At 39.9% G+C, this 240,566-nt stretch overlaps 7 protein-coding genes across 23 annotated transcripts; 4 read left to right on the forward strand and 3 right to left on the reverse strand.

Moving 5' to 3' along the window:
- Positions 1 to 107,568: 107,568 nt before the first annotated feature.
- On the forward strand, positions 107,569 to 151,331 carry LOC101158464 (rap guanine nucleotide exchange factor 1). 7 transcript variants are annotated; one of them, XM_023961164.1, is made up of 27 exons: positions 107,569 to 107,887; positions 126,466 to 126,611; positions 126,982 to 127,160; positions 129,695 to 129,851; positions 129,953 to 130,041; positions 130,124 to 130,279; positions 131,231 to 131,281; positions 131,818 to 131,932; positions 132,008 to 132,188; positions 132,650 to 133,177; positions 135,154 to 135,356; positions 137,397 to 137,558; positions 140,608 to 140,754; positions 141,232 to 141,324; positions 143,524 to 143,609; positions 143,892 to 143,997; positions 144,620 to 144,695; positions 144,985 to 145,069; positions 145,589 to 145,681; positions 145,927 to 146,112; positions 147,232 to 147,316; positions 147,980 to 148,074; positions 148,162 to 148,240; positions 148,334 to 148,435; positions 148,522 to 148,619; positions 148,697 to 148,825; positions 149,484 to 151,331. In XM_023961164.1, exons 1-27 carry the CDS (start codon positions 107,860 to 107,862, stop codon positions 149,641 to 149,643), a joined length of 3,615 nt encoding a protein of 1,204 aa, XP_023816932.1. In that variant the 5' UTR covers positions 107,569 to 107,859; the 3' UTR covers positions 149,644 to 151,331. The 7 variants fall into 7 exon arrangements, with proteins under 7 accessions (XP_023816932.1, XP_023816934.1, XP_023816933.1 ...); XM_023961166.1 differs by lacking the exon at positions 140,608 to 140,754; XM_023961165.1 differs by lacking the exon at positions 131,231 to 131,281.
- uck1 (uridine-cytidine kinase 1) lies at positions 150,147 to 153,897 on the reverse strand. The gene is made up of 7 exons (XM_004074551.3): positions 153,701 to 153,897; positions 153,156 to 153,315; positions 152,943 to 153,039; positions 152,724 to 152,866; positions 152,558 to 152,652; positions 152,428 to 152,476; positions 150,147 to 152,348 (listed from the first exon to the last, which is right to left on the reverse strand). The coding sequence occupies exons 1-7, from the start codon at positions 153,857 to 153,859 to the stop codon at positions 152,161 to 152,163; spliced, it is 891 nt and encodes a 296-aa protein (XP_004074599.1). The 5' UTR covers positions 153,860 to 153,897; the 3' UTR covers positions 150,147 to 152,160.
- Positions 153,898 to 158,519: 4,622 nt separating this feature from the next.
- lrrc8a (leucine rich repeat containing 8 VRAC subunit A) lies at positions 158,520 to 177,536 on the forward strand. 2 transcript variants are annotated; one of them, XM_011481549.3, is made up of 3 exons: positions 158,520 to 158,704; positions 162,819 to 164,943; positions 165,088 to 165,833. In XM_011481549.3, the coding sequence occupies exons 2-3, from the start codon at positions 162,829 to 162,831 to the stop codon at positions 165,109 to 165,111; spliced, it is 2,139 nt and encodes a 712-aa protein (XP_011479851.1). In that variant the 5' UTR covers positions 158,520 to 158,704; positions 162,819 to 162,828; the 3' UTR covers positions 165,112 to 165,833. The 2 variants fall into 2 exon arrangements, with proteins under 2 accessions (XP_011479851.1, XP_004074600.1); XM_004074552.4 differs by lacking the exon at positions 165,088 to 165,833 and adding an exon at positions 172,678 to 177,536 and having other exon boundaries at positions 158,522 to 158,704.
- Positions 177,537 to 178,506: 970 nt separating this feature from the next.
- phyhd1 (phytanoyl-CoA dioxygenase domain containing 1) lies at positions 178,507 to 183,104 on the forward strand. Of its 2 annotated transcripts, XM_020707559.2 has the most exons (12): positions 178,507 to 178,640; positions 179,989 to 180,147; positions 180,255 to 180,260; positions 180,423 to 180,498; positions 180,577 to 180,624; positions 180,738 to 180,793; positions 180,874 to 180,936; positions 181,017 to 181,038; positions 181,562 to 181,690; positions 182,133 to 182,249; positions 182,393 to 182,519; positions 182,612 to 183,104. In XM_020707559.2, the coding sequence occupies exons 1-12, from the start codon at positions 178,608 to 178,610 to the stop codon at positions 182,658 to 182,660; spliced, it is 885 nt and encodes a 294-aa protein (XP_020563218.1). In that variant the 5' UTR covers positions 178,507 to 178,607; the 3' UTR covers positions 182,661 to 183,104. The 2 variants fall into 2 exon arrangements, with proteins under 2 accessions (XP_020563218.1, XP_020563219.1); XM_020707560.2 differs by lacking the exon at positions 180,255 to 180,260 and having other exon boundaries at positions 178,508 to 178,640.
- A 360-nt stretch (positions 183,105 to 183,464) lies between these two features.
- Positions 183,465 to 187,647, reverse strand: dolk (dolichol kinase). 2 transcript variants are annotated; one of them, XM_011481550.3, is made up of 2 exons: positions 187,511 to 187,647; positions 183,465 to 186,345 (listed from the first exon to the last, which is right to left on the reverse strand). In XM_011481550.3, exons 1-2 carry the CDS (start codon positions 187,518 to 187,520, stop codon positions 184,724 to 184,726), a joined length of 1,632 nt encoding a protein of 543 aa, XP_011479852.1. In that variant the 5' UTR covers positions 187,521 to 187,647; the 3' UTR covers positions 183,465 to 184,723. The 2 variants fall into 2 exon arrangements, with proteins under 2 accessions (XP_011479852.1, XP_004074602.1); XM_004074554.4 differs by having other exon boundaries at positions 183,465 to 186,422.
- Positions 187,648 to 188,713: 1,066 nt separating this feature from the next.
- On the forward strand, positions 188,714 to 206,611 carry nup188 (nucleoporin 188). Of its 2 annotated transcripts, none has more exons than XM_023961082.1 (43): positions 188,714 to 188,787; positions 190,345 to 190,399; positions 190,565 to 190,638; positions 190,745 to 190,829; positions 190,920 to 191,000; positions 191,084 to 191,128; positions 191,224 to 191,316; positions 191,519 to 191,638; positions 191,722 to 191,933; positions 192,434 to 192,548; positions 192,637 to 192,837; positions 195,302 to 195,382; positions 195,462 to 195,554; positions 195,637 to 195,756; positions 195,835 to 195,961; positions 196,037 to 196,201; positions 196,367 to 196,493; positions 196,578 to 196,665; positions 196,755 to 196,831; positions 196,907 to 197,021; positions 197,088 to 197,208; positions 197,287 to 197,353; positions 198,278 to 198,403; positions 198,503 to 198,743; positions 198,820 to 199,026; positions 199,103 to 199,272; positions 200,571 to 200,640; positions 200,716 to 200,783; positions 200,859 to 201,054; positions 201,133 to 201,210; positions 201,287 to 201,372; positions 201,454 to 201,599; positions 201,671 to 201,846; positions 201,980 to 202,180; positions 202,787 to 202,879; positions 202,955 to 203,107; positions 204,055 to 204,192; positions 204,276 to 204,350; positions 204,481 to 204,690; positions 205,173 to 205,304; positions 205,377 to 205,450; positions 205,523 to 205,652; positions 206,150 to 206,611. In XM_023961082.1, the coding sequence occupies exons 1-43, from the start codon at positions 188,747 to 188,749 to the stop codon at positions 206,312 to 206,314; spliced, it is 5,238 nt and encodes a 1,745-aa protein (XP_023816850.1). In that variant the 5' UTR covers positions 188,714 to 188,746; the 3' UTR covers positions 206,315 to 206,611. The 2 variants fall into 2 exon arrangements, with proteins under 2 accessions (XP_023816850.1, XP_023816851.1); XM_023961083.1 differs by having other exon boundaries at positions 196,043 to 196,201.
- LOC101159208 (myomegalin) lies at positions 205,859 to 239,312 on the reverse strand. 7 transcript variants are annotated; one of them, XM_023961080.1, is made up of 51 exons: positions 239,120 to 239,312; positions 234,789 to 234,844; positions 233,803 to 233,864; positions 233,017 to 233,127; positions 232,100 to 232,176; positions 231,895 to 232,018; positions 230,607 to 230,785; positions 230,393 to 230,528; positions 230,172 to 230,225; positions 227,438 to 227,557; positions 227,228 to 227,347; positions 227,020 to 227,112; positions 226,710 to 226,928; positions 226,448 to 226,618; positions 226,240 to 226,350; positions 226,020 to 226,157; positions 225,757 to 225,936; positions 225,125 to 225,319; positions 224,783 to 224,974; positions 224,507 to 224,636; positions 224,284 to 224,417; positions 224,069 to 224,185; positions 223,869 to 223,976; positions 223,679 to 223,791; positions 223,457 to 223,596; positions 221,672 to 221,812; positions 221,470 to 221,585; positions 221,247 to 221,381; positions 220,689 to 220,784; positions 220,418 to 220,581; positions 220,050 to 220,320; positions 218,523 to 219,969; positions 218,292 to 218,393; positions 217,811 to 217,950; positions 217,239 to 217,618; positions 216,917 to 217,149; positions 216,732 to 216,783; positions 215,074 to 215,228; positions 214,112 to 214,435; positions 213,059 to 213,184; positions 212,843 to 212,959; positions 212,569 to 212,758; positions 211,625 to 211,746; positions 211,157 to 211,369; positions 210,996 to 211,082; positions 210,662 to 210,921; positions 210,459 to 210,596; positions 210,248 to 210,386; positions 210,114 to 210,160; positions 209,972 to 210,017; positions 205,859 to 206,935 (listed from the first exon to the last, which is right to left on the reverse strand). In XM_023961080.1, the coding sequence occupies exons 1-51, from the start codon at positions 239,170 to 239,172 to the stop codon at positions 206,844 to 206,846; spliced, it is 8,466 nt and encodes a 2,821-aa protein (XP_023816848.1). In that variant the 5' UTR covers positions 239,173 to 239,312; the 3' UTR covers positions 205,859 to 206,843. The 7 variants fall into 7 exon arrangements, with proteins under 7 accessions (XP_023816848.1, XP_023816849.1, XP_023816844.1 ...); XM_023961081.1 differs by lacking the exon at positions 239,120 to 239,312 and adding an exon at positions 238,421 to 238,601; XM_023961076.1 differs by lacking the exons at positions 230,172 to 230,225; positions 230,393 to 230,528; positions 230,607 to 230,785; ... (4 more) ...; positions 234,789 to 234,844; positions 239,120 to 239,312 and adding an exon at positions 227,670 to 228,839 and having other exon boundaries at positions 212,843 to 212,956.
- Between the last annotated feature and the right edge of the window lie 1,254 nt (positions 239,313 to 240,566).

Below are 240,566 nucleotides of genomic sequence, written 5' to 3' on the forward strand. Positions count from 1 at the left end.
AACATAAGTTACCATAAAAAAATGTTTGTTTGGAGTCTAGACAGATTTAACACAGGTTTTTGGATGAAAAGGATTTTTTATAAATCATCTGTTACACTTTTAAGTCTGAAAAAAATATGGAAGGCAGCAAACACAGATCCCTACCGTTTTTAATTTTTTTGTGCTGATATTTGAAAGATAAGTTATGCAAAAAAATAGGTGTTTGCAGTTTTGCCTAAAAAGACGTTTTCGGACCTTTTTGGATGAAATGATGTCTAAAAGTTCACCTGTAACTTCAATAATTCTGAATTTTTTTAGGAAGCAGTAGCACATAAATGCCTATGAAAGTTGAATTCTTGGTGCTGATAACTTAAACAGAATTTATGCTAAAAATCTTTGTTCAGTCCAAAATTTCATTAAAAAAATCAAGTGATGAAGTTTCTCGTAGACCCTATAGTGTTACATATCAAAGCTGGAGGTTATTAAAGGCATCTAATTCTGAAATCTCAGCTTCCTGAGACAAACGGCTGATTTATAATAAATTTCTATTATTTGGGTGCACATAATCGACCACTTCCTGTTACGCAGGCACCGTCAGGTGTACACCCATGAAACTTTACATGATGAGAGAGGACCCTTCTGAGTATCTCCAGTTTTAATTTCATGCACATCGGACAAAGCAAAGAGAAAATACAGGGCAGAATGTGCCCAATGCAATAACTAGGTGGCGCTATAGAGCTCGTCCAAGATTGTCATATCCATGGGTTCAGAATAGAAGCTTCATCATATCCATTGAATTTCAGTGAGATTGGACAAGGAATGTGCACGTGAGAGCAACTTTTGTGTGCATAGCGAGATGCCCAACTTTGCCGCTCTGTCACGACCACACCCCCGCATTGAAAGTTATGGTTTTTTGTCAGAGTAAACTTCAATGGCTTTTCAACAGGTGGATGTCATTTTCAGGTGTGTCGGCTCATCCTACTCAGAGCAGTGATGCTCCAAGTAAAACATGTCATTTCCTCTTGCCAGCAGGTGGCGCTACACTTTTTCCAGATTTTTTCACTGCAGATGTGTTCAGAGTCAGACTACAATCATGCACATCAATTTTGGATCAGATTGGATTATGCATGGCTGAGTAATGGCCATTTTTCTTTTCATGGCGTGTTTTCGAAACGACCTCCAATTTTGACGCGCCGCCATGGTCCCAAACTTCCATAAAAACTTAAAAGCTTTGCAATTTAACATCGGACATGTGTTTAGTTTACAAAACCAAAGTTTGGAGTCATTACTCTCAAATCTCTAGGAGGAGTTCGTTCTAGAGCGAGGCCTGCGAATGACCAAAATACAGCAAAAATGACATATTGTCATCAAAATATCAGACTTCCTGTGCGACTGACAGCTTGGTCCCAAGAGACTTTTTTGTAGGTTTCTATCCGATGAACATGCCCTGTTAAAATCAGGTTTGTACTATAAAGCATATGGAGGTGCTCGCGAAAACAAATTTTGCAGGTGGCGCTATCGAGCCATTTTTGTTTACCTATGCCGTTCTCCTATAAAATATGAAATTTTTCGCGACTCCTGATGTGTATACAAAATTTGGTGAGTTTTGGGGTATGTTAAAGGCCTCAAAAAGGCGACTCTTCCGTCGGAAGAAAAAGAATAATAATAATAATAATAATAACTCTAACAGATACAATAATTCAATTCAATTCAATTCAATTTTATTTGTATAGCCCAAAATCACAACAACAGTCGTCTCGATGGGCTTCGAAGTAAAACATGAAATCAAAAGGATCACGAATACAAAGAGTTCAATAGAAAAATACTAAAATGAACTAACAAACTGACTAAGCTATACTGGCATCCCTGCCCTTAGACCCCCCTTCGCGGTAAGGAAAAACTCCCAAAAAAACCGGATTCCGGAAAAAACGAAGAAACCTCAGGGGTGCCCACATGAAGGAGGGATCCTCCCCCAGGACGGACAGGCGATTTACCAGAAATCTTAGAGAAGAATTAACTTATCTAAATCTACAACTACATATATAAAAGTCCAGCAGACGAGCTTCATCCAGCCGTGGTTATCGGGACAGTCAAAGGCGCGAGTCGAGCCGGAGACAGGAACCACAGCCAGGTGTAGGAGCAGGAGCAGAGACGAGGTACTCGGTCAGGTACAGAGCAGAGACGAGCCAGAGATGAGCCAGAGGCAGGATCCACAGCCAGGTGTAGGAGCAGGAGCAAAGGCGAGGTAAACGGTCAGGAACTGGAGCACGGATGAGCCAACTGGAGTCTGGAAGCACTCCCACTCCCCAGGAGGGGAGAGGAAAAGAGGGACAATACATGAATCGCACTGCACCAAACAGAGGCATGGAGAACTAAATGATAAATTATGATCTAGAATAGAGGAGAGGAAGGGTAGAAGTAAAAAAGGAAAGAGGACAGAACCCCAGTGTACCATAGTTACCCCAGCTTCAACTTCTAGCAGCCTTTTAAAAGAAATAATTATTATTAAGTTTAATTTAAACAAACTAACATTAAGTTAAATAATCTCTGAATACTAACTAGTCTGACAATAAGCCTGTCCAAAGAGGAATGTTTTCAGTCTAACTTTGAATGTAGAAACTGAGTCGGCCTCTCTTACATGAGCTGGGAGTTTATTCCATAAGACAGGGGCTTGGTGGCTAAACGCTCTACCTCCAACCGTACTTTTACTAATTCTAGGAACCACAAGCAGTCCTGCATTTTGCGAGCGAAGTATTCTGATTGGTTGGTAAGGGACTATGAGGTCCTTAATATAGGACGGGGCCATTCCATGTAAGGCCTTATAGGTTAACAGGAGGATCTTGAACTTAATTCTAGAATCAACTGGGAGCCAATGGAGCGAAACTAACACAGGAGTGATGTGATCTCTTCTGCTGGTTCCAGCTAACAATCTAGCAGCTGCGTTCTGAACAAGCTGGAGACTTCTTAAGGAACTCTTAGGACACGCTGCTAACAAGGAGTTACAGTAATCCAGCCTCGACGTAACAAATGCATGGATGAGTTTTTCAGCATCACTCTTAGAAAGTATATTTCTGATCTTAGCAATATTCCGCAGGTGAAAAAAGGCAGTTCTACATGCCTGAGATATGTGAGCCTTAAATGATAAATCCTGGTCAAGTAAAACCCCAAGGTTTCTAACTGTGGAATTGGGGGCTATACTTATACCATCCAGGGAGACTATCTGAGCAGACAGAGCATCTCTGAGGTTTTTAGGACCAAGTATAATGACCTCAGTTTTTTCTGGGTTCAAGAGGAGGTAATTAATTGTCATCCAGGTCTTGATGTCACTGATGCAAGCGTTCAGTTTCTCTATCTGGTCATTCTGGTCAGGCTTCATGGATAAATACAACTGCGTATCGTCGGCATAACAATGAAAATTGATGCTGTGTTTCCTGATTATGTTTCCTAGGGGTAACATATAAAGCGTAAACAGGATCGGTCCCAAGACTGAGCCCTGTGGGACTCCATAGTTGACTCGAGTGCACTGAGAGGAATGGCCATTTACATTAACGAACTGATACCTATCAGACAGATAGGATTTAAACCACTGGAGAGCAGATCCTCTGATCCCTATGTCCTGCTCTAATCTATGGAGTAAAATACCGTGGTCGATAGTGTCAAAGGCAGCACTGAGGTCCAACAGGACCAGAATAGAAAGTAGTCCCTTTTCTGAGGCCAATAACAAGTCATTAGAGACTCTAACTAGTGCAGTTTCCGTACTGTGGTGAGGTCTAAACCCCGACTGAAAGTCTTCAAAGTGGCTGTTGTCCTGTAGGTGGCAGTAAAGCTGCTTAACTACAACTCTTTCTAGGATTTTAGAAATAAAGGGCAGGTTTGATATCGGTCTATAGTTGGCCAAGATGCTAGGATCCAAACTGGGCTTTTTCAGAAGAGGTTTAACAACTGCATATTTAAAAGACTGTGGCACGTAACCCGTTTCCAGAGAGGCATTTATCATTGTTAATATGGGATCATTAATTAGGGGAAAAGTTTCTTTAAAAAGTCTAGTGGGAATTGGGTCTAACAGACACGTTGAGGATTTGGAGGACGTAATAATTGATGTTATTTCCGCTTGATCCACAGCAGTGAAGCAGTCTAATGTTACAGAGGTTTCTATGGATGCTTCCATTTCTACCGCTTCAGCCTGTTCTGGGCTGATAGTAGGAATAACTTGATTTAACTTATGTCTAATATTTGAGATTTTACTATCGAAAAATGTAAGAAAATCATCAGAGCTGAGAGAAACAGGAACATGTGGTTCTACTGAGCTCTGACTGCGAGTTAATTTAGCTATAGTGCTAAAAAGAAATCTTGGATTGTTTCCATTCTCTGATATTAAGGTTGAATAGTACTGGCTTCTAGCTCTACGCAGGGCTTTTTTATAATTTAAAAGGCTATGTTTCCAGATATCCAGAGACTGCTCTGAACCGGAGCGGCGCCATTCTCTTTCCAACTTACGGGTTTCTCGTTTAAGAGAACGAGTTTCAGCGTTAAACCACGGTGCTACTCGGTTTTGTCTGACGAACTTAGGTTTCAAGGGGGCAACAACATCGAGTGTACTCCTGAGGGCTTGTAAGGCATCATTAACAAAGTGGTCATTTATGCTAGGACTGATACTATGGGAGCTGGTCTCAGAGTATTTTCTCAGAATATCACTAAGTACTGGCTGAACTGTGTGTTTAAACTCAGACACAGAACGGTCAGTTAAGGTTCTTCTAAGCTGTTTCTTATTCCCTGGGGCAGAAGGATGTTCCAGTGTAAGCTGGAAGGTAATCATAAAGTGATCAGAAATGATGGGGTTAAGAGGAAGGACACTCAGCTGGCTGATCTCTATCCCATGGGTTAGAACAAGGTCCAGGGTGTGCTTATGACAGTGAGTGGGTTCATTCACACTTTGGGTGAAACCAACATCATCTAATAAAGCTGCAAAAGCCTTTCCTAGGCAGTCACTGGGGTCATCAACATGGATATTAAAATCCCCTAATATTATAATTTGATCAGAATCTAAGACAATAGTCGATAGGAAGTCGGAAAACTCAGTTAAAAATTCTGAATATGGGCCGGGGGGGCGATAAATAATTATGAGTAAAACAGGTTTTCGAGTTTTCCTGTTTGGGTGACTTAAAGACAATATGATGCTTTCAAATGAATTATAAGCATTTTTAACTTTAGGGCTGAGAAGTAAGCTAGACTGTGATATTACTGCCAAACCACCTCCTTTCCCTGAAATCCTGGATTTCTGATAGTTAGCATAAGTGGGGGGGGTTGCTTCATTCAATCTAACATAGTCATCCTGATTGAGCCAAGTTTCTGTTAAGGCTAAAAGACCAAGGTTTTTATCAGTAATTAACTCGTTGACTAAGAGGGACTTGGAGGAAATGGATCGAATGTTTAATAAACCGCATTTAATGACATCATAATTCTGCTTGTGAGAACTGCTGTCTGTCACTTTAAGGTTTCTATGACGCGCTCCTTTCATTTGTCTTTCAGCACATAAGCTAAAGCTAGGACCTGCTTGACTTTCCCTGCATGGGTTTTGCACCGGCACTAACCCTAAGGGAGGCTCAGAGGAGCGTTTTACACTGCTGCTCTGCGCCCGGGTCTCGTCTCTGGATTGTCAGGTTAACAGACTAAGGCTAGCAGAAATGTTTCTAGAAAGAAGAGCGGCACCGTCCCGGGTGGGATGGACGCCGTCTCTCCGCATGAGACCGGGCTTCCCCCAAAACGCGCTCCAGTTATCCACAAAACCAACGCCGTTTTCTGGGCACCATCTAGAAAGCCAGCGGTTAAATGATGAAAAGCGGCTGTACATTTCATCATTGACTAAGTTCGGCAGGGGACCAGAGAAAATTACAGTGTCGGACATCGTCTTAGCCAGTTTACACACCGAAGTTACGTTTAACTTAACCACCTCTGACTGTCTCCGTCGGGCATCATTACCGCCTGCGTGAATCACGACTCGACGGAACCTGGACTTACTCTGAGCTAACATCCTAAGGTTCCCCTCGATGTCACCAACTCTGGCCCCCGGATAACACCTGACAGTAGCCGCTGGGAGCTCCACGTTTCTAACTTCAGAAGAGCCTATAACCAGAGTTGAGTGTTCAGCGGGTGTGTCGCTGAGGGGGGAGAACCTATTACTAACGTGGAGTCTCGGGTGCTCTAAGTTTTTGCGTTTAGCACTATGTTTCCTCCCAACCGGTACAAACCCCTGACTGTCTCCCGGCTGTTGGGAGGGCGCTGGGGTGCTAGCTAAGTTAGCCCTGGTAGCGCGGCCCGCGCTACGAGTAACGACCTGGCTAGCCGGCTTAGCTTCCACTGTGCGGAGCCGCGCTTCTAACTGCTCCAGCCTGGCCTCCAAGTCTAACACAAGACTACACTTAACACACCTACCCCTATCTTCACTAAAGGAGGCAGGATCATCACTAAACATATGGCACATGGGGCAGGAGAGAGGAGGAGAGGCGGAAGGAGTGGTGGTGGCCATACTAGGTTCTAAGCTAAGGCTAGCGGTGTTTAAGTAAAGAGAAGTGGTTTATTTAGCAAAATGAGAAAAGTGAACAGCAAGCGGTTTAACAGTGGTGAATTCGCTAATAAAAGGTACTAGATGTGAATATTAACCCAGATAACCCTTAGAGTAAGCAATAGTAGTAAGGCTGATGCCAAACAAGAGGACAGCAGTCACACAGCTAGCACTGGGAATAGCTCACCCGGAAATGACGTCTAGCCCAAGGACACAGCAACAGCTGATGTGGCATGGCAACAGCTGATGTGGCATGGGGTCCTTGCACTCCGTGCTCGGGCCCTAATAATAAACCTAACAGATACAATAGGGTCCTTGCACTCCGTGCTCGGGCCCTAATAACTCTTTTGTAAAAATATGACATGGTTTATAACTTTTGACAGAACGACAAATCCTTTCAAAATAAGACCCTGTACCACATGGGATCAACTCATTGTTGAGGTAGGTAGGTAGTGTAATGGCAGCAATGATTAAAATATAGTTTATTTTAGAATTTACAGTGGGTCTCACACAGAAATTCATAAATCCAAAAAGCTAAAATTACATCAGAGCTTATTGGTGACCAGTGCCGTATTTTATGAACCATACGGTGCAATTAAAATTGAATAAAAATAAATAAAAAAGAAAATCTGTTTTATAATGCAGTGCACCTGAAGTATAAATTCTGGTTCTGCTTACTCACCTCAAATTTTCTGTTGGAAATGGCACACAAAAATCTGTCAAAACGTTTTATTCCAATTTTGTTGAACTACCAAGTCAAACGACTTGATGGATTATTAAAACTCAATAGCAACCATAGCCAGAAGCCTCGCAGAGTAACACATTAGTTTTTTTATTTACTATTTACTTACTTTTTAATTTACACTTGGTTTTTAAAATTAAACCTTTTTCTTTTTCTTTAAACAAGAGAACCACAATGGAGGGATAAAAGAGCCAAAAGAGGCTCTGGAGAATCAGGTTGCAGACCCATGGATTAGATCATTGGCTGTATATGAGAACTGGACTGAGTGTGACGTCACCCATAGAAAATCACTTTCTTCCAGCTCCAACAATATGAAATCAATTCAATCACCATTTTTTTTAAGCCAGACATCATCAGTAAGCAGTGAGTGGTCCGAGCTGGTCTGAGTCAAGGTTTGTGTGGCAACCACTCTCGCCAATCAGCAGTGAACACGTTGGAAGGCCACACCCCTACCACACGAAGGCGGACTCGGGAGAATCTGTCAATCAAACATTTTGAATGTTTAACGTGAGACCTCATACTTTTATTGAAGCATCCGATTGGTCAGATTATACGGAGCCCGTGTCCTTACATGGATAAAATAAAAAATATCTCGTTCCCACAAATTAATATCTTGTTCCCACAAAATAATATGTCGTTCCCAAAAAATTATTACGTTGTGTGAACGAAATAACATCTTGTTCCCACAAATTAATATCTTGTTCCCACGCAATAATTAATTTGTGTGAACGAAATAATTATTCACGCCATAAGTCATTCATAAACACGGATACATCCTAACATCCTAAACATTATTTTTTTAAATTTTTTTTTATCGAGACAATAATAAATAGATCATTCTTGTTTTTGTTCCCCTCTTGAACGAATGTGGGTCAGAGAGACACCGAAGGAGCTGCGGAAAGCGGCTTTTGCAGCAGGATGGAGACCAGACCTGGATGTGAATGAACGCAGACATGGAGACTTGATTACCGATGCTTTTGTGCTTTTTAAAATAAACAAATCTGATCTCTAAACATCCTCAGTGTCTTCCATGCACTAAAGACATGGAAGACACTGCAGATACTTTCACAGAAATGCGAACGACAAAATAAAGGTAGCAGAGCAAGAAGGGTTTTTCTGACAAAAATAATGAGATAAAAAAAAACAGGTGGGATATTTTGTAAGCTCATTGTATTCAAGTTTACATATTTCATTGCTCCATTAAATTTTTTCCTTTATAATTCAGAGGCTGTGAGGCTACCTTGGCCATGCTGGTACCAGAGTTTCTCATTCAACACCGCCTTCAGGCATATTTCTACAGTGGCTTCAATTGCTGGCTTTGACACTCTTGTTGGTAAACAAACAAATAAAAGTGACTTTACAAAGAGACTAAAAGGAGACGGGACCAAGAAGTTATAGTAAAATGTTGTGAATCATAAAAAGTTTGTTGTCTCAGGCCATCCTTTCTTTATATATCGTGAGATAGGCAGTGACCCCCTGCAAAGATTACAGACTGATGGTGAGTGGGGCCGTGTGACTTTGATTCATACTGAGCCCATGAAGCTTGTTTTTTGGCTTCGTGGTCACCACCCTTTCCACCAGATTTGACATCCCAGATCCCTGACTTGTCTAAAAATACATGAGACAAATGAACTGTTTTTAGAAGGACATTAAGGGTTTTGTAGAGCTGTGTTTTTATTCGGTTACCATAACTACCCAATCGTTGATGCAATCAACATAAATCCAAGCGATTCTGTGGTGGAGAAAAGCAGCCTTGTGCTAATATACAACACTTTTTGGTAGTTAAGTGGTTACACAATCCACCTAAAACAGCTGATTCCATTGCAGAGAAAAGCGATTTTGTGCTGTTATGCAGTACTTTATGTTTTTAAAGTCGCGTCAGAATCTGCTGATTCACAGTGATTGAGTAAATGGTCAAAGATTTATGGTATTATGTCAGAGAGCGTGTGTTATTTAGGTGTTGCCAGTGACATCTTCAGTGTTAAAGGGTTTATCGAACCACAGAGACAAACTTTTTTTTTAATTCATTGCTAGTCTAAGGATAGGTCTATTTCTGGAGCAAAGATGTACCTTTTACCATAAAATGTAATTGATACTTCTAGTGTACCAGGCCACCTGGTGGTAACTTTGTGGCCCCAATCATTCTCTAAATAGGTCGTTTTTTAATGTGCTTCAATCCGGAAGTCACTGGTTCTGTGTTTCTACTTTTTTGTTTCTACCTTTTGCTTTGATGTTTTTATTTTTATAATTAATTTTAACACATGCACCTACAAATATTTTATCCTTTAAGGTCACGCTAATTCCTCTATTCCTAAAATTCTTCTTTTTAGTAAAACGCTTCAAATAAGCTTACAGTATTAAGTTTTTGTATTTGTCGACTTCATTGTCTGCTCATATCGCTGCATATACATAGAAGAGAGTTTAGCTACAGCAATAGAAAACGCCATCTAATGGGTTTGAGTGGAGTCGTTGGGTTTGGTTTTGCTTTGTAAACTGATTTTCAAAATATACTCGACTACAGTTTTCAGCACAAGTTTACCACCTTAATTGGTGTGTTAAAAACAATCTGCTGAAAAACTTACAAGCATCTGAATCAGAAGTCTGTTCGGAGAGGATTGCTGTTGGTTGTTGAAAGTTTGACATTTTTTTTCTGCTGCAGTTGAAAACAAAGATGTGTTCAAGCCCACAGTGGCATGGCTGCAGCTATCGTTATTTTTTTGTTTGGCCACACTGCAGACCAGAAGAACCGATTATTGTGAAGTTTAATGAAGCCACTCTAAAAAACAGACTCATTGAGTTTTCCAGCAGGGTTCCTGTGCATTAGTCATTAAGTTTTGCCTAACAGGGAAAGGCAGCTTTATATGTATGCATACAGTTAATTTAAAGGACTTTACAAAAATGCAAAAACCCGTCACCTCATTAAAACAAACATCGCAATAAAATTGGAAAATTTCAAGAAAATAAAAAAGAGCAAGTTTTAAAGTTTACACTTAAAAATGAAAGCACTGCAGGAACAACTGAGTTCATCAGGAAACTGCTTCTATCAGTTTGCAGCATAGTAGCGTAACCCTTGTTCTATCCTAGGCACTTTATCATTGGGAGTTGGGTCATCTAGACCCACTAGATAGTGCTCTGAACCTTTTTTCTTCAATGATTTGTGATCTTCACTGGTGTCCATGGATTACAATCTTTCCACCTTTATCCACCTTTGTCATGTTAGGGAGAACACGTCAAAGTAAGGGTGGGGTCATCTAAGATATCACAAGGGTTAAATCAGCTTCATTCTGTTTGCTTCTGACTTGAGGTTTCACTAGTAGGTTCCTTCCTGCAGATCTTAAGCCAAGTTTACACGGACCTTCAAGCAACCACTTCCAATGCACATTTTGGGTTTCTGCGTTCAAAACTCTCACATTTACGCATAGCTACGCACATTTAAGACCATTTTCGCGCTTTACGTGTAAAACACACGGCCATTGAACAAGAGTTGAAAGTTAAACCTAGTCAACCTGTTACCAATCAGGGACTCAGATTTGGTGGTAACATATGAATGCCTTCCCTTTTAATTCACGGAAGTTCCAGCCATTTGAAAATTGATCTTAGAGGAGAAATTAATAGTTGTGGTTTGTACCTGGTCAGAGTTACATGATACCAAGTATTTCATATACCGAAATAGAGCTTGAAAAAAAAAAGGCTGGAGCAATATTCATAAGATTTGCACCATTTTAACATTTCGCACCTGGCCTCTTTTAACTGTAGGTTGAGGACATGTGCTAATAAACAGTGGCAAAAGAAGAAGACCCTCCTTGATTGTCCCTGAAATGTAGGTTCAAGAATGAGTGTTATGCACATTCTTGAATGCACATCACATGCCTGGTGTGTCTGTAGGTTCAGAGTCCTGCTGGGCTTTTATATGTGTCAATGTGATCAGTATTTGGGTCTTGCGCCATTAAGTAATTCATAAACTAGCAGCAGCACTCTAAAGTTAGTCCTATGTTGAACTGGCAGCTAGTGTAAGCACTAGAGAAAAACACGGATGTGATGATTTCTGCTGGTTCTGGTTACACTTTTAAAAGCTGAACAAGCTGCAGCTTTCTAATAACCTGTTTTGGAATAGCAGACAGAAGACTGTCACAAATGTCCAGCCCGCAGGAGATGAAGAAACTAGCTTGTCTAAAGTTTTTCTGGACAGGAGATCACTTAAGTTTCACTATTTACTTGCAATGGTAAATACAACAGGCGTTTATTTGCACTTCTGCAGGTCATCACACTTCTTGTAGGACATTGCATGGCTTCGCTTTGTAAACGCTTACGCTGTGTAAACTCTAACAAAATATTTTACACAGAAATAAACATTACAAAATAACACAAAAACAAGCATAACAAATACCTCGTTTCCGCTTGTCAAGAAAAAGAGTCTCTTTGAGTCTAAGGTATTCTTTTTTGCTGCCAGCTCTCAGCTTGAACTCCTAATTGCTGCAACCTGCGGCCAATACAAAAGGCTCAAATTCTCGCAAGACTAATCATGTTCTTCTGAGCATACTTCAAACAAAATTCACTGTACACTCCAAAGAAATAAAAATTCAATCACCAATTATTAAACATTTCACAACCCATGAACTTCAATAAAATATATAATTTAAGGTGCATATACAGTAAATGTAATCCATAACTTTATGTGAGAGCTGAAACTTAAATATGAACTATTATAAAAGCAAGACTTGCAACTTGACTTTTCTTTGTTCGTATAAAAAAAGCTTTCTGGTTATCTACATCTCTTTTTTTTTTTTTTTTTTTAAAAACAATCATTTCTGTCATGACCTAGCTTGAAGGAGGAAGTTTGACCGCATCCTGTAGTTTAGTTTCTCTAAGCAGCAGCATGGTCTTCTGGTGACAGAGCTGTGTAAAGTCAAGTGTCATCTGCACAACTGTGATTTGAAGTTACATTAGTCTCCATCTCAGTTAGTATGCATATTTTAGTTGAAAGGCATAAGTTCAAGGATAGAACCCTGAGGTACGCCATATGATATGAAGACATTATCAGATATCAAATTATCAATGGAAGCATCTTAATTCTTGCCTTCAAGATAACCCATTTGTGGACTGTAACTGACAATCCCACCTACTTTTCCAGCATGTCCAGAAGGATTTCATAGTCTACAGGATTGAAGGCTGCACATGCATGTTTTTCTTGTGCTAAAAGTGCATTTTCAATATTGTTTCCTTCAAACAGAAGACCAAAAATTAGTATTTGTATGTTAGTTTTTCCTTCAGAGGGGCATATCTGCAATTTTGAGTGACAACAAAACGTCCCAAAAACTTTATTTCAATAGAGAAGATAAATCCTTGCAATTTATACTTTTTTCCCTAATCATTTCAAATACTGCTTAAAATGTACCTTACAGTTTACATTTATTGTACACTCCCACTGTAAATTTAAGTCTTTAAAATGTGTGCTAAAACCTGTTAGATTGGCTGTAATTAATTAGAAATATGGAAACATTTTGTCATCTTGTGTTTTTTTTCCTTTGTGAGGTCAAGGATGCAGCAAAAACAGCTGGTGCCTGGATTTCAAAGCACAAACTAGAAATATTAATGAGACCTTAGTTTGCCTGTTGACCAGTCAAAAAAACTTTATATTAGTTTATAGTCAGTTTATATGGCTTGCTGAGCAATGCTTTGCACAGAAGCGCTGACACTGACAGGGTCTTGTGGTGATGCAGGGGCACAGAAGGTCTCTCAAGTGTCGCCAGGAGCTCTGGCCACGTAATTTGATATAGCTGCAGCGGCGAGAGTTTGAAAAAAATCCAAACCATTAAATAAGCTTCCTAGACTCTCTGGGTTAGTAATTGTTATCATTTTGAACACGTGAGCTTTAAGACTTCAATCATTGGGGTTATTTTTCCAGAAAAATACTTCTGTCCTTTGATAAAACAAAATATCCCCCCTCACCTTAGATCTTTCCTGATTATGTTTTTAAGGGGTTATTTGCCAACAGCTATTATCAAACTTGTCAGTTTTAGTCAGAAGATCTCCCTGGAGCTGAAGCGGTGCTTATGATTCACCCCGTTCCCCCTGTCAATCACTGCTTGCTGCGTCAGATCAGAGCTTTGCTTTTTCTGGGGTTGAACTTAGAAGAGATCAGTGGCGTCAGAGAATTCCCCCAGCCTGCGTCCGTCCCCAGAAGGTCACTTTGCCGCAGGCTCTCTTTTTCTTTCGTCAGCTGTAGCAGGAAAGTTAATGTGCTCTCTTAATGAGAGGGGGATTTTGATTTAATATATTAATCGTTTGTCTAAAGTTGAACTCTGTTGTGGAGTTGATGATACAGAGCCCGATGATCTCTCTGTATTACTGAGCTGCAATAAAAAAAAAAAGCTCTGGAACTATCCGTGGGGCTCACATTGTGGAGCAGCTTTCTCCCTGAAAGCTGATCAAAAGTTGGTAAGTCGTCTGTGAGAGCTGCAGAACGGCTGTGCAGAATCCCGCTTTATCTTCCGTGTGTGTGTGTGGGTTGTTGTCGCTGTGCACACATGCATGTTTGTCTCTGCCACCACCGGCTTTAATCATCTATGGAGCGAGGCCATGGGTTACAGTCAGCGGTGACCCACCCACGCTTATTCAGTCTGCCTCTTTATGCACGGTCCCCTCCTTGGGATGCAGTTCGGCTCAACTGCTAATGACCCAGCAAAGACGGTTAATGACAAGGAACACATACTCTCTTGCTGCTCTGGGAGCCACATCTAATAAGTTGGTCAGTCAAACACTGGACAAATTGTGAACCTTCACAAAATCAGAAAGCAATGAAAAAGCAGAAAAGCTATGATACAAGCCATGAACATTTTCCTGCTCTGTTACAGAGCAGACACAACTCCATCACTCAGATCTGCTCAACTCTTTGATGGGTGGGGGAGTGGTGAAGTAGATGAATAATAAATTGCAATGTGCTTATTTATCTTTTACCACTAATTCCTCATTAAAAACTGTCCGAATCAACTGGAGCCTTTTGATTCAAAGCTGCAGAGTGTTTGCTTTGCTTCTCCAAACAGTGTTTTGCGGTGGGCCCACTGTGTGAGTTGGCTGCAAGTCTCAGGAGATTATGCTGATTTACTCTATCACCATTATAGAATTTATTATGCCGTGAGTGGTTAACTGTGCGTTCGGTTTTGAAAAGACGAATCGCAGCTTTTGTTGCATGGTGGACTCTTTATAAAGTAAAGGGATCTTTTTCCATTATTTACATCAACCCTCTAATTGTTCCAGGGCTTGGCACATGCATGTGTGTTCGTGGGATCGCGGCGGTGTGTTTGCAGCGCACACGGCAATGCTGTAACGACGGCTGTGCTGAGTTTAAAACAAGGCAATATTTCATAGGTCATTTCCCCGTGCTCCTTCAGAGCACACTACCCGGACTGTGTCAGTCTTAAAGCCCAGATTGAGTTCTGCTCATTTTTCAACTCTGCCTCCTGTCCAGGTTTTAATAAAGCCATTCGAGCGGTTGGGAGAATAGCACGGATGCTGGATGTGGAGAGAGGAGGAGGAGGCGAGGGTGTGAAAGGCGCTAATTCCAGCCATCGCTTGGTTCTGGTTTGGGATCTCATTAGTGCCATGTTTTACTGTCACACACATTCGCCCACTTGTTCAATCATAGTGAGCAAAGACGTGTTTAAAGCCAAAATGAGTTTCTGTCCTAAAAACAAAAAAACTTCACGTCAGTGTAAGCAAAAGACTGATTTATGGGGGCCTGACCCATGAAATACCAAAGCAGTGGCCTTACTTTCTTTTGTTCCCTTCTTTCTTCTCTTCTAGCTTTTTTTCATTTAATTTATGTTTACCCTGTGATGAAAAGGTGAACTGTTGCCAGGCAGAAACCCCCCATCCTTCTTTAACCTTGATAACTGACTGACAACAACAACAACAAAAAAGAATTGGACCTTTCTCTCCCCCCCCCCATGATTCTCCATTTGGTTTTTAGTTTCTGTAAATGTTCCAACAATTGCCTTCTCCTCACAGCCCACAATCAAACTTTGTTGCGCAGAAATAGTGGCAAAAATAATTAAGCTATATTTAACTTCATATTTGGGGATCCGTGCTTGTTTAATAGGGAGCTTTGAAACCTCTGTGGCTGACCCCTGAGCAATACGGAAAAGTAAAGGTGAGATAACATGTAGTTAAGATTTAACCTGAAAGTTTGTTTTATTTGCATTTTTGCATTAATCAATTTAGTAGTATAAAATTAAGTCATCATCAGTTTAATTATTACACATTAGAATTATTCCTCTGCTGCCTGATCTTCTCCTGAAACCCATTTACTGAAAAATCCTGTTAAATTTTTGTTAAAACATCCTTGAAACAGTGATTCGAATGTGAACACTGCCCTACAATATTTTGCCTCCGGCTGAGACAGAGTCTTCAGGCTCCAATTCTGGCTCAAACGAGTTCACAGTCAAACCATGGAGGTTTGACACCAAGAGAGAGGCTGCACCTTTCCTGTGATAATGTGCCATTTAAGCTTCTGAGTGGGTACAACTTTTGACATTTCTTTTTCTCTTTTATTAGATAAGAAATCTGTTCTCTTCTCATCTTTCAGTCAATACGTTCTGAGGTCGAGCTAATTCTGTTCAGTTCAATTCCAAATTATTCATATAGGACTGAATCATACTGTATGTCATGTCATGCTAGTTCACATGGGGAGAAATCCAACTATTCCCTGTGAGCAAGCACTTGAGGGCAATTGGAAGAAAACCACAGAAAGTTCCAGAAGAACCAGGCTCGGAGAGGGCAGCCATCTGCCTCCACTGACACACTTTGCTCAGTTGTGCCTCAAAAGCCCTTTTCCCTCAATTTTATCAAATCCTAATCTCACCAAATAGTTTAAATTGTGCTTTTTTCCAAGCTGTTTTACTTTTATATGTAAAAAAAACTGAAAGACTTACTCCGATCATCTTTTGATCTACTTTAAAAGCTTTCCCCGTGGTCTTTCACTTATGATGTGCCATTTACAGTCAAACTCAAAAACCCTTTTGTTTTTTTCTAGGACATAGTTTTGGCAGAGCAGCAGTCCATTAAAAATTCACCTCTGAGTTTTAGGCAGGACCGTTGGCACAGAGAAACCCCGCCCCCCCTTCCCATCACCCATAACTTAGCTATCTGTTTAATTCAATTTTCAATTCAATTCAATTCAATTTTATTTGTATAGCCCAAAATCACAACAACAGTCGTCTCGATGGGCTTCGAAGTAAAACATGAAATCAAAAGGATCACGAATACAAAGAGTTCAATAGAAAAATACTAAAATGAACTAACAAACTGACTAAGCTATACTGGCATCCCTGCCCTTAGACCCCCCTTCGCGGTAAGGAAAAACTCCCAAAAAAAACGGATTCCGGAAAAAACGAAGAAACCTCAGGGGTGCCCACATGAAGGAGGGATCCTCCCCCAGGACGGACAGGCGATTTACCAGAAATCTTAGAGAAGAATTCACTTATCTAAATCTACAACTACATATATAAAAGTCCAGCAGACAAGCTTCATCCAGCCGTGGTTGTGGGGACAGTCAAACGCGCGAGTCGAGCCGGAGACAGGAACCACAGCCAGGTGTAGGAGCAGGAGCAGACAGGAGCAGGAGCAGAGGCGAGGTACTCGGTCAGGTACAGAGCAGAGACGAGCCAGAGATGAGCCAGAGGCAGGATCCACAGCCAGGTGTAGGAGCAGGAGCAAAGGCGAGGTAAACGGTCAGGAACTGGAGCACGGATGAGCCAACTGGAGTCTGGAAGCACTCCCACTCCCCAGGAGGGGAGAGGAAAAGAGGGACAATACATGAATCGCACTGCACCAAACAGCAGCATGGAAAACTAAATGATGAATAATGATCAAGAATAGAGGAGAGGAAGGGTAGAAGTAAAAAAAGGAAAGAGGACAGAACCCCAGTGCACCATAGTTACCCCAGCTTCAACTTCTAGCAGCCTTTTAAAAGAAATAGTAAATATTAAGTTTAATTTAAACAAATTAACATTAAGTTAAATAATCTCTGAATACTAACTAGTCTGACAATAAGCCTGTCCAAAGAGAAATGTTTTCAGTCTAGCTTTGAATGTAGAAACTGAGTCGGCCTCTCTTACATGAGCTCGGAGTTTATTCCATAAGACAGGGGCTTGGTGACTAAACGCTCTACCTCCAACCGTACTTTTACTAATTCTAGTAAAAGTTTACACTGTCTCCCACCTACAACCCCTTAAACCCAACTTAACATTGCCGGTGCAACAAAAATGGTGGGCAATATGTTTAGTTTTGAGCTAGATGCTAGGCCAGTAAAAGCAAAACGAATACGTACAAGAATCTAGTTGTCTACAAATGGATGCATCAGAATGGAAGGGATTGTATTTGCGACGTATTTTCTACGTCACAATTACAATCTTTTTCACACTGAATTTTTTGTCTGCTCCTGATTCAAAATGATTTCAGGGGAAAAAAACTCAGAAATGCAATTTTAAACTTATCTTAAAAACACCAAAATCACAATTTTTTTCTGAGTGGCTCACCTAAATAATAAACGCCCTTTAAAGTGCCATAAGTCCTCAGCTTTGTGCTGCTTTTCTCTGTGACAGAATCTGTTGGAATTACGTTAATTGGGTAAACAGTTGAATATTTCAATTAGAAAGATGTTAACTGCTTCGTTACTGTGGCTTGTGGGCTCGCCCAGCATATTTTTTTTATAACAAATACAATCTATTTCCAACAGCCTTTTTTTATTTAGTCCTGATTCACAAGAATATGAATGAAGAAATACTCAGAAACATAATTTTTAGCTTAATTTTCTCAATAAATGTCCTTCATCGTCAGGAAAATGCTAATTAAAAACATCAAAATCCAGATTTTTATCCAAGTGGGATTTTAAGCAGTGGTCTTTTTGCGATTTTTATAATCCATTATGCTTTGGCAATGTTTTCATCTTTCTCAATATTTTTTTGAAGAACAGTCTTTTAAAAATTGCATCTGTGGAATTCAGATAAAGCTAGTTTAAATAGTATCCATGAGTCCTTTAAAGTGGTCAAAATGTGGCAGGAAACTGGTTGAAAATACTCTCTAAAAAGGCCAATGAAGTGGCTTCACTTGTACATCTTAGATGTGTGTGAAACTGTTGAAATTTAACCTCAGATCTCTGGAATTAATAATTCCAAGATTAGTTAGATCATTTTTATCCTTAGCTGTGAGTGTAATCCACAGAAGAAAGCATGAAAGAGTCTGCAACATGACCCTTTTCTACTGTAACAATGTGTACCTGCACTGTCTCATTTCCCTGAACACCAGTATCCTCCACTTTCTCATTAGGCGGCTCGACTATCCTCTAAATCCGCCAGGGTTTGATCATTAGGACGTACAGAAAGAATCAATCCAGTGAGTGAATTCACATCACATACACCTCCAGCTCTCATCCAATGACCTTGACGGCTGCTGCTGCCGCCAGCATAGCTAGGTTTTAGATGAGAGGCTAAGTATGATGGTGAGATGTGTGATGTGCAGATGAAGTATTCTGCATTAGCAAGTTTGGGGAGGTAAATTCATGCAGGCTAATGAATATGCCACGCTGACTAATTTAAAGTTCAGCTCCTGCAAAAAGACTGTCGGAGCCTCGGTGCTCACAGAAGGTTTTTACCACAGATCTATGCTGCTGATTTGAGGTTAGACATCTGTGGTGTGCTTGAACGGACATAAGGGAGTTGCAGCTTTGGTTAACAGTGTTAACTGCTGCAGGTCCTGCTGGTGATTACCTTACCGACATGATACCAACCTGATCTCCCAGAACGCAGAGTCTGTATCTTCAGGCGTTTGAATTACAAAGAGGTGCAGGATTTTGCACAGAATCCTACAGTGTGATATGTCTGTGAGCAGCCTGGGATCTGGGTTAACACCTGTGCCTCTGAAGCCACATATGCACCCGTTCTTGCTAATGTGACAAGCGTCTCCTGCGTGTGACTTCTATATTCTGTCAGTGAAAAATGCGATGGTTTGCAATTCTTAAGGCGCAGGTGGTTTGGAGGTAGAGATGAATGTACCAAATGTCCCTGTTACACAACTCAAGAGTAGCGATCAGGGCCAACATGCATGTGTGTGTATTATTTTTCTGTCCTCTGCTTTTCTTGTGCAGAAGATCAAGCAGACTTTTAAAACCTCTTTTTTTCTCACTCTGTCTCATTTGGGTGGAGAGTTTAAAAAAAAATAGTCCTGAACCTGCAAATGCACAAGGAATGCATCAACCTGCCCCAAAAGATTCAGGGATGTGGAAGACCGCTGTCTTTTCCCCTCAGCACACCATTATTTGTTGCATGTTGTAATCTTTGTCACATAATCTGTCAAATGAGGTCAAACACAACAACACGTGCTCCTCTACAGCCTCTAATGCAGCAAAATATTTGATACAAAGATTTAAAATCTGGTATTTTGACATTCAAGACATTTTACAAGGTCTTAGACGCACTCCAATGAAAATTGTGTTTTTGATGTTTTTAAATATGTTTTTGTTGTATTTTATTCATGAAGGAGGACATGCATAAAAAATGAAATTGAAAAAGTTTTAAATTGTTGTGAATCAGGGGCAGATGAAAAAATGCCGTTGAAAAAAAGCTTGAAGCGGTGATATAGGTGCAATAGTCGGCAGGCCAGCAGCTCCCTGCTCTTTTGCATTCCACTGTGTCTACTTGCAGACGGATAGTTTCGTCTCTGTTCTCCTCGTCTGAGCTTGTAACTGGCGCAAAACTGTGGCTGGATTTTTTGTTGCTCTGGTAATTTAAAATGTGGGTTTGGGAGGAGCTGTAAGTCAGCTGGAGAGCATGTAAAGAGAAGGATGTCAGGAAGTGGGGGCAGGCTTACTTTGTGGCAACAGTCCTGCTCACAACTCAGAGAGGATTTTCTGATGAACTACTGCCGCTCTGCAGAAACTATGTCCTAAAAAACGATGCAGGTTTTGTGATTTTGCCAAAAAACTGCATAATCATAACAGAAAGACCACTAGGAATGCTTCAGCCCAGAAAAACCCATGGTGACATCAGTGTAGAAAAAATATCCCAGAAATTGATTATGTGGTCCACTTGGTTTGTGGTCTACGACGGAGTATTAGGGCCACCAAAAAAAAAAAAATTAGAGCCACCAAAAAAAAAAAAAAAGTAAAATTACGAGATTTTATCTCGTAAATTTAGGAGATAAAAACTCGTAAATTTACGACTTTTTATCTCATACATTTACGACTTAAAATCTCATAAATTTACGAGAAAAAAGTCGTAGATTAAGGAAAAAACACCGAAGTTGTCCGTTTATCGGAACCTAGCTTGAAGATGAAATATGTGGAGCCTTTTGTGAAGCTTCATTTCCGGATTATTATAGGTTTAAAACAAAGAGATTCTGAACCTTTTGGCGACTCAAAATCAGATTATTTTCCGTGTAGCAGTCTTTCCGGGGTTCAGTGTCAGTAAAGCGGAGTTTAATATGTAAAATAAGGAGCTCAGAGACACGTTTGGGTGTAGACAATCGCTGCAGCCTTTATTCTCCTTTTCATTCACATTTTCTGAAGTTCATTTGTCTCATTACGTCATGAACCTGTCATCCCAACACCAATGCGGAAGTAAACAGTCTTACAAACGCCCCCTCCTGCAGATGAAATGTCCCGTTTCAGCATAAAACAATAAAGAGGAATGAAAATAGTGTTTTATATTAGCTTTGGAACGTTGAAAATGCCAAAAAAAGTGCTCCTCCTTTTGTGTGACGGAAGCGTCACACAGACGTAGAGTCTTGTCTTTGGTGAAGAAAGGATTCAAGCGAACAGCTGCAGGGACACCGACGACGGCTTCATCGGGCTGCAGAGATCCTGCAAACCAACCATCAATAAATAAAACTTTAATGAATCGTAAATCAAACAAATGACCTTCCAGACATTTGGAACGTTATCAATAAACATTCAGCTCACCTGTTCAACAAAGTTTAGTCAGTCTGCTCTGCTGCTGCACGGCGTTCACCTGCTGCTCTGCATGCTAACTTCCACTGTAATCTCCTAAAATTACGACTTTTTTTCTCCTAAATTTACGAGTTTTTATCTCCTAAATTTACGAGTTTTTATCTCCTAAATTTACGAGATAAAATCTCGTAATTTTACTTTTTTTTTTTTTTGGTGGCTCTAATTTTTTTTTTTTTTTGGTGGCCCTAATACTCCGTCGTAGTGGTCAAATACACATAATTATATTTTTTAAGAAAAAATGCTCATAGGTTCTTCTTGGTTAAAATACAGCAACAATTTAATATGTATGTTCTCAGAATAAGTGCTACTTTTAGATTTTATGAGGATTTATTGAAATGAAAATGTTCACATTGTTTCTAAAAGAGGAGCTGCACGGTGGCGCAGTGGTTAGCGCTCTTGCCTCAAGGCCCCCAATTCAAGTCCCGGCTGGGGGACCTGCAACAGAACATCACTGGGGGGCCTTTCTGTGTGGAGTTTGCATGTTCTCCCCATGCATGCGTAGGTTCCGGCTTCCTCCCACTGTCCAAAAACATGCTTCATAGGTCAATTGGAAACTCTAAATTGTCCCAAAGTGTGAGTGTGAGAGTCAATGTGTGTGTGATTGTGGCCCTGTGACAGACTGGCGAACAGTCCAGGGTGTACCCTGCCTTCGCCCACAAGTGGCTGGGTTGGCTCCAGCAGCCCCGTGACCCCAAAAGGGACAAAATGGTAGAAAATGAATGAATGAATTGTTCTAAAAAGAATCATTTCCACTTATTACATTAGTTTTTGTTACTGTAATGAAATACACTTTTTGGAAGTGTATAACAATCCATTTTAAGTCATTCGTTCTAACAATTAGCTTTTCAAGCTTATTTTTCCCTTTTTGAATGCTTGTGTGGAACTCCTTGTTTTTGATATCGTATTATTAGATTTATTATTAAGTAAAATTGACTTGCTGCATGGAAAGATCATTTCAGTGATTTTCTTTTGAAGAATATTTTTTTTCCTTATTTTCAGGCTACATCTTTGTATTTTTTAAACTGCTTTTCTATCTATGCAGGAGACTTTGGTAAACACCTTTAAAAGTTGCTTTTTTGGGTTTGTGGACCCACAAACATGCATGCTGCAGCAGAATGGTAGATTAGTAACCAGGCTCATTAGCTGCAGAAGGCGGCACTGGTTAATTAAAATAATTCCCAGTTAGCGTGGCTGCTTTGGTCAGCCAAATGATACCCAGGTACTGCTATGCAGCACAGGATCCTCTCGCTAAGTGTACAGAGCTACTCGACCACAGCTAGCACCTAATTACCGCTGGAGGAGGAATATTTTACAGAGAATTAACATGCAGAGCTTTGGCCTTAGCTCTAATTGACGAGTTTCATCTGAGAGCTGGTGGAGGACTGCTGCAGCTGTACATGGAGCTCAACGCTACACGCATTGGCGAAAAAACACGCATTTAATGATTATCGAGAATCAAAAAGCTTACTGTTTGGTAGCAAAATGAATATCATTTTCATGGGTGTTACGTACCCACTTAAAGGTTGGGCCTGCTACTGTTCCCCCATGACCTCTGCTGCACTCACGCTAGTATTAAAGCAGGTGGGGATGTTTCACAGGTTAGGAGCCGACAGTGGTAAGTACCCCATAATCCATGTTCAGACTGAAATCTAATGAAAGCATGTGTGTGAGCTTTAATCTGCTGTTATGGGAAAGAGTCCAACAAAATCTTCTCTCATTCTGTTTAATGTGATTTAAACCCAAATAACCTTCAAAATACACACTGAAGTCCTGCTGGAAGCTTTAGCATGCTGCATGTGAAAGGAAAATTCTCATCAACTCTAATGGGACTGATGTATTTTATTAAAGTTGCTGGTACAATCTAAAAAACGGACGAACCGAGAGGTGGATATTTGGAGGGAACTGAAAACATCTTTTAACCACTGCAAACTCTCCCACGATGGTGTTTAACCAGAGGATTCTCCATTTTTGTGCAAAAATAAGTTTTAGCTCTTCCAGTTTTTCAGTGCAGACTTCATTTTCCTGTGTTTCCAATCAAATATTTCTACTGTAAGGGAGAAAAAAGGGTTTTTCAAGAATTTGCTTATTTCTTCATCCAGAGAAGTTCCATAGTACCTACCTTTTCTGAGAATGACTTTTGTTTTCCTAAATATTTCATTTTTTTTATTTCATTTCATTTTTTTGAATTATGTTTTGGTTTCTGGAATTTTATTTTAATTTGAAAATGTGATTCTTTTGTTTGTTTGTTGAGCTTTTTCTTAATTGTCGTTGTGATCTTTAAAATGTTTTCGCGTCGAGTGATTTGTTGATGTGATTTGCACTTCAGGGCCACCGTAACAAACAATCAAGATACTCACAAATACTTTTTTTGTAACATAATTTAATAAAAGGTGTCAAATTCACAAGAAAATTACTTTTTTTTTAAAATGTGTCTTAATAAAAGCAATTCATTTTTAGAACCTTAATATAATTTAGGGAGAAGCACAATCTAACAGAAGACCAAAATCCATTTGTCTTCAAGAAATAACAATAAACCTCATGCATCCCTCTGTGAAAACTGTCATCTGCTTTGTTTAACACACACATGCACGCATGCACACACATACATAAAACATGCTAAAATATACTTACTGAAGAGCGAGGGATGAGTTTTTATTTTTTATTTTAAATGTTTTATTAGAGACAGGAAAAGTTCGTATTAACAGGTCGAAGGCTTAGCGCTTGTCTACTTTGGTTTTGCTGGCCTTATTAACTTTCCAATGCTTTGATTAAGTGATTCATTTGTAGCACAACTCACTTCACTGTGTCCTGTGGGGTTTGGTGCACTTTGGTGAATGCTACAGCTTGAAAAACTGAAAAACGTCAGCTTTGTATTGACTCCGATTTGAGATCTCATTTGTTAAAATTAATCTAAATGAGTCAATTTATCTAACAAAACCCCTGATTAGTTGAACTTGAAAAGGAGTGTCTGTTTCTTTTTCTTTTTGCTTGCCGTCTTCTCTTTCCTTTGCATTCATGTCTGTGCACTGAGCTGTAACAGCACTGTCACATTTTGACGTGCAGGATCGGCTGAGTGGGAGTTCTGACTCTTTTTCAGAATGTTTTTTTCATCCGTCTATTTGTATAGCGATGTTTGTTCTCAGCATGTTAATCTAGCTGTCAACAGAGATAGAGCCTGAGCTGTGTATTCGAGAGACCTGAGGATCTTTTGATCAGACCAACACTGCCTGCAGAGCGGAGTCCTTCTGCAAAGCTACAGAGACTCTCTCGCAGCTGTACAAACCATCTCCACGGACTGCTGCCTGAGTAAATGCACGCACAGCTGGCCAACACTATGCATTCAAACGCTTTTACATCACTTTGTAAAAGAAAAAAAGTTGCCCTGGGCTTATTTGCAGTTTGACTTTTTTTTTGGAAAACTTCTAGAAAAGAGTGAACAAAATCAGTGGTCAACCATGAGGCTTTTAATTACTTTTTTGTATTTTGTCATCTGGAGAAATGATCCTCCAGATGACTCTTCTCATTGAAATCGGGAGTGGTTTTAGTGCTCTGTTTTTAGCTTTTCTGTTGTTTTCGAGAAGTGACTTTTTTTATTTATTTGGAAAACTAAAGAAATGAAGCCCTCTAAGTCCCAACTCCTTGAAGAAATATGAAAGAGTTCACAGGATCTCCTCCAGCCACAACACACCGAGAATTATCATCCGGGTTATCCTATTGGAAGAGCTGTGGTGCCACTCCACGATTCTGAATAGTCACGCTTCTCAGCCTATTCTAAGGCTTTCTTCACAGCCCCCTAACAGGTGGGTACAGGTTGTCTGTGGGTGAAAAATAGGAAAATCATTACGGGGCACGTACATGGATTGTACGAAATATGAAGGTCGTACACCTTAGAAATCCTGAGAGCGTCCTACGGTCACCTGCACACCCTGTGCATGCATCATTTGCGTCCAGCCAGTGGGGAAACAGTACATGCAACTTACTAAAGAGAAGAGTGCGGCGTAAGGACACAGGATCACCTTTATGTCATAAGTGCATCTAACTTACATTATCCGTACAATGCTTATGATACACTTACCAAACATACGTGACAATGGTATGTTTCATTGTTATGATGTCCCTTGAGGTTGCCGTAGGGGAACTGCAAGAAGCATATGCACTCCCCTGTAGATGCAGCTGCTCCTCTCTACCACCCCTTCATGGACCCAGACAACCCAAAAACTTGCAGCACCTGGACGGGTCAACTCCTAGATAGGTACGTGTGACTGAAGCTATGTTCACACGCCACCCTAACATGTACGTTAAGCGCATTCTTGAACATGCATCGCATAAACGCACCTTAAGGCTTAAGAAAGAAGCGAACTTTCTTAGAAAGGAAGCTCAATTCATGTGTCTGTAGTCGGTCTCTCTTTGTTTTTTGTTTTTTAAGATATAGCCGCTGACTAAAGGTGTTTTTTAGTATTATTGTTGACCTCATCATTTGAAAAACTTGCCCTTTGACATAAATGTTGTTACTGTACAACAGATGCTGCACAGATCTATGTGATGATATCATTCTCCATTCGTCCGGCTTCTCTTATAGGTTTGAAAACCTTCAATTAAACTTTTTTCAACTGAATCCACCCTAACAATAAATGCTTTTTGGTCCTTGAGTTTAAAATTTTAATAGTTGTATAATTGCAACATGTTTTTTAGTTGCCTGGCTATATAAAAAAAACTATTGTGGGACATAACAAAGTGGCTGTGGCAGTTGCTGCTGGTTTGAGCTTGGCTTAATCGAGTTTGTCAAGTTTCTTTGTATATATTTTAGGTTTTATGTGTTCATTTCTTGTGTTCTTGCTTGGTCTCCCATTCAAGTTTAAGTTGTCACCTTTGCTTATTATCATCTCAGCTACTTCCTGTTTACCTGCATGTCTCTCAATGTGGCTCAAAAGCACTGTGCCAGATCCCATGTCACTGTTTTTCTTACTATGTCTCTGTTCCAGTGTGTTCAATTTGCTATGTTTAGTGTTTGTTTCTTTGTTGTTGTTTTTTTGTTTGTTAGTTTTTCCTGTCTAGTTGTAATTGATTTTGGATTTGAAAGAAGTGTCACATTTCTATCATTAGCCTTTGGGGTCCCACTTCAAATCTCAAACTCTGGCTGTGTCCGAATTCCCTCCCAACTTTCTTATGACTAAAAAAACTATCTAGCGCTTTGGATTTTAATTGGAAATTCGGACACCATGCTCACTACTTTTATTTTTTTAAACAGCAAAAATGATACAGATTTGATGATACAGCATTTTACGAAGACTTTTCATGAATCCATTGTGTTCTGATGATTGACAGTTTATAAAAAATAAATAAAGAAAACATCTTTTCCCCCAAGAATTCCTCAAACACAATGTATTGTGGGCTATATTTGCCAATCTAATGAGCATCGATTCACACTGGTTTTTCACAGTCTTCAGGGACATTTCTAGGGTACTTGGAATTGTAGATTTAGGACAGTAATATAAACCTTGATCTTTTTCCTGTTATTTTGAAATTGTAAATGATAGAAAAAAGAGTTTTTAAAAATATATATATATATATATATATATATATATTACAAGTGTCTCATCTGTAATCTGATGCCTTCTGAAAATGTTTCCATCTTTCCTTGGTTTCTTCATGATCAATAATATAATGTTTGACCTGGGGGGTCCAAACTTTTTATCCCCACGTAGTACACTGTGTAGTAAAGGGACACTTATTGTTCACCTATTCAGTTAAACTCAGTTTAAATTCAGCTTTCTAGACCCTCTGTTCATCGAACTGATCTCCTCTTTCTCTTATATGCATTTTTTGTTGCTAAAAAGTTTAATATCTATTTATTTGCCCCTTTTTTCCTCTCTGGTTTGTTAAATCTAACCCTCAATTCATCATTGGAAGCTAAATTCAGCCAGAGTTGTCTAGGCTTTGTCTTTAGTACTGTACATCAGCTCCCACTGACATGGAACAACATATGGATGAAGGAAAAAACAAAAACTGCAATCTTTGTGGGGTCGAAACAAACAGCTGTGCACACACTCACACACACATTACAGCCCACTCACTGACACATGAAAGTAGACCCAGAGACAAGCAGCCTCCATGTGCCTCAGAGAGCTCTAATGGCCTTGCAGAGTGCAGTCAGAGAGAGTGAGGGTGAAGAGCAGGGCAAGGTGAAGCCATACGGATCCACTTCCTGCGCTAAAACACACATGCGCATGTGCATCTGTGTGCTCAGGCACACGGCACATCCGCAAGGCGAGAAACACGGGATCAGTAAATGAACACACCGCTTTTCATACTTGCTCAAACTCACACACTGCAGTACTACAGTCAAACAGGCCTGTCCTGATGAAGCTGCCGTTTCTAAAAGGAGCAGAACATAAATTATGCAGGTTGATCTTCACAAGAGGGTTTTTTCTCCATCTTTGCTGCATTTCTCCAAACCAGCTTTTTCTCCATTCTCCTTCACTTTTCATCCAGTCTGTTTCACTTTGTTAAACTCATCTTTTCATCTCAGATGTTCTTTTCACTTCATCTTAGATTCTCAAAAAAAAATAACAACTGCTAATCCCCCTGTCCCGGTGTTTCTTGTAACCACAAACGCTTTCCTATCTCTTTATCTTTGCACACTCTCCAGCCCCTCCACCTCACCCTGCAACCTTGTTGCTGTATTTTTGCACACGCATGAAGGCTAGGCAAAGAAAAAGAAGGGGCTTGTGCAGCACCAGTGGTATTGGATTCTCATAAGTGTGTGAAATCAGAGAAGCGGATGTCTTATGGTTTGTTTTATGCCCTGACTGCTCAAGTCTTCCTTTCAAAGAGGACTGGGACACCAGTTATGAGTGATTATGAAATTGTGCAGAGGTTGTTTTTTTTGAGTGAAAGATTATACATTTTTACCAGTTATATTTCTGACAACTTAAATTCAGTCTTGCTTTATTTGTATTTCTAACCGTATTACAAGGAATAAATGTAAAACTCCACCAGTAGTAGACTATTTGCAATCTTTAATTTAAAAAAAAGCTACAAAACCAGGTTAATATTTTGAAATAAGGGTGTTACAATTCATTTTAATAATTCGATTCATACCATAATTTGTGGTTGCTGATACTGTATTCACTCAGTATTGGTTCCTTTTTAACGATCCAATTCACTGACCCAAGATCGATCTAGGAGATCTTTAGGCAAAAGTTCAACCAGGGTGACTCAAAGATAAATACCTGAACAGTGCAGGTGGCGTTTTCCAGATTCCTTGAATTTTTTCCAAGATCATCAAGTGTAAAGTAAACATGTGTAAAAAACAAAAAAGTAAACAAGAATTTATGTCAAATCATTCACATTTCACAATCATAAATTTCAGCCCGCTGTTGTTTTGCCACATCAAAATAATACAAAGGGAAAAGTATTACATCATTCTGCCACTGTATGGTCACATGTCGTTGCTAAATTAAGTGTTTCCACATGTTATACTGTAATGATGGCTGATTATTTTTTGCTGCCATTACGTCACTCCAAATGGTATGTTCCAATATCCATATAATCAATTTATTTCCTTTAAAACAATTTTACAAGGTTGATTTGATTAACAACTTGCCTCAGACACATTGGTCTTGTTGGTTCATATGGATATCAATTGATTCTTCGATTGAGTGACTGATTATTAAACCCCACAAAAAAGCATAAGAAAGTGTTTTTGAACAAAATTTATTTCTATTGGATTTGTCCATGGTAGGTTTGTTGTATTTAATTGTGTTTTTTTAGACAAACAGCACATACAAATACAAAATTTCATTCACCTCCCATCAAAGAATCAGACACAGAATTTTCTCAAAGTTGAAAGCAGCTGCTAGAATTTAGAGATAAACAAGGTCATCTACTTCTCCAGCAGTGTGGTGGGAAGTCACCAGCAGGCCAGTCACCATGGCCATTTTCATCTCACTCTCAAAGCAGCCGCTGCGTCCTTGCGGGATCGATCTGCAGTGGCACTGTCAGGTCGGTTGTGCTGTGCCCCCATCAGTCGGAAATCTAGTTGTTCTTAACAGCAGCAACAACACATGACGACACCCAGCCTCCTTTCAGCCTCCAGACTCATTCAACTCCAGAGTACATGAGGTTTGGCTCACTACGATCAATTCAGCAGCTCTGCACGCATATGATCATAACGGATGACTTCTTCAGTTTGACGGTGTGATAAGGTTGTAACACAAGACTTCAACAACCTCTTTTACACAAAAGGATCTTTTTTAGTGCTAATGCAGCATTGAAAGATTGTGGTAGGTTTGGGGGGTGTCATCTGGACTTAGTTTTATCCAGATGACAGCCCCTAAACCTACTACAATGGAACCAACCTGGATGAATGAGAGTCTTCATGGACAGCATTGAAAGATATTAACGCTTTAATAAACAAAAGCTACTCTTGATTTTCAAGACTTTGTTTTTCATTTTGTGTCTCACTTTTTTCAGCACAGAGGTGAACAACTGAATATCACGATCTGATTGTTGTGTTGTTTGCTAGGTTAGAAGGGGTTAAAGAGAGAAAGAGATTAAAGGTTTGTGACTGATGATGAGGATCTCTGCGAGTTAACCTCTGAGTGATCCACTGTCCTTCTTTGTGATATGGAAAGACTGCTTGGTGTTTCATTGCTTTCTTGATTCTTAGCTGACCTAACAATGCCCATATGGATACAGTTTACAACAGGGAGCGAATGAGCATATGTATGCATTTTTCCAGCATTTGGACTGATGTGCAGAATCAGTCCAACAAATTGCAGCTTTTGTCATTTTATTGCATCTCTCTACTCTTTCTTTCTTCATATCCACACTGACAAACTCTTCTCCCAAAGCAACCATTATGCAGCTTCATGAGCAATTTCAAAAACAAAAATTTTATTGCTCTCGTTTGTACTTTTTTTTTTTGTATTTAATCATGGGAGACTGAAAGGATTAGGCTGGAGATTACGTATGGTGGGATTACTCTGACCCTGATATCAGGAGGCCTTTGGGACGGGATGAGGGGGAAGAGGTGCAGTATGGGATATAGAGGAGAGCGAACTATGGGAATTAGTGCTGGTGTGTGAGAAAGTAAGGTATAAAAAGAACAAATAAAACAAAAATGGACTGGCATGTGTGATTAGATAAGATTTAGTGAGAGGAGTCTAATAGGAAAATAGTAGTTAATACATGCCACAAAAATGATATCATGCTATTTACATCTTAATATATATTTTTTACTTAAAGCCATTTTTAGTACCTTATAGTCCCATTAAAATCATCTTTTGATCCATTTTTCAAAGCATTTCCAGTTGTCTTTTTATTATGATTATGCTGGTTTAAGCCAAAATAAAAATAAAAAAACTGTGTTGTTTTCTAGAACATAGTTTCTGCAGAGCGGCAGCAGTCTATTAGAAATTTGTTGCTGAGTTGTGGGTGGCACTGTTGGCGTGGAATAAGCTTGCCTCTATTTCCTGACATCCATGTCTTTACACTCTCTCCCTCTAGCTTACAGCCACTCACAACCCCAACTTAACATTACAGCTGCAAGCACATTTAAAATAAAAGTAACAGGAGTCAGGTCAGCTGCCCCAAAAATTAATGGGGGCCATATTCTAAGCAAAAAACATGGTTACATCTTGATTTCAATATCTTTTTCTTAAATTTTGGTTTAAGGAAATTGCCCCCAACTCAAACCAAGATCTCACCTCCAGCCTAACTCACCTCAAGTTAAAGAGGAAAAGAGGAAAAAGCTGGTGTCTGCCAGAACTTTGGTGATTCTGCAGATGAGCCGGAACAAAAATAAATCTGATAAATCTGAATAATCTAATATTTTTCAGCGCCTTTCAAACAGAGCTTCAAGATTTGGAGAAAACATTTGCAAAAAAAAAATCAGGAATGAAGCGCCAGTCCCCAATTCTACTAACATGATGAATGGTATGCTTAAGGATTCAAAGAAAAAGAAGGAAAAAAAAGCTCCTCCAGCAAAAAAAACAGTTTAAAAAAATTGAATCATCATCATCATCAGACAAGTTTTTAAGTTTGTTTCAGGTTCTGCGTACAAAACGTGGAATGAGCGTAGAAAGTTAAACCTGTTGAACTTTGACCAATAGATTTAATAGTGACATATGGGTAGTGTCCTTTTTTAATTTATGGAAGTGTGAGCCGTTTAAAAATTGATCCTGAAGGAGAAATTAATAATTGCGGTTTGTGCCCAGCCAGAATTATACTTGGAGCTCAATAGAGTTTGAATGGCAGCAGTTAGCCTTCCTATCTAAAAACTGTTGGCCTTGCTCCCACGGACTGGCAGAGTACCAGAATTCAGCTTAATTGATCAAAACCTGTCAAGTGTGAACACTAGAGCTTGACATGAATAACAATCGTTTTTTTTTAAAGATAGGGATGTGGAACATCAATGACTTAATTTAATGGTAACTGTATTTAGTCATTCAAAGGCAGGTTCCTTTTCATTGCTATTATTACTCATTAATTAGTTAGGGACATGATTGAGTGACCCATCTAAGTAAAAGAAGAATTGCAGCAATAATGTCAAGCTTAAAGCAGCTTAGACTGTGAGATCCAAGAAAAAAAAATATCCGTGAGGTGTCCAAGGAATGTCTTGGAAGGATTAGATCTGCAAAAGAGTGATTGAACTGCCAACGAGTTTAGACAAAAGCTGGGTGGATTTATCCAACATAAGAACTATAGAGGAATTGAACATAACTAAAAAATTAGTGTTTTTCTTCAAACAGTGATTTGTTGATGTTCTGGAAGCAAGTAAATACTGTTTTAGTAATATTTTGGAAGTTAAAAGTATATTAGTTGTTCCCAGTGGTCATTTAATTGTGATTATGAGGTTAATAGCCAAAACTTTAAAAAAACTGTTGTTTTCAAGAGCATAGTTTCTGCAGAGCAGTATTTAATTAGAAATTCCCCTGTGAGTTATGGGTGGTGACGTCTGCATGTAGCAACCCCCCCCTGCCACGGCCTACCCTTGGCTGAGAGCTCTGTGTTTACCCGCTATATCTTACAGCCACTCACACCCCCAACCTAGCATTACCTGTGCAACAAAATGGCAAGCAATATGGGAGTAATCCAGCCATAGTTTTGATCCAGATACCAACTCAGACACGGAAAACAATGACGTACATGGATCTAGTCATGTACAAGTGGATGCATCAGAATGGAGAAGATCAGGGAGCGCCCAGTATATTGTCTATGTCACAAATGCACTCTTTTCAAAAAGGCACTTTCACGTCTGCTCCTGATTTACAAAGATCTAAAAATGATACTCAGAAATGCGGTGTTTGTCTTAATTCTCTAAATATGCTGTGTGTCCACATTTATCAAAAGAATGCCACACAATTTTCATTGGAGTAGGTCTTTAAAGTGCAGCCATGGTGGTAATTTTCATGAAGGAGCACCTTGCCTGAAGCAACTTGACTTCCTGTTTGATGCCATGTAAAGAAACTGCAGAAGCTCACATGCTAACTAACAGGAGGCTAGTTACAAACAAATTGGACTCCATTAATTGGAAACAAAATTATTCAACCTCACAGCAAAAAACAAAACAGTAGGCACTACAGTTCCAAAATATTGATCTAAATTACTTATTTTACATATGTATATATTTAGAGCCAATCATTTGATTTTACTAAAAAGACTGGAGGACTGGGTAGGTTTTTCCTCTTTTAGACAGAAAACTTGTAGCTGAAATTGGTATCTGTCTCAGACCAAAACTTTTCCCTTTTTTTATTCACAATTGATGCTGCTGTGTTGAGTTTTGTCTGTGAACTTTTGGAACGTCTTTTTCTTTAAGACCCTTTGAAATGCGCTGGGTGTGAATTGTGCTATACAAATAAACTTGCCCTTACCAGATTAGCATGATGACAGATCTATTGCATTAAAAGTCATGACACATTTTCATGTTCCCACGTAATCAGCAGCTCATTCAGACATGCTTGCATGCACATACGCACATCCCATATTGCTGATTACACTCTTGCATTCCATATTGGGAAATGTATTCATCATTTTTCTGTGTCATCTCTGCGTGCCCATGCCTCTTTCATTCAAATCTGCCAGTTTTTTGTTACTGGAAGTCAGAACAGATTTACTGGAGTGTTGTCATAATGAGTCTGGACAGTGAGTGTGAGAAAATGAGAGAACAGAGGCAAACGGATAGACACTGTGTTAGCAGTGGATGGAGATGTTGAGTGTTACTCGCTCATGTCATCCTGTTAACAATGAGTAAGAGTCTATTCAAAAGAAGTTGCACCTAAAAAACTGCAGATTGTTCATTCATGATGCAAAAAAAGAAGCACTGCACATTATGAATGTGGAGTAAAAGCCAAGCTGGCACACACATCTTCTGCATCCACATCTCGTCCTTGCTGTTTACTCTGGAGACTCTCTTTTGCATTAGATACAATACCTTGATGTCACCCATCGATTGTCAGCAGTTAGAAAGACATGCAGCATGCCCTGATTAGCATACAATTAGGACTAACCTGCTGCTCTTGGGACCGGACAGAGCAAGGGATGGATGGAGGTCTTTAGAGAGGGGGAGAAGTGGAGAAAGAGAAAGGCAACCGCAGCCTGACACAGTGGCTTCTGTTTCTGCTGATATGTGCAGGACAGCAGCGGGGTCTCAAAGGGCACCATGGGCTGAGGTGTGCCAAACCTGTATTGACATTTGGGAGAGGTGTCTCAACCGGAATGACGGACGCCACTGTGAGCGCTTAATGACCTCAACCGGGGAAAGTTCAATGATAATTATTTTAGTTTACAAATTTGCTACACTTTTTACACTGCGCTTCACGGCTCAACTGATTGTTGTGGCCTAGGATGAAGCACTGTTTTCTTTATCAAGGTTAAAGTTTTTCTAAATGCACAACTGTTGTTGATGTATATTCAAATTTTCTTGATAATTACCCTAACAAACCTTTTTTTAAATTTTGAATAAACCTTGCAACCCGTTATGTTGCATTTCCATTAGGTCAACTCAGCATGGCTCGGTCTGGCTCTTCCCAAGTTCAAAGTGTTCTCACTGGTTGGCATGGCTTCTAACTTTAGTATTTCCATATCGGCAGTTTTAACTAAACCATGTCAGGTAAGCCTATCTGACATACCTGGTTCTGGTCTTTTTTCTGAACCTAGCTTAGCTCAGCACCAGGTCTTTTCTTCATATTTCCTTGGGGTTGGTTTTTGATTTTTAGCCCTGATGCAAACAGACCCTCTGTGTTACACTAAAGTGATGAACTGTTGCACCATGCATGGTTGTATGTGACTGTTAAACACTTTGCGTCTTGATGAAGGTAAAAAACCGCTATTGACGTGTACGCTTTTCATGTACTATTCAATTTTTTTGAAAATAAGGTTAATATGGTATTGCAGTGCTTGATTGTTTTCCTTTTTATTGAGTATGAGAAACTGATTACAATAAGGGCGTGATTGGTAAACTACAACATGAGCAATCTGGAAGTGTGGTTGACCCTTAACACAGGAGTATTAGCTCCAGGGTTGATGTTCTTTCAATTACAGTAACTATTCAAATATTTACGCAATGGACGTATTGCCAACGGATTGTGAAGCAGATAAAAGCAGCTTTGCACTGATATGCAACACTTCACGGTAAAGAAGTGTTTTTGCGATCATTATGAACCAATATATTGTGACATGCAAAAAACGTGGTTTTGCGGCGAAGTGTTGCACATATGTGTAAAGCCGTCTTTTTCCATGTCACAATCTGTTGGAATCTTGTAAATTGGGGTCGAAGAGTTGTGGTATGTCAGAGAGCAGGTGTCATTTAGGTGTCCCCGGCGACATCTCCAGTGTTTGAAGAGGTAAACAAAGTGCAAAGACAAGACCGAAGTTGTTGGCAGAAGCATGAGGGGAAGAAAAAAGGTAAAACTATAAGAAAAAGATTAACAATGATAGTTAAAAGTGTGTACTGTGCATATTCATGTGAGTGTTAGTATTTTAATGTATGCTGCAATGAAACTGAATGTAACAGGAAGTGTGGGATGCCCAGCACATTGACTGTATGTTAGTTAATTCAGCTGTCACATTTTTGCAATACGAATGTTATCAGTAAGCAGTGATTGGTCCGAGATGGTTTTAGTCAACATTTCTACGGCAATCACTCTGGCCAATCAGGAGTTAGCTTGTTGGTAATGAAGGTAATGAAGATTTGTTTGTTTTTTTAAGATCTGAACATTCTTAATTGTTTCTCAATCACCCCCTGATCATTTCTCTTCCTTCCTCTCCTTCCACAGCTTTAGGCCAGGTACCCCTGTAAAGCGCAGGAAAGCATAGCTTTAAACTAAGATGTGTATGAATGGTATTGAACAGAGAAATCCTCTTGTGTCCCATGGCGTTTGTTTTGATGTATTGATGCACTATTGACGGAAACAGGATGGTCGACGGTGACAAATTAAAATGTCAGCTGTTGCAAAGGTGAGCCTCGCCTCTCCTCGCTGTGTCCTTAAGGTGGGGTGACAGGCCATTGGCTCAACGATTCCTGATAAAATGCTGATGCCTTACTCAGGCATACGCATACTGTTCACTAACAAGGACATCAGTGACATGGGGAGCGACCTATTGGGTGGAAGTGAGTGAAACAAAAGAACAACTGGCATGACAAAAGGGCTTCATGACAAATATGGGGTTGGTGATTTTTATTTTTATTCTGATAAATCCTCCACATTTTAGAAGCAGCATCTGATTCACTTAAATTGTTTGAGGGTTATTAAAGCAGTTCTTTTCTGTTCAGAATAAATATATAATAAAATAAATATAATACATTTTTCTAAGAAATAAAGAAATGATAATGCCAGTGTGACATTAAGCATGAGTAGGCCCAATGCACACTGGTTTTATACAGTAGGTTTGGAGGAGTAGGATGAAATGAAGTGACAGAGGACATGAGTGCTGGGCACGTTGACAACATTTAAATATCATCAAGTCTGTTTGTTTCCTCCCACCTATCCGCCCACACAAACACAGGACACACAGAGTATATGATAACTGGAAAAAAATTGATGAGGCTGTGAAAAAACTTTATTTTTTGTGTCCTCTGTGTTTTCTTTGAACTGTTTTGACAGTTGTCTCCACATCATAGTGCCTGCTTACAAGTGAACACATTAATCTGTCAATGTCTTCCCTGATGTTCCAGCTGTTCATCGCTCGTGATGGTGACAGTTTGTGACGGGCACTTTTCTGACAGCCGAATGTCCCGAAATTTTAACAGTCAACGTAGTCTAGCCCCAGGAGAACCCTTCACAGCCAACCAGGGTCAAGGAGAGCCACTGATTGACAGTTGAAGTCAGATCTGGATTAAGTCATTGTGGTCACATGACATGCATCTTAACTTCCAGAGACTACAGTAACTGGGGCCTCAATTGCAATGTTTTTTTAGACCTGAAAGCTGCACTGAAATCCTCTTCGTGTAATGGATGAAGGGAGAGCTGCTGCCAGTATCAGATTTGTTTTATTCATGCTCTCCGTTGCAGTATTAAGCCTGCTATTGAGCTATCCTTGACTGACCTGCTCTCACAGAAGTCTCTGTAAAGTGAACAGACCACACCTTGACTCTCGTGTAGCCCAGATTCTATCTGATATACTTGAGGTGAAACCTCTGCATCTGTACGTGAACTTCACAATAACCGTTTCCTGATAAAATGAAACACTTAGCTGTCATCAGTGCCATGAAGTTTAACATAGGAAAACATTTGTGTGATGCATGTCAGAGCAGTACAGGACAAATAGGTCAGCTATCCACTGTTGCTCCCTGTGCCCTCTCAGTCTCCAATGTAAAAACCTCTTTGAGGTCGTCCTGTCCTCTCGAGTCAGCAAATGTAATTCTATCAGTTCTAGTTAACATTCTTATCTCGGCACCGAAAAGTTGTGGTCTTTATGTGAAATATTCACAGATGCATCATGACTGAATCATGTTAAAACCACTGAAGTTAGAATAAACCATGCAAAGAACACATAAACCAACACAGAACATAAACTGTGCGTGATTATTTTGTTGGTTATATGCAATTAGAGATTTAATTACCTACTTTTAACCTGATATGTGCTCCGTACATGCGATATAAAAGTTATACATCAGTGGTACGTTGCGCAAAAAGTTAGTTAAACATAAGTGGACGTGCATGGAAGGGTTGAGAAAAGCCACAAATTTCACACACAAATTTCACACACAAGTTTGTAAGAGTTACGTAATAATTGCATATAATCTACGTTAAATACGCATAAACTGCATAATTCTCAACCAACCGAAAATTTTGAACAGTGCAAAACCCAATTGACGTGAATACCCATCTGCTGAAACCTTCAACGGATTTCACGCATGTATCATGCAAGACTGAAATTTCCTACATGGAAATGTGCAAAATGTACGTGGTGGCTGTGTGACGTGGCCTCAAGGGAGAAGTAGGTGAGATGCAAGTGAACAGCTTTGTCTTTTTTTTAACCCCTCTAAATTCTGCGGACTGTGCAAGGGGCTTGTGAGTGCTGTTCACGTGGTAAGCGCTCTTTTTTTGTGTGCCCAGCACAGGTTTGCCATTTTTTCACCGCTGACAGCCCGGCTCTTGCCATAAGAACCGTTCATGTCTTAGGCTTCACTAGCGACTACAGTCCAGCAAAAGGACAATGTGCGACAGCATCACTTGTTTGTCAAGTGTGTGCAACTTATATTAGCTTCATGAATACTTCACAATGCACTCGCCACATTCACAACAATCATAGGTTCCAGATTTTACTGCAAGACATACCTGCAGTCCCCTTGAGATGTCCCTTAAACCAACAGCTCCTCCTCCACAGCCCCAAGCGAGATAATGGTGAGTCCTTTTAGCAATGTTACTAGCCACTGGTCATGTCTTCCACTGGTATTATGACAGAATTTTAAAACTAAGTGGAACTAAGTCAGTAACTGAGTGACATATTCCACCGGTGAGTTAAAACAGGAGCAAGTTATCCTGAACACAATCTGTGGAAAAACTCTCAAGACTTCTATCCCTCAAAACAAAGACATTTGTTGTAAGAGTTCTGACTCTGCAACAGTTTTCTCATTTTTCCATGTTGCTGTTTTTGAGTGCCTCTAAGACACTCTTATTATTAAGCATTGATAGTTTTTCTTCAAGAATAAGCATCCATATTTGCACATAAGAGGATGAACCCTGGATATCAAAGGTCTTGGGTTTGGTGATAAGGAGACTTTTTGTCAGGGGAGGGGTCTTTTTAGACTTTACACCTTTGGGCAGGAAAAATATTTTAACACCTTAAAGCCAAGTTTTCTAAAATGAAAGTAGAGAATTGAAAATATCAGCCATTTTTATTTATCTTTTGTTAATTAAGTAAATTATTGTTGTTTTTTTATCCAGGCATGAGGCTTTTTTTTTTGTTCAATTATCAAAAAGCTCCTCATATTTGACTGCTCAGAATGACTTTAGTGGTCAAAAATACAAAAACTCTACTCGATATTAGGTCTTTATGAATGCGACACCCAACGGGACCTGGAAATGCTCTCGTCTGTTCCTTTAATCCTCCTGTTTTTTATTACCAGCCAAAAAAATCTGATGTGCATCCACAATGCATTTCAAATGCACATCATATATAGATTCTATTAGATTAGATGCAAATCTAACAAATAAAATTACGTTTAGAAATATTTTAAAGATATGAATTTCTGTTCAAGACTTGTGTGTTTTTTTTTAATGTGTGTGTTTAATGATACTATAGAAAAAAGTTGCTTTGCCTTTTAAAGTCCAAAAAAGTCAAGGGGAGATTGCTGTGATGGAGATCATGATTTATTTCCAAAGAGTATGTTTCTAAAACCCTTCTTCAGTAGATTTAATAGCAAACAATGGCAAATTTGTGCTGACAAAGAAGAGGGAGTGGGTGAGTCATTGTGCTTCAAGATCACACTTTTTCCTCAGCCAAACATAAATGTGTGGTTGAGTTTTGGGATTTAAATGCTTCTGGCTGCAAAAGATACAAACTTGATGTGGAGAAAATAGATCTCATTTGTAGCTGCCTTTCTTTAGCATTTCCCCATTGCCTTATCTTGATCATCACCCCCTCCTTTGCTGCCCAGAACACATATGGTGTTCAGATGATCCAACAGGCAGTAGGTTCTGCAGTGGATGCTCCCCTTTACCTCAAACCTCAGCGGCTTTGAAAGGAAAGGCACATCTCAGGTCGGAAGAGAGCAAACAGACAGGATGGAGGCTGTGAGCCAGGGGAGAATTGCAAAACAGCCAAACCTGTCATTTACTTCATCTCATCCTCAAACAGTCCAAAACTGCTTCTTTAAAAGTGCCTGAGTTGTTTGAAGCGCCTGCATGCACACTTTGCAACCGCTCAAGAGCTGCAGTGTAATAAAAAAAAAAGGGTTGAGCTACGGGGGGTGGAAAGGAAAATCATACAGATCACATTACAGATAGAAATGTGAGGAAGTATTCAAGACAATGAGGGAAGGAGATTGGAAAGGGAGACTCAGCGAGGCATAGATGACAGCTTGTGACGCCACATTAGTCACTGTGTTAAAAGATGGAGGTGTCTACACGGCCTCTTTAGCTCTGTCTCCTCTAATAGCTGCACTTGTGAGGAGGTGCGGCGCCCACAGCCTGGCCGCCGTGTCCTGCCGTTGCTGTCTGTGTTTAAACAGTGGCTGCAGCAGTGTTGATGGAAACACACATGGGAGGGAGGGAGGTAGGATGGGAGGGGAGCAGGGCAGTGCTAATTGGGACAGAAGATCGGGGTCATGAAGAATGAAGGAGAGGAGTGGAGCAGAGGAGAGACTGGGAGTCCTCGAGCCCTCCAGTGGTGCTGTCTGCCTAACGATGCGACTCTCACATAATTAACAGACGGTAATTAACGTTCGGATCACCTGAGTCTGTTTGAGTCATATGCCCTCTCTCCACCATCAATTCATCGTCACAAAGAAGTGCTGGTTACAACCCATGGTGCTGCTAGCGAGACCACCCAGCGGCCCCTGCAGCTCAAACTCTTAAACCAGGCCTACATGTTATACTGTATATGAATCTATGGCATCCTCTTAACCGGAACAGATCATTATGTTTGTCTGTCTCTGCTCCTTTATCAGTGTTGGGAGCAGCTCACCACAAAAGTATTGTATTACAATAACAGATTCAATTTTGCTTTGACAAAGTAGTGAAAGCTATTTTTTAATTCACTTTGAGTTATATTTAACCCATTACTCGGCACATTAGACTTAATGTCCAAAAGAAGCTTGTTTAAAGCAGGAGATCATGTGGTGTTTGTGATGAAAACACATCACAAGCTGAATACTTTTTCTCCATGTGGGTCAGTTTTATTGTTTAATGCGGACTTTAGAAACTTAATTCCTTTTTTTTTTGTTCAGTCCTGTTTTTTCACAGAGCCAACATCTGTCCGTCTTGTTGTTGTAAGCTACATTTGGTCATTTTAAGCTGCTTTTATCTTTTATGAGGCAGCTTTTCCAGTAGTAGTTTTTTTGGGGGCCTCCAGTTCTCTGTTTGGTCTGTTTTCCCTTTTTGCAATTCTCCTTTTCTGCCTGTTTTCCTTTTTAATGGACTGAACTGACTAACATTGAGGGTCACTCCTCTAACTGTGCTTTCACTTTACTAGAAATAAACAACATAACCATCATTATTAGTGTCATAACCATGTGTTAGCCTACATCAAATGTTATGTTCATCTGCAGGTGTTATAAAGAAAAGCCTTATAGTCAGATGTATTAATATGTGGGATTGACACGTAGGGGTACTGCAGGTGTTTAGGTCGTCTAGGCCCAAATGGGGTGGCAGGTGTGTCTTGCAGGTTCCTTGAGACTTGTGCAGCCACCTTAAGACATGTCATAAAAACCAAACGTACCATTGTTGTGCATGTGATAAGTGTGTTGTGAAGTATTTGTAAGGATGATGTAAGTTACTCACACTTATGACAAATGGGTGATACTATTGTACAATGCTCTTGTACTACACTCTAGTCATTAGTAAGGTGCATGTATTGGCTCCTGACTTATTGTGCGCAAATGCTACTCGCACAAGGTCTGTAGGTGATAAGTAAGGATGCCGACACTTACCACTTGAACAGCATTATGGGCCCCTTGCACAGTATGCAGAGTTAGGGGGGATTGAAAAAATGCTAAATCAGTACGACATTCCTGCATCTCCCACATGTGTTGTCTACGTGCATGCCCATAGAAAGAATGAACATATTTACTCTCAGGCTAGTCAAGCTGTCTACAACCTGCGTTCCTCATACAGATTTGCCCGACAGCCCATGTCCACTTGTAAGGGCAGTTTCTATTAAAACCAAAGTATTGCAGGACTCATGTAATGCAGTTCAATGTTGAAAGAGTAAAGTAGGGAAACGGATTACTCTTGAACAACAAATAAACTGCACAGTTTTGGGATTACTGGGAACTAGTCTTCATATTGGACAGTGCAAGTGTTTGGTCATCTCTCATGCTGTGTGGGAGCGGTCTCACCTCCAGGCTAGTTTAAATGTTAAGACCAAGTGGTGGTCCAACATACATGTTTTAATCCAATACTTTTGTGGATGTGAGAAGTTGCATTAAACAAAAGTTATTCCAACATCTTTTCTGGGATCTTAACCAGTTCCTTTGCAAGCACTTACTTGGCCCTGAAGATTGTGGGTCACAGAAACATGCATGTATCAAAACATGTGCAGAAGAAAAATACACACAGATGGTGGCGCAAAAGACATTATGCTTTTGCTGGCTTGCTCCTCGACCATTAATAATACATGGGGTTGCTGAGACATTCATTCCAAGCAGTCCCATCTCCAAACAAAGCAGTGTGTCTAATAAAAGAGTAACGAATGTATCCATATCTTTTCGGTTTCATCATTTGTCTGCCTTAGGATCTGGTCGTGTTAAGTCGTGCCCCCCACCAGGACTGGCGACAGATCATGGGATGTTCGCTTTCTTCATAATTGAATTTAAAGTGACCTTGTGGTGATATTGATCTGCATTTGATAAAACTGCTCTGTCACAAGCAGGAAGACACACACAGACACATCCTTCCTCGTGCATCCTTCACAAGCTCAAGGTTAGCATAGTGGCAAAGTAAGCAGCGAGCAAGAGTGCTTCGTAGTGAAGAATATTTGTCAAAGGTCTGTGATGGCTGAAGTTTGAGAGTTGTGCTGAGAGGTGCAATAAAAGGAATGTGTGTGTTGGGGGGAGTTGCTGAATGAGGAGACAACAGGAGAGGAAGGCTGCTGGAGGGGAATCCAGTCCAAAATGCTCCATGGGGTTTTGTGAAATCAGAAGTGGAAGTAAAAAAGGAGGAGATAAAAAGAAGTGATTCCTTTTCTGGATTGAAAGTAAGTGAAGAAGAAGCAAGTCAGGTGTCAGAGAGACGACTTCTCTGACCTATTTTACAGAGTTTGGATGCTGCCTGAGTTCAGCTTCCACCAGTGCCTCCCTCTTCTGGTCCAAACCTGGCAGTGCACCCAGAAATCCCCCCCCCCCCCCCCCCTTTGAGTGCTTTTATTCCTCATTAGCTGCAATGAAAGTCAGCTTTTCATGTATTACTTGTGTCAGAACACACTCATCCATCAATTTACCTGTTAACAACAGCTGTCGGCCCAAATCTGAGCTCTCAACATTGAGGCTGATGAGAGCTGACGCTGATTGCAGCAAATGGCTCAGATGACCATCACTATGACCGCTATATACATAAAATATATATATATATATATATATATATATATATATATATATATATATACATTTTTTTTTTTTTTTTTTTTTCAGTGAATAGTTTATCTTCAGTGCAACAATACAGCTGGATTACAAGTGAAAACATAAGGGTTGGATTGTTGCATGAAATGCACTGAAGGCTATGATTGTGCGTGTGGTGGGGGAGTGCCTACATTATCACATGTGGCCGAAGTTTTTGTTTGGCACCTGTTACAGCACTAGCAAGTCTCAAGAAAACCTCATAAAGGATAAAGGTTTACACAAAGTTGTGCATGATTAAAGTTTAAATAAATGTAAAGTTTTGCAAACCCCCCCGTTTGTGCTGACTGTCATGCTGTGCTGATGGTCAGGCGAGACACGGGAGTGGAGTTAAACACAATGAATCACAGATCTGAGTGTTCTGCTTGCTGACATTTACAGAGACAGAAGGATGCTAAAGAGCCCCTGATAATTTCTGGCATTCATCACGGCTGAGGCGACGTTGATGGTGTGCTCCACTGCTACTTTCAGGGGTTAATAGCGATTGATTGCTTGCTTGCCGTTAATCACCATGGCTTGTGATTACCTGGCAGGGCAGTATTGATTCTTCATTGATCAGAGCAGCTCTGCCACTTGCACCGATGTGTCTGTGAGCTCACTGTCATTTAGCACTTTGCTGGTGCAATATTGTTGTTATGACACCCCGGGCTTCGTTGCCGCTCAATCACTCCCTGGTGGCGCATGTCTGTTGCTTTACAGGAGCATCGGCCAGTCAGCCAAAGTTTCATTTACACGGTTAAACCAACGTGGTGTATAGCAGCTAGTGGGTGGCCTTCTGGTGGTTTGCAGTGGTGAATAGGTTCCTTTTCTTTCTCTCAGTATTCAGGTGTGTGCTCAAGTGAGTCGACGACTTAGTGTAAGTGAACAACAAAAGTTTATTCTCACTTTCCTTTCTGTTTCTCATTCCTTCTTGTACATAGTGAAGTTGGCTCCAACCTCCATTAAAAGGCCTGTCCAAGGTAATGAGTTTAAAGTCAGGGTTCCTGTCTCAAAGAGGTATTAGAAAACAGAAAATGTGCACGTGTGAGTATTTTTCCCACACTTTGTGTGTACACAAACAGGATTCTGAGATGGCTTGTGTGTGTAAGTGTGCAGAGACTTTGAGGAATCCTTTGACAGCTGCGAATTTAATGAGCAAATGTTAAAGGTAGAAGGAGGAGGGGGAGCATATGCATAAGGCTGAGCTTATGAAATATGAATGACTGGTTCTGCATCATCTTCAACCGCCTCATATGGTATCTGGTTTGCATTTCCCTTACTTCTTGCAGAACAGGGTGCAGCGTCCAGCAGTCTCCTGAGTGGGGATGTATAAGTCAGTATAATTATGTTTCCTCGGATGATCTGCACATAGTTTTAATAAGCTAGGACATGTGTTTACATAAGAGAGTTTTTCTCCTTGCTTTTAGGCATTTTACGCTTAGCATGCATGCAACAGGGGCAGCTGCATGAGGGGAGGGGACAAATAACAGGGGAGTCAGTGCTTTAAACTTATGTCACACAAGTTGTGTCGGTTAGTTGTCTGCCCTAAAGTCAGAAGTTAATGAAAGTATGGAGACAGAGAGTTGTAGAGAGTTTTTTTTAACAGTTGATCGAGGAATCGTGAGAGGAAAGCTAAAAACACGCTCACATTGGACGATTTGGTTTGCACCCGTTTGTTTTTGGGTTAGGTTTGGCATGGACCAAACCAGCAAACCCCACTCAACCCTGGTTTAACAATAGCATCCATGTGGACAAACAATTCAGCAAAGAAAAAATTCAACCAATGAGAGAAGGTGGCGAGTTTTCCTTTTTGTGCTTTTCTCAGTACGGCTTGTCTGGGCCTATATTATTCTATTCTTAAGCCTTTCAGAGTAAATTATATCCATATAAATGATAATATATTACCTATGGCACACTAAAGAATTATTTTTTTATGAAATATGTGTTATTATCGCAGCTCATTTTCCTACCCAGAAGTAATACAACTGGATATCTGAGGCACAGCTTTTCGCTCCTTGTGGGTGCCGCCCATTTTATGACGTCAATCTAGAGCCGGCCTAGGCCGCGTGTCTGCGTTTCCCCAAATGAAATCAAACCACATCCAAACTTTTGCAAAGATGGATGTGCATATTGTTCATAGTAAAAGGAAAGCGTTTGTGACTCGTGATTTCATTAACATTGTCAGACAAACTGAATATCCTCCAAAACTTTGTTTATGGGGTTTTAAAAGCCCTTCAAATGTCTAATAGGTAAAGGATGATGCCCGACAAAGTGTCCATTATCAGAAATTAATGGATTGCACGGAAGCCTGAACCGTCCAACACAAAGCGGAGGACGGTGGCTTTTGTGAAGTCCATTAATTTCTATATACCATGGTCCAGGTGAATACTCGATTCTGATTGCCTGCTGGGTGTGCATTAAAAAGTGATAATCCACAGTGATAATGCAGAGCCAAAAAAGAAGTTCAGGTCACATAGCTTAAATGTTCATATCACTGGCTTCTTCAAAACAAACTTTTGCTTCATCATCAGGACAAAAACAAGCGGTAAGAGGTGAAGTTTCTCTCTGAAAAACTTCAGCAAAAGATCGCAAAAGCTTGCGATACATATGCTGGTCATCACGATGGGTTAAAAAAAGTATCATTTCAGAGAGAAGGTTCACCTCTCACCACTTGTTTTTGTCCAGATGATGACACTAAAGTTTGTTTTCAAAGAGCCAGCCCAGTGATATAGAATGTTTTGGCTATGTGACCAAAACTTCTTTTTAAGATGAACATATTACTGTCCATTATGACTTTTTAAACCACACCCAGCAGCCAATCAGAATAGAATATTCACCTGTACCATGGTATAAACTTACAGAAATGTCTAGTACTAAATAAAAAAATTTATGGCAACACTGAATGTTGGAAGAGAATGTTTGCATTCAAACAGCTACTTTGTGCTTTCCCAGGAACTCCTCTTTTGCTGTCAGCAGCATTTTTCTGAAACAAATTCACTTTTCTAAAAGAAGCCCAAGTTTCCTATTTGTGACTTTCTATAAGTTTTATATGTAGAAAGAACAATGTTGTGGGGAAATAAAACACTAGCTTGTTTTTTGCAAATCTTCTTAAAAATGACAACACAAACTTTTAGGTTTGAGTTATTTTCCAGTCAAGTCGTATCAAATAATTAGCTGCAAAATCTTTAACATACTGCAGAAAAATTTCCCTATGAAACTTAACTTCCTGCTCATGAAGTCTCTGTAGCATCACTGCTTCACTGAGTTCTCAATTTATTCAGAAATTCCTGAGATGTTTTATTCGCGATGGTTGCATAAACAACATTTATCTGTCACTAAAAAATATACTGTTTAGGTGTACAAACTCTATATGAACAGGATTATCGCCTTTACATTAACTCTAATTATAACAATCATTTTAAAAGGTAAACTATTTTGCATTTACACAGTGCAGTTGAGGGCATATTGTGGGATTGAAATTTTTTGCAAAATTATTTTCCAAATAACGGAAAATGACGATTTTGACATTTAGAAAATTTAGTAAATGTTTATTGCTTAAGCAAGTTGTTTAAGCTATTGGCGTTGATTGATTAAAAATGCATGATTTTGATTTATTGAAATTAATTTATCTCTTTCTGTAGGATTTGTTCAATTTATGCTTAAGGCAGCTCACCACATGAAGACCAGAGTTCATCTTTGTTTAACTCAAGTCCAACAAGGCAAACAAGGTCACAAGACAATTAACTTTCTTTGTTTTCTTCTTCCTCTTGCCCCCTATTTCTCATGTATATTAATTCCACCATCTGATCCATAGGATGAGATCTTTTTTCCCAGCAGGGGGGTCAGCTCTATATCTCCCTGGCCTGCAATGCGAAATGAGTGATGAAATGTGAGAGAATAGGGGGGAAAAGCAAGAAAAAGTGCAAATCTCCATGCATGACTTGCAAAGAGAAAAGCCTTGTTTTTTTCACTCCCAGATGTCAGGGTTCTCCATAGTGTTCAGTTTAACCCCTACATCCTTCCTTTCCAACTCTAATTACACACACACACACATTTCTACAACTCCCACAGAAGCATTGAACTAGCTGAGTGCTCACCAGGCTCTAAAGGCTGAAACTGATGGTGTAACAGGCACACACGAAAGCTCTCATTAGCAGTCTCACACTGATAATGTGGAGATGAAAAGATGCTGCGCCGCAGTGTGTGCAGCAGCGCTTTTTTTTCCCTATGAACTCCGAATGTGCACTGCCAACGCAATGAGTCACACAACTTTGTTTCTAAAAGACCGTTTGGATCCTTTAAAGGTGATAAATAAACAGCACACTGTTTTCGAGCATTGATGTATTGCTTTGGATAATTAAGCACGAATCTTGAGTTTGGTATTGCATCAAGAAAAGGTCTGGAATTTTCTATATAGTTAGGAAAACCAATGATTTACAGTTTTCCAAGAACTCTGTCAATCTCCCTCAGAAAAAAAAAACCTTTGAGAAATGCATTGACACAACAGTAACTTTTTTTTTGGCTTAGACTTACAAAAATGTATATTGTGACAATTAAAATAAACTAATTAATGTTAGGAGCACCTGTTGTTTGCTTAATTTATAGGTTGCACTCTTGTAATACAACAATAGCTGATTAAATTACTGTAAAATGTTAATTCACAGTCCACACTTGACAGTTGTTAAAATGTTTTACTTTTAAACTCTCTTTGATTACATTTTTTAAAGGGTAATCAATTACAGGCATGTATGTCTGAAATCCTCTGTCCAATAGTCTTTCTCATAACTTTCGCTTTCTTGCTGGCTCTTCATTGATTTATTCAGTTTTTATTGCGTTTCTCTCATGTAGCTGACATGGTTTCACCAAAGTGTGTTGATTTTTAGAAAGACCTGTGTATAGCTATGAATCCTGGATCATTTTAAGTATTGTATGTTTTCTCCTGACTCATATTTGGCTGGGGGACATGAAAAACACAACATCAATGGGGGGGGGGCTTTCTGTGTGGAGTTTGCATGTCCAAAAACAAGCTTCATAGGTTAATTGGCAACTCTAAATTGTCCAGGTGTGAGTGTGAGAGTGAATGGATGTGTGATTGCGGACATTCTACCCTGCGACAGACAGGCTCCAGCAGCCCCGTGATCCCGAAAGGGAAAAACGGACCAGAAAATTAATGAATTAATCATATTTTTACTGACAATTTCTTTCATTTTGGCGGCCATTTTGGATCCTCCATGACTTCAAAATATCTGATGAGACAAAGTGCAGGAGTTTTCTCCCTTTTTTAACTTCATGGTGTGAACGTCTAATCCTTGAACTCGGCTAGATGTAATTAGATTTATTCATGTATTAACCCTAACCCTATCCTAGGCACTTTACCATTGGGAGTTGGGTCATAGAGTTTTAAATTTAAACTTCCAATTTTTTTGAAATATGAGTGACCAAAAATGTTCTTTTTTATGTTAAACATTCTAAAGGACTACTGGCATAACATTTGCAGTTTTCTAGGTTCTCAAAGCTAAATCAATTTTTGGATGATTGGTTTGTCTTGCTACTTGAGTAATGTTATTTTCAATTTTTTTTCAAGTTAATTTTAGCCCAATCTACCTACGCTTAGAGATATGGCCAGGATGTTTTTATGTTGTTTACGGAAGACTTTTAGGCCTAAAATCAAGACTGATTAAACCAGGCAATTTTTTTCACAACGCATCAATATATTTTGAGTCTTTGTGAATGGTAGGCTTATTGTTCTGCGTTTTGCTAAAACAATTATATGTATTTTGTCAATAGGACTGTTGTGTCTTTAGTTGAAAGGAGTAGCAATGTAACTCCAGCACTAGATGTAGGACATTTTGTAAAAAAACACATTGTGTTGCAGGTTGGAGAGTACACAGATGCAGTGACACTGTGTGTGGTCTGCCCTTTTGCACGTATTTTTCTTTCAACAGTCCATTTTCTTGTCCTTGGGGAATTGGCAAAGAGGTGCTAAAAGCCATTGCTGTGTTGACGAGTTGTGCTTCTTCTGTGGAAGAGGTTACCTCCATTATAAACTAGTGAGCATCTCAGCATGATGTTTTGTTTTGTTTTGTCTCAGATTTGGACAAAAATGTTTGCCTTTTCACTTCGTTCCAAACTCAAAATGTCTGGACTCTGGTTTGTAAAATATATTGCTATAATGTTGGTATTGTTCTTTAGCAAAATATTTGCACACATGGTAAACCTCTAAGGTTGATGAAGTTGAAGGGTGGTCCTGCAGCCTCTGCTTTAGCTCTTTGTTGTCAGATTTTCCACTCAGTGTTTTTTTTTTTTAATGGACGGGGGTACGACTGGGCTACGAAAACTGCATTTAATGGTCTGTTACAGATTATACATTTTTTTATAACTGTGCAGAAGAAAACTTATGGTGTTAGAAAATATCTTAGAGAAATTTTTAATAAACTGTTTGTAATTTCTGGAAAAAACATTGGTAAATCTTTTTAATTAACTGCTATCTTTTTGCATTTTCTTAAGGTTTGTCATTCAAGGACAAATTTCAGGGTTTTTTCAACCAAAAAGTTAATGAAACTCCTTAAAAAACATTACTTAGCAGAACTTAAAAAAATCAAAGAACTTTTGTAATTACTTTTAAAAATGTATCACTTATCTTTTTCTTGAAGGCATGTGTTCATACTTTTGGAATAAACAAAAAGTTGGATTATACTGTATGTGAGGGGTAGCCTGATGTCTTTTTTCAGTCATTTTGTACTTATTCACTGGATCCATTTTGTTTTTCCTAAATTTATTTCCCACCAGCGAGGTCAAGACTAAGGTTGTGTCCAAATTCCATAACTCCTCACTACATAGTGCTTTACGTAGGGCGTTGACTATTATTAAGGTGTTCAAATCTACAATTCAACAATCCAGTACCTTTGAAAATTCCCAGAAAGTCTGCAAAAAACAGTGAGTATCTATACTCACTAGAAAACATAGACCACAATACATTGCGTTTGAACCATTTTTTCATGTAAAAATCCATTTGTTTTTATCTATGTTTTATAAATCATCCAAGTTTTCATAATCAGAAAACGGTGGATTCATAACTAGTCTTCGTAAATGTTCATGTTTATTAGGTTTTACTTTGGGAAATCAGTGATGTCATAAAAAAGAAAAGAAAAAAATAGTATTGAGCATGGAATTAAAATTACTTTTAAAATCCAGGGGACTACATAGTCTCATGCTTTGTCGTTTTGTTTTGGGGTTTTTTTAGTCAGGGAGTAGGGAGGGAATTTGGCCGTAGCCTGAGTAGATTGCTTTTTAGTTGGGCTGAAATTTGGATCTGGCAATGAATATATAAGCTTGAGATGAAGTTTTAATAAAAAAGATACTTTACTTAGCAAATATTGTTTAAAAAGATTTAAATGGGCAAAAATTGATGGGGTTTTTTATATTTTTTTATAACTCATGAAATAGGCTTGTCCCTATCCCAAACCTCTCATCTTTATTAAACAACTGCAATGACTGGTGATAAAAATCAAGCACAGAAATATTCCATTTGTGCTTTAATGCATTGATAAAAAAAACTGTTGTGACCACTACAACTGTACTTAAACCGTACATAGAACTTTATGTAAATTTTTAAGTCTTTTTTCCCGCCAATACAGACAGCAGAAAATAAGTGCTGTATTGACCCACGCCTCCACAGTGAGCTCCTTATTAAAGCATTAGTAATGCAGAGCTTCATGGCACTCTTCGGGACTGTTTCATATTTTTGGTCCCTTTCAAAGCCTTTACTGGGTGTGGGTGGAAGGCTTCTGATCTTTCCTTGTTCATATTAAATAAGTCAGATTCTAGCTCCCACCTCAAAAACCTATATTCACATTTACACTGGGGGCTTATTGAATGTGAGTATAAGCTTGTGTGGAGCTTTCCTTTCAGCTCAGGCCAGTGAGTTTGAATCCTTTTGAACAGGCAGTAACATGAGGCAACCATGACAGGCAGGACGACCCTTGATCACTGTTAATTACCTAAGTGGTCGTGAAGCTCCCAAACCACCACAGCAACGCTGCTAGCACTCCATGTCAGGGAAGGTGCTTGTGTGTTTTTTTAGACCGGTGGGAGACATGTATGTGTGCAATTAAGCATCTGTGTGCATCTGTGTGTTGCCATAAGCATCATCATTTGACATATTGCCCTTCAAGTGCGCGGCGTGCTCACAGGAAGGCGATCTTCGGCATTGTTCAAAAGCAAAGCGGGGTTTGTCAAAGCTGTCAAACACAGAGGCACACAAAGGCACTCTTGAGAAACTCTCCCTTTAATGAAAGAGAGGCCATTTAAGATTTATGAAAGAAGTTTTAAGGCCCAAGTACAATCATCTTGTCATTACACTTGAATCGAAAACAGTTGCATCATCTGTCAGGAAATGATCGTCTTCTCTGGGATTATGGAGGTAATGCTTTGAATTCCCACATGATTAAACGAGAGGAACAAGAGGGATTCAGAAAAAAGTTGTATTCTTTCTCAGAACTCCAATTTCATTTTCCGATCTCAGGACATGAAACGGAAGAAAACTTGAAAGAAATTTTACCAAAGAAAATGTATAGCTTTAAAAGTGTCCTTGGTCCCTCCATTACATCATGATTTATTGCTAGGTGTTGGTGAATAGTGTTTCTTTTCTTTTTTTTAGCCAGTAGAGTGCCCACTGAAAAGGCAGTGCTCCAAACCCAGCTGGTCAAAGTGTCCTTGAAAGTATCGACTATATTACGACACAGCACTGATAGACAGCAGATGTAATCCCACTGTTTCTCTGGGGAAGAAATCTGTCAATAAAAAGAAGACCTAATGGCCTAATTTGCACATGAAACTGGCAACACAGTTGATGCCTCATCCATACTCTAAATATATATTATATAAAGAGAAACAAAGACAAAAACAGACGAGCTGCTGGGTCTCAAAATGCAATGTTTTCAATGATTTGAATACATTGTATGATTTTCGGCTCTTTCTTCAATTTAACTTAGATGTTTGAAATGTGTTTATGATATTATCTCATTGCGGTAAGTGAGGACTTCTTCTTAGCAGCTTTTCACTAAATAACTACAGCTAAAATAGTGACATTTTGTTGCCATTTTTCAAAATACAACAATTTCGCACTCAAGTGACCTTTTTTTTTCAAGAAAGAAAAATAACTGTTTCAAAAGCCTTGGTGACTAGTTGTCTTTATTGACTAGAATTTAATAAAATAGGGCGTAGTTGGTCAGAACCAGACAATGTTTTCTGAAAGTTGGCTGCATTGGACATGTTTGAAAGCTCAAATGAACACTTGCAAACCAAGCAAGCAAACCCTGCTCTGCATGAAAAACAAAGGTTTTGATCAACTTGCAAGTGAACCTTGAGGAGTTGAGCCACAGTGTGAATGAACATAGAATTTTCCCATGATCCAAAGAGCAAAGTAAATCAAATGGAATGAGTTGTAAACACAAAAAGTTGACAACACAACTTGAAAATGATTACCAAAAGACTTGGGGCAAGCTGAATTTTTTCCCCCAAATTTTCTTCCCCAATGCTTCCTGGTTGTAGCTCCTTATCATCCTCTAACATGCTGTTAGAAATATTTGGCATTTCCAAGATTCTTGGTGTACTTTAAAGAGTGCACGTGTTAAAGAATTTCCAACCACATAAAGGTACAAATAAATGAATACACCTGTCTGCTGGATTTCCCTTCCATGCCCTGACTTTTATTTAATTGTTTGTCCACACTTCTAGATCTGATCAAAAGAAATGTGTCTGTAAGATATCAAAACAAAGATTTTTGGATCAAGCACCAGGTTTCCACAATCACTTCTTCATTCTTAAGAAAAAGAGAAAAAAAACAGGAAAAAAAACAGGCTCTTGTCCATTTCAGGTGGGTCGCGCCGATTATCATAAACGACTGTTTGTAATGCAGCCGCTGAATAGATCTGATGTGTGTTTATGGGCTGCAATGTATTGTGTGAGGAAAGAAGAAGTGAGACAGAAGGAGAGAGATGCTTTGGGAGCTCAGAAAACAACACTATCAAAGGAAAGCTTCAAAGAATATCAGCTGCGTCTCCTGGGTAATTTGTGATCCGGCATTCTTTTGACTTCAAAGGGCCACTGTGTGTTGGAATACTGCAAGTGGGAGAGTAAAAAGGGGGGGTAGAGCTTGGAGGAGGGAGGGGGGAGGATCTGATTTCTCTAATAAATGCTGACACCAGGCCTGTTTGATATTAGATTCAGGGAACAGTTTGATTTGTTATCGCCTTTGAAACTCTTCGGATGTCCTTCAGAGAGGCAAGCTGGCTACTGCCGAGTCTGGAGAGCAAAGGGGGGAGAGCAGGGAGTGCCAGGCTGGCAGCACAAGTGCACAGCTATAAGGATGACCGCTAAAGTGCTATTGATTAGAAGTCACTTTGACGCTTCGCCTGTCTCTTTGTCAGCACGCAGTCTGTACGCACTCCAATACACCATAAACAACTCAATGAGTCCAAAAAGATTTAAGGCAGCAGAAAAGATTTGCTGTTTGGATCAGAGGAAAGTGATTCAACAAGTCTTTTTTAAACTTTTACCATATTGAAAGTCATTGTTTTGCTTGCAAGATTCCAGCAATGTCTTGCAAAATTTGAAATACGCCATGAAATGTTATCACCACAGGCGAGAGAGTTTGAAAAAGAACAGTTTGGAGATGCTCTCTGTCCTCAGGAGGCCTTTCTTGCACTCTACAGCAGCAGCCGGCTGGAATATTTGAAACCTACCACCAACTGCAGGTGGAAGATGAATATCAGAGGAGAACTCTAGCTGGTAGATAGAAAAGTATTCACTGCTGCAGATCCTCCATTTGGGCACGAACAGAATCTAAGTGTTGATTTGGTGCAATGTACCAGTGCTGTTTATCATTCAATACATATAACCTTATTGAACATAAACAGACTTTAAATTAAGGGTGTCAAATGATCGCATTAATCACATTAAATAAGAAAATTAAGGTCCGTAATTTGTTTGATTCTTAATTATTTGGATTGAAAAAATATCCCTTGGTGGTGTATAACTATAAGGTGGAAGTTCTTTAAAATTACAAAAAAAAACTTCTTTAAAGCCACTTTTTAAATTGTATTTTGATATTTTACTGGATTACTAATTAATTAATCACAAAAAAAGTCATCTCTTGACAGCACTAGTTAAATGTCTCATACCTTAAAAATATGATATGCTGTCTAATTACTTATGCTATGATGCTGTCTGATTTTTTTATTTCTCAATCCAGAAGAAATTAAGATTTTCATGCTAATCTCATGAGACTTTTTGAAAAAGCAATCTTTTTCTTTCTTGTTTTCTGAGGTTTTTGGGTCTTTTCAAAACTGAATTTACTTCTTGAAAAGTTGATTTATCATGGAAATGAGTCCTTATAGTCAGTCTTTAAGATAAGATTGATAAATTGATAAAATCTGATTTTTTTTATGTTTGGATCTTTGTCTTAGATTTGTAGATTTTTTTTTGGTTGGACATTGTAGTCAATACAACTTTTTTATTAAAGTATTTTTTAAGAAAATCTTGAAGTTTTAGAGCTAAATCCATTAAGAAATTGACTGTTAATTTCTGCTTTGGCTTCATCTCACTTCTTAACCCTTGTGCTATCCTAGGCACTTTACCATTGGGAGTTGGGTCATCTAGACCCACTAGGTAGTGCGCTGAACCTTTTTTCTTCAATGATTTGTGATCTTCACTGGTGTCCATGGATTCCATGAAATCTTTCCACCTTTATCCACCTTTGTCATGGTAGGGAGAACATGTTAAATTAAGGGTGGGGTCGTCTACGATAGCACAAGGGTTAAACTGACTAACTTTACTACATCAGGTTTCTAACATAACCTGCTTTGTTTAGTCTGTATGTTCACTTCAATTTATTATGTACTTGCATCTTGGCAGAAACTTTCAGTTTAGCTGAGTTTAGACACAATGGACTTTAACTAAGATCCCATGATCAGCTGTTTTAAGTAAAAAATATATATATCAAGATAAGACACTTTTACAGGGAAAACATTTAAAAATGTTTAAAAAAAACATGGAAAGAATGCAGATTTTCTTTAGCACCCTTTGCCTTTAATGTTAGAATTGACTTGTTACAAACAGTATGAAAAGATGAAACCAGAGATTTTACTTCACTTACCCCAAAATAACAGATGAATAAGGACGTGGGCATAAATATTGGTTTAAAGGCATAAGACGTGGTTTCATATTCAACTTAAAGCATAGCCTACAACAATGGACGTTATTTAATGATATGAAATGATAATTCAGCAATCTGTACAAAACGGACTTTGGTGTAAACATCACTGGCTTTATTTGGGGATAGATGGGGATCATGACACAACCCATACAGATACACAAAAGACTTAAAGAAACACATAAAAGCTGCAAGTCTTTTTCATTTAAACATTTGAAATATGACTTCAAAACATACTTTACCACTAATTCACGCCAAAGTTGATGTGAGCATAAAGCAACTGTATTCACTGACCCATGGGATTAAAATGATGTTTCATTATTCCGTAGAAGGATTGATGTGTCAAACACCACCACTGTTTCTATGCATATTTAAACATACATCACCATTGATCTACTGATGCATCAAACTGCATGATGAATATTTAAAACTCCAGGCTGGGCTGGTGAGTGATTGGCTGTTTATGACATCACCCCTAAGTCACAGATGTTTGATTTATTCCATCCAGGCAGGACACTGGTGGCTTGTGAATGAGATGTAACTAACATGTGAATCCTCTTGTATTTGTGCCAGCTGAAAAACACCACGGCTGCCCCCCGATTTCAAGCCCCTCCTCACACACCCTGTCAAAGTCCCTCCCTTCCTTTTCCGTCTCTTTATCTGCTTATTAGTGTTGGGTTTTCTACAAAGAACCATCTGGGCATGGCTATATGCCAGCTCAGGAGAGCTATTACTCAGAAAAGACAACCTCTCTTCAACATCTGTGTGCCAGGATCAAAGACGTTTCTGTTTACTCCCCTAAATACCCACTACACACATTCTTTTTTCTTGTTCTCCCTTCCATACCTGTCTACCTCTCATTGTCTTACATCTTTCACTGTAACCTGGCTTTCGGGAAGTAAACTAAATGACCCCCCTCCTCCTCATACATCTCCATTAGTATCTATCTTATCCACGATCTTTCTCGCTTTGCAGTTCTTTTTGTTGACCTAACTAATCATTTATGCTTGTGCACCAACACATCATCAGTATCAATGGGGGGTGTGGTTGATCAATTTTCAACCATTTGAATATTGATCATGGAGGAGGCCAAGCATTTATTAACAATTATTAATTGTGGTTTATGCCTGGTCAGAACTATATGACACCAAGTCTTCATTTATCAGAATAGAGCTCTGAAAGAAAAGGCCTGGATCAAGATTTGCAAGATTTCCACCCCTTTAGTATTTGACACCAAGCCTCTTCCAACTGTAGGAACATGCACTAGTATCGATTGAGAAGCGACAGTCGAGTCTAAAAGAATGTGTGCCACATGCCCGATGTGAACGTAGCATTATATATTTGTGGCAGATAGATAATTAAAATTCTTTAAACTCAGATCGCCAGCCCAAATCCCAAAGTCCATCTCAGGAACCTGCCAGCAGAGTTCTAATCATGACCTCAGCCTGAGGACCTCCCACCTAGCTCTAATGATCGGTTGGACCACACAAGGGAGGGGGGGGGGGTTCTGTTACAGAAAATCAAGTTAGCCTTTCAGCCAAATAAAAAAAAGTCTAGCTGTTGATCAGAAGGGCAAGTGCTAGGAAATGCTTAGTGTCATGCCATGAGTGTTACACTGTTCAGAAAAATCAATAGGAATATTGAGCTATATATGACGGTACTGAAAAACCATTATCTGGATTAAACCGCTATTAGGGATGCAAACTGGCTCCTGTCCTGTTGGCGATTCTGGATTATATCATCAGAAACACAGATGTCTTATTTATATGAGTGTGTGCAATCCTGTCTCATGGATTTAAAGCTAGCTGTGTTTCGTTAACTTCCTCAGAGGTTATGAGACACTGTGTTTTGTTACCCCGGTCTTGTAAAAACAGGGGATCAGAAAAAAAGTGTTATCCTTTAAGCCAGGTGCTCTAGTTCAACTCTGCTGACTAAAACACTTCCCTGCCGGCTTCCGCCTTCTCACATGCTCAGTGTGCGTGTGAAGAGGTTACTCAGGTTTTCTGTCTGAGCTGTGAGGATGCAAAGCGCAAATGTGGTGACAGTGTTTGATCATGAAGAACAGGCTTTCTGGTAGCCTAGTCAATGTAAAGCTAAAATTGCTCCGTTGCTGTTTCAAGGTTTTGGCTCAGAACTAATAAAGATTGATCAGTGTTCCTTTCAAGATCAATGCTGACGCTATTTTAGTTATGCTTGTTTGCTGGGATGCATTCTGATCAATGGCAGAGCTATTTTTTGTGTCAAGGACAGGACCTAGTTTGCTTCAGGCAAAGTGAGAGGGACGGGCTTGGCTGACGGACCATTCAAGGCCATAAAAGCTTCAGCAGCTCAACAAAATACATCTTCTCTGTCTCATAAATATTCTTCTGTTATAAATGCGTTGATAGTGGAATCATTTTGACGGATTCAGCACTCTGTCATGCAAAGTTCCAGCCGATCCAACGACACCACTGTCAGTTTACAATATGCCACCCACTATCCCGTTAGCTGAGAGAATCATTTCAGGGGAAGTCCTGCTGGAATCCAGCATGTGCCGCTGCTCCTAAATCTTTCTTTAAAGTCCCATTCCGATCATCCTTTGATCTATTTTAAAACCGTCTATGGTCTTTTAATTATGCCAGTTCTAGGCAAAATAAAAAATGCTGTGTCGTTTTTTAAGACATAGCCCCTCTCACCCCCAACCTAACATTACCGATGCCACAAAAATGTCAAGCAGTAGTGGAGCTATCCACCCTACACTTTTGAGCCAGAAAACAGCTCCGACGGGGAAAACAAAGACGTACCTGGATCTATTTGTCTGCAAGTAGATGCATTAGAATGGATGCATTAGAATGATCAGGCGGCTGTAGCACCTACAGCTACAGGCTTTTTCCAATGGCATTTTTCCATCTGCTCCTGATTCACAACGATTTGAGCGAAGAAAGACATTTTTTTGGTGCTGTCATGATCATTTTTTTTGTTTAATTAATTATGACCTTAATTATTTAATCTAATTAGTCAATTTTTAATCGAACTTCGTAATTGCTGTGAAAAGCCTCGTTTTTAGGTATTTCTATTTAATTTCATGGCATTGTGGTGCAGCAAAAGATCAACATACAACTAAAAAAGTTGCTTTCTGAAACATTTTATTTTAACAGACTTTTACACTTCCAGTGGTTATTATTTTTAATCTCAAACTGGGTGAGATTGTTGCAGGCCACTTCCATGACAACCTGTCACACCACATAACAATTGTTAGCTTTTTGTGAACAAAAATTTACACTTAAAAATGTAACAAGATTAATGTACTAATAAATTATTTATTATTTATTTATTAAGTGGCCATGGTATAAGTGGCATGATGCCTTTCAGGGTGTCTATAATAAAAAGTAAATGGACTTTTGTAAAAGCAAAGCTAATGGGATTAGCCCCTCGCATACTTCATTAATTTGTAATAAATAACCCTTCATCTAGCTTTACCACTTACATAGTAGATAATAGTTGTTGCGTTATAGCATTGTTTTGGGATAAATCAGTTAAGCACTACAAAGTCACAAATTGATGATGTCACAACATCGACAGGCACACCCTTATGGAGTCAATTCAGTCTCAATAATCAGAAATGCACACAACCTATTTCACAAATACACACGCTCTTTGACTCCATACACCCTGTGTATGCATTTTCTGCTGAGATTAAATCAAATCAAACTTTATTTACAAGAAAGCGCTTCTCATACACTCCGCAACTCGAAGCGCTTTAACATTTAAAACAAAAAACACAAAAAACACCCATTGCAATAAAAAACCAACCCACCCTTCACCCTTCCCACTCCCGTTAACACATTTGACCCATGACCCCAAAACACAATGAATACTGACAAAAGTAACCACTAAAAGAAATTTAAGGCTTGGTTCTGCTGTAGGAAACAGCATTTGGGAATCTCTCCATACCAGGAGCCAGTTCAGCCGTAGGAACATTGCCATAGTGCCCACTGACCCCAGGAAGGCAAAGGGGTCTAATTCACAGAAACAAGTAAACGGCTCAACCCTTGTTTAATATTTGACAACTCGACAGTAGTTATAGATTAAAAATGATATTAAGACTATTAACACTCGTCAATTTCATTGTCCATTGGACAGTGACAGTAAAGGCATATCTCTCTCTCTTTATCTCTTATCACTAATGTGTCTGTCACTGATTAATCGCGATTAATGCAACAATTTTACACCACCAATTTTCTTTTTAAATGTTTTTCATCATTAATGCTAAAAAAAATCCAAAAAAACCTTTGGATTTTGTCTCTAACAACTCTCCAGCCATCTGCTGTACTCACTTTATCTCACAGCCTTAGATGGGTGGCTCATTGTCCAACTTCCTCAGCAGTAAGTTCAGTAGGAGACAGCTAACTGGAGCATTAAACAAGGTTGCGGTCCACAGGTAGCCACCAGCTGAGCTCACGTGCCGCTAAATTTGCTTTGACAGGTGAGATCACAGCCTCACAGTGGGGTGTTGCACCCAACAGAGTAGGGAGAGGCACAAAGCAGTTGGAGCTCAGCCTCAAAGGACTTACCTGTGCTCTACAGCTCCAAGGAATAATGAAAAATATCTTTAATGGGTTTTAGGTTATTTAGTCTGTCCATGAAACTAAAACACTGATGCTCTCGGTGACTTTCACCAAGTTAGACTTAAAACATTGATCACTCAAGGAATTTGTTAACTTTTATTGTTAGATTGCCAAGCTAGCTAATGTTCTCTAAAAGACAAGCACATTTTCCTGCTAGAGTTGTAAACAACCATTCATGAGTTCTGCTCAATGCCCAAATGCTCTCAATAAAAGAGGAGACATTACTCATGATGTGCAAGCTGTTTTAAGTTTGAGTAACACTTTTGTTTGGCTAAATTTTCTTACAGAAGGAGCCTTTAATCTTATGCGACCCAGGGGAGGCTAAAGCTTTCTGGTCTTAACAAGATCAAAATTAAGGATAGGCTAAAAATAAACTTGCATTCAGGGTCACTGTTTATTTTCCTGCAGGGAACTAGCTATAGTTCAACAAAGTCTCAGCTAACTGACAAACTTGAAGACCTACTTCAATCATGGCTTCGTCTTTTAATTACAATTGCTGTTTTTAGCCAAAATCCATGAAAACCTGGTCGTTTTCTTGGACATAGTTTCTGCAGAGAGGCAAGAGTTCATTAGAAATTCATGTCTGAGTTGTGGGTGGGTATGGCGTTTCATCTCTGCCATAAAGTGAAAGGGCGTAAAGACAACTGAGCGGGCGAATTGAGGAACTGAGTGAGCGAACCTTACAACCGTGCAGGCGCAATTCTAACCAAGCGACCCCGCATTTTACAACTACATGCCTGCAAACCTTTGCGCCCTCACCAGGATTTGTGCTCAGTGTTAAGGGGGCGTTTTTGTCACTCGGTGTTCAGGGGTGTGTTTGTCACTTGGGGGCAGTAACCTTTTTGGTCGATCTGATTGGCCGAAATTTGCATGTCTAATGCGACGAGGCAGCGGGGCGGGACTTTCATTTTTCAGAGCAGGGGGGGCTAACAGGCGGCTCTTGAGCTGCATGCAGCTCTCTGCCTTTTATCGTAGTTTCTATGTACAGTACTTTCACAACCATAAGGCGAACATAAAAGTCTTACATTTCCTCAAAATGTACGGAGCGGCCCTAATGTGTTGTGTGAATTCGGTAAAGAGGACCTAGGAGAGAACAGCATGAGAACGGTACGGAGAGAGGCGAGGACGTGAAAGGATACACCCCCCCCAATAGTACAAAGGTGCAAATATGTGCATAATTCAGAATAACTTCATTTTGGAAACCCTGGAAATGCAAAGAGACACGGTTATGAAGCATGGTTTAAAAAGCAAGCTATCAGCTACGCGGAGGATCACGGGAATAGAGCAGCTGCAGTTCGGTTAAGTTTGAAAGATCTTCACAGATTCTGACTCCCAACCTCAATGACTCAATTATTTTGTATTAACACAGAGAGTGAACTACAAATGCATTTCAAAAGAAAAAAGATCCTTTTTTTTTTTTTTTTTGCCTTTTAATCAGAATTGTTCACTTCAAGCTGTGAATGCAGACATGCAGCGAGCTGGCTGCAATGAAAAGCTGCCCACCCTCCGCTCCTTCTACTGGGACGCAGCGAGTTACGCCACACTTTTGGACTGTAGGACTTCAGCTTCGACTGATGCGCCTGCCTTCTCTGTTCTTTGGAGCTGCACGGCAACGAGACGGACTCAGACGATGACGAAAGGGAAGCTGGCGTGTTTGATAGAAATCAAGCCCGGCTTCATTCCAGATACAGAAGATGAGGACTTTGATGGATTTTTGGATGCTGATTGATGACTGAAAAAAGAAAAAAATGAATCACAACCAACTCAGTTTTGCGCTCGCTGCCTTTTTAAAACACACACCAGCATGCCTGTTTTGCCGGTATGTGTTAATGTTAAATACAGAAAAAAACACCCTGCGCCGTTTAATCCAGTGCTGTTGTATTGTGGAGAGGAGTGTGTTGTTGGAAATAATATGGCTTTAATTGTGTGTTTGTGTGTGTGTCTGGCAGGTCAGTACAGGGTTTGGCTCTTTGACTCACAGTTAGAAATTTCAGCTCTTTGTGTCAAACTTGTTCACCACCCCTATTAGACGTAAAGGCTTTAATAAAAAAAACGGCGGATGTAATGTGGATTAAAATCTTAAACAACCCAAGTGCAGCTGGTTTTATTGTGCTTTAAGTATTTCTCATGTGAAAATCATTGCATTCGTTACCGTTTTAATCAACGTTACAGCCGCCATTTCTTTTCTAATAAAGTTTCTAAAAGAAAGTCCCACCCCGCTCCCTTGGTGGATTTGTCATGCACATTTCAGCCAATCAGATCAACCAGAAACACATTAGGGCCGCTCCGTACATTTTGGAGAAAATGGAAGACTTTTATGTTTGCCTTATGGTTGTGAAAGTACTGTATATAGAATCTATGACAAAGGCAGAGAGCCGCATGCAGCTCAAGAGCCGCTTGCTAACTCCCCCTGCTCTGAAAAATGAAAGTCCCGCCGCGCTGCCTCGTCGTTTTAGACATGAAAATTTTGGCCAATCAGATCGACCAAAAAGGTTACTGCCCCCAAGTGACAAACACACCCCTGAACACCGCCCCCCAAGTGACAAAAACGTACTATGTATGTCTCTACCTCTCAGTCAATTATTCTGTTATAAATGCAATAACATGCCCCAGAATCCATTTTAACCCCACCCACACCTTTGTGTGCAATCCTACCTGCACCATAATATTTTAACCTTGGCCTTTGTATTTTATTACAATTTATTATTTGTGTATGTATTTATTTTGCAAGGTACTACTATTGCATGCTTCAAGTACCTCTCAATATTTTAGCCAAACATCTCTCCTAATCCTAATCATTTTATGGCATAGCTGACCATGTTTGGATCCTGCAAAGTCTTCAACTTCAACAAATGCTCCAGTATATCCTACTATTTTTGAAAAAGCGCTTTTTAAATAATTCTTAAAGTCTTCCTAAAAAACTTTATCTGTGTTATGAATGTTCATGAGTGTGGATCACAATTTCTGCCAAAGATGTGTTACTTATTTTACTCAGATGTAAAGCACACCTCCACATGCGCACACTCACACTCCTCACGTGCAGCTCCAGAGCTGCAACTCAGCAAATGTGGCCGGCAAGGTTTAATTTTCTGCCCCACCCCCCACCCCCCACCTTCTCAGCCCCCAGCTTCATGTATTTTTCATCCCCACCATCCTGTTCCCACCCAGTCACTGCTGCTGCGCAATGCTATTGATCGGCGATTAAGCCATCAAACTGTTATAAAGAGGTTAATATTTTAAAGCTGTTACGCCTTCCCCACCCTTCTGTACAGTTTCAAGGTTTTAAGAGTTTCCGCTGTTGTGCAAGGTCAGTTTATGAATGTTTGATGTAATGTAGATGACAGTGGGTTTTTTCTGTTTTGTTTTTTCACTCCTGTAGGGTACTTATCATAGAAGCTTTTAGCTCGATAAGCTGATGGTGCCAAAGGTTAAGAAGGACCCGCGTCACTCACAAAGTGGCTGGGGAGGGTCACTTGCTGCAACCCACTTATGTACTATGTTTCTGGTCGTTGACCAATTTGTTTATGGTAATTCTAATAGATCACCAGAGACCACCGAGCTCTGGCTCCACTCTTCAATAGCAATATTGAAGGTTCAGCATTAATTGTGACCCTTGGGCAAAGAATTTGCAGCCTCATCCTATTTCTGCAACTGATAAGCATCTAGAGTTATTTAAAGGTACTTTTCCAGATGGGCTGCTCTCCTTTTCTTTGAAAAATGCATTTGAATTTGAAAATGTTTAAGCAACACTTCATTCCACAAGAACGTCACTGAAAGTTTCTTGTATTTTCCACTTTTTCTGTGAGATGCAAACCTGTCATAGCATCAGCTGTTAAAATTTCCAAACAAATCTTTTTATTTAACACGCATATTGTGCTTTTACTCTTTTCTTTTACAAACTTTATTATTTCATTTAACGTTTGACAACAAAACAGGGCTAAAAATGCAACAAATATATTTAGATTATGGTTGTGCTCTGCTATGCTATGCTCTGTATGATTTAACTCAGTCTTCAGCTGTTTACCTAGAGATTTTTGGTCTCTTAAAAAAATGTTAAACTTTGAATAACAAATAAATTTGTAATGCATGCACAGTGGTCCTTCCTTAATTGAGTGAGGTAAGTTATAGAAATATCATTAACTCATTGACAAAGAGGGACTCTGAGGAAATGGATCTGATGTTCAATAAACCACATTTAATCACATCATAATTCTGCTTGTTGTTAATGAGAGTATTAGCATGTATTACTTTTAGGTTTCTGTGACTCACTCCTTTCACAATCAGCTGCTCTGTGACCGGTCTCGTCTTTGTGTTGTCAGGTTGCACGACTAAGGCTAGCAGAAATGTTCCTAGAAAGAAGGGCGGCTCCGTCCAAAGTGGGATGTCTGCCAATCTCTCTGCATGAGACCGGGCTTTCCCCAAAACGCGCTCCAATTGTCAACAAAGCCAACGCCGTTTTTGTGCTGGTACATCGCTTAGGAGGTAGAAAAGAAGGTAGAAAAGTGCTATATAACTCTACACCATCTACCATTTGCCTGTCTGACCTGGGGAGGATCCCTACTTCTTGTGGACACCCCAGAGGTTTCTTTTTTTTCTGGAATCCGTATTTTTTCTTTTTTTTTTCCTTACCAAGAAAGAGTGTCTAAGGGCAGGAATGCCCAGTTTAGCTTAGTCTGTCTAGTTTAGCCATTACCTATTGAATTCTATGACTTCATGTTCATTATGAATTCATGTTTATTAGAAAGCCCGTTGAGACAACTATTGTTGTAATATTGGGCTATATAAATAAAATTGAATAGAATTGAATTGAACTGAATGGAATTGAATTAAAATACCCCTCGGTTAGCAAAATCTCCAAAATAGTCAACTTTATCTTGTACAATGATTATAGATGTTTGACCCTGTAAAAAACCTCAATACACACTTAACACACTTTTATCAGACAGAAAGGAACATTTTCCCACTGTGCCTTTTAAAGTCCAAACCTTCATAGAAAAATAAGTCCATTATCATAGAATGAAAGCAAAAATCTGCTAGCAATTGAAGATTTATGTAAGTTTGTCTAGCTGAATGCATTCTGTGCAGGAGACACAGCAGAGATGACATTAACTAGACCAGTGTTTTTCAACCTTTTTTGAGCCACGGCACACTTTAACCTTGACAAAACTCCCGCGGCACACCACCATCCAAAAAAAAAAAAAAAAAAAAAAGCAGGAATTCATGGTCTGTACAATCTCACGTGGATTTTGGTGATAAATGTGGCAGAAAAAGCAGGAAGTTGTGGCTGTTTTTTTCTAAGAGATGAAATAAAAGTTAAATTAAAAAAATTTAGAAACTGTTTGTTTGTTGTGGTTTCAAGACGTTTCACAAGGACAACTCATGGTGCGCTGGGACACTGTCCCTTTAAGCCAATGCATCATGGGAGATGTAGTGTGAAAACTGCCGAAAAAGGGCAGAAAGACTCGCGTCTCTGAGCTTCATTGTGTTGTTCACTTGTTCCACGGTCTGACACCGGACTCTGTGGAAAGCTACACCGCTAAAGACGAACTTTAACTGGTATTTTTGTTAGAACTGAGCGACTTTATCAGCAGAATTAAGAACAAGGAAGTGAGGACTTTAACCACTTCTGATTGGTCAGACTGATGACATGTGATTAAGCCTTCAAGAATGATTGGCGGAGACAGTTAAAGGGGCGGGACTTTTCCTTACAGTTATAGCTGCAGCTAAATCACGGTACCGTCATTCTTATCAAAATGTCTTTAATAGAATTAAATAAACACAAAGAAAAAGTAATTTTAAGATCTTTTATATTCCTAACTACTCAGTGTTTTATCAGGGCCTGTTTGGATGAACACAGAGCTGATTTCCTGGGGATGGAAAATGTTTTTAGATCAGTGAATGAGGGCAATTTCCAACGGCACACTTGACCATCTCCCACGGCACACTAGTGTGCCGCGGCACACTGGTTGAAAAACACTGAACTAGACAGCCAACAGTCTACAGACAGATAAGACACAGAACCCAATGGGCTGTGAAAAAAAACAAAGAAACAAATCCTGCAAAATTGCTAAAAAAAATTTGCTTCAAAACTGCAAGGCCGCTAAAGATGAACCCCGTTGCAGCAAAGGACCACTGCAAACAGGCTCATTGTTGCATAACAAAACAAGGAATCAGAAACAAAAGCAGAAAAAAAAACCTCAATACTTAAGAGTTATAGTTTAACAGTAAGTTGCCCCGAGGTGTTCCTCTCATAGCAGCCTTTATCCCTTCATCTTGGCCTGAAATTTGTCATATGACTATGGGGAGAAAACAAACTCACTGGATTTGTGTGTGCATAATTCTTGATTTGTAACTTGTGTCTGCCTGATTTGTTTACTTTGAATTTTTGTGTGCACAATACTGTTTTTGTAACTCATACAATTCATTTTGTGCGTAACTGTATATACTTTCTATTGTGTATTCACATGTACACTCTAATATCAAAAACACATAAATACAAAGTATTTTTGAAAATTCTGATTACTTAGCTTTCTAGTGTCATTTAAACTCATCATCTATGTACAAATCTGAAGACGTGAAAGATGTCTCACAACCCCTTGTGCACTTTCAATTCTAATCTATGTGTAAATGTGGTTTTGTTTGTGTGTATCAAGTGATAGTGCATACTGTTTCAAAATTGGTATTCGTAGAAGCCGTTTCGAATTCGTCGTTAGTTTTAAGTTGCTTTAATTTTAAGTTGTATTTTGTATTTTTTCGCTTTAGACATTGGAGTTTACATGTGAATTTACAGTTGCAAGAACACAGTTACGAACTAAGTGTTATGTATGAGTCACAAACCGAGTATTGCTCACACAAAAATCTAAAGTTCCACACAAACAGGCAGACACGAGTTACAACTTAAGAATTACGCACAAACAAATCCAGTGTGTCTCTTTTCTCTCCAAATGTGACTTCCACCTCTGCTGTACTCACACCTCAGCTTTTGTGTTTGTTTTTTTCATTATCTGATATTCTGCTGTCTGGATGTTTGCCATCGATGATGGGCTTGTAGATGCCTTAAGGTACAGTAAAAATGTTCCTAAATGAGTGATAAAATGTAGAAAAAGTAATACATCAAAGAACATGTGCACACACTCTGTGGAAAGTCCCCAGCACTAAAAGCAGAGGCAGCCTTGCTAAAAGAAACACCTGAACAAAATAAGATAAATAAATCATGAATTTTCCAGTTGGGGAATAGCATGGTCATAAATAAAGGGAAAAGTCACTGTGTTTTAGATGCACTTATTGCACTTGATTTGAGGGCCAGGACCAAGAATAAAGCAGTAACAGAGGTTAAAGTACAGTGCAGTCATTGGCTATAAAATGGACTGCACATGGGTCAGCATGTATTGCTGGGTAATACCTCATTTGGGGGAAGGGGAGGCCGGTTTGACAGCAGCTCTGTGACAAAAGCTTTATCCTGGAATGTCTGTGGGATAGTGAGGATAGGAAAGAAGAAGACTTTGCAATAGAGGGTTGTTCCAACAGAATTTGAAGACTGGGTGGCAACAGCTCATTTTCCTCTGGTTTCTTAGAGCATCACAGATTGAAAATGATTTATAAGACCTTACAGATGGCATTCCGAAGGTATTTTTCCTTTAGAAATTGACTGTCTGATGTGTTAGACACTTATAATGGTTTAACTTTTAAGTCATATGGGCATGGAACTTTTTTAAACTCTGAGGTTTACTCACCGTGTTTAAGATAGTTTGTTTGTGACAGAAGTTTTGTTCTCCATTTTACCAAATTTTGTTTATTTTATGAGACAAGTGGGATCTAGCCCTTTAGCTTCTCAGATTTGTATCTTTGGACTTTTGAATTTTGAATGATTTCTGATCAAACCCATAAGATTTCTTAACTTAATTACTGTTACAATGATAAAAAAGCACAGGGATTTATATTAGTTCCAAGAGGAAAAGTGTTGGTTGGTTCCAAACGCTGAGTATACTTTGTGTTCTGCCTTTTCTCAATTGTTGTAGCCTTTTTAAACAGAACACTTCCTTCTCAGTTCACGGATGACATATAAGGCCCTATTTGATATCTTAAGTTGTAGACAGACGTGAAACCAGTACCACTCCTTCAGTTTCAACCCAGTCTGTCAGTTTTGGGTTGAGGGCACAGAGGAAGGCCAAGCCTTTTCCAGTAGGGTTGTGATTCAAGATATCTACACGTCTCCCACTTCTTGCTTTTTTTTTTGTCATTTTTCTGCCTCCTTTCTTTCCTACCTATGAATCTATGCATTGTTAATGCCTTAGTCACACAGAGGTTGACCTGTACAGGAGCTGTGGGTTTTTGGGTTATCTAAGCCCAAAGAGGGTTATAAAGAGAGGTGGTTGTATCCTCGGGGAAGAAGAGGTTTGAGGCTTGTGCAGCCACCTCTGTCGTGAAAATGGAACATCCGATTGTCGTGCAAGTGGTAGGCGTATCGTGAATTATTTGTAAGTTATGATGCATGGATGATACTTTGTGAGGGCACCTGCATGCCCAAAACCCATTTGCTCATTTTTCACCTACAGACAGCCCAAATCCACCCATAAGGACAGTTGTGACTAAGACATAACCTGTATCTCTTTTGTTTTTGCACATTTTACAGTATTTTTGAGTTTGTCTGAGTCATATCTGCTTTCTTGTAGTTGAAGTTATTAATGTATCTTGTGTCCATAAATAGATCTTTGGGGATGTTTTTTTCTTGGTTCTCTCACTGCTCTAAGAGTTAGCTCTTTTCTTCTGTCTAATAACTTGTTTCATTGATATGGTTATCTGCTTTCTGTTTGTCATCTGTTATTCAACCCAAAAACAGATGTGAAGGGATTTAAACTGTATTCTTTTCAGTTCTTGTCCTCTAACTGCTGTCGTACAACAAATTTCTGAATACATTTGTGTTTTTCTGTCTGTTGTGTCCTCTCACAACACAAAGGGTCATGATGATGACTACACTTACTGAATCTAGTTCTGCCAGAGGGTTTTTCTTAATCTTTCTTAATTAGGGATGAGTATTTCTTTCCTCTCTTCACCCGTTGTTTGCTTAGTATACGGAGATTACACAGAAATCCCTCTGACGGAGCTCTTTGGTCACTTGTGGACTATTAGGAAAATGCAATTTGCCCCTCACCAAGATGATCCTGACTGAATTGGATCAAACCATTTATAATGAATTTAGCTTTTTTTTATGCTTCTTGCCTTTTGAGTTGCACCTCTAGACATCCTAAGTTGTGAACTGGCGCTTTACAAATCTGCTAAATTAAAGTGATTTAATGTTTAATGTGATATTACACACATTTAACTGTATGCAATGTGACATGATAACAAAGACAAGAGTGGGCAGAAGCAAGATAAGACATTATGTGAAATTTGATTTCTTTTTTGACTGTACTTGAGAGAAATGAGGTACAAGGGTGTTTAGAAAAGAAACAACAAAATTTCAGAACAGAAAGTTTAAGTAAAATAACACTACATCTGTTGTTGACAATTAACTTTGACCAGAAGCTGATTTGAGTTTGTGCACTTGTTTTTTTTTCACGATAGTCATGAAAAAAAGAAAAGCATAAATAAATTAAATCCTAATGCAGAAGGATGTTATTTCTGATGATTTAACTTGTCACATCAAGTGCCTTATTTTAGTTTACAGGTTAAGAAATCTGTAGACAACATGGTCAGGAGCCTATGGATCGCTGCATACACCCAAAGTTATTAATCATCATTGAAAACAGGCAGTGTCGGGCAAGACTCTACCTTAGTGTTGGGAAAATCCATGCTTGGCATTATGTGAATGTACTTTTTTATTAATGTTTTACTTAATCTTATATATAGCCATTGTGCAAACTTCTGTTGTTGATTCTTGGCTGTGGTCAAATATAAAATACATGCCTAATATACCTACACCAAGGAAAAGGACCGAGTAGAGGTGTGAGAATGGAAGAAACAGGGGTTGAGATACTGAGATATTTATTGTTGAAGTCACAGAATTTTTGTTATAGAAACAAAACAAAGGGACTAATCCACAGGGAACCAAATTTAGAAATAAAGGGAGAGAATATAAGGGAAAATGAGCCCAACACAAAGGTGGACAAATACAGGCTTATAAACAGTCTGATATATCATCACATGTGTCATGCTACTTACTTCCATTGCTATTACTCAAAGAGCTAAAACATATTCTACAAGGAAATTACAAATTCGAATTGAAAGTCCTTTTGAAAAATTGTCTGATTGCTGAAAATAAAGCTATTATTAATCATTTATAAGTTGATCCTACTAAAGTGCTGCTTTTTCCATGAATACTCATCAAAACACATTTGCACTTCAGTTTCAATACCTAAACAATCTTGAAGCTACATCAGTTGGCTTAGCTTAATTCAGTTTTGATGTCTATTAGACAGGGACAAATGCATTCATTGCAAAAGAGTGTTTCTTTGTTTTGTTTTGTTTTTTTAACATTTATTTACCCAGAAATTGTCCCATTGAGATTAAGAATCTCTTTTCCCAGGGAGTCCTGGCTAGGGTTGAGTGCTTTATTTAACTTTTTTTTGTGTTCTGGTGTTTTGGTAATGTTCTGTTTCCTGGTTTCACTCTGTTCATCACACCAGGTTTAAGTGGCCTGTCATCCACAGCGGTCTTGATTTTTGTTAATGATTCTCAGTGTATTTAAGTTATGGTTTTTAGTTCTTCCTGGTAAAGTAATCTGCTTTCTCACCCTTTTTGTTTCTCTGTGGGTTTGGTCATGTTCTAGTTTATTCATTAAATGTTTCTGCCATCACGCCTGGACTCCTGCATGTTGGGTCTTACACTTCCAGTTCCTGGCAGTTTTGTACCAGATTTACAATCTATTTTCGATCTGCAGATCCCCAGCTTGCCATAAACAATAAACATTATAATAAAACACAGGTACATGCATGTTAATATGCATTTAACTGTTTCTTTGTGACATTTTTAGTCACAGTTTTTCAGGTTTTCTGTTCTTATTGACAGATTTCGTTCACACTTTGTTAGCTGAAGACCAAATGAAGTGCCACCTAACTTGTTTGGGGTGGCAAGACGTGGTAGGATTTGCCCAGGGTGACATTAGCCGCAGGTACTTGTGCACAATGTTTTGATCAGATCAAAGATCTGATTAGAATTCAACCCTGTACATAGGCCCAGAAAAACTTTTTCTGATTATAACAAACGTTTACATGGGCCACACTTTCGTTTGGAATAGATCATTTGTAAATGCGCACTTCTCTCTGAAATACCGAAAGCGGAAATGAGTCCCGCCGCTGTAAACAAGGCGAGCTGCCACATACATATATGTGGCAGCTAGGTCATATTCGAGATGATCTTCTAATCGTGCTTTTATTATTGTTAAAGTTATTATGAAGCACCTGTTTGCTCATCATTTTATTTTTTATCCGTGTGGTCAGTGCTTATTTTGTGGTGGAACGGAGCTGGAAAAAGGGTTAGGAGAAGGCTTAACAACATTTAGCCTTGGATGAACATAAAATCCATGCGGGAAATGACGCAATCTGCATCTTGGCTGCACATAAACATGTGGGAATAACATCAGCCTTTATTTTGTTTGGAAATAACTGGAAACACAAATCCACGTGATTGTTTGAATTGTTTTTAAGGACAGAGCTCCATATCTGCTTTGAAAAGCTCACAAAGCCCCAAAGCCGGTGTGTGAGCAGAAAACAGCTGCTCCGCTCAGAAACATGGTTCGCTCTGTCCACTGGAAGCCGCGCCCAGACCGCGCAGGGGTCGATCTACCTTCCCTCCTCCTTGGAGAAGGAGGGAAGGTAGAGGTGAGGAGCCCGCGCACCGGGCGTCCACGGAGCAGCGGGTCGGTCCTGTTTGAACTCTAAAGCCTTCTCTGGATTGAAACACCGCCTATGCATGGCGTTAAACCAGAGCAGTAGTGACCCACGATCGGAATGAACTGTTTAGATGCACAACGATCGGATCAACAATCGGCATAACCCCCTTATCTCGATGGGAAAGAAATTTTGATCCGAACGAGACTGATCAGGGCAGAGTATTCTGAACGGCGTGTTTACATGACGCATTTTTTTCCGATCTCGCGTTCATTCCGATTACTTATGTCCATGTAAACGCAGTTATTCAATCTACAACCACAACTGACTTTGACTAATATCCATTGTCATGAATTGTAGCCGCAATTTAGCGAGATGCGTTTTCAGCTGAGACAACAGATCACGTTTCACAAGCACAAACACATTCATCTGATATGCCTGCTTTATGTCTGTTTGTCACTTTTTCGAACTGCTTGGCAATCAAGACAAGTGTCTCATATAATAAGCAGGGCCAATCTCCATTAGTGCCTGTCGGTTTGTGCTGTTAAAGTCCTTACACTTTACTCCAGGGCCGAGCTGGATAACACGCTCTAACAGTGTCCCCATCACTGTGATCACCTGTGACAAATCGCAGGCACCGATCAATGCTCAGCTCTCCTGAGGACTGAGGAGTTATTGTAACTTTACAGTCCGGTGTGCCTCCTTGAGGCAGAAGCCTATGTACAGAAGGCAGCACAAAGTAAAATTTTGTACCTGAATGAACAATCAACAGGAATATTACAGCTGAAGAAAGTAAAAATGGCAGCAAAACAGAAGTTAGTGTGTGGGAGATTTAGTGCAGCTGTGGGCCACACTGTCCTCTTTTAGCAGCTTCTGAGTGAGAAGCTGCATTGAAACTGTGAGGGGGCAGTGGAAATTTTTTCATTTGTTTTGGGCTGAATTAACATTCCCTCACCATCATCACAGACATGTCATGGGAATAAACACGCATGTCTGGTTTTTTTTTTTATAACAGTGTCCCAAAGCAAAAAAAAAAAAACAGTTTTCAGTTTTGGGGCACATTCATTCACATGTGCGGACCTAAGTGAGATCCAGAAATATTCTGCTTCACATAGATGAATGTGATTGCTGATCTTCACTGGGTTAAACCAAAGAAGCAAAAACTAATTCTGGTCCACTTGCCCTCCCATTTTTTGTAAGGTATTTGTGCGCTGGCTACCTTCCGCATCGCATCTTTTGTCCGAATCTTTGCTTCTGCATCCTGGGGCTACTGCTATCTGATAAATAATTATGAACAACCCTAGGAGAATACAGGCCGGCAGTTCAGCAGTGCGTTTACACCTCCCTGGGGGCAGTTCAGCCCAATGAACTCACCTGTTCCGCGTCCTACTTAAGAACCAGGTGTGCGCTTTACGCCCTCTTTATCCATTTCCGCGAGCGCTGTATTTGTTGCCCCACCCTCCTCCCCGGCTTCCACCTATGAGCTCCGTTAGGGGTAGTTTTATGCCCGAGGTTTTCTATGGAGATCTTGTTTAATTGTATCTGAATGGAGCCTTATACCAAACTAAAAGAAATAAGGAAAATAAAGCATTCTCTTCTGATTGAGTTGTCTGACTGAAATGTGGATTAAACCTTAGTCGGGGGGTTGACATGTACAGGTTTTTGGGTTGGCTGAGCCTGTGGAGGATCGTAGAGAGATGCAGCTGCATCTTAATTAGTCTTTCAGTTCCCTTTAGGCTTGTGCAGCCACCTTAAGGAATAGTAAAAAATGGAACAAACCATTGTTGTGTGTGTAGTAAGTTTATCATTAAGCATTTGTAAGGATAGATATAGGACACATAGTTACGACGTACGATGGTGTAGCACGCAAATGCTTTATGGACATGATCCGCAAGTGCCTGTGAGATGCCCGTAGGACACCCACATAAACTATGCTCTAAATGACCAATTTCTCATTTCAAACAGCCAAGTTGCAGACTATGGGTGCACAAAGAGCATGGTTCTTTTCCTTGAACAGCACTATCGGGCTACCTGCACAGTGCGCAGGATTTGAGGGTTATAGAAAAAAGAAAAGATCCTTAAGACACGCCTGTGTCTCCTACTTCCCCTTTGTATGCCCAGTACAACCTGATGCCTGTAGACAAAAATGTGCATGAAGATTTTTCCCATGCAGGCTCACCAGGTTGTCTACAATCTTGAAATTTTCCTGCAGGCTAGCTATGTGCCTCATACAGATCTGCCCATTTTTCACCTGCAGACAGCCCATATCCACCCCCAGGGGAAGTTGTGATGAAGGCTTTATGGAAACTATGTAAAAAAAAAAATATATATATATATATATATATATATAAATCCTAATTTTTATGGCCTCATATAAATTCACTTATTGCACTCCCTTTCAAGCAACTGATAAAACCCTATTTGACAATAATTACATTCAATAGATTCAATGTGATGTAAGTGTGTACAATACTATAATGGCAAATATTTATTTATGATTTGGACCACTTATAATGCAAGAAGAAAGCATCATTTTCTTTCTTTTTTTTCTTCATCAATTTTTTAATTAACAGTAATATATTAAATAGATTTGATACCTATATATTTGTATTTTTGTTGTTTTTCACTTTTTTGTAAATGGCGTGAAACAAACCAATTTATCATATAATCAATCAAATTCAACCTACTTTCTCACCTTCTAAAGTTCTAAAACTGCGCAGGGAGAGGGATCCCTGAGCTTTCTGGCCAGGCAAAAAGCCGGGGATCATATCACACCTGAGCCGGGGGTGTCTGTGTCCCTGTGGGGTGGGTTCTGGTGCTTGCCGCCGGGTGCTGGGCCTCGCCAATTTCCATCTGTGGCCGAGCCTGGTCGGGCCATGTCTACAACAACCCTTGTGGGCCCCCTTCTCCCTGGGGTGCCCCCTTGCTGGGATTTCCTGGTAAAGTAAAGGTTAAATAAATAAAAATGGGCTGTAAGCTAGCGGGAGATGGTGTAACAGATGGATGATGGGATATCAGCGGAGGCTTACTTCCGCCTCAACAGTCCCCCCCACAACTTACTGCGAATTTCTGGAGAACTTCTACCACTTTTCACCAATTCTGTCCTTGAAAAAAACACAGGTTTTTTTCTTTCTTTTTTTCTTTTTTTCCCAAAAAAATCCCAAAAGACCACTGGGAACACTTTTACAACAGATCAAATTATCAGCGGAGTGGGACTTTAGGTCCAAGCTTAAAACTTAGCTCCCTTTCTTTAAATAATACACCCTCAATGCTTCATTTGAAGTACTTTTGTTGCATTTCTATGTCATTTCATCTTCCTGGATGCTGTAAATGCTTTTCAGTTTTAGCAAACCACTTTAGATTCCTTCTGTGCATTAGAAATAACCTCCCAATTAAAATAACCTGCCTTACCATTCCTTGCCTTCTGCCTCTTGCTGGCTTTTACCCTGTCATGCTAGAACTGGTGTCTTCATCCTCTCAAACATCGAGTTCATAAAAGATTGACCCTTTCTCTTTAATATTCTCTACCACTTTTTTTCTAGACAAATATTACATTTTGTATTAAATTTGGTAATTTTACACACTTATTATAGGCTTTTCCTGCATTTTGCTATCACAGTCTGCTAATAAGCTTGTTCTTCTGTATGATGTATAGCTGCATTTTGATTGGCCGTCAGTCTCATTAAAGCCTGGAAAGGTGAACTTTTTCTAATTTCTGCTAAAGTGCTGCATACAGACACAACAAAACCACAAATAAGTATAGCAACACTTAGCAATATTTCAGTAATAGCCCTACAGGGTACACACGAATCATGGCAAAAGGTGAATATAAGGTATGACTCCTGTTTGTGTGCTTCTAATCTCTAAGTTACTTATAGCTTTCCTGCTCCTGTCCTGACATTCTTTTAGATCCACATTGTGACACACACACATACCCACCCACACACACAGACCCACCCACACATGCACAAAATCACATGCTATACGTTCACAGCGTTCCAGACGTCCAGCTGTTCCCTGTTGTCATTAATCTGTTGTGAGCGATGTGTTGTTTTGTTTTTTTACACTTGTCTGTTGCATTTTGTCGCTGGTCTTTGTTCCCGTCTTTCTCGTTTTCCTCTCCCTCCACCTTCCTCCTAGCTCATGTGGAGACGCCACCCCCCCACCCCGCCTGCTGTGGCTGCCTCCAAACACCATCCACCCACCGCCACTACCTCTGTGCCTGTGAGAGTTAGTCTCTCATTATTGGTCCTTGCTTGCGCCCCAAATCAACTTTCTCGCCCAGTATGGTGTCATAGCTTCTGTAGAGTATTGTCTCATTATCTAACCCCATTATCTCCACAGACACCAGAGAAGCAGGGCTATAAAGGACATCAGGCACTCCCCCTCGGTCAGAGGGCCAGGGGCTCCTGGTGGAGATAACAAGCGATTAAGACAGGCCAAAGGTTTTATTTGCTCATGTCAGTTAAATTTGAAAGAAAACTATTGCTGGGGGTTTATATATATTTTTTCAATTTTTAGGGGGGGAAAAACAAGATTAGACTGTAATCACTGCATGTGTAAACAGTTTCCATCTTTGGGTTTGTTGAGTTAAAGAAGGAAAGATCAAAGTCTGATGTATTCTCAGTTTTTCAGGCATAAACAACCACATGAAAAAGAAATTCTGACTTTGCATATGCTGCTCCCAAAAAATGTTATATTAGGCAGAGTTTTTACAGAAACTTTCCTCTTTTTTTTCCTGTAGTTATATTCCATTCCAATGTTCTGTCTCTTCAAACAACTGTATTAACAGTTTTTCAATTCTGGTGCTTTTTAGGACACAATAAAAGCTTTCAGGAACAGTTTTGGGAGGGATTAACATTCCAGGCTAGAGTTTAAACTTTTACCCACCAAAATGTGTTTTCTCTTGCAAAAGCTACTGAAATACAGGCAGGCATTAGCTAATGCTTTGGTGGAAAGTTTTTACAAACAAATATTTAGTGTGTTATTAGAAAAAAAGAGATCGTTAAAAAAATAAACTTTCTGCTGCAGGACGTGCTTTCTAACAAACCAACTAAACCAGATTTAAGATGTTCATTTCACACAAGTTAGTCTTGTGCGTAACCATGGTTACAGTTTCCTTTTGGTCTGCTTTTGAAAGGCCTGCATTGAAATTTTGACAATAATTAAAATGAAATGTGTACAATAAATCATATTTGGGTTGTGTGTAATGACAAATCAAAACCTTCAGATACAATCTCCTCCCTTTACTTTTTTCTCCATCAGCTCAGTGAGCTGCTTGGATGAATGTAGTACTGCAACATCACCCTTACATGACAATCATCTTTATCAAAGCTACATTTCTTGTAGGATTGGGAGCATTTTGACTCATTTGTGTGATAGTTTAAGTAAAGCCTGAATCTTCAATTGGACATGCAATTTTAATCTTAATGTTACTTACATGTTTGCTCTATAATCAGAAAAATGCCCCAAAAAAAACAACAAAACTAAAACACAATTTTCATCTGCGGGTATTCAAACTGGTTGTGTTACTATTAGTTCAGTTTGGAAAGCACTAAACTCCGGAAAGCATGCAACCATCTGCACATCTTCTAGTCAGTAATTCTGTTCAAGGCCCGGTCTACATGTCAAAGTGCTCTTGGGTCGGTCACCTAACCCCACATTGCCTCTGAATAATTGTAAATGATTGCTTCATAGATCTTATAAATGCAGCATGATTTATCCTTGTCTAATTTTGATGTAGCTTGGGGGGGTTCTACTCATTGCTTATAATTTGAGCGAATCTAGGTTTTACTGTGGCTCAGCTGTTTTTTGTGATGGCTGAAATATCCGCCTTTGAAAATTGACCCTTTACAAAAACACAAAAAAATCTGTATCAATAGTAAGTTTGGTCAGCCATAAGTGCATTGCCTTAAATCATGTGTCCAATCTTTTGCACGTGTACCTTTTACGATTAAGAAAAGCCAAAAAGCAACACGTGACATCCATGTAACTGTTTCTCTTTTTTATGGTTTTAGGATGGGGGTGGAGTGGGGCTGGCGAGAACACAGTACTGAGAAGGAGGGTGGAGGTGGTAGTGGGGGGGGGGGTTGTCTGTCCTACGAGACAGATGGCGTGGGGAGCTGGTCCATGATGGGTTGGTGCTGGACGGGCTCCATGTGCTGTAGTGGGTAACAGGGGCCCAGGGTGGAACGTAGGCGGCACTCTGATCCTCGGCGCCACAGTATTCCTCAGGCACAGGAGTCCACTTCCCCCGCCCATCTGTTCCTTCCATCGGCGCTATGGCACACGTTCCCATAAACACATGCGTGCACGCAAAAATATACACCAGCCGACCATGCCCATGCATTCACTTACACACATACGTCAGGCTGCCCCCTGCTAATTTTCAGCTTTGGGTTCAGTTACAGTGCACAAGCAGCTCCTCTCTGAACATTCCTCCGCTCCATCTAACAGAATTAGCAGGTTTGACTCAATTCCGCTTCTACTCGCATTCCATGTCATACCAACTGTATTTGGTATTGATAGCACAGCCATTTGTGCCGTCTGTCACAGCATTAAAACTCTTCATATACCTACATCTTTTGAGAACCTTGCTTTTGCTGTGGAGCAGTAACTACATCCGCAGACTGAGGAAGAAGATGAGAAAAAAGAGGAGGAGGGGAGCAAAGCATAGCTGGAACCAGCCAAAAACATGCTGCCATAAGGTGTGGAACACACACCAAAGGATGATGTGTGACTGATGCAAATTTTTTCTCAAACCATAAATGTTTTCTTAATTAGTGTGGTACCACAGATCCTGACACATGCAAAGAGTCAAAAGGTTGTTGGTTGAAAGAAGAAGTGAAATGCAACTCCAAGTATTTGTTATTACTAAATGTCAATTTTTTTACACTTATTTTTTTTTAATCTGGTTTGATGTGACACAAGTACAAGGCTATTGTTAGTGGTGAGTCATTTCCTTTCTCAACAAGATTGTGCGGTGAGCCAGCAGGGAAACCCCTGGAAATGTCGATATTCTGAGAAAAAAAAAAAGAAAACACAAGCAGCTGCTGGATCTACTCAAAGATCTGAACAACTGTAAGTAAAAACAAATTCCATATGAAAAATAAATAAAGGCTGTGCTGCTCAGCAACTCACTTGTGACCAGTGTTAGAATTGTAAATTTAAACAGTTAAAAGTTAAATATACTTATTTCTCAATCTGCAAAGTAGCTAAGTTAGTAAAGAAAAAATAAGTATGTATGTCAACTTTTGGGTTTTTCACAAGTTAATTGAAATGAGTTAAGCAGACATGTTCTTGTAAGTAACCATTAGGGAAGTCACAACTGAAAACTGAACTGTATGTTAAACCATTAAACCAAATCATGAGGAAATGAAATTATTGCATCTGTACTGCATACCAATATGTTTGTGCTGAAAGTGTCAAACAATTGTGCTAAATTTATGAAGGATTTATTGTTTTAGTACATTACACTAGTATGAGCCAATTGAAGGGGTTTTCTTCATTATGACTTGCTTATTAGCAGATTAAAAAAAGTTTTTTCCAATTTTTTATTTTGTTCTTGTTGTTTTGTAAAAACACTAATCACATGTTGAAGCGAAACAAAACACTCCATAGTTTTGGCATATCAACAGATGTCAAAATGTTCATCTTGCACTTCAAGATCTTCATCAAGATAAAGGTTATAAAATGTGAATTTCACTTTTACAAATGTAAATCAAACTCTAAACAGTCTGACTCAAGTGAACAGCCCAAAATACTGTGGAAGCGATTCTGTAGCATAATTAAAAATAAAAGTAAAAACAAGAAATGCTTTTTCATTTTCAAAATGAAGCTGCATTTTTTGACTCAGAATTAAAATGAAAAGGAATTTCTTCAAAATGCTTTTTCCTTTTCTTCTTCAACACCGCTTACTCTGTAACTTAATTAAAATGATAATGAAAATGATATTTGACATTTAATTTTCAAAAAGTTCTCTGGTAAATGTGTAGCAAAATTCATTTAGAAATGTCTAATTTGAAAATTAAAATGGATCAAAAGACATGCTTTTTAATTTTCAAAATGTAACTGCATTAAATGAATCAAAATTAAAATGAAAAATCAATACTTTAAAATGCTTTTTCATTTTCTACTTTAAAACCGCTAATTCTGTGTCATAATTAAAAGAAAATACATTTTCATTTTAACATCCACCCTGCAGACATTGTCACATTACTCAATTCGAATAAGCATTTCCAGAGGGGAGGCGGTGCGATGACGTCAGTGCTATCTCAATGTGTCCGGCTGCTAAGAGACACAGACATGCTAGGAGCAGTGGAGCTTTGTGTTAGCGGCATAATCATAACAGTAATAAAAGCACATTTAGAAGATAGTTTGAGTCATTTGATGCAGTTAAATTTTGAAAATTAAAAGGCATTTCTGTTAATCCATTTTAATTGACAAATTAGACATTTCTAAATGAATTTTGCTACACATTTGCCAGAGAACTTTCTGAAAATGAAATGTCAAATACTATTTTCATTTTATTTTAATTAAGTGACATAATAAGCGGTGTTGAAGTAGAAAATGAAAAAGCATTTTAGCGGATTGCTTTTTCATTTTAATTTTGTGTCAAAAAATGCAGCTACATTTTGAATTTAAAAAAGCTTTTCTGGTTTTGACTTTTATTTTTAATTATGCTACAGAATCGCTTCCATAAAATACTAAGTGTTTTAGTCAAATATATATTAAAATAACAGTCCTACTTAAATCAATCAAATTATTACACATCAAAATGATCAGTGCAGCTTTAGAAAAAGATTCCTTAATAATCTAGTTATAAGTCGTTAAAACTTAGTAGTAATGTGTTTATAAGCCTTTATAGCACTTTCTAAGACATTTATTAGCATTTGTAGATGTCTTTCTAATGCCTCATGAGTGCAAATATGTTGTTTATTTAGACACTTATTATCAGTTGAGACATTTTACAAGACATTTATTTGGCATTTATTAATGTTTTTATTGATGCCTTATACATGTGAATAAATTGCTTACAACAGATTAATTATTATAATAGCTGTGTTTTTGTTAATCGTCTGTTGAATGTGTTGTAGCCTCAAAACCTAAAGCATGGACTATGTTCTTACCATAAAGAATGACAAAATATATTGTAAAAATACACATTATGATGTTGCACCACGAAGCAAACATGCAACATTTTGAACACACTGTGTAACAAAAGATGCACACTTGTATTAGTATTAAGTGATTGTTTTAAAAAGCAAAACACACTAAATATGTATACGTGTTAACCTTTTTATCATATTTTAATATAAATGTTGAAGGAATTTAAGATCCACCTCAAGATGGTATTATTTTCTTTTTCACTGAACCTTTTGCTTCTTACAACACTGCTTCTAACCTCCTCCATACCCTATTATCATCAGACATGTTCCTTTTAATAATGTGCTTCTGAAAGTGCCTTTTATTTACTAAAAGCAAGCTGTCTTTGCTTTGCGTCAAAACGCTTAAAATCAAATTGACTTCATTCCCAGCTGTGCATTTTGAGGCAACTGAAAGATGCCATTAGTCATGATTAAAATAAAAAAACATCCTCAAACTGGAAAATATTCAGTCTGAAGGTTTCCAGCTGGTTGCAGTTTTCAACACATCCTCTTCTCAGTAAGTAGGAGTTTTAACTTTTTAACTGTCATTGAAAATTATGTTTAAACAATCATAGTTTATTTTGCTGTGATGACATTTAACACAGTAACAACACATATGGCACTCCACTCAGCACCAGGGTTTTACTATAAAGAGGGGCCCTTAGCCTGCTGTCTGAAAGCCAGTTGGGGAAACATTAGACCTTAAATATTAATGTTGTAATATGGCATTGTTGGAATGCTTACTGAGCTGTGGGCTCCAGGCCTGCTGGGTAATTTGTCATACTCCAGAAAGCTCACAGCAGCCAGAAAAGAATGAATAGCAAAGCATTTCACCTGAGAAGAAAAATGTAACACATTTTATATCTGAAGAATTGAAATCACTTTGTTGTTTCATTGCCTTTTTCATCTTTGGGTAACAAATAATAAAATGGTACGAAAAGAAAAAACTGTATTTTTTCTTCAGCAAATATATTTGTTTTTTCGTTTATTTATTTTTTTAGGAAGTTCACCCAAAAACCCTTATCAAATGTTTGCATTAAGCAAGAAGCCAAATGAAGTTTGAGAATCAAGAGCTACAAAATGCCTTCAGCTCAACTGTAAAAGCAGACTCCATTCCTCTGTCTCTGTGTGAATCTTTCAGCAACAGATGGCTAATGGAGAAATCAGCAACACGTTTATTTTCTCTGTCCTTTATTTGAACAAATATGTGTCATAGTTGGATGGATACCCAAGCACGCATATTTAGAGGAATATTGATTGTGTTCCAGGAAGATATTTTAATCCTCCATCATTTAGTGAAGTAAATCTATGTCCTTTAGTATACTTTGACTTTTATAAATGTAATCCAGTGTTTTCTACTACTTTCTGCTACAAAAATGAAATGTAATCATAAAAATTATAAAAATCTTAGAAAATGGGTTGGGCTGGACATTAAGTTGTTTTGTGATGCCAATTAGTTCCACAGATCAGTGGTCTCCAAATCATTGGGGCTTGGACTGGAGCCCCACTCCAACCCCCAATGGACTAGGGCTCCAGTCCATTGGGAGCCCCAATTAGGTGTGGGGCTGCACAGACAGCCACAGTCTTTCACAGTCTCAGGCTGGTTAAGTGCAGGACTGGCACATAGAAAACCAGGGTTCAATTCCAAGGGAGCGTGATTTGCTTCAAGCCAGTACCCAACATCTGGAAAAACAACAAGGTTGTGTCTGGAAGGGCATCCGGTTTAAAAATCTCTGCCAAGGCACCTGTGTGTGGTGACCCCTGAAGGTATATACTGAAAGGTGAACCAACCTTTTGCTGTTTCACTGCCTTTTTCAGTGCATTTGCATGTTTTCTTGTTGTTGTTTTGAGCGGCGCCCTGTGATCCACATCATGATTGGCTGTTGACCTTGGTGAATTTGTGCATTTCTTTGTATATCCTCAATAGTCAGCAGATCTTTGTTTTCATTCTATAATACTGAAATTATTTTTCTATGAAGGTTTGAACTTTGAGAGTTTAAACAAGAGAGTAAAGTGTAGAAATCGTAATGTCTGTCTGAGAAAAGTGTATGGAGTTTGTAGTGAGGGGTTATGCGGCTTTAAAACATCTGTAATCCTACTTTGCGGATTTTACATATCGTTGGATATTTTTAGAATGCCCCCCACAATAAATTAGGGAACATTCTATTAACTTTCAGTTTAAAAAGATATTTTAATTTAAAATGACTTGATCCATTAGTCTGTGTATCTTGAAACACTCAGGCATCCCACTAATTCTGTACTATGGTAAGTTGTACTCTTAAACACTTTTCAAAATCTGTTTTTATGCTGCTCCATAAAAGTATTGCTTTCCGACCATCGACTGTATGTGGTAACTTTCCCCTCGAGTTCCAAACAGGAAGTGCCAACAGGCTCCAAGAAACCAAAATTCCATAGACTTCTGTTGAAACTTAATCTGTTCTTGCTCTGCTACCTTTTTTTTAACATGATTTTGTTAATCCTAAATGTTTTTATTCATAACCAGAATTCCAGCAGTAGAAACGAATAACAGACTTTGGTTAAGACTACAGAAAGCCTAAAAGATTGTTGTTTTTCAGCATTTGCCATGAGGTCAGGTTTTGAAGGGGTACTGTAAGTGGTAAGGAAAGACCAGTGACACGGGTGGTGGGGTCCGACTAGAGTGCACATGCGGTGAGAGGAGGGTCACTGATGTGTATTCCATCGATTGCAGGCCTCCTGACAAGTGTTCAGTGATTTCCTGTCCCTGGCAGAAATATTGCGCTTGTTAATCCATTTGAACAGGAGCAGCATGGGGGCTCTGTGAACAAGGCAGAGTGTGGCTCTGTGCATGTGTGTTAGGGCTGCTTGGAAATGGTAGATTGGGGGGGATCAACGCAAACAGGATGCTAATGAGCCTTCGCTAATCAATGGGTGCTTAATCAGCTATTCAGCTCTGAGTGGCCATGGGAAGGATAAAGGAGAGGAGCGGGCAGAGTGTTGGGTGGAGTTCATGAGAAAGTGCAGGCCCAGCCTCTGATTCCCTCCCTCTGCTGAGAAGATTGGCTCTCAAGAAGTCCTCTGTGAATGCAAATGTACTTTCTTGCAGACATGGAGCAGTGTTGTAAGGTTTCTGAATCAGCAGAGCTGCTACTTCACCCCTCTGAAAATAATTTAATGATACACAGTGTAAAAGATGATGACACCATGATTTGTGTTCGCTTGAGTGCATGCATGAAAAATATTATCCAATTCAGACATAGCTGAGGAAGCGCATTAACTCACAAATGAATATTCTAGCAGGGAGGTTGTGGAAGCTTCTTTGATATTGCATTTAATTTCCTGTCATTATGTCGGATCTTACAGTTATGTGACTAATAGATAATTTACCCTGACTAGTCAACATCTACAAGTGTCGCCTGTCTTGAATAATGCAGCACATTTGTCATTTGTCAGAAGTATTTTTTTTGTCCTTTTATACAGATTTTTCAGTACTGTTGTCAGTTGTTTTGCAGACAAATTAAATCATATTTAGTGATTACTGGACAATAATTAGCTAAAGTATATCTCCAAAGCCTCTCAGTATCAATCATGACAGTTTAAATACTCTGTTTATTAAACAGTTCAACTAAAGAAACATGTATTTAGGTAGAATACATGTAGTGGATTCACAGCTATGTTGAGCAATGTGTTCAGTGTTTAAACATGCTGACCCCTCACAGCCCAGGGTGTGATATCATTGCAATGCTGAGGGTGTGAATGTTCTTGTTTATCTGCCTCATTAGGTCTTTGCTTGGTTTAATTGCAGGTTTTTAAGGGAGCAGTGGCCCTTAATAGGACAGAGGATCAGTCTACTCACAATAATATCACTCTTTGACAGCTTTAGGAAAAAGATTTTTGTGTGAATTGATTTGAGTTTAGTGATTTTTACTCTTTTTTTGAAAAGCAGAAATTTTACAAGGATGCCAGAGAGAGTGTGTTTTTTAGGTGTTGGATGGATCTGATGATATTATGATCTCATACTGTATCTCTTCTTTTCTTCATGTTCAGATGCCCGAATGAAACAAATAGCTAACAAGTGGATTTGTTGTATTGTGTAAACAATCATTAAAGCTGTAATCCCTACGTTGTTGAAAACACGTCTTATGCCTGGTTACCACTGGTCCGTCTACGGTGCCTCTCCTTTGCGTTGACGCAAAAACTAGAACATTCATTAATCAATTCGAATGTGTTCATTGCCTCCATGTCTGCATGTCTGATTTCCATCCTTTCCGCAACGCAAGCTTTACACAGGAGTCAATATGTGAATTTTGTTGCAAAAAGTCAGAGAAACAAGAAACAGGTCTGGTTTTCAAAACAAAAACTTCTGTAGTAGTTTCAAAATAAAAATGTATTAATTTTTGTTTCATTTTGAAGGACAAACCATTCTTCCAAAAGGCAGGTGGGACAGACGGGAGACACAACGGAAACAATGTAAACTGCCTGACAGATGTGAGATGGACTCTACACGCAATGCAAGGGAGACGCACTGCAGAATGACCGCTGTAAATCAGGCATTAGAAAAGAGTGTGCTAATGGGGTCATAAAAGCGGCAAACATTTGATTACAGCAGGTGCCCTTTAAAGTCTCAGACATCACAGGAAAGGAAATGGTGGACCATTTTTTTATAATAAGCCTGCAATTTGACATGTTGATAAAGTAGGACAAACACTATTTAGTGAGGGAGTTTACTGGAAAGTCAATTGCACAGGTAAGTAGGATAGCTATTTTTACATGAGCTCACACTGGTCTAGTGATCATTTATTCATTGTTAAAGGTTACGCTGTTGTTTTCGTGCACTTGTATTCCCATAAAGAATGAATAATACAGTACATAATTCTAAAGTTTATAGACCCCTCATAATTTCATTACTTCCCAAGGGATTTTTTTTTTCTCCATTTGTATTTTGTTTCTCCCAACTTGTTGGTTTCAAGGGGTCCGCATTAATCCTGTTTTTTACCCACTCAGAAAAAGGCCACGACTCAATCAGTCTCTCTGCCTCGAGAACAGCTGAATTTAAAAAATGACTCCATGCCCAGAGCTGACAGCCCAAAGATGGGAAGAAAGGATTTAATCTAAGAAAAAAGACTCCGAAATAAGAAAAAATTGGCGCGGGAGCAGCCAAATAGAAGGTTTTTCCAGATACAGAAACAAGCTGTGTTTACGGAAAATGCGGGGACAGCTGGAGTCTGCTCAAAAATTATACACAAATGGTGCACTGCACCGCTAATGCATGCGCATTCACTCACACACGTATGGGTGTTTTCATTAAAATGAGAGTTGGGAGCGAGAGGACGCAGGGATCAATCCATATTATGCTCTAATCTGTATCACCCTGGGCTGACGCAGGCGCAGGGTTTGGGGTTTATGAAGTGTTGTCAACATGTAATTCCGCCTGGAGCAGGCCCAGGAAAACAAGCCACTGGATTTAGTTGTTAATATTCTGTAACGTTGTGGTTTAGCACACACACTTGGTCTCTGTTTAACAGTTAGCCAGTAGGTTCAGTGCTTGGCTGCTGAAGGGAGACACAGATCTTTGGGAATTAGATGAGGTGAAAATATAAGAGGCAGAAAAAGAGGAGGATGAAAAGTCACAGGAACTCATTTCTGGCACTGGTTCACATCAGCTGTTTGAGATCATTTGAGATCTGCATTGGAATTTGTGTGGAATATAAAGATTATAGCTAGAAAACAGATTATGCCGTAGTCACGACTGCCTTTATGGATGGATACGGGCTTGCTGCTAGCAATAGGTCGCAACGAACACTTGCACAAAACTTAAGGATAAGTAAGGGTGAAGTATGTGAGACACAGGCCTGCCATACAGATTATGCAAGGGTCCTGTCAGTGCTGTTCAAGTGATAAGTGTGCACACCTTGCATGCTGCCTAACTGTTAAAATTTAGGATATTCGACAATCAAAGTGCATTTCCTGTGGGCGTCCTGCAAGAGAGTGCATAAAGGCATTTGACTTACATCATCCTTGGAAATTTTTCATGATACACTCACCACAAGCACGACAATGGTACGTCCCCTTTTAATGAGGTGGCTGCACTAACCTCAAGGGAACTGAAAGACACACCTGCCCTCCTCCAGACATTCCTATTTACAACCCTCTACCGGCCTGGGCAACCTAAAAACCCGCAGCACCCATATGGGGGTTGACCCATCAAATCGTGACTAAGGTTTTAGGTGGCTGCACAAGCCTCAAAATTACTGCAAGACGCACCTGTGCTCTTCTTAAGATGCAGCCCGTCTACGACACTCCATGTGCCAGAACAACCCCAAAACCCTCAGCACCTTTACATGTCAATCCTCTAAACGGATGCACGTGACAAAGCCTTTAATTTAAATATGCTGTACAGTTGTTTTAAAATGCCTGTCAACGGTAAAAGAAAATATTAGAGAAAGTTTATAGCTTCAAGTTGTTTAAATCTTCACTGATTTGAGTTTGAATCACCTACATCTAATTTCAGTTGGGTTTACACACAAACACTCAACAACCTGACAAACATTGATCGCTGTAATTTAAAAAAACTCAGTTAGTTAACAGCTCAGCTTTCCGTTCATATATAGTTCTATTTCGGGAGATGAGAGATGGCTTTAGTTTGAGCCAGGAGCTGAGTTGTCATTAGCGCGTCCCCAAATACACCCACCAGCACTAATGATCCAAAAAACATGTCGGCTGTGTCTGTGCATCAGTTGTTTGAAGACCATATAAAAAAGCGTAGATTTAAAGAAAGATAGCTGCAGCAACATGTATGACTATAGCGGTGAAGCACGGTTTCACCATAAAAAAATGAAAAGATTACAGCCAATGTGTGGGTCTGTGTTTCAGTTTCACCCAAAAGAGGAGTGAGCTCTTAACGTGCAACTAAGAAATTGACAGTCAGGGGACTCTTTGATGTCCTGCTTCTCCAATTTTTCAGAGGATCTGGTTTCCATTGAGCATTTTCAATGAGCCCCATGTGAAAAGATGATCTGATGTTTTTCATCATCTGAGAAAAGGAGGCAGTTTCTCCAGAAACCAGGACCCAAAGTCAACTTTGATTTAATAAGCTGTGCGTAAAAATTGACCGTGACGGGGCAAATCATTTCCTTTAAACGTGATGAGAAAAGACATCCCTGTTTTTACTCTCAGTCCTCCAGAAACATCACTTTTTATTTGAGACTGTCAAACACTGTCTAAGCCAATTAGGTCTTATTATTATTATTTTGATATTGAACAAAAATTACCAAAAAGTAAGTCTCAATGCATTTCTTGACATATTATTTAACATAATAAAGGAAAAAGATACCCACGTTTGCCTAAGTCTGATAATGTCGGTTAGTATTTTGAGGATGATGAAAGGATTTTATTTTGGATAAAAACTTTAAAAGGAAAAATGGGACAAGAAAACACATTTCCAAAAGGGAGTGAGATGTAGTAAAAGCCTTAAAATTTCTCAGCCCCCATTTTTTAAAAGGTGCCTCACTTTTTCTCTATAGGTGCAATATCAGCAATCATTGAAAAAAAAACATATGTTAACTCTTGTTAAAATAAAATATGTCCAACACAAGAGGCCCTCAGCTCTCATCTGTTTGCCTAGCTGTTGGCCAGGACAAGTTAAAAAAAAAAAAAAAAAAAAAATATGATTATTGGGCCAAAAATATGTGCTACAAATAATATTCAAATATGTTGAATATTAACAATATCAATTGCCAGGAGGAAGAACAGTGTGTGAACCATTTGAGTGTCCAAGAGGGTCAAAGACCGTTGTGCAGCTTTTGTCAGAGAAAAGAAAGTTTATTTTAAGCTTTTGCAAATGCAATTAAAATGTATGTGGGGAAAGATCATAATTTAACTTGAATGCATGTAAGCATAATTTTTTTTGCAGGTTGAATTTAAGCTAAAAAGGGGCTAGCAAATTGGTGATACAAGTTCATGACGACTTTCTGACAGAACTTTTGCTTCATATTTGTGGTAAATATGCGCAAACTCAAAAAAGGTTAATCTCTAAAACTCAAGTTCTTTGTTTATTTCATGAATCAATAATAAAAAAAAACGATGTTTAAGCAGGATCACAAATATTAAGACAAGACTAAACTCCTCAAAAAAAAACTTTTCTTTTCCTACTTCTTTAGTTGACAGCATGTTTTATAAAGAAAAACAGGGTATGTCTGCAGTTGGTTGCACAAACAATCTTAATTTCTAGAAACCAACAGCCCTGTTCTGTTTTTCATAACCATTTGGAGTTCAATGGTTATTGCTAAGAAAAAAGAGGCCTGGACAACCCAGGGCATGTTTATTCTTGATAGATATACAGAGGCTATAATGAAGAACCAACGTCTCTGAGCTTCATTGTTTTGTTCACTTTTTCCATGGTCTAATACCGTATTCTGTGGAAAGCTACTTCGCTTAAGATGAGCTTTAGCTGGTATTTTTGTTGGAATTGAGAGACTTTATGACCTGATTCATGAGCTGAATCAAAACATGGAAGTGAAGACTTTAACCATTTCTGATTGGTCAGATTGATGACATATGATTAAGCCTCCAAGAAAGATTGGTGGAGACAGTTAAAGGGGCGGGACTTTTCCTAAAACAGTTATAGCTGCAGCTAAATCGCGGTACCGTCATTCTTACCAAAATGTCTTTAATAGAATCAAATAAACACAAAGAAAAAAGTCTTTTATGATCTTTCATCTTTTTATCATGGCCTGTTTGGATGAAAGAAGAGCTGATATCCTGGAGATGGAAAATGTTTTTAGATCAGTTAATGAGGGCAATTTCCCACAGCACACCTGACTATCCTCCACAGCACACTAGTGTGCCGCGGCCCACTGGTTGAAAAACACTGTTCTAATGTCACAAAGATGCTGCCAATAAATTTTCTCAAGCTGTGGATTCAGTTTCATTATTATATGTAGAAAATAATCTGTAGATCAATGACAGTTTTTCTTTTTTTGTTTGTCCGTTGCATCTTAAAAGTCGGGCGAGGCTGAAGTTGCTATTTCATTTTTGGTTTCCTCTTTGACAGTAATGGCTTAAAGGGAAAATCTGTATCACATTTTAAATGTTCCCATGCAAAATCTAGTATAAAGTTTAAAGCGGCTGCAGTTATTTTACAGAGGATAAAAAATAGACTTTACCCTAAAAAGTTAAGAGAAACTGGAGGCGATAAAATGGATGCCCACTTCAGCCTCATACAGATCAACACATGAAGGCATTGTTTGACATTAAACAGGTCTGTGGCCTGAAAAAAGGGAGACCACTGGTTTATTGAACACTCTGAATGAAATTAGTTAAATTGAGTGGCAGGTATCACTACTGAATATGGCACAGCAGGTGGAGTGTGGTGGGGAAAAGTTTAAAAAAAGGGCCATTTTGGTCAATAAGTGGAGTCACACACAACACGTTTTAGAAACTTGTTTAAAGCAGCAATGTGTGATGATCTCAAAAAGTAGTACCAGAAATATACAACATATTTTGTGCTGCTTCAGCGAAACCATGACATCCATAAAGGAAACAGGATCAAGCAGACACTAAGTTTTACAGGATTATGAAAGTGAGAGAAACTGAGAGTATTTGCACGATTTTCAAAATAAAATGCCAAATGCCACGTTTGCAACTTCACACATTGGGCTTTGGTAATATATATAAATATATATATATATATATTAGGAGTTGCATCAGGAAAAAAAAGGGTCTTATGTTTTATATATTTACCTGATTTAAGGTGGATTTAAGAATAAATTGGCTAACAGCAGTAATGGCCCTTAGAAATCAATTATCCTGTGTCTTCAAGAAAGTGATTTGAAGATTCAAAGTAGAAAAACAACATATCAATCAAGGGAATCAGCATAGCAGCAGATGGACAGTATCCTTCCATGCCTTTACATCTCCAGGGCCATACCATCATCCACTTTTCACTACTGCAATGCATCATCACTCCTGTCACTGCAAAAGAGGAGTATCCAAAGTGCACCACATGCAGAATTTGAAAGAGGGAGGAGGCATTAAATATTCTTTTTGATTGCATATCCAGCTGCATATTCTCACAAAGGGATTTTGCTTTTAACTGAATATGCTGTACACAAGCACTTTGTAGTTTTACAAATATTTTTCCCCTGGCAATGTCTCAGCCCACTGGTGGTTTAATATATAATCTTTCCTAACAATCCTACGACTAGATCTACCAAACAGTGGGTGGGGATCTGCCACCTCTACAAAGGGAATCATTGACTCTACTAAGCTGTTTGCAGAAGAAAAAATAGTTGTGTCATAAACAAATGTATGTGAGTTCTTTGTAGACTATATTATCACTCACCATTACCAGAATTGACCTTTCTCTATAAGGCCCAGTTGGTCCTTTTTATTAATGTAGCTTGGAATGCTTGTAAGAATACTAATTTCAGTTAAGGAAACATCTCACAGGGGAGTTCTGCAGCTCTCACCCCAGGTTTCGTTTTTAAAAAGTCTGTCTTCTTATCTTTGGCGTCAGTCTGAAAACTCATTAAGAGCAGAGATCAAAGAATGGGACAGCGGGCCTGCAAACTGGACACTGTAGGCTAATTCCATTTACTTATGGCTATTTTGGCTTTAAACATATGTACAGTCAAATTATAGTGCAGATTTCTTCTTTAATCATGACAGAATTTTGACACCCATGAGCAGCTGCACACTGGGAGTTCTAACAACTTAGTGGAGCTTAAAAGAAAAGTTTATACAAACCTTTTAAAATGGTTAAAAGAACCCAAAAAATATTATTGTAATATTATTATTTCAGTTGTCCGGTGGATTTTTAACACTTTGCATTTTAGCAATGCTAAGATTATCTTCAAGACGTTTCAGCTAAGTCAGTAAATATTGACAGTTTCTTGTTTTGTTTTTCTTATGTATTACATGTAATGTAAAAAATATCACAATTTTAATCTGAAAAAGACTATCAATGTTTTATTTGCTGGAGTAAATAAAAAATACTTTTTCTTAAGGCTTTATTCCTCTTTTCGCACCTAATTCTGCATGTGATGTTGTGTTCATCATTTATTTTCATAATAACTATCATTTTGATTTCTAAGTATAGTTAGATAAGTGTCTTATGACCAGAAGATATTGTTACATGTAATATAACTTTACAGTGTATTGTGCTTCTTGGAACTGATTGTGTGTGTTTGCTTGTACTAGTACTTTATCATTATTTATTAAATGTGAACTTGTAAGTTTTTAGTTTCTGAAACATTTTTTTTTCCCAGTTTGAAAATCTTCTACTTAATAGTTCTGGTCTTTCACGTTTAAGTAAGTGTACAGTCCAATCGATTAAAAGCACTTTTAGACACCATCCTATAAAAATGCAAGCCGATAAAAATTTTCTTCATCAAATATGACAAAGATATTGTTTTCAAGACAGCTGAGAACAAATTTCTTACATTTTATTCATTAAATACAAAAAGCTTAAACCACCAATAGGCTTTTTAAAGTGTAAAAACTCAACTTTTTGTGTTGCAGCTGATTGTGAAGCTTATTTGGTCAACACTTCCTTTTTGTCGTACAGTAATTAAGAGGTATCTAAGTGGTATTTACAAGGTACTTTTTAGTACTTACAGGGTATTGTTGACAATACCCTGTTAGTTGACAATTTAGGATGTAAAACAGACAATAGAATCACTGCAGTTCAATGGTAATACTGTGTCTTTTTTTAATTTGGATTCATTTCAGATCTATTTTCTTATCACGTGGCTGTTCCAGAACAACGAAAATAAAAAACGAAACAGTTGTCTGCCTAAGACAGATCAGAAAATGAGTTGTCATAAACTTAAGTCTTTGTAAAACCTGGAAAGCTTTTCCTAACTTTCAACAAGGTTTATAAGTAAATGAATGTTAATGATGATAAAAACCCTCCTAAGAAGCTAAATATTTATTTGAAATCTGTCGTCTTTATTAACATCTCAGGAACAGCTGCAAGAATCAGGGGGCATAGATGTCTCCAACCTGCAGTGATGAATGAAATAGTTGATGCCCACAAAGCAGAGGGGAAAAAAACAAAGCAGAGGAAAATTGCAAGACTGGAAAGGCTTTACAAGCCACCAGAACGCAGGAGTTTGCACTTAACATGAAGAATGCAGGTCCAGCGGAAAAAGACAAAAACCGAGTTAAGTCCTCAAGGAAAAGTTCTTTGGAATTCTCAGAAAGGCAGAAGTCGAATGCTGTTTAAATGTGGAAAATGTTGCAACTACAGAGTGATGCAGCAGTGGCTGTGCAGTGATGACATTCAACACAAAGTAAACAAGTCTGATGGTTTTTTGGAACAAAAACGTCCCCAAAAGAACTCATTAAAACTAGAGCGGTTTCAGTTTCCTAAGTCAGCACTGTGGTGGAAGCAAAGACATATTTAGAAGGAAAAAAGGAGTCAGAATTTTGCAGAAACTACACCACCTACTATAGAGCCCAAGGATGGAAAGAAAAATATTTGTTTTAAAGTTCTTGACAAAGTAAAATAAACTAATGATATTTACATTACCTCTTTTTTTTCGTAACCCTTTTGTCTTTCTTTCCTCCATCTATTTCTTCTCCTCTGATGTATGTCGCTGTTCAATCATACGAAGTAGCAGACGAAAGCTAGAGGTGAGACATGTGAAGACATAGATGATATAAATTAAGGGAGTAAATTGAAAAATGGTTTTTGTCAGTAGTTCTTTATTTATATGGGGCAGACAAAAAAAATGTTGTTTGAAAAAGAGCTTATTTGCTTAGTAGAAAATACGCTGGGTGGGCCACAAGCTCTCTGCACCGAGCTCTCAGCAACAGGGAGGGGAAGGTTGATTAAAAGACCACCCGGAACACTTAAAAGATGATCCCAATGGGTCTTCAAAGAATGAGAATCCAAAAATACAAGTTAAGATGCTTTAGATCAAATAACACAGATAGGCCTATACTTTTTTATTTTCTATTTTATTACAAGACGTAATAGAAGATATAGAGAAATGCAGACCCAGGAAGCGCAGATAACAATGTGGCCATCCACAGTCCCCAATCCATTCCTTTGTGCTCTTTGCAGATGATGAAAGATGATGAAAGAACCTTCTCATCAAGGGAGCCACTTGATCGGCCGGGAATGACGATGTCACATCCAACAATGCATTTCCTGTCTCTGTCTTTTCACCTCTGGGCAAACAACACTCTTGTTTAGACACAGAGATATTCATATTTATTAGTGAAGGACCTCAGTCAGGCCAGCAGGTGATGTCTGTCCGCAATTACAGCCGTTAAACTATGACAGTGCACATCTAAGTCAAACGATACTCTCAGGACAAGCACACTGCACTCTCTCCCTATCAATCCACACAAGGGAACATGCAGTATTTACAGCCTTTAATATTTTCCATTCCTCTGACACATGGTCTAAATATCAGAAGTGTGATTTTAAAGAAAACAAGCAAAAATAAAAATTTTATTTGATCAAAGCTATGATGGATAAGCAATCAATGAAGGAGCTAACAGACACACAATTCATTTTGTTTAAATGTGTTTTTGGTGTGAGTGTGAGTGTGATTGGGTGTGTGATTGTGACCCTGCGACAGACTGGCGACCTGTTCAGGGTGTCCCCTGCCTTCCCCCGTGAGTGGCCAGGATAGGCTCCAGCAGCCCCGTGACCCCGAAAGGGAACAAACGAAAGAAGATGAATGAATGAATGAATGAATGAATGAATGTGTTTTGTCACAATCACTTGCTCAAACTTGTTTAATCAACAAACATTTCTGGCTTGAAACATCTGTCTGTCATTTTAAGTCCCACTCCAATCATCTTTTGATCTATTTTCAAAGTGTTCCCAGTGGTCTTTCAATCATGAATATACAGTTTTTAGCCAAAATCAAAAACTATGTGTTGTTTTGTAAGACATAGTTTCTGTGGAGGTACATTAGCTCAGTAAAAATTCCCCCCTGAGTTGTGGGCGGGACCATTGGTGTGGAGCAACCCTGCCTCCTTTCCCGTAACCATAACTGAGAGCTCTCTGTTCACATGCTCTCCTTCTAGCTTACAGCCCTACACACCCCCAACATAACAGTGGTGCAACAAAAATGGTGGGCAATGTTACAGTTATGCAACAGTTTGCCAGTTCAGACGAGAAAAACAAAGACGTCCATGGATCGTGGATTCATCAACAACAAGTGGAAACATCAGAAAGGACCCAAACCGAATGGCACACGCCCATTTCCATTTCCATGTCACAAATACAATCTTTTTCCAAGGTCATTTTTTCATCCGCTCCTGATTTACAACAATGCTCAGAAACGCAATTTTGATCTTTATTTTCTGAAAATGTGTCCTCCGTAATCATAAAAATCCCAGAGGAACTTAATAAAAACAACATAAAACATTTTTTCTCTGAGTGCGTCTTTTTAGAAACACTCTGATTTACTGAATGAACTATCTTTTATGAAAGAGAAATAGAAAGCCTGAACCATGCTGGAATCAGTACATGTGAGCTTATTCCATCTGCCGCTTGTGCAGCAAGCTGCAGGAAAGCGCAGTGTTTTACGACAGGGTTTGTTTCTGTGCCAATTAAAAAGGCATTTATATCCATCACAGTGCCTGAGCTATGGTGCTGAATTGCTCCAAGGTTCTACGTTGCCTTTTTTCTACATGCAAAGGCAAACTAGGTTACTTTGTTGACATCAAAATGTTTATTTCAGCACATCAGAGCTAAAGCAGCCTAAACAGCCCGATGGATGTCATAGGAGTTCAACAGATGTAGCTTCCATCGCTAAATCAGCTCTTGGAAAGTTGTCAACACAGCTCTGTCAGAACTGCTGCTCTTCATCTTTGGCTGTTTTAAACTTCTTTTCTCTTTTTTGTTTTCCTCTTTAGTGTTTACTCGCTGACTCCACAAGAGATAATGAGGATGATGTACTTTTGTGTTTTGCAATTTTTTTTTGCATATTTGTGTGTTGCTTTTTCCCATGATGCAATACACATACATGCTAAAAAGGATTGCTTTCCAGTGTTTTTTGTGCAGACGAATGTGTCTTAGTGCAGAGGAATGTGGTCAAAGAACATTCTGTGGACAGACTAATACTTGTAAGTTCTCAATTAAAAAAGTTTTTTTGTTGTTTTCCTTTTGTTATCCAGATTTTCTTAGTGGATTTCTTGGAGGAGAGGGTAAAAAACTGTCAATATAAAAAAAGACATATTCAATGAGGGGTGATGGTATGGTGCACCTTCATCTGTCAGTTACCAGAATGATGCAAAAGTTCCAATTCATTCAAACCAATGAAAGGCATTTATAGATCAGGATTCCAGTAAGAGAAGATAAGACTCAATGACTGTCAAAGGTATAGAAGCTTAATCTGGTCTTATGACTAATTTGTTTCTATTTTGATTGTTTTTAGTCATTTTTTTAGGATTGCTGCCACTCTGACCTGACGTATATCACCAAACTCCGCCCTTTCCACAAACATGTGGTTTGTCAGGACAAATCAGTTCTGATATCCTGTGTTGTGAAAATGGAGGTTTAAAAGCATATTTTTAGTTCTACATCCACAATGCAAAAGCTTGAAATATCTGTTAAGACTCTCGTTCATCCTGAAAAGTTACATGGCAGAGAAAGTTTTTTAAAAAGTTAAAGATGTTTTGCTTCTTCTCCAAGGGGCTTTTTCAAAAATAATTGAGAAGTAGAATTAAAAAAGCCTCTAGAATATAACAGGCAAAACTTCTTCAACTTAAAGCACAAACCTATGAATTGTTTGAAACCCTCAATAGGATAATTGTAGAGTTGGGATTTCATTTGATAACAGTTAATCAAAGAAAATCACACCCCTGTTTCTGTATATTATTTGAGGTCTAGTTTGAAAAAAACAACCTGTTTGCTGTCCGAAATATTCAGTCTCAGATCCACGTTGTTGCTTTTGTTCTAAATAAAGAATTAAAATATGTTCATTTCAATTGCAATGGCCATTTTCCCCAAAGAAAATGAAGAATGACATGTTTGTGCTCTAAATTCAGTTGATGAAGGGCATCAAGCTCCAGCTCCTGTTCATTTTTAACGCTTCTCAATCAGGAAGTCAAAGGGTTGCTTATGAGCTTGACTGGGCTGGGAAAATCGGAAAAACTTCACACCTTTCGTGTTTATAAATGAAGCTACATTGTCATGATCAAGAAACCAGTTTGGGATGATTCCACCTTTATGACATGGTTCCTTTTCCTGCTGAAAGTAGCCATCTGAATATGATACACTGTGGTCATAAAGTAATGGACATGGTCAGCAATGATACTCAGGTAGGCTGTGGTGTTAACAATGCTCAGTTGGTACTACGGGTGTCAAGAAGTGTGCCAAGAAAATATCCTGCACACCATGACACCACCGCCAGCAGCCTGTATGCTGATACAAGGCAGGATGGATCCATGCATTCATGTTGTTGACGCCAAATTCTGACCCTAACATCCTTATATGGCAGCAGAAATGGAGACTCATCAGACCAGACAATGTTTTTCTTATTTTCTACTATCCAATGTAAGTGAGCCTGTGTGAATTATAGCCTCAGTTTCCTGTTCTTAGCTGACGGGAGCTTCACCCGTTGTGGTCTTCTGCTGCTGTAGCCCATCTGCCTCAAGGCTGGACATGTTATGTGTTCAGAGATGCTCTTCTGCAGACCTTGGTTGTAACCAGTGGTTCTTTGATTTACTGTTGCCTTTCTTTCAGCTGGAACCAGTCTGTCCATTCTCCTCTGACCTCTGGTATCACTAAAGCATTTCCTCCCACAGTACCACCGCTCACTGGATATTTTCTCTTTTTTTGGACCATTCTCCGTAAACTCTAGAGATGGTTGTGGGTGAAAATCCCAGTAGATCAGCAGGTTCTGAAATACTCAGACCAGCGCGTATGGCACCAACAACCATACCCCGTTCAAAATCACTTGAATCACCTTTTTTTCCTGCATTCTGATGCTCAGTTTGAACTGCAGTAGATTGACCATATCTACATGCCTAAATGCATTGAGTTGCTGCCATGTGATTGCATGATTAGAAACCTGCTTTAACAAAGAAAACGCTCATAAGAATATCCAGATAACAAAGTGCCTCTGAATTTTAAACACCTCAGTTTAATTACAGCTTTTTAATTGTTTTACAATATTGGAATAACTAACAAGGTTTCTTAAGCAAAAAAGACGATTAAAGTTCTGTAAAACCGTAGAAAGCAGGACTTCATTATTGGCTTTGACAGACGACTCCACTTTCCTTCTCAATAAATTTCATAACATGCTGGCCAGCAAACACAGAGCAATATAAACATCCATGAGGACTGATGTGTTTGTCCATCCAAGAGCGTTCATGTTTGACCTCAAGTGAACTTTCGCCTTCTCTTGATGGAAAGCTTCTATTTTTTAATCTGCCAGGTGAAGCCTACTTTGCCTCTAATTTGATCCATTTGCCATTTTGTGGCTCGGATGCTTTGTGTACTAATCTTTTAGAACTGGAATGAAAGTTACTGGAAGCCGTTAGACTGAGCCAATACAATGAGATTCAACGTTCAGACCTGCCACAGGTTAGATGTCCAGGCTGGGTTTTATCCGCTGTCTGTTCTCCTTTTATTAATATGAGTTTATTTTTGTTTCCTCACACAGACACACATTACAGTCAGGTGGATTACAGCTTGTAAATTTCCCACAGGAACAAATGGAAGAGTGTGTGTGTTTATCTGTCAATCTGTGTTAGCTCTATGATAGACTGGCAACATGTCCAGGGCTTTCCCTGCCTTCTGCAGAACGTTCTGCTGGAGTTGGATCCATTCATTTCCTGCTAGTAACTTCAAAATAAAGATAATTTTCTTTTCATTAAAGTTAAAGGCAAGGCCTTCTTTAGCTGCAGTTCTTTCAAACAGTATCTTCAAGTTGTGTATTTTTTGGGTATTTTCTTAATTTGTTTACATATTTTAGAGCATGTAAATTCTCCATCATAAAAGTAAACTGTCCTAACCATTTTAATACGTCAACATTCAGCACGTTCAGGTCATGCATGCATGTTCTTTTCTGGTGTGTTTTGTATTTTTTACTGTATTTTGCTAACTTTGACATTGTTCTGCTTATTTAACACAAATGGTAAATTCTTGAAATCCTTTCAAAGCTTTTACATTTTACTGCTAAAAGGTTAAGCAGCAGAAACTATTTAAACTTTAAATAACAGCACAAAGTTTTCATTTTAAATGTTTTCACACATTTGCTTTATTAAATCAAGTCTAATTAATGTTTCTATTTACTCATATGTTCTGTTTTTCAGTAAGCACCTCAGAGTGGGTGGCCTTTTTTGTCATTCACTTTCTTGATCCATGTTTTTGTTTTACATTTAACTTGACCAGCTTCTATGTTCATTTAGTCGTTTTGGTATTGTTCACAATCATTTGGCTTCTCTTAACACTTGTTGAAGTTTTTTTAAATTACATTTTTGTTTAGCATTCAAGATTCCAAATTTTCAGTTTTGCATTGCAGCATTTAATTTAAGTGTAAACTTTTTGATATTGTTTGCAATTATTGAGTATTTTCAAGCACTTGATGATTTAATATTTAGCTTGTACCCTTATCAGTTTATATTGCCTTTTGATATATTTTTGCAGTGTTTATGGTTTTTTGTGAGGAGAACTTTGTTTTGCTAACTTGCATTAAAAGTTTTGAGGATTGTTGGTGTCATTTTTATGGTTTTGGTCATGTCCTGTTTTAACTTGACCCCTGTCACAGCCGCACCAGATACAGGGTTATGTCTTCATTTTAGGAAATCACTGTTTTAGATGTCTGGTTTTATCGTCAGGTCATCTGTTTTGCGACGCTTCTGGTGTTTCCTTGGGTCACAGTTTAGGTTTATTTATTAAATGTTTCACAGTCAACGTCTACTGGATTTTCGATCCGATAAATCAGACAAATGTTTCCTATTTTCGAATGTACCTAGATTTAACTTTCCTTAACCAATATCACACTTTTGCAGCTAAGATATTACTTAGAATTCAGTTTCAGATTTTTAGTTTTGAGCTTTTTTTGACTGTGTTCAACTTGCTACAGCTAATTTAGCATTTAGCATTAGGTAACATATAAAAAACAGAATTATATTTTTAGTGTACAATTGTAACTATGTAATTAAATGAAAGAATGGAAAATTTAATTTTTTCATTCTTTTTTTCTATTTGTAGTTTCCATAAGAAGTCAAATATTAATTGAATTCTCTTGTCTTCAGGCAGAATGCAGGTTTTTCTACTTTCGGATCAATTTAATAACAATGTGCTCTGAAATATGCAGAATAAGATAAGATTTTTGCAACTTTTTCTATGAAAAAATGCAGGAAACAAATAGACATGTATGCATTTTACTCTTGATGTCTGACTGATTAAGCAAGAAAAAAATCCTGTGGGGTACATAAAGTCACCAGGTGGCTTTAATTTGGGCCCTCCCACTCAAGTTAGTCACAAGCTCACATATCTTGCTTTTAACGGCAATTTTTGCATTTTGAAATGGAACCGTTAAATATATGCTGCATGTTGGAAAAGATTTCGAGCCAGCAGCACGGTTTCCCCTCCCCTGCCTTTCACCCAGGAGCTGGTATGAACTAGGGTGACACCCACAGACCAGACCGTCTCTCTCTGCACCTTGTTCATAACTGCTTCTGTCAAAACCCGGCAGAACCAGTGCGAATAGACAGTGACTCATCACAGTCAGCCGACATTTTCACTGACAACACCTGCCAGTCCAACTGACCAGATTAACACTCTGAAACAGAGTGATGAGTTGTGTGAGGGAGCAGTTGCGGATAGGGCGGACTCTTTTCACTTCAGTTTTGCAAACCGGGATGCCCGAAAACTTCCAGAAGAAGACACGAAATGCCATTTAAGCAGCACCTTCTAACACCATTAAATGCCTCTGACCCACTGAGCAGTACAAAGGGAAGGATGAACACTGACATTTCCCCCACTAAAAGGGGCTCAAAGAGGGATAACAACCCAAGGAACTGAATTTGTTTACTGTGTGACCAAAGAACGGGGCTGTTCTGCACACCGCTTTCACATCCCCAGCCTTGAGTTCACCTCTCAGACCGAGGACGCCTGCTGTCCTCAGTGACTCCAGCGGCTAATGGAGGTGCAAGATAGCAAGTGGTCAAGTCTCACTGTGAACCCCTGCGGCTGCGCTCATTTAAAGCTCTTTGACCTCCATACCCTTCCCTCAGAGTTAAATGTCAATCAGGAGCACAGAAAGGGCTGAGAATGAGGGATGGAGGGACTCGCCAACAAGATAGGTCAATTCCACCAATTTAAAACACCACAAACAATGAAGAGTTTAAAGAGTGAGCCCTTCACAGTCATGGAAAAGAACAATTTTGAAAGGCAAGCAGCTTTCTTAAGCCTGGGCCTCCGCCCTGTAGTGCTTTAAAGAATAATGCAACAATAACTGTGTCAGCACATTAATAATTTCTGACTTTAAGTGTTTATGCATCTACAATTGTGAACATACACTTACTGCCTTTGACGTGGGGTTCCGGGGCTTAAGTACCTTTAACAATAAAGGAAAGGATTTGATTTATGGTAATGTCTCTTGTTTTAAAAGACAAAATAAGCTTCAAATTGATTAAACTATATTATTTTTGGTAATGGAAAAGTGTAACCTGCCTGCCCTTCATGACAGGTGTTACGGGCTCCTGCCTTACAAACTTGAATGGAACAAAGCAGGTGTAGAAAATTGTTCAAAATAGGGATAATTTATATTTTTAAAAAATTAACAAAAACAAGCTATTTTTCTAAGTTTCTTTTTAAATGAACAAGGGAGAAATCATCAACATTCTACCAATTTTCAGCAAAAACTGATCATTTTCCAGTGTTGAAAACACTTTTCCTTCCATATTGCAGTTGAAAAAACTCTAGATTATGATTGTAAAATCGTTTTCATTCTGCCTTGTTGGCACAAAAGCATGACAGATACCTCCTCAATACTCAATACTCCGTTCCAAGCTTCTTTTTGTCATGTGTACACAGGACAGAGGAGAGGATGCAACACTGTTGGTTTTTCCACTCTAGCTGTCAGCGACCTCCCACATCTAATTTCCCCGACCTTGTGAACCACGATGTGTTTGTTTAATGCAGTTATGGAGTTCTCTGTTCTGTTGCAGCTTCCTTATGCCATAGACACCTTGCCCTCTATGTTACCTGTCCTTTACCTTTATTACCTTTAACCAATCCCATCATTGATGCCAGTAGTTGCCTTGCTTTGTAATTTCCATCAAGAAAAGCATTATTTGAAGAGCCTCCTGTAATGTGGTAAAAGGACTATAGCTGTTTTGATGATTTCCTTCCATTGTTCCCTGTTGCACGTATTTAGGCTTTTAAGCCTCACTAATTCCACCCCACTTTCTCCAACTCTCACGTGTGAGATGGAAAAAGGAGTCTGACCGCTGGTCAAGGTTAACAGAACCTTAAACCGCACATCACACACACACCATCAAAGGGATCAAACACTATTCTTCTCCCAGCAGCTCCCACTGAAAAATAAACTGTCTTGGTTCTTTTTTCGTTGCCCGATCTTCTAGTCCACAGGATACCCAATCTAAGTCTTAGCCCAGTGTGAAGCTTCTTAAAGTGCACATGTATGAACTTTCTCCCATTCATTATACATTTCTAACCAGAAAAAAGCACATTGTTGGAAGCTTGCCATCCTAAAGCATCATCTATTCCAATTTAGTCACATGTTCAATAAAAGGATGATAATGTTCTGAGAGCCTTTTAAACCAAAGCTCAAGGGGACTGAAAGTTTTTATTAATAGTCAAACTTTTTCCTATAAAGTCAACTTTGTGCGAACCAGCTAAACTTTAAATAGATATCTCAAGTCAAATAAAATATCTAAAACTCTAATGATATTTTTTAGCTTCATTTATTGGCACTCCCTTCACCTGTTCATAGGTTGTTGCAAATAAAGCCCTGTAGGACGCATAAAGCAGGTCTTTGGGGTACCAGAGACCCTAGAATCATCAACACAAAGTGAGATGCAAAGCATAACATGTGGTTCGTGAGCACCACCCTGTGGTGAAATGCGGAATAGCAGTTAATGATTGTGTTAAGCTGCCAACAGATGGCCTCGAAGAGCTTATCTGCATGACCATTAGAGACAGAGGTCCTGGAATCTTATCAAACATTTATATTATTATTTATAAAGACATTTACCGATGCATGTTGTCAAATATAATGGCTCTTCGAGTAAAATTTCAGATTTAATGGAAAGCAAAAGGATGAGCACTCTAATTAAATATTTGTTGCTGTAAACAGTTTGTCAGTTTTCTCCACTTCAATCAAAAAGCATTAAGTACAAAGAAAATGTGTTTTAAGAAAGACTATGCTTTCACTGAATTTTTTTGGTCAGAAAAATTTGTTTGAAAAAAACAGATTATTGTGCTTTTTCAGAAATCATTCTCTCTGAATTGATACACGTGACTATGACCTTACAGTTTTATTTACAGGCGCTAAATTTCTGGGAGTGGACGGCATGAAAAGCTCTCCCACATCAGGGAGAACTTTAAAGACCCCCCCTGATAAAGGTTTTGTGGCATTTTTTAATGATGGATGCTTAAAATGTCCTTTCTGAGTATTTACTTTTTAAATCTTTGTGAGCAGACGAAGAAAATTGCCATTTGAAAATGGGTGTGTTCTCAATGCATCCACTTGCAGATCAAAAGATCCATGTTCATCTTGGTTTTCATCGTCTGAGCTGACTGACATCTGACTTTTTTGCATTTTTGCAGTGGGTGACGTTATGCTGCTTCATCAAACCAGGCCCTTTAGTGAACCTTGGGTGGTTTGGGGTCGGCTGGAATAAGAATCAGCACCTCCAAGTCAGAACCCATGAGTCCCAACTGGAAAACAGGGATTTCCCTTCTATGAAGAGGTGGAGAGTTCCTTCCCCCAGCATATAGCTTCACTTCTCTTTGGGGCATTTTCCCGAGTTAAGGAAGGATGGAGCATGGGATTGCCATGCGCATAGGTGCCGGTAATGCAGTCGCTGTAGCGTTAAGGGGAAGAAGGAGCTTAGACAAAATGCAAAACTCTCAATTTACTGCTTTACTGCTACAAGCAGCTAAAAGACGTTTGCTATGCAGAGGAGCTGGGTGCTCCCTTAGAGATAGGGTGAGAAGCTCAGCCACCCAGAGGGGCTGCAAGTAGAGATGAAGTTCCTCCATATCAAAAGAAGGCGTCTTGTAGGCATCTCTTTTGGATGCCTACAAGACGCCTCCCTGGGGAGGTATTCCAGGCATGTCACACCAGGAGGAGGCCCCAGGGAAGACCCAGGAAGCACTGAAGGGACAATGTCTCTCAGCTGGCCTGGGAGTGCCTCAGGGCACCCTTTGGCAGAACTGGAGGAAGCTTTTGTGGAGAGGCAGGTCTGGGCATTTGTGCTCAGACTCTTGCCCCACAAACCGAGGTCCAGAAAAACAGAAAGAGTGACTGACCAGAGATCAGAGACTGCATTAAAATAAGTTCAACCCCTCTTTACGGGTTTATCGTTCAAAGTCAGATTTCCAGCTTTTCCACCCCATGCGTTCCCACCTAATAGTACAGGGGAGCGTGTCTCTCATTGAATGTTCTATCAAGGTTCAGGTAGCAGAAAATTTGGACACATATGTATGATCTGTGTCTTTTGTTATATTTTATTTGTTTGCTTTATTAAAATTCTTCCTGACAAGCCTTTAAAAATGTTGCTCGACTTTCAGTATTGTTTGAATTTCCTAGTTCCTGCATTGATTTCTTGAACTCTTCTTCTTGTAGTTTAAACAGCGGGAGCCACAAACGACAAGGTACATTACCGCCACCTACTGTGTTGGAGTATGGGTCGGCATGGGGGACTACCTAACTTTAAAATAAATAAACAAATAAAAATAAAAACTACATTCTCCTCAGTAATCTGGTTCTGCTCAAAAAATCATGTAATTGCACCATTTTAATTTTCCTCCCCTCCCAAAAGCCTCTTCAAACTTCACACTCTGGCAACCGTACTCTATTCTCCAGCTTTCTTCTTTCTTCCCTATACAATTCACAATGACTCAAAACGTTCTCCCCTGATTCTTCCATTTTCCTGCAATCACACAAACCAGTTGGATTATTCCGTGATCTCTGGTGTTTATTTCTTGAACTTTTTCTTTGTGTTCTGCTTTGTAGTTGCTTCCTGCCAATTGTTCCCACCTGTTTTTTGTTGGTAATTATCACAGCTGCAACTATTTTTCATTCAAATCTATCTGTGTTCACCTCAGCTTTCTGTTGTTACTGTCTGTTTGTGTCCAGTGGGAAATTGCTTGGGTCATATTGTTCTTAATCTAACTCATTTTTTGTCTTTGTTGCTTTTTTTTGCTTGAACCAATTTTAAACACCTTTGTCATGGTAGGGAGAACACGTCAGTGTAAGGGTGGGGTCATCTAAGATAGCACAAGGGTTAATCAGGTCATGTTAAATCCAAAATTAACAATAAAGTTGTGAATTCAAAACAAAACGATTCAGATTTTTGGCAGTGATGCCCAGCTCCATATGCATGCAATTTAACTATATGCACTGTAAATTTAAGAATATTTTTATTTAAAAGTACAGGAGAGAAACAGAGAGGGCGAGAAAAGAAAAGGTTTGAAAAGACACTTTCTAATGTTGTTTTGGTGTGTTTCAAATATAGTGGATGAGATGACATTCAAGATCAGTCACAAAAGGTTTTTGTCACTCTTTTAAATGATAGAAATTCGATCAAATTAGGTATTACAAGCTAAAAAAATTACAATCTCAAATTACATTTTATGTTTTTTCATTGTCACTTTCAAATTCAGATTTTAATGAATTTGAAAGGAAATGTAAACACACTGAGCAGGAAATTATGTCAACATCATTTCACCTCCAGTGAGCAAAAGAAAAACATAGAAGATAGAAAGGGGGAATTCCAAAGGGAAAAAAAACACCTTCTTACTGACTGGCACGGAGGAGGGAGAGTGATGCTTTGGGCTTCTGTTGGCAGCGGTCATATGGGGAGAGAAGACTGTGACTGAACTGAAAATTGGTTTCATTTTTTAAATAATCTTTAGGATCTTAAAACATAAAAAAACTAAAAAAGAGATTTTATCTGGAAAAAAAAGGAACCACAAGAAAAAAATAGATTTGATTCTGAAACGAATGAAAACAAACTATGTTTTCATAGTTTATTGATGTTGAAATCATCACCTTTATTGCCGTGTGGGGCTTTTCAAAACTTAGAAATTGGAATTCCATAATATCAAGCCCTGACTGGTTTGCTGCTGCCTGGCAGTTTATTGTCTTCGTTCTTTGGCTTTTAACACCGCTTCAGGGAAGGCATTTCAGTCTTTGCACACAGACACACATACCTCCTCCCCACAGCACACAAACAAGTACTTTGCACTTGTTATACGGGAGTGGTTTCTGCTGTGCAAGCAACAGACCGAGTTTTCAGCCATAACAACAGCCAGCGTAAATATGACTCTCTGAATCTCAAGGCCTTGGTTTCATGACTAATTATAAAACAGCTGATGAGGTGAGCTGCACAAGGTTTGGGAGTAGTATCGGACAATGCATAATAAAGGGGTTTGAAAAGATGAGTCTTCTCTGTTCATAACAAGATAAGCTGAACAAAATGACTCAAAGAATTTTAGATGATTCTATCAGTTTGACCTATTTTTTCATTAAAATTGTGACATTGCGTGCTTTATTGTCAGGAGACATAAGCTCATGCAGAACAAAGTAAGTGAAGTTGTGGTAAACTGATGAATAAAGTCTCTTGCTTCTCTTCTTTTCGAGTCCTTTCATTTTTGAGGCATTTAAGCCAACTGTGGTTGGATACAAGTACATAATAACAAAGCTTCAAAATTCTATTCAAACTCCCAGGGGAAGCTTTTATTGTCACGACGAGTCAAAACCTTTGTGTCCGTCCTTTATGTTTTCAGGATCAAAGGGGAATGGGCTTTTCTATTAAAGTCAGCAGCCGATGTCTACGTAAAAGAGATCAAAATGTACACTAAACAAATCATGTTGAAAGCATAGACAAGAATTCTTGTCTAAAATACAGATTTTTTCCTCATCAAAATGGTAAAACCTAGTATATTCATAGTGGTAAATTTCTTGCAAAAGTGGAACAGAATTCGACAACTGTTCCTTTTTGGTGTAACTCCCAATATTTGTATAATCTGCAACATGTATGCATGTACTGTATATATTTTTAACTTTAAGTTCCAGTACTCACCAGTTTGTTTCAGGGAGCTTTTTACACTGATGTTGCACCAAGAATGAAAATATATTTTATGCACATATTCCACAAAGAAATGTCTAGAACACACCAACAAAATGTATACGTACATAAAAGCACATTACTATGGGCATATCCTATCAAATTCATATCTAATTAAATTAAACTGTCCCCCAAATAAATATTTTCCAGAAAATTACAAAAAAAATGTATGTTTTATGAGACCCCTTTCTATATGTTTATATGATCTTTTCTCATGTAAAGTCAATTTATACCAAATTAAGTTTATTTATAATTCACTCCTTGTTGTTATTTTTTGATGGTGGTTGTAAAAGTAACTGTACGGAGCTTTTTTGAGTCCCATTCTTTGGCTTTGGAGGTAAAAACGCAAGTTTCAACTGTGAACAGAAATAAAAACACGCCCATCTTTTTGTGACAGATTGCTGTGACTCATTCCTCGCGAAGGGGGGCGCTGTTACACTGGCAGACTGCGCTAAGCCCGACCGTCGGTTCAGGGCATTATCGAGAGTGTGTGGAGTGTGCATGTGTGTGTCTATGTATGCAGTGAAAATTACCCCGGAGACGGACAGGGACTGATTTTTTTTAACCGTACCAATGTGTGTGGCCTGTAAATCTATATTATTGAATTCTGCGGAATCATCTCACGGACACAAAAGTAGATCCAAGATGAGGGAATAGTCGGAGGATTCGCGGGGTGAAGCTCGACTGCAGCTACCGTTTCGTTGAATTGCAAGTGGGATCCCAGCTGCTGGCAACGAAAATGTCGAGAAAAATAGAAAGCAAGCACGGTAAGACCCGTCGGCGACTCTAGCACACCGCTGCTTTTCGGTAATGCTTCCCCCCACAACAAACGGGCCGCGGATGGACCGAAAAATGTGGGATCCATGGAAATAAGTCCATAGGCAATGCGAGGTTCCAGATAAGACTGGATGGATGTGTCCAGTGTAAGTGGTGGTTTTAAATATGGGCCTCATGGATCGTTACCCGGTTAAAATAAAGCGTCACGGTACGGGCATGCTGGTAACAGAGATTTCAACGGGATGATATCTGTAGCCGGTCCAGCTAGTCTGAACTAAAAACCGGGAAGGTGTTGCCAGCCTGACGTGGGAAATCACCGGCTTTTCACCCGTTCTGATTTCCACAGCTCCCATAGACTCTATCATGTTATGGTTTGGCTGGTTAGCATCCTTGGACGCCAATGAACAAATCCTGAGCCATGTACACTAAAATAAAACCATTAAAACTCTTCGGCAAACTGATTTATGGGTACAAAACTGCTCTCTGTTTTAATAATCACGGTTTAGGACACGTCCGTAAGGACAGCTAACAGCTAAAGGCTAGCTTTTTCATGGATAGCATTAGCTGCCCTGATTCCCACTACGGCGGAGTTGTATCGCGTTCACGCCCAAGACTGCGCGCGTGTGTTTGTGTTGTATTGATTTGGGATTTGCGCACGTGGCACATTTTGTTTAAAAAAAAAACCACACACACAGACAAACACAAAACTTTTTTTTATTTTGTTTGTAAATGGACATTTCAAATACGTCTCTGGAGGCGACACCATAGCGCGCGAGTGGTCATCAGAGTGCCTTTGCGTGGAAACTTTACACCCGCCTCCGCCTGCTATACTTGCATCCCATTCCGCCAGCTGTCTCCCTGCTTAGCTTCACGCGCAGCCCTGCGCGAGGTTTCCTGCGGGAAATGGACAGAGACCCGCGCGCGCTGTTTCTAAAGGGAGTGGAGGGAGTGTCATCCTCCAGCAGCCCAGTCATTCCTCACGGGCGTAAAAGTTTCCGACTCTTTTCGTGTCTTGCAGACAGATGACTTCATATGCTTTTTCTTTTTGAATTCATCATTTGAGACCTCTTCATCTTTTGTGTGTTGTTTTTGTTTTCTACTCAGTGGTGTTTGCAGGGTCACTGTTGTCAAGTACACAGCAATCCTGAAAAATACTCCCAAAGATATTCTGTGGCCACACACACATAACTGAATCATCACACTTCTGACCTTAATTGGCAAATATGATGATATGAATTCCTGTTCACAGAATGTGTTGGACAGAGGAATGTGTGACAAATACACAACAGGGACAGAGTTCATGTCAGTGCAGATTCCTGTTCTTAGTGAAAATATAAAAAAAGATTTTAAGCAATTGTTTTGTTGAAGTGGTTACCATAGCACAAAGTTTGAGCGGCTTTATCGATGCGTACACTGGGGGGGCTATTTGGAGAGTTATGACCAGATGAACTGGCTGCAGCAACATGCTTTTAAATCGCCATGGTTACGCTGTCTTAAAGTCCCCTAACTTTTCCTTTCCCCTCTAGGGATGTAAACACCTTCAGTGTATGCTGAGAGTTGCCTTAACTCCCCCTTCTCTTCTGCCAGGACACCAAGCCCTGATTTATCTGTTTGAGTTTGAATCCAATTGTCTGTATGACTTCATCGCTGAACTGGAATCCAAAAGCAGATTCAACATCTGGTGCTCCTGGCTCAACACTCAGAGCAGCTGACAGGAAAACTTGCATCTTTCTATTTTACACCTGGGAGGAGGAACTGGGCAGAGTAAAAGAAAATTAGCTGATTTCTTACATTTATTTTTTAATTCCATTGACTGTGAAGGAAAAGTAGAGTGATTGAGTGGGCATCACCCATAGAAAATCATTTGAACTGAATCAATTTAGTGGCTTTGTTTTTTTTTTTTTCCCATACGAACATCGGCATGTCGGAACCAGAAATTGTCAATAAGCAGTGATTGGACCGAGTCCGTCAGAGTCATCATTTCTATGGCAACCTCCCTAGCCAATAAGGAGGGAGTTTGTTGGAAGTCCACATGTCTTGAAAGCGGGCTCAGGAGAATCTGTGACACGGATACTTTTATTAAAACATCTGATTGGCCAGTTTATAACTTAAACTACAGAGAAAATACTTTAAAAACAATATTAGTGAGAACGTGTTAAAAAAAAAAAGTTAGAGCAAGAATGGAAATTGTGACAAATAGAATGACAGCAATAGCTGTTCATTTCTCAAGAAGTCTATGGGATTTTGGCTTCTTGGAACCAGCAGGTACTTTCTTTTTTTGAACATCAGGGTGGAGAGATCACTCAGTCCAGTTCTCATTTACAGTGGATGCTTTATCCCCAAACGTGGCATGTTGTATTGTTTTGTCCTCATGACCGTGCAGGATCCTTACTTTTGAAGACATGACAAATTCATGTCCACTATCGTGCCCACACATGTTAGCTTTTGGGGTCTTTTTCTGTTAATTTAGTCACTTTCATTTTATAGATCACCTATAAAGCTAATACAGTTGTTTAGATTGTAAATTGGTAAAACATAAACAAGTTAAATCTGCCATAATTTTTAAAGAAAAATTGGATGAGAGTATTACTTTTTCAACTTTACCCTGAGCTCCATTGATTTAAAAACTGCACTAGCCCCAAAAAACTGGCAGATACTAAATAATACACTTCTGTTTCGATTCTGTGTTATTTATGCTAGTGTGCACAAAACTTTAACTTTTTAAACAGTTTCCAGGGATTAGGAATTGTTCTGCTGCGCACAGGAGCCTTGTGTTGTTGTTTTTTTTAGCTCCACTGTTAGAGCCATTGGCAGGGATTATTTTTGGCAATGGGGCCTACAGGGTTTCATCTTATCGCATTAATATTATGCTAGTTTGTTTATTGTACAGACTGAAATAAGGATGTTACCCACCACCAGCAACATTCCTCACTCCATGCACACACACAAAATTAACCAGTGGGATTATAGTAATGCTTCTTTGTCTTGTTTTACAAAAACAAAGCGGATTAAATATTAGATTTTTCTCTCTACAGTCTTTTAAAGCTAGTTCATAAGAACCAGTAGATCCCAAAAAGCTACATGTTCTTACTCTTTTGTTTTTGTCTTGAATTTCTGCAAGACAAAAGTTACATCATTCTTGTCTTGCAGCTTGTTCAATCTAGCCAAACTTCTTGGGCTTGTCCTCCTTTTTTTAATTTTTTAGAATAGTTGTTCCTTTGAATCGCATAGTGGTGCTCTTTACTTGCATCGCACACCTATCTTTTCCTCACTTATGCTCCGTTTTTCCTGCTAAACGATTTGTTTAGATCTGTTGGAAGTGAACCGCACCAGGGTTCATTTGAACATAAAGTGAGACTCCAAATTTTCAAGCTAACGAGGGTTTGCCTGTTTGGTCCACCATAGAGTTTTAAGTTAGCCTACACCTTTCCTAAACAAAACAAACTCTTGGGACAAAAATACCTCCTTGTTTGGACCTAGTGTGGCTACACAAGTGTGCTGCTATTCACCAATACAGTACTCTCGAAAATCCAGTCCTTTAGAGCCACTGTCCCTGTCCTACTTTCTGCTGATTACGTAGATCAAGTGTCTTCTACCAATAGGAATCAGTGGGCACAGTTGGAAAAAAGCACAGCATCAGCCCTTGAGAACTTGAGTTTGAAATAGCGTGAGTGTACACACTTGGATCTATTATGTACAGCTTTCTGCATTAATTTTATAATACGTAAATAGTTTATCTGTTAGTTTATTCTGGCACAATGGAGGAACTGAGAATAAAAAACTGGCTTTTGAATTGGAGAGCTTTGAAACACACTTTTCTTTAAGTCGATGTGTTGGCTGACTCTTTTTGTACATTTCTAAAAGTTCAGTCATTTCTTGATGCTTAAGCTACTGCAAACGTTGTGTTTTAAATTTGTCCTGGAGACACAAAAGGCTCTGGTATGTTGTTACTGGTTCTACATTTTGGCTGCTGCATGGTGTTTTATAATTAGCCTGCGGTCTCTTTTCGACTGGACAGTCCATAGTGGCAACCAGCCGCAGAAGAACTGATCCATCACTTGCTTATTTTAGAGTCCACACCCTCCAGCATGCTATTAAACTTGTGTTTGTTTTGTTTAGCCTCCAAAAAAAAACTTTAACTGCAATAAAAAAGAGTTTTCCTCCAAAGAATTTGCAGACGCAAGACTGAAGTATACGGTATTAAAGCGAGTTTTGTGACGTGGTGAATCCAGTCCCTCAGACTTTAATATCTTTTTGTGTGATGGACAGAAATAGCAAGCCGTGCATGCCTTAGTCACCAGAACTCTGAGCAAGAGCTAAAGTAGTTCTGATTACAAAAGATTTCCACGGATAATTTGGTCTACCCACATTGCTGATTAGTAATCCCACTGTTGCATAGGGCAAGCCATGGGTCCCAGTTTGACATGCTGCAACTTTGAGGTTTGATGGGAGCAGGCATTTATCCCTCCCTTTACCACAGAAAAAAAGAGGCCTGCTGTTCCCATATAAGTTTTGCTGTGTTGCAAAAAACAATTTTTTTTTTTTTTTTTTGGTGGATGGGAAGGCAAAAGAAAAGAAGGAGGGGGAAAAGAAGAAAACAGGAGAGGGGAAAGCAAGGTTTTGCACTTAGGGTATTCAGGTAGATAAGAGGATGGAGTACACGTTTGGTAAAAACTGCGGAGAAACAATCAATAGGAAGCGGAAGGCTGTGTCTGTGAAACCAACCAGTGGATTTTTGTTGCATGGATATTTTCAAGGATGTTCCATTTTTGGCATCTTCTTCCAAATCTTCACAGAGGAGTAAAACAACCACAGATAAGACTGCTGTTTGGAGATGCCATATGTGATTGAATAAAAGTTCTATACGCACGGTGGATTCACTTTTTAACTTCCATCTGTGACTTTTCGCTTAAGTATTTTTGAATTATGCTTCCTTTGCATTTACTCTTGTCTGCTGGCCTATATTCTAGACAGCAGGTTATTTATTTCTATGGGTGGCCTTCCCATTTCCTTATGTGCCTAAACCCTGGGAACTTTGGTTTGGAGTTTCTCCACTGATGACACCACCTTTTTCTTCTTTTTTTGTTATAATTTTTTTACCATTTTAAAAGCCATTCATTTTTAGACACTGTTGTGTTATAAGGATGCTCTTCAGTTCCTCATTTTTGGAGCTATTTGTGCGTATTTCTCCTCAGGTGTTGTGTCAAGGAAAAAATGATCACAAGAACGTGATGCGTGACTAATTCTCAGCATTTCCCCTGAGTGATGGCTGTACAACTCAGGGCTTGATCAAGGAATCACAGCATTCAGAAAGTGACAGCTTCAGTGTTGCCTGGATAGCTGTGAACTTGGGTCTCTTTGATGGGCAATATAAGTTGGAGGAGTCAGGTCTCCTTGGAGGACACAGACTCCTCTCTGCATGATGAGGACACAGGTAAGGACAACTTTACAGTACGTGTGTGTATTGTAGAAAAGATCGTGTTTCTGTCTGAACATGGGAGTGTGTTTATTTCTTTTTTTAAGAAGGAAAAATTATAGCTTTTATTGTTTTTTAAGCATATTCAGGACTTTGTTTGGGCTGCTGTTTGGGAGTTTTTGTATAAAATGGACTTACTGGCAGAATGAAATGCAGGGGACATTCTTGCTGGGGCTTTTGTGTTGTGTGGCTTTATGCAAAGTTCTCATTTGCTCCTCTAAAGTAATGGGTGGACCCGGCTCAAAGTGGCTTCACTGCAGGCCCCAGAGCTTTCTATCAAAAGTCCAGTTTTTGACTTGTCGCCTTTGAAAATGGTAGAAACCATAGCAATCATCAGGTGAGGCTCTGTCTGTGCGTCTGGATGCTGATGCTTTAATCTTGTTGCACAATGGCAAAGAATGCATCTAATACATGCACTCCCTGGCCAGCTTCCCCACAGTATCTGCACATGTTTGTCGACCCACATATAGATGTTAATATAGCAGGATTTATCAATGTTTGTTATGGCTATGGACTTCCTCTGTTATGTTGTGAAGTGATTCACCCCTGGTGAGCTAGAGCACGTAAAAGCTTCCTTATTGAGGTAGTTGAGTTCATCATTGTGTAATTAGACAACGGCAAGAGTTTTAATATGTTTTTTTTCGAAACAGAGTCCATATGGGTGCTTGCTTGAAAAAATCTTTGCATTTCTTCGCTGCAAAGTCAGCATTGTTTTTTTTTTCTTGTTTTTTTTTGGTTTAGTCTGCAAATGCAGGACAAAACACTCCTCAGAAAGAATCTGTGAAGGGAGAGTCCCTCCCCTGCCTGGTAATGCCAGTGCAACCGTAGTTAGCTGTGGTCATGGCAGAATGCGGCGAATCACCTGCACTTTTTCCCTACTGAAGAAAACCCATAACTACAATTTAGAGGAATAACTTCATCAAAAATGAGAAAAGTGTTTAAGAATTGCTGTCAGTCAACTTTCAGGAAAGATGAATGTTTCTTAACATGAGCATCACCATGCATTGTTGAAATGAACCCAACAGGCATGCAATGCATATCATGGAGATAATTTACTAGCCATGATTTGCTTAGTTTGTTGTCACACGCTGAGAAGATTTTCAAAGGGCCTATACCGTGCAAAATTAATTTTTGAGCTTTTAGGTGTGTTATAATGTTAATTCCTCACAAAAATTAACCCCAAAGCAGTATTTTTGATCCGTTTAAGTATTTCTGAGAATTCCTCTCTCACATTGTGACATAGATGAGTGAGGAACAGCCCCTTCCAGGAAGAGTCTGCACTGCAAGCACCGCCCCCAGGCTAACACACACACCCACTTTCTCCGCAGAGCTAGCGGTGATCTGCAAAAATGCTTTGATTTTTATTTTATTTTATTTTGTTACGCACAATATCCACCCATCTTTGCAAAAGTTTGGATGTCGTTTGTTTTCATGAACGAAACGCAGACGCGCTGCAGAGGTTGGTGACGTCATGAAATGGGCGGCGCCCACATGGAGTGAAAGCCGGTGCATTCTATGTTTTCAGTCTAGAATACTGGACTTATTTTTCTGTGAAGGTTTGAACTTTGAGAGTTTAAACAAGAGAGAAAAGTATGACAATGTTTGTGTAATAGTGTAATAATCAGGCTCACTTACAATCCTATTTAGCTGATTTCACCTGTGTGGGTTGAATGTAACCCTCCCGGGATCACTATATACACATTTGTTTTCTATATTTGTGGAATCTTTTCAAATTCATAACTTTTTTGGGATTTACAGATTTTTGTCTGACTTTCTATAACATCAGGATGAGCAAATGTGTGAATATAGGAAAGGTACGAGACAAAAGTTTCATTTCTTATTTACCTTTTTTAAAAAGGGTTTCTGCAAATGTTCAATAATTTTATTAGAAAATAAAATTATCTTTTATGTTTAAAAAACACAAAACAACCTTTATAGTTGAGCTTACGCAACACAAGAGAATTTTCAACATTTAGCTTTTATTTTCCTTTTTTTAATACTTTGATTTAATGTTTTCTACTTTTATTAATCAGTCAAAAGTGCAAACATTAAAAAAGTCTTCAAAAATGTAATTTTTATGTAATGTAAATGTAAAAATGATTTTTGTTACAAGATGGAAAATACAAACATTACTACATTTCATAAACCAACAATGACGCACAATTAAATCTTAGCCTGGGACTAGTGTTTCATAAATGGGCTGTTAAACATCAGTTGATCTCACACAAAAATAGTTTACTGTAATTTAAATTTATTGCAGCCATAACGCAGAAGTGTTCCTCAAATGATTGTAATTGTGGCTCGTGGATACGGCTGTTGGTACTCTGTCTTTTTTATAATTATAGTGTGCTTATCTTGGAGCATGTTTTCTTGGAGAGAAATTACACCAGGCTTGCTGATTTTCTTAAACTCACTCCTGGAAAAAAAAGCAGCGCATACAGACCGACACACGCTTTCAAACACTGATGGTGGTGGAGCTGTCATCCAAAACCCTAGCCAGGCCGCTGGGAACCTGCAATCTTCTGATCAGAGGGCAACCCGCTCTACCTCTGCGCCACGGTCGCCTCTTGCATAGTGGATGAATGCAGTGGATGTTCCGATGTTTATGTGACAAAAAGACGAGTTGTCTAATGGTTCATCTTTATATGATACCAAACAGGAAATGGTAAACCTGCATAAAAATAATGTCAAATTTGTCAGCGACTGACTGAACCTCCTGCCCTGTGAGCAGACTGAGACTTTATTTTTGATCGTGCCAGTCTTTTGCTGATCTACTTCTTTTTGGAACTCTGTCTTCAAGCATCCTAAAAGGATAACTGAGCTTTTAAAACCCCAGGGAAAAAAAAGTGTGGGTTTATGGGGTTTGAACTTAAATGGAAATACTTTTAATTGAAATTCTTATAGAACTTGAACAGTTTTATTGAGATGTTTTTGACATCATTTTTTATTAAGAAATATTACATGTCAAATCATATCGTTATCACAATATTAATCTCCAGTATAACATATAGTAAGTTATCCTCATATCGTAACCTAAAGCATACTTTCTAAGTCACTTTGTCTGCTCCTGATTCACAACAATTTAAACTAATACTCATAAAGGCAATTTTTAAAAATATATTTTTTTATTGCTTTTTTAACAAAGTTTTAAACACACACAAAACAAACACTAGTGTACAAATGAGAAACACAGCATAAATACCCACATACAGCAACAACACTCAGAAAGGCAATTTTCTATTTCATTTTTTTAATATACCGGTATGTCCACCATCATCAGAAAAATTCCACAAAAAGATGTTAAAAACGTAAAAAATTAAAATTTAATTTAAATGGGTTTTCAATAGAAATGAAGGCATAAAATAATATGATGTGGCACCTGTCGTAACATGAAATTGCACAGAAGTGATCTTAGTCTACACTATGAGCCTTAAATATGAAATATTTTTCAACATTGTGGGTGGACTGGTACATTTTAAATGAATTACCTCCTTTGATAGCTCTACACGTCATATTTGGCAAAGAGACAGTGCAGGATGGGGCTTTAACCCATTTTAGATGGACTTTTCTGCAATCACACAATATGCTTTATTCTGTATTAGAATTGAGGAGTAATGGATTTGGGGATCATAAAATCAAATAATATAATTAGATGTGGATAATAAAAAAAACTAAGCTTAGTAAAATCAGTGTTTGTTGGTCCAAGAATGACTGGACCAGTTTGCGCTGTGATGTACAGGGAGCCGACTGTTTTCTGGTTAGCACGACTAAGAAAGAGCTACATCAGTGGAGTATTTTTTTTTTTTTCTTTTGGCACCCTAGAGAGCAAATGCTCAAGGCATGGATATTTTTGACTCACAGAGTTGGGACTCTTGCTGCTTGTCTGGGATACTGTCAACAATTTATAGCAGAGCGTTGATAATGTGGATAGGTTTGACCACATAACAATGATATCTTTTTTTTAAATCTACAAATTCATATTTTCAAATGGAAATGGAGAATTTAGCCTTGTGGTTCTTTGCTGTTTTTCTGGCAGTGCAACTGCAGTGGAACAGGCTTTGATTTCTTATAATCACCTTTAAAAACAGTCTTTTATTATGACAGATTCTTCATTTTTATGTAGTTGAAATATGTTGGTATAAATCTTTATCCAAACGCTTGTTCCATTCCAAGCCATTTCTTTTTAAGGAAGCTGTAAAATGATGGAGAATTTGGTCTGCCGTTGTGTATTTGTATTTCTGGATGCTAAGGGTTGTGTGGCGTCTGTCAGTCCTCTCCAATGCAGCGTTTGTGTAAAGTGTCAGGAGAATGACGAGCAGCCCGCTCTACAGACAAAATGAACTTTGTACAGCTCTCTAACATGACGCGAGTGGTACCACTTCTCACTGCTTGAGGCCATTTACTGCTGTTTATGCTTCTGCCTCTCTCCCTATCTGAGTCTTGCTCTCAGCAGTGAAGTGATTGGTTCTCTTGTGGCTTTTTGTCTGTGTATAAGATCAGTCTCCTATTTCAAGTGCTTCATACTGCCTGTTTGCCTTTTGCACTCTTGCCAAGCAGCTGCTGTTTGCTGAGAACTCTGAATTCATAGGACAGATTGCAGCATCTTTTCCTCCTGTATCTTTTCTGATGTTGCTTGATGTTAGAGATACTGACAAGCTGGATATTTATAGCTCCTTGTGGATCTTTAGAGTGTTGATTTCACTCAAAGTGAACTGAGACCTGCTAGGCCGTGTGCGCTCCGTCTACTAAAAGATTCAGCTCAGAAAGCAAAGCTTTCAATGGAATGCTAAAACATGCAGCGACCCACTGTGGGCAGAAGGTCACCTGAAGGTTCAGACTTCTTTGAGCCAGTCTGTGTTCCTTGATACAGTGACCTTCTTTGCTTCATCTGAGTTTCTGACGGCATGCGTGTCTGGCGAGGCCTATTGAGAGAGCCAAACTGTTGTATTGGAGACCACGGGAGGAGGAAGTGCTAAGCCCAAGCTACACTGGGCTGTGAAAAAGGAGTGACGCTGGCTGATGGAGAAGGGACAGGAAATCATACCAGCAACTTCGGCGTCAGTAGGGAAGGAACGGGAGGGGTACCCAGGAGGGTGTGTATACCCGGGTTGTGTGATTTTCCCGTTTGCATCCTGCAAGTGTGACACACCCTTTAATGACACTTTGCCAATTGTCTTAACACTTTTTAGACTTAATAGCACCTTTAGTCATTAATTGATTTTTAGATCATCAATGGAACTCACAACTAGTTTAGTACTCATAAAGGAGGTTATGACAGGTACTACTGTAAAATTAATGCAAAGTCTTGCCCCCAATTCAAACCTAAGCAGCAGCATCGTATAACAGCAGTGTCAAGTCAGACGCAATGAACTGCCTCCTGTTTTAGTCAATCGTGCCACTCTGACTAGGAACTCCATACGTCCTTCCAAACAGCTCGCAATGACGCTTTTAGTGGTCTGTATCTCATCACATTTTTTTTATTTTAGTCAGTGGATTTCCTCCATACCAGTATTTGTAGTGAGAGGACACTCGCTGATAAATTATGATTCTTCCTGCTCTTTCTGGTCGGTGCGTGTTTTTGGCATTTCTACCCTCAGACAAGCAGCCGTTCGAACTGTTCAGCTAGCTCAATTGTGGAAATGTGAATACAGAGAAAACCAGGAAAAAAACATGTTTTCCTTAATTGAAATAAAGTATTTGCCAGACCACAAGCGGTACCACAAGTTTATGGTAAATGAATGGTCTGTTTTCATAAGTTGCACCAGTTTTTTAAGGCGCATTTCGGTGAAATAGAACAGTAAGGTGGTGTGACCACACTTATCAAGAAACCTAGAGCTGCAAAGAGGGAGGCAATTGGTCAGAGGGGTTTGATGGGAAGTTTTTCTTGTGAACTGTGTTGTTCTTCATGTGCCTCTCATTTATCTGCAATTAGCAGCCCATGCAGATGCAACATGACTGATAAATCAAACTTGACTCATAATGTCTCTCAACATTGTTCAGTTATAACACATAAAATACAAAACAATTCTCTCAATTTTTCCATTCTTTGTACTAAAACAGTTTGTCAAACCTCTGAGTGCAGTGCTCAACAGAAAATTGATTCAAGGTTATTAAGCGCTACCATAATTCATACTTACAGAATAGCGGATTATAAAGCTCATTGTCGATTTTAAAGAAAATTAAAGGATTGAGAGTGTGGCAAAATATTGTACACCAGTCCTTCTAGAGTAAAGACACCCTCAAATTTAAATCATTGGTACTCATTTTTGTCTTGGCTAAACAGAGCAAGCATTTTGTAGCTAATTTAACCCATTTGAAAATGAATGAAAGGGAAGCATAATTTTATGCAGAGGTTACATTTATGACTTAAACATATGTAGCCGAGTTTCAGCTCTTCAACCCCTTCTTCAACTGACTGGGTTTCAAGGAGCTTTATTGTCTTCCCCTGCATTTGGTTGTGGTTGAATAGTCTCAGAACATCTTTGTATACTTGCCGGTTCCTGCTTCTCAACAATGATGCTTATGTGTGGCTGCTGTACATAGGACAACTGAGTCAACCAGACCTCAGGGCTCAGTGGATGGCTTTCAATACAACCCCAATGAAGTATTGTGCAAAGTGCTCCCGTTATTTTGTTCCATTAGCTTGCCTGGTGCTCGTAATGAGATGTCGACCTATATTGAATTCATCGGATTTTCACTACCGCTGCCAGAGTCGGGATTATTCGAACACGCACAATAGTGTAGAGGTCAGTCACAGCCCATAGCCAGTGCAGTGTGATGTGATCCAACAGCATGCATAAAACATTTCAAAAATACAGCACCAGCTTTGTGAAAGAGTTTCTTTCAGTAGCAGTGTAGTAAAGTCCTTCATGCTCACTTGCCTCCGGGGTGGGGTGGGGGGTGTTAATATGGCAGCTGAGCCACCAAAACTGATGATACATTTTTTAGCTGTTTTGCGTTTCTGAAATCCTCTGGGAGATGTGCAGATCTATTCAAAGAATTTGGTATGGCCCATAAGCCAATGTTGACTTACAACAACAAAGCAGCAGGACGACTGAACGACAAGTCAAGGCAGAATCGCCGCACAGTGAATCCAAACACAGATTACAAATAGAGTTTAGAAGGCAGTTTAATTTACTTTCACAGAGGACGTGATGAGGTTTGTAACTTGTGAAAATGTTTAACACAAAAGTCCTGATGCTAGAAATCTGCGTGCAGACACCTCACTTAAGACTATTACAGTAAAGCTGCAGCTAATCTGTTTGTGTTCTTTATTGCCTAATCGTCAATGGAAGGTTTACTTTTGATTCTATAATTACAAAAAACGTTCTCAACATAATGAAATTTGAAATCTATTCGTCATGTGTTATTACACACTTGTTATTTGAATAATTTTGGATTTATTTACAGTAATTCTCAATTTGGTCCCCCAAATGGTTTTTTAAAAACAATACATTAATTTCCTGCCTAGACCTGTCATTATTCTACTTAATTATATGCCAGTGAATTATAAATTAGAGTGAAATGGCTTATGTAATTATCCTTGATGTAAAGAAAACTTTGGTCTATACAGTGTAGTTCTGTCTTTTGTAAAGAATTGGTGGGTAGTCTGACCCACTGCCCTCAATATAGTCATGACATTTGCCATGTTTCCTTTTGTGCAGTCTGTAATTAAGGAACTTTGCATAGTCTGCTCTAAGGTGTAGTTAAGCTAAATTTAGTTTTTATATGTCTGTGCTGATTATTGTTTGTTGCAATGTCACATTAGTGCCAGATTTGGAAAGTTGACAAAACAGGGAAAACTGTTGCAGTGCAATGTTTTTCACGCCCTTCTCCTACAACCTAGATTGTCTTTTCTCTGTGGATGTGCCATGTCGATCTTGGTCAGCCATGCTGTCGGTTTCCATGCAACCCACGCTGCAGAGCACCCCCATCTTCACAATATTTACTCCTGACCACTGACCCATTGCCGGTGTTTCTGCTCTGCTTTCTAAAATGGACATACGGAAAAATATGTTGGAAAGCTGTTATATACCTGCTAAGTTGAGGTTAGATCAAGCCTAGAAAATACTTAATGTGTGTTTGCAAGTGTGCTCTTAAGCACACATACAGAATTGTTGTATAGGCACTTAAAGGATGAGACAGTTGGCCGTTTGTAACCACTTTTCCAATTGCTTCTCAGCACCATCTCTGTAACTGTTCTTTATTAAAGTATCTGTTAGCGTATCATCTCTGGAATCCTTAGGACATTTTAAAGTGGCTAATACTCATCAATTACCTTTATCATGCATTTACATTTAACTACAGCCATCAGTGATTGTTCGCGTTTGACCTTTTCATTAACGCGATCTTAAAAAACAAAACAAAATTCACAATTCAAATTTGTTTTTTAACCATTGCAAAATAATTTTCCTTTGCCAGTTAGCGTATTTTTTGGACCACAAGTCGCTCCGGGGTTTAAGTCGCAGCAGCCACCAAAATCCATAATAAAGAAAAAAAGTCATGGACAAATTAGTGATTGTTAAGACCCAATATTTTGTTTTTTACATTTAATTTACTAAAGTTTTATGTATGAGGAAATCATGGGTTGCAGTCTATTTTATCATTTAGAGGAAATACAATATACGACAAACGGAAAGAGCACTTAGCATCTCAACACCTGTCATCTATTCAGTTTGTGGACTTGATGCTGTCAGTTTCTATGTGGCTCACTGGTGAACAACATTCCTAAACAGGACCTTTGAAAAAGCCATAAAAAAGCACTACAGGATCTCTGCAGACATCTCTTGAAAAATGAACTGGTGACCACTGCAAATACCAAGACTGCTTCTTTGCCATTTTTAGACACATAAACGCAGCACAGTACATGTTTTTATGTACAGGCGCATGATGTGAACGACTGACTCCTACTGAAAACACAACCACATAGCCTACAGGAAGAAAGCACTACATTAAAGGAATAAATAATTCACTAAGCTTTTAATGGCTTCTTGTTGAACTTTTCTATGTCTTTCCCTTTTTTTTCCTCCTGCTCGGTTTTTCAACTGCTTTATAGGCTTCCGATCTTTATTCTTAGTTTTCTGAAGCTCTCACCTGTGGAGAAATTTAGGCACAATTTTTAAATCTTGTCTTTCAAAACTATTTTAAAATGTATTGGTTCTTTATGCTTTATTTTTTTGGGTGAAATGACAAAGACATAAATGCTCAACGAAACAAAATATCCCCAATCTAGTCCTAATTTAATTGTAATTTTTGTCTTTTTAACTCTTACTGCTTTAATAAAAAGCCCTTTGAGTTGCTTGGTTTGCCTTTTAATTTGCAAAATGCATCTGGAACTGGTGCTTGCACAGACTTTCACTGAGCAGAAGGTTAGCACAGGGTGACATCTGTATATGTAACCTGAAGCACAACTTCCAAATCCTTCCACCCTGTTATCATCCTGTCGTAAGGGAAGAGGGACGGGGACCGGCCAAGCAGCTGTCCTTTAAATGGTAGATCACATCTGAGCTGAACAGGAACTTCCCCTGCATGCCAAGCCCTTTCGTCAGACTTTCATAAACATGCAAAGTTTTCTTTTTTTTTTTTTTAATTTACCAACATCTGGGGATTGCTGTTTATCTGTTCATTGTATTCTTGTATTGTAAGTTGGTGCAAGACGTTGGATCCATTAAAATAGTAAAAATGGGGAAAAACATGTTTTATTTAAAGATTAGCAAGTCTTAAAGTTTAACCAGTGTTTTAGTAATGGCAAATTAGGACTTCAAATAGGGAAATTCCAGACTGTGTTTTCTTCCTGTTAAGGATGCCATTTACCTGGAAAGATCCTTTCTTCAGAATGTAATGCCTCAAGGCAGTGAAAATGAATGTGGTAATCGGGTATGAATCTGTTGAATTATTGTCTGTTTTATTGCCTCAGGTACATCCTGTCTGTGTATTTTTTGACGTTTTTGTTTGCCCATTGTGTCGTGATGGATTCAGACGAGCTGTTTGTTCGCAAAGCTTTTTGAGACTCAACTACACCACAGTGCTAAATTCAAACTCACCCAGGTTTTGTTAACCAGCTGGTACCAGCTTGGACGACAAAATGAAGACATACATTGCCGTCTGCAAGTGATTGCATGGGAGCAGAGCAGGGAGCTTGTGGCCCGCCCAGCTTATTTTTGATGTCTCAAATATACTCTTTCTCAAATGGCTTATTTTTTAGTCTGCTCCTGATTTAGAACAATTTGAATATAGATATACTCATAAAAATCACTTTAAGCTTAATTTTTTGTAATTTATGTCCTCAGCCATCAGAAAGATTCCACAAGAACATATTAAAAACACCAAAAAATACAATCGGAGTGTGTCTTTAAGGTTGGCAAACACCCCCAAAATATTGACAGATCAGATTTTGATTCAGTTAGTGTGATTTATGGATTTGTTAAACATTATAACATCGAGTTAAGTATGAGTTGACTTCAATTTTTGTTTTATTTTAACTGCACACAAACAGTGGAAGTTTTGACTGTGAGTCATATTTTCACACATATTTGTGTATCCAGTTTTTGAGGCACACCAGAGGAAATGTAAGTTAGACTTGACAGCTGAATCAAGTGTGTGTTTTTTTTTTATTTTTTTTTTTGGTGTGAGATTTCACTTTTGGCCAGCCTTTGACTAATCAAATTCGGCATTTGAGACATCGTAACAAGTGGCTATGCTCGCTCACAATTCTGGCCAGCAACAGACAGGAAGCTAAGGAGCACAGAAGGGGGTGTCTGGCACAAGTTTCCGACAAGACAGCTTGATAATTACAGACCATCTCTCTGCCTCGAGACAACTTCGTTTCACGTTGTCAGACTCTTTTTGTTTCGGCTTGATGGTTGTACCAAAGATCCAGTTTTCTGATTTAGTCTTGCTGGGGAAACCAGTGTGTACGGAAACAGCCTTGTGTTTATAGCAGACAGCTGAGCTTCATTGATGTTTTGAGGATCTACTCTATAAATCATGTCGATGGCCTCTCTATTCCCATGGAACTGCTTTTAAAGTCCAGCACTAGTTTAAGCCTCAATTCAAGTAGACGGGAAGGCACAATCAAAAGATGATCCCAGTGAGTCCTGTACCAGATATGACTGACAGATCTCTGTTTAGCCACAGAGAAAAACAGGAAAAGCCTCAGTGCTGTAAACTATGAATGCTATATCTGGGTTCCCCCATAGAAGGACAAAACCTCATGAGCTAAGCACCATTGTTTTGATCCAAACAGCTGTTGAGCAGTAAAGTTCTCCCTGACTTTTAAGCGTCAGTAGTAAAAAAAGAAAAAAATCAAGATTCTCGTCTTTGGTGGAGTTTGTTTATTCCCATCTGGACCAAATCTTGTGAAGTTTTCATTTGACATTTTTTGTTCCTGATATATTTTTCTGTCGATGTTCAAGATTAACACAATAAAAAGGCAGCCTTGCCTGTGTGGTAAAATCACTAAATTGTGGATAAACATGCCAATATGCTTTTACATAGAAAAGAAAGATTCCTCTCTGGCTTTTATCCAAGTGCAACAAACGGCTTTGGATTTGCAAAAGGAGAGCAAATACCATCTAGAAGAAATTGACGAAATCTGTAATATGTTGAATCAGTTTTCCAACATTAGTAAGTTAGTCATGTTTCCAAAACAGCCAGTGTTGGGGTTTATTTTTGTCCAGCAGCGTGGTCAGACTTAAAAATAAAAAGTGCAAAGCATGAGATGAGCCATGCATTTGTTATGGAAGGGAACTCAAATGGAAGTGTCTCATCAACATTTGTGACGAGCTTTACTGCCGTCATAGGCTGCAATCGTTGCTTCTGCTGTGGTTAAGGATTGACAAGGATTAAGGGTGGAGGATATGAACAGTGGGGTGGATAGGAGGACGGCACGTTGATCGATGTCACAGATGAAAGCTCTACCCAGTCGGAGGCCCGATTGGTGGCTTTTTCCTGCTGTTGATTGCTGTTCAACATTCAGCGTCTTCATGCTGATGGTTGTGGAATGCCAGATCCCACTGTCATCAAACTGCAGAGAGATTACAGCTGATACCGGAGCAATTTTGTCGCCGATCCAACCCACACTTCCTGCCGGCTCCCACTGCTGCTGTTAGTTATTTTATCTCCTGATTCACTTCAGTTTGGAGATAAGAGAGTCAAAGGGGCAAAGGAGGACCACGAGCCGGCGATCAATTATTGTGCAGCTAATGGGGATGAGGATGTTTTTTTTCCCCCTCTTAACCATGAACACACGGACTCCCATTACTCAGCTGATCTCAGAACCACAAAATGCTTTTTATCTCTTTATTAATTCCATACTTGTCTGCTCTTTCCTTGTATGTAGCACAAAAATGTTGATGGACCACTTTAAGGAACTGTCCAGGAAGCTTTTGTTTTTTGTTTTTACCTTCCGTATTGTTGCTTAATATGATGCATTGACTATATGAGAAGTGGACCGAGTGGGAAAATACGTCCGGCTCAAACTACATGAAGTCAATTCAGTGGCCACTTATTTGTGATATGGACATCACCGTGTTTGAACCAGATATCGTCAATAAGCAGTGATTGGTCCGAGGCGGTCTGCGCTTCTATGGCAACCACTCTCACTAATCAGGAGTGTTACAAGTCCACACCCCTACCACTTGATTAGGGAGAATGTGGCAAGAAAACGGTTCGACCATTTGACATGAGACCACCTACTTTATTAAGGCACTCAGTTGCCCAGTTTGTACCTTAAATTACTTAAACTATAGAAAAAATATCATGAAAAAAAGTTCAAAGTAGCACAAACATGTTAAAAAATGATAGAGCAAAAATGTTTATTGTAACAAATAGACTGAGTAATAGCTGTTTATCTCTCTGTAGAAGTCTATAGAATTTTGGCTTTTTGGAACCAGAAGGTACTTCCTATTTGGAACATGGGGGGGAGGGGGTCACTCCAGTTCTTATATATAGTCAATGATATATTGCCAGTGACTGTTTGAGTGATGGTAAGATCTGCACTTTACAGAGCTTGTCATCTTAAATGTGCATCTGAACCCCTATCAGGTATCAGCAAATGATGCAAAGTTTTCTGCTTCTTTTTTTGTCCCAAAGACTCTCAACGATCCCATTTGTCCACCATCACCATGATACTGAAAGACAAGTTCCACTCTCCCAAGATCAAAAGGACTCCTTCCAAGAAGGGAAAGCAGGCGCAGCCCGAGCCAGCAGCCAAAAGTGCTGAAAAACCTGCTAATAAGGTGAGTGTGCAAGTTTTCTGTTACGGGAAATCCTGTAGGTTTTTTTTTTTTAATAGTCTGTTCTTTTTGTGTTGTGTTTTCTGCTTCCATATTCTATTGTGAAAAAGGTTCTCTGCTGTGTCCCATAGCCTCCCAAATCACCGTGGAACCCGGCAGCACTGCAGCTGGTGCTTAAAGATGTGATGAAAGCCGAGCTTCTTCCTTAATGGATTCCTTTGTTTATGTTTTGGTGATAGTGGAATCAGAGCAGACTTTTTATAAGCCATATTTTAAATATTGTTTGCCTACACTGTATTTTTTCACCCTAGTGGATCCGTTGAAGTTTAATCAAGGACTAACGTTTTCTTTTTTCTTTTTGTGCTTTTTGCAGAAAGTTAGCAGGCTAGAAGAGCATGAGAAGGAGGTGGTCAGTGCACTGCGCTACTTCAAGGCAATTGTGGACAAAATGATGGTGGAAAAGAAGGTACTAGAGATGCTCCCAGGCTCAGCCAGCAAGGTGCTAGAAGCAATCCTACCTCTGGTCCAGGTAGAGGCATGGATACAGCACAGGTGAGCCACACTGGTTTTTTTCTGCTTCGTTTATTTCTTTTGTCCAGTTCAAGTTTAAGCCAACTTTTACAACAAACTCTATAAATCAGATTGGTTACACGCTGAGACTTGCACAACATTGGTTTCAACTGAGAGGCTTGCGAAGACTGTTGCAGGAGGATGTATTAAGACTGATGACACCCCTCACCTTTAGGCCTTACTTAACTTAATACCTCAGGGCTTATGAGTTGCATTTATGTGAGACTCCCTAATTCCTTAAAGAGTATCAGGAATGCTACTTTTAAGGAACAGAGAATGAGCTTTCTGACTCGGTAGGAGCTGCTTCCTTTCACTTCCAATCTTTCAGTTAAACCCGTTCTGTGAAAGTAAGCGCAGCTGCCGTTTATTTGGACTGTCAGGATACTCTGGAATTCCTCCACCTTTGTCTTTGAGCCTTTCCCCTCATCCATCGGTTCAGATGGAGGTGTGGAGGTTAGAGGTGACAGATTCTGTGTCTCTCAGCCGTGTGTTTATTTGATTCGTTTGATGGATTATCACTGCATTCGTCTCTAAGGATGTGACCTTAGCTCCGCATAGAAGTTTAGGTTTTTGCTCCAGCTTTAGGATGAAAGGCAGAAATAGAAAAAAATGTGGCTGCAGGGTAAATATTTTGCAACCCACCTATAAGGTTTTTTTTTTTTTTTTGCCAAAAGGTAACTGTTGAGTGTCAAAAGCAATTTGCTCAACAAACACTTCTTTGAAGCAACTTAAACCAATATTGGTAAAAGCTTGAATGCTGTCTCTTCACATTGCAATGATGGCTGATAAAAAAAAATCCTATTTGAGCTCTGCCGAACCACAAACCGTGGGGATTCTGACTCGGCACACAAAGCTGCCACCTACTATTACCGTACTAGAACCCGTTTACCCATTGAACTGCATTACAACTTGTGCGTCTCCATCTACAGAGTCCTTCTAATTCCCAGAGCTTCAGCTGTCTTCCACTCACTTTAGAGCTAAGCCCTGTGGAGACGGTGGAAAGATATTCCCCCTGTGTGTGAATCAGCTGCAGCATGTTGATACAGGCCTTTGCCACACCTTAGTGTTAAGGTCTGAATGTACCCTCAGCTACTGGGAGAAACAACACCCCACTTCCTCGAGTGCTTAGACTCTCTATTGTTAGCGCAAGGGAGCTTATATTAACCTCTACCGTTGTAGCTGTGCATTTCTGCTGTCCGTGTTACCAGCTCAGTGGCCTAGTGGGAGAGCGTCCGGACAGCAAAGCTATTCTATCCAGTGGGCTAAAACTTCTCTGGTCACTTTCAGTTAAAAAAATAAAAATAAAAAAATACTTCCAAAATCAGTGTAGTAGTTGTGAGCAAGACCAAGAGCAGAGCAACCCCTACCACCCCCAACCTAACATTACTGGTGCCGAAAAATCAGAAAATGCAACAATGCATCAGAAAAATGCAACAAGAGCCTTCTAAAAACACCAGAAATACAATTTCTAATCCGAGTGGGTCTTTAAAACGTCACAGTTCACTACTTCACTACTTCACTTTCCTATTTAATCATAAATAGGAATCATAAAAAAGGGACTGAAGCATTATGTTTGTCGATAAACATAAAAAATAAGGTTACAGTTCATGCAACAACAGAGCCGAATTATCAATGTAACAATTATGCCACATACATATAATAAAAATACTACGCCTATTCACAAAAACATGCATATTTGCTAATACACACATTCATTTGGCTTGTATCTCACACTTATTTGACTTTTCAACAATAGCCGAAACGTTTTCGCAGTATTTACTACTATAAAACATTTAACCAAAATATTCCTAAAGTTTGTTCCAAAACAGAAGGACATCTCCATTTTACATTAGTTTTTTATCTGCTTAATTCAAACATAAAAATACCACTCCTATTATGATATAATGTTCCTCTCTTCTTTTAAAAATGGAATGCACTCTCAAACTACTTTTAGAGACCGCAAACAAAATTTCCAACGTTCTTACATGCACAATATCCACCACTAACAAACAGTGCTTCCTGTCTTTAATCGTCATCAGTTTTAATTGTTTCTTTATCTTGCATTAATTTTAATTTGATCCATTTCTTTTCTCCACACTTGATCTCATGTAAGTTACAGTTACTGTTTACTGAAATCATGAATGAATGCTTTCTGAAGATAATCAATCATTAATATTCACTTGATTTTGTAACTTGAAAAGAATCTAACGCATCAGAACCGGATTACAAAATCTATGTAAAACTATAAAAAGAATTGACTCGCTATTATATAAGATCACTTCTTCCCACTCCTTTTTAAGCAATAAATCAAGCTCTACTTGACTTTAGTTTATGATCACTACATTTAATCAAGCAAATGTGACTCAAGTGTGTGTGGTTTTTTTTCTATCTATGCATTTTAATTTTTTATTGTATTGACTACAATGCTTTAAATCAGTCAATCAATCTCGCCACATTTTGTCTTACAATTGTTTTAATAGCGTCCTGTTTATTGATGTCTCCCCTCTCGTCAATAGTACGGCGCTGACTTCCTGCCACAGCCGCGTCTACCAGAGTTTGGGCAACCTCATCCGTTGGGCCGACCAGGTCATGCTGGACGGCATCGACTTGGAGGACAAGGAGAACGTGGCAGCTGTCACCAGTGTCATCAAGGCAGTGCTGGATGGAGTCAAGGTGGGCCTTTCCCTGCCAGAGAGCCTGTAGGACGTGTTAACATCAATCTGTGTCGCATTCATTCAGAAGGCTGAAGCTGCCTGTGTCTGTCTCAAAAATAGGAGCTGGTGAAGCTGACCATAGAGAAACAGGAGCAGCCATCGCCCACCACCCCTAACAAACCGGCACCACCTGTTGCCCCAGCGGAGAGGTTAGAGCAAAGCATGCTGGGATGAGCAGACTCAATCAGAGCAGTTAATTAACTCGCTCTCTCTGCTTTGTGTGCACAACAGTGTGTCATCGGAGACGCATCTAATAGATCGGGAGCAGGAAGTCTCAAAGAAGGCAGCACCAGCTGCTTCTCCTGCAGAGTCTGCCCCTGAATTGGCAGATGAGGATGTGGCCCCTCCCAAACCCCCGCTTCCAGAAGCCAAAATTGCCGAGCTTAGGTGAGGATGTTGAATTGTGGAGAAGAAATATTACACATTTTCTTTGCATGTTCTCGTTTCGGAAGTCTAAACTTGTGGATTCAGGTGGTTTATCAAATGTTTCAGTTAGGAGGCAGCTTCAATGAAAGATTACCCACAGTGCTTAGGAGTCATGTCCATTTTCTGGGGGACTTTTGGAACTTTTTAGGAAATGACTGGATTCATGATTTCCCTTTTTTTTTTACTTTCTGTTGTGCTCACATGAGTTGGTCCTTCATTTATTTCGTTCACACACAAAAAAAAAACGTCTAAGAGAACGTACGCAAAATTCTGTTTAAAGACCCACACTGATCGTCTTTGATCTATTTTAGAAGCATTCCAAGCGGTCTTTTATATTTTGAATATGCTGTTTTTGGCCAAAAACAAAAAAACCCTGCTTTGTTTTCTTGAGCATAGTTTCTGCAGAGCAGAAGTAGTTCTGTCTACGTGTTCTTCTGCCAACTTAAAGCCCTTCTCAACCCCGACCTAACATCACCGGTGGAAAAAAAAAAATAACTAGCAATATCAGAGCCATTCAGATCTATACTTTGGAGCCAAATGCCAGCTCAGAGGAGAAAAACAAAGACGTACATTAATCTAGTCTGCAGGTGGATGCATCAGAATGGAGTGGAGCATGGAGTTTGTGGACTGTCCAGCGTATTTTACAGCATAGAATAAATAAGTTTTGAATAAATAAATAATCAGAACTGGGAATTTTACGCTTACTTTTATTAATATATGTCATGTTAAAAACTTCATAAACACAATTTTCATCAGAGTGGGTCTTTAATCTTTTTTCCGATCTTTATTATTTTGGCTTTATCACACTTGAGGTTTAAAATCGTGATCATTTTGTCTGTTGCTCTTCCTCCTTCCTCACTCTTTGTGATGTGTCTCTTTCATCCCTGGTCTCCCTTTGGATTCTGGGAGCAGAGCGCAGTTGAATGCTGACGCTGGCCAAAGGAGACCCTCTCAGAAGGAGAAGTATGTCAGCCCATGGGTTCATCCAGTTCCATAATAACATCCCACCCTCGAACCCCATGAAGCTTCTGAATTGGATGAAAGCTGTCGACTTGCATGTTTGCATCCCCCCTTCCAATGTTTGTGTCCTTGTTTCCTGGAGAGCCCATCATCCAATCAGGGGTGGTCGAGTGCATGACTGTGTGTGACTGACCTACGACGTGTCATTTCGCAAGTCTTCATATCGTGGTCGCTTGAGTTCGCTCCTGCCCCCCAATCCTAAAATTGACTCCCTTAGAGTGTTTCGGTTTGACAGGTGGGATGAAGTCATCTCATCGCAGACAGAGGCTAACATGAAACGCCCTCAGTTTCACCTGGCTGTGCTGCCGGAGGGCTAATGTTCATGTTTTAAAGTGGGCCTTTGTGTGCGTACATGTGAAGTGGCTGTTTTTCGTTCTTGCCTGGTTAACTTTGCTGATTTAAACACCGGTTGGCCATTGTTGTTGTGGTTTTAGCGCCTTTTGTTACAGTTCCGTTTGTGTGCCTTTTGTCTGTGACAGCCCACCCCCAGCTCTTCCTCCCAAGAAGCGCCAGTCGGCCGCTTCGCCAACGCCCGTGGCAGTGGTTGCTCCAATGACCCGCGGCTCCAGCTTGCCATGCAACGACCACAGACCGGTAAGACACGAACTTTGCGGTGTATGTCGCTGCAACGAACGGCGAGAAGATGTTACACTTCCTGTGTTCCTGTAGGGGTATGAGCAGGAGTTCCACCAGCGGCGTTTCTCCGGGGGGAGCCATTCCTACGGTGGAGACTCTCCTCGTCTGTCTCCGTGCAGCAGTATGGGAAAACTCAGCAAGTCTGATGAACAGCTGTCCTCCATGGAGCATGACAGCGGGCAGTGCTCTCGAAACACCAGCTGTGAGACGCTTGGTAAGAATTCACTGATGTATAGAAGTCCTTATCTTTTTTTAATAAGTCATTTAAAGAAAACAAACAATTCTTTAGGAGGAAAAAGCTCATATTTATGGCGAAAAAAAACATAAAACCTGTTTAGCTGTACAGCTTTGAAGCAAACTGGTTTAAATGGAAATCGTCATGGTTTTATGGAGTCCTCACATTCTTCAAACATATCAGGGTTAATTATTGGGTTTATCAGGGTTTATTATGATCAGGGTTTATTATGATTGGACATTTATTGCGCATATAAACAGGTTTGAGGAGTAACTAATTTACAATTATAAATGAGGTTTTTTTTGTTCTTTTCGTCTGTTAATTTGCTGTTCGTTGATGAACAATTGAGGAAGAAAAATGTTTCTAGACGGATCATCTTAGATAATGGTTTAGCTTGAGAACATGATCATAATTTTTTTTTTCTCTCCTTTTTTTTTTAGATAACACAGAGAGCTATGACCCGGATTATGACTTTCTTCACCAGGACTTGTCTGTCGGGGATAATCTCCCTCCAATCCCAGTAGGGGGCTGCCTCAGCCCCCTGCCTGAGTCTCACAGCGAATCCTCGTCCCCTGTTCCCGGACAGCATCCCTCCCATCCCCGCTTTAGCGCTCCTGCACCCCAGCAGTGTGAATATTGGACCCCCCAGCCTAATCACACTAACCCCCTACAGTCTTCGCGGATCAGCGCTCCCCCAGCCCTGCCCTTGAAAAAGCGCCGCAGCACCCAAACGTCGTCCTTCTCCTCCTCTGACGGAGGGAGCAGGGTGCCGTACGAGCGGTATCCGTCCCAATATGACAACCTGTCGGAGGAAGAGCTCCACCCCACACCCCCGTTCCCCCTCTTCACCCCCATCTCACCCATGCCCCAGACTAACGGAGGCGTGTTTGTCTCCCAGTATGTTGCCAGTGAGAATGCAGATGTTCCCACCAGCCCACCGCCGCTGCCGGAGAAGAAAAGCAAGCACAGTAAGAAAGGGGGAAAGGTGGGGCTGGAGACGTAAGGGGGGAGGGAAAGACCCTTTAAATGAGATGAATGAAGGGCAGGGGAGCAGGAAACAAAGAGCGATGCAGAAATTTGAGTGGAGGAAAGGAAAGGAGCATTTCGTCATCAGCTCAATACGGCAAAGCTTCAGTCAGGGAATTATTCAATAGACGGGAAGTGATTCCGAGGATGTGCCACAATGGTTCTGGCTTCGGGGGCGCAGAGGGCAATATTTGGTCATTTCCTCCTCACCAGCTCCAGCATTATGTCATTCATACAGTCAGCCCTTCCTGGCTGTTGAAACACCTCAACCTGTTTCTTTGGAACAGCTTGGTCATCTGTACTAACATGATGACAATTGCAGCAAGGCTCTGGCTGCATCTGGGGAAGACGGAACTGTTATCCACTGCTGCCTCAACTTCACAGAAAACCTCCAAATGAGGTGTCTAGAGGTGTCATATTCATCGCGGGAGTTGAGTTCTAAAAATAACCAGCGATAGTAGAAATCTGTAAAGTCAGCTTTTTTTCTTACAGCAATTCTAGATGTTTTAAGGCTGTAAAAGTCCTCACTTTACTCATTTCTCAGACAAACATGAACATTTTTACACTTTTCTGTCTTGTTTGCAGTCTCAAAGTTAAAACCTTTCGTAGAAAAATAAGTCCAGTATTAAAAATAAAAACAAAGATCTTGCGATTCAAGGTTTATATGGAATGCATTCTATACAGGCGACACGGCACGGAGGAAATTGATTGGCAATAGTCTACGGGCAATCTGGATGCGTTTTTAAAACGTTCACTAAAAGTTACACAAAAGACAGCAAGACCGTGAAAGGTGAACTTTATTATTGCGGGGGACTTGGAATGCACCGAATATTCAGCAACCAAATGTATTGGGCTGAATATTACAAAGAAAAAGCCACTTGATGTCATCGACGGGAGTGTATTACATTTAGGGCGATTAGTGGCGTGTGATGCAATGACGCAATCAAAGTTTGATCAATGAGCATCAATTCTCTCCTGCCTTCCTTAAAATGTTAGCAGTTTGGAGGTTTTCTAAGGTGATATGAGAGCATTGACTGTATATGAGAACTGGACCGAGTGACCCCTCCCCCTAGCGTTCCAAACAGGAAGTGCCTGCTGACTCCAAGGAGCCAGAATGCCATAGACTTCTACTGAGAAAGAAACAACTATTACTCAGTTATTCTATTGGTTAGAATGACCATTCTTGCTTTCCTACCTTATTTAAGAGGATCCAGATTTTTTCTTCAAAATATATTTTTTCTGCTTTCAAGTGGTAGGGGCGTAGACTTCCAATAAACTCACTCCTGATAGGTGAGAATGGTTGCCATAGAAATGTTGACTCAGACGACTCGGACCAATCACGGCTTACTGACGATTTCTGGTTCCAACATGACAACATCTGTGATGCGGAAAAAAATGGCAACTGAATTGACTTTATTTAGTTGGAATTCCATTCTCTATGGATGAAGTGACACTCAGTCAGTCCAGTTCTCATATAGTTAGTGGTTAAAAGCAACAAAAGCACTGCAGTTTGCTGCAAATGTGGAACTATCGATCAACAGTTTGCATTATTTGCCTATCTTTTAGAGTTTCTACTGTTGGAATTATCCTAATATAAATGAAAAGCACAGACATACTTACTTGGAAGGCTACTGGAATGATACAATTACATGAAATAAACATTTACTTTATTTTTTATAATATTTAAAAAAATAAAGAAAAATTCAACATCCATTTTTGAGATCCAGTAACTATTCAGTATTCAGCCTAGCGTTTTCATTTCTGTTCGGCTTTGGCCACAAATTTTCATTTCCCTTTGAGGGACCACCGTCTTGCACGGAACTATAGTTGGTACTGGGGTTTTTTTGTTTTTGTTGTTTAAAAGCTGTCAGTACGAAGAATTGAAACTTCATCTGCTTTATATTCCTTCTTTCTCCAGTCCTTCAGTACATGCAGTTTGTAGAGGACTACTCGGAGCCGCAGCCCTCGGTTTTCTACCAGATGCCTCAGAGTGAAAGCATATACGAGCAGCGCAACAAGCGTTTCCAGGAGGTCTGTGGCTTCAATGACTCTTTCAGCAGCACTGACTCGGTTCAGGAGCCTGTGCTGCCTCCAGCTTTGCCACCAAAACAAAGACAGCTGGTAAGGAAAGCCCCTTTAAATGCTGCCATTTGAGTTGACATTCATTGATGAAAGGAGTCTGGTTTTTATGCACTATATCCAACAAAGTGCCACGTAAGCCGCATTGAAAAACGTCTGGATTTGCTTGTTTGAACCTGTAAAGTTGTGGAAGAGAAATTCCCAATCAAGTGTTCATTCTGATGGCGTCAGGAAAACACGCCGTCTTTACCTTTTCCCGGTCAAAGAACGAGTATTTAGGAATGCAAAGTGTGATCCGGACTGCACCTAAAGGGCATTTCCGCTGCAGTTCTCCTCCTTTTTCTCTCGGTGCTTTGTCTGTCTTGTTATCTCCTCACCTTTTCAACCCCCCCTCTCTCTATCTCTCTGTTTGTGTTTTCTTGTTAGAGGCAGATAAAAACCAGGCTTTATCAGCCCCCACATCAGATCCAGTGCACCTATCTTAATCTGGGGTGGCGTCTAGGTTAATTGAGACAACTGTCTGTCAGTGAGTCAATGGATGGGGAGAGAGTAGAGGAGGTCACTGCAAATCACATCAAGTTTAAAGCCACACTTTCACTGTGATTGGCACAAAAACGTCTTGGTACATATTTGTGGTTTAGCTTAACTTTGTGCATCTGTAAAGACCATCAATCTGTCTCTACACTACGGTGGCCCTGAAGTTCAAATCGCACCAACAAATCCCTTTGATGCAAAACCATATTAAAGATCACAACAATTAAAAAAAGCAAAACAAATAATCCAATTCCAGAAACCAAAACACAATTCCAGGAAATTAAAGGGGGAATAAATGGAATGTTTCGAAAAACAAAAGTAATTTCCAGAAATCAAAGTGAAATGTTAAAAAATGAAAAATTGAAACCGATAAAGGTAGGTACTTTGGAAAATGCTCAAACGTCTTCACCAATCAGCAATGCTCCACAATATCTACCTTTTCCTGTTTCTTATTGTGTTTCATTTTTTAACATTTCATTTTGAATTTTTTTTGGAATTTTGTTTTGGTTTCTGGAACTTCCGTCTTGGTTTTTAGAAGGTAATCCTGTTTCTTTATCATTTGGTTTGCTTTTTTTTTTATTGTCTTGATCTTTAATGTTTTCGTTGGTGTGATTTGCACTTCAGGTTCACCGTATCACACGGTCCTTGTGACACAGATGAGTCTTTCAACATTTTCTCCATAGCTGTCCTTTTTAGAAACATACAGGCTCACAAAAGGTCTGACAAACAGGTGACTGTGATCTGTGGCTGGCCTGAAGCTTTGCAGTCATATTGAGAACAGCACTTCTGTGGCGGTGAGTGATGATGCTCCTCTCCGGGGTATAATGCTGTCTCCTATCCTATGAAAAAATAGCCTTTCTGGCCGAGTTGCAGCATACCCAGGCCACCCCTCCTGTCTTTTGTCCTCTTTTTGCCACCACATCTATTTTGTGGTCATTATTTTATCTGAATCAACAGTCACTCTGTGCTTATCTGTGCCGCAGCCATGATTCCTAATCTGGCTCCATGTTTTGGATTTGATGAGCTCGTGGCCCAGTGGAATAAGCCTGTTTGCCCCTGCATAAACCCGTGTTAAAGGCTTACATGCTTTGGCGACTTTACACGGATTTGAAAAAAAAAAAAGTAATTCCAGCTGCTGTGTAGATGAAGAAAAATGTGGGAGGGAAAACCCAAAGCAGAACATATTGGCTGAGTTTGGTCCACGTTTTAGTTGGCCTGGTTTCTGCAAAGCCTTCAAAGCGAAGGACAGTAGAAGCTCCGAGGAGACATCAGTGTGGAAAACGGTCTGCGTTCCCTCAGTGCATCAGATGCACGTCTTCTCATTAAGGTTTCATGGGAAGAATACTTCCCCTCTTTCTGTTGTATTTATATCCATTAGCTCCTCTTTATTTAACATGAGATCTCCTCAGTTTCCACTATTTTTCTGCTGAACTAAATCTGACATAAATCTGCTGTTTTCTTCCTACTGTAATGAAGCTGTTCCCTCTTTCTCTTCTTTTTCTCTTCCTCTTTCTTTAACCTTCGGTTCCACCCATTTTCCTTCCTTAGGCCTCCCACTCCTCTTCTCCTTCTTCCTCCTCCTCCTCTTCGCTCTCCTGCCACCTCCCGCCGTCTGTGGCGGCCACGGAGGAGGCAGGCTCTGGGCTGGGCCTCAGCATGTCCGTCTCTAATTCCTACCTGAACGGCCAGGCGTCTTTGGCCACACCCACGGTGAGTCTCCGCCCCTCCCCTCACCCAGCTATACGATCGCTCCCATCATTCTCTTTGGCGTGGGTGCCACGAGCCGCCGTGACCCGTGTGGGATCCAGTGTGTTCATCTTTGAAGTTTCTGACAAGGTTATGCCTGAAAGTTTATGACTTTAGTTTTTATGTGGTCTCTTAATTTGTGCCTCTAGCGAACCCCGTGTATATTCAGGCTCCAGGGTTATTGTTTTTTTTTTTTTTTACTTTTTCATTTTCTATTTGGATTCTTTCATACAAACATGGGCATAATTGTTGGTGACCATCTGCTAATGAAAGGAAAACCCACAAAGGTCAAGGAAGTCACTTTAGGTTTGGATTGAGTTATTTAGTTTTACCTTTTTATCCAAAACTTGAAACTTTTAAAAGTAATAAACAAGAAATAAAACCAATCGATGAAATTCAGATGGAGCCTTTTAAGTTGTCTTTTAAGAGAAAAAAAGTAACTTGTTGATAGTAACCGTTTCAAAATTCTTCTCCCTAACTGCTGGGATTTCTGCGCCTATCAACAGCTACTTTAGTTCAGTCTTTACAAGCAAAATGCTGCGTTTAAGGCTTTAAGGCCTTCTCCAGCTGTCATCTCTTTCTACAGATGTTCAGCAGAGTTTAAAGAAAACCACACGGCCCGGTATTTTACTCCTAACCACACTTTTTGGGTGTTTTTATCTGTCTGCTTTGGGTCAGAATCCTTTTGGAGGACCTATGACCTGCAACTGAGACCAAACTGTCCTCCCCACTAGGCAGCTCATTTCTCTCCAGAATGCCTTGATATTCCTGTGATTTTTATCTCAATTCATCCTACAAATTCAAGACAAGACACCTTAAAGACGTCAGATTTTTTCATAATAAAGTGGGACTGAAATTTGCCACAGTGCATGTACTTTACCTTGGCTTGAATTTGCTTAAATGATGTTCTGGGCTGTCTGGTATATGTGTCTCATCATCCATTTTTCTCCAGCAGTGCTTAACCTTTATAATAAGATGTAAAGCTGCAAATCAAACAGCTTGAAGGTGCTCTTGCAGCCTTTAAAGTCCCACTCTCATTAAAATCAGTTTTTTTTGTGTTTTTAACATGCTCTTGTGGCATTTTCCTGATGATAGAGGACATGTATAAAGAAAATTAAGCTCAATATAGCATTTCTGGGTATTCCTTTATTCAAATTGTTGTGAATCAGGAGCAAACGCCCTTGGTAAAAGATTGTATTTGTGACGTTGAAAAGTTCCCCGCTATGCTCTGCACTGGGGAGAGGAAGGGGGGTGGGGTTGCTATGCACCAACGGTCCTGTCCACAACTCACAGGTGATTTTCTTTAAAAAAAAAAAAAAAAACCTGCTGTCGCTCTGTAGAAACGAAACGCCACCAGTTTATCAATTTTGCCTCAAAGTGGCATTATCATATTCAAAAGAGCATTCCATAAAAGACCTAAAAGGTTGACCGAAGTAGTGCTTTAAGGATGAGACAACTTCTCCTTTTGAGACTATTGTCACTTTTGAATGGGAAGACCGGCTGATTACAAGCTAGAAGATGATATGATGCAGTTTTTTTTCAAGTTTATCCTTACTTGTTCCAACGGTTTTAACAAACAAAAATTATAATCAATCATTTTTTTTTGTTATTGTTGGTTAATTTCCTGAGTAACATTTCCATTTATGTCTGCATTTATCAGTCTAAAGACATTTCAGTGTCCATTGTGGGTTTTTCTTTCATGGTTCCAACAATTCTGCCTACCGGTGTATATTGTGTGCTTTTGCGTCAGTGTGTGCAGTGGTGTGTGTGTGTGTGTGCGCAGTGCTTGGCCAGCCACCATTGTGTGTGTGTGTTTACTTGCTGCACTGAAGCATTCCTCCACATGACAGGGAATTATTTGACCCTCTCCTGAGTTTCAGCTTTGCTCACAGATACAGCCCTTCATTGTGTGTTTGTTGCAGCCAATTAAAATATCTAAGGAAGTTATCAAGCCTGTGAGGTCATAAATGTAACCTCCTGGTGGTCAGGAAGGAATGTTTCAGCCATTAGGGCTTTCTTGTGAATGGATTGGTTTGTGGTCAGTCTGTGCTATCATCGGTATGGGGCTGATCTGACCCTAAGCAGCTGTGTCGTCGGTATTTTTGGGAGAGTTGACCCACAATGACCCCATGATGTGCAAAGACACGCTAAGATATGGTGCGGGTCTCCCTCAGGACATCTAAAGAGGAATGCATCGCCAGATGAACTTGATGGAAAACACATTTCCCTCTTTTTTTCCCCCCAATCGTCTCTTTCTGCTCTTCTTCATCCTCCAGTGACGGCTTCTTTTCACATTTCTCATGCTTAGCGCAGACTCGCCTCTGTCCCGTAAACCTCTCCCATATTGTGGAATGTTTGCATTCCCGAGTTCCTTGAGTCTCCGGGATTGGTGGAGAATTAGGGAAAGCAGGCTTCATTAGAAATTTTTGGAGTTTGACTTACTGGGGGGGGGGGTAGTGATAGTCCATGCATGAACATCTGTGTTCCTTGTGTGTGTCTGTGTATGTGTGTATGCGTGCGCAGTGTTTATCATTGATTTGTGTCTGCATGGCTCCATGCTGGTATGCTGCAACAGCGCTGGTATGTGAAACGGGTTGTAACAGGTTAGAGATCCAGCTCATCTGGCACGAATCTCTTCCCCTGGTCACTTTTTTTTGTTTTTGCATATTAAAACATCCTTTACATCTTTTTTTTTGTGTCTCTTATTTAAATGATTAGTTTTATTCTATGTTGTCTCATGACAAAAAGTGTGTTGTTGCTTTTTTCCTGTTGCGTCTGTGTGTGGTAAACTTCATGTCCAGGCACATCACTTCCCGTAGTTCGGTGTTTAATGAAGGTGTTTAAGAATGAGGTGAACGCTCCTCCTCCTCCTCCTCCTCCTCCTCCTCCTCCTCCTCCATCATACCTCCTATTGTTCTGTTTCTGTCTGCCTTCTTCGCTCTGATCTCTCAGTTCCTTCCATTCTTTTTTACTTTTCCTCCTTTCCTGCTTTCACTTTTTCTACCAATCACAGAGCTTGGAGCAGGTTGCCCTGACCAATGCCACCGCTCTGGATGGCAGCGGGGGCGGCCCCATCGGTTCCGTGGCCGGCTCAGTGGGCTCTGTGGCTGTCTGTCTTCCCTCTGAGTCTTCTCTCACTGACTCTCTTCACACCTCAGCGGTGAGCTTTTGAAAGGACAGATGCTGGAAGCAACCGAATAGTTCTTTAAAGACCAAACAAAAAAAACTCAAATCTTCTCAGCAGTTCTAAGTCAGATATAGCAGCTGTTTTGGTGTTTCTGTGTTACTCATATAAAAAATATGGTGACTCATTTTGCTCTGTGGCATCTTGTTGTCATTATCACGGCCCACAAACTGTCTGCTGTCTGATTATTGGTCTTAAAAGAATCCCAGTGGAGCATGTTGCACTGCATGTTCTTGCCAGTAATTACTGTTACTTTTACAAACCGTGCACTCCGGTGCCACCTGGTGGTCACACCAAGGCACAGCTGGGACACGCACGGCTTTGTGTAGAATACCAGACCTCGGCTAGCTGCTTTTCCTCCGCCTCAGTCCCACTTTGACATTTGCTGCACTCTTAGTGAAGGCGCCTGTCCGCTTCACGCCTCGGTTTGTGTCCCCCCCTCTTTTCTCGTAGAGCGAGAGCGCGAATGACGAGGGCGGGGAGGGGGAGTATGTCAACTTGTACTCGTCAAGCCAGGCCAATGGGGAGCTGCCTCTCTCCCTCAGAGTAAGTAGCTGTCTGCCCCCCTCCCACCCACCTGGGTGAAAGGTCAATTCCATTTGGGCGTCCCGTCACCTCAGGGTATGAATCAATTCCAATGCAGCGAGGGATGTGAGGCTGGGAGGCCCGCTCAGCCGCCACATGTCGCACTCATGTGTCGCGCTGAGCGAGCCGGTATTGATTCATCTCCTGGATGAACGGCGCTAAAAATGGAATGCCAGTTTAGCCAAACCTGACCGAGCATGACCTGGGGTTCTCAGGGTGGACTGTAAGTGTGTGCTGCTGTTGTGTTTAGTTGTTTTTGACTGGTGACTGTTGTCTCTCTGGCTGCTCTTTGATAAACACTAACCCGTGTTCTAACTGCTGGCTCCAAAGGGGGTCTCTGTGCAGGCTTTCCCTTTTCCCTCCTCTATGCTGTGCACCCACAATGCATCTGTGGCATCTCTCTGATCTTTTGTGTCTGGGTTGTATTTTTAGGGGGTGCATTGTTGGCACGATCTGATGCTGTGTTTGTGTTTATGTAAGAGAGACTTCAAACCTGGTATAAATTAATTTAAAAATGCATTTTTTTAAATCACTTCTAGTCCACATGAAGTCGTACTGGGAATAAAAAGGAAGAAATGTGGACAACATTGATGTTTCACACTTATAAACACATACGCGTTAAGTCCTCTGCTCATTGAAGAGTCAATACACGAAGAAAATAGGATGCAGTTTTATTTGTGAGGAAGAAGCTGAGGAGAAGCATCAATTTTAAATGTCATGTATGCAATCAAAGCTACTGCTACGTTACAGCAAGAAGACGCATTAAAGGCCCACTCCGAAGAAAATTGTTCTTGTGACATTTTGCTGAAGATGGAGGACACACATAAAGAAAATAAAGCTTAAAGTCCCCCTCTGATGCAAATCCTGTTTTTTTTTAGGTTTTGACATGTACGTGTGGCCTTTTAAAATCAGGGGAACTTTTTTTTTTTTATTATTGCCTCCATGAAAATAACATCAACAGACTGTTCAGGGTGTATCCGCCTTCGCCCGACAGTAGCTGGGACGGCTACTGTTGGGCGCCATGCAGCTGAAATCGCACCGCAGGACCTCAGATTGCGTCTGTACTATTGACTGAACATTGAAACTGGCCGCCGCTACAGTGCGAACGGCGTTCCCTGTGAACGCAGCTCAACCGTAACCTGTAATCCTAAACTCCCAAATTGCTAGAATTGTTAGATTTGGGGTGAGAGAGGCTATAAGCCAGCAGGAGAGCATTTAAACAAATAGATGACTGGAAGTAGGGGCGGGCTTACTCCGCATCAACAGTCCCGCCCACAACTCAGGGGCACATTAAACTACTGCGGCTCTGCAGAGACTAATGTCCTGAGAAAATGACACCGATTTCTTTGGATTTTGGCTAAAATGGACATCATCATAATAACGCTTTTAAAATAGATGAAAAGATGATCGGAGTGAGACTTTAAGGGTATGTCTTAAAATGTAAACACTGCATATTTTTGATGCTTTTACTTATTTATTTGTCTGCAGGTTTGGTCTTTGCCTAGAAAAGCACAGACTGGAATACCTACTCGTATGAAAAAGAAATTGCTGCTGTGTTGAGACTGGCCTTGCATTGACGTCAAGGTTAAAAGCTTCTGGAAATGCAACATCAGAAATCTCTGCAGCTCCGTTTATTTTAGGCTCGGGGATATCAAATGGCTGAGTCGTCTAGGAAAAAAAAAAGATCTGGGTGTCCAGTTCCAGGAATTTCACGATTCTGATGGTTTTTGTCACAGAACGGATGCTGTTTCGATGCTTCACTGTAGTATCTTGACACCTTTTTGCTGAATAATGTTTGGGATATTTAGGAGTTGATGCTTTGATAGTAAAACTTTTTTGTCCAAACCTTTTTTTTCTTTTCAATTTGCTTTATAAGCTAGCCAGGAATGTTGTAGTTTTAGAACAAAATGTTTGTGTTCTGTGCAGTTTCTACCTTCCTAGTGTCCAGTTCCTGGGTCCATCACTAATCTGTTTGCTGGTTCTTCTTCTCTCTTGATAAGGAAAAACTTTTTTTCACCCTGTATTGTTCCTTCCCTGCACCAATGTGATGCACGGGTTCCTGGTGGTTTATCCCCCCCCCCCCCCCCCCCTGCAGCTTTCCTCTTCATTGCATACCTTTCTGAAGTGCATTCATTTTTTTCTTCCTCTCCTCCTCTTTAGGAAACGATTGCAGCTGATGATGCTCTTCAAGACCCCACCCCTCATATGGCATCCAGCAACAGCAAAGAGGCTCTGGCCAAAGAAAGGTGGAGTCATTCTCATGCAAACGCCGGCCTGCTTTGAGATGGTGTTTTCTAAATTAAGCTTTGCAGTTTACTGGTAATGATGTCATGTATGAGTCATTAGATCCCTTTTTACAGCGTTTCTATCTCCTGATGTGGGGCAGTTCCATACAAAGTCTTTGTTTTTGAGGAGCTTCATTTTGCTTAACTATTTATGTTGATTGTAGTTTCATATTTATTTTCATAGTTGGGGTGGATGTGATTCCATTGACCTTAATGGAGGATTTTATTTGTGTGTTTTTTTAGGAGGCAAAAGAACTCTGAATTGGTCGAAAGCGACGAGGAAGACGTGGATGAGCTTTCCCTCATTGATCACAAGGAGATCATGAGCAGGATAACACTAAAACAAGAAGTACGAAGGCCCTTTTTAAGACGTGTCCTCAGACAGAACCGCACAGCAGTGTTAGCACGCACAGTTGGCCTCACAGCCTGACTGGGAGTAAAGGTTGCTGCCAGTGAATCAGCTGTGAAATCAGACTGGGAGTTGCACTGCTGCCCCCTGGTGTTACATCTGTGAAACTACAGACCTCCCAGTCTAGTGCTCCCCCCTCCTTCTCCTCCTCTGTGTTGTGTGGTGCAGTCTGATGTACAGATATGGGGGGGGGGGGAGTGCACATCTCTCTGCAAGGTTAATGTGACGACAATGATTTACTTAAACGGAAGTAGAAAGCCTCATAAAAACAAAGCAGAAGTGATGCTTGTGAAGGCGTTTATAGGGTTTACAGAAAACGTGTTGCAGTGGAGGCGATTTTATCGCTCACAAGTCTGAGTTTTTCTTCGCCGTCAGAGGAGCTGGTGCAGGATGGGGAGGGCTGGTGGTGGTGGATAGGTGCAATATACTCTGATCAAGCCTGCATCACTTCACATCAACTCCCACCTCTCATGTGCTGCTCTCAGGCGGATTCACCTCCAAATCTGTTTGCTTCTGGGGCGCCTCTGTTTCCCGCTTGTCCTCATGTGTTTCTGTTCCTTAGAATGACGACGGCCCGGACGTTCGCGCTGGATCAGGAGACATCCTGCTGGTCCATGCTACAGAAACAGACCGTAAAGGTACACTGATGTGTCTTCAAATACTGCTACGCTTTTTTTAAGGGTTTCCTATCACTCTAAATGAAAAAAAAAACCCGATTCAATGTATTATTTCAGGAACAATTTCTTCCTTACTTTATAGTAGTGATGTTTATTCCTTTGCCAATAGCCTCTCCCTGTGTTGTTTTGAATGCTGGGATGCAGTCTGTCTTTGATGCTGTGCTGTCAGCCGTAATTACCTCACACTGGCTGCACATCAACTCAAATCTGCTGCTGTGTTCTGTTTGTTTTCCTTCTCTCTCTCTGATAGATCTGGTTTTGTACTGCGAGGCCTTTCTCACTACATATAGGACTTTTATAACTCCGGAAGACCTGATTAAGAAGCTACACTACAGATATCCTTTCCTTGATTATCCGGTGTGTCAGTCACTTTTTCTGTACGGCTGTTTTTCTGTCTTTAAATTGTATTGATCAAAAAAAAAATCCTGTTAGAATCACCTTTCTAGCAGGTGATTACAGAGTTTCAACTGTTTTATTTTCTTGAGGGTGCCTTTTGCCCATCTGTCTCTAAACAATGAGTTAAATAGCATATTTAGCCTCAGTCTGTTGTGACTTTTTTTCCTCCTACAGTCTGACATTTTCAAGCCGCTAAGTGGTTGATTGAGGACCTAATGAGCAAATTAAGTCCTCGTGAAACGTGTAAGTCCTGCTGCTTTTATTGCGGGGCTTAATGAGCGACGCAGCGGCGTCTGCGATCGCTGTGCAATGACGGATTTTGTTTACCCGGAGGAATGAGGCTGAAAGACGATTAAAGCATAAAACATGTCATTGTTGAGCTTTTTTTTATTGAAAGGTTTTGATGAAGCTCTGCTGGTGGGGGGAGTCATGTTTTTGATCCTTAACCACGAAAGCACATATACAACATTTTGTCACAGTCCAGACACCTTCAAGAAGCGCGTCAGCAAGAACACCTTCTTTGTCCTGGTCCGGGTGGTGGATGAGCTGTGGTGAGTTTGCGTGACATGAATCAGACGTGGTAAAATCATGACTGTTTATGTACTTTATAGAGTATTATTATCTACTGGAGCGTGTGGGGAATACAAAGCTGTGCAGAATGGTTCTGATAGCAGATGAAAGTTGTTAGAATGGAAATTCCACAGTATCTTTCGCTCTCATCTAATTGATTTAATGTTGAGAATAGGAGCATAAAATGGGCCATTTCCCTCATTAACTCACTACAAATGTCTTTCAGCTTGGTGGAGCTGACGGAGGACATCTTGAAGCAGCTCATGGACCTGGTGTTCACGCTGGTGTGTAATGGCGAGCTCAGCCTGGCCCGCGTGCTTCGCAAGAACATCCTGGATAAGGTGGAGCAAAGGAAGCTGCTACGCTACACTAACTCTCTGAAGCCCCTGGCTGCCAGAGGGGTCTCTGCAAGGTACTGAGCAAACTCTGCTCCATCAGGACACAAATATTTTTAAAAAATTGTGATAATACTTTAAAGAATCTGAAGTAGGGATGTCCAAATCTGACCACGTGATCAGAAATCAAGTGCAAGCTCCGGGAAAAAGTGATTAACAAAATAATAAAAGGAAAGTCAATAATCTCCCCAAAACCAATAAATGGTTGCATTGATATGATCATGAATACTCGTCATCATATTTGTTCTACAATATCAATTTTAAAAAGAAAATCATATTTGATGTTTAAGAATTTCTAAATGAGAGATGAATCACATCTGACCAAAAATTGTCTGAGAATACTAAAGCTAAAGCCATCAAACTTTCTCACAATTTTCTGACTAGTCCTCACCTGTTTTTACTAGTTAATAGTTAACCGTCTTGATTGTTCAAGATACTTTACTGAAGTGCACGGTTTAAGTGTTAAATTATAAAAGAAGGTTACTAAAAAAGAAAGGAGGGGCAACCTGGGTCTCTTAGTGAAATGTATTCATATTAAAAAAGTGTTAAAAAGTATCGGATCAAAATCAAATGACTCAGAAAAATAAAAAACTAATCGGGACATCCCTACTTCAAAGTGATGTTTTTGGTTTTTTTCCCTTAAAATAAACCAGAGTTCAGGTTTCTTCTGGTTCCCCCAGAGCTTTTTTTCCCCTTTTATATCTCAGAATTCATAAACTCAAAGTCTTTGAAAGTTAACTTTGTCCTTTAAAAACTTAGAAAAAGGGAAAAATAATTTTTTTTGAGAAGAATTTGTTTTGATAATTTTATAAAAATTTTGAGGTACAAATAGGTCAAAAGATGAGGAAAAATATGTGGTACAGGAAGACTGCCCTCTAGTGGATTTTTACGATTTTTGTAGAATTACGTTAACTAACAAATAAAAAGTATGAATCTTAAAGTGCTGACTTTGAAACTTCAATAAAAAAAGGAATCTCACAAAATCGTTCAGCAAATAACGGATTTTCTTATATATATAATATTAAAAAAATACGTAATATTGCTTATAGATTGTCTTTGAAAAGCTTGTGTTTTAATAAAGTGGAGTCATTTTTCTCACCTTCTGGCAAAAAATATTTGACTTTGTGTTTGAACAGGCCGGGAACTCTTCATGACTTCCGCAGTCATGAAATCGCTGATCAGCTCACTCTTCTTGATGCTGAACTTTTCTACAAAATTGAGGTAAGTCCCCCCCCCCCCCCCCCCCCCCTATATTACATATACTGATAAAGCAGTATATGTAATACTTATTTATATTTGTTTATTAAATCTTGATTACAAAAAAAAATCTTAAATTTCAGCCTTTTTTTCAGTGATGGCAGACGATACAAAAACTGTTTTCTATTGCTAAATGTAAGCAATCAAAGACGTGTTACTGGCCAACTCTAACTGGCTCCCACAACGTCTCTTCCTTAAACATTTTGTCTTCAAAGTGTTTTCTTGTGTTCAATAATAAAATCCCCCAAAGACGACTCCAACACCGAGTGTTGGAAAGTTTTGCTGCGTAATTTCTTAAAGGTTTCATAGTGATTTCTGTCCACATGAAGACAGAGGAGCCTTTTTAAGTGAATTGCATTATGGGTAAAATAATAAATACTTGAGAAAAAAGTGTGGATTGATTCAGATATGCATCAAACCACTTCTGCTCCAAATTTACTTTTTGTTTTCATTGCTGGAAACTGTACATTGTTTGTTGTTTATTTAAAAAAAAAAGTTCATCTTTGCAGCAAAATGAGATGCAAAACTTGTCATTTCATACAACAGTGAATTAATGGGAGAGAAAAAAAATTTATTTTTTTGCTGAGCTCAACGCCGGCTCAACCAACTTTCCTTCTTCTCTTCTAGATTCCAGAGGTTCTGCTTTGGGCGAAGGAGCAAAATGAGGAGAAGAGTCCCAACCTGACTCAGTTCACAGAGCACTTTAACAACATGAGTTATTGGTGAGGCGTGATGAAGGGCAGGAATAGATGACAGAACCTGAACCCCTCTTGATTTAATGTAACGCTCTCTTTCTGGACTCACTTCAGGGTCCGATCGCTGATAATTCAGCAGGAGAAAGCCCAAGACCGAGAGAAGCTGCTCCTCAAGTTCATAAAGATTATGAAGGTTAGACGTCTTCACGTCCAGAATGTCACTCGTTCAAAGAAGCTCATCTGTTTGTTACAGATGTTCACTTTGACTGTCTATTTTTCATTATAGCACTTAAGAAAGTTGAATAATTTCAACTCCTACCTGGCAATACTGTCCGCCCTGGACTCGGCCCCCATCAGGAGGTTGGAGTGGCAAAAGCAGACCTCAGAGGTGGGAGAATCCAGACGTTTGGAGCAGAAATGTTCGTCCCCCCCCCACCCTGCTGACACCTTTGTCACCTGTCTGTCACTCCTCAGGGACTGGAGGAGTACTGCACTCTTATCGACAGCTCCTCCTCCTTCAGGGCGTACAGAGCTGCTCTGGCTGACGTGGAGCCCCCGTGCATCCCATACTTGTGAGTGAGCGTTGGGGTCTAAACCCTCACAGGTTTGCTTTGGAGCTCCAGCTTGAATTCTTCTCGTTTCTTGGCAGGGGTCTCATTCTCCAAGACCTGACATTTGTACACCTGGGGAACCCTGACCTGATCGATGGGAAGGTCAACTTCTCCAAACGCTGGCAGCAGTTCAACATTCTGGACAGCATGAGGCGCTTCCAGCAAGTGTAAGGGCGCCTCCATCTATTTCAGATTACTGTTTTTTTCCCTATAGTTGTAGGAGCCAAAAAAAAGCATAAAGAAGACCATATAAACCATATATAAGTTTGGAGAAAAGTGCTACGCTTCTGAACACGCCCCCTCACGTCGTAATGCTGCGTTCACACCAAGTCAAATTTGCAACCCCTACCTCTTTTTAAAATTTGATGCTTGCCCAACACGCGTGTGGGAGAAGCTACCGTCATGTTTTAGGCTCATCGCTACACGGAAGCATCCACTGTACATCTCATTTACAATGCATGGAAGACACAGGTGACGTGAAGAAATGAAGTTTATTTACCTTGAAGAGTTCTACAAAAGCATCGATAAGCCTGTCTCCATGTCTGGGTTTTTGAAATCATTCCGTCTTTTTTTAATTTATTTTTTTTATGGTGATCTTTACCTTCAAATGCAGGAGCTGCGTCTGAATGACAGCACTTTCAGTGGTGCGTCCACGTTCCTTTGACCCAGATTAATGACGAGCTGTCCCGCATTAGTCAGAGGAAGGAAGAAATATAAAATCAAGAATAATACTGTCTTACACATTGTTTTCATTGGGTAAATATGAAATCATGAGCCTGGACTTGGTGTGAGCTGTGTGTGTTTTTTCTCTTGACTGAACTTCAGGCATTATGAGTTAAAGCGCAACGAAGACATCATCTCTTTCTTCAACGACTTCAGCGACCACCTGGCTGAGGAGGCTCTGTGGGAACTGTCGTTAAAGATAAAGCCCAGGAACATTACCAGGCGCAGGACGGAGCGCGAGGAGAAGAACTCGGGCCTGTAAGCCCCGCCCCCTATCCCCAACACCGACCTCCAACTGTGCTTCATAACACTAATTCCACTTTTTTTCACCGACTGAGAACGAAAGCTAACGGAGACTTCAGAACGAGCTGAAGCGTCGATAAGGTTTACAAAGAGCTCCGTCACTCTGGGAGGTTGTATTTGGGAGAAGTGCAGCTCTGGGAGGTAGATCGGGAGATTCACAGACGACGGGAATCATCGCACCGAGCAGACACTACAGAAATGACCAAAGTCTGCTCCCTGCACTCTGCTTTGGATTCAATCGAGCAAAATTGTTCATAATTTGTCCAAATCCCTCCCTCCTCTTCCTCATGGATGTGCCATTTGCCGGTCATCTTCTCCTGGATTTCCCCTCGAGCAAACCTTTGTCAGGCGGAGGGAACCTGGACTCTGAAGAGAGGATGACCGTTACAGACTGGAAGCGACGAGTTTGTTTTGAAACATTTTGTGTAAGAATCTTGTATGATTATGACATGTATTATATACAGTGCTCCTTTTGTTCTTAAAAAGGACATTTATGCTAATAAGAATAGCTTAGCTTCTCCCAAGTGCCATATATGTATGTGCACTAAAAAAAGCAAAGCAAAAAGATGAATAACTAAAGATGCTGTGATCTATGTATGTCATACCGAATCATCGGGTGCAGTGTTAAACTAGAGAACCATCGGGCAATCATGTTCCAGCTGTGTGTGTGTGTGTGAAGAAGTGTGACTGAAGTCCTCAGTGACGTGTGTGTGTGTGTGTGTGTCATTCCAACGTGTGCTGTAGTAAATCATTTCATTTTGGGTTTAAACCGACACATCACACTCTGCTCTCAAATAAAAACAAACAGCTCTGTTTCTAGAAACGTCACATTTATGGAAACCTTTTTTTTCTTCTTCCAATAAGACAAAAACTTTATCACTTTTCTTTTATTTGCTTCAGAAACAGTGAGAAAAATTACTTTAAAAAACAAAACAAAAGGAAGGCATGGATTGAATTCAATAATGAAATTCAAATACTGCTTTGATACCTGGCTCTAAATCCATTTTAAGAATTTATCCCTCAATTAAAAAAGGCAGCAAGAATAATACATTTGTGTTAACTTATTTTAAAATACAGAAGTCGTTTACAAAAAGACCATTTTACCAGTTTAAACAGTATTACATGCAAAAGCAGGACTAAATGCACCCAATTACATAACATTTTGAGAAATATTAAATAGATTAGCATAAACGTTAGAGAAAAAATGAGGAAAACATTTTCTTCAAGTTCTAATGCATTTAGTAAGTCTGATACCCTGTTGGTACCAGACAAATGACTAGAATTAAACTGAAATGAGGAACTGAACGAAAGGCCAAACAAACCGCTTTGACCCCCAAAGACAGCAGGAAACCACTCATCAGTTCAAGACCCACTCCGATCATCCTCGGATCTATTTTCAAAATGTTCCAAGTGGTCTTTTTTTCCGTTTTTACCCCCCCCAAAGTATGACAATGTTTGCCTCCGTGTTGTGGGTGTGACCGCGGAGCAACCCCGTCCCCCTTTCCTTTTCCCGTTGCGGAGCAGGGAGCTTGTGCCATCCCCACCCCCACCCCCCGGAGTATTTCCTAAGTCATAAATCATTTCTTTGTTTCAAACGACTTGTATTTATTTGTCTGATCCCAATTTGAATAAAGAAATACAGAAACGTGCCACAAGAACATAAAACATGATTTTCATCAGAGTGGGTTTTCAGCACCACGAAACAGGTGGCGCACAGTTTAGTGGAACCGGTTATTAAAATAATCGTGCATTTTGTGGGAAAAGCACCAAATTTGGCAAAAGCGTGTTTGCCACAAGAAAATGTAAGATTTAAAAATAAATATAATCTTAATCTGTAGGTCTCCCTGAAGATAAAAGACTGTAATTTGTGCATTCATATTGTTGAGATGGGAGCAAACAGAAATCAAATCTTTTTGTAACAACTGAGTGTGTGGCTGCCATCTTTAAAAATGGCTGCCATTTTGGATTTTTCTCAAGGCAAACAGGCTTTTTTCTGAAAGAGGCACATCCATGGTAGATTTGGTGCTTGAAACGCAAAATGTACAATTTGTCTGAACTCCACTAGATCATTTGACAAATCATCTCAAAAACGAGGTTTTAATTAGATCCTGCTCCTTGTTTTTGAGGATTCTTAGACTTTTGTGTGTTTTAATGCTTATATTCTATGTCCTTCATTTACGTCAAAATATTTCAGAAACCAGTTCACCTTTTCTATTTAAAGACAGATGAACCGTAGAACTGAGGGTGTGTTTTGTCTTTCTCTTGAATGCAGTAACACGCTAGTAATTGTGCAATACGGATTTAAACCTTTAAAATGGAAGACAAAAATGATGTTAAAATGAAAAGAAACGACAGTAACGAGGTCAAAAGACTCCCCACTCCCCCCCCCCTCCATTCTGCTCACACCAATAGCAGCAAGTAAAATTCAAAAGCTCGGTACTGGCAGTCCGGACCCAACCGTCCCACAGAAGTATCATCAGTGGGGCCGGGTGCTGGGCTCCAGCAGGACTCTCTTTGTGGAAGACGCTCCATTCTGCAGGTCGGTTTGCTCCGAAATGGTCCGTTTGAAACTTCGTCCGTGGCCATTGATAGATCCGCGTTGCCACTTACAAATCTCACCGTTGAGAATATCTTGAATATGCTGCACTATGAGGTTGATGGCCACTGATGACACACAAATGAATTCCTTTTTTTCCTAATTATTCTCACCACTAGGGCATAAGCATCTCTTAAAATGACTTACCCATATTGTCTACTCCCCTTGGAATGATCACATCTGCATACTTCTTTGTCTAAATAGGGCACATTTTGTGTAAAAATTAAGGTTTAAAAAAAAAAATAATCACAAGATATCAGATAACTTTTATACTTACAGGCAAGCAAAACTCCTCGAAAGCGGGCTTTACAAATGTCGTATACTGACTGAGGATCTGCTCCAAGTCCCTCCCCCTGCTCATATCCCGCAAGACTTTAGGGAAAAATCAGTTTGAGTTATTGACGGAGCATTCACGAGAACCAAAAAAGATGAACGATCAGTACCTCTGCGAGACAGTCGGACGTCTGAATCTGTGTCCACAAACAGCTTCATGTGGAACATTTCACGCACTTGCAAGGGGTAGAAAACGAGGATCCCCTCAAACAGGACCACATCTGCTGGATAAACGGTGATCCGTTCCTCCAACCTGTGAACGCAAAGAGAGGAGGTAAAAAAATAAATAAAAGACAGGATGCTTTTTCTGTAAGGAGAAGCAGTTGTACCTGGAATGGGACACAAAGTCATACGTTGGGACGTCAACCACCTTCCCTTCCACAATATCCTTTAGGGTTTTGCACATGAGCTCATTGTCAAAAGCCTCTATGAGAGAAAAAAACATCAGAAATACAACAGATAGTCAATCAATCAATTGGAATGGGACGTTAAGACATTTTTTAATGATGACAGCTTGATGAAGAAGTGCAGTTTGAGTTTACCTGGATGATCAAAGTTGTATTGGCCTTTTAGAGCTTTAGCCTTTTGTTCTGGGGTCAGAACCTTGTAGAAGCTGTCTTGACTTATGATTGCTACCTTCCTCTGGCGGTGGTCCACCTTGTTCTGACCCAGAAGCTCCATGATTTTGGCACAAACTGTGGACTGTGGCAGATCATTGCATTCATCCTACATACATGATGACTAAAAAGGAGCAAACAAATCAGCTCGAACCAGCTAAAGGTTCGCATTCTAATGTGAAGTTCAGTGCTGCATCCGATGACCCATTTCCCTATTTATCAGCTGACTTCTTCTGCTGCCGCACTGGAGGGAAACAGCACATTAGTGCCATGCCAACATAGTAACATTGGCTCATTTAAAAGTAATTTAAAAGTCATACAATTGAGTTTATTTATCGTAATTTTAGTAAGGCATTAAAACAATACTATGATTTCTTAGGAAAGTGGGCGTGTCATTTCATTTGACAACCAAACCTCGTTAGCCACGCTAGGCTAACCGGGATGCTAACGACGCGTTTAAAGTGACTGACCTTGCCGCTGGCCGTTCCTCCGCTAACTCCGATTAGGAAAGGCCGGTGTCTTGGCCTTTCGGCGTCGTCCAGGGCTCCTTGACAATCCATTAAAGTGAACCAGGAGAGAACGAAACTTAGAATTGGTGTCTGCGTAGTCCCTACGACGTCAACAAACATGCGTACAGCAAACAGTGGCAAAATGCTGATCTCGCGAGGACTGGCACTAATCGCGCTTTTTTTCAACCCATCTAATATTTTTGCTTTCTATTGTAATAATTATAATTATTATAATAATGTAAAGAAGATTACGACAAAGTTTATCATCAAATAATAAAGATAACTTATTTATAATACATGTTTAAAGTTTGAAACTAAATGTTATTATTGGAAATTATAAATGTGACATACTTTAAACTTCCAGTTGGTTTAATGTTTTTTGTTTAAATGCAGAGACACACAAACCTGCACAAATAAATCTCCTCTGTTTATTCCCACTTAACATGATAATCAAATCATTCTAGAATATATTAGAAAAATCTTTATAGAAACACATTTCTTCTGGTAAAATACATGACAGCACTCATCTTCAATCACATTGGTATTCATTATTAACTATTTGTAACTTTAAAGGAGGCAATCCCACTATATTAAAATTATTCTCCTATATTATCTTAATAATTAAATAAAAACATTCCAATCTTTACATTTTCTCTGACAGTATTGCTCCTTTCTTTTTAACTGTTGCAACAACTTCATATTTGTCTTGTTTTTTCTGTGCTTTTCACTTGTTTTTGCAGGCAGAACAGTGTTTGCATTTTTTTTTTTTTTTTGCAAATTTTCTGTCTTTACCTAAATATTTTGCTCCCTGCACGCAAAACTTGCATGCAAAATGTAATATCCTCCAGTTTTTGGGTAAAATATTAAATATTTCTGCTCATAGGAAGATGTCTAAAGTAAGAGGGAGTTTTTGAAATTCAAGTCATAGGGCAGATATTAAGAAGGGTGGGGGGCTAAAAGCCCTGCTTTGCAAAAAGCGCTTAGATTTCCAAAAATATCATAACACAATCAATAAACTGTACAGTACTTCTATAAAATACATGACACTTTTCAGAAAAAAGATAAATATAAATCAAATTTTAAAGAACAAGAACAAAAAAAATTCTTAATGTTTTTGAAAATACAAATACATCTCAGAAAATATGTTTGAATGTAGTTTAAAAAAAAGAAACTGAATCTTTTTTTCTCCGCATGAAAGTAGTTTTTGTAATTTTATCGGGGAGGAAGTTGAGGATCATGTGATGCTTTCTGTCATGTTTTGCACATCAATGAGCTCAGCTGGTTTCTCTTCAACTCACTTGGAATTTACTCAGCAGATAAAAAAAAAACAAGAACTAAAATCTGTTAGAAAAAAAAGCACATCGGAAATTGTTCACATGCATGAAAAAGTCACTGTTCCTGCTTTGCTGGATCTTTTTCCGACTCCTCCGTGCTGTGTGCTTGTTGTGACTGGTTTTCGCTGCCTTCATTGATCACTATCTCTAAAGCCGCACTCCCTTCAACCCTTTTCACCGTTTCTCCTTTGGCCGCAAGAATTTCTTCAATGTTTCTATGGCAAAAAAGAAGAAAAAATAAAAAGTCAGAACACTGGTTACAGGAGTTTTCACACTGCTGGAGATGTTAAACAGTTTTTATCGCTATATGTTTTACTTAAACATGACTTCAATTTGGTTTTAATAGGAAGAACGTGTGTTTATAGTTTCAATAATTGCTTAAATTATTTTCCAGCAGAAGATGGTGTCTTGTTTATTAAAAGAAAATATTAAAATATGAACTCAGTAAATGTCACAAACAATCGTTAACCTTTTTTATTTTTTTACATTTTAAATTTGTTAAAAACTCTACATGCAGAAAAAATGTTTGTCCATCATCCTTTTGAGAAACTTAAGGTGAAGTTGCTTAATGTAAGATCTGAATCTAATTGAGATGCTGTGATAAAAGTGGTTCATGTATGAAAACTCTCCAGAATGGCTGCATTTCAACAATCCTACAAACAAAAGAGGGCAGAACTTCCTCTATATATTGTTGAGAAACATTCACTGCCAGAAAATGTGATATAACAGGTTACTAGGGTTGAAATGCAATCCCTTTTTCACAAGTTAAGGAGTGGTAGAATTCCATTCATTTCAATTAATAAAAGCTAAATTTTGTGTTTTTTTTGTGTTAACTTATGTGTTACATGATCTATACTAAACTGAATCAGAAAAGCAAGCACAGATTTAAGTGAAATGAGCATTTTCTGAGTAAATATCTTTTTTCCCTGCGATTTCATGCAAAAAAATAAGAAATCTGAACGAGAAAAAGCATTTTAATACCACTAAAAGTTCACATTTCTGAAGAAACTCAATGCAAATGATGAACATTTATTTTTTTGCAAACGCCCAATATTCTAAGTGAAAAACGTCAAACATTTACCATCATCTACTAATGATAATTAACATATTTTAAATTGTTGTCTAATTTTCTATCTCTTTTCTATCTCTCTTAAGGAAATGCAAAAAAAAAACAACTTTTTTTTTAATTGTTAGCTTAAAAAAAACCCAACCTCTTCCCCTCCAGGTCTGAAAACCAGCCGAGGTTATCAGCGATGATGTGGTGGTTTTCACATCCTGGGCATGTCACTATAACTACACCCTTATGATAAGCCACTTTAGAGATCTTCTGTGTGGATCTGGTGGAGCAAACCTGCAAGTAAGAGACAAGATCAAAGTCAAACACTGGACATGCAAACTGAATGAGGCAGAACGCCACACAGAAGTCAAACAAAAGCTGCTGCGCCTGTCTGTACCTTGCACGTGTAAACCAGATGATAGTGTGTTGACTGGACTTTCCCGACAGCATCTTCTTTGTTCGTCAGTGAAGTTGAGAATCCTCTGGAGCAGCTGGGACGAGTGACACGACTGTCAGCTGATAGAAAACGATGATGAAACAAGCTTTGGCTTTGAAACTCAGAAAAAGGTTTAGTCCAGATTGTCGAAACAGAATAACTACATTTATGCACGATTAAACGACTATGGAAATAACGCCATAGTGGGCCTATAATGTGATTTGATGTTTTTATCCGCGTAAAATTAAGATACGTTTGTAAGGCAAGCATGTTTGTGGCGTTTCGAAGGCTGAGCGGAGCCACGATTTCATCGGGATCTCTGGACGCACGTTGATGACATCACACATCCATGCAGTTTCAAAATAAAGTCCACTATTTTAACAAAAACTGCAATAATGACTGCTGAGGGCCACAACAATAATTTAAAAAAAAGAATTTTGTTCGAACTGTTAAAAATATTACAGTAGCATTCAAGTATGTTTTATAAAATGTGTTATTTTCCACGTCTCCACATAACCACCAAAGGAGGAACTACAATCGTATTTTCCCCTAGTTATTATGTCTTTTCTTTCTTTTTCACTTCCTGGGTTGCATAGTTTGACAATGGGCAAGGTGACCTCTTATTTTATATTACTGGCAGATTTCATTTGAAAAAAAGAACAGATTTTGTTTTATTTTTTATTGTTTTGTAGCAATGTTTTAAATCGTTCACGAGAGAGAGAGAGAGAGAGAAAGAGCTATAGAGGACCAGGACCAGGAGGCTTTTTATGATGGTAGTACAGCTTTTTGATGTTAAAAATAACTTGAAAATAAATGTTAAAAAATATAAGATGAAACATTAGTTCTATTTTAACAGTTAACAAATAAATGATTTGGCAAACCTTTGTCCTATGTAAACATTGAGTTAAAGTTGATCTTGTAAATGCAACTTTTAAAAGGAAGACTAAACTCTCATAAAGGAGGGTACCTTCTTTTTTTATTTATTTATTTCATATTCTCCTAGCTGCATTTTAAAATCTATTGTAATATTGGATTTTCTGTACTTTTTGGCTTCTCCATTTAGCTTTTACGCATGCGCTTTGCAAAAGAATGTATTCGTGAATCAATTGTTGAACTAGAAATACGAATGAATGATCTTTACATATATTTGACAAGTTATTAATGATCAACAGATACTTTTACTTTTTTTCGTTCACCCGTTTTGTCTTTTCGGGTTCACAGGGCTGCAGGAGCCTATCCCGGCCACTCGTGGACGAAGGCATGGGACATCCTGGACAGGTGGAAAGTCTGTCGCAGGGCCACAAATCACACACTCACATCTGGAGATTATTTAGAGTAACCATCTAACCTATGAAGCATGTTTTGGATGGTGGATTCCCCAGAGAAAACAGGGACTTGAACCGGGGGCCTTCTTGCAGTGAAGCAAGAGCGCTAACCACTGCACCCCCCGTTTAATTTTTTTTTTACTTTTTCAACAACTCTTCTTCATTAAAAAACCCCGGAAAAAAACATGAGTAACCCTTGTGCTATCCTAGGCACTTTAACATTGAGAGTTGGGTCATCTAGACCCACTAGACAGTGCTCTGAACCTTTTTTCTTCAATGATCATTGATCTTCACTGGTGTCCATGGATTACATGAAATCTTTGCACCTTTATCCACCTTTGTCATGGTAGGGAGAACACGTCAATGTAAGGGTGGGGTCATCTAAGATAGCACAAGGGTTAAGTGGGCTGAGATCAAGAGACAGATCAGAACAACTGAGCCACCATAAAATTAATAGGATTTCCTGTCATTAATTTGGAATGTTTTCTGATGCCCCTATCCGTCATTATAGAAAAGAAAAAACGAGTAAAAAAAATATTTGTACAAAACGCTGACCACTCTGTAGAAACATGAGGTTGTTGCTGTGCTTTTATTTTGACAGTATTACTTTCCCGTACTTCCGCATCATCTCTTGTTCTGTAGCACAGCAGCAAAGCGCAACACCTCACTGCTCGTTGGGTGTTTAGTCGCTACTTTGGCTGTCCCAACGAGGCACCGGCCTCGTGTCCGAGCGGCCACAGTCGTTGGGAAGCGTTTGAGAAATGTGTCATCCGCGTGTGGAGGAGGCGAGAGTCTGCAGCTTTGACCAAACAGGTGAGTCCCCCCCGGTTTATAAATTATACGTTCGTTTTAGCCAGCTAGCCACGGGTGAGTCCGCTGCCGCAGCGCTGTGATTGTCGCGCGGGATGAGGAGCCACCGCTTCGGATCTCGGTTCGCCGGTCCGTTGTACTATGAATGAATGTTGCCCTTCGGGGCATATTTGACCAAACTGCATTAGAAAAATTACCTTAATCTAGAGTAAGACATAAAAGGGTGTATTTGTATGTTACCGAATAGGCAAGCGTTTGAAATTAGCTACTAGCTGTTGTGGCATTTTGGCTCAAAAGATTCATACGAAAGAAATGGTATAACCCGTGTTTTCTTCGTGGCTAGTCGTTCGTCTCCGCGCGCGTACAGACATTCCCTTGCCTTAGGTTATTAATATTAAATGAGTGCTGCAATCATAGCTGCATGCAGGAGCTTGCATGAGAGTTTTCCTCTATGCTTAATGTCGTGTTTTTGGTGAACCCCATCCCCGGCCTAAACTAACATTTGAAGATGTTATAAACATCCCATAATAAAGTGCCCGTTCATGAAGTGTACATATTTAGATTTGATGCTATATTACTGGTCTTTTTTAGCGGTGGACAGGTCCTGATTTTAACACTGTTTTTTATGAATATTAAAAATTGACTAGGATAAAAAAAACTGAGCTATTCGTGATTTTCATGAAAAATGTGAAGTGAGTCCATGTATGACATATTTAAAATCTTTTATTTTTATTGAATGTATTGAAAATATTAACATGCATGAAGTATTTTTATAACTAAATTAAGTAAAGCTGGCAGTTTTCATTGCATCATTTCATTTAATAGGAAAAAAAGAAGAAGTCAGTGATCCTTAATAATACTGACGCCACATACATTGGTTGGGTGGGTCTGAAGTTTTAGGCAAAATGACCTCTTTATCCACAGGTTGTGAGTCAAATTGCTGTTTTATACTGCTTGTGTGGGAAGCGTGGAGCTCTTTTAGAAACCAGGAAGCCTGTTGGATGGAGTTTAGCCTGATGTTAGTGGGTTGCTCCTGTTTGGAGGGGGGGGGGGGGACCCCACCATGCTCCAATGCAGCGAACTTGAAGAATTTAAATCTGTGGTCTGTGGCCCCCTCATCTGCTCATCTGAGAGCTATGCTTAAAGGTTTTTACGATCCAGAAGGGGAGGAAACCCTTGACATTTTTTGTCAAGCTGTTATTTTTGGACATTTGAAATGCTAGTTTAAAGGATGCTTCCATTCCTTGTGTCCCCACCTTTTAGAATGACTTTTATAAAATTGTGTCACTAATTTAAGCCATTCGCACTGCTCTGACAATAAGACTTTTCCAACTTTATTGATGCGTTATTACAAAATAGTTGCTTAAATTAAAAGCTTTATCTGACAATCCTTTTTTTAAGCTTTTTATTTGTCAGATTTCCATCATCTGAACACTAACCGCATGCTAGTTTTAGTCTTTTGTTGAAGGGAGCTGCGGCGTTATCCTTTTAAGCAGTGCATATGTGATTTGGTTTGCTGGGAGAGAACTGTGTCCTCCAGTGAAATTGATAGTGCGGCGTTGTGGCTCCTGCAGCCGGCAGATTCTCCTGAATCTCTCTGAAAACCTGTGCCAGAGCGTCTTCTATGCATCAGCTTCATAAGAGACATTGAAGTAAAAAACGTTGGAGGTTATGGCTCCAGGCTTTGAACCATGACCTTTTAATCCAGTTCTGACATTGTAATTTCTATTCTCATTTTAGGTAAATTTGAGACCTTACCCTTATGATCAACTGTGGACAGGTCATCTCTGTAGACTGGCTGAGATCTTAAATAGCAAAAGTTGCTTGTAGAGCATTTTTAAATGTAGCTACGTATATAAAGCCTTAGCTTTGATGTTATGTTTTTTTACATTAGCTTGTCTTCAGTTTATCACTGCATTCCTATTATAGCGCACGAATAAACCTTTAAAAACCCACTCGGATGAAAGTTTTGGGTGTTTTTAAAGTGTTCCTGTGGCCTTTTTTTCTGGACATATATTAAGAAAACTAAGCCCCTTTTGCATTTCAGAGTATTTCTTTATTCAAATCGTTGTGAATCAGGAGCAGACAAAAAAATGCAGCATGAAAAAGATCATATTTTCAACATAGAAAATAGCTCAAAATATGGTTGGAGTTGGACTTTAGGCATCCGTCACTCGTGTTTGAGAAATGAAAACCATATCCGGAGCACATTCCTGAGTTTTTGTATTAGCATGTTTGTCTCTTAGTTTCAGTAAAACATTTTTGTTTGGAATTAGAGCCGTTATTTTATACCAATGTGAGTCACCTGATGGAAGATTGCTGGGTCTCTGAATTGAGGCCTAACGATGGATGCACACGGTGACTGTGCTGCTGCTCGGCCTCAAACCGCTTAAAGCAATATTTTTGACCAGCTCTCTTTATTCCCCATCTGCTAATTTGAGGAGGAGAGAGAGTAAAACAATTTGACTGTTTGTTCCATAATGTTTAGGCATAATCAAAGGATGAAAATAAAAAAGTGATCTAGAGGTGTTGTAATTGTTGAAATCAATGAGTTTGTGAGCCTTCCTTATGGACTGTAATACATTTTTAGTACCTGAGAGCTTGTCTATGTTCTTTTTGTTGTTAGAAATGTGCATTTACTTAAAATAGGTTTAAAGGCTTAATACAATATTTTTTTTTAAATTAAAACATTTCCAGTGATGTTTTCATTATAATTATAACGTTTTTAACCAAAGTCTCACAACCTAAATGTCTTAAAAAGCCATATTTAATGTTTATCTGAAGCCTCTGTTGGTTAGAGAGAGAACACAAAAGCGGAGAACACATTTGGGAGTTTAAGTTAAATGTTAAATACATGCAGCCAGCAACAAAATCCAGCCTTGAACGCACTTAAAATACGTGCAGGGAATGAAACAATGTGCCATCTTCTCTTCTACCACACCTGAGCTTGTGCACGGGGCAGATCATTTGTTCTTTCATAAGGAAAAGGCCACATGTACATATCAAAAACTCAAAAAACATTATTTTCATTGCCCACATTTAACATAATTACAGATATTAACATAAAGTAGAACTTATAAACCTGACTGAATTAAAAACTGCTGTATCTGCTCTTTTTCTGCTTTTGGTTTGTGAGGAGGTCTAACTGTTGAGCACATACACAAGAATGACTGAAATGTTCTTTTTGTATTTTATGAAGCAGTAATTTTCACTTCCACTTTTTTAAAGACTTTTCAGGTCAAAGATTTTTCTTCTAATGTCTGTTAACTGAATTTTAAACCTTCCTCTAAGTTGAAAAGATGACTGAAGTTGATTGAATACGTTATATCTGAGAATGCTTGTATCGACATGTGTGATAATTGGCCTGTGACAGTAAGCCTTAACAACTTTGCCAGCTCCATATTTGACCTAAATACTTTGCTCTTGATGGAACGACTAAAGCAGAGTTGTGTTGTTTTCTTTTTCATAGCAGTTTTGTCAACTCAAAGCTCTGTGAGTAATGTTTTTGTAAAAATGCACACATTATAAAACTGTCGAAGACTTTTGAAGGTTAATGCACACTGTTGATTCTTCTTAAACTCTTCAATGAACTGTTTTTACTCATTTTGAAAGTTTTTTTTTAATGTTGTATAAAACATTTGTAGCCTTTATAAGGACACTGTAAAGACAGTTACTTTATAAGATGTGTATGTATGGTAATTAAAGTTATTGTTGAATAATCTGATTGTTGGAGTTGAATAAAAACTGCCTTTTCATTTCAGGAAACTGAAAATTAGCTTCTTGAATAATTTGGAGATTTCTTTCAACATAAAAACTAGCAATATTCCATAAATAAACAACTCAGAAATAAAATAAAATAAAAACGAAAAGAAGAGGAGAAACAAATATTTACAATTTAGTGTAAACAAAAAAAGTGGATTGTCTTTTTGATAAACGCCCCTTTCGTCATGCCAACATACTAAAATGACCTGAAATTGAAAACTTCTAAGGTACAAAATTTCTTCATGTTTAATACAGCAATTTGTGTTACCTTTGGTATGAAAAGTGTTACATAAAAGGAGATTGATTTGATAATATTTCCTCTAATATCATCTTATTTTTGTTTTGTTTCTTGCAGATAAACCATCATGATTCCCATCACAGAGCTCCGGTATTTTGCTGACACTCAGCCTGCGTACCGCATCCTGAAGCCATGGTGGGACGTTTTCACCGACTACATCTCAATCATCATGCTGATGATTGCAGTGTTCGGTGGGACGCTGCAGGTAACGCAGGACAAGATGATCTGCCTGCCCTGCAAGTGGATTGTAAACAAACAATGCAAGATCATGCCGCTCCCCAATACGACTGCCCCTTATGCGCCCGAGCCCAAAGGCATCCAGTACGACCTTGACCGACACCAGTACAACTACGTAGATGCTGTCTGCTATGAGAACAAACTCCACTGGTTTGCCAAATATTTCCCCTATCTGGTTTTACTGCACACCCTCATCTTCCTGGCGTGCAGCAACTTCTGGTTCAAGTTCCCCCGCACGAGCTCTAAACTGGAGCACTTTGTCTCCATCCTCCTCAAGTGCTTCGACTCCCCATGGACAACGAGGGCTTTGTCCGAGACCGTGGTGGAGGAGAGTGACCCCAAACCGGTGGGGAAAATGAACGGCTCGACGGATAAGAAAACGTCTAGCGTGAGCGAAGACGTTGAAGCGAGTGTGCCCATGCTTCAACGGACCAAGTCTAGAATAGAGCAGGGGATCGTGGACCGCTCAGATACCGGGGTTTTAGACAAAAAAGAAGGGGAGCAAGCCAAGGCGCTTTTTGAGAAGGTGAAAAAATTTAGGATACATGTGGAGGAGGGCGACATCGTGTACCGCCTCTACATACGTCAGACGATTATCAAGGTTATCAAGTTTATACTCATTATTAGTTACACCGCCTACTATGTCCAGCACATTAGGTTCAATGTAGATTGTGCAGTGAACATTGAAAAACTCACAGGGTACAGCATGTTCCATTGTGCTCACCCCTTGGCAACTCTTTTTAGGATACTGGCCTGTTTCTACATCAGCTTGGTTGTAGTTTATGGACTCATCTGCATGTACACGCTCTGCTGGATGCTCAGCCGCTCCCTTAAGCGATACTCTTTCGAGTCCATCCGTGAGGAAAGCAGCTACAGTGACATTCCAGACTTGAAGAACGACTTTGCCTTCATGCTACACATGATTGACCAGTATGACCCGCTCTACTCCAAGCGCTTCGCTGTGTTTCTGTCTGAAGTTAGCGAGAACAAGCTGAGGCAGCTGAACCTCAACAATGAGTGGACGTTAGAGAAGCTTAGACAGCGAATCACCAAGAACTCTCAAGATAAGCTGGAGCTACACCTCTTTATGCTCAGCGGCATCCCAGATACGGTTTTCGATTTGATTGAACTTGAGGTGCTCAAGCTGGAGCTCATCGCAGACGTAACAATTCCCCCAATCATCGCCCAGCTTTCCAGTTTGAAGGAGATGTGGCTCTATCACACACCTGCAAAAATTGAGGCTCCGGCATTGGCTTTCCTGAGGGAAAACCTGAAATCTCTCCATATCAAGTTCACTGATATCAAGGAGATCCCACTGTGGATCTACAGCTTGAAAAACCTTAGGGAACTGCACCTAACTGGAAACCTGAGTGCTGACAACAATCGTTTCATTATCATCGATGGGCTCAGAGAGCTCAAAAGTCTAAAAGTCCTGCGTCTGAAAAGCAATCTGACCAAGCTTCCCCAGGTAGTAACCGATGTAGGTGTGCACCTTCAGAAGCTTTCCATCAATAATGAAGGTACCAAGCTTATGGTACTCAACAGCCTGAAGAAAATGGTCAACCTGACAGAGCTTGAGCTTGTACGCTGTGACCTTGAACGTATCCCACATTCCATCTTTAGTTTGCACAACCTGCAGGAGATCGACCTAAAGGACAACAATCTGAAGACCATCGAGGAGATCATCAGCTTCCAGCATCTGCATCGCCTAGTGTGCCTAAAGCTTTGGTACAACCAGATAGCCTATATTCCCATTCAGATTGGAACCCTTACCAACCTGGAACGGCTGTACCTGAACAGAAACAAGATCGAGAAGATCCCCAGCCAACTTTTCTTCTGCCGCAAGTTGCGCTTCCTGGACCTAAGCCACAACAATCTGACCAGCATCCATCCTGACGTGGGCTTCTTACAAAACCTGCAGTACCTTGCTGTGACAGCGAACAGGGTAAGGAACTGAATTATTTGTCCTCTTAATGTTGTTCTTTCTCTGAGGTTAGAACTAAATTCTTCTCCTGTTGGGCCAAAAGTTCAGTTGGAAAGTGTTAAAGACCCACTCCGATGAAAATTGTGTTTTTGATGTTTTAAATAGGTTCCTGTGGAATTTTTCGGATGATGGAGGATGTATATAAAGAAAATTAAGCTCCAAAATTGATTTCTAAGCATTTCTTTTTTGAAATCTTGAATCAGCAGCAGATGAATAATACCATGTGAACAAAAACCCTATTTGAGAAAATACGCTGGGCGGGCCACAAGCTCCCTGCTGCGCTCCTTTGTGACGCATCCAATTGTATACGACTAAATCCATGCACGTCTTCATCCCGTCCATGTACAGGAAGGAGGGGCGGGGTTCCACCGCACCAGTGGTCCCGCCCACAGCTTATAGTGATGTAATCACTATAACCACTGGGGATGCTTTTAAAATAGCTCAAAAAATGATTGGCATGGGTCTTTAAAAGTTCTATAAAAGTCCTGCATTATGGCTGCAGAACACATGGCTAACAGAAGCAAAGATTGGTTTTGATTTACAAAGAATATTTTAACAGTATTATAAGCTTAGGGATAGAGTTTCACACTCCTGACAAAACAAGATTTACATCAGCATAAAGAAATATCACAAAGGGGTGCAAAGTTGTAACTATATGGAATGTGGTCACATGACCTATAGATCAAAATGGACCATGTAATAACTTTCACTTTTAAACAAGCTTTAACTTTGAAATCAAAAGTTTGTTAGTAAAGTTCTGATGGGAAGTCAAACTTATAGAAGCTACAAAATAGAACATGATTTCACATTTGGATTTTCAAAAACATTTGATTTATCTAAAAAAAAAAAAACAGTGCTGTGCGTTCATACAGCAGCATTGGCTATGAAAGAATACAGCTTATCTTGTTAAACATGAAACACTGGTGTGGGGATTGGGTTTTGTGCGTAAGAAGCTGAAGTAATGCCGTCCCCCCATGTGGTGAGTTTATGTCCCCTGAGAGAAAACAGCAGTTTTAGGACAACTCCACTTCTTTGTTGATTGTAACCCACAGCAGAGCCGTCATTAAAAACTGCAGCACTACTAAGGGAAAAGAAGTTTGGGTTGGTCCACACTCGGCATGAAGCGATACACTCAGTTCTTCTATCCCAAACACAGATCTTTTGTGAAGTTCTCATGGGACCCCCTACTGCAGTGCATGCCACATTTGCCTTGCATTAAAAACAACACAGAGAGCACAATAGAAGTCAAACTGAGGACAATGAAAACTGTTTTCCAAGCTGAGGCTGAAGATTTGATCTTAGATGCAAATGCTAAGGCGATGAAGAAAAAGTGTGTGTGCATCTACTCCTATAGGAGTAGGCGTATGGAAGCGATTATGTAGCATAAATAAAAAGCAAAGTCAAAACCAGAAATGCTTTTTCATTTTCAAAATGAAGCTGCATTTTTTGACTCAAAAATATAATGAAAAAGCAATCCACCAAAATGCTTTTTCATTTCCTTCCTCAACACAGCTTATTCTGTCACTTAATTAAAATTAAAATGAAAATGGTATTTGACATTTCATTTTCAAACAGTTCTCTGGTAAATGTGTAGCATAATTCATTTAGAAATGTCTAATTTGACCATTAAAATGGATTAATAGAAATGCTTTTTAATTTTCAAAATGAAGCTGCATTTTTTGACTCAAAATTAAAAAGAAAAAGCAATATTTCAAAATGCTTTTTCATTTCCTTCCTCAATACAGCTTATTCTGTCACTTAATTAAAATGATAAAGAAAATGGTATTTGACATTTCATTTTCAAAAAGGTCCCTGGTAAATGTGTACCAAAATTCATTTAGAAATGTCTCATTTGACAATTAAAATGGATTAACAGAAATGCTTTTTAATTTTCAAAATGTAACTGCATTTTTTGACTCAAAATTAAAAAGAAAAAGCAATATTTCAAAATGCTTTTTCATTTTATACTTAAAACCGCTTATTCTGTGTCATAATTCAAACGAAAATGCAAAGAGGGGATTGCATTTGCATTTTAACATCCACCCCGCGCAAGTTGTCACAATATTCAATTCGAAAAAGCATTAGCAGAGGGGAGGCGGGGCGATGACGTCACTGCTTTCTCCGTGTGTCCGGCTGCTGACTGACGCACACACGCGCACCAAGAGCAGACTGTGTTAGCGGCAGAGACGAGGGTTTTGTGATGGTTGTGAACTTCTGATGAGTTTCCACAGCTTCTCAGGACTAAGTAGCTGCATGTCCGCCTTCTGCGGTCCTCCTCCTGACGCACCGCGGACAAGCTTTGTTCTTTGGACCGCCAGCTGCCTTCGCACAGCGGAGCGCGAAGCTCCGACGATCGCTGAAGGCGGAAATGCTGCTACGATCTGAGAAACCATCATATGAATTTGTGTTTCCAGTGGTGTCCAGAACAAAATAAAGACTGATGTAATTCACAGATATTTACACATTTATCTGCAGCTTCGCGGTGAATTTGCTGTTCGATGACAGCTGGAGCTCCATCGATCAACAGACAGCAGATTTCTCGATGCTAAACGTTGCTGGTTGGACCAAAAACACTCACTCAGCGCGAAGCTGCAGGAGACTATCTTCATAATGTGCTTTTATAACAGTTATGCTAATATTTTACGGCCTGCTCTGCTCGATTATATGTTTTTAAATCCGTGCGGTCAGACGACGCTAAAGTTGGCTTACGATTCACAGCTTCTGATTCGCGAGGGAGCTAAAGAAACATTCCGCTGCATTTTTCATATTAAGATTACGTAAAACCGGGTCCTGTTCAAAAACCGCTGGACCTGGCCTGCTCAAACCTGGATTCCTGGATCTTAATAAAACAAACAGCAAATTCACCGCGAAGCTGCAGATACATGTGTAAATATCTGTGAATTACATCAGTCTTTATTTTGTTCTGGACACCACTGGAAACACAAATTCATATGATGGTTTCTCAGATCGTAGCAGCATTTCCGCCTTCAGCGATCATCGGAGCTTCGCGCTCCGCTGTGCGAAGGCAGCTGGCGGTCCGAAGAACAAAAGCTTGTCCGCGGTGCGTCAGGAGGAGGACCGCAGAAGGCGGACATGCAGTTACTTAGTCCTGAGAAGCTGTGGAAACTCATCAGAAGTTCACAACCATCACAAAACCCTCGTCTCTGCCGCTAACACAGTCTGCTCCTGGTGCGTGTGTGTGCGTCAGTCAGCAGCCGGACACACAGAGAAAGCAGTGACGTCATCGCCCCGCCTCCCCTCTGCTAATGCTTTTTCGAATTGAATATTGTGACAACTTGCGCGGGGTGGATGTTAAAATGCAAATGCAATCCCCTCTTTGCATTTTCGTTTGAATTATGACACAGAATAAGCGGTTTTAAGTATAAAATGAAAAAGCATTTTGAAATATTGCTTTTTCTTTTTAATTTTGAGTCAAAAAATGCAGTTACATTTTGAAAATTAAAAAGCATTTCTGTTAATCCATTTTAATTGTCAAATGAGACATTTCTAAATGAATTTTGGTACACATTTACCAGAGAACTGTTTGAAAATGAAATGTCAAATACCATTTTCATTATCATTTTAATTAAGTGACAGAATAAGCTGTATTGAGGAAGGAAATGAAAAAGCATTTTGAAATATTGCTTTTTCTTTTTAATTTTGAGTCAAAAAATGCAGCTTCATTTTGAAAATTAAAAAGCATTTCTATTAATCCATTTTAATGGTCAAATTAGACATTTCTAAATGAATTATGCTACACATTTACCAGAGAACTGTTTGAAAATGAAATGTCAAATACCATTTTCATTTTAATTTTAATTAAGTGACAGAATAAGCTGTGTTGAGGAAGGAAATGAAAAAGCATTTTGGTGGATTGCTTTTTCATTATATTTTTGAGTCAAAAAATGCAGCTTCATTTTGAAAATGAAAAAGCATTTCTAGTTTTGACTTTGCTTTTTATTTATGCTACATAATCGCTTCCATATAGGCGTGGTTAATGCTATTTGCATTAACCACAGCATGTTTGAGTAAAGGCACAGTAGTTTTTTGGGGCAAGACAAAGTTTGGATGGTTGAAGCAGAAACAAGTTGCTAGAACTCCATATCTGCAGCAGCGAAAAAAAGCTTGATGCCATTTCTGCCTCGTAATGGTGTCTCACCTTAAGCTGTCATTTGGTTGGTCATCACTGCCGACTTTATTGCTCAAAAAATGAATGCCGCCCTGTAAATGGACATTTTATGAACTACTGTCACCCACCATCTTTTACAGTATCAAACGTAGATTCAATCAAAATAAAGTTTGTTGAAACTTTTTTAAAGTTTTGTTGTTTATGTTGTTAAATAATCGTCCAGAATGTTTCCTAAAACCACAGAGCTCTCAGGATTCCATGAATAAATGTGTTTTTAGTGAAAGCTACCTTTGCTGCTGCTTTTATTGTTTTCTTGAGTCTGCATCCTCAAAATAGCTCCCAGCAGGTCTGGAAGCAGCCACAAATAGCTCCATTAGAGGAGACTGTTTTGATGTCCTGTTTCTGTTTTTCTTTTTTGACTTTGAACATCTACACCTGTAATCTTATTAGTCTTTCTTGTGATTCACATTTAAGTGTGTGTCTCTGAGTCCCATGTGATTCCCGTTTGATGAGACTAAGGGTGTATTCAGACTAGACACATTTGGTTCGCTTAAAGTGAATCACCGTTTGATTCTCCCGATAATCCTGAAAAAGATTTCAGTCTGAACACACTCAAGCGGACCCTGGTTTGGGACCAGGAGCCGTTCTCTCGGACCCATCTTTTGAGGTGGTCTCGGTTCATTTCCAGTGGGACTGAGATTCCTCAGTCTGAATGCAATCCAATCCCAGAGCGGAACCACTGAACCAAACGGCCACCGTAGCCAGTTGTCATGTGATGTAAACAGAGTAGGAATTAGGAATGAAGGAACGGATGAGCCGCGGACAAATATAAAGCAACGATTTTCGTGTTATCAAACAGAGAAAGGTCCAACTCCTTAATTATTAGAAGGTTTATTTTAACACATGTGAAAATGCTTCCTACAGTGAGGTCAATACGTATTTGATCACCCTGTGATTTAGCAAGTTTTCCCACTTAGAAAACATGGAGGGGTCTAAAATTTTCATCATAGGTGCATTTCCACAGTGAGAGACAGAATTACTGTGACAAATAAGTATTTTATCACTTGATTATCAGATTTCCGACCTGCTGTTCTGCTTTTAAATGGTCCAACTCCACTCTGCTCATGATTCTAAATTAGTGGCACCTGTTTGAGGCTGTTAGCTTGCATAAAGGCACCTGTGCACCCCACAATCAGTCAGAAGTCTAACTACCAACATGGGCAAAACCAAAGAGCTGTCAAAAGACACAAGAGACAAAATGGTAGACCTTCACAAAGCTGGAAGTGGCTACGGGGCAATTGCTAAGCAGCTTGGTGAGAAAAAAACAATTGTCAGAAAATGGAAGAGGCTAATGATGACTATCAATGTCCCTCGGACTGGGGCCCTTCGCAAGATCTCACCTCGTGGGCTACCGATGATGCTAAGGAAGGTGAAGAATCAGCCCAGGACTACATGGGAGGACCTGGTCAATGACCTGAAGAGAGCTGGGACCACCATTTCCAAGGCTACTATAAGTAATACATTAAAACGTCGTGGTTTAAAATCATGTATCGCACGGAAGGTTCCCCTGCTGAAGTCAGCCCATGTCAAGACCCGTCTGAAGTTTGCCAATGACCATCTTGGTGATCCAGAAGAGTCATGGGAGAAAGTCTTGTGGTCAGATGAGACAGAAATAGAACTTTTTGGTCTTAACTCCATTCGGCGTGTTTGGAGGAGGAAGAAGGAGGAGGAGCCTCATCCCAAGAACACCATACCTACAGTGAAGCACGGGGGTGGAAGCATCATGCTCTGGGGATGTTTTTCTGCACAGGGGACTGGACGACTGCACTGTATTAAGGAGAGGATGAACAGGGCTCTGTATTGTGAGATATTGGGCAAAAACCTCCTTACATCAGTCAGAGCATTGAAGATGGGTCGTGGCTGGGTCTTTCAGCATGACAATGACCCGAAGCACACAGCCAAGAAAACCAAGGTTCTGGAGTGGCCTAGCCAGTCTCCAGACCTAAATCCAATAGAGAATCTTTGGAGGGAACTGAAACTCCGAGTTGCTCAGCGACAGACCCGAACCCTGACAGATCTAGAAAATATCTGTATGGAGGAGTGGGCCAAAATCCCTGCTGCAGTGTGTAGAAACCTAGTGAAGAACTACAGGAACTGTTTGACCTCTGTAATTGTTAACAAAGGCTTCTGTACCAAATATTAAAGTTGTTTAACTCAAGTTATCAAATACTGAGTTGTCACAGTAATATACAAATAAATTGTTTAAAAAAAATCGTACAACGTGATTTCTGAATGTTTGTTCAGATTCTGTCTCTCACTGTGGAAATGCACCCATGATGAAATTTTTAGACTCCTCCATGTTTTCTAAGTGGGAGAACTTACTAAATCACAGGGTGATCAAATACTTATTGACCTCACTGTACATGCTTGTGTGTGTCTTGGTACGTGACACACGCTGCTGTGACGTCATCCTAAAAGCTACTTTTAGGAAAGCTACTTAAAAGCTACTTTTAGGATGACGATGAGACACAGTAATTCATTGAAATGTAGTTGGATGAATGCAGACTCAAAACGACTTTTAACGTGATGTACATTGCTTTTAACACTGTTTTCACAACAATCTATACGTCATAGACACGTACCAGCGTACATTCTTAGCTGTCTTCTTGCTAGGAACCGCCCTGCAGCATGCCTCAGCTGGACCAAAAAAAAGCAAGTAAAAAACTTTGTACCTGATGTTGATACAGAAAATTGGTCAATGAAATATAAAGTTTCCTGACGAGGACTGCAAAGTTCAGGACTTCCATAATTTCTGCCTTTTGTTGCTTTGCCCCACCCTTGAAATTCCCGACTAATGAGTGAAGAGATCTTTGGACATTTGTTAACAAGTTTTAGTCTGGAACAAGATAGTCTGCTTAAATATAGTCTTAATACAGACTAAATGCAACGTTCAGAACTCCACTGGGTCCGGACTGATGGATTCTTCCAGTCAGAATACACTCCAAGTTATTGATTTCTCCCAAAAAAGACACAACCTAAATCTGTAAGTGAATTTTTTTTTTTTCATTGGTTTTGCATTAACTGGAAGTCATGGAGCCTGACATGAAAAAAGGCTTTAGCCGGATTTAAGTTTTTGTGTTGTATTTGAAGTGGTACCAACTTAAGCTCTCATAAAAAAAGAAATCTATTTCTTTTGTTTTCATTGGACATGTGTTACTTTTTTCTGTTTGGCAAACAAAAGCAGTTGTTTACATTGACTAGATTCTGACCGCTGGGCTGCAGTTGTTCTCAGAAGGCTTCATGTTTGTCATGATCTGTCCATATAAGACCCCTGTGACCCTAAAAGGGTATCAGCAGGTTCTGAAGATGGATGGATTACTTCTACTGGGGTTTTTGTTTCTGTCTTTATGTTGTTTCTTCAGGGTCTGGTTGCGTTATTCCCTGAATGTATGCAATGGCTATTTTCATTTTGAACAGTTTTGCACTTTATTCTGGGGGTTTATTGTTTTAGGCTCATTACCTCCTATACCCTTTCTTTCTTCTACTTCTTGTCGTCTCCATTTTAGATCGAGACTTTGCCCCCTGAGCTGTTCCAGTGTAAGAAGCTGCGAACTCTCAACCTGGGCAACAACTGCTTGCAGACGCTGCCGTCACGCTTTGGAGAACTAACAGGCCTCACCCAGCTGGAGCTGAGGGGGAACCGTCTCGAGTGCCTTCCGGTGGAGCTCGGAGAGTGTCGTCTGTTGAAGAGGAGCGGCTTGGTGGTGGAGGAAGACCTGTTCAACACGCTGCCATCAGAAGTGAAAGAGCAGCTTTGGAGGGCCGATAAGGAACAAGCATGAAGAACGAAGACGAATCAGAAGAACAGACAGAGAAGCAGAGGTTTTCCTAAACCAGGGTTAGCTTCGTTACAGATGTTTAAAAGGAATAGTTGCAGCCTATTAGTTTGATACCGGACTCTGCCAATTTGGAACTGACTCCTCATTCTTTCTAGGAAGTCTCATTACTGAGCTCAAGTTCCTTCAAAAATGTGGTTTTTCCACATCCTGACCATAAGGTCCCGGAAACGTCAGCAGAAAGTATTGAATATGCATGCCATAGTAGTACTTTTTCTGGAAGAAAAAAAAACAACTTATTATAGTTAGACTGTTTTCAAGGACTCAGTCTTGCCAGTGACCTAGAAGTGCTCACCACCACTATTTTGCTGGTCAAAGGAAATCTGCACAAGTTGATCACACTCACAGCAGTGTTGCCTGCCCTTCATCTGACCTGACATATTTGGAGTGTCTCTGCCTTCATCCACACTTGGTAAATGAATCAGTTGAGGCTCAGCTGATTGCGAAGCACGAGGATTTGTTGTTTTTGCCGAGCGCTCCACCTGCTTTTTTTATCCGAGCAGGCCGACGGCGCTCCAGTCACCACAGGCCTCCTGAGGAAACCACTTCAAAGGAGAGCTGTCAGGTATTCAGTGGGACAAACTACAGCGCTGTCATTAATTTATAACCGCAGCTCCTGTGGCTGTCGTGGAGAAATCCGCCTTTTTTTTTTCTCTGTTTACTTTGCAGCTGAATGTCGGCTCATTTTATCTCTAAAAAAACGCAGTACTAATGTGTCTTAATGGTGAGCAGAAGAGGGCGTCTATGTCTATTGGAATATTTGGAAAAAAGCAAGTCAATTTTTTTGATGTACTTTAAAATTCGACCACATTTTTACTTAAACGCAAGTAAAATAACTACTGACTGAAAATGCAGCTTACTGTAGATACACGTTTTAAGGCATTTTAAGTGACCTTTAATGATATTACCTAGAATGTTTAAGCCTCCCACCGACTTTTGCTTTATTAATAAAAAAGTAAAGACGCTTTCACAAAAGTTATACAACTCTGTTGTAGCAACTTTCATGCAGGATCCTTCTACCCTCCTTAAGCATGTAGTGAATGTATGTGGGAGCTTTGATCAGAGCAGAAGATGTCAGACACTGCCAGTTTAAACAAATATATATCATTTTCTGACTTTTTTTTTTTTAGACGTGCACTTGCTGTATATCATGTCTGGTTTACCCCCCCAAGAGTTTATTTTAGGAGATGCAGCTTATCTGCGGAAATCTGCTGTTTGTTTATTCGCAGCACAAATGAGCACAAACAGGAAACTGCAGAGTTAGATCTGGTTTGGACCGGCCTTCTAAAGGGAAAGATTACTGTGCAGAGTAAGTTTGCCGAATACGTGATATCCATTAACCAAATGAGGGCAGTGTGCTTTGTTTGCTTGAAACACTTTTCTTTATAAGATCTGGGGTTTAATAGGATCATTTGGAACGGATCCGCCATGTTTACTTCTGCCAGGCGTCTCTTGCTGCAAGTATGGCCTTAGCTTTTACAAGCTATACCCTGTTAATGATCGCAACCGTCATCGGGCCTTTTTTCTTGTGTTGTAAAAATGTATAGCTTCCTTATTTAATGTCTTTGTTAAATGTGCATCACATGGTTTTATTCTTACCAGGTGCTCTTTTGTTTTAGCTTGTTAGGACGTTTAGAGGAGGGCTGATTGGAATGGTTTGCACCTCTTTGTTTTTATTGAGGCCTTGTTTAAGAACAGATTCCTTTCAGGAGAAATCTTTTTTATGCCAAGTAAACAAGTTTATCGAGATAAACTGCAGTCCTGTTAAACGCCAAACAGCATATGCAAAAGGGTAGCAGCCAAGACAGAGAAGAAAGAAAGATTTTAGTGCAATGGTTGTATTTTAGTTGTTTTGTATTGACCCAGTATTGATTATATACTGAACACAAAGTCAACCAATAAGAAAGGGTTATGGGAAAATGCAAAATACTCGACTAAATTGTTTCCAGTAGTCGGAGTTACATTTCTAAAACAAAGTTGTTGTTTTTTTTTTAGTTTTCTGTCTAAACACATTTCTAAGTCCAGGAAAGTCTTCAGTGATTCTGTTAGAGAAGCTGGGCTCCAACATTCTGCACCACAGGAATTTCAGCCCCCCAATGACTGAAATCCAAGGGTATGGTCTTTTTTAACCTCTAAAGCAGTGGTCCCCAACCTCCAAGCTCCACCGGTGCTGGTCCATGACAGTCTGCACCGGGACTCAAAGAAAAAAACACAAACACCTTTTTCGTTTTTTATAATCTAATTCTGAAGGATGTTTTATTTTGAAAAACTTCTGGATTCTTCCCACTACATCCTACTTACAGTGGGGCAAAAAGGTGTTTATTCAGTCATCAATTGTGCAAGTTCTCCTACTTAAAAAGAGGAGGGGGGCATGTAATTTTCATCATAGGTATGCCGCAACTATGAAAGACAAAAATGAGAGAAAATCCAGAAAATCACATTTTCTGATTCTTAAAGAATTAATTTTTAAATTACAGTGGAAAATAAGTACTTGGTCACCTGCAAACAAGCAAGATTTCTGGTTCTCACAGACCAGTAACTTCTTAACAAAAATAACATTTTATGTATATCATTTGAATGGTTCCTACATTAAATCTAGTATACAAATAAAGTTTAAAGCAGCTGAAAAACTAAAGTCACTCGGGTGGCCTCTTCAGGGCTTTCTGGGAAAATATTAAATTGGTGGGTGGCCTGAAAAAGGTTGGGGACCACTTCCCTTCTTTTGATTTTTAAAGTTACTTTGCCCCCGAAGACATGAAGTGGTGCCTCAAAAATCCCCCAAATTCCTCTTATACAATCTCAGAAGAATAAAATCTGTCTAACTGCATCATATCATCGTCATGGTAACGTGGGTTCGCTGGATTTATTGGGGCTCCAAATCACCAGTTTGTTTCCAAACTTCACTCCTCAGTGTTTTCCTTGCAGCACGGATCAGATGGGAAATGCACACTTTGCACGTAACCCGCTTAACCCTCATGGGAAATATTAACTATTCACTAGTTGAAAGAAATTAACCAATAGTGGAGACTGCAATGCATCTTGGAAGCTTGTCGGTCCGAGGTCACGTCCCACTTAGAACCGGGAATTTCTGGATCATGCAAGCTCCCAGGATTGATTCCCCTTTTTAGAAACATGAATGTCTGCTTCAATGTTTTTGGTTTTTTTTTCTTAAGTTTGTTTTTCGTTTCCTGAATTCAGTCAAACCAAGTTCAGCACCTTTTGCTCGCTCTAGTTCTCAAAGCCTTTTGGAAGAAAAAAATCACAAGGTTTTAAAAAATAGCTTTAGTTTTGGTAATAAATATGAATAATTTATGATCATGGAGCAAAAATGTTCTGTGGAAGACGCCTTATTTAAGGTGATTTCAAGTGTCTGAAGGCCCCACTCACAAAACCAAGTCTCTACCAAAGATAAAGTGTTTAAATGTGGTTCTAAAGCTGTTGAGTTTTTTACTTAATTCTGCATTTTGCTTTAGTTTTTGTACAGATTGTGTAACACGATGCCAGAAAGCCTCACTCCCTCACCACACGGCAGCCAATCAGACCGTTTATGTATTTCCCAGCAGGTACTGCATTCCAAAAAATGTGCTCTGAGGTTTTGTTTGGTACATTATCACAACCAGTTGTTGATGTTTTTATTTGGAGATGCGTTTAAACTAAAAGGGAACTTAAATGTCATGAACTGACGGTAGAAATTTGTTCATACAGATTTGTGCCAAAGTTTGTCATCGTTTCACTGGGAACTGACTCACAGCTTAGAGAAAGGGCCGGATTTCCCTTTTTTTTTTTTTTATCACACGTCAGCCCTGAGTCCCAATGACTCATGAGTCATTCATCTGAAACTTTGGGTTTAGGACAGTCTGAGGATTGTTGGAAGCCATAAAATGAGAAATCTAGCACTTTTATTTCTACAACTCTACAAGTGTGCTGGTTTATTATAAACCTACTTTATTTGTGTTGTTTTTATAAAGCTTTTTTCTTTTCAAGACATGTATGAGGGGTTCAACAGCAGACTGCCTTGTTTTTGTGTTGTTTTATTTACAGCTGATCAGGAATGAGTGACTATTATTATTGTTTGTCAAACATTCAGGTTAACTAAAGTTTGTTTGTGACAAAGTGCTTCTTTTCAGACATTAGAGGGAAAGTTGAAAGTGTTGTTGGGTTTGTTTCAAGAATTCAAAAATGTTTTTTTTTTTTTTTAATCAAGCAAAATTCCTGCTGTTGCTGCCATGGTTACAATTATGTAAAAAAATGATTGTATTGCCTGTTTGGGGGCCTACAGATTTGGAACTCCCACCTTTTTTTTTTTTAAACTTTAAACCACTGAACCCCCACAGCCATGATCTGGTTGCAGACCGCTGTATCACATTTTAAGGCCTTCACTCAATCGTTTTTGCCTCATACCTGGACACTGGATTTTTAAGCTTCTGTATGGATGGGATTTTGATTTCCAAATGTTCAGACCCTTCTTTTGTACCATTCTGACACATGATAATAAAGGTAACACTAAACTCTGCTGCAGAGTTGTGTCATTCGGGGCTTGGTTCCTTTTTTTGGGGGGGGGGGCGCCTGCTGACAAATGCTGCTTTTTCACTTGAAAAGAAGCTGACTAAGACTTTAGCTCTGACTGGTTAGTGACGGCATCAACCAAGTGGTTTTTGCCTTAAAATAATGTTAAAAAATACATTTAAAACAAATAAAACCCTGTACCTTAGAATCAAAGAGGGGCTTTATATGAATCAGAAAACCAGCCTGGTTGCTCATTTTCCACAGCCAATTAAACTTGGTATGCTTTATGAGCGTCTAAATTCCTCGTGCGCATGTAAACTGAACTGTGCAGCTCAGGTCATGTGAGCACTGCCCTTTTGGTTTGGGGTATTTGTGTCGCCTGGAACATACTTAAAGAAATGCCCAAAGTAGCTTGAGCTCTACATATTTTGAAGATGATACTCTGCAAACTCACTTCATCCTTTTTTTTAATATATATAATTTTTTTAATCAGAACGTTTTATTTGTGGTGTGTTAAAGTTGAATATTTTCTTACTTTTAGCACTGCTCCCATCTAACAGAAAGAAGCTCTGATTACACTAAAGCTCCTCTGCAATTCTTCATTTAAAAAATCGCATGATGGCAAAAATAAATGTTACATTTCCTGTGACAAAGAATCAGTCATGTGTTTGGTGTGTCTTCACTTTGTACTAAAATCCTTGCAAATGAAAAATGATTTTTAATTTTTTACTTGAGCTTTCTTAAAAATGTCTAAATTGAAAAATGTCTAGATTTAAAGAATTAATTCTTGATTTCAACTTTTATAATAATTTTTTGGAAGTAGCTTTACCCACACTAGATAAACTGTGGATCATTTGGAAGTGTAGATTGTACGGTGGCGACATCTAGCGGCCGTTTTGTCGCAGTGCATGTGAATTACGGATAAACTGAAGCAAACGGGCTGCGAGGAAAGAGTTAAGTTTTTATAATCGTATTACTTACCGGAGCGGTTACACTTTAAACGCTTTTGACATGTCACGTGGTCGGGCTGCAGGTTACCCGGATGAGACGCCTTGAATTTGATCGAAGTGGATGGTCGGTTGCTGCAGAGGAGCATGGATTTCATGACAGACCGAGATGTGCAAAAGGTGAGAACTCCTTCAAAATAAAAGTAAAGCCACACCGACGGTGTTGTCACAATTGTTATCCTAAAGGTTTAAAGTAAAGTAAGTGATTCAAAATACTTGTATGAATGGATTATTATTGGATACAGAAATGTATTAGAATGTTTATTTAAAGTCCAGTTTGTATTTTTGTGCTTAAAAGTAGAGTAGGAACCATGCGTGGGCTGTTACGCAACATTCTGCATCAACGAGCGGCCTCAGTCAAACCCCAGAACCTTTTGTTCTTTTCCTTCTATGAACCAAATTTTTGTGGTATATAAAAGACAAAAGACTTAAAAGAACACGAGATTTTTATTAATCTTACACTGAGAACATGTTGTTGAAGCACAATTATTGGAGAAAAACAGAAACTTAGGAGTTTCCTCTTTCATCTTCACTCCACAGCTTTTATTCTGAAAGATAGTGTGGCAATTCTCTTTACAGTAAAAAAAAAAAAGCAAAACTGTGTCGTACGGCCTATTTTAAGATTTAGTTTTTACCTTTAATGATCAAAATTAGGATTAAATTCAAGTTATATGTTTAATGGAAATCCTATTTAGTCTAAATTTGGGTTTGTTTATTAACAGAAACAGAATGAAAAGAAAAAAAAAAAGAATTCAGAATTTTCTACTTCTTTTACCTATGCATACATAATTTAGTTTTCCAGTAGATGGATCAGAAAAGCAGAATACAAAACTGCAAATGTTTTGCTTTTCTGCATTCAATCTACTGGGAAATAAAAAAAAAAAAAATCTAGTCATGTACTGAAATGTAGTCATCTGCTGCTGTATGCCCCCCACCTAATCCAAGACCCATTTTGATGAAAAATGTCTTTTTGTAGCATTTTTTCTGATAATTTAGGATATATTTAAAGACATTTAAGCTTAACATTTCATTCCTAAGTATGGCTGTATTCAAATCGTTGTGAATCACTTACAGAGGAGAAAATGTAGTTTGAAAACGTTTATTTGTGATGTGAAAAAACAACCTGGGCGAGCCACAAGCTCCCTGCTCTGCTCCATTCTGATGCATCCACTTGCAGACAAAAAGAACCATGTAAATCTTTGTTTTCCTCGTCTGAGCTGGCATCTGGATCGAAACTGTACGGCTGGAAAGCTCCGATATTTCTCAGGCTAGCAATAGGGAGGGGCAGGGGACCACAACTCGGAGGCAAATTCCTAATGAACTACTGGCATTCTGCAGAAACTATGTCCTAGAAAACGACACATTTTTGGCTAAAACGGCTTAATCATAATTAAAAGACCACTGGGGACGCTTTAAAAAAGGTTACAAAAGATGATTGCTGTTTATAGTGTGTGTTGTGGGTTTACAGTACAAGGAGGACGGGTTTGTCGTTCTGGATGGGCTGCTCTCCTCTCAGGAGTGCGATGAACTGAGGCAAAGGATGAACGAGATCGTGGACCAGATGGACGTCCCCGAACACTGCCGCACCACCTTCACCACTTACCACGACGAGCAGCTCAAAACACAGGTGGTTTCATGGAGATTACTGCAAAGAGCACACCTTTAACAACTTCAGGATCGTTTTTTCTTCTTTTTTTAACTCTGTCTTTTAAAACATGCTGTCATTGCTCAAAGATGCAGGTATGGTTGCAGAGTCCTCTCTGTGAGTCCTTGTTCCTTCCCTTCACCCCGGTTGTCCCTCTTGTCAGTCTAATGACAAACCTTTCTGTCAATAATGTACAAACAGTCGATCCATGTTTAGGCATTGCAGGAGGGATCAGCTGATCTCTGTTTGTTTTGCAGGGAAGTGCAGATTACTTCATCACAAGCGGAGACAAGATCAGATTTTTCTTTGAAAAGGGTGTTTTTGATGACCAAGGTGAGAATTGTGTTGTTTGCTCTGCCATTGTAAATGAATTAAAAGGTAAAATAAAATAAAAAATGTTTTGAATTGCAGGGGAATTCAAAGTACCTAAACACCTGTCACTTAATAAAGTAGGACATGGTACATTTAACCTTTTTTTTTTCCTCTTCATCATTTTTTTCTTTTATAAAAATACACAAAATTCTTTTTAACATTGGTATTTTGCTAATATATTTATATATTTTCTTATTTAGCACTGCATGCATATGAGCCCTTATACAAAAAGGTTACGCATTCGGCCAAAGTGCAGGTGAGTTCACCTCTCACTGACATTGTTGGAGGATAATCTTCTGCAGGACAGAAAAAGTGAAGAAACATTTCTCCTTGAAGGGAATTGCAAAGAAGCTGGGCCTTGTGAGTCCTGTAATCCTGCAGAGCATGTATATTTTTAAGGTAAATCATTAATGCACATGAAAACCACCTTCCAGTGTTTCATTCATAAAGATTTTTGATATTTTGTCCTGTTTCCGCAGCAACCAGGAATTGGTGGAGAAGGTAACGAAAAACAGCAGGAATTCTTTTGCCCTAATTAAAAATAATTCATTCATTCCTTTTTTTTTATTTATTTTTTTTAAACAATGTCTAAAAAAAATGTTTTTACATATTTAATTGTTCTTTTATCTAACCCTAACCCTTATCCCTTACCTAAAAGAAAATGAAAAGTTATTTTGGTTTAAAATGTTTTGGACAGATCCTTAATATGTTTAATAAAATAAAAAAAATCTGAAAATGTCTTCATGAGTTGGATGGAATGAAAAAAACGGCACCTGACCTTCTCATTGAAGACAAACACGCACTTTGATCCAGCTTCAGTTTACGTTCAAAGCTAAACATTTAATGCAAAGATTTGAACTTGCTAGAACTGCATCCACCTTTTAATCTGTTCTTAATTCATTTTGTATCCATTCATGGGTGACGTTTTAAGAAAGAATCCTTCTGTGAGACTTTTACGTGGATGTTTTTTTATATTTCACAGCAGACATCTGTGTGTCCTAAACACTGTTGTGTGTTTTTTCAGTGACGGCGCACCAGGATGCTACGTTCCTGCATACAGAGCCTCTTGGCAGAGTGATGGGGCTGTGGATCGCTCTGGAGGATGCCACTGTGAACAACGGCTGCTTGTGGTTTATCCCAGGATCACACAGGAGTAAGTGGAAAAACCAGGAATGACAGAATTGTTCAGCAGGAGAAACCACCAAGCATTACACAATGTTGCATTAAAAAATCTCTGTTTTTGACTTAATGTACCGGTAGCTACTAAATAATGCCATTCTGTTTATTTTAGTTTTTGGTGTTTCCATGATAAGATTGCGGTGGTTTCAACATTGATTTCTCAATATTTCTGTTAAGATTTTTGATTCCATGTTCTAATTTCATAAAAGTGCAAAATAAAACCCCAGACTACATAAATATGACATACATAGTGATTTATTGGTAAAACCCAAAACCTAACTACAGCCATGAAGTGAGAAATGTTTTATAATTTCACTAACTTGTCAAACTTGAGGGCACAGCTACAATATATACGTATAGTTGTATTTTTAATTTATGTTCCACATTTTGTGATATCTATGACTTTTTTTTCCCAGGTGGCATCTCCCGCCGCATGGTTCGCACCCCCAAAGGCTCCTTCCCACTGACGGATTTCATTGGAAGGGAGCAGGCATATCAGGAAGACACATTTGTGGCTGCACCTGTTCAAAAAGGTGAGTTGAACTTTTACAAAATCTGCTGATTATGAGAGAAAGAATTTGAATTAGGATGCTTTCTGATTTAACATTTTAAAGTGGGAAAAAAGCATGTATTTTGCATGTTTAGAGAGCTCCACCATCCACTTCCTCATTTTCAGGCGGCGTGGTTCTGATCCACGGGGAGGTGGTGCATCGAAGTGCTGAAAACATTTCAGAAGAATCCCGCCACGTCTACACCTTTCACGTTATGGAGGCTCTGGACACCCGCTGGAGCCCTGACAACTGGTGAGAGATATTTAGACCTCACTGAATTGAGAATAAACTAGATTTTTACTTCCTATCCTTATCGTCTTTTCCTCTCTTTTGTTATTTTAAAGGTTGCAGCCCACAGAGGAACTTCCTTTTCCACCTCTTTACACTAAATGAAGGATGAGAAGTGGCATTAAGGTTCCTTTGTTTTATGAAAATGAAGCATTTTTGAAGTAATTTTATCTCAAACTTTTTAAATTTTGAACATTTTTGTTAATTGTACTGCTCCAATTTTACAATTTTTTTTCGTAGTTCGAAACTTTTGAAAGAAAATGTAAGAAAGAAAAAAATATATGTATACATTTTTTGTCACAAAAGGACCATGTAAAAGTAATTGAAATGCTTCCCTTTATGGTTTTTATAGATAGAAATACATCAAATGCAAAGAATCTAGGTGTCAATTTTTACTTTTGTCCATGTTTTGTGGTTAATACTGCAGGACGTTGGAGCATATTTTCTACATTTGTCGAAAACTTCACTTAAAACTTTGTTCTTGATTTTTGTCCAGCTTGAGAAGATGACAATAAACCCACATCCTACAAAGTTGGTGAGAAAACCTTTAAAGGGAATATAATTGTTTAATGGCACACATTGTGACACAGGGGTTGTTATTTTGGAGCATAAATAAGCCAATAACCGTACAAAATGTTGTTTTTTAAAGGATTACCTCAGCAGAAGTAACCGGAACACTACATTTTCAGCACTCATGTGTTATAGTAGTGGTTGTTGATTCCTAATTTAATCTTTATAAGGGAAAACAGTGTTGTCTTTAAGTATAAGCTACAACGCTTGTAGGGATGTAAAGATTTTTTTAAAAACATAATCCTAAAATTTAAATTAAAGCCAATTTTACTCATCCATCAACCAGCAACTGATGTCCACTTTTATTCAGCCTTATCCAATCACTCACACTTCACACAGTTTATGTCCAAGTAAGATTGTATTTTATGAAAACACACAACTGTAAAATTTTACTTTCAAGTATATTCATGTCAAGACATAAACGAAAAAAAGAACAACCTATTTCTCATTTTTAACCATAACTGAAACTTTCTTTTCAAGTTTGGAAATCAAAGAAAGAAAAAAACTGATGTGAGGTTTAGGAACAGTCGCGCACATTTCACTTCTCAGGAGTCTTATCAGTTTAGATCTCAGGTACAGCACTGACATGCAAATATTATAGTAAATGGATGTGAGGACGGCTCCAAAAGTGACATGCGATCATGCTAAAATGTTAAAGAAAAAAATAAACGCACCAAGAAAATCTTTACATAAGAAAAATGACATATTAATGCTGAAAATAAAGGTGCATAATTGTAGCATCTTCACCTCAAAACATTTCAATCAAACCAGACATCATTTGAGAAGAATTCCAGTTCAGAATTAAGTTACCAAAAAAAAAAAAGGGGGGGGGGGGTTGGCCAAAAGCATATGTACAGAATCCAAAATAAGTTTGAAGGCTCAGTTTTACAAAGAGGTCCCCCGAAAACACAGAAATACAGATTAAAGTAACTGTAGGAAACTTAGGGAGCGGGTTAAAGTCCTGCATATTGATTACAGTAGGTGATTCCACATTAGTGTCATGCAGGTGCTGTGACAGTCAGTCCTTGGAATAATAAAAAAAAAAGGTACGTGGGGCTGCCATGCTTCTGTCTAGAGTTTTTACAATATTTAGTCAAAGCTGATAGAAAATACATTTCTTTAAGGCAAATATATATTAAGCACTGCAATCGAAGGGGCAAGAAGTATAGTACAAAAAACAAGACAGACAGCTTTGTTCTTCGAAGGCCATACATGGGCATGTATTGTTTTTATAGGACTGATGATCGATCAACGAGCAGCTCCAGTATTGCGTTTGTGTTCAACACACGTTTCCTCAATAATTTAAGGGTTGCAGTCTTCATGGAAAGCTAAATTGCCACCTATTGGCTTCAATATTTCAGGACTTTCCCTGACATTCCTCCGCAGTAGACGACACGGGTCTTCAGTCTTTTGTTGGTGTGGCTGCTGCTTCATAACCTTCTGTTTGTGCCACTTTCTTTATTTACCTGCAAGCTTTAAGCAATCTCCCGCTTGTACCGTTGGTTCCTAAAGGACGATCTTTTAAATACATTATTTCCATACAATCCGTACAATTAAAGGCTGAATGCAGGAGGGGGGAGGGGGGGCCATCTGTACACTCAAAGCAACAGCAGAATGAAGAGGTAGAGGGGGAGCAGGAGGTTGTCTATTTGGGAGGTGTATGCTTCCAGCATGGCTACGAGGGTAATGGAGCCAACAATCCACGAATAGGTAGAGTTCAGATTTATGTTCCCGTCAAATATGAGGAAGATTGCCACGGCGATGATCTGGGCAAACACCGATGTAGCCGTTCCCTCCATGGTCTTCTTGGTCCCAGGCCAACGGATTTCGCCCATGGTGCTGCCGAACACGGACGCGACCGTGTCTCCGACCCCCACAGCCAACACCCCCGCGTAGGGCACCAGGCCGCCCGCTCCCGACAGCACGCCTTTAGGGGCGCAGATCGTGGGGAACAGCCAGATGGGCAGAGACATGCCCATCAGCAAATAAACGTGGGTGAGGATGAGGGGCCCGGAGTCTCGCTCATCCAGGAACAAGGTGAGCAGCTGCCTGAGTAGCTGACCGAGAGGTCTGATGCGGAAGTAACGCACGTACTCCAGGAGCAGGAAAACCGCCAAGCAGCCCACGGACGCCACGTGCAGCAGCTGCCTGTCATACACCAGCCCTGGAACGTACGTGGCCACCACGATCAGGTGGAAATACTTCCGGACGACAGTTGAAGCCTGGTGCTTCTTGGACCCTGATTGGCGCTGATGGTTCTGGTGCAAGACGACACAAGTCGCCACAACGGCCAGAAACACCCAGTACCCCACCAAGCAGAGTCTTCGGTCATTTAACATCACAAAGTCCCAGAGCCACATGAGGGGGTGTCGGCCGATGAACAAGGACAGCCACGGCATGAGGATCCCCAAAACCAGAACGGCTGTCATGATGTGAAAGAAGAGCGAGGACACCCAGGTCTGTGACTCCATGAAGCAGAAGAGCAGGGCGAAGAAAACCCCCAACAGCAACGAACCCACCACAACTACAGGCAGGAAGTAGTTCACCGGATCCCCTTTGACCTCTGACAGGTTTAGCGAGCGCTTGATGAGCTGGTTCACGATGAAGCTGATTCCTCCAACGATGAGGAGCGCCTCTCCCGGTGTGAAGCAGCGCGGCATCAAATACAGCACGATCAGGCAGAGGTAAACAAAGATCAGCAGGACCTCCAAGACCTCGATGACCTCAGAGACGGTCAGGGTTTGCTTGGTCGTGTACAGAATTGCGCTGCCGGCCAGGCCCGCGATCACACAGGTGTTAGTAGGTACAGGTCTTGTGACGCCCATTGCAATCAAGGACAAGAACAGCGCCAGCATCATGCCAGTGACGGTGATCACCATGGAGAAGCGCTCGAAGTAGACATTCCCTAAGGCAGAGCACTTCTCTTTCAGCGCAAGGCCCAACAGAGGCATCACCATAGAGGCCGGAACGATGCCGCTGTTTGCTGATGGACGAAACTGGAACACCGCACCCCCCGACTGAAGTAATCGGTCCCATTTGTGCTGGACGTAAAAAGCCTGGATGAAGAGCGCTATGCTGCACCAAGAGTGCTGGTTCCACACTGCCATGTGGACACACAGCACCGCTCCCAGGACGACACCGGACTCTACGAACACCGGGTTGACCTGCATGGCTCTGGAGAGGCAGGCCACGAAGGAAGGAGATGATCTGAACAGACAGTCTGTAATCAAGAAGAGCCGCCTTTACTGTCAGTTCTTCCCTGTGTCAGTCTTCATCATCTGTCAGTTTCCTTCAAGTCTAAAAAAAAAAAAAAAAGGAGGAAAAGAAAAAAACAGGTATAATACAATTTGGATAAAAATAACCAGCAACCGGGACAAAAGTCATGCTTTTATTGTTGTAAGAAAACCTACAACATGCTTTTGCAGTCAACATGTATTACACAAACCGCTCACTGTGCAACTTTAAGATTATGGCAGACTTAAGAAAATTCCAGGAGGGACTGAAAAATTCTGAAGTAAAATTTAGAGAATATATTTTATGAAACTATTAGATATTTTCACTGGCATATCTAAAGTTTTTCTTTTCCAAAAAGTCTCAGTGATGTGATTTAGTTTTGACTGTATAACCTCCCATAATGGTATTGGTGCAGCATTATTTTGAAATCTCAAAAACAATAGGTGTTTTCTATTTAAAAAAATTACTTTAAAAATGTGTTATTGACTTCAAAATGTAATATTAAAATATAGGACACTTGGAATTTCATAAATTAAGAGAAACAAAAGCTTAAATGAAGGATATCAGCAAAAGTTCATGTTTGTCTTGTTTAACTTTAGACAATAAAAGTCTCCTTATTTTTAAAAAATAAGGGTATGTTGCTTTTTTATTAAAATTATTCAAATTTGTGTTTAAATATACAAAAATAAAAGAATTTGTACATTAGATTTACGCTTTTATGACATCTATGCAAATTGTTACAGGTGGAAGATTGCTTTATACTACAATGAAACGAATTTTATTTTTTAAGTAAAGTTACTCATAGTTACTTTTCTACCCACCTTTGCCAATGAAACGGCAAAGAAAGGGGAAAAATTTGCAAAAAGGTCTGAAACAGGAGAGCTGCTCGTCTTTTTCCACGTTAGCTTAACCTTTGGTCCATTAGGGAGATGGAGGGTAAACACTTAAGTGATCATCATATCCGTAGCACATGAACTAGTTGACCACCAAAGAAAGGCAGGCAGAAACATTTGGACATACTAGCATCTCTACCTGAATCGAGGACGCAGCATCGAGCTGACAGCAGCTGCCTGCGTTAGCACGACGCCGCTGAACTCACACCAAAGGCAGCGCAATAACTAAAAGAGGATTACGTCGAAAACAGTACTCACCTAATTTCATGGGGTTTTCCTCTAGAATAGTGGTTTCGGATACAAACTGCTGCCGTCCCCTTTGAATAAAAATCCTCTTTTTGTCAGATGTCTCTCTTCTCACACCCTGTAGGAAGGGGCCATCTTTGACAGCCGGGTCACGTGACACATTCTAACCATTGGCGAAACGCGATGAGATTTACATTTATATTTTATTTTGTTTTTAAACTCTTACCCTATTACAGTATTGGCTTTCCTTAAAATAATCAAATTTTCTATTTTTTTATTAAATCATTTTTTATTAGAAATGTTATTTTATTATTTAAATAAAAGTCTACTACAAAGAAAAACTACAATTTCTGAACATATTGGCTCAAGAAAATAAACAAACAAAAAATATACTTATAAGACAAAATAATCTTTTTACCGCTAATATTTTAAACACAATTAATAATTAGCAAAATTAAAAAAGACAATAAAATAAATATGAAGTCTTGTAAGTTTAAATAAGTTTTTAGATTATAAAGAGAATCTATTTTTTTTCTGAGTGAAGATTTATTGAGATTGGCATAAATTACAAATTATCTTTACCTGTGTAAGCACACCCCAACCAACTTGAAACCATGAAAAACCCCTATGTTGTTACCATGAATTCAAAACAAAATTTAAAAAAATATTAATCTTTTCACAAATAATAATAAAAAGTATACTTATTATAGTGTTTTCAGATAAAATATATATTCATCAACATTTTACCTGTTTATCCTACTAGACACTTGTGGCAATGTTTTTCTTCACATGATGCCAGCTACAAAGTCAAAGGTCTTCACAAAATTATATATGATCATTCTCCTGATCTTATTAACAAAGGATTATATTCATAAAGCTAGGTTTACTGATACAATTCCAAAAAATTGAGATATTTGCCCAAATCAAACATTATTTGGACTTTTGTCCATACAAATATAAAAGCAGGCAAACCCTATAATGTTTGTAAGCTTAAAAGATCAACATGATTTATTTATTTATTTATTTATTTATTTGTTTGTTTATTTATTTATTTATTTATTTATTTATTTATTTATTTATTTATTTATGTATTTATACCTCCCTGGTTGTCTTGAAAAAAAAATTGGACAGTTTATTGTTCAGTGTTCCTTGCTGTGTCATTTCTGTTTTTTGAATAAAGTTTTTTTTAATAAAAAATGCTTCCAAAAAGAAAAACGGAAATGACGGAATCGTGTGTGAACCAATCGCATGGCAGAAGTGAAGATGGCGGACTCTCAGATCAGCGTCAGGTAAAGAATCAACAGTAAACTTTCCTTAACATTTGTTTTGAGTGAATAATTCATTAAAACACCAAAAACTTGGTTAACATTTTAAAATAGTAACCTAAATATCTCCCGCTAGATTAGCAGTAACCGTTTGATGATTTGAGCTATCAGCAGCTAGCTAACTTAGCTTAGCTTGCGCTAACCGCTAGTTTGAATGGCTCTCTGAAACGAGGTGCCGCTTGTCAACAAATCTACTACTACTAGCTTCGCTCACATAGGTAATGTTGCGTTTATGTGTGATAAGTAGTTAGTTACTATAATAAAATGAGTAATTTAGGCATAACATATAGAAAACACCACCGTAAAGGCACAATTTTAACTGCGAATTCAAGTTGGTATCCCGTGTATGTCACATTTCTCAGTCTTATTGTACCTAAACTCCAACTAAGACTTTATCTCAGAACAGATTATTAATACAATTGTTTAGTAATAAGATTACAACTTCATAAGAATCCGTGAATAGAATAAATAACGGGGGAATGTTTAAGCTGTGGTGTAATTGTCAGAAGTATACACCTCCGTAAAGAGTTACTGTATAATTCCATGGCCACGTGTGTATAAAACCAGGGATTTCAAGGCACGCGGGCTACTGTAACAAACGTTTGTAAATGACCAGGCTACTATGAGCGCTGAATTGTGCAACACATGTGAGGTCTCCATATGAAATGTTTGATTGTCAGTAGTGGTAGTAGTAGTGGTACAACTAAGCCACAAAGCAGTTCTCTGTGTGAACGGCAGCTCCTGTGTGCACAGGTCAGCAATTTTCCGCAGTCAGTGATGGACCAGTCTGGGTTTGGTGGTTTCCACAAAAACAGTCACTTGTCTGACTGCGTTGTCAAATGTGAAGTTTGGTGGAGTGATGGTTGTGGTATGGTTGACCCAGTAAAAAGAACTCTTAATGCTTCAGTAGATATTTCCGACATCATAGAAACATAGAAAGTTGCTTTGCTCAAAGCAAGGACTAAAGAAGCCCACTCACTGTATTTGAACACAATAGCATAGAGTGAAGAGTGTGAGCACGGCCTTTCTCATCCAACATAGTGTCTGACCTCACTAATGGGCTTCCACAAATACACTACTAACCCTGAAAGGCTTTCTTGGAAATCCGGAGGGTCGGCTGTCATAAAAATGACGCAGACTTGCCCTCTTTTTTTCTTTTTTTTTTTAAACAAACAGATGGTCAACAAATAAAACTCAAGGACCTATAACATATAGGTAGCGATGCCTGCCTATTACAGCCCGTTAGCTGAGTTTCTCCCTGTAATTTTGGCATGCTGGAATATAGGATTGGACCTTTAAAAAGATGCATAACATTATAGTCTCCCAAAGTACGGTAATCTAAGGTTTTCCCATGGGTGGAACCTGTAGGAAAGAACAGGTTAGTTAGAGTAGACCATGTATGTGTGTGTGTGCGCTTGCGTGTGTATCTATATGTATATGTGTGTGTCATGATGATTTGGGGCATTTTTATAATGATCTGTACATATAAAACTTGTGAAAATAAAACCTTGATTTTCATAGGAGCTGTCGAGAACTGTGGACCATTCTGCTTGGCAGATCCGCTTTGAGAGAACCGGTATGTTTAGCTTTTACCTTTATTCTCTATGCTAACAATGCACAGTATAATGTACCGGTACTTATAAAACACACAATTCATGTACAGGTTTTGTATGACACATAATATGTGTTGGAGGCAAATCAAGTTTTTTAACATTTACATTTCTTCGTGTGTCTTTTGCAGGCGCAAATAGAAGCAGAACTTGAAAGACACTGGGATAGACTCCATCAAGGACTCAGTTACTACAAGCAACCCAGGTGAGGTTACAAGCAAGAATGTTCCTGAACTTTCTTTAATGACTGCACTTTTAAAGATGTACCTACTCGGAGCTTAATGCATCGTTGTTGGACTCGTTTGTTGAAGCTCAAGCTCTGCAGGGAAGGTTAAGGAAAACAAAAATGTCCCACAGCCGCTGAAAGACTTTGGTTTAAGGATCAGTAAACTGTTGGTAAGATTTTGACATTTCTGTTAATGTATTTAGTTTTTTTTTAGATGTGTCTGTGTCTTGATGTCATTCGGTACAATGGAAATTTTGCAGAACCTTGACGAGGAGCAGAGCGTACAGCTTTTACAATGTTATCTTCAGGAGGACTACAGAGGGACCAGAGACTCCCTAAAGGTTTTTGTTCTCGCAGTCAAAAAATTGAAGAGGAAAAAAATAATTGGCGGGAGGAAAAATTAAACAAAAGTTTTTTTCCGTAGGTTGTCCTAAAAGACGATCGACAGAGTCAGGCGTTACTGCTAAAGGTGAGCGAAAGGTCCTTGATGGATGTAATTCTAATAATAGTTTTACTTCCTGCTTTTATTTAAAGGATTTATTGGTATATGTATGATGTCCATAGATTGCTGATTACTACTATGAAGAGCGGATGTGTTTGCTCCGCTGTGTTCTTCTGCTGCTCACATACTTTCAGGACGAGCGACATCCCTATCGGGTGAGAATGACAAACTTTTACAGAAACCTGAATGAGTGCTTTCTTTTCTTTGTATTTAAAAGTTTGGTTGTGGAACTTCTTTTATTGTGTGGATTTCAAGTCCAGATGCCATGATTCGACTTTAAGATGTCACCTGGATGAGTGAGAGCCTTCATGGACGACGTCTGTTATTGAATCAGCTCTTGTGTTTGTTTCTGTCAAGGCTGAGTACAGTAACTGTGTCAACAAACTGGAGAAGGACTTGGTAGGCAACTGCCAGTCACAGTTTGAGGCTTTGTTCAAAGCTGAAGCACCAACCTGGGAAACTCATGGAAACCTGATGGTAATGACACGCATGAGTGTGTTCAGGTGTTAATCAGCTGCTTTCAGGCTGCAGGATTCAGTCTCCATTTTGCTTCTTACTAGACGGAAAGACAGGTGTCACGATGGTTCCTGCGCTGCCTGAAAGAACAGTCTCTGCTGCTGGAGATAATCTTTCTGCACCACGCGTACTTCGAGATGAGTCCTTCTGATCTTCTGAGTTTTACCAAAATGTTCAAAGAACAAGGCTTTGGTTTGAGACAAACCAACAGACACCTGGTGGATAAGAGCATGGATGCACTTGTTGACCGGATTGGGTAAGTGTAAAAGAGGTCAGGTAGTATTTTTGACTTTTTTTTCTTTGAGGATTTTTGAGTTCTTAGACCTAATCTTAATATTTTAGTTATAAATGTGGTTTAAACTTGAATTACTTTAAATTTACTGGTATAGATGACTTTTTTAGCACGTAATCTTTCATAATCATCAGTCAAAAGACTCTTCTGTTTATGTCAGGGTGAGTGACAAAGGTCACATGAGGATGTATGTATGTAAACATTTATCCAAAGTAACTTGACAGACAAAACAAGCTAATAATGACATAACCTTAAACAAAAACTAATCCTATCAGTCAGTGGTCCTGCTAATGGAGGCGCTGCTCTGGACCACCCAAGCAGTTTATTCCTGTCTGTGTTAAAGAACCGACCAATTTATGCTTTTTTTTTTAAATCAATTTATTTTATATATTTCTACACCAGTTTAATAGATTATTTGTGAATACTTTTCTAGGCAGACAAACGTGTGTGTTTCTGTCTCTCAGGTATTTAAGCTGCCTCATCCTGGTTGAAGGAATGGACGTAGACTTCCTGCACAAGTGTGCTCTGGAGGATTGTACTCAGCAGCACCAGTTCTCCAGTGCACCCAACATCATTAAGGTTTGATGTTAAAGTGCCCCGCATTGAATGTCCATCAAAAGCTGTGAGAAAGAAAGAAAAAGAAAAAAAAAAAATGCTTCTGCTTCAGGAAATGGATCAGCTTCTGCTGACGTTTGGTGACATCCCTCATCACGGGCCTGTGCTGTTAGCCTGGGTCCTGCTAAGACACACGCTGAGGCCGGACGAGTCCAGCCCCGTGGTCAGGAGGATCGGCCACACAGCCCTGCAGCTGGAGGTGTTCAAGTACCTGTCCAGCATGCTGAAAGGCCTCGGAGTCTTGGGGAATAATGTATGTAAACAATAATATGCACATATTTGAGATGGAAAAGGATAAAGTAGTCTCACTCTTATGAATCTTAAGGAAATAAAAATATTTTTTGTCTACATGTAAAAATATCAGATTACAATATTAAACTTAATTTCATCTTTTATATGTATTTACATAAAGACCGGTTTCTTTTGGTGAGCTTTATTTTTATTTATGAGCACAGAACAACTAGTATGGGATCAAATCCGGATCTGCTTAAAGTGAAGGAAACCCAGATTGTAAAACTTTAAAAATAGATGTCAAAAAAGTCAAAAGTTTTAAACTTAAAAGTACGCATTCCATCCATCCATCTTCCTCCGCTTATCCGGGACCGGGTCGCGGGGGCAGCAGACTGAGCAGAGATGCCCAGACTTCCCTCACCCCAGCCACTTCCTCCAGCTCCTCTGGGGGGACCCCGAGGCGTTCCCAGGCCAGCCGAGAGACGTAGTCTCTCCAGCGTGTCCTGGGTCTTCCCCGGGGCCTCCACCCAGTGGGACATGCCCGGAACACCTCTCCAGGGAGGCGTCCAGGGGGCATCCGGACTAGATGCCCGAGCCACCTCAGCTGGCTCCTTTCGATGTGGAGGAGAAGCGGTTCTACTCCGAGCTCCCCGCGGGTGACCGAGCTTCTCACCCTATCTCTAAGGGAGCGCCCAGCCACCCTACGGAGGAAGCTCATTTCAGCCGCTTGTATTCGGGACCTCGTTCTTTCGGTCATGACCCATAGCTCATGACCATAGGTGAGTATTGGAACGTAGATCGACCGGTAAATTGAGAGCTTTGCTTTTCGGCTCAGCTCTCTCTTCACCACAACGGACCGATAGAGCGACCGCATAACTACGGACGCCGCTCCGATCCGCCTGTCAATCTCACGCTCCGATCTTCCCTCACTCGTGAACAAGACCCCAAGATATTTAAACTCCTCCACCTGGGGCAAGGACACTCCACCGACCGAGAGATGGCAAACTACCTTTCTCCGGTCAAGGACCATGGCCTCAGATTTAACGGTGCTGACCCTCATCCCAGCCGCTTCACACTCGGCCGCAAACCGCCCCAATGCACGCTGGAGGTCCCGGTTCGATGAAGCCAACAGGACAACATCATCTGCAAAAAGCAGAGAGGAAATCCTGTGGTCCCCAAACCAGATCCCTTCCGGCCCCTGGCTGCCCCTAGAAATTCTGTCCATAAAAACAATGAACAGAACCGGTGATAAAGGGCAGCCCTGCCGGAGTCCAACGTGGACCGGGAACAGGTCTGACTTACTGCCGGCTATGCGAACCAAGCTCCTACTCCGGTCATACAGAGACCGGACAGCCCTCAGTAAGGCTCCCCGGACCCCATACTCCCAGAGCACCCCCCACAGGATGCCACGGGGGACGCGGTCGAACGCCTTCTCCAAATCCACAAAACACATATGGACTGGATGAGCGAACTCCCACAATCCCTCCAGCACCCTAGATAGGGTGTAGAGCTGGTCCACTGTTCCACGACCAGGACGGAAACCGCACTGTTGTTCCTGAATCCGAGGTTCGACTATCGGACGCACCAAAAGTACGCATTGAAAATTTGAAAGAAATATTTATGATTTCAATAAATAATTGTAAATTTTAAGCAAAAGTGTTTTCTAAATTTTCTTAACTTAAAATGTGAAAAAAGTATATTTGAAACTTGAATTAACAAAAACTATAAACTTATATACTGTACAGTTTATAGCACTGTTTACTATAAACTGTTACCAAAGGAAAATAATATTTATTTGCAACAGCTGCTATTTTGTACTTCCAATGTTTTTTTGTTTTCTTAGTTCTCCATTTACAGTTGTAATTCAGATTTTTCGCTTTTGGTATTGGCCCCCTAGTTCTATGTGGGGGGAGTGGAGCTTTAAGTCCATTATCTTCTGGGACATGATGGACATCAGATCAGACATCAGACATAGTCTGATAGAGGTTTGGTGACATCATTTCCCCTCCCAAACAGCGTTTGTTCTTGGTCACTCCTCTAATGCTGCGTACAGTTTTGAGAACGCCCTCTCAAAGTTTGGCACCAATTTGTTTTTTAAGTTTACAATGTGCCCCTTTCCAGTTTAGATCTGTTTTAAAATAAAAAAAATAATGTACAATCTTTTTTTTTCACTTTGAGATGATTTGACCCCATAAACTTGTACAAACAAAATCATTTGAATAAATTGGAACAATTTAAAAGAAATCTTATGGCAGAAAGAGGTTTGATCTGCTTTCATTTTCTCACAACCTTTACATTTCTCTACTTTTATAGAACTGTTTATTGTGATAAGTTTGTCTGCTTGTGCAAATAACAAATAGAAAATCTAAATAACGGTTCATTTCTGGGAAAATCTTTCTCCATCAAGGTCTCCCATGGTTTAAAATGCATGACTTGTTTACAGGAGCGTTTCAATAAATGTTATTTTTTTGTCTTTTGCTCTTCAGTGTACAGCAAGTACAGCAAGGATGTGCATCTACGGCCTCCTGTCATTTGTTATCACTTCATTTGAGGAGGAAAGCTTACAGGTATAACCTAAATTCATAGACATATATGAACATCTGTGACCCGCGTCTGTGACTGAACTGTCCGCTGTGCGCTTTACAGATTGATGGCGTGTCAACTCAGTCCTCCCAGCTGATTGATGCTGCCTGTGAGGTTCTTTCTGCTCCCAGTCTGGCAGAGGTCTTTTGGGAAATGGTGAGAAGAAATTGCAGAAAAAAAGAGACTAAACTTAAAAAGTGGATTCTGCTGCCAACATATTTTGTCTAAAATAATCTAGAAGCCAAACATGGGACTTGGGATGGTTCTGGACAGTGCAGCAGGGATGTTTCCCCATAAAATAGGACCTCTGCTTCAGCTGCTGACTGCACTTGTGTCAAACAAATCAACTGTAAAGAAGGTAAATGTCTGCACAAGTGATTCAAAAAAAAAGTCTCCTTTTGGAAATGCTTTAAACGACTCTTCTACCCTGCTGCAGGTGTATAACTTTTTAGACAAGATGTCCTTCTACACGCAAGTTTACAAGCACAAACCCAACGATATCGTCTCTAATGATGAAGAAACGCTTTGGAGGAGACAGACCCCCAAACTCCTCTATCCACTAGGTCAGTCACTGAAATATAGCATCCAATCAGAGACTCTTCACTTCTTTAACATGTTTTTTGTCACCTCGTGCTCAGGCTCAGGCTCAGGACAGACTAACCTGTGGATGCCACAGGGAGTGCTGGGCCAGGTGATGATTGCAGGTGAACAGGGCTTCATGGTGCGCTGGGATTACTCGTACAGCTCCTGGACTCTCTTCACCTGTGAGGTGGAAATGCTGCTGCATGTTGTTTCAACCGCAGGTATGCAGTCGTTTAAATAACGGTTTGTTAACTTCGTTCTTAGCCGAATCTTAGGCTTGAGTGTGTTGCAGGACGTGTTTGTGTAAAATGAAATGGTAATTGCGGTGGGCTTTTTAGGGTGAAAATCAGTTCCCCATGGTTTAATTTGTTGGTTTGTTTTTTCAGACGTCATAGCTCACTGCGTGCGCGTTAAACCCATCCTGGATCTGGTCCATAAGATCATCAGCACAGACTGGACTGTGTCCGACTGTCTCCTGCCCCTCACGTCCCGCATCTACATGCTGCTGCAGAGGTATGTGAACTTTCTGCAAACCCCCTTCATCAAAAGCCGTTGGAATAGAACTTAATTTGTGAAAGAATTTGCGCTGTCTGTCAGGCTCACGTCGGTCATCAACCCTCCGGTGGATGTGATAGCATCCTGTGTGAACTGTCTCTCTGTACTGGCTGCAAGGATGCCAGGGAAGGTGAAACTTTTAAAATAGAATTAAAAACATTTAGTAATGCATGTCAGTGAATTCTTTTTACTTTAAATTCTTATTTTTTTTAATGTCAGGTCTGGTCCAGCCTCCACCACACTGGTTTCCTCCCGTTTGCTTCAAACCCTTTGAGTACCATGGCTCAGTGTGTGAGGTAAAGCGGAACGCCAGCCTTGGCAAACAATGCATCTTATTTTACAAAAACTAATTTTGTTCTTTTACTTTTTAGTGCTGAGGGAATGAAAGCGGCTAACTATGGCAACCTACTGGTCCAGAATGAGCAGCCCAGGGGAGAGTATGCCGTGACAATTGCCTTTCTTCGGCTTCTTACCACCTTGGTTAAGGTAAAAGCATAATGTAAAGCCAGAATGTTCAGCAGTAAAATGCATCTTGGGTAATTATTGTTTCAGGGTCAGCTTGGAAGCACCCAAAACAAAGGTCTGATCCCCTGTGTGCTGCTGGTGTTAAAGGAGATGCTGCCCACCTACCACAAGTGGCGTTACAACACCTACGGAGTCCGAGAGAGAATAGGTGCAATGACTAAATCGCAGTTTCACCTGGTAAAATAAGATCAAAGCTGAGTCAGCGTTGCCTCCACTGTTGATGCAGGTTGTCTTATGTTGGAGCTGATCCATGCCATCCTCAATCTGAGTCCAGACGGGGAGGACCAAGGCAGGTCAGGATGGTGTTTTCATTTCTTTATACTGTCTGACTCTAAAACATTTACTGGAGTTGATTAGAATCAGATTTGAGTCATGACAGCCTCACAATACAGAGTGTTTTAACCATGTGTTTTCTGAAAAGGGGACTGACCGCAGCTGTATCAACTTGTTACTCGTTAAGGAGGATTTAATTGAAGCGATCATCAGTAGTAATTATGTATGTTTGTCAATTGACTTTAAAATGTTGGCTTGCTTGTAGAGATCATTCCTGTTTCCGTTTACAAATACAAAGCAAATGCCGAAGTACCAAATGTTGCAGTTCCTCCAAAGACCACTAGAGGCTGCAGCAGGCAGCAATTCTTCACTCCTAAGACAAAAAGACCAATTCTACACCTAGAATAAACCAATATTATTTCTGGTTTCTGAAGCTTTTTGATATGTATGGCTATATATATATTTTTTACTTGTGACAGCTCTAAAGGGTGAGTGATTACAAAATAATTTTTTACAATTTAAGTTGTGGATTTTTAGGGACACGGTTTTCAATTTTCAGGTGGATTGTCCAATGGGAGAAATCCCAACTTTACATTTTCTTTAGAATATATTTTGTAATGTTGAGGAAATGATATAAACTCCAATCAATGTATTCATACTAATTATGTTTTTCATTTTGGCCGTAGATAATCCACAGAGATTATTCATTCAGTGTGTGTGTATATATATATATATATATATATATATATATATATATATATATATATATATGTGTGTATATATATATCTTATCAAATAAAAAAAACTGTAGTGGTCAACTTTATTTTTATTTTTTAGCATTTGTTTTAAACTCAATTTGTGAAAAATGAATAAATAAATGGTACCTTTTATCCATATCATCTCATAAATGTTTTCTATTTTTTTTTTTTTTGGTCATGTGACAGCACTCCCACCCTGCAGTCTCTCTGCATCTACTGTCTGACCAACACAGAAGCGGGGCAGGCCGTTGTTAACATCATGGGAGTTGGCGTGGACACCATCGAGGTGGTCCTGGCTGCACAGCCCAGCAGGTGGAAGCATTTCAGTCTTCTTTTCTTAAATCTTCTCATTCATGCTGAGTCGTGTTCTGATGTTAAATACTGTGTGTTTTTCTTCTCCCAAATGCTCAGCTATGGTTCTGAAGGTCCGGGTCAGATCCTGATCCAGACAGTCAAACTGGCCTTCTCGGTCACAAACAACGTGATCCGTCTGAAGCCACCGTCTGATGCGGTGTCCCCCCTGGAGCAGGCGCTAACGCAGCACGGCGGTCATGGCAACAACCTGATAGTTGTTCTCGCCAAATATATTTACCACAAGCACGATCCAGCTCTTCCTCGCCTCGCAATTCAACTCCTGAAAAGGCTTGCCACTGTGAGATTCTGCTGTGTAACTGCTGGATTGATTATCCTTCGTTGGGGCGCCAAATTTTTAAACTTTGCATCTTCAGGTCGCTCCCATGTCAGTCTACGCTTGCCTTGGCAACGATGCCGCAGCAATCAGGGATGCGTTCCTCACTCGACTGCAAAGCAAGACCGAAGACATGAGGATCAAGGTCATGATTCTGGAGTTTCTCACGGTTGCTGTGGAAACGCAGCCTGGCCTCATTGAGCTCTTCCTCAACCTGGAAGTAAAAGATGGAAAAGAAGGCTCAAAGGTACAAAATCTGAGCTTTAGTTTCTACATCTAGTAGCAAGGAACCCAAATCTGAAACAGTGACTCTTCACTTCCAGGAGTTCTTGCTGGGTGAGTGGAGCTGTCTTCATGTGGTGCTGGATCTGATCGACTCCAAACAGCAGGGGAAGTATTGGTGCCCCCCGCTGCTCCACCGAGCAGCCCTCGCCTTCCTCCTGGCTCTGTGGCAGGATCGCAGAGACAGCGCCATCTCTGTGTTGAGGACCAAGTGAGTGACTTCCTTTAACCCTTTCACACCAGAGCTGTCACTGCTGACAGCAAAACAACTACCAACTCTTTAATCCCAACGGATTCTAATACAGAGAAGAGTGTTGGAATCTTATGTAAAGCTTTTCCTTTTAATGCAAAGCTGCTATTTTCCGCTTTAGAATCTGTTGGAATGACGTTGGTGCGTAAACGGTTGAAGAGTTGCAGTAATTTAAAGAGCGTCAACACTGGAGCTAAAGCCCTGGTAGTTAAAAACTGCCATCAGGCTGAAAGTATTAGCTGTTACTTACGACGCTGCTAAGTCGGCTTGTTGTCGATTGATGCACTTAGGTGAGGAAATCCTTTGAAAATTCATTTATTATCTCCATTAAAGTTCAAACCAACACTTTTCTCCTAAACATGTGTGTGTCTTCCACATCTCAAAAACGGTTTGAATCTCAAAACAATAACTTGTATAGAGACCCATCATTTAACTAAAATGAAACCGCAGTGATGGAACTACTCATCCAGGATTCCCTAAGCTTTAGAATGTGGTTGATCATCTTTGATCTATTTTTTTTTTTTTTTTTTCAAACTTGTCCTGTCCAACAGCTAGGCAAACAGATGAGAGCTGAAGGCCTCTTGTGTTGGACATATTTTACTTTTACAACAGGGTTTATTAATCTTATGACAAACCAGAGGTATGTCTGAATAGACCCCTATTAGGACATCCTAATAGACATCTTTGATCTATTTTAAAAGTCTTCCCAGTGCTCTTTTAATTATGATTCTGCTGGTTTTAGCCCTACAGCTTTTTTTTTCTAAATGATTTGAAAAAAGAAACACCTATAAATAGAATTTTATGCTTAATTTTCTTTATATATGAGAAAAATGACCAAAGAACACGTTAAATACACCAAAAAACACCATTTCCATCAGAGTGGATCTTTAAGGCTTGAGTTTAAACCTGAACAGAAAGATCTGGTGGACAAATAAAACATTACTACAAAACTTTGTCTCACCCTTAAACTGTTTTAGAATAAGCCAAAACACAAATTCAAGGGTAAAATGTTCAATTATAAAACTGTATAAAAAAACAGAACTAAAAAACTGAAAAATAAATGCTTTTCACTGCACTTTTGCAACACTTCTTGATGCTGCCAAAATAATTATAAATAATAAATGTTTTTTGTACCAAAAACTGATCAATAAACTAATCTACAACCAAAGTTTATATTATTTGCACCTCTTATGCTTATAGTCACATAAAAAACTCATGAAGCTGGACATTCTGACATTTTTTTTCATCTTCTTCTTTAGAGAACGATTTTGGGAAAATTTAACGACGCCTCTGTTTGCGACCCTCACCCCTCCGTCAGACACCACTGAGGTATTCCACCTTCCTCCCTTTTGTTAATTCTGTTGTGAGTGAGGCTGCCAGCTCAATCCTGTGACTCGTCCTCAGCCCTGCGTTTTAGAGACCTGCGCCTTCGTCATGAAGATCATGGCTCTGGAGATTTACTACGTCGTCAGGTAAATGAGGCGTCGCAGTCGAATGGCTTGTTCGCACTCCTCACATGATCTCACAAGCTGTGTGGGCTGCTGCAGCGGCTCCTTGGAGCCATCTCTGAAAGACGCCCTTCAGAAGTTCTCCAGCGCGCGGCGGTACGAGTACTGGTCCCAGTATGTGAAGTCCCTGGTGTGCCGTGTGGCAGAGTCGGAGGAGGAGAGCATCTGTTACCTCTCCGAGACTCAGATGCTGATCTCTGCGTGGAGGATGCTGCTCATCCTCTCCACCAGCCACGTAGGATTTCATTTGACCTCAGGACAGTAGATTCACATTTTGGGCGGACTTTCTTTTTACACAATTCGCTGTTTCCAGGCTGATGTGATGCTGCTAACAGAGGACGCAACCAAGCTGAAGCTTTTCATGGATGTCCTGGATGGAACTAAAGCTGCTGTAAGGCGTCCTAACGTTGAACTTGGTTTCCAAATGCGAGATTGTTTTTCTCCTTGTAACCTGCGTCTCTTTCCAGCTGACCACTCCCATGTCCGTACCCTGTCTCCGACTTGGATCCATGATGGCTACGCTGCTCCTCATCCTCCTCAAACACTGGAAGAAGTGAGTACTTCCCAGGTTGGAGGAAGGGAAGTTGAGCGCTTCTGCTTGAACCAGCGGCGTCCTCTCTCTGTGTGACTTCAGCGTGGTGGCAGCAGCTCCGGACATCTTGTCTCCCCTCTCCCTCATCCTTGAGAGCGTCCTGCAGGCTGACCAGCAGATGATGGAGAGAACCAAAGCCAAGATCTTTTCTGCTCTCATCTCTGTGCTGCAGATTCAGGGACTCAATGGTACGAAAGCTTAAGCTTCTGTCTGAATCCAAAGTTCAGAGCTTTAGTTTTGGTTTCTACGCTGTTACCAGGGGGAGACATTTCCCAGCTGCCTCAGCTGCTGCTGTGCGTGTGCGAGACGGTGAAAGACGAGGCGCTGGCGCTCATCGACAACACCCGCCACATGAGTCAGTTAGGGGACATGCTGGAGGACGAGGACAGCATGGAGATGGACTCTCCTCGGGGACCAAAGGACCACAGAGACGGGGTAAGAGAAAATCAGGAGGATTTAACTAAGAGATTTTCTTTTGAAGACGGATCGTGAGAACTTTTCTGCCACGATCCAATTCGCCAACAAATCTGAAGTTTGTCCACTTCTTCCTTTAATTCCTGTGAATTAGGTCTGCGTACTCGCACTCCATCTGGCAAAGGAGCTGTGCCGCACAGATGAGGATGGTGAGCACTGGGTCTCGGTAATGAGGAAGGTGCCGGTCCTGCCCTCAGTTATGAGCGCCATGGAGCTCAGCCTGCGCTCCAAACACAACCTGTACTTCACCGAAGCTGCTCTGCATCTGCTGCTTACACTGGCTCGCACTCCTCAGGTAAGAAAAAACGCACACAGAGTACAAGTCGCTGTGACTTTGAGTTGTTTTCTGTTTTTGTGATCATTTTTAACCTGCACTATTTGTAATCCACCATCTGTCACCACTAGATGTCTCTGTTCCCTATTATCCTGACAGTTTTTTTGAGAAACTGTCAATCTTCATCTTTAGTTTTCTCTTTTTTGCTGTTGCTCTTGTGTTTTGTCCTCTTTGCTGATTTGTTAGCATTTTTTTCTTCCGCTGTGTTGAAACTTCCTGTTTTGCACCTGCAATTTAAATTCTGCTCATGACATTTCCTTTGTCTATTACGTCTAAAATGTTTTTGGTGGAGATGGAGACGTGAAAAACCCAAACTGTGTTTCAGTCTGTGTTTAATGTGAAAGAATCTCCGGAGGACTAACAACAGCAGCCGCAGTTCATCACTACAGCAGTTACACAACAGACTGTAAATCTTCTTAAATGATCAGAGCTTATTTAATTCTATCTAAATGACTGCAGGAGAAGGAAAATAAAAAGCTTTTGAGGATTTTGAATACATTTGGAATCGGAATGTCAGATTTAAGCTTTTGAAGTTCTCCTCCTTCTTTTTTTTTTGCTCTTCTTCAGGGAGCAGCGGCTGTAGCAGGAGCCGGAGTTACTGAGACCATCTGTCTTCCTCTTCTCAGTGTTTATGAAGGTCCATCAAATGGAGCCTCTCAGGTGGAATCCGTTATACATTCTTAGAGATTTTCGGGCCAAATCCAGTCGTTCTGAAAGTGTTGCTTCTGTTAGCAGAGCTTCTCCAGGAAGTCGCAGGATGTGGCCTGTTGGCCGGGCGTTTACCGCCTCTGCATGTCTTTGATGGAGAGTCTTCTCAAGACGCTGCGCTACCACTTCATTAATGAAGCCCTGGACTTTGTTGGAGTTCATCAAGAGCGCATCTTACAGGTACGATCGATCAGGACGATTCAGACCAGTGGTCCCAAACCCCCGTCCGTGGACCGGAACCGGTCTGTGGGACGGTTGGTACTGTGCCACAGAGAAAAATAACGCGACCTACAATCCCTCCTGTTTTTATTTATAATCTGACTCTGATGGAAGTTTTATTTTGGAAAACTACAGGATTCTCTCCACTATATCCGATTCATTCTTGACGAATGTCAAGTCGCTCAGTCACATGTCGAAATTCCCTCTTTCCTAAAGCGTCTGCGCCGACCGCTAAAGTGAAACCACCAAGCTAACAAAGTTGAGACAAATCGTTTTTGGAAAGTTTATTTTCGCAGGAAAGAGCCAAAAGGGAAACAGACGAAGAGCCTTTGACTTCAAAATAAAAGAAATCTACGTTAAACAGACAACCCCAGGAGTTTTTACTTGAAATGTGGATTTATTGCGACAGTTGTTTCAACACTCTATAGTAATGCTGAATATTCAGCAACCAGCTGTCTAATGTTATGAAGATGCTGCTAATAAAGATACTCAAACAGTGTAAGACAATTATTATTATATTTAGAAAACAACAGTTTTAGTTTTGTATTTATCCATTACACCTTAAAAGTCAGATTAGGCTGAGGTTGGCGTCTGATTTTATGTATTTTTTAAGCTTCTATTTCTACGCTAGATTTAATGTAGGAACTATTCAAGTTTAAAGCAGCTGCTGATATTTTACAGGGAATGAAGATAAACTTTACCTCAAAAGTTAAGTGAAACCGGAGGCTGTGAAAATTTTGTCTGACATTTAAACGGTCTGTGGCCTGAAAAAGGTTGGAGACCACTTCTCAGGTTCTCGTGTTTCAAACTTGTTCCGGCAAATCTGGATCCATGCATCCTTTTTGCTGAAGTCCTGTAGGATCCAGGGCGGTTTGGGTTTAAAGGCATGTCGGTTTCTCTTCCCTCAGTGTCTGAACTCCATGCGCACCGTTCAGAGCCTGGCCTGCTTGGACGAGGCGGATCACACGGTTGGTTTCCTCCTCCAACTGTCCAGTTTCTGTAAGGAGTGGCAGTTTCACCTCCCCAAGCTGCTCCTGGACGTGCAGGCGAGTCCACATTTCATCACACTTTCAGCAGGAGATATCATTCGGAGCTCATAAACGTTTTTTCCCCTTCTGTTTGTGTTCAGATCAACCTGTGTTACCTGTGCCAGACCTGCACATATCTGCTCCACAGCAAGAAGATGCTCCATCACTACCTGCAGGTCTGAACATCTAAGGATTGCTTAACATTTCATAAAAGATGCTTAATAAATGTCACATTTGTCGTATATCCCTACCAGAAACTTTGTGTACTTGACAGACAAAAAAAAGTCATGAGTTTGTGTTTTGTAGGCCAAGAATGGTGAGGCGTTGCCTCCTGGTCCCCTCTCCAGGACCCAGCGCCCCCCTCAGACTCAGGCAACAGCAGGGGCAGCGGGGGCAGAGGAAGCCGAGCAGAAGGCCCTGCTGACCGTGCAGTGCAGCCTTTTGAAGATCCTCAGCAAAACCCTGGCTGCTCTGCAGCACTTCACTCCCGACTGCTGCCAGATCCTCCTGGACCAGGTGAGACCGCTCAGATCCTCCGCTTTCCCCTCAGGCTCTCTACACATGTGATGCACGTTCACGATGGACTGTCATTACTTAGTACTAGCGCATAAACCTACAGTGGGAAGACGCTTGGCGTCGAAGCGGTGCAAATCTAGTGAGTCTAGCTCCAGGCTTTTTTTTTCCCTCAGCTCTATCCAGATACAGGAAAGACTTGGTGTCATAGAATTCTGGCTGGGCAAAAACTGCTATTATTAATTTCTCCTTCATGATGAATTTAAAAACGGTTGGCACTTCTGTGACTCAAAAAGGACGCCATCCATTCGTCATGACCACAAATGTCCCCGATTGGTCAAAGTTCATCAGGTTTTACGTGGAAGCCCAAATTGCGCATATATGCACATTTACACAGACCTCTCATTGAAGGCACAGTACAATGAACGTAGCTTTACATGAGCGGAATATGTGCTCGACTATTTACTAAGCCACTTCTGCATCAGTGCATGGACCTGGCCGAGTACCGGACCCTGTTTGTGCTCAGCTTCACGACTCCGGCCTTTGACCCCGATGTGGCGCCTTCATTTGGGACCCTGCTGGCTACGATCAACGTGGCGCTCAGCATGCTGAGCGAGGTACTCTTCACATTTTTGTTGCAGGTTTTAGCTGCAGGCAGTCCTTGAGCGTTTTATGTTCTGTCTGGACAGATGGAGAAGAAGAAGGAGACGGCTTCGGTCAGCATAGCATCGCTGGCTTCATCCGAAGAGCTCCAAGCTCTGAAGTGAGTCAACTCCTTTCTGTAGTCAAGCAGCATGCGGTAGTGCACCAAAAGACGCTTTCTTTCCCCCCTAAGGTCACTGCTGATGTTCACCATGGAGAACTGCTTCTACGTGCTCATCTCTCAGGCTGTCCGGTGTCTCAAAGACCCCTCCATCCTCCCGCGGGACAAACAGAGGCTCAAGCAGGAGCTCAGCTCAGAACTGGTGAGGGCTTTGAAAGTTCAAAGATGGGATTTTAAATGAGTAATATGCAGACTATAGAACAATTGGAGGATTAGTAGCACAAAAAACATTTTTCATTCTAGTTTTCTACATCGTTTAGTACAAAAAATTAGATCTTTGCAGGTACAGATGTCATCTTTTACTCAAATGTTGACTTGCTGGCAAAACATAAGAAAAAGCAGGAAATCTTTGGTCAAAATGCTTTTATTTGATGTGCTACTGTTTACCAACACAGAATGTTGAAGGGGTGCAAATCTCATGATTTGAGCATGAAACGGTTCGGTTCATTGGATCACCATCATATCAGTTGACTTGGTTTAGCTGGCAACGTGCATTGAGCCTGAAAAACTTGAGTAGCTACGCGTGAAAGCGGCTGATTGAACATGTCTCAACTTTTAATTTCCTGAACCCCCTGTGGCTGTAAGAAGTGGGTGTTTACGGTTAAAAAAAGGTTTGACAGTATTTCCCATCATCCTCAGAGCACGCTTCTCTCCAGCCTGTCCCGTCACTTCCGGAGGGGTTCTCCGTCGTCTCCGGCCTCCGCCCAATCCAAACAACCCCCACCCGGATCCAAGGGAAGCCACGAAGGCCAGGAGCCCATCATCCAGCTGGTTCAGGCTTTTGTGCGTCTCGTGCAGAGATAGGTGTGTCTCATTATGAATAAATAAAAACGAAGTGCTTTAGATCAGCTGTTACCCGTCTTCAAGGAAACTATTGAGGCAGAGCCAGAATATTTTTGCCTGACCGGGTTCTTGGTGCTGCTGGTACCAGTGAATTCCACAGACCTAGTTTTATAGGTCACTGATGGCATAACACCGGAACCATTTCAGACACGACTTCAATGTAACCTGATTCCATGTAGTAGATTATAAACTGTTTTTTATTCCTTTGTACCTAATCTGGGTTATTTTTACTAAAACAATAAAGGGATTTAAAGACAATCGATTGACCATGACAATTCTTTTACTGCATTTATACTGAACTCCATGTTTTATACACAAGACAGCAGGTGAATAAAAAATACAACGTTGGTATTAAAATACACGTTTCAAATATACATTGTATAAAAATAACAAAGGGTTCTTATTTACAGGCGTTTTCTTTAGAAGAAACCCTCCGTACCTACAGTAAGTCCAACTAAAAGGCAGAGGCTGCAGTGCTTTCACAGCAGGCTCAGTTAGTGCAATGCAGAGATGTGTTACTGTTGAGATCCTCCGAGTGTTCGTCTGCAGGCGGAGTGTCTACTGCCCGTTGACTGGGACCTCCTGAAATGACATCAGTGAGCGATGAAAACAGAAGAGGCTTCCAGATTTGTTTTCCAGACAAGAAATAAATGTGAGGATGAAGCAGATCTGCAAATACATGCATGTCACATGTTTAGGATTAAGGATGTTTGTACCACCTACATATATGGCACTGCTGTTTTAACCCTTGTCCTATCCTAGGCACTTTACCATTGGGAGTTGGGTCATCTAGACCAGTGTTTTTCAACCAGTGTGCCGCGGCACACTAGTGTGCCGTGAGAGATGGTCAAGTGTGCCGTGGGAAATTGCCCTCATTAACTGATCTAAAAACATTTTCCATCTCCATGATTTCAGCTCTCTGTTCATCCAAACAGGCCCTGATAAAACACTGAGGAGTTAGGAATATAAAAGATCATAAAAAACTTTTTCTTTGCGTTTATTTTATTTTATTAAAGACATTTTGATAAGGTACCGCGACTCAGCGGCACCTTCGGCTGTATTTTGGAAACGTCCCGTCCCTTTAACTGTCTCCAATCATTCTTGAAGGCTTAATCACATGTCATCAGTCTGACCAATCAGAAGTGGTTAAAGTCTTCACTTCCTTGTCCCGATTTAGCTCGTAAAGTCGCTCAGTTCTAAAAAAAAAATAGCAGCTAAAGCTCGTCTTTAGCGGTGTAGCTTTCCACAGAATCCGGTATCAGACCGTGGAACAAGTGAACAAAACAATGAAGCTCCGAAAAGTAATCTCCGGCCGTTTTATGCACTACATCTCCCATGATGCATTGGGTTGTGAGAGTGACAGCGCATACGGAGATCTGTTGTTAAACGTCTTGAAACCAACGAACACACATCAAACTGTTTTTAAATCTTCTAACTTATCTTTTATTGCATCTTTTAGAAAAAACAGCTGCAGTTTCCAGCTTTTTCTGCAACAATTATCTAAAAAATGCATGTGAGATTGCGGAGGGGCTGTAGATCAATACAGACTATGAGTTTCTCCTTTTTTTTTAAATTTTTGGATGCTGGGGTGCCGCGGGATTTTTTTTAAGGTTAAAGTGTGCCGTGGCTCAGAAAAGGTTGAAAAACACTGATCTAGACCCACTAGACAGTGCTCTGAACCTTTTTTCTTCAATGATTTGTGATCTTCACTGGTGTCCATGGATTATCTTTGTCATGGTAGGGAGAACACGTCAATGTAAGGGTGGGGTCATCTAAGATAGCACAAGGGTTAAAACAGTGATTTTTGGACATGTCAATTACCCGTATTTTCACGACTATAAGGCGCACTTAAAAGTCATAAATTTTCTTCCGCCAGCAGGGGGCGCCCTATGAGCGGGTGCGCCTATTGTGTAGTTGTGGGTCGTAGAAGAAGATGGAGTGAGGGAGGGAGAGAGACGTGAAGGCCAAGTGGAACCTAACTGCAGTGCAACTATCTACATTTTAAAGCCTTCTATGCTCCTTCTACCTCATAACCCTCAAACATTTCAGTATAGGAGGAGTGAGCAGATAAGCAGCTGGCCCACTGCTTTAAACTACTGCTTTCGCTAGCGCATAGGAGGAGAAATGTAGAGACAGACTGGCGCAGTTCTGTGTGTGTCTGTCTGTGTGTGTTGAAAGGAGCAGGTTTTCGCCAGCGCCTATGAAGAAAGGAGACACGCAAGTCTGACTGTGTGTCTCTGTGTGTGTGCTGTAAGCAGCTCCGTTAGAAAGGAAGAAAGGAGACGGCACACGCAGCTCTGTCTGTGTGCTGTGTGTTTAGCGCTTGTAAGGAGGAAGGGAGACAGAGCGCTGCAAGTGAGCGACCATTCAGTTTGTGATCAGTTAGGGAGAACAGTAACAAGATAAAAATGTTTCCTCTAAAAAAAATCAGAGACTGGATGTTTTATTAACCCAATCTAGAAGCGCTGAGGTTCTGAACGGGGCGTTAACGCGAATGCGTCAAAGACGGAAAAATCCCCCGTGACTGAGACCGCGCCTTAACATCCGGTGCGCCCTATGGTCGTGAAAATACTGTACTTGTCTTCAATTTTGCTGCACAATTCCAGCCAATCACTTTTACTTCCAGTCAAAACACCAAAGGTGAAGCAAGCAACCTGAAGGATAAGAGTGACAGGACTGCAAAATACGTGTCTACTATGACAATTGAGATGCAGCAGTGCAGACGCAGACAGACAGACAGACAGACGGAAATGGAGCATCTTTCAGCCTGTCCTTCACCGAAGTCTCACTGCTTCATCAAACTTAAACGTTCTTGGAAAAACTGTTTTTTTCTTTTTTTCCATTTTGGAAAAATCCAAATGATGCCATCCCTTTTTAGGATCAGAGGAAACATTGAAACAGAATAAAATACATTTCAAATTAAAAATTGATTTTTGAACTTCAAAAATCTGCACGTAACTATTGATTATGCTTATGACATTAAGTTTCATGTGTACAATATTCCAGATTCCTATCAATCTGTCTACTTTAATATATACTGATATTATCTCTTAGTAGTCCATGGCCTTTTTTTTTACTTGACATTGACAATTTGCTCTGTTCATTTTTCTTCAACTTTTTTTGTAGCTGTAGATCTTTATTTTAGTAAAACCCCATATTTATTTTTACAGATGCACAGTAATTTCACAATGACCCTAAAACTGTCCAAAAATGTCAATTCGTACTAGTAGTCGTTTCTGTCTTGTAACAACAAACATGTAGAGCTGAATTAAAAATGTATAAATCCAAAGACGAGGTCAAAACAGTGTTTGAAAGCTAAAATTTTAAATCCTTCAGGTTCAATTTTCAATGAAAACGACACTAGTGGCGGGTCGATGTCATTCCTACGTCACTGTAACAACCCAAGTGATTGGCCAACGCACCGATGAGTTTGGAGACTACCGGAAATCTATTTCTTTCAAACAGAAACCCATCATGCATCCCAAACCCCCAAAATATCAGTCCAGTCCAGAAAACTGGAGGATTTTTGGCTAAACAAATCCAGAGTCTGGACATGTTCATGTTCTGCTCTCCAACTCATGCAGGAGCTCATGCGTCAGAATAGTGGACAACACTGACCTTCATCTGCTGCTCCTGACAAGCCCAACAGGGAACTAGAACTCATCTAGCATCGTTTCAGAGACAGGAGGGGGGGAGGGGACATTTCACTGATTCTGACAGGAAGTCTGATTGGTGGTTTGTGGTTTTTGTGGTTACTCACCTCCAAGTTTCCTCTGGCTTTCTTCAAAACTCCGTGGGTCAGAGACACTGAAAAGAAGAAAGTAATGATCCAGATTTTTACCCAAAGAGCATTTCTGTAGAATAGAAATAAACGTGTGTAAATATCAGCCCTACATTGATCAATAATGACCCTCTCCATTCCCTCCTTGAGCTGGTTGGTGGTGCGGAGTCGTTTCACGGCGCCGATCAGCATCCTTTCCTGCTGTGACAGTCTGCTCTTCAGTCTGGCTATCTCATGTTTCAGCAGCTCATCCTGAAATCACAGCAGGATTAGACCCTCAGACTCTTCATTAGATTGGACATTTAAGGAAGTGTTAAGGACCACCTGCTGGTTGTTGCCGCTCTCCCCTGTAGGGAAAGCAGCTGGCAGAGAGACCCTCCACAGCAGCTTGAGCAGGCGGCCAGCCTCATCCAGGACCTGCTGCATGGTGTTTGTGCTGCTGCACAAAGCCTTCATGTGCTCCTGCAAACAGGAAGTGCATGTCAGGGTCACATTCCTGAAGGGGAACGCTGTAAATGGTCAGCTACCTTGTCGGGGCTCTGCTGTGTGAGTGTGTGCAGACACTCCTGCAGCTGTGCATCCATGCTGCGTGACAGCTGACGACCCTCGGCGATCTGCTTCCGGAGAGCGTTGTAATCCTCGATCAAGCCCAAAACGTGGCGCCCGCTACGGTTGGCCCACATCCGGTGGCCCGGGACCAACCGGGAGGGACGGCCAGAGGCGCTGTCGCCGGAGCTGCTGCTGGCTGAGCAAACGTCCAGCTCGGAATGAGCGCGCCGCTTCACATCTGAGGATTAAGGCACGCCTAGTTAAGAGAAGTGTCCTAATGCTAGATTTAAACGGCGTGCAGACTCTTCTCACCGCGAACAGCAGTACTGCGTTTGTGACTCTGGAAGGAGTGATGATGAAGATCACAGCCTTCCCGATCCGGTGACCGACTTCTTTCATCTGAGAAATTCAGGAAAATTGATATTATTGAAGAAGAAAAGAAGACATTATTACTTTTCAACAATAAAAGTTACCTGGAGAGGACAGCAGGTAGTTGATGTTGATGGTCTCAGAGTGACTGGGAGCTCGGAGCAGCTGCTCTTCCAGTTTCTGCCGCAGAGCTGTGTTGGTCTGGATGCTCCTCTCCAGCTGCAGCCTCAGGTGTCTGATCTCTGACAGGAGCTCCTGCAGGTCCAGAGAGCTGCTGGACGGATCAGAGACGGGCGGCTGGGTCTGCTCCTCCCATTCTGTACACAAACAAACAAAGATTCTCCTTTCTATCTCACATTTTCCAATGGAAAAGAGGATTTGAGCTGCAGAACCTCAAGTGTCCACACAGTTACGATCACAGCTAACGTTAAGCCCACGTAGCATTTTTGGGAAACTTTGAATTTTTTCTTGCGAGAAAAACTAAAAGTACTGAGGTTTGGCTTAAGATTTGTTAGGTTATCTAACAAAACAATTGGGGGAAATCTAAGCAAAGTAATAAAAAGGAAAAGTACCGCCGTGTTTGCAGAGGTCCGTCTTCATTTTTTCATAAACTTTCAGCTCCACCCGCAGCGACTGGAGGAGATGCTGGGAGTCGGACAGCTGCTGCCTCTGGAGCTTCACCTCGGTCTGCAGCCTGAAAAACAAACAGAAAAACACTCAAATACACAATCTGGAAACTGGACTTATTTTTTCATGAAACTAAACGAACTTTAAGAGTTTAAACGACAGAAAAGTGTGTAAATGTTTGTGTCTGTTTGAGAAAAGTGTAGAAAGAGTAGTGAGGAGGTTTACAGGTTTACTCTTCTACTTCCTGGATTTGACATATTTATAGAACCTAACTTCTGAAATAAAACAAAGTTACTAAAAATTGCACTAAACTAGCTAAAAATAATGTACACAGATATATCCAGTTATTTTTATTTTAAATGACTTAAATGTCTTTTCTGTGTGAAGTTTATCTATTTTAATCAACAGAATAATTCATGTTTATGAAAATACTTGAAAACCTTCATGCTTTCTCAATCACTTTGCATATTCATGATTGTGTGTGAAGTGTTTGTAGCATCTGAGAAAGAGGAGGTTTGGACTAAACTGTCTGTTCGCTTTTTACTGGACGTCTGCGTCTTGTGGAAATTCCGTAAATAAAATACTTAAAAAGAAAAAAAGATAAGCTTTTTTCATGCAGACTGCAGATAAACAGTTGGATGGTCTGAAGGAAACTAACACAGGGGCTGGTTTTCCACTATTACCTATAAAATGAGACAAGCAAGTGAAATGAGTGAGAAAGGGAGAGGAGTTATGGTCTGAGGGTAAAGGATCCTGGTTTTAGGTTGCAGGAGAAGTCATCTGGGTCATGGGGTAACCATCCCATCATTGAGGAGCATGCAAACGCTACACTCAGGTTTCAGTTGTGCTAATGCCGCGCTGTAATGGTAATGACTCTTTCTGAACATACCTGTGCAGCTCCTCTTTGCTGGTGTGCAGAGAATCCTGCAGGAGGGACTTTTCCTGGCTGCTGTGCTCCAACTGCTCCTGCAGGTGGTTGTTCTCCAACCTCAGAGTTTCACACTCCCTCCGACTCTGCTCCAGCTTGGCGCTTCGCCGAGCCAGAGTCTCCCGAAGCTTTTCGTTCTCCTTCTGCTTGTCTGAAGACGAAAAACAAATGGATTAGACTTGCAGGAACCCGATTCATACTTTCATGTTGCCATCTGAGAAATGAAAGATTTTACCTCTAGATCCCACGTTGAGGTGCTCCTTTAACGCTTGATTTTGACCCCAGAGGAACTGCACCTCGTTGGCCAGCTGCCCCTGGTCTTTATTGCCATGAATGAAGATATTGGTGGCTGCTGCAAAAACAATCAAAACATTATGAATTAAAAACAACAGTGAGTGAGAAATAAAATAACCCTGATGGGTCAGTAGACGTTCCAGTTTTGCGGGTCTACCTGGATCCTTTTCCACCTCAGCCAGTCTCCTCTCCAGCTGCTCTCTGAGGCGGTCGTTGGTGCGAATGCTTTCCTCCAGCCGCTGCCGCAGAGCTCGGATTTCCTGTAGGTGTTCTGCCAGCAGGTCTAACACAGACAAAGCAAAATTAAAAATTCTAAAATTGTTTTACTGTCATTTTGATTACTAAATTCTATGAATATATTTTCCTACATATGTGTGCTTATAAAAACCTGAAACTGCACTCATTAGACAGGGAACAGGACTAAAATAGGTAGAAAGTGTAGTACTAGGTGTAGTAATAGAATTGGTCAAAGGGACGAGAATTTATAAGGCTTCTCACCCCATTCAGATATTTTTTATTTATTTTGTACAATCTAAACTTTAAAAGTTCATATTTTTGGACCATGAGTCCCTCCAGAGCATTCAACAAAATACGGGACCAAGAACGGACATTTCCTCTCACAATAACGGATTACATAACAATAATAGACTGAATATTTGCACACTTCACTACTGTAACACATTGACGCTTATTTAGCTTCATGAAACGAGAGTCTAGTATATTAGTGCAACATACGAACATTTATTCTGATCACATAAAGAATGATCTAAACTCTTTAGATCCCTTCAAATCACAAAATCTGTTGAATTCTAAAGCAACCTTCTTCTGAGTTGCTGTTAGCAGTAAATACTGTCACACACACCTACAGTGCCCTCTAGTGGTTGTTGCTTTTTATTCTTAAAAATAACATAGGTTGCACCTGAGTAAAAGTCACACCCCCAGCAAAAAAATAGGGATTTATACTCCAAAAATACAGTATACGTTTGAAATGAAGTATCACCATCATCATAAAAACAATATACAAACAAATGAGGACACAAACCTAAAAATTAAAGAACCAGCATTCATCTTAGTATTTCACTCAAGAAAACCAAAAGGATGCTGTCAAGGAAATTCAAACCTGATCCCTGATCAGCTTTTAGCCTGATGCAACATAGACTTTGCAACATGAACCTGCTGCTCTGTGATAAACTCAGAGTCTCACATTTACCTGGATTCATGGCGCGAGGCTCGTCTGCGGCGTGTCTCTGTGAGGTGACCTCATATCTGTGCGTGTCTTGAGGTCCTGAATCTCGGCCCCGGGCCTGGTGGTGAGAACTGCTCTGTGCCATGATGGACCGGTGCAGGTTGAGCTCGCTGCGCAGGGTGGAGTTTAGCTCCTCACTGCCCCTCAGCTGTTCCTGCAGGCGGCCGTTCTCTCTCTGCAGACCCTGGACTCTGCTGGCAGCATCCCTGTGACCGGACACGCCTTCCTCTGAAGCTCCTCCCACAGGAGACGCAGATGCTGCTGTCCACTCAGTGTGGTGCTGATGGCCTGAACATCCAAGGGGTGAGAAAAAAAAAACTTAACCTGAACCCAAACTGTCCTGAGATATTCTGCACTAGCTATGTTTTTTTTTCTCTCAATTGTTATTCTTTGAATCCTGAATTAAAAATCCAATCTCTGCTCTCTCTCTTTGGTTGAAACTAGTAAACCAGAATGTCTCTCACTAGTACAACCAGCCCCAGAACAAGTTGAACCACTTCAGTTCTGTAATAACCTTTTCCCAGGGGAAATGTGAGATAAAGACTGAACCGGATAGCTCTCACTGAATAATGCAGCTTCAAGCTGAGGCCAACTGAAACTGGAAACCAGTTCTGCTCTTGATCCACAACCTATGCTGTGTGTCTGGCTTCACTGCAGCAGAACAGAGCTGAGTGGAAAATAAGAGTCGTTGCTGTCTGGAGGCAGACAGCCGGTGCCCACCAACAAGCACTCCTCTCAGTGACCCTCCCCAGAGCAAGAGGTGGAGATGTTCATATTTAATGGAGCTAAGGGACTTAATCCAGCTTGGCATGCACCTGTGACCCCGAAGACTATAATTGGACACGGCTTTTAAACCCAATTACAAGTAATTTGTGGGATTTTATTTTGTGTGAGAGTGGAATTTCCAACGTGGGCTTGGTAAACACCTTGTTCGGTGAGGCTGCTGCGGCACGATGAACCCGTCCCGTCTGAGAGGCAAATGTCCGAATGAGAGCTGTGGTGGCTGCTGGGACTACGGCCTCGGATCTGACTCTGAAGGTTCTGGATGAGCTGATTCTTCTCCTGCAGCTCCTTAGCCAACCTAGCAGCCGGAGGAAAAGGTCCTGTTAGTATGAGCTGGTTTGCTGAGGTGCATTTAAAAAAAAAAAAAAAAAACACCCAAAGAGAAAAGAACGGGTCAAGCTGGAGAGATTTTAGGAGTCTTTGAGTGGAAACACACAGCTGGAGCTCGGCAAACATCATGCTGTCCGTCTGGTTTGAACCCACTCACAGGTCCAGCTGCTCCCTGGTGCATTCAGCCAAGATGAGGTTCTGCAGGACGAGGAAGCCAACATGCTGCTGCAGCAGCTCTCGCTCGCCCTCTAGCTCCGTTCGCAGATTATCTATGTCCTGCTGAATGCTGGACAGGCGTTCAGGAGGATCTCTCACACAGGACAGAAGGGATGCGCCTGCCTGGTGATGCTCCCCAACACTGAACGGAGCAGCAGTTAATGTGTGGCACGGGTTTTGAAATGTCTTTCTTTTCTGCTTTATCCACTCACAAAGTGAATTCCTTCACCAAAAACGTTTTAAGTCTTCAGATCAAACCATATGCTCTTTCATCGTTTTTTAACAAAAACGAGGAAAAGAATAAGTGACAATAATTTACACAAGTTGCTAAGAGAGACGTACCACGTGAAACTCAAAGGTTGGTCATTTCACTGATAGCATCTGAAGGGTAACATTGACCTAAATAAGCATTTTGTTTGGGTGGAATGATGAGACTGGGTCAACAGCAGGATAGTGTGGACAACAAAGGACACAGAAGCAACCAGAGTAAAAACTAAAAATTAAAAATTTGTTAACAGTAGCATACTTTTTAGAAAAGATTGTAACGAACATTTGAAATAGTAAAATTATGACTGTACATGTTTTTCCAAAGAAGAAAAGCTTTTTTCATAAATGTCAAAGCAGTAAAGGGACGTGGCAACAACTGTTTTGGGAGTAAACTTACATTTTGGGGATTTAAAGGAAAAAATGTGAAAGGCTTCAGACTGCCAGCAATAAAACAAAAAACTGCATTGTCATTCTAAAAGGTTGTTAAAATGTGTTATATCCCATTTGCTTTATTGAAATGGAAGCTGATCAGACAGAAATCTGCTGAATGTTTTCGACTTTAGCCTAAAAGTTTTCATTAAAGCTTCAGTTCAGCATATTTTAGCCTTTAAAACGATCTATTTGGCTTTTAAGAATTTTATGGTTTATAATTGGTTCATTTTCACCCTTTTGTATCTTTTTATTTGTACCGTACCTTCAAACTATTAGCCACAGCATTTCCTTCCATTTATCCCTGTTGCTCCTAATCTAATGATTTTTACGACTTTTATTCTTTGTTTTAACCTATGTTCATTTATTTTGTCAAGCACCTTGTGTTCTATGCATGTTGATGCTCTACAAATAGTGATTGGTTGAGTTCTAACCTTAAACCTGATGCTTCAAATGCCTCAAAGGATAATCAAGTTTGTTGCCAAAAATGTCAAATTGTAAAAATTTAGTGAAATCGAACAACTAGAACAAAATGCATAAAGAAAAAAATGTTGCATACCTGCGTGACAACTGCAGAGCTCCAACGTCCTCATTGTCCACAGGAGACTCTCCTGCAGGACACAAATACAAAATCATCTGCAGTGAGAAATGGAAGCATCCAGTGATTTGCAGACACATTCTCATTCTGCATGTCTCAAAGCTAATCAACAGTTTACTCATGTAACTCAGGAAAGCAGCTGCCACCTTTGTCCAGGCGTCCCTCCAGCCTGCCTAGAATGGTAAGGCTCTTGTCCAGCTGTTCTTTGACCATCTCCCCCATGTGGCAGTCCACCTCCCCAGCATGCAGCAGCTCCTTGAAGGCCTTGTTCAGCTCTTCCAGCTGCTGGCGATGCAGAGCTCCGAGCCGGCGGCTCTCCTTGATCTGCTGCCGGAGCTGGGACAGCTCTCTGGCTTGTGACTGGACAAGAGAATCCAGCCTGCAGAAAAAGATAGGCAGAGGGAAAAAAAAGGTAGCATGTTATTCAACTTTATTAAAACTTCAAATACCGTTTTCTGAATTGCTGACCTTGCCGGTGATGTGGAGCGGCTCCGAGCTTGCTGAAGTTCGCTCACGCTTCTGTCCAGCTCCTTACCAGGGAGCCTGCTTTTGTCCTTTGACTGAGCCTCGCCCTCCTTCTCTTTTGGTTGTCCACCTTTACACTTCCCTTCTTGGCCGCGGTCCACTTTGAAAGTGCCTTCTGGTTCCCTGGTGGTAAACGGGTCACAGATGCTGGCAGCTGGAGAGATGCTGGACAGAGAGTTCCTGCGCAGAAGACTTTGCATCTGAAGGATCAGTTTGCTCTGATTCTCAAGCTGGCCCTTCAGCTCTCTGACTTGTGCTTGAAGCTGGAGAGGCTCTTCAGACACACCGTAGTCTTCATAAACCAGAAGACCTTTCTGGCTGACCTAAGACAGATACAGACAAGAGTTAGCATCAAGACCTGGTTTTTTCAAAGGAAACCTGTGTGTAAATGATCAAGTATGAGGGAAAGCGGCAGAAATGGATTTACAAAGATGTAGATGAAACATTAAGCTTTGGAGCAAACGACTGATATAAAAACAGAAGGCAGAAAAGTCTGAAAACCCTAAGATGAGTACCTTGGCTGAGCTGAGAGCTGGGGAACTGGGATATGGAGTGCTGGAGGATGAGTCCAAGTTTTCCGTAGAGGAGAAAGTGTTGGGCTTCAGGAAAGGCAGACTGGACGCACTGCAACTAGGGTTCCTGACCACCTCAAGATCTAATGAAACAGGAACAGAAGCGTATGAAAGTGAAGAAATCCACAGTAAAAGGGTTTACAAAAAAGTCTGTAAGTGAAGAGATAAAATGAGAACATTTAAAAGATTAGTAAGAGTCCAGAAAACATATTCAGCGCCATGCAAGAATCTGACAGTGCAAGACATTTGGTCAGTTTAAATGTGAGAAATAGTGCAGGAAACCGGGAAGGAGATCGTGACTTGTTATAAGTACCCACACTAAAAACACCTTAGTTCCCTTTTCATGCAGAAAACTAAAGCTTTTCCACCTCTGGAATTAGTTTCTACTCAGCAGACATGCAGCGTCTGCCTGTAGGCCGTCTACCTGTGCTACTGCTCTCTTCCCTATCATTTTCACCCTTGACAGCAGTTTCGTAACCCTGGTCCTGAAAATCCACCTGCACGGCTTTGTCGCCCTGCTCTGGAGCTGGCAGTGGAGGCAATACAGTTCAAGTTAGTCTTTCTTTTCAGTACTCTAAGGCTTATTTCTGTGTTTTATGGTAACATTTTCTAATGTGTCAAATCTTGGATGGTTTTGAATGTTGTATTATCTTACCTTTCCACTTTGTTTCAGGGGAAACTGTTAGAGCAGCAGCCAGTTTCTCCTCCAGGGTTTTACAAGTCTTTTTCTTCTCCCTAAGAGCTTTATGCAAACCCTCCAGTTGGACTTGAACGTTTGGTGGTAATCCTTTGGCTCCTTGCGCTGTCCCGAGAGCCCCGTCCTGCCTTCTGTGGCCCCTCTCCTCTTCTAGAGAAGCTTGGAGATCAGATATCCTGCAGGTGTAATCACTGAAGACCTTGTAGAGGAGCCAGAGATCCCGATGGAGCTTTTGCCCTTCTGTTCCGGTTGAAGCAGCGGGGAAACTGTGGATATTTTTTGGCCGAGTAGATTCAGCCAACTGCTCTCTGCCTTGCAGGGATTTTTGAAGTGCGTCTAAGCTCTCCTGCAGGTCAGGGTTCATTTGAGATGATTTACCAGAAGACAAGTCTACATTTGCACAGTGAGCTGCTAGGGAGGCGACAGCAGACTCTGCTGCAGTTAAACAGTTCAACATAACTTTAAACATTTTTTCATCTAAAACTGTTTTACTAAAATCTTCTAATGATTCAGGGTCTTCCTTTGCATCCCCCTCAAGGGGATCTGCTGACATTGCGCTTTTCCCTGACGGGGGGCCATTAGGGCTGACATTACCAGTGCTGCAACCAGGCTGTGCAGCAGCTTTGGTGACCCTTAAATGTTCCTGAAGCTCTGCGTTGAGCCTAGTTTGCTCTAAAAGTGCTCTTTGCAGAGTGTCGGCGTGCCGCTGAAGCTCACTGAACGAGTCGCCAGGCGCTCCTGTGATGTCTCTATCATTTCTTCTGTCTTCACTGTGAGGTGAGGAGGTCTTCTCCTTCATCTCCAGAAGCTCCATTAGCTGGTTGTTGAGCTCCTCCTTTTCCTGAACAGCTTGCTGCAGCTCCATGCATCGTTTCTGCAGGGAAGCATCGAAGCCAGAAGCAGAACCTGCGTGTGAACTGAATCCTGCCTGACTATCCAGACTGCAAGCAGTCAAGTAAGCGATGGTGGACTGAGCAGCCCGCAGGGCGGATGTGTACTGCACGTTCAGATGCTCCTTCTCCTGAAGCTGAGCGTGAAGTTCCTCCCAATCGGCCAGCTGCTCATTCAGCTTGTTGATCAGAACCTCTTTATCCTGGCACTCCTGGTGGAGGAGCTCCAGCTGAGTAAGGAGAGCTGAGTGGGTGTGGGCCGTTGGTTCCCTGGTTTCTGAGTCCCCCTGGGATTCTGATGAGCTGCAGCTATGTCGAGTCAATTGCAAAGGAGATGTGTTTTGCAGGAGTGCTGATGGAGAGTCAGGAGCAGTCAGCATTTCCTGACCAAATACATCATCTAAATGAGGTTGCTGAGTATTAGTTTCCTGCTGCTCAGAGCTCACAGTCTGGCTGCTGCAGCTAGTCTCTACTCTGAGCTTCACTGGCACAGGGAGACGGGATCTGACACCAGCCTGGAGTTCAAAAAAATGAAATATCATATTAAAGGCCATTTAAACTAAGTGGATTGTCTTTCCAGCTTTACAGAACTTACCCGGTGTTTTTGTTTAGGAGTCTTTTTTTGCAACTCAGGGTTAGGGTTCTCCTTCTTATCTGCAGTGATGCCAGCAGACTCAGAGATCTTTCCATGCGACTTACAATCAAGAGCTTCAAGGGTTTCCAAACTCTTTCTCAGATCGGTTGGTCCATCACTGCTGTTCCCAGAAGTATCTCTGCTCTCCTTCTCTTTAGACTCTGTTGATTTGTGTTCCTTCAGAAGACCCCGCAGCTTCGCATTTTCTGACCTAAGATGACGTAATTCTTCTCTGGAAAAAGAAATATTTAAAGGGCTTAATGTTCATGGAACTGAGGTACAGTGAGATGAAGAAGCAAAAGAATAAACATTTAAAAAAAAAATCTTACCTAAGATGCAAGGCTGAATGAGATCCACAGTCCTTTAACAGAGATTTTAGAACCACTATATCCCTGTTTCCTTCCTCAAAATCATTTTCCTTTGTGTTTGAGTGAGTATGCTCTCTACTCAGATCAAAGTTCTCATTGGTCCTTACGCATCCTCCTGATGCAACCTACAACAAAAAGTTTAAAAAAAAAGTACATTCATGTAAAGTTTTATTTAAAAAAAAGAAAAGTAGAAAAAAACTGTTGTGAAATGGATGAGTCCAACATTTCACACCTCTTCAGGTGTGGTTCCAGTCTGTGCATCTTCATCCTGATCAGAGAAATGCATCCTGGGAGTCCTGGGCTGCATCTCGTGTATCATCTGAGGCTGCTGGAGTAATGGGATGGGAGGCGAGTATGACACGTGACTTGGTAAAACGAAAACTTAAAGAGGGAACAGAATCCATAAAACACTGCACAGCAACAGCAGAATGGCATGATGTGTCTAATGTAGAATGGTAAAGAGAGGTCGTTTCATGGAACACAGAGATGAGAAAAAGGGGGACTGATTAGGAAAAAGAAGGGAAGAGGATAGTTTCTACAAGACAGGAAGCATCCTAAGAAAAACGACACAGTACTACAAGGCAGAGACATTAGTAACACACTAGATAGGAGACAGATTAAGATGTAGGTTCAGTAGTTAGACAAGTTAAGGAGGATGTCAGACTGTGGTATGATTCTGGTTCATTTTAATTGTGAGAAAGCAAGACTCAAATAGTATTGAAAAAATGCTTGACTCTGAATCTTCGCATACATTCTCATCCGCATCTATCTTTCCTTTGGGGCCTCTAACCTGCTTCCACTGACTTGCCCCGGTTAGATCGTCACCGTTCTTGTCTGGAACGCCATTCTCCGTTAGAGCCAGGCGGCTTTGCAGCTCGTCGTTTGAAGCCTGCAGTCTGCTGACAGATTCTTGAAGTTCCAGCACCTTCACCATAAAGATAACCACTTTGATCAGGTTTTTTTTTTTCCCAACATGAATGATTTCTGGAAAAGACTTAAACTCAAAAACTTACTTTTTGTCTGAGCTCCTGAGCGGAGAGTTGGGAGAGGCCGTCGTCGTTGTCTGGCCCTTCTCCCACGCAGATACTCATGTATGAAGTCTGCTCTCCAATAAAACTTAAAGAATCCCCTGAGTAAAAGGCAATAACAATTCAATTCCAAATTATTTTTAAAAAGACACTAAATTATGACAACTTTTGTGTTTTGCGGTCATACCACAATCATTTGCTCCTCCAACACCTCCACCACGGTTCTGAATTGCTCCTAAGCGAGCCTGCAGGGATGCGTTCCAGCGCTGGGCGTCTTCTAGTTGATGCCTCATACTTTCCAGCTCTTTGGGATCAATCAGGTCCATACCTGAACAGACACAGAGACAGACATTTATACAAGCATATTCAGACTCATTTCACCATAAGTAGACCAGTCCCGCTTAATAGATGCAAATATTTACTCCCCTAATTAGATTTAGTTTTTTTTATTTCAAAATTTCTCTGAAAAGAAAAAAAAAACAATTCATCCATCTTTAGAAAATACAATATGTGATTGATTAAACTATAAATATTGTTTTAAATCCATTTCTGTTTATTTTTTCAGGATCAAAGAAACATTTTTTTCCAGTTAATTTAAGAATTTACAACTTTTTAAATAAAAATTCTACTAATATTTGTTTAAATTATTAGCTGTGTCAAATACTTCTATTAACAAAATAAGTTTGGGAATAAAAATCTAATTATGTTGAAAATTCAAATATGACCTTTGGAAAAAAACAGAATTGATTAAGTATTTTTGCTTAAATCCTTCTCTTCTCATTGGTCACTTTTTTAAAGAGTGCTCATTGTGTTATAATTTCGGTTATAATTCCTTAAATTTGGGTTTTTATAATTAAGGTAATAATTCTACTCATCCACCTTTAAAATCATCTGACATTATTACACTGCAGCACAGTTGCTCTCAGAAATTATAGAAATACAGCAGTGAAACTGCCAAATTTGTGCCAAATTAAGTGTGAAAACATCTGAGGAATAATTCTGAGACTGATAGAATTAAACAGGGGAGACATACCTATTAAAAGGAAAAGTGTGAAATCCCTCAAATAACAGTGATTGTAGGTGATGCAACATTAATTCTGGCAAATATACAATTCCATAAATAAAACTAGGAGATGAAATGTTGAATTTCAATCAGTTACTTTCCCTCAGCTGCTTTTGTGCAATGTGGATGTATTACTTACAGCTGACCTATTTATACACCTGGAGTTTTGTTGACAGGGTGGTGGGAGGAGCATGCACTACAGCCAAAATGATGACGTGTGAATAACAGTAAACAAAACATTTCACTTTTATTCTGTCTGATGGCTGACTAACGGCAGTGGTCATAAACAGACTTCTCAGGATGTACTGTATGAGTTTTACTTTAAATGTTCATTAAATCATAATTACAATTTAAAAAAAAAAAAACAGAAGCCTACAAGGCAGAAAATAAAAGCCTTTAGTTCATTTATTGAAGTCCTTATGTGAAGACATGCTTGTGTGTCTACATTTAAATGAAGTGAAAGATGGCAGAACAGGTTATATTCATGACGGGGTGGTTAAAGAGCTCATGCGGGGGACAGACAAACAAACAAGTCCTCTAAATGAACGGTAAAAACAAACGTCAAGTGTGAGAAACAGAGAGAACAGGCCATCAGCAGCCTTTATTGGTCATTTTATGAAGAACAAACAGCAGAAACTGTCAGATAAACACACTTGAGAGTGACAGACAATGAAATGAGCCTCAGCACATGTACAAAGAAAAGCATGCAGATGAGAGGGTGATGATAGAAAAAATAGACACACAGGACACAAAAATGAAAAGCATAGGGAGCAGGTGTGCATGCCACATCAACTTAAACAACACATGTGTTTGTGTGATTGTCTATGAGTGACTTTGACATTTTTGCTTTCCTTTCTTTAAATTTTTAGTCACCATCGTCATCAATCACCCAATGTGTTTTCACTGCACCTTCTCTTAGTTTGGCCCTGTGCAGTTCTTTTTCCAAGTCATCCCTTAGCTCCTCGTTCGCTTTTATGCCGTCTTCCAGCTGCTGCCGCAGAAGCTGCACCGCTGTCAGTTCCAGCTGTAGAGCATGGAGACGCTGGGCGCTGAGAAAGCAAAGCCAGATTCATTTACTCAATCTTTACGGAGGACTCTGAACCTGCAGGGCTAGAATAATTTTTTTGTTACCTATCATGTTCCTTTACAGTTCTGATCAGGCTGGAGTAAAGCTGCTGCTCAGCTCTTAGTGCTTTGTTCAGAGCTTCATGCTCCTGCTGCAAGGCTGTCAGGCCAGAAAGAGACTGAGAGCAGAATAGAGGCGGTGATTAAAAATGGTCTGTTAGATTCAATTTGACAACAAGGTTGAGCGGGACTTTACTTCCTGCTGCCTGTCTCCACCGATTATTGTCCTCTCTCGTTGAGGAAGTTCAGGTAGTGACCTCTCAACCTGACTGTCCCCCCCCGGACCAAGGCGCTGGTGGAAAACCTGTTCAAGTCAATTGAAAAAGGAAAAAGGTCACCTAACATTTAAACTTCCCCAAATAAAGATTATTTTGATGCTGAATGGAGGAGTCTTACGTTGATGATCTCCTCTTTGGTCTTCAGAGTAGCAGTCAGGAAGTCAATATTAGCAGACTGCCCTTCACTGCGAGCCTGCAGCTCAGACAGCAACGTCTGGAGATCAGCCAATGACATCTGAAATTTGAGATTGGGGAAAAATAAAAAAGATAGGCCAACATTTTATGTAAGGTATTCCAATTTTTAGAGGAAATAAATGCCTCCAACTTACTGACCTTCAGCTCATTTTCTCTTTTCAGGGCATTGTTCAGCGCTTCTGTTTTCTGTGCCAACTCTTTCTTCAGGGCAACAGTTTTCTTGGGTAATGGAGTACTCTCCTGGTTATCCACACTGTTTCTTCGTGACAGCTCTGGTTCAGTACAAGAAAAGCAGAATTAAACTTACTACCACCAACTCCAGCTTTAAATATCCTGGGTTCAAAAGGTCACAAGGTCTCACCTTCTCTCTCGTCCAGCTTCTCTTGCATAATCTGGATGGTTTGTTTGAGCTCCAACACATGATCGTGTTCTGCCTTCGGACTCAACTGTGCCAGGAACTGGTCCCTATCCTGACCCCGCTGCAGAAGTTTCTGCACATGGACAAAGACAATAAATATACTTTATAAGGATATGTCATCGTGTCATTTGCAGTTACAAAAGGAGAAATGCTGCTGTCTATGGGAGGTTGTATTTCATGTCACAGCAGAGTGACTGGTGTAGCTCATTGGATCCTTACATCAATGAGGCTGTCTTTTTCTGCCAGCAGCGTTCTGAGTTCTGCCGTTTCTAAATAAGTCTCCTGGGCTGTTGAGGAGCTTTGCCTCTCAGCAGTAGTAAGCTGTAGTTGCTTATCAGCCAGCTGCTTCCTGAGAGCCTGAATCTCCTGGGTGCGCTCTGACAGCATGCGGTTGAAGTGCTCAGCAGACTCCTGGTGTAGAGGAAGAGCAGATTAAAGAAATGAGATTAGACAACCCTGGACATATCAATACCCGTTTAACTGTCAAGATCCATTTAAAAACTGTTGTTTTACTTGTTGTTTGGCTTCCCAATGTGCAAATTTTCATGGATACAAGCTGACCTTGTGAAGCTGGTCCTTGCTTCTGATTGTAGCCAACAGCCCTTCGACAGCACTCTCATTGTCAGCAACCAGTGCTTCCCTTGCCTTCACAGCCTCGGCCAGCATTGCTTCTGTGACTTTTAACCTCTGGCCCATTTGCTCGGCAAGGTCCCGTGACTGAGACTGGGACTGGTTCAGCATCGATTCAGACAGTTCCTATACAGGAAAAAAAAAATAAAAACTTCGGTGAGGCTCCCAGATCTCTAGACTGATTAAACGGCAGATAAAAAAAACAAACCCAACGTAAACAAAAAAATGATATAAAAAGGAGAAGTTAAGTTAAAGACCCACTCTGATCATCTTTTGATCATTTTATGATTATGCCAATATTAGCTAAAATCACAAAAATATGTAGTTTTCTATCACATAGTTTCTGCAAAACAGTTTATTCGAAATTTTCCTCATAGTTGTGGTCAGATGGTTGGTGCAGGATAACTGCATTTTTTTGTCTGCTCCTGATTCACAACAATTTGAATAAAAAGAATTTTCCTTTTCTATGTCATCTGTCATCAGGAAAATGCTACATGAAAAAAACCCAACAAAGACATGATTTTCATCAAAATGGCTCTTTAAAGAACATGTTGATGACTGACATCCATATCTTTGGTCTTTCCCTCCAAGGACAGCTGCAGCTGCTTTATGATGGAGTCTTTCTCTCTCAGGGATCTGTTCAGGTTATCTTCTACATCTTGTTTAGCTCTCTGTAGGTTTTTCAGAGTGTTTGCAAGATGCTGCAGCTCCACGTCTTTCTCTTTGATCAGACTGTCAAAATTCTGGAAGGAAAGACATTTTTTAGAAAAAGCCACCTCATTGATATTTTAGTAATGCTTCTTCAAACCAAATCAAAGAAACTTACGTTAATGGTTTCCTCGTTGTGAGCTAGCAGGTTATTCAGTCTATCCAAGTCTCTTTCTTTTTCCCGTAAAATTAGAAGCAGTTTGTGAATTTCATTGTCCTTCTCCTCGATGGCTGCAAATTTCTCATCCAGTGCTTGCTGTGAGAACAGGAAAATGTTAAAATACAATCCTTGTACCCTCGTATATTTCTTGATGAAACCACAAAATAGGAATACTTACTTCTAGAGCGCTCTCCTTTTCTTTTAGCCTTTGCCTCAGCTTGGCAAGAGCGCCCTCATTACTGCTGGGGCTTTTGCTTTCATCATAGTTTTTGACCATGTTCATGTACTCCTGAATAAACAGAGAAGATTTATGTCCAAAAAATGTGTGCACCAAAGCAGATTTGAATTATAACTAAGAATTTTAAGAGTCCATCCATTTCTGTGACCTGCAGCTGCTGTTCTTTATCGGCTAGTGAAGATGTGAGCCGCTGGATGGTGACCTCATGTGCTTGCAGTTTCCTCTTGGTTTGGTCCAGCAAATCCTGGTACTGCTGCTCGAGAGCACTCTCCCTTTCTCCCATTTCACCATTCAGCTTTTTTAGTTGATTGTTCAAATCCTAAAAAAACCAAAGAGGATTAAAACAAACAGTTTTTTCTCATGGAGGTAAAACTATGTCAGCGTCTGGTCGAAAGCATTGGTCTTCTTACATTCAGAGCTTTGTCGCCTTTCTTCTTCTGTTGTTTCATGTCTTCAAGTTCAGTCTCCAGCTGATCTTTAAGTTGCTGCAAATCAGACAGCTCCTGCTCCCTCCTGTCCAGGGCACGCTGTAATTTTTGGGCTTCAAGCACTTTGGCGTGATGTTCCCCTTGAAGTTGAGCCAATTCCGTTTGCTTTTCCATTAACAGATTTTGGTGCTCCTCTACTCCCTGAGAAAATAGACAATAATTGAAATGCTTAACAATTTTAATGATTATAACTCAGAAGCAACAGTCCTATGAAGAACAAGGTGAAACATACCTGGTATTTCTTCAGTTGAGCTTTGTGTGCTGCCTCTCTAGCCTTTGCCAAAGCATCATCCCTGTCCTCGATTTCATGACAAAGCTCTGCAATCTATAAAAAACAAATAAACATTTAGATATTTAGCCATTAAATACTGCAAAACTACCACTTTACATTTATAACAACTTTATAAATTGTTAAATGTTTCCAAATGCATCTATTTTACCTCTTTCTCCTTTTCCCCCAGGACCTGAGTGAGACCCTGGATGGTTTTATCTCGCTTCAGAGCGTTTTTCTTCTCAGAGCTGACTTCATTCTCCATCTCTTCCAGCTTCCCTGACAGGATCTGTTCAGATGAGGAGGAACATTTTTTAGGAATTAAGTAATCGTTGTAACTCGTCCAGCAAATGAAGTAAGAATGGGTTTTTTTCTGTACCTTGTTTTGATTGTGAAAGTCCTCCAGTTGTTTGCTTAGGCTTTCATTGGTGCTTTTTACCAAGCTGAGCTCTTCATTCAGCATTTTACTGACAGACTCCAGTTGATTAATGTCACTTTTCTTTTAACAAAAAACACAAAGAGGAAAAGAAAAGGCAGACTTAAAACCAGAATTCTTCTTGCAACAAAACACAGACACTGACAGATCCCAGATCAGCTTGCTGTTAAACTACCTTCATTCTTAAAGAAGCATATTCGTCATTAAACTCCTCTGTAAGATCATGCAGAGACTTCCATTTTGCCTCCCTGTGCCTGAACTTTGCTTGTGAAACGCCATGTCTTGATCTTCTCATGACAGGGATACGGCTGCCTGCTGGGGCAGACACTTGCTGCTTAGAGATGCAGCGCAGGAGCTGGATTAGGTCAGAGATCACAGATGGCTGACCTGGTGAGCTGTGGAGCAGTGCTCTGGTCTGAACCTTTTCTATTTGGTCTTTAGCTGCAGCATGTTTGGAAACAAACAGCTTTGAGTCTTTTAGTTGTTGTTTGGGTGGAGGAGCAGAAGGAGCGTCCGAGGAAAGGTCTCGATTGAGCGACTGCAGGGATGTAGAGCGGCCTTTGAATCCAGGTCTAGACAGGTTCCCCTTTCGGAGAACAAGATCAAGATACATGCTCTGGGAACGATGGCGGGTGCCTCCAAAATTCTTTAAAGAGAAATCAATCCCCGGTCCTGATCCCAGTCTGGTGCTTCTTGAGCTTGAGCGTCCAGAAACTGCTCTTTTGCTGGCGATTCTGTCGAGACTCACACACCTTCTCATGCGGTTCTCAGCCTGACCACTTCCTCCTGCTATGAACTGCAGTCCCTCATGTGCTGACTGAAGTGCAGCCTCATCATCTGGACTTCCCAGCCCAGAGAATCGGAGCAAAGTTTTGGTGATGGTCGTCTCCTTGCTACGGCTTCCCTGGTTGTTTTTGTTGTAGATGTGAACGATGCACTGGATCAGGTTCTCCTTCTCCGCCTGAATCTTTTGGACTTTGTTGTTGTGTTCCTCCTGCAGTTTGCTGATGTTAATATCAAACTGAATCACCTTCTCCAGCTGAAACACACACTTTCCGCAGAGGAACTCCCCACGACCGTCACGGATCACCTCCCGACCCAGAACATGGGAGAGAATGACCTGCAACTTTCTCTTTCCTGATGAACTGAAGATCCAACGGCATTGGCTCCCCACCAGGCGGACACCACAAATACGGCATGGGTCCCTCATGGCACCTTGGATCTTTCGCAATGCCCCACTTTAAGTCCCGAAAAACCTCTTTGACACCAGCAGTTTAATGCTCATCAGCTCTGCAGCCATAGCAAGTCATCTTTCATTTTCTCTCGCTGCACTAGCAAGCAAAGCAAAGAGGAGAATGACTGAGTGCAAAGCCCAATAAGCCTTAAGCCTAACTAATCCTTACGTCTGCCTCTATTCCACTCTCTCACTCACATTCAGTCAGAACAAATCCCATATGACTTCTGCATCATCTCCATTATGGCCAAACATAACCTTTTGTTAAACGGCCTGAAAAAAATCCATCTAGAAAGATCTGATGCAGGTGGTGATGAAAGCATTAAATCCTACCTATCCTTCCAGACTTTTACAGGTAAATCATCAAATCAAGGAGAAGTTTTTTTAACTATTCTCCCAGAATCCATTGGACCTTAGTCCTCCTGCTCAAACTGAAAATGTCACCTCTCTGGGAGGCTTTTATTTTATTTTTTAAACAATTAGTGATAAAACTCGTAAATAACTAAATAAAAATTGTTCAGATTGACTGTAACACTAGTAACAGTTTTTATTCAAAAAACTCTAACATGGGCTCCCTTCATACAGAAAGCATCATAATTTAATCTTAATTACAAATCCTGAGCCCATATGCCAAGTTCTGAATATCTATAAACATGGCCCAGACCAACATTATACCCATAATCCTCAAGACTGCACAATGCTGGGATTCTGACTTTAAAAGCGGTTTTATTTTCTATTTATTTATTAAGCATTTGCTTTTAATGATTGAAATGCAACCTCAGGAAAATTAAAACACATATAGCATCTATAATACGTTATCATACTTGAAAATAAAAAAAGATTTTTATAGAGCAAAATTGCCATAAATGTTTGGAATATTGGACAAAAACAAATTCACTGAAATACTGAGATTAACTGATAGTAAACAACTTAAGTGATTCCAAGCAATACTCCTTTTGTAGCACTGCTTTAAACTGACTCAAAGTGCTTTTCTTCCCCAAAATCACACCCTTTATAACACAGCAATAAATCTTTAAGTGTCACCAGCAGCAGCACACTGAAACCCATGTTTAACACTACAAAGAAAGGGCAGCTTCCCTTCTTCCTGAACCAAGGAACAAAAATAGATTTCTCTTCAGAGGCATGCAGAGGTCAAAGACACGTCAAAAAATACCCCAATGAGTATTTCTCAAAGGTCACAAAAACAACAAATAAATCTCTAAAGCAAAAGGGGTGGAGCCTAAAAATACCTGGCCTGTATGCAGACTCAACTGTTACTGTCACCTGAGCTTTTTCAACATAAAAAATTCGGCTTTTCATATTTACAGAACAAAAAAAAAGAAAAGAAAAAATATATAATATTGCAACACTCAAATTGCAGCAGCACTTGTAACTGTCCTGTAGCAAGTCAATGACACGTGCACAGAAAGTCAAAACACCAACCTGCTGCTCTGGCTGCACTGGTCCCTTCTGCCTTTGCAGCTCATCTCTTAATGCCTGTAGAAGAAAGTAGTTGATGTTTCTGACATGATTTTGAATCAGAGAGAGAAAAAACTTTGTGGAATAAAGGCTTTACAAAAAACTTCAAACAACAGAAATGGGTTCTAGTGTCACCAACAAAAACGTGTTTAAACCAAATCTGTATGAATATCTTAAATTCTCACCTGAATCTCCTGATCCTTCTTCATTATGAGATCAGAAAACTGTTCACTGGACGGCAAATCGGTCTGTTGGTCTCTGCTGTTGTGATGGAGTGCAGCTTCTTGATTCTTCAACATGATCTTGAGCTGCTCAATGATGCTAAAATGAAATAAAAAATATTTCATTATTGCTTAAGTTTGAAACTCAGAAGCAAAACATGTATTGGTTCCTCCTCACTTGTCTTTCTCCAGGAGGGCCTGCTGCAGTTCCTGGGCAAGAGTTGGGGTAGGAACAGGAGTGAATGCACTTAGTGGGGCGATGGCTTGAAGTTGCTTCTCCATGTTTATATTCCGTAGTTTCTCCTGCTCAGCAATGGCTGCCATCTTCTCTACCTCTTCCTCTGCTGTTCGCAAGCTCTGAAAAAGTAAAATAATAACAACAATACTACATCAGCAGATTGTTGTAGGAAAGTACTACTACAAGACGACAAACTGTTTAATTTAACAAAAGGAATTTAAGTTCATGAAAATACACATGCAAATGAATGAAACAACTGGGATTTTACATTTGCAGCATTAACCCAAAATGATTTTCTTTAGGTATTTTAGCAAAAAGTGCCTTAAAAAAAAGCTAAATTCAGCCTGATATCAGTAAATCATAAAAAATCATTGGTACATGAAAGCATTTTGAGATTTGCTTAAAAGGGTCACTTAATCGATTTTAAATAATATTTGTTAAAAAAAATATCAATGTTAATTCATCAAACCAGAAATGTAGTTTATTCATTCATTTTCTTAACCGTTTTTTTCCCTTTCGGGTCACGGGGCTGCCGGAGCCTATCCCGGCCACTTGTGGGCGAAGGCAGGGGACAACCTGGACAGGTCGCCAGTCTGTCGCAGGGTAGAATGTCCACAAACACACACACATTCACTCTCACACTCACACCCAGGGACAATTTATAGTTGCCAATTAACCTATGAACATGTTTTTGGATGGTGGGAGGAAGCCGGAGATCCCGGAGAGAACCCACGCATGCACGGGGAGAACATGCAAACTCCACACAGAAAGGTCCCCCATTGATGTATTTTTCAAGTCCCCCAGCCGGGACTTGAACCAGGGGCCTTCTTGCTGTGAGGCAAGAGCGCTAACCACTGTGCCACCGTGCAGCCCTTAAATGTAGTTTATTTCAAATTAATTATTTCATTTTCTCCAAGCAGTTGCTTTCATTTAGTTTTTAAATGCATTAAAAGGAGTTCCACCTTTATTCCGTTGATATACCTAGTTATGTAAATGAGTATTTCAAAATCACATAATAGTTTTGACTGGAAATTTAAAAAATTTATTTTTATGGAATGGAATTGATTTTGTATTTTGACAGTGCTAACTAGCCCTAGTGTTATATTACATGCCTAGACTAAAAAAAGAACTAACATTTGGAAAAGCAAAACTTGAATGGAATGTAAGGGATATTATATATGTTAATTTTTTTCTACTCTTTTATCCAGATGAAATCATTTAGTCTTACCTGCTCCAGTTCTGCGATTCTGCTGTTCATCAACTCCCTCAACGTGTCCATCTCTCTCTGAGCTTGTTTTCTCACTCGCTGGGGTTCTCCTGATTCCCTTCCAGCCAGGCTTTCCAGTGCTTTACTGATAACCGTTACAGAAAAACAGATGTTGGACTAAAAGGTTTAATTTGTGAACAATGGTGACTTTAAAGAAGGGACATACGATGCAGACACTAGCAGCTCCTGTTTTTCTGCCAGCTCTCTCTTCATGGACTCCAGCTCTACCTTCAGCTCAATATTCTACAGAGATGACAAATTCAAGAGTCACATAAACATGGAAAAGGACAATAAAGGCTTTAAAGAGGATTATAATTGCTCTCAGTCTCAACTTTTTAAACTGCAGTTGAGGCTTCAAATAATAATAATAATAATAAAATAAGATTCTCAAAAAAACAAAAAGCTTAAAAAAGTGTATAATAAGTAGTTATGGTGCACAGTGGAAAGCAAATTAATCAGTAAGATATAACTTTCTATGTGCTGATATTTCAGATTTCTATAAAAAAATTAGCTGAGGTAAAAGGAAAAAAAAACATGCTTGCAAACAATTTTACTAAAAATGGTTTTATAATAATAATAAAAGGAAATCTGTTGGAAACAAAGATTGTGTTATTTGGCATCTAAGCTTACAACATTTACATATCACATTCTTCTTGTTTGGCATAAAACGAAATGAGAAAGGTCAATCCATTTTAACTGAGGATAGAATCAAAGTAGGAAATGAAATGTGTCCAGTCATACCAGTCGCCATCAGACCCTGGCATGACTGTGCAGATTTCACAATAATTGATTTTTCAAGGCTATTATCTACTCATGTTTAAATTAATAAGGTAATAGGTTTAAATGCAAAAGCTCAAACTTTTACATTGTTAAGTTTTTAATCTATACAAATAAACTCCATCATTGTTTAAAGTAATTAAATCTAAATCCAAACAAACATTTATTATCAAAAAGATTAAAAACTTAAACCTAGGTTACTTTAAATATTGCTGAGTTTCATTTTATTCTAATAACAGTTATGAAACATACTTTGTAAAGAGTACCAATTAATGCATGCAAAATAAAATAAAAAATTTGCAACACCGTTTTGAAAATGTCTTCTGTGGAGTCATCGCATTTCTGCTGCATGCGTTCCTCCATGAAGTAAATGCGCAGCTTCAGGTTAAAGTTTTCTTTCTTCAGGGCTGTAATTTGCTGCAAACAAAGATAAGAAGACTTTTTTTAAAAAGAGCAATTTAAAAAAAAGGAAACACATAAAAGTCTATCAAAATCTGTCCAAATCAGAAATAAACAATTGTAAAATGTATTATAATCAATAAAAGCTTTTTAAAAATAATTTTAAAAATCACAGAGAACCCACTTCTATGTGGGAAATGAGGGGTAGGGCAAAAACGGGGTCAAACGTATGATTATTTTCAGACTGAAGCGAGGCTTCTGTGCAGACGTGTGTTAAGTAGACTGTGCATCATTGTGCTCCGGGCTTCAGAGCAGCATACATCTGGTAATGGGGGTTGGGTAGACTGTCAAAGTTAAAGAGGTACAAGTCTGGACCCTCTTTAAACCTCTAATCGGGCAGGCAGTACTAGCCCAAAAAAAAAAAAATGGAGGATGAATTCCATTTAAATGCTGAAATACAGATTTTAACTGGATCCTTCTCCTCCTACATAAACTCAGACCTAAAGGTCCATAAATGGTGCATTTCAGTTTTTAGCAGACTGTAGATCGGATTCAAAGCCAGTTTGTTGAGGTCTATTGCACAAATTAAAAGCTAAAATTAAGGGTTTTAATGTCAGATAAAAATGTAGTATTATGCTTAGAAAACATAACAGATAAAAGTTAAACATACAACAAGATAATCTATAAACTTACATTTTCATAGTCCTTCATGGTGAGAGCTTTAATGGGGGACATTTTCTCAGGAAAGGATGGGGCTGTGAAGCAAAAATAAAGACACTTTTATTATTTTGTTTTTATTAACATGATCTCATCTCTGGAGGAGTCTGTTTTAGCCCTGAATATGTTTCAGCAACAAGATCTCATGCTTTCAGCTTTCACATTTCTATGCAAACGAGAGAAAGAAAGAAAGAAAAGAGAAACATGTTCAAAACTGAGGTTTAAGGTGAAGCAGCTCCTGGAGAGCTGACCTGTTAAGTTCAGCTGAAGCAGCCCACAGCTGAGCATGTAACATTAGTCAAAAACACATTTCACAACACCAACTCAGGAATCATGTTTGCTGCAGACTGACAGGAAGAACTCTATCAGCCTCTTTCAAAACAACCATCAGTTCTTTTCATCTCTTCAGTTTCGCTTCTTTCAGTTTCTCTTTCACAAACAAAACTACTCTCAGAAGCAGTTTGTATTAGTAGTGGCCAATATCACATTATCTCATTATCTTTGCTGATTAATGCTCATTTAGTCTTATTTTTTTTAAGAAATACATAAAGAGTTTTTTTTAAAATCATTTTAAGCATCAAAGAATCAGTATTGATTCACTAAAACTGAAAGCAAACAACTTTCCCTTTCAGAGCCGAAGGTTAAGAAGACATCCTGTCTCCCATATACATGAAAAAAAACAAAAAAAAAAACAATCTGATGTCCATCAGAGATCATTTTTGTGCACAAAAGCTACAAATGTAAACACGAATTGTGTACTTGGCTGCTTGAATCACTTCAGGTAAGTGTACTGTTAAAAAAAAAAAGACGGTGGCAATATAACAGGAGTGAAATTTCGCTCTCGGTTCTCAAAGGCATCAAGACAAAGCGGAAAGCCGTGAATATTCAACAGCCAGCGGGGTTAATGAATACACACGGGAGGCACACACCTGAGGAAAGACGACAAAAGAGCATTACTGTACCTGTCATGCTGTCTGTGGAGAATTCACCAGCAATGATCGAGTCTGGAAGCCTGCAGCTGGAGACACATTTACTTGTTAGTGATTAATTCTACCTCACTTTAACAAATATCTAATTCAGCGTTGGCATAATCCTTTTAAAATCCAATGTCATAAAAAGCAATCAGAGAAATAAAATAAAGCTTTAATAAAAAATATATATATGTAAATGTATATTATGAATACTAGCTCAGACAAACAGAATTTCATGATGTCCAAGTAATCCTCACGCTGGCCAGTTCCACTGAGCCCTAAGGATACTCCATAAATAGCTTAAGAATGACTCCCTACTACATTTACATCCACTCTGGCAGTCTTGTTTCTGTCCATGTGTGTCATCTTGTTTTTCTGTTTGCATGGTCCAAAAATCAGGAGAACATTTGGGTTACGTAACCCAACAGATATGCAGAACTAAAGCAAATGTAATCAGTGTTTTAAGAGTCAAAACTGAATTCTGGGGTTAGGGTTTAAGGTTAGCCATACACCTGGGGTATCCTTAGTGAAATAAAATGCTGCGACCAACAGAAATTCTGTGTCGTTGTTAGAAACATGGATATGTGTAAATATGTGTGTGCTAGTGGCAGCCTAGCTCTCGTGTTCTGACAAAAAGGAGGGAAAAAAACATTGAAGCTAAGCAACGAGAGGGGCTTTCATTGCCTAACAAGCGGAGTACTGTGGTTCAGATCAGCTAAGCATCACATAGTGACGGGACAGCAGTGTTATTCACACCGAACAAAGCACAAAGCACATCTGGATAACGAATGCAGCAAATAGAAACAAAAAAGTCACAGAGAACATCGCGTTTCTATTTCTTGAAAGAATAGCAGCTGTGGTGGATTTTGAAAAGAAATAAAAATGTAATAACATGATAAAAATATAGTTACTTTTATAAAAGATTAAGAATCCCTTGTACTTTCAATGGTGTAACTTTGTTTTATTAAGTTCCACTGTAAGGGTCACTTTTTTTCTTCATTTGGTTGTTATTATTGTTTCATTTGCTTGTTATCTTTTAGAGGTTTTCTCCGATTATATGTTAGATGTTGCTTGAAGTGCAAAGAAGTAATGCCCAGAACAGATATACCTTGGGCTGGGCGATTAATTCAAATTGATGGATTAATTGTTTCTAAATTTAACTCAAAAAATGTTGTAAATGATGTTATTTTCCCAGCTTTCTCCTCTCCTGAACTTCTGTTGTTTGGAGTAAATTCAGTCTGCCGGCTCTCACAAAGCAAAGAGGAGCTCCTTCCTGAGGCAGCAGTGTCGTTTGATACTAATGCCACGATGCCATCATGCTATGCTAACGAGATGTTCCATGTGTCGCCTACATATGATCACAGACCGGTTTAAAGACAGACTATTCTTTCTCAGAGGCGGACTTCAAGACGTGGTTGACAAATGCAACAAAATAATTCAAAGAACATCTTTACAGTCAATGGCAAGAATCCAAGACATTATCATGTTTTTAGGCTGCTTTTGTTATGATTTTATGCAAAAATGAATCAACTGGAAGGGGGAAGATCAATTGAAGGGGGAGAAAAAATTATTTTTTCTGGTAATCTGCTCCCCTTTAGTAAATTACAGCCAATTTCCAAAGGAGATGTTAAGATAAAATAGTTTATTGTCAAATATATTCCAAAAATGTTGTTAAAGAAAGAATGAAAAAAATCTGAGGTTTTATTTCTGGGCCATATCACCCTGCTCTATGCAGTTAAAAAAAAAAGAATTTGAATAGAAAGATGTGGTCCTTCAAGGAAAAGAACAAATCTTCATAACATAGCAAAATCATAAAATCAAAACAGAGAATGTGTTGATAGCAGAACACTTCATGTTTTATGGAAGAAAAAAGAAAAACATAAAAAGCCAAAAACTATTGTATGTAAAAAGTGTCCAGTAAAACTTAAATTAACCTAAATCTGTCCACTTTAATCAGCCTGCCAAAATAAATTCTTGCAGAAAATTTTCACTGTCAGGTAAAGGTGAGTTGAGAGTAATTATAATAATATTAATAATAAAATGGAATCAGTACTTAATTGGGAACGTTGATATCTGTTCATCATCAAATTTCTTCAAATATCTTCAATTCTAAATGAATATATACATAAAAATAGGAGCTTTTTGAATTTTTTTTTCTTTAAGAAGTTACATTTTCTTTTAAGATTAGCATAGTATTTAAAAAAGCAGAGAAGAATTTGTCACCAATCGGAAAATCAATCTTAGCTGTGTCTTCCAAATGTTCTGTGAAGTGACAGGTTCATTTTATCAACAGGATGTAATGGTAATGGTGAATTTCAATTTCTATGTATGTGTAAACAGTGTAGATTTTGACAATAAAGTTACTTTGACTTGACTTAAATACAAAACTTGTTATTTTCCCCCCTAATTTTATCATCCATTTTATTCAAATTAAAGTGGTTCCAGTCCTAAACATTAATGGAGAGGAACTGGTAACATTTTTGTCTTACTTTACCTCATCTTTGTTTTAAATAGGTCACATGGCGAGTTACTGCCACTTTTCCTAGTTCCCTTGGTTACAGTCCAAAAAACACTGTGTTTATTACTGATGTGGTTATTTTATGTTCGAGTTAATTAAAAATCATTAAGTGAAATCTGATTTTTAATCCCTTCTATGACAATTTTTCTACATCAAATATGAATATTTTTAGATGTGTGAATTTATGTGCACAAATTATGCACATGACAGAGGAAAGCTTCAACTTTAAAATCAAATTTACAGTCAAAATAAGTTTTTAAGGTCTGTGTGTACCTTACAATGGAAATCTGGTTTATTGTAAAAGTTAAAAGATAACAGACCTGTAATTTAAAAAACAAAAGAATGAAAAAAAATCAAACAAGGCATGTAAGTGCATAATATCCCTCAGTTCCACAACAAAAACCTTGTAAAGCAAAAAGCCTTGCTAACATCCATTGCATCAGAGGTTTCACATACCAAGCAACCTTTTCCTGTGTTGATGGGGAGGAAGATAAAAGGCTATTTCAGTATATAAAAGGTGGGCAACAACTTCTTTCACTTTTCATCAAATGACACTGACATTTCAGTTTGGGCCCTGTCATCTTTGGTTATGTCATTTGACTTTTTCAAGTCATGCAGAAGTGGTTATCTGTCCATCACCCAATGGAAACAATGCAGGAGCTTGTAAACACTGACTTCCTCTTTTTACCCCACTTTGTTCAGCTTTTACTTGACATTAAGACAGAAAAAACAAACAAAACATAATCACATCAGTAAGGAGGGAAGACCAACAGTAGCAGAAAGAAACCAAATACATGAAAACTAATTTAAATTTTTTTTAACTCAAAAGTAAAAAAAAAAAAAAGGATCTGGTGTCAGAATTACCGAATAAGTAATGAGGACCGCACACATCATCAGCTAACTTCTTGGGTTACACAGATACGCTCACCACCTGCATGCATGGTTGTCAACACAACACAGCTGTTTAAAAGTACTACACTAATGCTACAGCTACAGACTAAACCCCTCAAAATAAATCTGAACGCTAACAAAACTACAGATCTTCTGCAATAACTAACAATAGGTTAACGACTACAATAATAATAATAATAATCTGATCACCTACCGCAGTCAAATTCTCCTCACGTAGCAAGGACAGCGAGTGAAGTAAAGACACAAAAATACCAAACAAACGGGGCATGTTAACGGTTCCGCTTGTACAAAGAAAGCTAACAGAGAGAGGCGTCGTTGGTGCTAGCTAACCCTCCGTCTCATAATTTCCGCTTTGATTCACCCTAAATGACAGGTCAAAGAAAGAGCCGACCAACCAGTGGCGATGAGATTCAATGCGCTTTACATACATAGTACATCCGTAATAAAACATGGTTTTGCAATATTCATATATTCAATGAACCATCTAAAATATTTCAGGGTGTTTCTTGTTTAGGAAACATAACTAGTAGTAGAAGCCGGAAGCACTGAATGATTAAAAAAAATAACGGATTAGCTAACTTTTAGTTTGGTTTCTTTTTTTGCGCGCACACACGGTAACTATAAAGAATGACAACAGAAATAGGCGTTTAACGCCTTAAGAGAGAGTCGCAAGAAGAAGAACATAGTAGTTTCGTGTTAATTAACCTAATCATGTTATAGGCTTTAGACGGAGAAATGGTAACGTACTAGACAAAAACACATGATTCCTTATAGATAAACCAATACAAACTCACTTTACTCACAACAAACTATAACCTTGTCAAATATTATTTTCCAATTCCGTCAGCTACCAGAATACTAGCGTTAGCTGCTAGCTGTTGTTAGTTTTTACCTTCCGTTAATGTCCACGGGAAGCGTGATATCCTCCCCTACGACTGAGTCCATCTTAGCAGTTTTATCAATTAGCTGTTTAAGCAGTAGACGTTGACATTTTACTCTCAAAAGGGATGTATGCTTCGAATAAGCGGGACGGAATTCAAAATATTTCAGGCTACCGCCATCATGGTATGGTAAACGTCACCAATGTGCTCGTTGAAAAGCGGTGCTGCGTTTGGGTGCTGTGTGGAAAGATTTACTGTTTTTAAATGAACAATAAAAATATACATCAGGTATAGTTATAACAATAAAAGCAAAAATAGTATCTGAAAATAAATGTTTATTGTATGATCATTTGCTCACATAAGTTTTTTAAATTACCAATTGTGTTGATCATATAGAAAATAAGAAAATTTCGAGCTTCGTAAATGCAGCATTTCACTGGGTGGTTACTGAAACAAGCGATTGGCCCAAACAGACACTGAATGGGAGGCTCCTAAAACTTGAAAAATAGAGGACGCCCTCTTCTTGAAAGGTGTTGACGCAACTAACCATTAACTAAATTAAACAGAAAAACTAAGACTATATACTGTATCTATTAAAACAGCAAAAGATTAAAGAATGCTATGGAACACTGTGCGCTGTAGGGTGTGTCGTTTTTCAGGATAATCAACGCTTGTCCATGGGAAAGGTTAATTAGAAACCACTAATTGTCATGTTGCCTCAGTGTAATCTGGAATGAGTGAACATTTGAGGCCCTTAACTTCATGCTTGCAAAACTGCTGGCTCCTGTTTACAAGAAAGTTTAAAGAGCAACAGCGACACTGTGTGGTGCAATTCTGAAATTCAACCCCAACTACAAAGACAGTGAAAAGTAGGTACCGGTAATGAAGATTTTCTTAAGTGCCCCTGTCAATCCCTAAACTGAAAACTAGTTTGAAGTATCTAGATTTTATATGGTCATAATAATATATGGAAATAAAAACTGGGCAACATAAACATATCAACACATCAAATGACAATGATCAACACTTGTTGACTGATAAATTAAACATAAAGTTTGGCTTAGCTCTTCACTATTAATAAATATCAATCCATCCATCTTCCTCCGCTTATCCGGAGCCGGGTTGCGGGGGCAGCACTCTAAGCAAAGATGCCCAGACTTCCCTTGCCCCGGCCACTTCCTCCAGCTTCCTAGGCGAGCCCAGAGACACAGTCTCTCCAGCTTGTCCTGGGTCTTCCCCGGGGCCTCCGCCCAGTGTGACGTGCTTGGAACACCTCCCCTGGGAGGCATCCGGACTAGATGCCCGAGCCACCTCAAGTAGCTCCTTTCGATGTGGAGGAGAAGCTCTCTGCGGGTGACCGAGCATCTCACTCAAATAGGTGGCAAAAAAACAAAAAATTCTGTTTCCCCCACAGCTTGTATAATGAGTTCTACTCAGTTATAACAAATAAAAAACAAT

Source organism: Oryzias latipes, chromosome 12 (genome assembly GCF_002234675.1).
Source record: "Oryzias latipes chromosome 12, ASM223467v1".
NCBI lineage: Eukaryota > Metazoa > Chordata > Actinopteri > Beloniformes > Adrianichthyidae > Oryzias > Oryzias latipes.

What these genes read in the sequence shown, in the direction of transcription:
- LOC101158464 (XM_023961164.1), top strand. Translation starts at nt 107,860, where the DNA reads ATGTCGAGAAAAATAGAAAGCAAGCACG. An exon ending in CACCAAAACAAAGACAGCTG is followed by an intron (nt 135,357 to 137,396) that starts GTAAGGAAAGCC and finishes TTCCTTCCTTAG; the next exon opens with GCCTCCCACTCCTCTTCTCC. An exon ending in AACTTTTCTACAAAATTGAG is followed by an intron (nt 147,317 to 147,979) that starts GTAAGTCCCCCC and finishes CTTCTCTTCTAG; the next exon opens with ATTCCAGAGGTTCTGCTTTG.
- uck1 (XM_004074551.3), bottom strand. Translation starts at nt 153,859, where the DNA reads ATGTTTGTTGACGTCGTAGGGACTACGCAGACACCAATTCTAAGTTTC. An exon ending in ATACAACTTTGATCATCCAG is followed by an intron (nt 153,040 to 153,155) that starts GTAAACTCAAAC and finishes TTTCTCTCATAG; the next exon opens with AGGCTTTTGACAATGAGCTC. An exon ending in AAGGGGAGTAGACAATATGG is followed by an intron (nt 152,349 to 152,427) that starts GTAAGTCATTTT and finishes GTGTGTCATCAG; the next exon opens with TGGCCATCAACCTCATAGTG.
- lrrc8a (XM_004074552.4), top strand. Translation starts at nt 162,829, where the DNA reads ATGATTCCCATCACAGAGCTCCGGTATTTTGCTGACACTCAGCCTGCG. An exon ending in TTGCTGTGACAGCGAACAGG is followed by an intron (nt 164,944 to 172,677) that starts GTAAGGAACTGA and finishes TCTCCATTTTAG; the next exon opens with ATCGAGACTTTGCCCCCTGA.
- phyhd1 (XM_020707559.2), top strand. Translation starts at nt 178,608, where the DNA reads ATGGATTTCATGACAGACCGAGATGTGCAAAAG. An exon ending in GGGTGTTTTTGATGACCAAG is followed by an intron (nt 180,499 to 180,576) that starts GTGAGAATTGTG and finishes TTTGAATTGCAG; the next exon opens with GGGAATTCAAAGTACCTAAA. An exon ending in CGCATTCGGCCAAAGTGCAG is followed by an intron (nt 180,794 to 180,873) that starts GTGAGTTCACCT and finishes TTCTCCTTGAAG; the next exon opens with GGAATTGCAAAGAAGCTGGG.
- nup188 (XM_023961082.1), top strand. Translation starts at nt 188,747, where the DNA reads ATGGCAGAAGTGAAGATGGCGGACTCTCAGATCAGCGTCAG. An exon ending in GTGCACCCAACATCATTAAG is followed by an intron (nt 192,549 to 192,636) that starts GTTTGATGTTAA and finishes CTTCTGCTTCAG; the next exon opens with GAAATGGATCAGCTTCTGCT. An exon ending in TGGATGGAACTAAAGCTGCT is followed by an intron (nt 201,211 to 201,286) that starts GTAAGGCGTCCT and finishes GTCTCTTTCCAG; the next exon opens with CTGACCACTCCCATGTCCGT.
- LOC101159208 (XM_023961074.1), bottom strand. Translation starts at nt 228,704, where the DNA reads ATGAGGGACCCATGCCGTATTTGTGGTGTCCGCCTGGTGGGGAGCCAA. An exon ending in ATAAAGAACAGCAGCTGCAG is followed by an intron (nt 226,351 to 226,447) that starts GTCACAGAAATG and finishes CTGTTTATTCAG; the next exon opens with GAGTACATGAACATGGTCAA. An exon ending in CAGGGCCAAACTAAGAGAAG is followed by an intron (nt 221,813 to 223,456) that starts GTGCAGTGAAAA and finishes GTGTCTGTTCAG; the next exon opens with GTATGGACCTGATTGATCCC.